Source organism: Podarcis vaucheri (genome assembly GCF_965113315.1).
Source record: "Podarcis vaucheri genome assembly, chromosome: 9".
Lineage (NCBI taxonomy): Eukaryota > Metazoa > Chordata > Lepidosauria > Squamata > Lacertidae > Podarcis > Podarcis vaucheri.
The window spans coordinates 77,445,003-77,688,795 of NC_138767.1; the positions used below are offsets into that span (position 1 = coordinate 77,445,003).

The 243,793-nt window shown below is 43.6% G+C and overlaps 6 protein-coding genes across 24 annotated transcripts in view; 3 read left to right on the forward strand and 3 right to left on the reverse strand.

The window, feature by feature from the left end:
• The window catches only part of JAKMIP1 (janus kinase and microtubule interacting protein 1), a 327,688-nt gene extending 253,590 nt beyond the window's left edge, over positions 1–74,098 (reverse strand). For 2 of the 7 annotated variants that reach the window (XR_014223631.1, XM_082238524.1), the window contains exons 1-19: positions 74,028–74,098; positions 58,807–59,073; positions 51,363–51,857; positions 50,380–50,589; positions 48,388–48,507; positions 45,288–45,434; positions 43,250–43,390; positions 42,253–42,312; positions 32,216–32,335; positions 30,067–30,195; positions 28,824–28,907; positions 24,727–24,789; positions 19,714–19,812; positions 14,711–14,812; positions 13,605–13,658; positions 10,808–10,873; positions 8,210–8,278; positions 5,940–6,017; positions 3,019–3,222 (exon numbers count right to left, since the gene is read on the reverse strand). Coding sequence is in view for 5 of the 7 variants with exons in the window: in XM_082238524.1 (XP_082094650.1) it covers positions 3,019–3,222; positions 5,940–6,017; positions 8,210–8,278; positions 10,808–10,873; positions 13,605–13,658; positions 14,711–14,812; positions 19,714–19,812; positions 24,727–24,789; positions 28,824–28,907; positions 30,067–30,195; positions 32,216–32,335; positions 42,253–42,312; positions 43,250–43,390; positions 45,288–45,434; positions 48,388–48,507; positions 50,380–50,589; positions 51,363–51,857; positions 58,807–58,935 (2,370 nt within the window). In the remaining 2 variants the exon portion in view is untranslated. Of the gene's footprint in view, positions 1–3,018; positions 3,223–3,892; positions 3,968–5,939; positions 6,018–8,209; positions 8,279–10,807; positions 10,874–13,604; positions 13,659–14,710; positions 14,813–19,713; positions 19,813–24,726; positions 24,790–28,823; positions 28,908–30,066; positions 30,196–32,215; positions 32,336–42,252; positions 42,313–43,249; positions 43,391–45,287; positions 45,435–48,387; positions 48,508–50,379; positions 50,590–51,362; positions 51,858–58,806; positions 59,074–60,978; positions 61,503–67,085; positions 67,291–74,027 lie in introns of those variants that run through there. The other 5 variants (XR_014223632.1, XM_082238523.1, XM_082238522.1 and 2 more) reach the window with 5 other exon arrangements.
• On the reverse strand, positions 32,216–38,349 carry LOC309541146 (uncharacterized protein). Its single transcript, XM_082238621.1, has 2 exons — positions 38,205–38,349; positions 32,216–32,335 (listed from the first exon to the last, which is right to left on the reverse strand). Exons 1-2 carry the CDS (start codon positions 38,308–38,310, stop codon positions 32,304–32,306), a joined length of 138 nt encoding a protein of 45 aa, XP_082094747.1. The 5' UTR covers positions 38,311–38,349; the 3' UTR covers positions 32,216–32,303.
• A 10,422-nt stretch (positions 74,099–84,520) lies between the features above and the next one.
• WFS1 (wolframin ER transmembrane glycoprotein) lies at positions 84,521–110,584 on the forward strand. 5 transcript variants are annotated; one of them, XM_082238518.1, is made up of 8 exons: positions 84,521–84,605; positions 87,075–87,170; positions 94,576–94,658; positions 96,494–96,638; positions 98,000–98,170; positions 105,276–105,359; positions 107,067–107,212; positions 108,212–110,584. In XM_082238518.1, the coding sequence occupies exons 2-8, from the start codon at positions 87,080–87,082 to the stop codon at positions 110,012–110,014; spliced, it is 2,523 nt and encodes an 840-aa protein (XP_082094644.1). In that variant the 5' UTR covers positions 84,521–84,605; positions 87,075–87,079; the 3' UTR covers positions 110,015–110,584. The 5 variants fall into 5 exon arrangements, with proteins under 5 accessions (XP_082094644.1, XP_082094643.1, XP_082094645.1 ...); XM_082238517.1 differs by having other exon boundaries at positions 84,526–84,641; XM_082238519.1 differs by having other exon boundaries at positions 84,526–84,641; positions 87,078–87,170.
• Positions 110,585–111,185: 601 nt separating this feature from the next.
• On the reverse strand, positions 111,186–161,396 carry PPP2R2C (protein phosphatase 2 regulatory subunit Bgamma). Of its 5 annotated transcripts, XM_082238569.1 has the most exons (12): positions 161,310–161,396; positions 157,669–157,853; positions 155,300–155,425; positions 153,947–154,106; positions 129,593–129,690; positions 128,138–128,303; positions 125,247–125,359; positions 122,020–122,197; positions 119,356–119,520; positions 116,966–117,135; positions 114,601–114,692; positions 111,186–113,752 (listed from the first exon to the last, which is right to left on the reverse strand). In XM_082238569.1, the coding sequence occupies exons 4-12, from the start codon at positions 154,014–154,016 to the stop codon at positions 113,461–113,463; spliced, it is 1,344 nt and encodes a 447-aa protein (XP_082094695.1). In that variant the 5' UTR covers positions 154,017–154,106; positions 155,300–155,425; positions 157,669–157,853; positions 161,310–161,396; the 3' UTR covers positions 111,186–113,460. The 5 variants fall into 5 exon arrangements, with proteins under 5 accessions (XP_082094695.1, XP_082094697.1, XP_082094693.1 ...); XM_082238571.1 differs by lacking the exons at positions 155,300–155,425; positions 157,669–157,853; positions 161,310–161,396 and adding an exon at positions 140,652–140,735 and having other exon boundaries at positions 153,947–155,020; XM_082238567.1 differs by lacking the exons at positions 155,300–155,425; positions 157,669–157,853; positions 161,310–161,396 and adding an exon at positions 140,640–140,746 and having other exon boundaries at positions 153,947–155,016.
• Positions 161,397–174,385: 12,989 nt separating this feature from the next.
• Positions 174,386–190,090, forward strand: SH3BP2 (SH3 domain binding protein 2; the record flags this gene model as incomplete). The annotated part of the gene is made up of 12 exons (XM_082238553.1): positions 174,386–174,521; positions 175,237–175,339; positions 176,191–176,308; positions 177,696–177,766; positions 178,397–178,485; positions 180,889–180,954; positions 182,721–183,306; positions 184,552–184,681; positions 187,265–187,320; positions 187,778–187,859; positions 187,971–188,030; positions 189,005–190,090. The coding sequence occupies 12 exons, from the start codon at positions 174,386–174,388 to the stop codon at positions 189,140–189,142; spliced, it is 1,635 nt and encodes a 544-aa protein (XP_082094679.1). The 3' UTR covers positions 189,143–190,090.
• Positions 190,091–193,494: 3,404 nt separating this feature from the next.
• ADD1 (adducin 1) lies at positions 193,495–240,989 on the forward strand. 5 transcript variants are annotated; one of them, XM_082238531.1, is made up of 17 exons: positions 193,495–193,649; positions 205,207–205,416; positions 206,836–206,998; positions 207,431–207,582; positions 211,316–211,396; positions 214,610–214,759; positions 216,298–216,441; positions 216,545–216,643; positions 217,026–217,202; positions 218,289–218,633; positions 221,662–221,763; positions 222,922–223,011; positions 223,761–223,853; positions 229,978–230,131; positions 233,305–233,400; positions 235,479–235,512; positions 238,773–238,912. In XM_082238531.1, coding segments are annotated over exons 2-17 (2,073 nt in total). In that variant the 5' UTR covers positions 193,495–193,649; positions 205,207–205,224; the 3' UTR covers positions 238,774–238,912. The 5 variants fall into 5 exon arrangements, with proteins under 5 accessions (XP_082094657.1, XP_082094653.1, XP_082094654.1 ...); XM_082238527.1 differs by lacking the exon at positions 235,479–235,512 and having other exon boundaries at positions 238,773–240,989; XM_082238528.1 differs by lacking the exon at positions 235,479–235,512 and having other exon boundaries at positions 218,289–218,540; positions 238,773–240,989.
• Positions 240,990–243,793: the final 2,804 nt, after the last annotated feature.

Genomic DNA, 243,793 nt, shown 5'->3' on the forward strand with positions numbered 1-243,793 from the left:
TTTATCCTATGTAAAACTGATCTGGCATGGACACCTGCTTTTAGCTCATTGGCACCATTAATTTATTTTGCTGAAGCACTTTCTGGATGTTGTCCGAACTACTATAATACAAAACTGGAGGTTTATCAAGCAGCTTAGTAGCTCTTGTGACTCATGTAATTCTTATTGGATTTACTTTCATTAACAAATCCATGAAAACAATGTGGTAATTTTAGCACAAGGCAGGTTCAAAAGGACTCCCTAAGCTGCTTATAAACTCAGCTTGAAAACCTTTGAAAGGTTCAGTATGATTTACAAGATATGCCTAAGGAAGAGCTCTTTCAAACAACATCATCCTGCAACTAAACACACGGTCTAGAATACGAAAAGTAAGAATCGCCAGAATGAGAAATATCTTGCAGCTCACAACGGTAAGGAATTCCGCTTTCAAAACAACTGAAGTGGTGCCACTGTTAATGAAAATGCTGAAAGGTGCATAGACAAAAAGGCACGTTTATTTGTTATATAAATGTTATATAATGAAACTGTGAATTAAGATTAAGGTTAGAAATCACTGCTAGGTTTTGCAAACTGGCTGTTCGTCACAGTTGAGAGTTGAAAGACTGGCTTCTTTCATACACAGCAAGCCTCTCTCTCTCTCTCTCTCTCTCTCTCTCTCTCTCTTTCAAGGTCACATTTAGCACAGCTATAGAAACTTTCCTAAGTTCTACCATGATGGAGGAAGTCGCAGATGTTATTTGCATGTCCATCCAAAGAGGGGTGTGTGTGTCTAATTTTTAAAACAAAAGGGATTTATGGATTAGGGAAACCGAACCCTTTCTCTTTCCTTCCATTACTACACTGTGCTCTATCTCTTGAAACACCTTTCTCCAGGCCCAACTCTGATACCAGAAGTGACTCAGGCTAAGCAGAAAGCTGCCTAAATGGAAACAATGGCCTGAGGGGACGCCAGGTGGGGGGGGGGGCTTTAGCTCCGCTCACCCTTTTGTGGTCACAATTATACTGTCTCTCCTTTGAGACATGAGTGGAGCAGATATGGGAACAAGAAATGTGTCCATTAGTAAGTTGCAGTAAAAACGTTCCAAGTTAGTTGTGCAATGTCTGTTGCTTATATTTAGAATGCTCTCTTACCTTGAAGCAAGCAGCCCTCAAGCTTCCTGTACTTCTTCCAGTTTTAGACACACCTCACAGAGGCTTTGGGATGCGGGTGGCGCTGTGGGTTAAACCACAGAGCCTAGGACTTGCCGATCAGAAGGTTGGCGGTTCGAATCCCCGCAACAGGGTGAGCTCCCGTTGCTCAGTCCCTGCTCCTGCCAACCTAGCAGTTCGAAAGCACGTCAAGTAGATAAATAGGTACAGCTCCGGCGGGAAGGTAAACGGCGTTTCCGTGCGCTGCTCTGGTTCGCCAGAAGCGGCTTAGTCATGCTGGCCACATGACCCGGAAGCTGTACACCGGCTCCCTCGACCAATAAAGCGAGATGAGCGCTGCAACGCCAGAGTCGGTCACAACTGGACCTAATGGTCAGGGGTCTCTTTACCTTTACCTTTACACAGAGAGTTGATTATGGAATATCATAGCCCTTTTGTATTCCAACTGCGTATAAGGGCAGGAAATAATTTGACCTTTGTAAGGATGCTGATATATGCAGAATTCATCATGCAAAAGGCTGGACTGGATGAATCCCAAGACGGAATTAAGATTGCCGGAAGAAATATCAACAACCTCAGATATGCAGATGACACAATTTTGATGGTAGAAAAAAACTAAGATCATAGCCACTGGTCCCATCACCTCCTGGCAAATAGAAGGGGAAGAAATGGAAGCAGTGAGAGATTTTACTTTCTTGGGCTCCATGATCACTGCAGATGGTGACAGCAGTCACGAAATTAAAAGATTCCTGCTTCTTGGGAGAAAAGCGATGACAAGCCTAGAGAGCATCTTAAAAAGCAGAGAAATCACCTTGCCGACAAAGGTCCGTATAGTTAAAGCTATGGTTTTCCCTGTAGTGATGTATGGAAGTGAGAGCTGGACCATAAAGAAGGCTGATCGCTGAAGAATTGATGCTTTTGAATTATAGTGCTGGAGGAGACTCTTGAGAGTCCCATGGACTGCAAGAAGATCAAACTTATCAATTCTGAAGGAAATCAGCCCTGAGTGGTCACTGGAAGGACAGATCCTGAAGCTGAGGCTCCAATACTTTGGCCACCTCATGACAAGAGAAGACTCCCTGGAAAAGACACTGATGTTGGGAAAGATGGAGGGCGTAAGGAGAAGGGGACGACAGAGGACGAGATGGTTGGACAGTGTTCTCGAAGCTACCAGCATGAGTTTGACCAAACTGTGGGAGGCAGTGGAAGACAGGAGTGCCTGGCGTGCTCTGGTCCATGGGGTCATGAAGAGTTGGACATGACTAAACGACTAAACAACAACAACAAGAATGCTGCCTGTGGCCCCATGAGATTTTCATTGCACTAACTTGCAGTCTCCTCCCTTCCTTTTCACCATGCACTACCTTCCATCCTCCAATCAATTGTACCTGGTGGAATTTTTGCCATTTATAGCTGTCAGATCACGTGGTAATCACAGACAGATCTTAGCCAATCTCTTCTGCTGGAGAATGGTTAGGTATGCCATTTCACTAATCGGACAGGTACTAATGTGCAGAGCTTTTTCAGACAGTTTTCAAACTATGAATTGGCTAAAAACACTGCAGAGCGAACACTTCTTGTGTCTTCTCCCTCTGGTTTATCAATACCGCACTACAGCCATTAACACACAGGACAGATTAGGACTTTGCAGGTTCCGAGAATGGAGCTTTTTGCTTGCACACGGAGCACGTTTTAAACTGGGACACGGGAACCACTTTTCCAGCAATACAGCATGCACAACTTAAAGATCCCCAACTGAAACTGGACGTTTGAAGGGAAATGTTAGAACGCGACAGGGTGAAATAAAAGTGGCAGCATAGTCCCAAAGTGGTGGTAGTCAAAGGAGGGACACGGAAAGTTTTAGGTTACCTGCTGTGCTTGCTGCAGCAACTCCATGCGCTCATGTAGAATCTGGCAGTCAAATTCACGGCTTTGCCTCAGTATCTGTCTCCGCACCTTTTCCACGGCAGCACACAAGTCCTCCCTCTGGGCCTCATTCAGGGATTCGCTCACTCTCTTCCCTGGCTCCTGCTGCAGAGCGTTGTAGAGGGTGGCTTCCAGCTCCTGGATTTTCTAATGCAATGCAAATGATATTCAAGAGAGACTCATGTTTGAACACAGGGGGCCACACAAGACGGTAACGACAGAAAGGCAAGAGAAGCAAAGCTTGCAAGGCATAAGGGCACAATTCAGCAGCAGAGAAGCAGCTCCCACATGAGGTAAACAAGCGGAGAGTGTCTTGTGTGAAGGGCTCACATCATAATGCTATTATTCAAATTTATGATGTGTCTGCACTTTGCATACTGTGTACAATTCTGGTTGCCTCACATCAAAAAGGAAATGGTAGAGCTTGAAAGGTTTAGAAAAAGGCAACCGAAATTATTAATGGGCTGAAAGAACTCTAACAGGAGGAAAGGTTACAACATTTGGTGCTTTTAGCTTAGAAAAAAGGCAAACAGAATGATGGCAGCATGATACAGGCATACAAAATTACAGTGTGTGGAGACACTGGATAGAGAAAAGTGTTTCTTCCTCTCTCATAGTAAGAGAATCCAAGGCTGAAAGTTGGATGGTTCAGAGTCGACAAACACAGTAGTTCTTCACATATACTTAGCTGAACTATGGCATTCCCTACCACCAGCTGCAGGAACGGCCACCAACCCAGGTAGCTTTAAAAAGGGGTGACACCGTTTTATGGAGGATGAGGCTATCAAGTCAGGGTGTCTGTGTAATACCTTCATACCTGGGAATCACAAGTGGTTGTGCTGCTGTGCTCAGGTCCTGCCTTGAGAGCCTCCTATGGGCATCTGGTTGGCTACTGTAAGAACAAGATGGTGGACTACATGGACCTTTGGTCAGAACCCACAGGGATTTTCTTGTATTCTTATCATCACATTCCTTCATAAATGATCACCAAGATCATGGACTAGAAGCCCAACTCATGTCCATGAGCAGTTGCGCCTTCCATACTGCATGCTGAACTCTAGAGAATTTGCTCTCATTAGATACAAGGTAGGTACCATCCCTTGCAAAGGGTCAGCCCCAAAGGCAAATGATTTTATTTCAGAAGACCTCTGCACCACAAATGCTCTTCTGATGTTTTATTCTTCACAGTTTTAATTTATATTTTAATTTTTGCACGTTTTTATTATCCAAGTCCCTTTGAGACCCAAGTGGGGTGAAAAGTAGAATATAATTTTAAATCAATCAACCAATCAATCTTTATTATGATGATCACAGATCAGCCACTAAATTACAATCAAACAAATGCAATTCTACAGTTTTTGGCCAGCAAAAGACTGTTAGGAACTAACAGCATGGCAAAGAGCTAGGATAAATCACCAGCCAAGCTTTGTAACCTTTCCTTATTGGTGGAATTGCTACACCCCCTTGATCATTTTGGTTGCCTTTTTAAACAGCAGGAGCAAATGCTTTGAAAGAAAAACAAAAGGCATACTCTGAGCCAGCAAGATAGCAAGCCAAATGCTACTGCACGTGCTTCTCTATTTCATCCTGACTCTGACCAGTAAGCTATAGTGTAAAACGGGACACTCACCACCTTTGTATTAATACTGGGCCATTTCTTTAACTGGCTTTACACCCATCCCATTACAGGAGGAAGGACAAATAGAAACTCTAACAAACTTTGAGTTGGGCGACCAATTTACGAGAAATTTGCAAGGTAGGGTTGGTTCACCCTGCTTTCCAAATACAGTGACCAAGGGTGGGTTTCTTACTCTTTTTTTAACCATTCCAAAGAAGCTTTGTCAGTTACCATTAGTGACACCTCATGCTGCCCACAGCTGCCCGAATTCCTTGAGCCTGCTTTCCCACTCCTGTGACAGACGGCCATGGAAACAATACTGCCCTCAAAACACTTCATCCACAAGGGAGGTAAGTCAACCCACATCTCTCTCTCTCTCTCTCTCTCTCTCTCTCTCTCACACACACACACACACACACTCCTATACATTTTTCACAGAAAAGAAAGGAGAATTCACTGTCCATTTTCACGGGGGAAGAATGGTCCTGAGAAAATAGAAACGCAGTTTTGCCCAGCGCTAGGGTCCACCAGCTGGTTCAAGTGAAATTCTTCCTGTTGCAATTCCCTACCATAGGCTAGCCTTTTTTGTGATATCGTAAACACATATTGGTCAACACTGTATACAGAGAGGATTCTCTGAAACCAGGGTTCTTGTTGCACTCAGGATCCGAATTGTATGAGTGGAACCTGCCACCAGGCCCAGGCAGAGCTTGTCTGAGGCCGGAGTGGCGTCTTATTAGAATAAAGTTAAAGCTCAAACAAAAAAGCAGCCTGGTGGCCCCCATTTTTAAGTGAAAACTGATCGGTCTCTGCCTCTTCTGTCTACCTGTTTGGCAGCTGAAACTGAGAGAGCAAAGTTGCCTGGCAGTTTGTAAGAATTTCTAGAAAAGCATTACCCTCATACTTGGAAAGCCTAGAAATAAACTTGATTTCTGTAGGACTAGAATCAATGTGACTAGCTTGAGCTGAACTCCAGCAATCATAGTTTTAAAGAATGGAGGTAACAACTCCCAGAACTGCCATTGCAAGAACAAGAGAACAAGAAATTTCAAACCTCTGCCACAAGCGGTGTAAGTATTGCAATCCGTTTAAACTTTGCATATGCTACTTAAAACACCTTAAAAAACAGTTCTGAGCCTTTTTATCTATCTCAACTAGGCAGTATCTAGGTCCTTCATTTAGCAGAACAGACAGCATACATGCACACATATGAATTTTACTTTCAGCAAACACACAGATTTCCTACCATATAAGCCTGGTCCAGAGCTTGTTTCCTGTAGTCAAGTTCTTCCTCTAAATAACCCTTCTGTTTACTGAACAGGTCCTGAGTAATAATAATAATAATAATAATAATCAGCTTGACTCAAAATGTCACAAGCCTTGGCAGATCAGGTACCCACAGCTAGCTGGTCCACAATAGCCAAAAAGAGAGCGAGATCACATGCGCCAAGGAGCAGTTAGACAACAGTGCTGGGTATAGAACTCTCAGCTCAGCACTAAGAAAAGACAAAGATTTTCCTATTTGTTTCTAAACTCGGTGTCTGCTGTGCAGACATTCACCCTGTGCAGGAAGAAGGGGCCACTTTACCATCTGCAGAGGCTACCCAACTCCGCAGGAAAATTGTGGAAGGGTTTCATACACCCCCCACATCCCCAAAACTGCCCCACCTAAGGGTGACACAGGTATGCTTTCTTAATGGTGGTCAGTTAGATCCTGGGTATGGGTGCGAGCTCTGAGTGAGCAAGTGAGCAGGCATTGGCCCTGCTTCATTCAGCTACAGCTTTCTTCTTCCAGGCCTTTTCCACGCTTACCTTTTGCTCTGTGCTTCAATGATCTGTGTCCAAGCACTTTTTTTTTGCCCTGCTGCTTTCCCCAGGAAAACTTGCTCTTTAATGCTGAAGTGGAACAAATGGCAATTCAGATTTTCTGTGGACTGCTGTTTGTTTTGATTCAGCAGTAAAGAGCGGGTTTTCACTCGTACCTTGTACCAAGGGGCCTGCAAGCAGAATAGAACAGAGGCCTTAGCTTATTTTCCATTCCATAGTGAAGCCGTTCCATGGCTCTAAAGGAGGTTTCCACAAAGGCACCTCAGAGAGCAAATGTGGGGCATTACTAAGGGTGGTCGTGTAGGAGCCTGCTCTGCTTTGGAATCTCAAGAGATATGATCAACTAATATCCATACTAAATTCAAGTGATTTGTACTTTGTAGACTACTCACAGGCAACTGTGCCAAGAGATCTCGGAAGGAGAGAAGGGAAATTCTGATCCTAACCTCCGGTGCCTTGTGGGACATCTTCGGGAGAAGAAAAGGTTAAGGAATAAACCCTAGACAAATCCGGAGTGGAATCTCTAAGGTGGTTAGATGGCACCTTGTATGCCTCTTTCCGGCAACTCCTGCAGCCAGGATGGTGCCAAACATATTGCTCTTGCTTTCCTTTGGACCACATCAGGGAGGCCAAGGTCTTGTCACCAGGGCATCCCAGAACCTCCATACACACTGTCCAGGCTTGCACCCCAGGGAGCTCACTTCAGTGCTGCTAACACAGCAGCTAGACTTCTCCCCCAGAGGCATCCTCCATCGTCTCTCAAGACAGACGGATGCCTACAACAATAAACACTGGAGGGCAGGGGAGAGGAACTCTGCTGTATAGCAAGCAATGACATGATAAGGAACTGCCCAACCTTGGAATCAGAAAGTAGAGAAAGCAATGAGAATGATCAGTACAGTGGTACCTCAGGTTACATATGCTTCAGGTTACAGACTCCGCTAACCCAGAAATAGTACCTTGGGTTAAGAACTTTGCTTCAGGATGAGAACAGAAATTGTGCTCCGGCAGCACGGCAGCAGCAGGAGGCCCCATTAGCTAAAGTGGTGCTTCAGGTTAAGAACAGTTTCAGGTTAAGAACGGACCTCCGAAACGAATTAAGTATGTAACCAGAGGCACCACTGTACTTCCAAAGCCACATGGGAGTGCTGAATTTAGGATATAGGGCCGGCTCCTGCACCTGTTAATAGCATTAATATTGTCAGCATTGAAATTGTCAGAATCAACTTGCTGAAAAACAGTAAGAGTTGGCACAATGCAGATCCAGTTCTTTGGTTTGGACCAAAAAAAGTTCAAGGAACCCAGGCGGGTGAGTGATGACCGGGGAGCGAAAGAACTGCAGCCGGGCCCAAACGCCCCTTAATATCCTCAGAAGTCAGTCTCTAAAAAACAAGCAAAACTTCCTTTCTTCACTTAGTTCTGAAACACAATGCAGAATGAAACAGAAGGTGTGTGCAGGTGCCTTTGTAGGGGAAAGACTTTATTCACTTGCAGAGCCATGCCTTTAGTTTCTGGGCCAATTTAATGCATTTGCCAACTACAAAGCCATGCTCAAGGGAAAATAATGTTCATGCACAGTGCCAGTCATGCAGTCATTTATATCAAGCGGGGGGAAACCCCAACGCAACATGCACCCGTGTTCCTGTTATTTGCCCAAGCTAAAAGGCTATGAAGTAATACTTCTCTTACTTTTTCATTTTCCAGGTCAATCATCTTTTGCGTGAGGGCAGCTTCGGTTTCCTCTATTTGCTTTAGCCACTATATAAAAATGACGGGGGCAAAATAAAACAGCAGTTTGAGACAGAGCTTATGCCAAACATTAGGTAAGTAAAGCACTTCACCTTAAATTCCATTATTTTCTCAATTTTGTACAGAACTATTGATTTGGACACCTGGAAACGGTGACTAATTATAATGAGGGAGCACTGGCTATATTCAAATATTGCTCATTCTTCCCAAATTGGGAAAAACGTATGTTTCCCAACAAAGCTACCAGTGCAATGAGTTTGGGGGACATAACATTGCATGTACTTCATATGTTCTAAAAATATAAAAGGTTACAAAGCCCTAGGATGAAATAGCAGCACAATGCCAACCCAGGAAAGACCCAGGAGAGGCCTAAGCCTTGGCAACAACCATCTGAAATCATGTTTTTGTAATAATATTTTCCCCAAACAGTTTTAGAAGGTGTCTCATGGGGGGAAAGGCAGTTTCCAAGAACACTTGAATTTTCATTTGCATTGTAACTGCGTTGGCCCTTATAGAGCTCTTTAGAGGCCTAATTGTGGTGTATGCAGTATCTGGACTAAATGGAAGTCAGAATGGCAAATTATGTATCTTTGTGTTCTGAGTTTTATGTAATGTACAATTGGCAGTATACATCTGCTTATTCTTCTCATGATTATTGAATATTCCATGCCTCCCCAGAGTGGAAACATTAGTCGTGCAGTCTACCCCAACAAAGTTACAATTTCCAGCACCCTTAACAAACTACAATTCCCAGGATTCCCGGGGGAAAGCCATGTGGTTTAAAAGTATGGTGGTGTTAGAGCTGAACAGTGCCTATAAGACATTCGCTGTTTTTGGAAACTCTTGCCCTATTTCAGTTAGCCATGGTGGTGGTGAAGGCAAAATCTTCTGCACATGGCCAGATGCCCTCACTCTTTTTTCTTTTTCTTTTTAAACTACATAACAGTTCCAGGGCTGAAGATGAAAAACAAGTTCTTTTGCTAATTTTTGGTGCCCTCTGGCTGTGATGAAACCTTGTAATATGCAAATCCTCTTTTATTTAGGAAAGCTTCCAGCTGGTGGATCAGAGAAAAAAGGTGCATATAGCAGGATTTCTCTGGACTGGGCTGTCCAGTTGCCCTCATGCTAGCAAATGCAATAGCAAAAAGTAAGGAACTGTTTCAGAAAGTACAATAGACCTACAATGCCTTGACCTGTGGCCAGTAAAAGGGAATTGGTTCAACGACAAATTTAAGAAGTGCCATGGGAACCATTTCCTTTCGCTGGCAGCAAATCTGTGCAGACTAGAGATTTTACACTTGTTGAATGTTACATGTGAAAACTGTGCAGGGGGTACAGCTCCGGACCCTCCAAGTACAGTGGTGCCCCACAAGACGAATGCCTTATAAGACGGAAAACTCGCTAGACAAAAGAGTTTTCCGTTTTGGAGGTGCTTCGCAAAACGAATCTCCTATGGGCTTGCTTCGCAAGACGAAAATGTCTTGCGAGTTCCTGCGGGGTTCCCCCCCTTTTTCTAAGCCACTAAGCCGCTTATCAGCTGATCCGATAAGCCGATAAGCCGCTAAAAGCTGCTAATAGCGCTAATCCGCTAATCCGTCAATGGGCTTGCTACGCAAGACGAAAAAACCGCTAGACGAAGAGAATCACAGAACGGATTCTTTTCGTCTTGCGAGGCACCACTGTAGCCCTATTTTCCAGGGAATGACAAAAGCCACCCCAGTGATGGGATGTGAGAGTGATAAACGTCCCTATTTTCACCTGAGGAATGTTGGACGGGATGCATTGCAACTGTTGTGTACCCAAGTACACAGACTGTACACTCATTAAGTGGCACACACCCCTACTGACAATCCTTAAAGTAGCTGTAAATTGGTTTTGTTCATCCCACTACTATTAACGTTAACCTTTCTTCTGAGGTACAGTCCTCACTAAAATAAAATACCCCACTAGTCACATACCAATTATTGGGTCAGATGCACACGCCACCCGTTGTGGTCACACGGACAACTCAGTCAGTGAGGACATATTGCTTGCTAAATACTATTAAGTTCCACTAGGAATTTAGCTTGCTGTTCTTATGCAGGAAGTGTTTTTTAAAAAAGGCTTGTACATTCAATACTTTTATGAGCAGAGCTACAGTGGTGCCTCGCAAGACGAAAAGAATCCGTTCTGTGATTCTCTTCGTCTAGCGGTTTTTTCGTCTTGCGAAGCAAGCCCATTGACGGATTAGCGCTATTAGCGGCTTATCGGATCAGCTGATAAGCGGCTTAGCGGCTTAGAAAAAGGGTGGGAAAGGGGAAAAAACCCGCAGGAATTCGCAAGACATTTTCGTCTTGCGAAGCAAGCCCATAGGAAATTCGTTTTGCGAAGCACCTCCAAAACGGAAAACTCTTTCGTCTAGCGAGTTTTCCGTCTTGCGAGGCATTCGTCTTGCGGGGCACCACTGTACAGATTTAAACAGAATTGTGCAGAGAGCACTGCTTTTGTGGGATGGATGAAATTCATGCCTAAGAGAAGCAATTCTTCACAGAACTCTACCTTTTCACAGAGAGAAAGTACAGTCCCAGCCTGAATTATCGCAACCTGTTCTTCATTCCTCAAATTCTAAAACACAAGAAGTTCAGTGTATTTTACATTGTAGCAGAATTCCATCAAATTAAAATAAGCAGAGCACATGCTGCAGCAAGCATTACTGAGCACACCAACTTCCCTTTCGTTTAAGTTTGGCAAAGGCAAATTGCCAGAAACTGCCAGGAATTGCAACAACCTTAGAAGTATACTGTAAAGTTGCAAGTCATTACTTTTCAGTAGGATCATGTAGGCTGCAATCCTATACGTGCTTACCTGGGAGTAAATCCCATTTAACCCAATAGGGCTTACTTCTGAGTAGATATGCATAGGATTGTGCTGCTTATGAGCAAAGTGAACTCAGGATTGGGTTGCTAGGCCCCTTGAGAGCTTTACTCTGAGAACTGGGCCTAAGGGAGATCAGTATCCTGCAGCTCAGAGTGGCAGATGTCAACAGAGGACAGCATCTACTTATGCCCTAAAGGTAAAAGTAAAGGACCCCTGACAGTGAAGTCCGGGCCATGTGGGCAGCATGACTAAGCCGCTTCCGGCGAAACCAGAGCAGGGCATGGAAATGCCATTTACCTTCCTGCCGGAGCAGTACCTATTTATCTACTTGCACTGGTGTGCTTTCGAACTGCTAGGTTGGCAGGAGCTGGGACTGAGTAACGGGAGCTAAACCTTTCGCGGGGATTCAAACTGCTGACCTTCCGATCAGCAAGCCCTAGGCTCAGTGGTTTACACCACAGAGCCACCCTACTTATGCCCTAATCCTCAATACTGAAGAGGTAACAAATGGCAAACTCGCTCAAGCCAAGCAGGACATCTGCTCCCTTGATTCTGGCCCCTCTCCCTGACAAAGAAAAAGAAGCTCCAAAATGGGTATATTTTTGCAAGCCTTAAAGAACACACAAAAGTCCCCCAGGTTTTGTGAGTACTCGAAGGGAATGCTCACAAACAATCAAACTGAAAAGCTGCTCCTGGAAAAACTGTTATTGGGTTATTTGGAGCAATGCCCACATCCTGATGAGGTATGAGGGGTCTCTGCAGTGGGCAGACTAGGGCTTCTGCCCTCCAGCAGCTGCTTTCTGAAGTTTTGCTTTTCAAATAATCCCTTAATTTTCCATCAAAATTGTGGCACAGGATGTCCCAGGGCTGTGGCATGGAAGCAGCATTGAGGCTGGCAGGCTGTTCAAGATACGCTGTGCCAAATTTTAATTCTGCTTGCATAGTTGAACACCCAAGCCAACTTTCAATTCTTGATCTACCCCTAGCAAAAATCCTGAAACTTTGTTTTCTGTCCTCAGTTTAATTAACATTCCAATCATTGTAAGGTTAGGCGTTACAGCACCCTCTCTAAGGTTAGTCTGTTGTATAACTTTAGGCTTCTGATGGTCATTAAAGTAATAATATTCTGATTTACGTTATCCACCCCCCAATCCTGCTCATTTACATGATAAAAGGTTACACTGCAGAAATCATGTTAACACTTCCATCTTCTCCAACTTTGGGGCCTCTTGTCTAAGCATGGTCTCCTGCACTACCTGAGCCAAGAGTGCCAACTTCAATAAAATATTAGGGGGAGCCCAGGTAAACCCTGCCCCACATAATTGATTACAAGATTTGGCACCCACCCACCATTCGAATGGCAATGCCCATCAACTGGGGGTGGTGGCCCCCTCAAATATTTTATTGGGTGGGCCGAAGTGACCTTGGCCCTTAGGAGTTGGCTCCTATGACCTGAGCTGTTATCTTGCAGGTATCTCACTCCTGCATTCTGGCAGATCCAGTGGCGTAGCGTGGGTTGTCAGCACCCGGGGCAAAGCAAGTAATTTGCGCCCCCTAACCCGTGGATTTTAGCAGGGGGCAGAGAGCTGCAAGTGCGAGCGCGCTCCCCCAGATGTTGCGCCCGGTGCGGCCGGCCCCCCCTGCACCTCCCACGCTACGCCACTGGGCAGATCAGCACAAGCCAGTGCCCTTCTGGTGATAGGAGCTGCACAATGATAAAGTAAACAGCCTTTCTTAATGGAAAGGGGGTGAACTGCTTCAAATACTGAGCTATATAAGAAAGAATTGACTAGAGGGCTGCCACTTAATTTGCACATATTAGATAAGACTTCCTCAACCTTGGCCCTCCAGATGTTTTGGGACTACAACTCCCATGATCCCTGGCTAGCAGGACCAGTGGTCAAGGATGATGGGAATTGTAGTCTCAAAACATCTGGAGGGCTGAGGTTGAGGAAGCCTGGGTTAGATGCATGCTATGGGTTCAATTTGCCCACGTTTTTCACGAACACAACGGAGCTCAGCCTACAGTTGGTGAGTCCTCTGCATCAATTCTACAGTACCCCTGTTCCAAAATTTTAGCTGTCTGACATTAAAACAACTTGAAGAAAATCCCAACAGATATACTTAAAACCAAAATAACTGAAGCAAAACAAGAACAAAGAATGGGTGGGGTGTTTTATATGTTTTCATGATCCCAATGGCTTAATATTAATAACTTCATTTTGATATAGTATTTCCAGTTATATATCTGGAATGTATTTGAAACATACTCAAGCACTTTAAATTCGCATTTTAAAATTCAAGCTGTCATGACAGGAGACCCAGTGAGTCAGGGTGGGGGAATGCATAAGACCACAGCGTAACACAGAGGCATGTGCTGCCCACCCTCCATCGTGGCATCCCTGGTGGCATGCTATTACAGATAGTGTCCCTTTCACAAATATGCAATTGGAACTACTTAAATAAATACATTAGCTACCCCATTATCACCAAGGATATCTAGCTTCTTCATAAGTTCAGAAATATTCACATCCTGGAAAAGAAATTTCAACATTTATCTTTTAATCAAGAATTAAATCATGTATTTGTGTTAGTTTTTAACTGTTACAAATTCTTTCACATTAACTAGGCTGGAGAAACAACACCCATGGAAGACATTCTGACTCCAGCAATTGCAAAACTGCCATCATCTTTAAAAACAAAAGGGAGAACCCGATTTCCTCTCAGTCACAGGAAATTTAGGTAAGAACAGTTATCAAAGTTAATAATGAAACAGTACAATGCCAGAAATACTACTGATTATATCATTTAGTCTGTTGCTATTTACTCATTTGATTAGACACTGAAAATAATATTGAACTGAAATAGGTCTTTTCACACCACATCATACCGCTACTAGTAACACTGAACAGCATTAAAGGTTTTTGCCTAAAAATATCAGGTTTAATGGACTAGGCAACATTACACCCATTTTCTATTCATAGTCAAAGAAAGAATGCTTCGTGTAAAACAAAATTAGTGGTAATAAGATGAGATGAGAATAATAAGGTTGGGAATTCATACGAAGTGTGCAGGAAGATGTGGAAACCATCTTGAGGTCTTAGGTGGAATTTCCACAGGGTCGTGGAGACTGATCTTTCCATATAATTACGCATAAGGGTAGGAACAAGGTAAAACTGGATGTCATGGTGGCAGCTATGTTTGTTTAAATGGTGTCCCCCCCCCACACACACACATAGAAAGCAGAGGGTATCCATCCGATTTTAATTTCAAAGGTGGAATGCAGATGAGGAAAGCTGAACCTGCTCCCCTGGGCCATCTTACCTCCTCCCTGGCCCATCACCAAAGCCACTTTCCCCTTAATACAGCTCTGATTCTAGAGGTAAGCAGAGCTCTGGCTGGACAAGATGTCCCTCCTCACATCTATGTATCCCCTTTGGTGTTTAGACCCCACTTTCTGCTTTGTGAAAACTAACAGGAAAGAGATTTGACCACACAAATGCCACTGCTGCCATCGCATCAAGTCTGGTGGCCCACAGACCCCCTTGAAAGATGCTGCACAAGAACCAACAAATTTCCATCTACCTTTATTCCCTCGTGATGACAAAACAGTTGAAGTGCACTTCCATTGTTTTCAGGGAATGCAGTAATATGGAGGTTAAAAGCTGGCGACCTTCGTTCTCTCTCCTAAGGGAAGATTTTGTTCAAAATAGAATAGGTGTTTATAAAAGATACCAAACTTCTATTCTACAAATCATTCAAGTCAAGTTAAATGAACAAATACTGGATTTTGCGTACGAAAAATATACCAAAATGCATCGCAAGGTCAGTCCTTCCCTGATATGCAATGTAAGATTCTTTACTGTTATAAGAACACAACCTCTTTCAATAAATAAAAAAATTGCCCAGTAGCACCTTAGAGACCAACTAAGTTTGTTCTGGGTATGAGCTTTCGTGCGCATGCACACTTCTTCAGATACACTGAAACAGAAGGTGACTTTCAAACTCCGCAAGGAAGGGTGTTTGAAAAAGGGGTGAGGGGCTGCCAGCTCTGCAGGCAAGGGGTGACCTAGCTGGGCTCCTGTGCCCCACAGGGGTGCCACAGAAAGAATGGAGTTGGTCAAGGGAGCCATGGACTCAAAAAGGTTGAAAACCTCTGTGTAGCGATCACACAGGGTCCCCGGGCGTTTCACTGTCTATTGATCCCTGTGCCACCACTTTATTTCTCGCTGCCACCACCCAGGCCCTACCTAGTACAATACTGAGTCCAGTGAGGGTTAAATTGGAACATAAGCTTCTGTTTATTTATTGCAGATTAACAAGTGTGTGGTTTCATAAACAGTATCGGTCAATTATAGTCATGGGGTGCCTATCCAGACCTATAACTTCTGCTACCTGCTCTCACTCACTAAACCACCTCTCAGATATTTACTTGTCTTCCTAGCTCCTAACTGTTCCTGACTCAGCTTATTTCGCTACACTAACTCAACCTACCCACAGACTCTATCCCAATTCACTCCCACTCCAACCAACCTCCCAACGAACTCTTCCCTTCGCCCCTCCCAGAGCTGGTTTTATAGTCCCTCTGACTCCACCCCCTGGGTTCTGATTGGGTAACATGTTTAACTATTTCACCTCCAGCACTCTCATATGTTAACGTCACACTCTGCTTTACACTTTCCTTTGCCTGCAACTTTTGTGATAAAGGAAATGCAAGTGTTGATTGAGGAGTGGGGGTGGGGGTGGAGGGGTAGAGGGTGAGACATGCAAACTTGGTTAACTGGTACTGCTCACAAAGCAGCCAACAAGGTTGTAGGGCTGTTTTGTTTTTTTTAACAGTCCAGCTTCTGAGTTGACACAGGACAGTAATGCTCAGATTGGATCCAATATCCACCCAGTTAAGAGAGACCGTGCATTTAACTGAAGCTCAGGCATTAGTTTCGGCTTGCAGTGAGTGATTCTTAGAGAAGCAGACTTGAGAGACCTACCCCCAATCTCCCCATGCAGAAATGCAACCAGAAAACAATGGCCCAAATAGATTTTCCATATTGCTTAGTATGCAGCAGAAACAGCTTGAGCGGTGAGACTTCAAATTACAGCAGGAGCACCCGTGCAAATTCACCACCATCCTTATCATCCCCATAGGAGTCCTGTTACATCTTCCTTATGTATATGTTTGCATGCAATTAAAAAGATAAAGCTGTCATTGCACTGTAGTGCTGCATCACAATCCCGAATTTGCATGGAGTTGGTGGGGTTGGGGGAAGCAGACTGCACCAGGGCCCTGATCACGGTATGGGAGCAAGAACATTGGAAAGAGGGGGGAAGTGGTGGTTTAAAGCAAGGTTTGAGCACAGCATGGATGTAGAAACCTGAGAGGGAAATGGCAATTTTAAACAACTGCAGAGGTTTGAATAACATACTATGGAATATTTGAGAGCTTTGTGCCCTTTCTCTCTCTCTCTCATGAGGCAGTTGAGGAATGGAAGAGGGAGCGAAGTGGCTGCTTTAAACAATAGCAAAAGTTTGACTAGAGTGGGGGTGGAGGAACGGAGAAAATAATAGCAGTTTTAAACAACAGCAGAGGTTTGGCTGGAGAAAAAATGAGAGAGAAAGCAGCAATTTTAAACAATGGCACAGTAGGGCGACGCCCAGATGCATTTGATGACACTTCAATTCATTCAAATATCCCAAAGCAGTGGGAATTTAGTTTTGCTTTAAAAATAAGAACTATCTTGTAGAGGCAAACACTGCTCATGTTGCAGCAAAGTATTAAGTTAACTTGTGGAGCTTTCCAACAATTAGAGCACAAACTATCTTTCATAACTTTTTTTTTAATCAAGATCCCCAGTCCAAGCACTTCTGTGTGACACTCTGAGCCAGACAATGACAGCACCAAAGTGTTGCGGAGGAATCGAGGGACCAGTATACATGGCTCTAGTAAATCACCTTTCAACTGACTGCATGGTAACAAAAAAGTACTCAAATGGCATTACATTGTGACTGCTTAACCACAGGGGCCAGTCTGAATGAGGTTCGTATGAATCGCTCTTGTTAAAATATAAGCATCAACTTTTGGGTTTTGATTTGGTTTTTCAAAAGCATCTAGGTCTCATAGATGAAAACAAATGGTGTAATTGCAACATATGCCCTAATTACACTGCAGCTTTGAAGGCTCCTCCAGACAACCTATTTACTGGACGTTCATCCTGATTTGCTTGCAGAAAACATGTGCTGGTTAGACTACGTCCGATTTTCATTCTGAATTGTTTGTACATCCACCCGGTGATTATTTGCTCACCCCACACGTTGCAATGCATATCTATCACTTTCTTAAAGTCTGCTTCTTTTCGAAGTGGATTTATGGCACTAGATGACAGAGCACTTTGAACAACTTCAGGTGCTCAAATGCATAATTTACATTATACATTTGAATCCCTCCCACAAATATATCCAGTGCTGTCCACAGATGGGAAGGCCCAGGCCGTGTAAGGCTACCTTTTAAGCTTTCAGGTGGTAGTTGCTGCTGCAAAGGAAGGTTCCTTATACATGGAAATAGATGGTGTTCTTAGGTGGTTTCGGGATTTTTTAATACTCTGCTTTTCAACCAAAATTATTAAATGGGTAACGGTTGGAAGAGATAAGAGAGCACAAGCAGTTATGAGGCGAGAGAGGAAGAAAGTGGCATGGATACCAGCAAACACAAAATGGTGAGGGGAAGAGAGTAAATGGCACCTGGATGTGTAACAAGAACAGACCCAGAAAGAAATAGGGGTTTCTTTAATGGCATTTCCAACTAATAGACTAATTTGACATCCCACACTGGATCTGCCAACCAAGTAGTGCAGAATATGAACTCTGGATAGCACCACTCCTTAGACTTATTCTCATTTACTCCATTTATATACCATCTTTTCCTGAGAGGGACTCAAGGCGGTGTCCTTGAGTCTCACCTCCCCATTTAATCTTCACAACAACCCTGTGAGGTGGGTGAGGCTGAGAGACTGTGACTGGCCCAAAATTGGCCAGGGATCTTCAAGGAAGGCTGAGTGGGGATTCAAACCTTGGTCTCCCAGCTCATCATCCAACAGTCTAACTATTAGATAGGGGAGCCCATAAAAAATGGCAAGGATCGGGACCCTGTGGTCCTGCATACTGACTGGAATTAAGAGTTCAGCATCTGGAAGGCCACAGGTTTCGCCACCCCTCCAGCACTGGGTGTGAGCAAAAGCAAAGAGGGAAGTAAAAAAATCATGTAAACATTGGTTTAATTTTCATGTCTATTCCATCCACAGCTGAATTGCCAAGATCTCAAGGAGGAGCTAATTTTCATAGCTTGCAAAATAATCCTGCGGTGCTGCTGTATCCTCCTGCCAGGCACACTGGCCCATCTATCCCAGAGCTGTTTATTTTGGCTGAAGGTACTCCGTAGCCCTGCTACCAAATATCCTTTTAACTGGATGATAGGCCCCTTATCCTGATGTCAAAAGCCCTCTGCAACACTAGAAGTGCTCAGTTCAGACCTCTGGCAAAAGCATATTATCCTTACTGCCAGTGGCTTGCCAGCTGAAGAGCAGAGGGCAAGAGAGATAGAAAGAGTTCTTCTACCCACTTTTGGCTCTTGTCCTTGAAGGAGCATGGCCCTCGACAGAAATGGAGGTTTGCCCACCCCCTTCTTTAACAGGTCAAACAAGATTGATATCTAAGCAATATGCAGAACAAAAGTGAGGCTGAGGTGGAATGAGGCGGAATGAAGATTGTGCATGCCAAGAGTTCTGAGATATTCAGTAGATGAAATTACAAATAGCCTAATGAACATGATTTTTGTTAATGATCTTTTAGTTAGGTTTATGTACTGCACATGGGTATGAAAATGCAATAGTCTTACCCCTCCCCTTACAACGGAGCATATTTTTAAAACATATCATCCACTCCTTTAACACAATGGAACCAGACTGAATGAATTAATGTGCTAAGAAAATGCAAATTCTTCAGGTAACCATATTTTTTTCTATTTAAGATTCTTTCATTTTAAACTGCATCGTTACTTCATTAACAGATTTATGTAAATAATTTTTTCCCATAAAATAAGAGAAGTTCTGTAGAAATTTCCCTTTTAAAACTGACAAAGTAAACTTAAGAAAAAAAATATTAAGATGAAGGATGTGTCACAGCCTAAGGTTTGATTTCATGCAGAATGCACAGAGGTGTGTTAATTAAAATAATGCCAGCTGGGAGTTGGTAGTATGTGTATCAGATAATGTCACATGCAAGAAAGAAGCAGTCATGGAAATGAAACAAACAAAAAGACAGAAACACAGAAAAAAATTTATTGGCCAGAACAAACTATATGTAATATACATATTGTCTATGTTACAGTTTGCAAAATTAGTGAGCATGCTCTCCAAAACTACATTAAGGCAGCGGCATTATATTCATTGCCCCAACATCACGGCAGATTTCAGAAAATCCAGTTAGTTTTCCCTTACACATGCAATGGATGCTAATGGATGTCATACGTATTTCAGCTTGGGTTCAATGACAAGTTCTGCTCCATTTGTGAGTTTACAACTCAGAGAATCTCTTACTTCCAGTTCAAGGATTCGGAACTCCAGCAGCTCATTCTGGTCTTTGGCATCCTGCATCTCATTCTTCAGCAGATCTTCTTCTTGTTCTATCTTGTAGATCTAAGAGAAAAGTATCATGCGGCTATGAGCCAAGGGAGAAGTAGAATACATTCTTGCAAACGTCTTTATAGCATGCAAAAGAAATGAAAGCCACTGGGGGGAAAGCCTCTTAATGAAATGCAAGAGTGAATTCTATCATAAAGGTAAAAGTAAAGGGACCCCTGACCACTAGGTCCGGTCGCGGACGACTCTGGGGTTGCGGCACTCATCTCGCTTTATTGGCTGAGGGAGCTGGCGTACAGCTTCCGGGTCATGTGGCCAACATGACTAAGCCGCTTCTGGCGAACCAGAGCAGCACACGGAAACACCATTTACCTTCCTGCTGGAGCGGTACCTATTTATCTACTTGCACTTTGACATGCTTTCGAACTGCTAGGCTGGCAGGAGCAAGGACCGAGCAACGGGAGCTCACCCCATCACAGGGATTCGAACCGCCGACCTTCTGATTGGGAAGCCCTAGGCTCTGTGGTTTAACCCACAGCGCCATCTGCGTCCCGAATTCTATCATACGCAGTTCTAAAAAGCCACTAGTGTGGGCTTGCAAATTTGGATCTTCCAGATGCCAGCCCCACTTAGGCTGAGCAAGACAATAGCTCTTTAGAGAAATGAACACCTTGTGACAGGAGGATTCCATGCCAGTTCAGAAGCACTTGGTAAATAGATTAACAGAACGGTACGAGTTCACCTAGTGCAACCTCATGCAATGTAGCAATCTCAACTAAAGCATCCCTGACAGTTGGCCATCCAACCTCTGATCAAAAACCTCCAAGGAAGGAGAGGCCACCACCTTGCGAGGGAGTCTGTTCCCCTGCCAAACAGCTCTTACCCCCAGAAAGTTCTTCCTGACGTTTAGTTGGAAAATATTGGGCATTGTGGTCATGGATCTTGCAGAGTCACTAAACAAGTTGAAATAAAAACTACTGGAGGTAAGGCTCTCCATAAAGGTCAAATTTGGTGCAAAACATGTGCTGATTCTTTTCACCACAGAATGATATGTACTGTACCAACAATTGTCATTAGGGGCTTGTTTCGTCTCTAGGCACATTTAAACACCCCCCCCATGTGCAGATGGAGGCAGCCGCCTCCCCCCCCAGCACAATTCCACAGGGAGGGGCTGCACAACAGCCACTTCCTGGAAGCCCCTTGAAAGGTACCGTATTTTTTGCACCATAACACTCACTTTTTTCCTCCTAAAAAGTAAGGGGAAATGTCTGTGTGTGTTATGGAGGGAATGCCTACGGGTGGCATGCCTACGGATTTTCCTCCTCTAAAAACTACGTGCGTGTTATGGTCGGGTGCGTGTTATAGAGCGAAAAATACGGTATTTGTTTACCTTGTTTAAAGCAGCTGAAAATGTTTAAAAATGCTAAAAGGAATAAAGAGGCAGTCTTAGGACAATCTTGTAAGGCTTTCTGTAAAATGTGTGCATTTTAAAGTTTTTTGCTCTTTAAAAAAATCAGCCCATGAGTACCCCTTGTAAGGAATGCAGGAAGATTTGTTTTAGAAAGGGAATGGGATCCAGGAAACTTCAGGATGGTTAGCGTCACATCAGTCCTGGGTAAATTGGTGGAAAGCATGCTTAAAAATAAAATTATAAAGACTATAGAAGAACAAGGCCAAAGTGGTATTTGCAAAGGTAAGTCCTGTCTCAGTAAAGTTTTAGAGTTCTTCAAGGGTGATCAAGTGGATATTCCATATTTGTACTTTCAAAAAGCTTTTGACAAAGTCCCTCACCAAAGATTTCCAAGTAAACTTAGCAGTTATGAGATAAGAGCAAAGGTCCTCTTGTGGATCAAGTATTGGGAAGCAGGTACTGGGACTAATTGGGCAGTTCTTATAACGTTCTTTCAATGATAGGATGCAGGAAGTGAAGTTCCTGAGGATCTGTATTGGGACGGATGCTATTAATTCACAAATAGTCTGCAGTTAGGAGTGAGCCATTAAAAAACAAGTAGTTGGAAGAGAGGAAACAAGTTAATGGTCAGGATGGGTATATGCAAACTCTATGGTGAGAAACAGTAAGCCACTGAATATGAGCTGCCAAGTGATCTACCAGAGAGGGTTATTCATATCTTGTTTGCCTACTTCTAACAAGAACTGAACCTGTTCAGGAGAGCTTTAAAACAAATCATGAGGGGGAAGGAGACAATACTACAGACAACAGGGGGACACTTGGTACTGGGGATAACTGCTTCACTGATGCACAGGAAACTTCAGACGGTACTCCAAAAACCTGCTAAAGGACTAGAAACTATAAGACGGAAGCATCTGTAGAGAATGACTCACGGTTTCACTTGTCTCTGTACTAATGGACAGAGTATGGGAAATGTGCAAGGCAAATTGAAATTCTTAATGCAGGATGGCAAAGATGACCTAATAGGCTTCACTGAAACCTGGTGGGATGAGGTTCATGACTAGAATGCAGAAATTGAGGAGTATAACCTATTCAAATGGAACAGACCAAACAGGAAGAGAGGAGTAACACCAGACCTCCAAGCCAGACTGAAGACTTGGGTGATGCCTTCCTGCAGCAGATTACCAAACATTCAAAAAGGAATAATAGAATCTTAAGAGTTGGAAGGGACTCAAGGGTCATCTAGTCCAACCCCCTACAATATAGGAATCTCAGCTAAAACATCCATGACAGATGGTCATCCAACCTCTGCTTAAAAACCTCAAGCAGGAGAGATCTAGCAGCCCAGGACCTCCATACATACTTCCCAGGCTTGCACCCCAAGGAAGCCAATTTGGTGCTGCTAACACTGCAAAAACAACACACGAGGCAGCTGTTACGAGTTACAGTGGTGCCCCGCAAGACGAATGCCTCGCAAGACGAAAAACCCGCTAGACGAAAGGGTTTTGTGGTTTTTTAGCTGCTTCGCAAGACGAATTTCCCTATGGGCTTGCTTCGCAAGACGAAAACGTCTTGTGTTTTTTGCAAGTTTGTTTCCTTTTTCTTAACACCGTTAATACAGTTGCGACTTGACTTTGAGGAGCAACTCATAGAACGCGGTGTGGTAGCCTTTTTTGTGGTTTTTGGTGATTTTTGAAGCTTTTCCAAAACTTTTCCGACACCGTGCTTCGCAAGACGAAAAATTCGCTAGACGAAAAAACTCGCGGAACGAATTAATTTCGTCTTGCGAGGCACCACTGTACCAGTCTCTGCAGCCACAGCAAGCAGTGTGATTCTCCAGCAGTTTGCCTTTACCCCCAGAGGCACACTCCATTGTCTCTTGGGACAGACAGATGCTGCCGCCAACAACAGTAATCATGGGAGACTTCAACTACCCCTATCTGTTGGAACTCACTCTGCCAAGAAAGTAGGTCCAACAAATTCCTCCATTGCTGACACTTTCTTTTCCCAGGAGGTGGAAGAAGATTATGGAACGGTCCTCACCAACAGGCAGGAACTGATTGACCAAGTGGAAGTATTGGGAATATTGGGAGGAAGTGATCATGTCATCTTGGGTTTCATGATATAGAGGGGCAAGGGAAACCTGAGTGTAGTCGGGCATGCATTTGGACTTTAAGAAGGTTCGTTTCAAAAAGCTTGAGGAACTACTGGGTGAGATTCCACAGTCAAAAATACTGAAAGAGAAGGGAGTCCAAAATGGATGGGAGTTTCTTAAAAATGAAATACTGAAGACACAAAGGCAGGCAATTCCAACAAGAAAGAAAAGTGGGAGGCATCTAAATAAACTGGTGTGGCTGCATAAGGAGCTTACAGATGAGATGAGATTTAAGAAGGGCATGTATAAGAAATGGAAGAAAGGGGAAATCACAAAGGAGGAGTACACAGGGAGAAGGTCAGGCGGGCCAAAGCTCAGAATGAACTCAGGATTGCAAGAGAGGTTAAAAATAATAAAAAAGGTTTCTTCAGTTATGTCTGAAGCAAGAGGAAGAACAAGAAAGTGGTAGGTCCTCTGCATGGAGAAGACAGAGAAATGCTATTGGGTGACAGAGAAGGCAGAACTATTCAACACCTACATTGCCTAAAAGGAAAGCAATGCCCAACCTGGTGATAACAGAATAAATGATGCGAGGAGGGAGATGCATCCCAATATAGGAAAAGAGGTGGTAAGGGAACACCCGGCTACTTTAAACGAATTCAAATCTCCAGGGCCTGGTGAGGTGCATCAAAGGGTACTAATGGAGCTTGCGAATTGTAATCTCAGAGCCTCTGTCTATAATCTTTAAGAATTCTTGGAGAATAGGTGAGGTCCCTGCAGACTGGAGGTGGGCAAATGTTGTCCCCATCTTCAAAAGGTGGGGCGGGGGGAGAAGACCCAGGTAACCACTGGCCCATGAACTTGACGTCAATACCTGGAAAGGTCCTAGAACAGATAATTCAAACAGTCAGTCTGTGAGTGCTAAGAAAAAAATGCTGTGATTACCAAAACCCAACATGGGTTTCTCAAAAATAAGTCATGCCAGATTAATCTCATTTCTTGTTTGATGGAGTTACAAGCTTGGTGGATTAGGGGAATGCCATGGTCATAGTGTATCTTGATTTCAGTAAGGCTTTGGACAAAGTCCCCTATGATATTCTTGCGAGGAAGCTGGTAAAATGTTAGCTGAACAAGGTAACTGTTAGGTGGATTTGCAGCTGGTTGACTGACTGAACCCAAAGAGTTTTATCATTAAAACAATCCAGTTATCCTCTCCCTTACTGCCTACTACATGCTATATATTTTTTTTCTCCTGAAGGCACTTAATAGTTTCATTTTGGCTAGTGAAACCCAGCTTCTTTGAGGAAAGGACAGGACATGAATTTAATAAACAAAAACAGTGTTTGTATTAATCACACACTTTTAGAAAACAAAATTATCAATGTAAAAACTTGAGTTACTCAGCACAAAGGATGTTATTGTAATCAGTTCTGGAAATATTGAGGCCACCATTTATTTCACCCACCTTTTCTAGCAGTTCTTGGTTTGTCCTGATAAGCCCCTGTTTTTCTTCTATCCATTTAGAGTCCTGCAAGGAATTTTTAGAATTATAATGTATTTTACTTATGCTTAAAAATCATATACACTGCAACTTGTCAATGACCAAGACATTTACAAAACAATAAAAAGCATGCAAAACAACAAACATATAAAAGTAGAATTCAAAATCAAGAGATTTGAATTTATCTGGGTGAATAGAAGTTATTGCACAGCATCAAAGCAGCAAAATTGGCTTCAAGTGTACCACTCTAGGGGAGCTTACCGCACTGCCTGGGTTGCCAGAAAAGCCCTGCCCTTCAGTTTGCCCACTGAAACAAACCTCGACCCTAATGGAGGTGGCGTTTGTAGAAAGGCTGTGGACAATGACATTATAGTCTGGGCAAGCAGGTATGGGAGGAGATGATCTTTTAAATCCTTGGGTCCCAAGCCAATCAGGTATTTAAAGTTAAGTAGCAGCTACCAGCTTTGAACTGGGCCTAGAAATGAATATGCAATCAGTGAAGAGATTTAATACACCCTGTGAGCAATGCCCATGAAAACTCTGACTGCTGCATTCTGCATTAACTGAAGCTTCTGAGCCTTTTTCAGAGAAAACCCTGTGTATAAACACATTGGAGTAACCCAGATAGGATGTTGCCAGAGCATGGATAATCATGGCCAGGCTATCTGCCTATGAAAGGTGGTCACTGACACTTCAGCCCAAACTGGCGAAAGGTACTACTGTGTGCTACAGAGGTCACCTGGGCTTAGATTGAGGGCCAAGGTGGGGATATCTTTCTTAAGTGATAGTGCAACTTCATCCAGAACTGACTATCATCTCCCTGAACTGGAGAACCATCTACTCACAGGACAGTTCACTGGCTCTCATCCAGGCCATTACTGACATCAAACACTAGTTCAGCTCTTCCAGTCTCATACGATACTGGCTTTAAATGACAGTCATAAGTAACACCTTCACACAGAGGTACAGATTCTCAGCTAAATTGCAGCTGCAGTCGTTCAGAGCGGGGCAAGCAGGAACATGCTCACATACTTAAGAGTGCTACCAAATACTTGATATATGAGTCAATCACCCATCTCCTACTACCCTTCTGGGGGAAAAACCCACCTCACCCCGCCCCGCCCCCCCCATATATAAGGGTCTGGTGACTTCTGTTTCAGTGTCTCTGAAGGAGTGTGCATGCACACAAAAGCTTATCCCCAGAACAAATTTAGTTGGTCTCTAAGGTGCTACTGGACAATTTTTTAATTTACAGTGCTACCTCGGGTTAAGTACTTAATTCGTTCTGGAGGTCCGTTCTTAACCTGAAACTGTTCTTAACCTGAAGCACCACTTTAGCTAATGGCGCCTCCTACTGCTGCCGCGCCACCGGAGCACAATTTCTGTTCTCATCCTGAAGCAAAGTTCTTAACCTGAGGTACTATTTCTGGGTTAGCGGAGCCTGTAACCTGAAGCATATGTAACCTGAGGTACCACTGTATTTCATATATGCTGTTAGACTACCTAGTCAATTCTGAGCTTATGCAAGCTGCCTAACAGTTTGTGTCGGCCATTGACGATATGAGGGTGACAAGACTGGTCTATCTTATTTTGTAAAGCTAACAAGGTACTTGTTATGCAAGTACTTAGGAAAAGCACTAAGTGATTTCATGATAGGGAGGAACATTCCTATTTTTAAAGAGATGGAGACAATCTGAAGTATTTTAAATCTCTTCGTGAATAAAGACAACTGCTTGCCAATTCAGGCGAAAAGCAGCCACTTCGTTGATGATAAAATAATACTACTAGCTCTGCTGCAAAACAACCATTTTACTAAACATAAATAAATTACATCATGCACGAGAAAACTTCATGATTTGCAAAACAAAATTTATTTTGAAGAACTGCTTATTAACAGTTTCACTTTAGTACTGAACTAAGTAGTAAACACACCATGCCCCAAGAAAGAAAAAGTGTTTTGTGTTTTCCTAGAACTTCAAGAGACATTCACAATTGTGGAACATTCTGTAGCTGAATACAGGAGTACATAAAGAAAAGGCTAGCAGTAAACTAGAGCTCAGAGTGTCCCCTAAGCCCCACAGTGAGAATGATTTGCTAGCAATGGAAATGTGTAGCAGCAAACTGAATGCTGGTGCAGTCACTTCTCCCCATGTTTCAGGAGAGACACTCCCTTTTTATTTTTAAAAGTGGAGCTTGTGTACATTTGGTTTTTTCCCCCTTCTCTGTTGACAAAATAAAATGATATTTTTTTTATTTTTTTTTAAAAAAGCTGTACTGTTCTGGGAATTGTGGAGAGGTGCTTCTCAGTGACATTAGAGATATCCACCGAGTTATACACAGCTGACCCCTGCCGTAAATTAGCAAAACTGGGTCCCACCCACCACCCAGTCCACAGCCCTGGAGAAATAAGGTACATTTGGACTGAATACCTTGAGGGTGTTTGCAAGGAAGCTTCTCCACTCAAAAATGTTAAACTGGCCCTCATGCAAAGGCAGCCATTTCCTATGTGTTAACAGTTTGATTTAAAAATATATATATATGGCATGTACCATTTGACCGCAAACATAGCATCCCTATGCTTATAAAGGTAAGAAGAGCAAGGAATCAGAACAAAAACCATCTTAGTTTCTGTTAGGAAATATGCAAGTTTGAGTCTTGCCTCCCCAAATGCAGCAGAGCTGAGCAGTGGCGTAGCGTGGGGGGTGCAGGGGGGGCCCCCGGCCGCACCGGGCGCAACATCTGGGGGTTAGGGTTAGGGGGCGCAAATCCACAGGTTAGGGGGCGCAAATTACTTGCCTTGCCCCGGGTGCTGACAACCCACGCTACGCCACTGGAGCTGAGCCAGGATCAGTAAGACTGCTTGGAGCCTGACATCGTCTCTTCTAACCCGTGTTCTACTGCTATAGCAGCAGGAGGACTTGTTCTGAATGTCAGCCGAAGAAGGTAAGCCACCAGAATGTGTGACAGGTGCACAGCAGTGGCCAAGGCCTCTCTAGGAACACTGCCCTTCCCCAAGAGTCAAGGCACTTGACCCCCACTTCTCAATTCTTTCCAGAGATAGAAGGCAGCGGAGAACTCCTAATCCAAGCCAGGAAAGATGCTGGACTAGAGAGGACCCAGGTGCTGCCATGGTTGCAGGCTATACTCTGGGTACTTCGGCATCAAAAATAATGACCCTTCCCATGACAGCAAACCAACCTGGAAGTGCTGTACATCTGCAGTAGTGCCTAATACCTCCTTAGGCTCCCTGGCCTTCTCAGCATAGGTCTGACCCACATGGCCCCCCTGTCTCTAGCAAAGGGTACAACATGAGGGGGGCATGGGAGGGGTGCTGAGCACTAGTAGGCCTTTGTGGGTCCACAAACTCCCAAATGGGGCTGAATAAAATGGACCCCACAAATCTAGTGTGCAGTCTTCGTAAAATTATGTATTTCCGCCATCACTAAATAAAAACTGTGCATGCTACATTTTGAGGTTCCTTATGCAAAATGAAGAGCTACAGTTTTTACTTGAGTTATAGAAAAACTAACTTCCTAAGGAATCTTCTATATCTGTGATCTGTTGTTACTAAGAAATTGTGAATTGTCTTAAGCTTGTATGTCATAACCTTTCTATATGATACAGAATCTTCCTGTGTTGTTTGATAAAGGAATACAGTATGCTGTTTGCAAACATGGGGTCATTTGCCTGCTTACAAAGACAACACAAAACAAACACAAATGTTTTGAGCAAGTGCCTAAACTACTACATCATGGAGATGGAAAATACATAGCTGACATCATCAGTCGAAGTTCTCTTCTGTAAGGGTCTTGGTGGGAATCTTCAAGATGCTATTGGACTGTATTGGGAAGGATATCAACCTTAATGTGTTTTTATTATTTCACTACTTTTAAGGCCTTCTCCCCAGTACATATAATTCCATTCAAGACAATTGTTTTCCCCCATTTCGTCTATTGTACATCAAACACAGCAATGTACCAGGAAGCAATGAAGATGATAAGAGCAGCGCTGCATGCAGAAGAGAGAATGAACTGACGGAAAGTATGAAGAGAGTCTTTTACCTGTCCTCTCTCAACCAGAGCTTTCTCCAAGTCTTCAATTTTTGCTTGGCACCTGAGAAGATCAGCTTGTAGTTGTTCCCGTGTCTGAAGAGAGAGTTTGAAGAATACTTAACTGATATCATGGTAACAACTGGGATATATTCTATATTCTGCCTTTGTGCACAATTAATCATTGCAAAACTCAGCATTTCCAGTAGGAATTATGTAACGAAATCAGTAACTGTTTTGAAAGCGGTAGTAGGGGCCAACTACGCTGACACTCCGTAAATACTATGTTGGGTTTGGCAGTAAACCCGAGTTAGTCAGGGTGTTTTAGATGAGATTCTTGCATTGCAGGGGGTTGGACTAGATGACCACTGGGGTCCCTTCCAACTCTACAATTCTATGATGGAAAAAGAATTATGGAGAATAAAATTTGTCCAGTTTGATTTAAAGGGAACGTCAATAAACTGCGTTATCAAGCTGATGGACACTCTGCCTTAAAACATGCTTCAAAGTAAAATGGGAAAGGGTTCAAATTACCAAGGAATAGTGTTGCTGCCCAAATCAGATTAACCTGATTTCTGGTGATGGGCTTTGTGTTCCACCTAGGAGGAATCCAGCATTTCAGCACCGGGGCTTACTGGAACATTTCTAAGCTCCATTAGGTCAAGAAGGGCATCACCTTAAAATATTGATTCTTCTTCTTATTAGATGATAGTATAAAGCAATTTTAGGGACATTTTGCCTTAAATTGAAAACAAACAATAAATTATTTATACCCCACCCATTTGGCTGGGTTATCCCTAGCCACTCTGAGCAGCTTCCATCAGAATATTAAAAATAGATTAAAACTTCAAACATTACAAACTTCCTGGATAAAAATATTACAAACATACATATCAAGTTGCTCAGTGACTTTTCAGATCCACTTCACAGCTTGAAATTGGCAATTCCAGAATGCAACAAATTTGAGATCCAGTCTGTAATTTTATTGGATCCGACTCTGAAGTCAGGATCCACACAAAAAAGGTGTTTCCAAAGCAAATCCAAATGCCCATACCAACTAACAGCGACTATATACCAAAGGTAAAGCTTTAAAAGAAAGTGAATAGTGCTTTTTAAAAAATCAGGCAGCATGCATTCAGACAGAGCAAAGGAGTTAAACAGGCAAAGCCCGGGCATTTCAAAACTGAACATATGTCAAATTAACTGAAAGAACCTGTATTTTATTTTTTGCAAAGCCACATTAAAAAAAAATTACCCTTGCTTCTCTTTCTGCATCCTGGGTTCCCCCGACCTGTTCCTGGAGCAATGCATATGCTCTTTGCAAAGCTTGATATTCTCTGGTTAGCTGACAGAACCGCAAGTCAGCTTCTTCTTTAGGGGTGCTCTTTAAAGAAATGTAAAAAAAAAAAAAAGATTACTGTCATCATTTTAAAAGAGAAAGAACTCTGTAAATAAACAAATTATAGCAGACATGCCATTCTGGCTAAGTCTTTTTACACTTTTTTGCCATGTCCTGAAATTGCAAACATCAAGATACTTTTGGTGATGACTGAAACACAAACTTAGCTATAGTTTCAGTATGATACGATAATCTTTATTGTCATTGTCCCATACAGAACAAAAAATTTGAAAAAATCTACATCAGACATTCAAAAACAAACAAGCCTGCTATCCCAGCTATCCCAACCTGGTTAGCCCCCTAACCAGTACATTAAATATTGTAAAAGTCCCAGCCTTTTTAGAAATCTGATTTATAAAAGGGTCAAGGCCTTGCTGTGAAGATGAAAATGTTGCTTCTGTGTTTGTTAGATTTATATCCCACTCTTGCTAAAACAATAGTGTCTCCGGCCCTCCCCTTTTCCTACAGGGTAGAATTGGCTGAAAAAGGGTGATGCCCAAAGTGAGTTTCATGGCTGGGTGGGGACTGGAACATGGTCTCCCCCATCCAACTTTGACACCAGCCATCACCACCACACCAGATCTCTCCCCTACACTTGTGCTTCCAATCTCTTTCATTATTACATTGGTAATAGCCATCTTTATTTCCTATAATAGGGACGCAGGAACAGTGGTGCTGTGGTCTAAACCACTGAGCCTCTTGGGCTTGCCGATTGAAAGGTTGCCGGTTCGAATCCCCACGACGGGGTGAGCTCCCATTACTCGGTCCCTGCTCCTGCCAGCCTAGCAGTTCAAAAGCACATCAAAGTGCAAGTAGATAAATAGGTACCGCTCCGGCAGGAAGGTAAATGGTGTTTCTGTGCGCTGCTCTGGTTCGCCAGAAGCAGCTTAGTCATGCTGGCTTCATGACCCAGAAGCTGTACGCCAGCTCCATCGGCCAGTAAAGCGAGATGAGCACCGAATACCATCTCTTAAAATTGGATCCTGAAATTGACTGGAAGAAGACGGCCCCCTAGTATGCACCAGCTAAAGTTTCCAGACCATTTTCAAAGGCAGCCCCACAAGCAACAGTAATCCAAATAAGAGTCTATCAGAGCAAAGCTATCCCAGTCCAGATAAGGCAACAGCTGGTATATCAGCCATAGAGGATACAAGTGCTCTGAGCCTCTGGCCTAGCGACAAGTGCTGGATCCAAGAGCATCCCTAAAACATGGGCACAACCCTTTAGGGAAGGTGGGGAATCACTGGCCCTCAGCACTTCTGGACACCCCCGAAGCATATTTGGAACTGGCCATGAGCCTCTCCTCCTCAGCCCTCTCGGCCTTACATCCCCCCATTCTGCCTGCAGAGAGAGGAGGAGGAGGGAGGACGAGAAGAGGGACTGATCGATCCCTGTGTTTCTTCTCCAGCAGCTTTCTGTACTGGTACTTCCAGTGAAGACTTTCCTGTGGACTCAGTTTATACGAAGTGTACTACCTTCAAGTACCATGGCAACACTGGGAACTGCCCTTGGGACCACATTCTTCCAATTGCTCTGAGTTTGGGAGAGACATAAGCATGTGACAGGAGTGAGCCAGCAGTTAACCCCACTGAGCAAGTTGGGAGTTAACTCTTTATTAGCAAAAACACAATCTGCACATGAGTGTCAGGCCTCATAAGCACAGCAGCTCGTCTCTGGCAGGACTTGCCCCCATGAGGCAGTTGCTGAGACTGAAGGTCCTCATCTCCCCACAGCTTCCTAAGTCCTCTCCTCTTCAGGATTTTCCCCAAGCAATCTTGAGATTGCACCTATGTGAAGCTAACTTTCAGCTTCTGCCTCTGATTTGGGACTTCTTCTCACAGACTCCCCCCACTCACCCAGCCCTGTTATCTCTGCAGCTTCCGACGCCTCTTCTCCCCCTTGTCCCACCAGGCTCTGAGCCTTCTCCGCAGCTGGTGCCTCCCACCATTCCTCTACGTCCAACCAGCCCATGACAGTATGCCATGTCAAAGTCACAGGCGCTTACATCTTCCAAGTCTTCTTCTGGTGTAGCTGGAGTCCTGTCCGTATTATAGGAAGTTACTGATGATGTTTCTGAATCCACGGATTCTTCGTCAAATCCAAAAAATGTCTCCACAACATGCCTCTGAAATAAGACCAATGCACTTTGTTATAGACAAGCAAACGATTCAAAGAGCTGTATCAAAGGGCCTTTATTTCTGTCTTTAAGGAAGGTGACAAGAATTGGAGGCCAAAGGAGTCCTACCTGGTCCTCAGCATAGCACCAAAATAACTATCCACAAACTATGCACCTCAGCCACAGTCTCTCAAGCAAAGGCATAGGGAAATATTTTCCATGTCCTCTTCCACAATGTGGTCAGCAACAATCCAAACCCAAGATCCACCAGGATGAGAGAGTTTGAATTTGAGACATATTGGGCTTTCCCTGCTGCTATGGGGTTCAACCAGGTCTAAGCTGGAGTAAAGGCCTCACCCCAGCTGAACATCCAGCAGTATCCGTCCCTCAGCCTGCAGAACTTGCGCCAGTGTAAGTCCCAATAACTTACACCTATTCCAAGCCCTGCCCTTGTGACCTAGGGCTCAAGCCTCAAAACTCCGTCCATGCCAGAGGCTCCTGGACAGAGTTTGGAATAGAGATAACTTGCACCAGCCTAAGTTAGGTTGGCTTCCTATAGTTTGGACTACCCACAAGGCAAGGGTGAACAACCTGGCACAACTTCCATGAACCCTAACCACTGGCCTTGCTGGCTGAGGCTACTGGGAGTTGCAGTCCAAGAATGTCTGACGGGCACCGTATTGGCTACCCCAAGATTAAGGAGTCAAAAACTCTAAAACTCTCGATAAATATTACACACACACACACACACACACACACACACACACACACACACTCTAAGATAAATAGCAACCAAATTAATTAATTAATTCTTTACCTATAAAACACTAAAAATAAAAATCAGTACAATCCAGCAATCAACAGTTGTGGAATGCCCACACACAAATATATGTTTTCAATAAGCACTTGAAATGCAATACATGGTCTCCTAGGCTGGATCTAGACACATCTAAAAAGAGTTTCAGTTAAAGTAAACTTCATAAAGGGAAATCATGTTGACAGGACTCCACAGCACCATCTGGTGTAAGTGTTATAACGCATATGAAATGGTTTTTCTTTACTAATGTAGCTGAGTCCTTAGAGTGCCGGGGGGGGGGGAATATTCCAGAGAACGGGAACCATTACAGAGAAGGTCCACTTCAAAACTGCCACTAGATTGTAGTTTGCAGGCTGCGACACGGCCAGCAGAGTCTCCTTTGATGTTCTCAGTGAACGCATGGAAATCTACTTGATAACTTGATCCAAAGTGGTGCAAGGCCTCATATGTTAACAAGATCTTGATAGCTAATAGGCAGCCAGTGCAGTTCTTTTAGCATTAGTGTAGTATGTGTGCAGTTTGATACCCCAGTGAAGACATTAACAGCCATATTCTGCACAAGTAGCAGCTTCTGAACCACAAAAAGTGCATTGCAATAACCCAACTGCAACGCTTCCAATACATGGACCACAGTGGCCAAGCTATCCTAGTCCAGGAAAAAAAAAACCAGAGTGCATGTCATGTACTAACCAAAGCTCTTCATTTATGCCGCACAGCTGCTAACTAATGTGCACTAAGTTAAAATAAAAATAAATTAGAGTGAGCAGTTAAGAGAAAACTGAAACATTCAGAGGAGAAGGGGTTAAATCAATGGGATACCATTTTCCCCAAGCTATGTCCACCTGCCACCACCTGATGCCACCTAGAGCAAAACAGCTGCAAAAGAACAGCAGGAAGCCCTAAGATGCACTCCTGTAGATGGAGTCATTGCTGCTAGTTGGCCAGTCTTTGTTATCAAGACATTTTATTTTTATTCAAATGTTTAGACACCACACTTCCATAGGAATACAGTGGTGCCTCGCAAGACAAAAAGAATCCGTTCTGTGATTCTCTTCATCTAGCGATTTTTTTGTCTTGCCCATTGACGGATTAGCGCTATTAGCGGCTTATCAGCTTATCGGATCAGCTGATAAGCGGCTTAGCGGCTTAGAAAAAGGGGGGAAGGGGGGAAAAACCCGCAGGAACTCGCAAGACATTTTCGTCTTGCGAAGCAAGCCCATAGGAGATTCGTTTTGCGAAGCACCTCCAAAACGGAAAACTCTCGTCTAGCGAGTTTTCCGTCTTGTGAGGCATTCGTCTTGCAGGGCACCACTGTAACCCTCTCCCCTCCGCCCTGGTTCCCCATCCAGGGAAGACCCACCCAGGAGGCAAGGTAAGGCAGTCACCTCAGGTGGCGGATCTGGCCTACAAGGAGCGCAGCAGTTGCTGCAGCCACCTCTTCTGCACCCACTGCAGGGGCAGCAAGTGGGGAGCTGTTTTGCCTGAAGCAGCAAAACACCCTGGGCCAGCCCTGCTCCCATGCTATGACAGCAGTTCTTACGTGTTAGAAAGGAAGCTTCATTCACGGCTTGCATCTGTTGTCAACAAAATCTGCCCTTTTCCCTTATGGGGTATATCCAAGAACCCATATAGAGTCCCTAGGTGGGTTCCCTAGCGGTAGCAGAAAATAACAGAGGCCAACCAGAGAATATTGAGAAACAAGGCAGCTAGTAAGTCTGATCTTTATTGAACTGTTGCAACAGGGTCCTCACTCACCACACGCAGGAGGAAGGAGCAACACAGAACAATGGTGCGCAAGGCGCTATATAGACTTTTTAAATAGCCACCTTGCAGCCCAAGACACTATACATACATCACAGAAGGGGCGTCTACAACAGAATCCTGTCTAGCAGGAAACCTGTTGATGGGTTTACCTGGCTGATAATGGGTTTACCTGGTGAGCCTGGCCGTCCTTTTGTGATGATACTTAATTCCTGAGTCCAGGTCACAGGCTCCCCTGTGCATATCTTAAATGTGCCCTTAAGGCAGGATTTGTGAGCAAAGAGACAATGGGGAGGCTTTTCCCCATTCCCTCCCTCCTTGCATTTGAGATCAATTTGGGAGAGACAAAGTGGTTGCAGGACTGTCTTCCTGTACTGTTTCAGACATGTGGTTTATATATTTATGTATGTATTTGCTTGGTACATTTATTTTATATCTTAGATCTTATAATTCTCATAACGCATCAATACATGTACAGACCACCAAAGCACACCTTCAGAGTTCAAGAACAGCATTTGGGGTCCATGACAAATGAAAGCTGAGAAGATGTCCCAACAAGCAGTCACGCCTCTCCCACCAGCTTTTAAAGGTGAGATGTGGCACGCTTCCTTGCAATACTTTGTCCCTACAAAAACTACCAAAGATGGAGGTGCACACTTCTCTGAGGGACGTAGGTCTGTTCCCAACAGCAGAGGCAGCCCTGAGTTCAAGCAGTGGGGTGGAGGTCAGCTGATCTGGCTTCTCCTTCTCTTCCAGCTGATCAGCCTCCCCTGAGGGCTGGTCAATGGCCTCCCCCACTGCTAGGCCATCACTCAGCTTCATGGAGGGGGCAGGACAGGAAATCATCAGGACTTCCTCCAAAGATAAATGGGGCATGGTGCCTGTCCTCCCTCCAATGCCTCTCCCTGCAATCTGCACCCCTCCTCGTCTTCCTCATCTGACAGCAATTGCCGCCCCAGCCCTGAGGCAGTCAGCATTATGGGGCTCATGACACCACTCTCCCACAATTCCAAGAAATGCAAAAATGAAGATTTCTTGCCCACAATTGCACATCAGCTTGAGCTAAGCCAGGGCCGTCTTAAGCATATCCGGTGCCATGATGCAAAGCTCCCTCCGGCGTGCCCCCCCATTTCCTAGAGTTTTTTTTAGGGAGGACAGCGCTGCCAGTGGGGCTGGAGGAGGCGGGAAGCGGCTGGAGGGTGGCTCCTCTGGTGAGGAAGAGGCAGAGGCTGGAGGCGCCGCCTCCTGGCTCAGCTAGCCACTTCATGCCATGGTGGCCATGGCAGACGGAGGCTCCGGGCGCGGCGCTGCTTCGGCGCAGCATGGCAAAGGCGGGTGAGGGTGGCGAGCTGATGCCGGGAGGCACCGCGTTCAGCCTCCGCCTCTTCCCTGGCGCCCTCTAGCACTTGGCGCCCTGCGCCACTAGCTGCTATAAAAGGTAAAGGTACCCCTGCCCGAACGGGCCAGTCTTGACAGACTCTGGGGTTTGTGCGCCCATCTCACATCTATTGGCCGGGGGCCAGCGCTGTCCGGGGACACTTCCGGGTCACGTGGCCAGCGTGACAACGCTGCTCTGGCGAGCCAGAGCCGCACACGGAACGCCGTTTACCTTCCCGCTGGTAAGCGGTACCTATTTATCTACTTGCCCCCGGGGGTGCTTTCGAACTGCTAGGTGGGCAGGCGCTGGGACCGAGCAGCGGGAGCGCACCCCGCCGCGGGGATACGAACCGCCGACCTTTCGATCGGCAAGCCCTAGGCGTTGAGGCTTTAGCCCACAGCGCCACTAGCTGCTATGGGTAAGGCTTAAGCAGAGTATGTGTTACGACCGAAAGAAAGAACAGAACTAGAGCTTCAAAATACTTCTAACAGCCTTGCTGTGTTTTGTTGCACATAACACCATATTTATAGCTCAGAATTAAAACTCTGCCTCCAACAAAGAGTTTTCACAATTGTGTCTTGTGGTTCTTTGGTTAAACAGCTCTTTAGTGTTGATAGCCCAACAAGAAACAGATAATTATAGGAATTCTTTTGTGGGGGGGGGATTAGCTCTTTAAATAGCACCATCTCCCATAGGCACCTAATCCCTAATCTAGACTGCTGTCTAGAAATGCCATGAAGTGCTGTTGTGCCTGGAGGACACTATCTGTATGTGTGAATGTGTAAGACCACTTCAAAAAGTGATTTGGAGGAAATCATGCACACAAGAATAGAAATTGCAAATGGGAGTGTGAAGACTAGGAATTAGAAATGTGTCAGAATGAAGAGGGTTTTTTATATTTACGTAATTTATATTTCACACCTTTAACATAACTGTATGGGCAGCTAACAAAGTAGTTATTATTTTTATTCGTGCGGAAGCAAAGACTTGGCAATGTAGAAAAGAATGGCAGCTGTGCAAAGAAGTGAAGAGGCAGAAGAAAGCACAAAAGGGCTCAAGACAAGAGGGGTAGGACCTCCAAGCCCCAAAACGCACACAATGGTCCTCCTCCCTACATTATTAATCAATGGCCCATAATGTTTGAGTGCCAATTAATATGCTTTACAGTATATGAAAAATTCTTGGAAAGCATCACACACAGACTATTTCCGTGTAAGAGAAATGTATTCATTAAAATGAAAATTAACACACCACCATTATTATGAGGTTAAATGCACCATGGGATTTATGCAACACCTGCAATGTAATTTACAACGCAACTGTTCCGTATTCATCAGATAAGCACTTAAACAGGTAGACCAGTAGTGGTAACATTTAACCAACTCTTCTCTTCTCTCAAAATTCATCCACTGTACCCTTTGTGTTTATATTTTCCCAAAACAAAGCAGCAACATACATTTTATAAGCATCACCCCAGAAGATCCGCAGTAAATTTTTGAGAGCCACCAAAAAGGTTTAGAATATGCTATCCATTTCACCACTGGGCGACACCACTTTGATTAAAGCGTAAGAGCTGTTTATGAGCAAATGATGTCTTATTTCTGAAGACAAAGGGCAAAATCCACTCAGATTTTATTGCACAATAACTGGTCTGAACCTCATTGAAAACTGAGTGATTAGCTGTTTATTTTGTGAACTGCCCTGAAATCTCATGAAGAGCAATATATAAATTAACTAAATAAATAAATAACAGGAGCTAAACTGTGTAAAAAACAAACAAATATCCTTTTCTCTTCTTTTAACTTCAGTAACTTCATATACTTCACTTTACATTTTTTACGTCATTAACGAAGTAACAGGGTAGAAACTCAAACTAAATTCAGCATCGCAAGAATATGAACAAATAGCTCAGAGTTTCTTACCGTCATGCTTGTAAGTCATTTCTTGGCAGCCCGAAAAATATAGGCATACCAGAGCACAGAGACAGAGGAAAAAAGAAAAATACAAGACGAGAAATATGTATTCCATCTTAATGATGCAGACACCGGGCACTTTGCTTATAAAAAGGAGAGCATCGTTTGCAGAGCAGCAAATAGTCCCACGAGCTGTCTAAATTCCGAACACTGTAGTTCCATTACTCCATCCTAAAGTCAGACATGTTGGACAGGTTTTCTACCCATTTCACTCACCTAAGTTCCTAAGATTTAAATATCCATGGCTACCCAGTAAACAAAGAGCTCCACCCTCAGTGCTACTCCTGGAGACCAAAGCTAGCTGCCAGCAGCCTGCTCCTTTCAAACCTCCCTTGGCAATTAAGAGAGTGCCCAGTGAAAGCAAGCATAGCAACTGTTACCTCTTACACGTAAGCAAGGGAATGATTAAAAGGAACACTTGGGGGAAGTCACTTTGTAATGCTGCAATTCATGATCTTAATGCAAACATGTTGCTTGGATTTCAGAAAAAAAGCTGATTTTAATAAACTCAGAGAAAGACTAGGTTCATTAATGAGGGAAGGAGGCCAAGATGAATGGGAGTTCTTGGAGAAAATGTTACTAAAGGCATAATCGGGGGACGGGGATGGGGACCAGTAAACAAAAAAAAACAAAAAAACAAAAAAAGGAAAAATATAAAAAAGGCCAATGTGGTTGCATAAAAAGTTTAGTGGGGAGATGAATAAAAAAAGCAAGGGAGCATGCCTAAGAGGTGAAAGTCACTAACGGTAAATACAGACCAGTAGCCCACACCTGTAGAGATGGTATCAGGTAAGCTAAAGATCAAAGCAAACTGAGGCTGGAGAGGGTGCTGGGGGGGGGGTTGTTCATGTATACTCAGAACAAGAGAAAGTGGAGGTGGTAGTATCATTGCTTCCTAAGGATTGTGGAATGTTAAGGGCCAACTATTAGATGCCGGAATTGCTCAACTCCGTTTTTTGCTTTTCTATTCTCCCAGAGGGGGAATTACATGCAATCTTGCATCGGCAGCATGAAAGTAGAAGCAGCCAGTGGGGTGGGGGTGGGCAGCCACAATGCTAGTTTCCCAGCTGGTGTGACACCTCCTCTTGCTTGGAGGGGGGGGGAGGAGAGTGTTAGCGGGAAGGTTAGTGCAGTTACTGCACTGGTGGAACCAATCTGATGCGCACAGAACCCCTCCAACCTTCCCAGTAAGCAGCCGTGACACACTTACTGGGAAGGTTGCTTTTCAGCTCTACCCACCTCTGTAGGATGTGTCAGTACCACAGTTCCAGATTTGACAAGGAGAAAGTACCTATTTACCTTAAACAAGTTCAAGTCCTCGGGGTCAGATCAATTTTAGGGTACTGAAGGGGCTTGTTCTCAGAATTGCTGTCTATTATCATGGAGAGTTACAGTGGTACCTTGGTTGCCAAACAGTCCCCCAAAATACTGCTTAATTAATAGGGGACAGCACCTTACCATCCATTATCTTGTTTCTCACTCTGGTAGCCCCAAACTCCCAAAATGAGCAATCTGTGTAAGCACTTGGCATGTCCATTTTGACTGCTGAAGTATATACAAAGGTAGAGCAAATACAAAATATTCTAAAGTTGGTGGAAAAGTGCTTTACTGAAGGTACTGTATTTTTTGTCCTATAGGGCGCACTGGCCCATAGGACGCACCTCGGGTTTTTTTTTTTTGGGGGGGGGGGAAATGAATTTAAAAAAATTATTCCCCCCCCCCAGCCGCGGCTGCCGCCCCAAGCCTCGCGCGCCCGGCGGGACCTCCCGCCGGGCGCACAAGCCTTGCAGACACCCGCCCGAAGCACAGGGAGCCCTGTTGCAACAGGGTGCTCCTCACCACACACAGGAGGGGGGGGTTGTTTCTACCTGTCTGCCAGGTTACCTGATTGGATAACCTGGGCAAACTGGCCACTCTTTTGTTATGATAACTACTCAATTCCTGAATCCAGGTCACAGGTTTACACCCTATTCATATTTTTAAAAAGGTAAAGGGACCCCTGACCATTAGGTCCAGTCGTGGCCAACTCTGGGGTTGCGGCGCTCATCTTGCTTTATTGGCCGAGGGAGCCGGCGTACAGCTTCCGGGTCATGTGGCCGGCATGACTAAGCCGCTTCTGGTGAACCAGAGCAGCACACGGAAACGCTGTTTACCTTCCCACCAGAGCGGTACCTATTTATCTACTTGCACTTCTGGCGTGCTTTCGAACTGCTAGGCTGGCAGGAGCAGGGACTGAGCAACGGGAGTTCACCCCGTAGTGGGGATTCAAACTGCCCTGGCTGTTTGGAGTGTGTCCCAGAACTCAGATAATGGCTTTTCCTTGCCTGGATAGAGATTAGAGAAGGGCTCCTGAGTGTACGTAGAAACTAGCTTATGGTATGAAGTTTACATCCACTGCTCAGTGGCCTTTTGCCCTCCCTACTACTGGCATGCAACCCCCAGGGTTTCCATACGTCCAGATTTCCCTGAAAATGCCTGGGATTCCAAAGGCAAAATCACCATCTGGGTGGATTTAAATTTTGAAAAATGTCCAGAGGTTTTTTGGGGCATGTGCTGAGGGAGTGGGTGAACAGTCTGGAGGGTGGGTGGCTGGCCAGCTGAGTGGACCCCGCTTTCTCCCCATGGTGAGTTAAGAGCCACGTCACGCCTCCCTCCTCCTCCCCTCAGCGGTCTCTGGGTCTAGGCCTGGCCGCAGCCCCCACAGCCCTGCCCCCGATACTGAGCCCCCCCCCCACAAATGTTAAAATGTGAGGACTCTTGCTTGCCATTTTGCTCCCTCGCCCAAAAATCAAACTAACTTCTCATTAATCCAAACATTTTTTTTCTCCAAATCGAACGTACTAAATATTCCAGCCAATGGAATAAAAAAAATGATGGTTTCACTTGAGCACAGAAGAACATATTTGCAACCATTGATTCAATCCTAAAAATGTGAAGCCATAACCTCTGCTCATGTGCAGAGTACATCACACACGTGATTAAACATAATTGGCCTCTTTTGCCTAAGATAGGAGGAGGATCCTCCAGGTCTGGGAAGGATAGTCAAATCCACGTGACATCCATACAGGCTTAGCTACAAAGCTTTCCATTTTAGAAATTCATTGAGAAACAAACTCACCCCCCCCCCCAAAAAAAAACACAGTTGCATTTTACAACATTCAGAGCTGGCTGGCCCATGAGGCAAGGCAAAGCAGTCAGATCCAGGCCTTAGGAGTGTGCCACTTGCCGCCGCCTCCTCCATGCCCTCCCCACCACCATGGTCCACCCCCCACTTTTTCCTCTCCAGCCTCCTTTTCTCTTTTTCCTGGGCCACCTCCAGATGGCAGTAGGGGGGTCTGGCAGGGAGGGGTAGAGAAATATCCTGGCCTGACGCTGCTCACATTCAGTGCTGTAGAATTATGTTTCCGTTTCAAACAATACCTTTTATAAGATTTTATGAAGACTTTTCATAATACATTACAATAAAAAACAAACTAATCTAAACAAAAAGAAAAAAGAAAGAATATACAACAGTGTATGTGCTGTCACCTGTTTCCTTTTTTACTATTTCATTATGTATTGATTGATTACAAGACTTTATAGAGTTTTATCTGTACTGTAACCTGCTTTAGGATTGTTTAATACTGAAAGCGGGTAATAAATTTTATAACTAAATTAAACTGTTTCAGAAGAAGCCCGGTTGAGTTATTTGGGACAGACTTACAGATAAGCGTGCACATGTTTGCAAACTTAGCTGTGCAAAACAGAACATTAAGAAAAAGTGCCACCACCAGGCCTTTAGCAGTACTTTCCAGGTTACACTGCAGTTAAATACTTGACATCTCCATATATTAAAGTAACAAGAAGCAGCTGTGAAAAAATCAGCATTTTGTAGTTTTTTTAATTAATTATTAATAATGATGGCAATTGTTGTTTTTCTTATTTTATTGCCATAATTTTAATATAGAAAAGTCTGGAAAAACCATTATCCCTTAGTCTCAATAAAAATGTCACTCACCTTTGTGGGTTTCAAATTCTGCGTCTTCTGTTTCCTGGAGCGTAACCATCGATCCCGCTCCTAGAGCAAGGAATGTCTTTTAAATAATTTATTTAGTATATATTCAAAATACGTAACAGATAATCATGGGTGTGGAATCTAAAACTCTAACATGATGCACAGCAAAGCTAAAGATCCCTTTCCATTTCTTCTTCTGAAATATACACTTTTAGAACTAGTTGCCACAGAGGAAAATCTGGAGGAAACACAGCGAATTGACAACGTACACAGCTGACAAGCCATGAGAAATGGAAAGAGATTTTGGATAATTTCACTTATCCGCTCCTTCTTTTATGAGATAGATTCATGAGTTATGAGAAACAGAAATGAAAACATGAAAAAGGAGATGGGCTTAAAACTGGACAAATTGATTATTTCCTTCTAATTCAGGAGTAGGGAACATTTTCTGGTCAGGTTCTTATTGCCCCACCCTTGGCAGGCCAATGTTAACAGCGAGGCAGGGCCACTCACCTGTTAATCAACTAACCTCACTGTGATGTCAGGTGATGCTTCCCTTTGCAGCCCTGATTGTTACGACTTCAAAGTGAAGCACAGAATTTTCAAACGGCCCTTTGTAAACATCCACATGCAGGAATATAAATTAATATTGGGGATACTACATGCCCACTTCATTTTTTGGCTTGTAAATACAACTTTTTCTATTATTTGTGATCTTAACCCCCAAACACATAGCCTTCTGTTATACTTTGCCAAGAATACAATGCTTTGAAAGCAGCAAACATGACTGTCTGTTGTCACAAGGCTGCTCCCCTCACTTTCCCCTGCTCCTCCTCCATGGCTGATGTGACAAGGAAGAACATGAATTTGGGTAGGGAGGCTGTTCCAAAATACAGTGCATGCTATATTTGGATCAAGTGACCATGTGCTCTTACAAATGTCTCTCCAAGGGAATAAGAAACGAATGCCAAAGCAGAGATTAATAGTAACTGCATATTACCATCGTCAGATCATCAATAAGATGCCGTTGTTCTATAATTTGCAATTTAAGAAATTCAACTTCTGGTTCTTCATGTGTGCTACTGAGGTCATTCAATGATGTGTGCCTCCTCATTGTTGGCTGAGCAGATAGCTTTTCTCTCTATAAAAAAATATAATTTCATTAACACAACCAAATCTTGCACTCTCAAACCCTCTTTGGTTCCAGCCAAAACAATACTAGTACAAAAAGGTGGTTGGTAAACATCCTTGCCCTTTTCCAATCATGAATTTAAACATTTTCGTTCAAAGAGAAAACAGTAAGACACATCTGTGAAAACCTCAACATTAGCAGTGAGACCAAATGACTTGTAATCCTAAACAAAGCAACTGCTAATAACCGGTGCTATTATCCCTTTCACACGACAGAAGTGTGAGTTTTGGGTGAAAGTGACCATATCAATTTGGGATTCAAGATACTGGGAAAAGATAAAGTTGAACGTGGTCAAATCTGATTTCAGCAATCTTAAGTAAATACTGGGTAGGTGATTTGTAATTTGGGGTAGGGGACCTAAGCATCACCAGTTTTCCTTTTGTGAAATTGGTATTTTGAAGTGCCCATTAAAGTTTCCTAGATTTCCAAATGTGCCTCTAGGCCCAAGAAGATTCTGGAGCCTGAATGCAGAGCCCCAAGAAGCCTCTCAGCACTGGGCCATGGGGTTCGCGGCTCAAACTCTAGAGATGCTGAGATCTTACCTGCAAGTCCTGTGGGGTCTGTTCCCGTCTTTGCTGGCCTATTTCCATCTGGGCTGAGAGAGGGGAGGCCAAGACCATTTCCAGCTACAAAAGCTGCTGCAGGAGGTACCAGAGACCATTCTGACCATGAGTCTACACAGGATGTTTAGGAACTACTGTGTGGCCCAGATTTAATTACTTTTGCTGTTTTTGTTATTACGTTTTCGTGTTTTGTCATTAGATCTTATCATGAATTATAACGGATTTTTCAATTTTATTGACTATTTCTTAATGAGATGCTTTCATTAACATATTATTTAGATTCTGCTGTATTTTGTAACTAGCCCCTCTATATCCCTGGTGTTGCGCTGATTTGCTTCCCCATCTGCGGAGCTGCCTCTCTCCCTGCTGGGCCCTTCTCCAGCATCATTTGAGAGCCTTCCCTCCGCCTCTAGCTCCGATGTCAGTTCCCTGACAGGTGAGGACAAGGGTGACGGCACCCTCAGTTGGGTAACATCCTGTGGGCTGGGATTGAGCTGATGCCTTTCCTCTTCAAGCCCACAGCATGGTAAGCAGCTGGACACAGCAGCTGACCACTTGACCAGTTAAAAATGATCAGTCCAGAATGTGTTACATTTTGACTCTGCAGGCCATATGTCAGGGGTCAGCAAACTTTTAAAGCAGGGGGCCAGGCCACTGTCCCTCAGACCTTGTGGGGAGCCAGACTATATTTTTTTGGGGGGAATGAACAAATTCCTATGCCCCACAAATAACCCAGAGATGCATTTTAAATAAAAGCACACATTCTACTCATGTAAAAACACACTGATTCCTGGACTGTCCGCGGGCTGGATTTAGAAGGCGACTGGGCTGGATCTGGCCCCTGGACCTTAGTTTGCCTGCCCATGCCATATGTTATATACATACAGTATTTGGCTACATATTAGGTAATGACTCATTTTGTTAATTATCCTTCTTGGATTTGAAGATGCTCCCAAAGAAAAAGAACAACTGTAATTTCTGTTTTTGAGCTACCCAACACTCTTAGAAAATACCTTAAAAATAGGAATTATGTCAATGTACCAATCAAGCAGATTGAGTCAAAATCTGCAGTAGGACTTTCCACCTGTAAAAATGTACTAGATAGAGTGAAAACCACTTTATGGAAAAGATTTCTGAGAAAATGGGATATAAAATTTATTAAATAAGTAAATAATATTACTGGCTATAAAAGCAAAAAGGGAGCAGAGCACTTTCTGGTCATCCTTCTCACAACTGGCAAACGAATCATCAGAATCTGTGACCTGAAGATGACGACTGCTTACCATTTCGACATTTTCCCTAGAAAGACGCTTAAGTTTTTCTTCCATTCTTTGTATACTCTGCAGTAAGCTCTCGTTCTTTTTGTTCAGCCTTCTGTTTTTTTCTACAAGCGGCTTCACCTGCACTTCCATCTCCCGAGACCGCTTCAGCTGCAAAAAAAGTTGTACTTTTTTGTTTCTGTTTTTAAAGCATATCTGTTCTGCACGGGGTTGCAAGTGGGTAGCTTGTCAACAGAGGCCCAGGTGTCCTCTGTGGCTAAGAAGGCCTTTTACCAGCCTCATCTGGTTTGACAGCTAGCGCCATTCCTGGATGAGGATAGCCTGGCCACTGTTGTCCATGCTTTGGCTGGACAGAAATGTGCTCTTCTGTGGGGCTGCCCTGAGGTCTGGTTTGGAAGTTCCAGCTGGTGTAGAGTGTGCTCACGTTAAGAGTTTAAAGCCCTAAACAACCCAGGTCCCAAATACCTCAAAGACTGCCTGCTTCCCTATGGATCCTCTCAGGTGCCAAGATCTGCAGAGGTGGCCCTCCTGGTAGTTCCTCCACCTTCGGACCCTCAGTGGGTGGCAGTCTGGGAGAGGACATTCAAAGCTCCCACCCCACAGAGGTGCTCTTGGCACCGTCATTATGCAGCTTCCGGCAAATGCCAAAGATGCAGTTTCTTTGCCCTGCCCTTTGACGCTTGATGTGCATATTTTTAGGACCCAACTTAATTTTGTAACTGTAAGTTGTTTTTAACACTGTGTTTTAATGTTGTAACCCAACCTGGGACCTTAACAACAACATCTCCCTCCCTTACTCTAAACAAAAAAAGTCCCAAATATAGCCTCTCTTCATAAGGGAGTTGCTCTGGCCCCTTAATCATTTTGGCTGCCTTTTTCTGAACCTTCTCAAGCTCTATAATGTCTTTCTTGAGTTGAGGCAACCAGAGCTGGACATTGTTTTCCAAGTGGGGTCTTGCCATATATAGTGGTACCTCTGGATACGAGCGGGATCCGTTCCGGAGCCCCATTCGCATTCTGAAGCAAACGCAACCCGCATCTGCGCGTGTGGGTCGCAATTTGCCGCTTCTGAGCATGCGTGTGACGTCATTTTGACCGTCTGCGCACGCGTGAGCGGCAAAACCAGGAAGTAATGTGTTCTGTTACTTCTGGGTTGCCGCAGAGCGCAACCCAAAAGCACTCAACCTGAAGTACCGTATTTTTTGCTCTATAAGACTCACTTTTCCCCTCCTAAAAAGTAAAGGGAAATGTGTGTGCGTCTTATGGAGCGAATGCAGGCTGCGCAGCTATCCCAGAAGCCAGAATAGCAAGAGTGATTTCTGCTTTCACTGCGCAGCGATCCCTCTTGCTGTTCTGGCTTCTGAGATTCAGAATATTTTTTTTCTTGTTTTCCTCCTCCAAAAACTAGGTGCGTCTTGTGGCGAGATATGACTGTAATGGCATTCTGACATTGGTAGTTCTCAGAGTTCTTCAAGAACTGGTTCCTGCACAGCAGGAGCTTGGATTAGATAACCCTCAGGGGTCCCTTCCAACACTACAATTCCAGGATTCTATGATTCTGAGGCGGATGCCATTTGGGCCTGGTGGTTTGCCCACTTTGTGTCTTGTCACCACTTTTACATCAGCTCCTCAGACTCCCTTTCTGAGACAGATAGCTCAGGCACAGGGATCTGCCGTCCATCTCCCGCTGTGAAGAAAAACGCACACACATTTGACTTCCTCGTCATCCAAAGGTCCACCCACTTCCCTAGCTGATCTCCTGCTTCTAACGTATTTAAATAAGTTTTGTTGTTCCTCTTTTTTTTGTAATACGCTCATCAAATTATCTCTCTCTTTCTTTCATCCCTTATCATCCGCTAGAATTTCTTGTACCAAAGTTTCTGTTCTTTTTGCTCTCCTCATTTGGACAAGACTTCCATTTTCTGAAAGAAGCCTCCGTGCCTCTCACAGCTTCCTTGCCTTGGCTCATTCCCCAGCTGGCCTTGGAAGTATCTTCCCTGTTCTGTGGTATGTTCTCTAGCTGAGCTTCCGATATTTTATAATCCCGAACAACTGCTAAACATTTTGGAGAGATGTGTCCCCTTTCTACTTGCTTTTTACCCATACCCTTATTTGGGGAACTTTTCTTTTTTGTTAAAGTCAAATGTGACCTTGGCAAATGTCCACTTACATTATTTTTATTTCATTTATTTACTGAATTTGTTAGTTGCTTGATCTTGCTCAGGGGAACCCAAAGCAACTTACAACCAACCGAACAGACAACAACAACACAACCCTCCCCACATAGATACATTAAAACCATCCTGCCCAGTTCTAAAAGATTGTTTAATCAGTCGAAGGCCTAGTTATAGAGAGACATTTTCACCTGGTGCCTAAAGATACATAATGAAGTTGTGGGAAACTGATATTTTAGTGCGGCAGCATCTACACTTTGGAATCCTCCGCCTATTGACAGGTAGGTACATTCATTGTACTGTACTCTTTTCTGCACCTGCTTAAAACATTTTTGTATAGACAAGCCTATCCAGACACACAGGTGTTGATGATGTACCGTATTTTTCGCTCTATAAGATGCACCAGACCACAAGACGCACCTAGTTTTTGGAGGAGGAAAACAAGAAGGAAAAAAAATCTGAATCTCAGAAGCCAGAACAGCAAGAGGGATTGCTGCGCAGTGAAAGCAACAATCCCTCTTGCTGTTCTGGCTTCTGGGATAGCTGTGCAGCCTGCATTCACTCCATAAGACGCACACACATTTCACCTTTCTTTTCAGGAGGGAAAAAGTGAGTCTTATAAAGCAAAAAATACGGTATTTTAATTTTAATATCTTTAAATGTTTTACCATATTTTTTCGTGTATAACACGCCCCTTATTTTTTGGGACTCAAAATTAAGAAAATGCACTATGCACTGTGTATAAGACGGCCCCTTATTTTAAATTTCAAAAATTTAGGGGAAAATATAGTCTTATACACGGGAAAATACAGTAAGTTGTTTTTAAATGTTTTATTGATAATTTTAATATTTCTTGTAAACCCCTTGGAGGTTTTACTACAACCAAGCCGCATATAAATTTTGTTAAATAAAACATCAAAATTACTTACTAGTTCGTTCCTTTCATCTGCTAAAAGTGTATTTCTATCTTCCAGCTTCCGAATCACAGCGCTGAGTTCTGCTATTTTTAGCTGAAATCTCCGCACATCTCGCTCATCCATATGTTGCTCCTTGAAAATAAAAGGCTACATTACAGCACAAAACTGGGCATAACTTCATTTTACAGAAAAGTAAAAAAGCACGTGGAATAGATGGAGGAGAGTGGGCAGAGACCACCAGCTGGCCTCAGCCTCCTTTGAGGCTGGCCTCAGGGGCACAGAACCCCACCCTCGCTCATTTCTGCCCCCCACCCCCCAGCCATGCTACTGCCTTTTGGCTGGACCTATGGCGACATAAGCAGCAAGTCATCAGGCCCTGAATAAAAGTGGCAAGAGGGGTTTGCGGGAAGAGACATGGCAGTGAAGGGACAAATTAGGGTATTTTTTTTTTAAAAAAAAGTACTGTAATTAATAGGGAACAAAAAGGAAGGGGAGAAGATAGGAAAGCTGCTGTAGGAAGAAGCAGTAAAATAACAGATATACCGTATTTTTCGCCCTATAGGATGCACTTTTTCCCCTCCAAAAATGAAGGGGAAATCTGGGTGTGTCCTATGGGGCGAATGCAGGCTTTCGCTGAAGCTTGGAGAGCAAGAGGGGTTGGTGCGCACCGACCCCTCTCGCTCTCCAGGCTTCAGGAACACATCCGCAGCCTAGGCAGCCCTACGGGAGGTCCTGCAGGGATGTCTAGGCTGCGGATAGCAGCCTGCCGCCCGGCGCGAGGGGCACCCTGCAGCAGAGCGCCCCTCGCGCCGGGCAGACATCCGCAGCGTGGGGAGCCCAGCAGGAGTTCCCCACAGGGCTCCCCACCCTGCGGATAGCAGCCTGCCGCCCGGTGCGAGAGGTGCCCTGAAGCAGAGCGCCCCTCGCGCCGGGCAGACATCGGCCAGCCCCACAAGCTCGGGGGACAGCAGGGAGGCGCAGCGCTGCCATCCCGCTGTTCCTCGACCAGGTTCGGTTTCCCCGACCTGGTTTTGGGGGGGAAATAAAGGAATTTTTTTCCCCTTTATTTCCCCCCCCAAAAAACTAGGAGCGTCCTATGGGACGAAAAATACGGTGATAAAACTGCAAGGCTGTGATCAGGCTGCAATTTGTGTGGCTGCCAGACAGAAGAGCACGTGGGCAGCTCAGGCAGGCAGGCAGGCGAGTAAGCAGTTCAGGAGAGCCATGGAGGAACAGCCAGAGGCAGCTTCCAAGCAGCCATCTTACTCCATTTTCCCTGTGCACCCGAGGCCACCATTTTGTCTGCATCCACATTGGCGGGTGAAGGGGAGGGAAGCAATAAAAGAGCAAGATGTTTGCTGGGGAAGTGACCGGGCCTGTTGTCCCTGGTCCTTTGTGGCTCGCCTGGGCCATGGTTTGACAGAGCTATACAGGGAAGGGGCAGGGTTGACTGAGCAGGCAGACGAGTGAGCAGACAAGACCAGTGAGGAGGCAAGAAGGAGAACAATAGGTCTGGTGCTGGTCTTTGTGTACTCTCTTCTGGGGCTATGACTATACAGACGCTGGGTTTGCTCTCTGTCCTGAAATCAAAGTTTTGGGAATCACAGCTTGTGTGTCTGAAGTGAGCTAAACCACAAGCCAGGGTTTGAACAGTACATTAAGCCACATCACAGCTTACCAAAAGCACAGCAGGATTACAACCAGAGGAGCAAAAAGGTAATCTCCTCTCTTAGAGCCCCCACATCTGCTTGTTTGCACTAAGACATGATTTGGCTTGGCGTTGCAAACAAGGGCACTGTCTCAGCTTAAGCCTGCAGTCCCCTCACCACCACCACCCGGGCAACACAGAGACAATAAAAATGGGCTATGCACAATGTAATTCTGAACTATTCTTTCTAGCGGTAAAGTTCTCTGAAGGATGGAAGCAAGCTTAATGTTCCATTTTCAAAGTATAATTTAATTTATTTGTATTTTGAAGGTGATAGCTCATCCCAGATTTCTTACCTGGTTTCCTACGAGTTCCATCATATCTCCCACAGAGGGAGGAAGTTCTTTCTTTGGGCTGGAATGGAACCGCTCTGCCTCTTTGACTTGAACAAGTTGTTCATCCAGGGCTTCTTTCTGAAGCAGCAACTTTTGTGTATGGCCTGCCTGGACACCAAGATCTTTCTCCAAAGCCAAAATCACTCTCTCTTTGCCTCGTATCTCATCCATCTTGAAGAGTTAGAAAGCAACACGATGTGAATTTCTCCAAATACTTCCCATTAAACCAAATGTTATTTTGCCTTACCAACACTTTATGTTAGCCAAATCATGCCAAAGGATAAGTAGTACAGTGGTACCTCGGGACGCGAAAGGGATCCATTCCGGAGTCCTGTTCGCATCCTGAAGCGAACGTAACAAGCGACGGCACGTATGCCCGTCTTGTTTTGCCGCTTCCGCGCATGCGTGTGACGTCATTTTGAGCGTTTGCGCAGGCGCGAGTGGCAAAACGCGGTAGTAACGCGCTCTGCGGTTGCCACAGAGCACAACTTGAATGCGCTCAACCCGAAGCACATTCAACCCGAGGTATGACTGTACTGGATTTACAGCCAGGGTTGCTTCTATGAAAGGAATAAACTTAAGTCCTGTTTTTTGTTTAATGTGTTCTTTTGACTTACTTAGTATTAGCCAGATATGAGAACAATTGACTTCCTTTCAAAAATATCATGAACGGCAACGTAAAGCAATTGTGAGCAGATAGCTGCTTTGATTGATGTAAAATCAGATCTGCTAAGTGTGCCACTCGTCAGAGGAAATAAAAAAGACTTGAATAAGAAATGCCCTCCTTTCCCTGAGTTACAATACAGGATTAACATCCATTTATTTACAAAATAAAGTAGGGGGAAAGCAAGTGACTGTGACATGACACACAATTATACTAGTGGCAATTAGAAATAGTGGAATATTCAACTAGACAGATGCACGGTAATATTGAGTGAACCTACCAGCCTACGGATGTCCCTTTCGCATTCACGCTTTATCCTATTAATTTCGTCTTGATGGGACTGGTAGGCTGTGCGCAGGTCAGCTGCCTTCATCTTATCTGCCTGCATGATGTTACTCAAGGCTTCTTCCACCTGTTTTTTCCCTGACTTCAGTTCTAGTATCTCCTGCTGCATCTTTATGCGCTCACCATCAAATGATTTCCGGGCTTCTTCCCTGGCCTCATTGAGCAAGGCAGTTTTCACTTTGTCAGCTGCCCCGTCCCGCAGGACATTCACCGTGGACTGCAATCGCTGGATCTCACTGTCTTTTATTTTCACCATACGAGCCACTTCTTGTTCATGTTGCCGAATGAGTACCTCTCGGAGAGCCTGGAGTTCCTTCATTTTCTCTTCATGGAGTTTAGCCTTGAGTTCAGATATGTAGGCTGTGTGTTTGTGCTGTTCCTGTTCTCGTTCTTGTTTTGCTTCCTGGAGCTTCTCTCTCAGTTTACTCACCTGAAACACCACCAAAAAACAAAAGCAGCACATTAGCATGACTGTGCAGAACTGGAGGAACGTTTGGGAAGCATATGAAACATGAGGTAGAGATCTAAAGTCTTTCTGAACGTAGTACTTCTAAACATGGGCTACGGACAAAGTGTTTAATACTGATTGGAGTCCATAGCAGGCCTTTGTGTGATCCCACGACAAAAACTCTGTATTTCAAAACTCAAAGTCTTGTCACACACACACACACTACAATATTTTTACACAAAACGTTTCAGTCAAAATGCCCTCAAAGCTGCATTCAGTAAGACATATAAAATACATTGATAATACTAACAGATCACCTTTCCATTGTTTAAGTTGGCAGGTTTTTTTTAATTAATTACATGAAGGCAGTGGCGTAGCGTGGGGGGTGCAGGGGGGGCCGGCCGCACCGGGCGCAACATCTGGGGGTTAGGGTTAGGGGGCGCAAATCCACGGGTTAGGGGGCACAAATTACTTGCCTTGCCCCGGGTGCTGACAACCCACGCTACGCCACTGCATGAAGGCCTAATTTCCACAGGTGGTACTCTTATATAGGAAGGCACTACCCAAGACTTCTGCCTGGCTTGATGGTCTGTAGCAAACTCCTACAATGGCACCACTATTTTCCTCTTCTTTTAATTTGACCTAGATGTTCAAATTCATGGATTTCTTTGCATGTGTATTCATCCTTTAACTCTCCACCCTTCCTGTTTAGTCTATTTCTGCTAAGTAAGCTCCATCCCTGTGATGTATGGAGGTGAGAGCTGGACCACAAAGAAAGCTGATCGCTGAAGAATTGATGCTTTTGAATTATGGGGCTGGAGGAGACTCCTGAGAGTCCCATGGACTGCAAGAAGAGCAAACCTCTCCATTCTGAAGGAAATCAGCCCTGAGTGCTCACTGGAAGGACAGATCCTGAAGCTGAGGCTCCAATACTTTGGCCACCTCATGAGAAGAGAAGACTCCCTGGAAAAGACCCTGGTGTTGGGAAAGATGGAGGGCACAAGGAGAAGGGGACGACAGAGGACAAGATGGCTGACAGTGTTCTCGAAGCTGCTAACATGAATTTGACCAAACTGCGGGAGCCAGTGGAAGACAGGAGTGCCTGGCATGCTCTGGTCCATGGGGTCACGAAGAGTCGGACATGACTAAACAACTAAACAACAAGAAGCTCCATCCCTGTCACTCCAGTAGTGGGCCTTATCCTTGCAGGCAATGTCTATTAGTTAATATTTGCCTTTCTGCATTAAGGTTTCAAGTTCATCCTAATTTTCTTTATTCCAATGTGGCACCAATGGATACACATACACCTGCAAAGGCGTTCTCTGGCTCCCACAGGGTCCCTGCCCCTCAATGAAATTAGGCTTGAAACACGCGTCTTAGTGTAGTCAATAGAAGAGCTTGTGCTCCATGACAGGTTGCAGTATAGGTGCAGTGCCCATGACGGTTTCTCCAGTTCACAAATGCGCCCACAGGACGGACAACGCTGGTGACCCTGGCTCTGGCACAGAGACACTTGAAAGCATTTAATGAGTTTTATATCCCAGGTACTCTCTTAGCGGATGAGGTGGTGCACTGAGATTAGGGGAAGCAGCAAAAGTAGGCTGTAGTGCAGTTCGGCTTTCCCTTTTCCCTCTCCTTAGCAGTGGAAACAGTAGTGCTTCTTCCTACAGCCCCTGTCTGGCAGTTGTACCCAGCAGCCCCCATGGAATAATGCTATGTCTTTATGCAGCATTGTCCTTGGGTGGTTTAGGACAAATGTGGCTACTACTGCTGCCGCTGCCGCCACCACTTTAAAAAAGGAAGCTGTCAATGAAGAAATGCAAAAGGACTTTTGAAACTGCTAGCAATTTTGGCCAAAGTAAGTTTTAGCATGAACTGAAGGTATATACGATAATATTAAGACACACAGCAGACACAGGCAAACTCGGGCCTCCAGATGTTTTGGGACTACAACTCCCATCATCCCTGACCACTGGTCCTGTTAGCTAGGGATGAGGGGATTTGTAGTCCCAAAACATCTGGAGGGCCGAGTTTGCCTATGCCTGACATACAGTATTCACGTACATGTAAGCAAAGCACAGTGCCGGAATTACTAACTCTTTTCCTATTATTAGCTGTTAATAATAGTTAAGGTGATGAGCGTGGAGGTTGCCTTAGCTCAGCAGATGTTGCAAAGAAGTTAGATAGTAGGATAGCTAATAGGAAGGCAGTTGAATGATAGCCAGGGCTGGAGGAAGGGTGGGGATTGCAGTTCAGAAAAGGAGATTATAGAATACAAGAAATACATTTAGGCATTTCGGAATCCGCTGGGTCATAAAATATACTCAAGTGAGATCCTAAAAACGATATAAAAATTCAGTCCTACTGCTCCACTACTTTCTTCATCATTATTAGCTCTTTAATAAATAGGAGGAGAATTTAAACACAAACATTCAAAGGCCTCCTGATTGAATAAGATTACTGATGGGCCCATAGTACCTTCAGCGAAGCAAGGCAATCTCATTACAGTCATCCTTGCATAAGCTTTTCACTTGTAAGCTCATTGCAAATACAAGAACTTATCCTCACCAGTTTAGTGCTACTGCAAAGGCTACTCCCTTCTGCAGAATGGAACAAGCACAGCAATTAAAAGCAAACCAATGAAATCCCAGCTGGAAGTGTTTTCTTTTTGTGAATACTCCTAAACATTCAGTCCCAAAAGGTGTACTGAAGGGGAAACAGTGATTCATTTCAATAACCTCGCTACTTCCAAACGTGGGTCAAACATGAATTTGCCTTTCAGTTACATCCCATCACTTTGCACCAGATCTTCTTCAGAATGACTGGACTGAGGACTCATTGAGGATTTAAGTGCGTTGCATGGACCAAGTAGGTATAGTCCTCAATTGTCAATTCATTTATTTACCAGAGTTTCCAGTGTACAAAGAGTCTGTTAACTAGCACATAGCAAGGGGTGAAGCTCTTCAGTCCAAGGGCCACAGTACCCCAGCAGAAAGCTGTCAGGGTTCCCATTCCAGTAGTGGACAGGGCCAGATTCATGCAGTTTCCCAGGGAAAGAGGTGCATTTTTCATTCTTATTTTCAGTTTTATGCATCTGCAAAGAGCCTGCTGGATGAAGACAAAGGCCCATCTTGTCTTGGTGTAGAGACATGCCAGGTTGAACAGACCCCGGCTGCTCCTTGAATACACGGTTCAATTCACAGTTTCACAGATCAAAAAGCCAATTCCATGTTGCTCTTTTAAGTCCTGATGCCACCTTGACTACAGAGGTTTTGCTTTGCTCTCCTGATTTTCCCAGGATTGGGGAAGTCTAAACTCACTCATCAAAAGAAGTAGAATGGGTTCTGGTTGAGTGTAGCTTCACGATGCTCAGAAATCTTGGACTCAATCAGCCTCAAACTCACCATAAGGCCCAGTTTGGACAAGCCCTATGTTTAGGGGAAGATACGAACAAAGCAGCACATTTTCAAATCTATTTGAAAGTCCCTAAAACTAAGGAAGTAGAACTATTTTAGAAAAATGTTGACCATATCTGTGATCTCTTGCTCACACACTGGTTTCATCTGGTTGGAATGATAAAAGCCCTTGTTTATCATTACAGGCACAGGTACAAACCTGAAGCTTGCTACAACATTCCGCTTCCCTTCTGGTAGGGATGGGAAGAAGGGTTTTGAATTTTCCACTTCTGTTTTAGACTAACTTGAGGTAAGACTCCAAACGGCAGTTAGCCTTGCCTTAGCTGAAACAAACTAAATATAATTACTGTATTTTTCGGTGTATAACCCCCCATGTATAAGATGGCCCTTATTTTTGGGGACTCCATATTAAGGAAGTGGGAGGAGATTGCCCAGAGTTGTTAAGCTTTTTTTTGGGGGGTGCGATTGCCCAGAGTTGTTGAGCTCACCCGCCCGACCACCACTGCCAGTCGCACGTCTCGCCAAAGCCACCAAAGCCATCTGTTGGCAACTGCCAATCGACCGCCCAATTACCGCTGTAGAGCCAATAGACAGCCGGCCGTGCCACAGCCACCAATCACCCGCACAATCGCCACTGACAATCTCCTGCTCGCGGCCGCCAACAATCACCCGTCCCCCCTTTGCACTATCCATGTGTAAGACAACCCCCAATTTTTAACATTTATTTATAATAAAATAACATCGTCTTATACACTGAAAAATACGGTATTCTCAACTGCAGTTTAAGGTTCCATTCAGACACAATGCTAAACTCTGGGTAACTAAGCCACAGCCCTCACGGCAAAGGCAGAGGGGCAGCCCATAACCCCAAGTCTTCTACATGCAACAATAAACCTTTGTTTATCATTACATCCCAAATGGGTTATTATGTTTGTCCGTAAGCGTGAACACCATGCAATATTTGCACGGACAAAAGATGTATTGTGTGAACCAGCCTCAAGAAGTTGGCAATTTCCCTGTCCAATTGAGTTAAGTTTCCCACAATTACTCATTATGCATACCAGAGAAACAGAGGGGAACAGCATAACTAAAGAATAGTAACTCTAATCACTTCCCAATTTTGCTGACTAACAAGCAACGCTGGAGAAATTTGGCAGCTGGTTACTTGCATAGCCATCTAGCAAGGACAAACAGCAAAATTCAAGGCAGCTCCAAAATATGACAGCAAGCAAAAGCTACTGGATTATTAGAAACAGACCATTTTCATGCCCAACATTACATTTTACTTCTGTAAACTGATATCCCTATGCTAATGAACAATCTAGAGACAAAGGTACTTAATATTGGTGGGAGAGCTTGGAAGCAAAGCCTAGCCTGGCGTCTGAAGTCAATGAACAGTGTAGTCCTTAAAAGCATTATTTGCTCATTCAATGATGATGCTTATGCAGGATGGCACCGCAGCAGAAAACTCCACCCCAACCTACTCACCCTCGTTAAAACACCTGTAGAGAGCACACACATTTACAGCTGAACGTATAGAGGGCTCTCTGTGCCATCAGAAATCTTGGCAGAGCCTCCTGCACACACTCAATGAACATGCAAAAAACATCTGTTAAGGGGAAACTAAACACTAAAATAGTTACAAAGCCATCACTTATATATAAAATTGGCTAAACACACATCATTAATAAATCTCAGCTTTCTGTATATGTACATACATGCCTTAACAGCACAGAAAGTTTACTGTATATTGCTTTTTAGCTTTATGCACCAACATTATCTTCTTTGACTTAAGTGTGAAGAAACATTAAGTGGCATACATGTGCAATAACAGCTCTTATTTTCTAAGCTTTGTTGACTAGGCAAATATGACAGCAATTCCAGTTCTACAGGGCCTGTGCAATAACAAACCATGGTTTGATGTGACATGAGTGAGTGCTCTCAACTCTCCTTGCACTCATAGATTCCCTTCCCAGCTTCCTAACTCTTGTCAAACTTTAGTTGGGTTGTATCTAGGTTAAACTGCTTAATAGGCATGTACAAGAGAGATCATTTACAAAACAAACCCACTCTTAAGAAAATCAAGCAAGCAAAACAATTACTGTTAAAAAGGAAACCATGCTGGGATAAACCAGCTATTTAAACAAACCCTTAGCTACCAACTTGCAAGACCCTGTCTAAAAGAGGGTGATAAAATTCTCTTAAGCGAGTTATCTTATTATTTTGTTATATGCAATACAAATGTGTATACTGCCTAATCAAAATACCTAAGCTGCGGACGCCTTAAGATTTCACAATACAGTGTACATGTTTTGAATTTATATTGGGATAATATACAACTAATATCTTATTGCATAACACTTCAGAGAATGCTTCTGCAAATAGCAATGTTTTAAGCAGTCATCTAAAACTCATCTTTGTGACAGCTGCAGCAAGTCTTATTTTTCTGCTGTAAAGGTGAAATACTTATTTCTCAAAAAGCAAGGAGGAACGGGCAGGATAATTCTAGCAAGGAGCTTTTTCTGAAAGTTTATTGCTAAATAATTAAAGCTGTCACCTTGAAAACAAGAGCTGCAACAAGAGACAAGGATGCCAGCAGCAGACCCCTAAATCTAGACATGTATAACTTAGTAGGTCATGTGTGCAAGCACTTGAAAAGGTTTTTGGTATTCTGAATATATATCCATTTCCTGCAAGACTCTCCAATTTAGCGAACCCGAGCTGAACAAAAAAATAAGACTCAGCATTTTACACAGATCTTCCTGAGTTTGAATAAAGCTGATATAACAGGGTCTTAAGAGTTTTTGAAGTGAATAATCCACAGCTTAAACACATAAGCCATTGAAGTGTATGAAGTTTTATGTGCATAAAGGTAAAGGTATCCCAACCGTTAGGTCCAGTCACGGACAACTCTGGGGTTGCACGCTCATCTCGCTCTACAGGCTGAGGGAGCCGACGTTTGTCCGCAGACCGCTTCCGGGTCATGTGGCCAGCATGACTAAGCTGCTTCTGGTGAACCAGAGCAGTGCACAGAAACGCTGTTTACCTTCCCACCGGAACGGTACCTATTTGTCTACTTGCACTTTGATGTGCTTTCGAACTGCTAGGTGGGCAGGAGCTGGGACCGAACAACGGGAGCTCACCCCATCACGGGGATTCAGTACACCAAATCTCTCACATAAAGTAACAAGGCAGAAAGAGCTGCATCCTGAGATCTTTAAAATTATCATTCAAAAATATTATCTATTTGGATAACACCAACAAGCAAAGTAGTTTCATCTGGCTGTTGGTGAAACAGTGACACCAACACCTCCGTTCCAGAAAAAATTATACACAGCTTTTTATTCTAAAGCACTGAAATCGAGGGAGCATCTTTCCAGAAAGGAGAAGCTATGAAAACACTGTATGCAAGTTTGATGAGTATTTCATTTCTTTAAATCCCTTAAGACCTGATGGTGTGAGAGCTGCTCATTGCTCAGCTGGACATACCTCCACATAGCATTAAGCTTACATACCTTGCCTTTTTCCTGCTGATATTCAATCTGAATGTTTGTCAATTTCATCCGCAATTCCTCATTCGCTGCTGCTTGGACAGCTTCAGTCTCCATGTCCTTTTCTGCCTTTGTGCGGCTTTTCTTCGACATGGCTTCAAATACGTATTCTTATATTGGCAATATATCAACTGCCAAGCAGCTCTGAACATTGAATGTTAAGACGTCAAGCAGCAGTCAGTGCCATCCCATGTAGAACCCACTGCTGTCATAGTCACTATCCTCAATATTCTAAAGCACAAAATAAAAAGGGAAATGAAAGTTAACTATTTGATCAAAGTAGAAATATATTAAAAAAAAAAAAATGTCCAGTAGCGCCTTAGAGACCAACTAAGTTTAGTCTTGGTATGAGCTTTTGTGTGCATGCACACTTCTTCAGATACATTTCAGATATATTTCTACTGCGTCAGACCAACACGGCTACCTACCTGAATCTATTTGATCAAAGAAAGCCTTAAACAAACATAATGCTGTCCACGATTATTGTGTGTCATTCCCATTTATTGCAGGAGAACATATACCATGAACATAACATCTCTGCAGGATCTGACTAAAGGCATTTTCAATTAAACTAATGAGATTTAAGAAGTTTAATGTGGCTAAATCATACCGCATGTATCAATATGCCAACATTTTTACGTCAACTGGGAAGTAACATGCACCCTGTTTGGTTACAGTAAAACCCTGCAATTTAAAAAAGGTTATTTGAATTAATTAAAATTAATTAGACCAAATCTACAGGAAAAATCTCAACAGTGTGTGAAAATTCTGCAAATCTGAGATGCTGCCCAGGGCCAAGCTAGCACTTACAGTAAATATGCTTATAGATTAGCAGTGGCAGGAGAGCAAAACATCTGATTTAGAGTCTTTCAGAGTACAGTACTACCTGACTTGTCAAATACTACCAGATAGCAATTTGAGGGCTATTTTGTCACCTAATGCTGTCTTCTACAATGTTGTCTTCTACAATGTTGATTACTACATCAAGCAGCATCATGGAAATACTCTTTGCAGATGGGTTTTTTATTGGTACAGTTAGAAATGCACCCTAGTGCAATGCAATAAAGGCAAAAGTTACAGAGAAGCTGATCAGTGCTATCCCATCATATTAAGCACCACATAATTGTCACCTTTTCCAAAGATTTTATGCAGGCCAATAAAGGCACGCAAACCCAAGAAGTTAAGGCAGCTGCAGTCACAAAGCACAGAGCACTTTTCACAGAGCCAAATTACAGTGGTACCTCGCAAGACGAATGCCTCGCAAGACGAAAAACTCGCAAGACGAAAGAGTTTTCTGTTTTTTGAGTCGTTCCTCAAGACAAATTTCCCTATGGGCTTGCTTCGCAAGACGAAACGTCTTGCGAGTTCTTGCGAGTTTGTTTCCTTTTTCTTAAAGCCGCTAAGCCGTTAATAGCCGTGCTTCGCAAGACGAAGAGACTCGCGGAACGGATTAATTTCGTCTTGCGAGGCACCACTGTACATGTTTCACTACAACCGCCTGGCTTAACCCTTGCCCTGCTGTCATGATCTTGGAAAGGGAAGCCATTCTTGAACCTTTTCATGGGGTTCTCGGGGGAGGCTCATAAATCATCTGTTTCAATTTATCATAATAAAAATCACTGTAGAAATAATAGTTTTTTTGCTTAACTGTTGACTCATGTTCAGCTTGTAGTCCACTAAGGCCCCCTAGATCCTTTTCACAAGCACTGCTGTCAAGCCAGGTTCCCCATCCTCTATTTGTGCATCTGAGGGAACTGACCTGTTCTGCATGACAGACAGCAGTTTTCAGAAGCACAGAGACCCTGTTGGGACAAGAACATGGTTTTGCTTTCATAGCTCGCTCCATCACTAATACTCTTTGGCTAAAGCTTTCACTCTACTACAGCTCTCATCTCTGTATGAAGTGTGATTAGGAAAAAGGGATGCCTTGATACACACCTCAGCTGCTTCCACTATGGAGGTTAAAACGAGAAAACTACACCCACCTGGATCAAGGTTGGCTCTATCATAAGGCAGAAACACAATCATGGTTTTTATTGTATTCATATAGATTTTGAACAGCTATTGTTTTGGCAAGGTGTTATATTTGATCTAGGGCAATTATAGTATTGTCCATGTGTGCAGAGGAAAACTTACTGAAATATAGGGCTCCTTTTCCTAGCAGAGAGCGCAACAGGCAGTCAAACACACCTGATTCTTCCTTCCTCAAGTTGTTAGGTGTGGATTGTTGGATGAGGGGTCTATCTCACAGTTCCCATTCATCAACTTTTGGGGTCACTAGCGTCGTGCCCTTATAGCACCTGAAAACTTTCTGAGTCCTGCCTCCCACAAAATATGGCAAAGGTGTGTAGCCAACATACACACCCACCCAAAAAAAGTACGTAGAGCTGAAAGAGTGATGCTCTCTGCAACTTCCTCTTTCACCTCTATGCATTTTTCAAAATTCAGATCGGCACCTTGGCAGCTGAAGAAAAGGTAGAATGGCTGAGAGACTAGGAGGGAAAGGGGAGCAATTTGAGAGGAGAGAGGAAAGCACAGTGTGGGAGGGGTGGGAGATACAGAAAAGAAAAGGTCCTGTTGAAATGGCATTGTTTTTCCCTAAAGGGCCTTCTCTCACTCCCCGCACCAACCATGAAATTACAGATCACATCTGTCTCCACTGACTGAACCATGGGTTCGCCATCACTGCCATGACACACACACACAAAAATGGATCTGAGGCACAGATCCAGACAGATCATTATAGTTTCTACAAGTAATCCAGAGAAAAACACCATCAATTTTGTGTCTATGAATGCGTTCTGTGATTTGTTGGTTTTCATATCATCCTAAGTAAAAATCATGATGGTAAATAGACTCATAGAACTGTAGAGCTGGAAGGGATCCTGGGAGTCATCTAGTCCAACCCCCGGCAATACAGGAATCTCAACACAGTCTCCCATCCAATTTTAAACCATACTGGACCCTGCTTAGCTTTGCAAATGTGCTAGCAGTTTTACAGGATCAATATTTTCTGCACTGTTGACAAGCACTAGACCTGTAGATCATTAACACAGATTTATGGAAGGCATGGATACTTGACATCATGTGCAAGGTACTCTGAAATCCTAAAGTTGGGGTTTAAAACAGCTTGCCAGGTGTTGCTAAAATAGGAACTCCTCCTCCCCAACTCTAAACTGCCCTGATGCTGCCCTGAGTACTCAACTCTGCTCACCCACCCAGGTCTGAGGGATACAGACCAGACTGGCCTCCTTGTCCACAATCAGATCATGGATGAGGGAGGACTTACTCCGAGCTGACCTGGCATTCAACAGCAGCCACAGACCTGAGGGCTGGGTGACAGGACAACCACAATTCCCCAGGTTGCAGGAGGGGCTGACATGCAACAGTCAACAACTGCCTGTGCTGTGTGCTCCTTACCTGGCCTGCCCCATCTCCCACACAATATCTAACCTCCCACACAATACCTAACCTTACCCCTATGCTCTTCCCAGCTCCTCTCCTTCTAGGCACATCTCCTCTCCCTCAATGAAAACAAACACCACCAAAAAAACCCCACATAAATTGAAAACAGTAAAAACAACTGTAGCAGCAAAGCTGCCAGATGAACCAGTACAACATGTGCAACTATCAGGTCAGGAAGCAGCTTTTTGGGACTTCCGGGAATGTCATGGCTGGTTAGATGCATCTGCCAAGACGCTGTCAACAGATATAATTAAGTGGTGATTAATGATAGTTCCTGTCGGTCATTTCATCTCTGCGGTACAGAGATAACAAAGGGATTAACTTCTGAATGCTCTGGAAGGATTACTCCCTCTGTGGGACTGATAAATCTTTGAGGAACTCAGACAGGTAAAAGACCAGGGGTGGAAGAACCATAACCTTGCCCTAGCACCACTTAAGAGCCACTAGAGGTTAATCCCTAGGGCAAAGACCAGCAAGACCTCTTTTCTGCAACTACTTTTGAAATTCCTATAGAGACTATATTTACGGAAGTTATCTGTCGGTTAAAATGTGCATGTAAAACACAACTCAAAGAATACATCTTTGAGGGGTTAAAAAAATAGTTTTCAGGACGCTTACCTTGATTTACATTCTAAAAAAGTTTATAACACCTGTTTCTAACAGCCAAGAGTTCTGAGAAGTTTTCATCTTGTTTAGTTCTACTTTTAATCCTCCGATTGAAGGGTGTTTATTGCAATGCAAAATTATATGGCTGCTGGCTGTACTTGCTGTGGGAGCATCGGAAGGCTAGAAATGTGTCTTATCTGAGCAAGGACTGTGTAAACTTATTTTAAAGCACCCAGGACTGAAAGAAAATGTCAAAAAAATAACCTACTGACTGTCGCAGTTGTACAACAACTTTTAAATGATCAATTAAAGGAATTAAGATGCAGAAACTGATACGGGGGAAAGTATTGGACAAAGCAGAGACAGGAGAAGATCTTGGGGGGAAATACCAGTGATGATGTGCAAGATCAGGAGGATGGTTCCATACAGATGGCTGAAGATTTATAGCTCTTGGAAAAAATATTGATGATGCTTGGCCAGTCCTAGAGGATGGTTCAATACTGATGCTTGAAGGAGTAGAACAAGGTAAAGCTGAAGCTATGATGTTGGAGAAGAAAGGACTCTGTGCGCAATTTGGAATGAACTCAGAGGCAAAAGCCACTAAGCCTCCTGCAACACTTCTGGAAAAAGAACGGAAAAGCAAGAAACTGAAACTTTTTAAAAAAAAGATAAGGATGTAACACATGGCCAACAGGAAAGGGAATTGGAAGATTTGTATATGAATTTGGGTGTGAATTAATGCCTATACAATTAGTAACCAATGATAGATTATTGTTTTATTATATAACCACAGCAAAGAAACTCTTGAGGAATAAAAAAATAAGGCCTGCTTTTTTTTAATATTGGAGATAAAGCTGGGATGTGAGTCGGGAGGAAGACTACTGCTGACCTTTACTTATAATAATCATTGGAGAGGCTCTTTTGGACTTCTTGGTTAGAAAGGAAAATTAATGAACTTAAGGTGCCCAGACGGAAGACTGGGAAAACTTCAGCTAGCAAAGGAATAGCTGGATATTACTCGGGATTGAACATTCAATTATTTTGAGGAACTCTTTTATATATAACTGACAGATGGATAGTTGGAAGTCACTTTTGCTTATTGCCTTTTTCTTTTTTATTAGCTATTTCTTTATCTTTTTATTCGGTTATTATTTCCTTTAATATTCTTTCTGTCTTATTTGTTTTGTTTCTGCCTCTGCTTCGTTCTGGTCTTTTATTGTATTTTGAAAAGTTTTAATAAAATATTTTTTTAAAAAAGGAACCAGCTTTTTCGCCCTCTGCTCGTCTTCACAGGGGGGCACTGGCGAAGGGAGAGGAGTGCGGGAGGAGCGCAAAGCCCCTGGCAGCGCGATCCCGGTGGGGTGCCATCGCGGCTGCCCCCGTCCACGTCCCCGCAGGCGGCGTGCCACGCCCCAGACGCACACCACGCCCCGGTGGGTGGCGTACCACACCCTCAGGACACGCGCCATGCTCTTGTGGGTGGTGCGCCACGCCCCTGGGACGCACGCCAGCTGCGCCCCCTCCTGCTCTCCACCTCCCGGTGCTGGAGCATGAAGCTTCGCCACTGCAGGGCGGTGGCAGGACTCAGACTCCCTCTCTCCTGTTTACCTCTCTGCTACAAACAGCAGTCTCTTGGTTCCTGGACCCACATAGCATCGGCCCCATCTTTGCTTTCTAGCTAGTGCTGCAGTCAGGAAATACAGACTGGCCAGTTTTTCATAGGCCATTTATGGTGTGTCTGTAGCCTTCCCAACACACTATCTTTCAGAGTGAGGGTCCCAGACTGTAAACACCTATTCCTGCTGGGAGATTTCAATGCCAGAGTTGGGAATGATCATCACACATGGGATAACTGCGTAGGCCACTTTGGAATTGGCAGCATGAGTGAGAATGGATAAAAGCTGCTTGAGCTGTGCTTGTATCACAGCCTCTGCATCAGGAACACATCCTTCTCTAACAAGGCAAAACATCGAGGATCCTGGAGACACCCAAGGTCAGGCCACTGGCACCAGATGGTCTTGATTGCCACCAGGAGATCTGGTGACTGAACTGTGTTCATGTTACACTGAGCTACCACCGTGCCAGCTGCGACACGGATCACAGATCACTCCCTAGTAGTGAGCAAGATCCATCTCCAGCCAATGACAGTTTATAGCACAAAGTATGGCCTGGAATCAACACTAACAGAACAGTCGTAGCTGAACTTTGTGAACGCTTCTCTGATACCGTTGAACAAGCTGTACTGAACTGCCCAAGAGACAGCACTGAAGCAAGGTGGAACTACATCAAAGAGGCAACCTAGAACACAGCTGTGCCCTCTTGGGGAAAATATAGCAGTAGATCCCCAACTGGTTTGAGGCTGGCATTGAGGACATGGAGCCTGTTATCAAACAAAGATGTGCTCTTCCAAGCCCACTTCCCAGCATGTTCACACTCCTGTCTTAGCAAAGTCTACGCTGGCTTGGTCATGTCCACAGAATGGAGGATGGAAGGATTCCCAAGGGCGTGCTCTACGGACAGCTGGCTTCAGGCACCAGGCCTGTTGGCAGAGTGCGTTACAAAGCTGTCTGCAAGCGTGACATGAAGGCTGGCAATATCTGCTGCTCTGGCAATGGTAAAGTTGGAGGCAGTGGATGATGAAATGGAAAAGACCTTTGCACAGGTCTCTAGAGCAGGGTTCCCCAAACTTGGGTCTCCAGCTGTTTTTGGACTACAATTCCCAAACATCCTTGACCTCTGGTCCTGCTAACTAGGGATGATGGGAGTTGTAGACTAAAAACAGCTGGAAACCCAAGTTTGGGAAACCCTGGTCTAGAGAAATAAAACATCCAAGCGGCTGAGTTGTGTTGGAGGAGGAGCGGAATGAAGCCGTGGATGGAGAAATTAAGAGGCATATTGAGATGGCAAAGATAGAGTTGAAAGAAAAAGGATTATGTGTATAATTTGTACATAAATCAAATATTGTACAAGTGTCATAAATCCAGTTAATGGCATCCCTGGAATTTCTCATTACCAGCCCTTACTGTGGGAAACCAGGATCCCCAACACATTTTATCCAAGGTGCAACAGAATAGAATAAAGCAAATGTCTAAAAATTGACCCCAAATCAATTTATACTTACAAAAAATGGAAATATCCTCACACTTGTTTCTGAATATTTGCTACCACTAGCCCTGGCAAGTTCCTCAAGAAAGGAATTCTGCTGCTATATTCAATTCAGGTACATTTGATTTACAACAGGTATTGAACACATATGTGTTCTAGAAAGCATACTGCAGTCCTAAAAAAATAATAGTTCAAAGTGGGGGAAACACCAAAGGTAATATACTAGAACTCAGGTTACAAAAGGTTGCAAGAGAGAAAAACTGTCCTTAAGTTACCAAGAAGCTTAACGTACGCTTAGCTAAAAATAGACAGGATACCTAAACCGCAAACAGAAAATGACAAATCCAATACCTATAGGGCAAATAATACTACTTTCTGTCCCAGCTGATCAACATCACTCCTGCTGCCTGTGTCTGAAGTCAGTGAGTTTCCTTGCTCTCAGGGCCACCGGCCAAAGATCTAGCAACAGATTGGCACCCATCGATGTGTAATGTGGGAAGAGATCCTCCGATGAAGGCATAGAGAGTTCAAGTGAAGGGGCATCCCATCCACGAGCTGAATTAGACAGACTGAAGAAGCGGCAGGCAATGAGTCCCCAACCACTGCTAAGTAAGCAAGTCTTCCGCCATTTTAAGAATGCCCCTCGTGCCTGAACTCACATATCCGTTTTCTCTCTGAAGGCAGACAAAGCTGAAAATTACATCTTTTATTTACTGACCACTCCTGAATTTTTAAATGAGCAGTTCACAGCATGAAATAAATGGTGACATCCAAGCCCAAATACCAAAGATACTTGGAGGACCTCTGACGGTAAGGAGCTACGTAGGCAAAGCAGAGGTGGTTGTATCTTGGGTCGCTTAGGGCCACGAGAAGGGCCTCCCTCCCGGGTCTCAAGGGCCAAGCTGGAGTCAGGGGGAGAAGCATGCTTGCAAGTATTTGGACCCCAATTCATCCATACCTTGCACTTGACTTGGGAGTGTGTAGGCAGCCAGCTATTTCCCCCCTCTATCCATTTTCTCTACACCTAGAAGACTTTATACATTTCTATCATGTTTCCTCTTACTCACCTTTTCTCGAAACTAAAAAGGCCCGAATGTTGTAACCTTTTCTTGTAGGGGTGTGGCTCCTTCCCCTTGATCATTTTGACTGCCCCCGTTCTGAAGCTTTTCCAGCTCTGCAGGATCCTTTTTCACGTGAGGTGGCCAGAGTAGTGGTCGCACCATAGATTTGTAACCGCAGCATTATTGGCAGTTTTGTTTTCAATTTCTTTCCTAAATACTGTTAAAGGTAAAGGTAAAGGGACCCCTGACCATTAGGTCCAGTCACGGACGACTCTGGGGTTGTGGCGCTCATCTCGCTTTACTGGCCGCAGGAGCCGGCGTACAGCTTCCAGGTCATGTGGCCAGAATGACTAAGCTGCTTCTGGCAAACCAGAGCAGCGCACGGAAACGCAGTTTACCTTACCGCCAGAGCGGTACCTATTTATCTACTTGCACTTTGACGTGCTTTCAAACAGCTAGGTTGGCAGGAGCAGGGACCAAGCAACGGGAGCTCACCCCATTGCGGGGATTTGAACCGCCGACCTTCTGATCAGCAAGTCCTAGGCTCTGTGGTTTAACCCACAGCACCACCTGCGCCCCTAAATACCGTTAGCATGTGTTAAATAAGTATTTGGAGGGGGGTCTCATTGCACATCACTTGCTTATACTGAATTGCATTTACCATTTCACCTAGTTGGGAGAGACCCTTTGATAGCTCCTATCAGAATCCCTTGTTTTAATCACCTTTAACAATGTGGTGTCAACAAAGATGGCCATCTCATTGCTAAGCCCTAACTACAGATCATTAAACTAGTAATATGCACAACTCCCAACCTAACCATTTTGGGGACTTCACTTTCTTGATCTGTTCACTGGCAGAACTACATATTTATTCTTGCTCTCAGCTTTTTTTTTTCTTTCTAACTCATGACCCTAAGAGGATCTGCCTTCTTATTTCATGACAGCTAAACTCACTCTGAAAACTTTGGTGAGGTACTCTGAAAGCTTTTTGAAACTACATAATACAAACCAGATCAGCTCTGTGAATATCTACCTGCTTGATGACACTCACAAACAACTATAAAAAGGTTCATGAGATGAAATCCTGGGCCCACAGAACATGAAAGTGGCAGAAGATGGGGGCACCAGCAAATTAGCATCCAGTACTTCGGCTGGCATGTGCATGCTTAGCCCTCGGGAGCCAACATGGTCACCACAGCATCCTTTCTTACCTTAAAAAAACTTTTATAGGTATAGGGCAGCTGTAAAACCATGTGACGGCTGCTCCGTAGCTGTAAAAAACAATAAGATGTTGATATTATTTTTACTTTAAAATTTATATTAGCCTATTCTAAAATAAAAGTGTATATTCCAAAGTAAATGTGCTAAGCATCATGGCAGCCAAACCAAGCTCCATTTTATTCTGGCAGTCTAACTGATCTTAAAATGCAAAACTGCACACTGGGTTGGCAAACTCCCCACCCCACAACATTTAAGGAATGTAGAAGTGGTTATAGAACACACTGTAAAGAGGCATTAATTATATGCTCCACAAGTGAAGTAATAGGCTTATAGGTCTCCTATCATCTAAAGTGGGACACTATACTATCATTAAGTTCAGGGTCTAAAGTTGCCTAGCTGCATCACTGGCTGCAAACAACAATTTTCAGTGAACTACTTAGAATCATAGAATTGTAGAGTTGGAAGGGACCCCCAGGGTCATCTAGTCTAACCCCCTGCAATGCCGGAGTCTCAACTTAAGCATCCATGACAGAGGACCATTCAACCTCTGCTTAAAAGACCACCAAGGAAGGAGAGTCCATAATTTCTCTTGAGTCTGTTCCACTGTGGGGCAGCTCTTACTGTCAGAAAGTTCTTCCTGATGTTTAGCTGCAATCGCCTTTCTTGTAGCCATTGGTTTGAGTCCTACCCTCCAGGACAGGAGAGAACAAGCTTGCTCCTCCTTCCATATTTGTATGCCTATGTGATGCTACAAGATTTCATATTGCATTTTGAATCTGCACACCTTTATTTGTTCATTGCATATAAAACTATTTTATATTTGTCATTTAGTTCAACTGGCACCTTACAAATCACTAGTACATTTCTGAGCACAATTCAAAGTGTTGGTGTTGACCTTTAAAGCCCCAAAGGACTTTGGTCCAGTATCCCTGAAGGAGTGTCTCCACCCCCATTGTTCTGCCCGGACACTGAGGTCCAGCTGCGAGGGCCTTCTGGCGGTTCCCTCACTGCAAGTAGCCAAGTTACAGGGAACCAGATAGAGGGCCTTCTCGGTAGTGGTGCCCGCCCTGTGGAACGCCCTCCCACCAGATGTCAAAGAGAACAACAACTACCAGACTTTCAGAATACATCTGAAGGGAAGCTTTTAATGTTTGATGCATTACTGTATTTTAATATTTTGTTGGAAGCCACCCAAAGTGGCTGGGGAAGCCCAGCCAGATGGGTGAGGTATAAATAAATTATTATTATTATTATTATTATTATTATTATTATTATTATTATTATTATTATTATTACAAGTTGCTTGATATAAAGAATATAAGTTTGTAAGTGATCAGTGTAAAAAATTCAAAACTGGGTAGATGTGAGGATGGATAGGTCACAAAAGGTTTGGGCACAATCACTGCATGTCTATGGCCAAATTTAATGCTTTAAACACAAAGTACACAAAAATGCTAAGGTAACTACTTTGCTCAAAGTAGCTTTCTCACAAGCATAGGGTGACCAGGACTCCTCTTCCTGAGCAAATTCTCCATGCACACAACTGTTAACGAATTACACTCACAAGACAAACCCTCATTGATGTGGCTTCACTCCTCCCTGTGTTTCAACTCCACTGAAGACACAGTCAGCCAAGAAGCGGGATGTCCACCCTCGCAGGGATCTCAGCCAAGCGGTAACAGGTCCCTCAGCTTACTGATTACAATGTGAATCTTCCTTGGCCCTTGCCATGGCACACCTAGCAGAGGTTTGCTTGCCTAATAAAAAACTGGGCAAGTGCTTCTGAGCAGATACGCTTGGTGCTGCCCCTGCTCTTGCATTCTCTACAGTTCAGGAAAATTTGAACGGGGGAGGAAGCTCACCAGCGGAGACAGGGGATCCTGTCATTGGCAACAAACTTCAAATTCTCACCTGTCAACTGACCTGCCACTCCTGCAGATGACATCAATCCTGCTCTGAAAAAGGTTCCCAAGCTGCCCTCAATTGCATCCCCCCTCTGCTTTACCACTGAAAAAACACCAACAACAAAATTGTTCACATTCAAAGCTGTCCCCATGACAAATCGTCCCTGTCCAAAACAGATTTTTCTAAGGCTGGACTACAAGGCACAAGCACAGGAACTGGGGACTCAAACAGCAGCAGCAGCAGCAGCGATCACTTCCTTTTCTTTTTTAGGGAGATAACTTTTTAAAATGACTTTTCAAAGGGACTTCTACAGGAGGAGGGTGCACTGCATAGCAAGTCACACCATTTAATTCAGCCTTGGATGTTCGAGAGGTTTTTTGTATGCTTGCAATTCCACACATGAGTTGGGTATGAGCAGTGCTGCTTCATCCACTGTTAAGCCTCAGCTCGGTCCTCAGCTTTCAGCATCCAAAAGGGTTAGGGTTAGGTCATGCAGGCAGGTTTAAGCCCCAAACTTCTCATTACACAAAAAGTAATGCATTGTACACAAAAACCAGACATTAACCACAAGTAGAGCTACATGACAGGTACTGATGGGGCCCAAATAAACTTGAGCAAAAAACAAGTTCTATGTTTAATATGAATGCTGCAAGTAGTAGAATATAGTACATATGTCACACAGCGTGTCTGTCAGTAAATCACACAGTTCATACTGTGACCCCAGCACATCCTTGGGTCCTTCACCCGTGGATGCTGCAAACTTACTCCCACTTTTGAATTAACTGTAAATATTTTCTAAGCCATGAGAGACCCCCCAAGCACACTATCTTTAGAAAACAATGGAAACAGGTGTTTTTTTAACCCCATGTCTACAAAATTTCCATGAATTTTACATCTGTATCCCAAAGAACAACAATATAAACGTAATGTTCCTATGTGCTCAGGATTCAGAAGTATAATTTCCAAGATAAATGGAATGGCTCCTAGACAGGCCATCTTTCTAAAAATTGAGCTTAGAATTAATGGCATAATGCAGACTGGAGCTCCCACACCTCTGCTGTAAATTCTGGGAGCAGGGTAGGACCACTGCCCTCATCCTTTTCTTGAGAGCTTTCCAGAGGAATCTGGCTGACCACTGCTGGACTAAATAGACATTCATCTCATTCAGCCTAACTTTGCTGTTGTTATTTATGCATGCGCCAAGTAAAAATACATTTACACATTGCAAAGTAAAATTCACTTTACAACAGAATTCAGCTACAGTCGTACCTTGGAAGTCGAACGGAATCCGTTCCGGAAGTCCGTTTGACTTCCAAAACATTCAGAAACCAAAGTGCGGCTTCTGATTGGCTGCAGGAAGCTCCCATCGAACATGCGGATTCCAAAGAATGTTCGCAAACTGGAACACTCACTTCTGGGTTTGTGGCGTTCAAGAGCCAAAACGTCTGAGTACCAAGGCGTTCGGGAACCAAGGTACTGTACAACTGTACTTCTTATTGTTCAAGTGGTTCCTAAGCGTTTCCCCCCCCCGCCCGCCACAATTTAGGTTGTCACAAAATTTTTGAGAAGCCAACACAAATAGTGTTTAATTTAGAACGAATAGAAGAACAACAATGGGGGAGCAGTGCCGTGCAATCAGTTTGGTCAAAAACATAAAAAATAATTAAGAACTGAAACCTGAATCAGGTAACATTCACCATGTGTATCAAGATGCACTTCATACCACAAGGATATTAAGTACGGTAACTCACAATTTCTTTCACTGGACTAGTTTGCAGTAAATGGATGTGTAAAGCACAAGGGAAATGAATGTAAAGTTAGTTGGTATCTTCCCATTCAAATATACATCTCACCCCTGATGTCATTTTAGACATTGGGTTCATTAAGTGCTATTTGAAAAGCAAGCAGCACTTAAAAGAAAAAAATGGCTGGCAATACAGCATCTCTAACTGGATAATAATAGACCTTAGAAGCCACTAATTTCAATTAAAGCAAGTATCCATGCCTTCCATAAATCTGGGTGGTCACAGAGGCCTAAAACCTGAAGACCGATTGCAGAACTCAGGATACAGACTCCACATTTGTGGACCATTAATATGTTAAAAGACAAAACAAAAAGCAAACTGTAAGGAAGTGCAAAAAGAAAATCAGTACCCTCAGCAAAGTCTGCAAAATTATTTTAAAACCGCTGTTTATTTAAAAAATCTGCATGACACTGTATTACATAAGAGTTGCCATCACACAACACAGTTCAGTGGGAGGGCCTCTTCTGAAGTTAATAGTACTAATTGAAATTCAAAACTTTGTCAGTTTGTATGGGAGGCGTTCCAATGACTGACGCTGCGATCCTAAAGCTACACTGAACTCAACACACACACACACTTCCTCATAAAAAGGTCTCTATATGCCAAAGTGTCTCCCAGACCTCACCGTAAGGCTTGCAGCATCAAACTGAACCCTTGGTGACAACTTACAGGGTTCATGAGATCCTTAACTCCTGGTGCTTTGATTTTTTACTTAAAAGCAGTCACTGGACCCTCATAGAATCATAGAGTTGGAAGAGACCACAAGGGCCATCGAGTCCAACCCCCTGCCAAGCAGGAAACACCATCAGAGCACTCCTGACATATGGTTGCCAAGCCTCTGCTTAAAGACCTCCAAAGCAGGAGACTCCACCACACTCCTTGGCAGCAAATTCCACTGTCAAACAGCTCTTACTGTCAGGAAGTTCTTCCTAATGTTTAGGTGGAATCTTGTAGTTTGTAGTTTCTTGTAGTTTGGATCCATTGGATCCATTCTTGTAGTTTGGATCCATTGCATCTTGTAGTTTGGATCCATCAAGTCTTTCCCTCTGCCCAGTCTAAACCCCGCTCCCACCAACCGCTATGTACCAATATTGTACATCTTCTCCAGAAAAACAAACCGCTTTTGGGGGGTTGGGGACAATTTGGATGAGGTGAAGTGTAGCCACTCCACTTTGAAGCACCACTTCTCATATCTTAGTCTGCGACCACTTCAGAGTGAAAATAAAATCTTCACACATATCCTTGGTCCCTCATGAATCATTCTGCAGATCAGAAACAATCCTGTTTTCTCAGAGCTTTTGAGGAAAAGTTTGGGATCCGAGCACCAGACCCCATCCGGCTCTGGCTCTCTCCAGAGAAGGCTCCGCTCCCACGCGGGACCAGCAGCGGATTCGGATCGGCGGCACCCGCGACCACCCGGCCCCAGGGCGCCCCTCCCCGAAGCAGCCAGGCCGGGCGCGGGGGGCTGCCTCCGAGGGGCGCTGCCGGGCCCCCTGCCCTTCCCTCGGGAGCAAGGCCCCTCCAGCCCCGAAGGTGCGAACCAGGTCGCGGAGGAGGCGAGGCAGCGCCGGGTGGGCCGCCAATGACCCGCGGATTAGCCGGGGGCTCGTTTCCAGGAGCAGCGCAGGCTGGCCAGGCCGCCGCAGCCCGGGAAGCGCAGCGGGTCCCCCTCGAAAAGAGGGGCGCAGAGAGGGGAGCCCTCCTTCCCTCCTCCCGTCTGGGGCGGGTGCGCCCTGCGCGAAGCAAGCGACGCCGGCATCCTCTGGCAGGAAGGATGCGGCAGGCGGCGGCAGCAGCAGCAGGGTGGCTCCCTGGCGAGGGGCGGGCGGGCGACGCCTTCCTGCCCGCCGGGCGAGGCGCACTTGCGCGCCCGGGGTCCGGGCCGAGCCCTTCCCCACTCGCGGGGCAGGTCGTCTCCGCCGCCCGCCGAGCCCCCAGCCCACGCGGCTACCCGCGGCTGCCGCTGCCCGCTCCTCCCGGGCGTCTCCTGCCGCTGCCCGGGGCCGCGTCCACTTGCCTTGGGGGAAGCCGAGGGTCCCGAGGCAGCCCGGCGCCGGCAGAGGGAAGCGGGGCGGGCGGCGGGCGGGCGCGTGCTGCGCTGGGCTCGGCTCCGCGCTCCTCCCCGCCGGGCTGCGGCGCAGCTCCGCCTCCCAGCGCCTTGAAGCGCGCCGCGCTGGTCGGGATTGGCGCCGGGCCCCGCCACTCCAGCGCGCCGCCGCCGCCGCCGCCCTGGCCTCTCCCCCGCCTGCGGCCGGGGCTCCGGAGGATGCTGAGGAAGAGGCGCTGCACCTTCGCGCGGACCCTGCGCGATTCAGAAGCGCGGCGGCGGCGGCGCCCAGGGAGTTCCGCGCTCCTCTGGGGCCTCCTGCGGGCGCCTGGCTAAGTGGACGCCGCCAGAGTAGGCTGCCGCGCGAGGTGGGCCTGGGACCGGATCCAGCCACGCTTTCCCTCTGCCCTCACGTACGCGCACGAAGGCTTCCGAATTGGCCCGTCCCTGGAGACGCGCTCGCCAACCCCCCCCCTGACGGCGCCCCCTTTCTACCTCCGCCCCCCATCATTCCTGTACCCGCAAGAGCTCCTGGCGCAATGAAAAGAGCGGGATGAATCCGTTTGAAAGAGCGCAGACGCCTCAGTAGCAACACCCTGAAGGTGGTCTTCTCACAGTGGTCCCTTCAAACTAGAATTTTTTTCCCGCGGAGCCCCACTTTTCGTAGAGATTTTAGCACTCGCCCTCAAGAAGTGCTTGATTGACGGGACCGCCACCCGGGGGGCAACTGCGTGTGACGCTGCCTCAGGGATAATCACACGTTTATCTGGTTTTTTAAAGTAAAAGTAACCTGTGCTTTATATCATTTCCAATTACAAGGACTCGCTTTAACTTTTTATGGCAGCACTCAAACTTTTGTAACCTGCATTTTTATATGCACTGCAAATAATAGTGGCATGCTTCATAGTGAATAATGGGCTGGTCCCGTTATTGGGCAAAATCAGGCCTCCAATCCTGCGCCCAGTAGTTGCTCCGCCATGCGCAGAAATGCTCTCCATATGCTGCAGAACCTGAGAGCCCATAAATCAGTGGCACAAGCATGGGCATAGCCAAGGGAGGGCGGGCAGCTTCCCTCATAAGTAAATCAATAAAAATACGTAACTAACTAAAATTGGCTTCCAGGTGGAAAAGTCAAAGTTGGAAACAGAATTGTTAGAACCCAAAACTAAGATTTTGTCTAAGATGTATAACTTGCTGTTGAAATGGAATACTCAGGATGAAACGGTTAAATCTGCAATGATTAAATGGGCACAAGATGTGGGTCATAATATTATGTTTGCTGACTGGGAACAGTTGTGGACCACCGGTATAAAATATACGGCATGTAATGCCTTAAGAGAGAACATTATGAAAATGATACAGGTGGTACACGACCCCAGTCAAGCTTGCAAAAATCTATCATTTGCCCGATAATAAATGTTGGAAATGTAAAGAGACTGAAGGCACATTCTTTCACCTTTGGTGGACGTGCCCAAAGATTAAGGCTTTCTAGGAAATGATATACTGTATAATGAACTGAAAAAGGTATTTAAATATACCTTCCTGAAGAAACCAGAGACCTTTCTCCTGGGCATTGTTGGCCAATTGGTGCTAAAGAAGGATAGAACATTTTTTATGTATGCCACAACAGCAGCAAGAATACTCATCGCAAAGTATTGGAAGACACAAGACTTACCCACTCTGGAAGAATGGCAGATGAAGGTGATTGACTATATGGAAATGGCTGAGATGACTGGCAGAATCTGGGACCAGGGAGAGGAGTTGGTGGAAGAAGATTGGAAAAAGTTTAAAGAATATCTACAGAAATACTGTAAAATTTATGAATGTTAAATGGACGTTGGATGGAAAATAAGCGGTATTGGTAAAAAGATTAATAAGAATATGTAAATATAGATTGATAATGAGGGAAAATGTATTTTTAATATAGGTTAAGATCTTGAGTAAAGTTAAGGATAGAGGGTAAGGATTTGCTGAACTAAATATCTGAACTGGAATACAAAAAGGGAGGTGTGAGGAGGTCAAGAAACTAGTGATGAAGTATAGGATATGAAAACTCTAATCTTTTTTCTGTTCTATTTGTTGGTGTTCTTTGTTCTTTTTCTTTTATTCGGTTAAATGTTTCTTTTTATTCTGTATTTTTATTAATTGTTCAATAAATATTACTTCAAAAAAAACACAAACGTAACTAACTGAGGTTCTGCCACCACCCCCCATAAATCCTGGCTGTGCCCATGGGCACAAGTAGGATGACAAGGATATTTGTGCCAGCCACAAGATGCAAGACCCCTCTCCAGGTATGGGACTCTGCCACTCACACACTGCATTTCAGACATGGTAAATCATTGTATTTAGCTGTTGATATGGTGCTGTGGTCTAAACCACAGAACCTAGGACTTGCTGATCAGAAGGTTGGCGGTTCGAATTCCTGCAACGGAGTGAGCTCCCGTTGCTCAGTCCCTGCTCCTGCCAACCTAGCAGTTCGAAAGGACGTCAAAGTGCAAGTAGATAAATAGGTACCGCTCTGGCGGGAACGTAAACAGCGTTTTCGTGCGCTGCTCTGGTTCACTAGAAGTGGCTTAGTCATGCTGGCCACATGACCCGGAAGCTGTACGCCGGCTCCCTTGGCCAATAAAGCAAGATGAGCTCCGCAACCCCAGAGTCGGCCACGACTGGACCTAATGGTCAGGGGTCCCTTTACCTTTACATCTTGATGTTAACAACCAAATATCACTCGGGCCTACTGGAAACCCATTGGATCTATCAACCTCTAAGGATAGGGAGGGTGCTAAACCAACAGAATCCCTAATCTGTCCCAATTGCCCAATGTCAGGAACACACACACTCTATACCCCCTCACATCTGGACAGAGCAGAGAGAGAGAATTTATATACAACACAGCATTTTGCCCTCCCTGACCCAAATCTGTCCTGATGCTGCAAGGAGTACCTAGGTGGGCACAGACGGGTGAGACCAACTCTGCCCTGCTCACCCACCCAGGTTTCAGTGATACAGACCAGATCAGCTTCCTTATCCATTATCAAATCATGGAAAGCTGGTTTCATCTGACCTGAGATAATTTATTGTGTAACCGTGCTGGTTGCTATTGCTATATTTTACTGTGGGCAAAATGAAGGCACAGCTGGATTGTTGTCAATACAGGGGTGATTTTAAGTTGTACTTTTTATGGGAAGAATGGTGATGAAACCACTTTATTTAGAATGTGAAAAGCTCAACAGAAAACTCTGTCTTGGCTGCTTCAGGGCCTAGAGCCCGTGAGCATTTTGTAAAACCTGGAATGGAACTGTTTAGATTCTGGTGACCTGGAACACGTAAAACACAGACTAAATTCAGCTGAGTTTTAAGAAAGGGCGTGTATAGGAAAGGGGAAATCACAAAGGAGTAGTAGTGTACACGAGCAGGGAGAAAGTCAGGCTGGCCAAAGCTCATAATGAATTGCAAGAGAGGTTTTAAAATAATAATAAAAAGGTTTATTCAGCTATGTTCAAAGCAAGAGGAAGAACCAGGAAGCCGTAGGCCCTCCATGTGGAGAAGATGGAAGAATGTAAGAATGTCATTGGGTGAAAGGGAGAACTGCTTAACACCTGCTTTGCCTCCTGTCTTCACCTGAAAGGAAAGCAGTGCCCAACCTGGAGATAACAGAATAAAGGATGGAGAGAGGGAGCTGCAGCCCAAGATAGGAAAAGAACACCTAGCTACTTGAAACATACTGTATTGGCCTGAATATAAGCCACACCTGAATATAAGTCACACCTTTAAAATTGGGGGGGGGGGAGAGACACAAATATAAGCTGCTCTATTCCTTGCTGCTTCTAGCTACATACTGGGGGGCGGAGGGAGCTGCACTGTGTTGCCTCCGGCATTTCCCCTTCTTTGCTCTCTCCCTCCCTGGCCTTGGAGAAGAGGACAGGGGACAGCATGTGGGGCGGGCACCGGGCACCGCTTCGCTGCTCTCCTGGATGCATACCGTAAGGTCGCGAATATAAGCCGCACTTTAACCTTTCACGGTCAGAATGGGGGTGTGTGGCTTACATTAAGGCCGATATGGTATTCAAATCTCCAAAAACAATCTGGATTTTTTAACTTGGTGGACAAATCTTACAATCATTTTTGGTCATTTCTTAAGGGTCTCTACTGAAATACATATGGGTAAAGTCTGAAACAGAAATACAGTGTTACCTCGGGTTACATATACTTCAGGTTACATACGCTTCATGTTACAGACTCTGCTAACCCTGAAATAGTACCTCAGGTTAAGAACTTTGCTTTAGGATGAGAACAGAAATCATGCTCCAGCGGGAGGCCCCATTAGCTAAAGTGGTGCTTCAGGTTAAGAACAGTTTGAGGTTAAGAACAGACCTCTGGAACGAATTAAGTACTTAACCCGAGGTACCACTGTAAAAACTTTGGCGCTACCATCATCTTGACTGATGCCACTCTACCCATCTGCCACAGACAGACAGATGGCCTTAGACCAGATGTTTAGATCTTTATATGTATATTTTTCACTAGTGACAAAAAATTAGCTCTATAAATACTTCTGTTTCCCTGGGGGCCTCTGACAAGAATGCCTGCGGGTTGGAGACCATCAGGGCAATATCATCAGCAAAGATATTTAGTGGAAAACTCTGCCAATTTCTCAAGATAACTTTTATTTTCTGGTTATTCTGGATGGTGTTAGCTAGGACTTTGTTTGACAAAGCAAGTAGCAAAGGGGACAAGGGACAACCTTGCTTGGTGCCCCTTTGTGTGTTCAGAATATCCAAATATTGTCCATTTACCCTTACAACTGCCTTGCTATTGCTATACAGTGGTACCTCGGGTTACATACGCTTCAGGTTACATACGCTTCAGGTTATATACGCTTCAGGTTACAGACTCCGCTAACCCAGAAATATTACCTCGGGTTAAAAACTATGCTTCAGGATGAGAACAGAAATTGTGCTCCGGCAGGAGGCCCCATTAGCTAAAGAGGTGCTTCAGGTTAAGTACAGTTTCAGGTTAAGTACGGACCTCCGGAACGAATTAAGTACTTAACCCGAGGTACCACTGTATAAATATTGTAAAATGAATATAAAATCATGTCCAAAGTTCATTTTAGAAAGTAATTGAAATAAATATTCCCTGCTTTCCTAGCAGAGTCTTAAGCTTATTGTTTTTCTTTGACTTGCTGTCCTGAGCACATCCAGAGGGCATATTGACTTTGGATCCACTGATAGATGAGAAAGATAAATTTTTAACATATGCTGTTTTGCAGGATAAATATCATCTATCAGATGTAAAGAATGCGGGTGTCGCTGTGGTCTAAACCACAGAGCCTAGGACTTGCCGATCAGAAGGTCGGCGGTTTGAATCCCCGGGACGGGGTGAGCTCCCGTTGCTCGGTCCCTGCTCCTGCCAACCTAGCAGTTCAAAAGCACGTCAAAGTGCAAGTAGATGAATAGGTACCACTCCGGTGGGAAAGTAAACAGCGTCTCCATGCGCTGCTCTGGTTCGCCAGAAGCAGCTTAGTCATGCTGGCCACATGACCCGGAAGCTGTACGCCGGCTCCCTTGGCCAATAAAGCGAGATGAGCGCTGCAACCCCAGAGTCGCCCACGACTGGACCTATCAGATGTAAACCGGCAGCTACTACACTTGTTAACAACCTTGTTTGCATCAGCAGCATTTACAGCTTCTGAGACACTGGTGATACTAGAACAATTGGTCAAATCCTTTGAAATGAAAAAAACCCGTGATTAGTTTTTTATAGATATTTGTTATAAATGAATCAATTTGATATGCAGATTTTAAGAAATGAGTGAATAAAGAATTGGAGGTTCCTATATTGCCTAGACAAAAGGAAAGTGTTTTAGCTCCTGTAGCAAATGTGTCAAGGGACCTTAAACTACGATTTGCATAACAAAAAGTAATGTTTAGAATTTACTGGACTCCACTATGCTAGTAACTGTATAGAAAAGGACTGTCTAGGTCAACATGTTGTTGTTGAAGTAGTAGTAAGGAGATTGTTTATTTAAAATACATGATTTTACAATGTTCTACGTTTATTAAGTTTCGGGAAAAATAGTGGATGATATGACTATAATTGTGTGGGTAATTTTTTTTCAGGGAATTTTTTTTTTTTTGAACTATGTACCTACTATATGGAATTTGACAACTGAACACATAAATAGATCCTTCGTGCCATTACTGTGACCAAGAGACTGATACAGTACTGATGCACTGGAAAGGTAAGTGTATGGCTGCATTTAATCAGCTGATTGAAGATATGACCACACTTGCAATTTATGAACGGATTGCTTATAGGTGTAGACTTTGCATGGACAAGTTAATGATATCTGTAACGCATTTCTACAAAATATAGTAGGCTAAATATATATACCTATATGTATTTGGATAATAATACTTATATTTAAGATAAGTATATATATGGAATGGTAATTGTTAAATTTTATAATGATACAATTCACATTTTCCTTCTTATTTTCTTTTTTATTTTATTCAATTAAACAATTATTTAAAATAGTATTTTTAAAAAAGGAATTATAAAGTATTAGGAATTTCTATGATAATGGCTAACCTAAAACAGAACGAGAGATCAATTTTATTTTTTAATAAACAAGAGCACTCTTGGTTTGAATTTAGGTGGGTTAGCTCCTCGATAGCAAAATAGAAACAACAAGTAAAAGAGAATTAACATAATTTGAACACTTGATTGGGGAACATCATTTAATGACAGATCACTCACATTTGTAGAATAGTAACCAAATTAGATAACAGGATTACAAAATGCTGAGGGAAGGATTTGGGTTACGACATTGGCGTAGCCAGAATTTTTGTTTGGGGGGAGCAGAACCTCAGTTAACTATGCATTTTTTTATTTAGGGGGGCAGCTGCCTTCCCTGTCCCGTCCCCCCCCCCACCATTGGGTACGCCCATGCATTACGATATTGAACCCACAGAATGGGAAAGAATATGGTACAAGATGCCTAGGAAATCAATCTCAGCAAAGTTTCAAGGCGCTACCCTTAATATAACCAGTAGGTGGCACTGTGCACCCATGAATTTACCACATATGAACCTCAATCTCCGCCCCAAATGCTGGCTCTGTGAAAAAAACATAACTAGGTATTTCATGTTACCCAGGGGCAGCTTTTTGGGAGATGGTGTTCTTATAAACGAGACAATAATTGACCCCAACCCCTTTCTTAGCTGAACTAGGGTTGTGGCATTGGCCAAACAAATATGATTTGGATAAATTATTGATTCTATATTTCTTGTTAGCTGCCAGGGTGGTTATGGCAAGAAAATTGAAATATTTAGAGGGATTTAGTAAGGATTTATGGTATAGTCAAATCTGGTCGATAGCTATTGCTGAAAAACTAACCCCAAAATTAAAGGTATACTAGCGGGCAAACAATCAACATTTAATTTTCTACTATGCGTTGGGGGAAATTATTATTATTTATTATTGATTACTACAATGCATCTAGAACATTCTGCTCTTGGGAATTCTTAGTAACTTTTCAGCTTTAAGTGAGAATATAAGATGACCTCACTGACAATATAATGATATTTATAAATAAAACAAATCATTTTTAAAAATCGCCACCCCACAACACCAATAATTATTTTGGTGACTTAAATTTGTATTTGGTGTATGTGTGTTTAATTCTAATTTGCATTCAGCTGAATTGTTCACACACACACACACACCCTTTATATCTTCATTGATATACTGTATGTTCTTGATTATATAAATAAAAAGGAATTGTTTTTTAAAAGAGTTGATGCCACATGGAAGAAACTCTGGGACATGGCACTGCTGCACTCTCATCTTATACCAAGTTAGAGGAGCAATGCTTAAAATAGTGGGATGGTGCTATATGCCAGGACAGCCCCGTTGCACGTCTGAAATGGGTTACTATGACTTGTAACTACAGGTTGCTGACTTGACTACAGTATTTGACTTTATAGGAACAAAACATTTTCTGGTGCTGAAGAGAAGCAACGAGAAACCATGCTGAGCTCGGCCCGTTAAGTGATTTACTGTATACGTTATGGTTACCAGATGTCCCCGGATTTCATTTAACGTCCCCGGATTTATATTTTAAGTGTTGTAGATTTGTAGTGAATGAATGTTGCGTGATTGGTTCAATGGCACAAGACACATCATATGGGGACTTCTGGTGAGGCAAAATGGTGGGCGCCACGGCAGTGAGCGGCTCCTGAAGCCAGCCAGAGCCAACTGCGCTACCAGGCTGGCTCTGGGCTGCTGAGACTGCCACTGCCGCCACCGCCAAGGGGGAGCTGGGGACGCCCAGCGTGTCAACTGGGGGAACCACTGACCACCCCCCCACAACCCAAATCCATCCGGGAGCAAGAGCACCCAGCCTTCAGGCCAACTGCCCACAGAAGATATTACTTCTATTTTTAAAAAGAAAAACCTTTTTTAAATAACATTTGTTTCACTTAAAAACAAAAAAAAAGTGTCCCTGGATTCTTTGAAAAAAATCTGGTAACCTTATTATATGTTTCAGAACTAACTTCTAACAAATTGCTTTATTTGTCCACTAGTAAGCTATAGTCCAAAATCAGAACAAGCAGATAGGATTGTGTTGGCTATGCTGACTGCAGCTGGGCCTGAGACTGAAAAGAACCCAAGGAATTTCTCAAGTACTGATGCATTCCTGTCATTTTCTTCCACAAATTTTACACCTAGAGATAGTTGTTGTATGCCAGAAATGAGTGCTGTGAAAACTGATAATCTCGTAAAAGCGTCAGCCTTCACAACATCTTCCCTCAAAATTTGGCCACACCATTTTATTAACTCATTCTGCATTCTTGTAGATGTGTATTTAGCGTTGCGCATTTAGCCCATTGGTGTAAACTATGAGTTACAGCTCATGGTTTGTTTCAAGTGAGGCAGGCTACAGGTCAGGGTTTTTGCAGGGTGCTGGGCCAAACCACAGGTTAGTGCTGCAGCAAGACTGGTGCTGTGGGTTAAACCACAGAACCTAGTGCTTGCCGATCAGAAGGTTGGCGGTTCGAATCCCCGCGACGGGGTGAGCTCCCATTGCTCGGTCCCTGCTCCTGCCAACCTAGCAGTTCGAAAGCACATCAAAGTGCAAGTAGATAAATAGGTACCACTCCGGCGGGAAGGTAAACGGCGTTTCCATGAGCTGCTCTGGTTCACCAGAAGCGGCTTTGTCATGCTGGCCACATGACCCGGAAGCTGTACGTCAGCTCCCTCGGCCAATAAAGCGAGATGAGCGCTGCAACCCCAGAGTCGGCCACGACTGGACCTAATGGTCAGGGGTCCCTTTACCTTTAAGACTGAGGAAGGAGTGGAGTGGAGTGGTGGTGGTTTTGGTTCTGTGCACCAACATGATTGCTTCTACTTGCCAAGTTAAGGTGTAGCTTAGCATTGCATGGAAACCTGGCTTCTCAGTGACAGTTCTGCAATTCAATTTTTTTCTCTTACCCACCATTTTGGAAATGATTCTTCTCAGTTTAAAGCGAGAGGCTGAATCATGAATGAATATAATAGCTGCTAATCTTTGAGTTAGAAAGTACTATTCTCATAGCAGATGTTAATGAAAGTTGCACACAGAAGGCAAAGCAATGACAGTTTTGCTTTTTTAAAAAAGCAGCATTAGCATTGGGTGCCTTCGTTTCCATTAGAAACAAGTTCAAATGCCCCGCAACAACACAAGATTTTGAGTGGTATTAATTAGCAACCCGGGTTTGAGGTATGACTGAAATGCGCATTTTGGGGGTGCTGCAAAACATGAGGGTTGGGCTCTGCAAAACTTTGGCCCGGTTTGGAGTACATGTGAGAATCCTGAATTCTACGTGGTGTTACTACGAACCCTGGTTGGACGCCGCAGTTACTCAGTTCGGGAGAGGCGGTGCTGCAGCAGAAAGCAAGGTTTGGGCTGGAAATGCTTGCAGAGCTATTGCGGGGGATCCCCGCTGTTGGGGTTCCAAGTTATTGCAGCAGGAAAACCTCCCCGGGGCAAGAGCCGGCCTCGCGCCTCCCGGCCTTCCCCGGGGTGCGCAGGCCGAGCGGCGGCCGGCGAGGGGCGGGCAGGAAGCAGCTGGGCAGCGGAGCTCCTCCCGGGCCGGACGGGGAGGGGCTGCGGGGACGCGCGGCCAGCTTCGCGGGGACTCGCCCCGGCGCCCCGTCCGCGCCTCCAGGTGAGGACTCGTCCCCGTCCCCGCTTGGCGCCCCTCGCGGACAGACTTCCTCGGGAGTAAGCCCCACCCGCCGCCGGCGTTGCTGCCGGGAGGAGGTGGCTTTCCCCTCGGCGGGGCGGGGCGCGCTTGGCGACGAGGAGGCGGCCCCCTCGCGCTCGGGACGCCGCCGCCGCTTGCTGCTGCTGGTTGGGCGCGCTGCTCTTCGCTCCGGGAGCTGCTGCTCGCCGACCGGAGGAGCGAGGGCGCGGCGGCGGCGGCGGCGGGCGAGGTTGCGCCGAGTGGAGGCCGGGCGACCCGGAGTTGCTCCGAAGAGGCGGCTCTGCCGGGCGAGGTAACTCGCGTCGAGGGAAAAGGCTCACCGCGTAATGTATGTCTCTTACTCAGCATATTTCGGAGCGGAGCCGGGCGCTTCTCAAGCCGCGCTGGCTGTATGTATGAGAAGCCACATGAAAATAGATCCCCAGCGCGTCTTTTCGGGCGCCCTCCGCTCTCCATGTTCACTCCCTCGCTGGATTCCCCTCTCCCAGCGCAGAACCAGAAAGTTGGCATTTCTTCCATCTCGCCCTCCTCGCCTTTTGTGGAAACCTCTCTTAGCGGGGTTGCTGTCTGAACAGACAGTTGTTCCGATTTCATTTTGAACAGTAACTTTAAAATGAATGTGCCTTTTCCAAAATCTTTGGCTCCGAGGCGGTTAGTTCATTTTGGCACGCAGAGCGAGCTGCTTATTTATTGGCGGCGGTGAGGGGGAGGATAAACGGGGAAACCTTCCTTTCCCTCCTTTCAGCTTTCCCCTTGTATTGAGAATTTGCCCTTGTTTTATAGTTCTGGAAACTCTTTGCAGTGGCTGCGCTTGGGCCACAAGCAGAAATGGAAGCCGCTGGCTGGAGCTCTGTCTCTGCGCCGCCTTTCTGCGCTTGGCTCCCGGGCGCAGTGAGCTGGCTCCGTGTCCTGCGAGAAATTCAAGAACCAAACCGGACAGCTGCAGAGGCGGCTTTTGTAGCTTCCGTATCAGCATGGAAAACTCTGAACAGTGTCCGCTGAACTGACCTTGTAAAAACAATTCTGCTTGTACCAACCTAATAATGTTCGATGGATATTCTGAAACTTTCATAGGCTTCATATTTTCAGATTTGTTATTTTATAGGATGTTAATACTTGTAGTCTGCTCTTTGCATTTGAGACTGCCTATCCTAGAGGAAAAACTGGCTGTCAGGCGAATAATTAGGCCCCTGGGATAACCCGACTCCAGTTTTTGCCCATAGTTCTCTCTATGGAATCTTGTAAACAAGACTCCTTCCCTCTAGTTGCCAACATGAGTAGCCAAGTGCTGGCAGGATCGGAGCCAGATCTGGGTGGCTGAGAAGCAAGAGGCAGGCTTGGGTGGATCCTGAGGTATGTGGAAGTATAAAACTTCTTTTTTTTAATCCCAAAGGGGCACCCCCACCCCAGAAAAATCCACTGACGACTGAGAATGCCTAGGGTCTTCGGGGGCAACAAAATGTGTCATTTCTGTTGGGCAGGGGGGCAGAGAAGGAAATTGCCCATTTTGAGCTCCTTATTGTGTCCTGGATAGTACTATTATTGTAGTCTAGCTGGAATCCTGAGCAAGAACTCTCCTGATAGGATACTGCATCATTTTTCTGTAGGTCCTTCTTGTGTTCCTTGGTCATCTTAACTGGCAGTAGAGGTTAGTCAAGTATTTTTTAAAGCATCAATCTAATCAATATATAATATTGATTATATAAGCCACTAGAAGCAATACAATCATCAGCAGGTTTGAGACTTGCAGTAAGCTAAATGCAACAAAATGATTCAGTTTGGAGTGCCTCTGTTTGGGGTTCTAGCTCTACACCTGGTGAACATGCTCAGTCCTATTGGCTGCTCTTGTTGCTGTTTTCTCTATGGCCAAGACACATTTATGCCTGGCTCAGTTTCCCCACTGATGTTTATGGACATTTATTTCTTCCTGGCATTATTTAAAAATAGCTTCTCATTGTGAACCAGGCAGCTCCCTCTCCAGACAATGAGGACCCCCCCCCCAAGGGATATCTAAATACTGAATGATATAGCTATGGTTCTCCATTCTCGCATTTCAACTGCTCCATTTCATTCCCCTCACCACCCAGTTTACAGGCTGCTGCTTCTTTGATTTCAACATTCCATGCCACTGATCCGTTATGGGGCTATTTGGGGGATTCCTCTGTTAGGTTCCCCTTCTTTTTTTATCCCCTGCACAAAATGGTCACTGCCCGTAGTGTATTTGGTCAAGCAGCTGACAGGCATGCAAAGCCTCATAAGGAGGAGAGGGTGACTGCTAATTTCCTTTTCTTGCATGCAGATCCTTGTAAACAGATATCGGGTGGGTCAAAATCTCTGTGTGTTAGAACTTATTACACATCCTGATATGCGCAGCAGTCAATGTTATGAGCTTCTTGCTGAGTAAAAACATGTACCTTGAATGAGAGCGAATGCTTAGAGATGATCTGGTGTAATATGACCCACATTTATTGAAGGAGGGGGGCCAGTTCAGGGCTCTTGTTTGAAGAAGAATTGAAGAAGTAGGGGGAAAACAATTTCCAGCATGATCCTATGCATGCTTCCTTGGTAAACTGGAATAGGATTGCCGCATTTCTCTATGAAATACATTTTGTAATTAGTTTGCTTTTCTCTCAAAAGATAAGCATTAGACCTTGATCATTTCCATATGCATTACTGTTTTATTATGTTCATGGTTAAAAAATTAAAAACAGCTCACAGTGTCTATAAACTTTCTCCAATCTCTGTTATTTCTAATCTGTAGCAGAAATGGATTCCAAACAAGATCCTGCTTCAGGCACCCATTACACTCAGCTTGGAAGATCCCAACTAAATGCAGCTGCTGGTGCTGAAGGCCAAGGTGAGGGAAATCAGAAACTTTTATCGTCTTCTGGGGATTTAGTTCTTGTCTACTTAGTTCCACCTCAATTTGCCAAACAGGCAGAAAGAGATTGTTGAGATGAACAGGACGCGTGAAGCGTGAAATGGATTGTACTTGCTGTGAAATAGGGTTTTGGCACTTTCTCAAGTTGTAGTAAGATCATCCTGGTACTCCCAAGACAGGGGGAAGCCTGGGAGGAGTGTGGCCACAGCATTGCTGAGGTGGTTGGAGTACCGTATTTTTCGCTCTAAAGGACGCACTGGACCATAGGAGGGGGAGAACAGGGGAAAAAAATTTCTCCCCCTCTCTACTCAGCGCCCCTTCAGCAAAGCGGCAGGAGAAACAGAGCCCCTTCCATGTCTCCTCCCGCTTCGCTGAAGGGGCGCTGTGCAGAGGGAAAACTGTGCAGCGCCTCTCCAGTGAAGCGAAGCCTGGAGAGCAAGAGGGATTGGTGTGCACCGACCCCTCCCGCGCTTCAGGCGGCTATCCGCAAGCCTTTGGAGCGCAACGCTGCGCTCTGAAGGCTTGCGGATAGCTGCCTGAAACCCCCGGAGCGCAGTGGCAGTTCGCGCTGCACTCCAGGGGCTTCAGGCTTCTTCTTTTTAGCCGCGTGGCTGGGGCAGGGGAAGCCCGAGCTTCCCCCAACCCCAGCCCCCAGAACAGGTCGGGGAGCGGCGGTCCCTTCTCTCTCCTGGGGAAAAGCCTGCAAGAGCCGTGTGAAGCTCTTGGGGGCTTTTCCTGCCTGTCTCCCCCCTGCATTCGCTCTATAGGATGCACGGACTTTCCCCCTTAGTTTTTAAGAGGGGAAAAAGTGTGTCCTATGGAGCGAAAAATACGGTATATTTGTAGCGCAGGGGCAACTTTCCTGCTTGGAAGGAGGAAAGGCTGGCAGGGGGCTTCCTTGCCCAGCCAAAACACCCGGAGTGCCTTGGCCAAGCAGGAGCCAGCTGGACAGACCCAGCACCTCTTTCCTGTGGCTGCCATGTGCACCTCAGCCTCATGGTGGCCAAAGCAGCCTGGGGAGGGACAGGTTGACACAGGTTTGGGGTGGGCTACAAAGGCCAGTCAAAAATCTTGGACCTCTTAATTATCCCCTCATAGTCTAATATCGAGGGTTTTTATCATGTTTCTTAGAATAGAAAAGTTGCCCTGAATTTGAGTGTCAAGAGAGGCAGTGGTCTACCCCCCCCCCCCGAAGTATTCATGCTCAGATTCCACTCCCCCAAATGTCTCTCCCTGCCCTCCAGAGCAGCCTGGGTGGCATGTGGCAAGACTACTGTGGTTTGCTGGTTCAAGTCCTGCCGAGGCAGACTGTACCCTTGGGGACCAGTATCTGGTCTGGTCGTCCTAATCCAATAGCTGTGGGAAAAGGTGGCAAGCGTAGACCTGATCATCACAGGAGTCTCATTAAGGCTACTCTATTCTGAGATTGCTAAACTAATAAAGTAATATTTAGCAAATGCCATTGTTTAGTAAATATTTAATTAGTCTGTTTTTTTCTGGATAGCAACTGTTGAAAGTGTGGATCTTGGTCTAATCTACTCTTCAATGTCCATCAATGCAGGCATTTGATGTGCTTATAAAGTCTTCAAATTGTTTGAAAGTTTGCTTACATTGGGTCTTGCTATACACTGGTACCTCTAGTTACGGACTTGATCCGTTCTGGGGCGCCGTTCATGCCCCGAAAAGTCAGTAACTAGAGCGCCGCTTCTGTGCACACGCGTGGCACAATAGAGCGCTTCTGCGCACGCGTGCGGGGTGAAACCCGGAAGTATATACTTCCAGGTTTGCCGCGTTCGCAAGCTGAAAAGACGCAAAATGAACCTAACGCAACACGAGGTATGACTGTATATTGATTAGGTGAATACATCGAAACAGGGCCCCGTCCTGGTTTCTGATCCATAATTGACTTCTGACTTCTGCTCAATGATTGAAACTAAGATTTTCACGTCAAATCTTACTATGGACTAACATGAATTTATCTCTACTCATAAACTCTTATCTTTAATACTGTAACGAATTATTGTGTTATACATATCTTTATGAGTTTGAGTTTGTAATCTCTGTTTGAGTTTGTAATCCTTGTCAGAATACATACTTTTGAACAGATTAGTTTTTGTTACAACTGACTATTGATTTGCGAGTAGGGACCACTCCCACTATTGAAACTTACATTGGCCAGAGTTCTTGGTGTGCTTTTTTCTTGGATATTGATTAGGGCTGAAGATCTCCTTTCATGCTTAAAAATACTCTGTGTGTTGGATCCAGAGTTTCCCATCTGTAAACAAAATGCCTTCAGTTCATGGAAGGCCCCCAGATCCAGTGGGATTCCCTGCAGGGGGAGTGAAGTGATTTTTGCCACATTTCCCCTTTCCTGCCTGCCATCTTGCAACCCTTTGGAGCAGATTTTCTTGGGGCTGCGGGGAGATGGATAAATTGCCTCCCCTCATCCTTCCTCCTCTGTGAGCGGAATTGTGATGATTCCAAATCTGGATCAAACTCTATGTAAATGACTTTCATTGTTCTCTGAATAATTGGTGCCAGATAAAAAAAAATCAAATTATCCTTTGTAACATGTCTTTTTTATTTCATTCTTGTGAAGTGTCAAGTGATTTGGCCCTTTTATTCCTCCACCTACAAATCTTAAATGTGCTTCTTATTACTGTCACTGTGGGTGTAGAAATGTCATCCCCTTGGCACTTAGTGTGCCTGATAGCTTTTAGTTGAGGTGTGACTAACTCTCCAGTGATCACAGATGCTTGCGTAGCAATATCTCAGAATTCTTTCAGTGACTCTTGCTTCCGTGTAACACATTTAGAATGGGATTTTAAGAATGCCAAAACACCTATGGATACTTTCCTCCTGACACAAACATAACAAAATCCCATTCTGTAGTGGGATGGCATGTTTGTCATTGCTGCTGAAAACTGAATATAAGATGTTATTAATACTGTGTGGATTTCTGTCTTCACTCTCAGTATTGCTGACCAGTAGATACATCTACTTTGCTTTTTGAATCTTTAGTTAAGTAGCTTTCTTTTTTCGCATTTTCATAGTTACAGAAAAATCAACTGCATTTCTTGTTTAGTCTAGTAAATAGCTAATCTCTTCATCATTTTTAGGGGGGAGAACACATTTATTGCATGTGCTGACTCCTACTTTGCAAAAGATTATTTATGTATTTGTTTATTTGAGGGCTGCTGAAGGACATTGCCAAAAGCAGGTGGGATATGGAACCTGGCTCCAGAGACAAGGACACTTTTGGGGCAGTTTGCTACTTCCTGATGAGAGAGAGACCTGAAGGAGCTGAGCAACAAAAAACACTTTTTTTACCTCATTGGGGATATAATAATAATAATAATAATAATAATAATAATAATAATAATAATAATAATAATTTATTTATACCCCGCCCATCTGGCTGGGTTTCCCCAGCCACTCTGGGCGGCTTCCAACAAAATATTAAAATACAGTGGTCTGTTAAACATTAAAAGCTTCCCTAAACAGGGCTGTCTTCAGAAGTCTTCTAAAAGTCTGGTAGTTGTTCTTCTCTTTGACGTCTGGTGGGAGGGTGTTCCACAGGGCGGGTGCCACTACCAAGAAGGCCTTCTATCTGGTTCCCTGTAACTTGGCAGTGAGGGAACTGCCAGAAGGCCCTCGCAGCTGGACCTCAGTGTTTAGGCAGAACGATGGGGGTGGTGGAGCAACAACTTGGGGTGGTTTTTTTTTTAGTTTGAGCAAGTGGCTACTCTCCTCCCTCTAAGGCAGGCATGGGCAAACTCGGCCCTGCAGATGTTTTGGGACTACAATTCCCATCATCCCTGACCACTGGTCCTGTTAGCTAGGGATCATGGGAGTTGTAGTCCCAAAACATCTGGAGGGCCGAGTTTGCCCATGCCTGCTCTAAGAGTATCTCTAACTGGAACAGTGCCCTGGATGGCCATGAAATTTTACAATGTCCCCTGAGATCTGTTTGCTGGTGGTAACGGAGCATGACTCTCCTTCCACAGAACTGGCAGGCCCAAAAAGAATTTGAGGTAGTGTTGTTTTGCTTAACTCTTGCAAATGGTATATCTTTCAAGGGTCTTTGGGAGGGGGGCCTGAAGGAAGTAGCAGTGGAACCTTGCACCCTCTTTATTCTGTGGTGGCCAGGCATCTGACCATGCAAGAAGTAAGCGAGTGCCCCAGCATCTCAGATCCGTGGTGTGTCTACTGTGGGCTTTAGCAGGTGCCCATCATACTAACCCTGGTGACATTCGTTTGGGTACAAGTTGCAGTGTAAGCACAGGTAGTTCTAATCCGGATTTATCAAAGCTGTTTGATCAGTGTAGTTTAAGAATGGAACAGGACTTGATACGTAGGATGTGGCCTGGTCCCTCCATGTGTAGCAGGATATTTATTCAGCCACAGAACTCGCTTTGAGGAGTATAAATAGACTCTAGAGAAGCTAAGAGCCTGTCCTTGTTAGATGAAATATCTACCAGTGATTCGAAAGCAGAAGTTTCTGTGTTAATTGCAAAGGGCTTGAGGGCCCGAATAGCCAGTGTGATGAAGGCATGTCTGCCACTAATAATGAAAGCTTTGCACCTACTTCCCTGCTGTAATGCCTGCTGGAACCCAGGGATTTCCCTCCACTTTGTTGGTTGCTGCTGTTGGAGGCTGAGGAAATGCCCTCTTTCCAGCTGTTTCACCCCCTTACTGTTTTTTCAAAAGCAGATTGATTTGCTTGGGAATTATAAACCACTGAGTCTTGGGCTTGCCGATCGGAAGGTCAGTGGTTCGAATCCCCGGGACAGGGTGAGCTCCCGTTGTTCAGTCCCAGCTCCTGCCAACCTAGCAGTATGAAAGCATGTCAAAGTGCAAGTAGATAAATAGGTGGGAAGGTAAACGGCTTTTCTGTGCGCTGCTCTGGTTTTGCCAGAAGTGGCTTAGTCCTGCTGGCCACATGACCCGGAAAAACTGTCTGCGGACAAACGCTGGCTCCCTCGGACAGTAAAGTGAGATGAGCGCCGCAACCCCAGAGTCGTTCACGACTGAACTTAACTGTCAGGGGTCCTTTGCCTTTTTAATTAGATAATCTGTTTGAAAATAACTTCTGCATAAAAATGTGATAGTACTGCTTAGTTTTCCTGAAATTGTCAGAGCTGCTGCTAATAAGGGGACTAGCCATAGAACCAAGGGAGAAAAAGATGAGGACATCTGATGGACTTGCTTCAGATCGAATGTGGAAGAAGAGTTTCTTCATTGTCCACTAAATTACAGGAAGGTGTATTGCTTTTAAAGAGTTAAGAAGAAATACTGCAGCCGGTTTCTTCCCTTCCAAGAATTAAGAAGGTGACCTTTGCAAAGTATGTGCTTGTTTTGAAGACTGGCCGTGCATTTGCATGAGTCAGAGCTTTTTGAAAGGCCCAGTTTCATGCTGAACATAAACTTATCATCCAAACAAAGATGAATTGCCTTCCAGAGGAGATGGAGGAAGAGAGAAAATGAAAATATACAAGCAGCTATGGTGGTCCTGAGACACAGTTTTTCAGCGTGTTGCACTGTTCTTACGAAAACAAACCATGGCGCTTTCTGGCCTAGAGAGGAAGTAGAAATGGTGACTCACTTGCTGCTGTTCCAGTGTAGCAGAGCTAGTACTGTGTCCACAGATCCACACAATCCCTTTAAAGCACTTAGTCCTAGACCACTTTAACAGTCATGGCTTCTCCCATAGGATCCTGGGGAGATTCTTAATGGTGCTGTCTGCACACAGCTAAAATTCCCAGCACCGTTGACAAACTACAGCTTCCAGGATTCTGCATAAATCTTAAAGTGGCACAAGAGTATTTTAAATATGTCGCAAGATATAGGACATAAATATACAATTTGAGGATTGGGAAAAGTTGTGGAATGTGGATTTGAAATTTACAGATAGTTCTCTCTTGAAAGAAAACTATATGAAAATGATCTATAGATGGTATATCACACCAGTATAAATGGAAAAAATGTACAAAACTGGGTCAAATACATGTTGGAAATGGAAAGAAAAAGAAGGTACTTTGTACCATATGTGTTGGGAATGTAGAGAAGTTAAAAAATTTTGGGAGATGATACATAACAAATTGAAAAAAAAATGTTTAAAATGACATTTGTAAAGAAACCAGAAGCGTTTTTGTTAGGGATTTTAAGACGAAACCTGCCAAGAAAAACAAATAATCTATTTATGTATGCAACAATAGCGGCAAGAGTCTTGTTAGCACAAGGTGGAAGAATGAGGAAACCGCAACGAAGAACAATGGCAAGAAAAACCGATGAGTTATGTGGAGTTGGCAAAGTTGACATATAAATTACATGAGAAGGACAATCGTGACTTCAAGGAAGAATGGGATCTTTTTACAAACTATCTAAAAAAACCCAAAATGATTTGGACTCCTTGACAGGTTTTGAATAAACATCCACAAATTTATTACTAGAATATATGACAGATAAGGCAAAGATATGTACAATTTTTAACATGCAGAGAATATGTTCAAACAAATCAGAGTGGGGAGCTGAGGGAAGTCTTTAGTGGATGGGAGAGGGAGGGGGGAATAAAAGGGGGGAGTACCCTTTTTTTTTTTTTTTTTTTGCTCTATAACTCACTTTTTCCCTCCTAAAAAGTAAGGGGAAATGTGTGTGCGTCTTATGGAGTGAATGCAGGCTGCGCAGCTATCCCAGAAGCCAGAACAGCAAGAGGGATTGCTGCTTTCACTGCGCAGCGATCCCTCTTGCTGTTCTGGCTTCTGAGATTCAGAATATTTTTTTTCTTGTTCTCCTCCTCCAAAACCTAGGTGCGTCTTGTGGTCTGGTGCGTTTTATAGAGCAAAAATACAGTAATTGGTTATTTTGACTGATAATTTGTTTTGTTAATAAAAATATATATTTTTTAAAAAGAGTATTTTAAATATGTGGTGTGCCTGCGACCAAGATCCGGCTTAGATAAGCGGCTTAGCGGCTTAGAAAAGGGGGGGGGAGGGAAAAAAACCCGCAGGAACTCGCAAGACATTGTCGTCTTGCGAAGCAAGCCCATAGGAGATTCGTTTTGCGAAGCACCTCCAAAACGGAAAACTCTTTCATCTAGCGAGTTTTCCGTCTTGCGAGGCATTCAACTTGCGGGGCACCACTGTATGTGGTGTGCCTGTGACCAAGATCCGGTTTGGGTTAACTAATTTATTAGCATCATTGTTTGTAAAGACTCGTTCTTGCAGCTGGAGATTTGACTTGCATTCCTGAAAAACTGAATTTCAAGCGTCAGTGAGTACATGATCTGCTCAAGCTGTGCAGGTGGCCCAGCGGTGGTAGAGGGGGCCAGTCTCAATGCTCCTTTAGTAAACGCAAGTCTTTTTTTGCCTGCCTTCTGTAGAGACTGTGATGGAGGAACCAGAGGAGCTCTTTGAAGAACTTCTGGAAAGAGCAAAAGCTGGGGAACCTAAAGCACAGACAGAGGTAATTTTTCATGGTTGTCACTTTCCTGTATTTTTGTTGTTGTTTAGTCGTTTAGTCGTGTCCGACTCTTCGTGACCCCATGGACCAGAGCACGCCAGGCACTCCTGTCTTCCACTGCCTCCCGCAGTTTGGTCCAACTCATGTTGGTAGCTTCGAGAACACTGTCCAACCATCTCATCCTCTGTCATCCCCTTCTCCTTGTGCCCTCCATCTTTCCCAACATCAGGGTCTTTTCCAGGGAGTCCTCTCTTCTCATGAGGCGGCCAAAGTATTGTATTGGAGCCTCAGCTTCAGGATCTGTCCTTCCAGTGAGCACTCAGGGTTGATTTCCTTAAGAATGGAGAGGTTTGATCTTCTTGCAGTCCATGGGACTCTCAAGAGTCTCCTCCAGCACCATAATTCAAAAGCATCAATTCTTCGGCAATCAGCCTTCTTTATGGTCCAGCTCTCACTTCCATACATGACTACAGGGAAAACCATAGCTTTTACTATATGGACCTTTGTTGGCAAGGTGATGTCTCTGTGTACTTTTTAAGATGCTGTCTAGGTTTGTCATTGCTTTTCTCCCAAGAAGCAGGAGTCTTTTAATTTTGTGACTGCTGTCACCATCTGCAGTGATCATGGAGCCCAAGAAAGTAAAATCTCTCACTGCCTCCATTTCTTCCCCTTCTATTTGCCAGGAGGTGATGGGACCAGTGGCCATGATCTTAGTTTTTTTGATGTTGAGCTTCAGACCATATTTTGCGCTCTTCTCTTTCACCCTCAATAAAAGGTTCTTTAATTCCTCCTCACTTTCTGCCATCAAGGTTGTGTCATTTGCATATCTGAGGTTGTTGATATTTCTTCCAGCAATCTTAATTCTGGCTTGGGATTCATCCAGTCCAGCCTTTCGCATGATGAATTCTGCATATAAGTTAAATAGGCAGGGAGACAATATACTGCCTTGTCGTACTCCTTTCCCAATTTTGAACCAGTCAGTTGTTCCATATCCAGTTCTAACTTTCCTGTATAGCTCTCTTTAAATAGTGCTGGATGCCCTTTTTCTAATTATAGTTTAAAGTCTTAGGCTGTAGTTGTAACTTCATAGGATTATAAATGGCATTGCGCTGAATTTTCAGAGATTCCATTTTTACTACAGAAGCTTGCAATTTGGAAAGATGTGAAACACAGGAGGAAAAGCATCTATTCCAGCTGTGGGGTAATACCAGTCTTTTCCCCCACTGCCCAGGTGAGGGCTGACCAGGACTTCATCCTGTCTTTGACTTAGAGCAGGGGTCTGCAACCCGCGGCTCCGGAGCCGCATGTGGCTCTTTTACACCTTTGCCGCGGCTCCGGGGCGGATACTAGCGAGGGGAGGAGGCGCATTGTGCGCCCCGACACTCCTCACTGTGGCGGGCGCTGTACTGGCTGTGACGTCGCATGGGGGCGGGGCGTGCATTAGTCACGCACCGTCCCAACGTCACCTTCCCGCCCGCTGTCAGATCGTGGCTCCGGAGATATATTTGTTTTAAATGTCGCAATGGTTTTGCGGCTCCCAGTTGTTGTTGTTTTTTCGGAAACGGGTCCAAGTGGCTCTTTTTGTCTTAAAGGTTGCAGACCCCTGACTTAGAGCAACATATTTGGTCACTCCTACCCAGCTGTGTTACATCAAACACAGGAATAGATGTCAGCCGGGTTCATTTTGAAAGGAATCCTTGGTTCGCTGGTACTTTTCTTTCAATATGAAGTATGCTATGGAGAACCCTGATTTGAATGCAGAAGAGAATTGTAGAGGTGGAAGAAACCCTATTTAAATTAAAACAAAAAATAATAATATTTTTTCTATGTTTGTATAGGTGGGGAAGCATTACCTGAAGCTTGCAGAAGACCAGGATGAGGAGCTGAACAGTTGCAGTGGGGTGGAGTGGTTGATCCTTGCTGCCAAGCAGGGACGAAGGGAAGCTGTTAAACTGCTGAGGAGATGTTTAGCGGAAAGAAGAGGTATGCATCCCTCCTGGTCCTTGACAATTAACATCTCCATTGTGAATTTCAAGAGACTTCTGTTGAGCTTCCTCAAGGATAAGCATGTTAGAAAAATCTCAAGATTTATTTTTATTCCATTTATTTTTATAATATTTATCCTGTCTGCTATGATCCTCCTTGCTAGGTGGAATCTACACACAGATTTTAAAAATGCTGTGAAAATGCTTTTTAAAAAAATGTTTTGTAAAATATATTGAATTTGCCATAGCTCACCATTGCCATCTAATGTCACATTTGTATATTGCACTTTACAACACACTTAAAACGTTTTATTTGCAGCTGTATAGCTGAGTCCCTAGTCCCTGTTTAGCGGTCTAGCAGCTTTGTTTTGAACTTGTTGGAGCATGTGGGTTTTCATCAAAGGCAAAACCCAGCAAGATTGCACTGCAGCCATCTGAGCCTGCAAATTACTAGACAGAGTTTGAGTAACTGAGGTTATGCAGTCTTTGTTCAGGAAAGCCCACAGTTATTATATTAGCCTTGGCTAACAAAGGGCAATCCATAACACTGAAGCCACTTGATCCTTTAGCAGCAGTTATAGATCCATGAGCTTTCCCAAGGTGCACACCCCGTGGTTATGGTGGGAGTGAAGCCATTTGCACAAGTCATTGAACAACATATTCCTGAATAGACGAACCACCCTCCATCAGCACCCTTTTGGCCTTCCTCTAGTCCAGGGGAAAATGTGTGTGGCTGGTGGTTTGCTTGGCTACATTTTTGTTCTTTGTGCGCAGCCACTAACAAGGGGAAGACGAGATTCTTCTATTCCAAGAATCTGCAGTTTTGTATACACTTTTAAAGGACAGATGAGCAGTATGCAGAGGAATACTTAGTATTTACCAACAGAAAGAAAATAATTAGTTTTTTTTTAATGGCATAAGGTTGGAGAAGGGTTTTTGGTCTTGGCTACAATGAGAACCAGAAAGTGCATGTGATTTTTGCAACTCCATTTGCCTCGCCCTCATGATCAGACTTGGCATCAGCCCCATGTCATGAAAAGGCAAAATTCACTTCTCTACTGATCAACAAAACTCTTTTGGGTATGTAATTCATTAAGAAGAGTCTTTGTTCCAAAGGGTATGTAGAGATGCCTTCTGTAAAATACAGTGTGAATTAAGGAAGTTGCCTACTTACTTTAGCTATGTAAGATGTGAATTTAGAGTCTATGCGAGTAACCTAACTCTGGTTTGAAATGTGAGTTAGTTTTTGCAAGCACTTTGATATCTTTTGAAGTGACAAATTATTCAAAGGTGTCAACTCTTCCCCCAGCCTAGAAGGTGGGATAATCGTACCCAATTCATTTTCTTTCTTTACTTGAGGCATCACTTCAGAGAATGAACAAGAAGTGAAGAAATTATCATCAGAGACTGATTTAGAAAGAGCCGTGAGAAAGGCTGCGTTAGTCATGTACTGGAAACTAAACCCAAAGAAGAAAAAGCAGTTGGCTGTTTCAGAACTATTAGAAAACGTTGGCCAAGTTGACAGTGAAGGTTTGTATCCAATATAGTATAAAAGATGTACTGAACATGAATAATTCTTCCAAAATTAGAATGGTGTGATTAAACCTTTGCTGTAGGGAAAATTGCTTAAGAGAAAAAAATGTTGCAGTAATAGTCATAGGTATTATTTCATTAAAACATGCAGGTGAAAGAGCACATGAACTCCACTGCGCTTTCTGAGAGTGTAAAGTGTCTGGAAACAATAGTACCTTATCTATTATGGCCATAAGAAACAGTCTTTAAACTGAGTAAGACCGTGATCCATCTAGCCTAGTATTTTCGCCCCTGTCTGGCGGATTCCTCCAGGTTCTCAAGAAGAGACAGGTCCTTCCCAGTCCTATTTCCCAAGAACTGGAGATGCCCAGGAATCATAAGAATTAGTTGATTGATCTGTTAGGTAAATTACATATTCTTTTTCATTAATTGGGATATTATTATTTTTTAAAACCCTATTATTTTTAACCCAAACCCTTATGAAACTGCAGGTAGCACACTTAGGCACAGTATTTTATTTCTGATGCGTTACTGTAATATAAAGTGGCCCTCAAAGTTTAAGTGACAGTCTTTAGTTTTTCACACTATCTTCGCTCTCTTTGATTTCTCAAAAATTGACTTCCGGAGGCGGCGCGAAGCAAGTAATGGCGGTCCTCTTTGCGCTGCGAAGAGGGGCTCCGCAGGAAAGGGTCGTTCGCTGCGGCAAAGCGACGACCCACTAAGAAAAACCACGAGCAGAGTGAGCTCGTGGCCGTGGGATCCGGCGGGCACCAAGAGCGACCCCCGAAACGAAGAAGGGACCCCGTAAGGGGTTCCGGAAGCGCGGAGGGGAAGCGGTGCTGTGGATTCATCGCTCTTTCTGCGGGAGTGAAGCCGCGCGGCTGTTACTGATGAGCGCCGACCTTTCTTCCTTCTACATTGGATTACAAATCAACTACTCGTGAGTAAGACTTACTCGAAATTGGATTACAAATTTATGAATTCGGCTGAAAGCGGGAGACGAGAAAAAGGAAGTCCGTCTCCCGACGATGCTTAGTGATCAAAGGCAAAGATCTGACAAGCTGGAAGCAGCACAGAGAGGTTTTAAAGTGAGAGACATCATACGTCCAGAGAAGTCGGAAATTGAAGGAGGCAAGTTACTCTTATTTTCTTGTTATTTTCTGTACCTTATTTGGGGACTTTCTCCTCTGCTAGACCTTTAAAAACTTTAAAGACTTTAAAACCCCCAGTCTCCGGACTTGCAGCGGGACAAAAGGCTACTTTGCGGATACATTTACAACCTGAAATGGATATTTAGAGGCATTACTGTTGGATACAATTAAACAACTGTACCTTGCACCTTTTAAGAAACTTGTGGCAACATTGTGAGAGCTCTGCCAGAGGGAAAAGGTCTTTTCCAAGGATTATTGTTAAATTTACTTAACTGAAGGAACTTTAATGGCGACTGAAACTTTGTTTCTTCTTCCCTGAACTGTAACATCACTCCCTCTAGTGGAGTTTGGGATTTACAACTTTCTGGGAACCAACTTTGCTTTGTCTCTCTGTGGTTTGGTTGTTTACTCCAAGGCCTGTCTTTCTCATGAAACTTTTGACAGTTTGACCTTGAATCCTAAGACAGGTGTGGAATGAGTGACAGAGTGAAAACAAGAGCTGCGTCGAAGGCAGGGAAAGGCAAACTGACACAAACAACCCTGTTTTCTCAGGGACGTAGATCTTCGGTCCCTGCTGTTTTACAGACTGCACCCTCGCCAACAACTCCAGTTGAAGAAGCTGAACAATTAACAGGCGAGGATATGGCATCTGGAGGATCTAACACTTTGCTAGAGGAAATGCTACAACAATTCGCAATTTTGAATAAAAAAGTGGATGATCAAACTGCAAAAATTGACTTAGCCACATCCTCAATTACCAAACTTTCAGAACAGGTGGCTAAACACTCACAAGATATTGGTAATCTAAATGACGTAACATCTGAAAATCGAAAATTGGCGGAGGCTGCGATTGGGAAAGCAGAGGCTGCAGCCAAAGGAGTGGAGGAACTGAAAGGAGAGGTAAGGCCGCTCCACAAACATATTACGGACCAGCAGGCCTACCTGTCTTTGGTGGAATTGCGAAATAGGGAAAATAATTTGAGATTACGCTCTATCCCAGAGATTGAGAAAGAGGATTTGACTGGTTTCTTAACGGCAGAATTTTCCAAATTCTGGGGTATAAATCAAGATACAGACTTCAAAATAACGACTGCATTTAGATTGGGAAGAGTTGCCGGGAAGGACAGGCCTAGAGACTGTTTGATTATTTTAAGGACTAAACAGGAGAGAGACAAGCTACTTGATTTACATTTCAACAAAGCACTTGTGATCCAGGACAGAAGAGCACAAATTTACAAGGATATTCCTAAACAATTACTGGATCTAAGAGCTAACTATACGGATCTAGCTGGACTTTTGAGAGGTAACGGAATACCTTACAGGTGGGAGTTTCCTCAAGGTCTTTCGTTTAAATACAAAGGAAAGAAGATAAAAATCAAAACGAAAGAGGATAGCCAGAAGTTTCTACACGATCACGGAGAAGACTTACAGAAAGGAGCGGCAGCTATTTGGCCACCACCAGAGTTAGGAAAAGAGTTACCACCCTCGGATTCGGACAAAAAAGAAGATACCCAACAAGAGTAACAACAGATTGACACAAGATGTCTCTGCAGCTGTATAGTTGGAACATTAATGGCGCGAATTCCCCTGAAAAACGCAAAAGGATCTTCCATATTTTAAAGAAAGAGAATTTGGATATAATTTGTTTGCAAGAAACACATGTGACCAGGCTACACAGGAAGGTGTTAACAAATAAAAGATTAGGCCAAGAATTTATCTCATCAGACAGAGTAAAGAAGAGAGGCGTGGTGATTTACGCCAAAGAGAATCTTTCACCAAAATTTTTGTTTAAAGATGAACAAGGAAGAATCCTGGCTATTGAAATTTCGACCCAAGGAGAAAAAGTTTTGATATTGGGAATTTATGCACCAAATGAGGGGAAATCAGAATTTTATAAGAAGCTGCATGAGACATTATTGGACTATCTGGACTATTCTAACATCATTATGATGGGAGATATGAATGGGGTTGTCTCTACTTTGATGGATAAGTCACAGAATCAGAACTTGACTAAAGATGGAAGACTACCAAAAACTTTCTTTGAACTAACTGACAATATGGATTTAATCGATCTATGGAGGACGAGAAACCCCCTAGGTAAAGAAGGAACTTTCTTCTCTGAAGCCCACCTGTCATGGACAAGAATCGACCAAATTTGGACAACTAGAGGGCTGGCACCTAAGACTACAAAAATAGAAATCTGCCCAAAGACTTGCTCCGACCATAACGCTTTGAAAATGGAAATGAGATTTACTACTGCCGATTCCTTCAGATGGAAAATGAATGACAACCTGCTAAGAGATCAAGAGATTGTAAAGAAGGCCCAAAAAGCTTTAAAGGACTATTTTGAAATCAACTTAAATACCTCGGTGGAAAAAAGAACAATCTGGGACGCGAGTAAAGCTGTTATGAGAGGGTTTCTGATACAACAGAATACGATTAAGAAAAAACTCTGGAATGGTAAAAAAGACAAGATATTGGAGAAGATAAGAGACGGTGAGAAAAAATTAAGATTGAATCCAAAATCAAAAGAGACTCTAAGAGAAATTAAATTCCACCAGTCACAATATGCGCAACTGATCAACCAAGAAGTGGAATGGAGAATTAAACAAATGAAACAAAGATCATTTGAGTCGGCAAATAAATGTGGGAAACTGCTAGCTTGGCAGTTGAAAAAGAGACAAAAATTAAATTATGTTACCAATCTAGAAGTTGAAGGAAAGAACATCCAGAAACCCGGAGAAATTAGAAAGTGCTTCCAGAAATATTTCAAAAAATTATACACACAAGGATCCGAGGATGTAGCCGAGATAGAACAATTTTTGAAAGAAAATGGCCTTCCAGAACTATCTCAAGAGAAGAGATCAATCTTGAATTGCAAAATAACACAACAGGAAATTGAGGATGCCATTCAGAATATGCAGTTGGGCAAATCTCCAGGACCGGATGGACTCACCTCCAAGTATTATAGGACGTTAAAAGACTATTTGATACAACCACTAGAGGAGGTTTGCAACCAGATTATGGGGGGAGGGAAGGCACCAGATACGTGGAAAGAAGCATTCATCACACTGATACCTAAAGTGGAAACTGAAAAGACTCAACTTAAGAACTACCGCCCCATCTCACTCCTAAACGTGGATTACAAAATATTTGCGGATGTTTTGGCTAACAGATTTAAAAAAGTATTAAATGAAGTAATCCATAAGGACCAAGCAGGCTTTCTCCCAGGTAGACATTTGTTTGACAACACCAGGAATATTATTGATATTCTGGAACTTTTACAAACAAATATTAACACCAAAGCAGTGTTAATTTTTATTGATGCGGAGAAGGCCTTTGACAATATTTCTTGGAAATTTATGAAGAAAAACTTGGAAGGGATGGGAGTGGGAAGGGGGTTTGAGAATGGAATAGAGGCAATCTATTCTGAACAAAAAGCTAAGTTGATAGTGAACAATGTGGTGACAGAAGAACTTCATATTGAAAAAGGAACACGCCAGGGGTGCCCCCTATCCCCTTTATTGTTTATTTCGGTCCTGGAGGTTTTGCTGAACATGATAAGGGAGGATCGGCAGGTACAAGGAATATGGGTCGGAGCGAAACAATATAAACTGAAAGCATTTGCAGATGATCTGGTTTTAACACTACAGGAGCCAGAACCCAGTACAAAAAGAGTTTTGGATCTGATCCAGAAATTTGGTCGGGTGGCGGGTTTTAAGCTGAACAAGCAAAAAACTAAGGTGTTAGGGAAAAATCTGACGGCTATGGAAACAGAAGGGTTTCAGAAAGAGACAGAACTAAACATTGTTAAAAAAGTGAAATACCTGGGGGTGAACTTGTCTTCTAAGAATTTGAATTTATTTAAAGACAATTATGAGAAATGTTGGCTAGAAGTTAAAAAAGATTTAGAAATTTGGTCAAGACTGAAATTATCCTTGTTAGGCCGAATTGCAGCTATAAAGATGAACGTTTTGCCAAAGATGTTGTTTTTGTTTCAGGCCCTGCAGATTGTGGACAGAGTGGAATGCTTTGGAAAGTGGCAGAAGGATATTTCTAGGTTTGTCTGGCAGGGCAAAAAGCCCCGAATAAAGTTCAAAATATTAACTGATGCAAAAGAGAGAGGGGGGTTTGCCCTGCCGGACTTAAGGTTATATTATGAAGCGGCGGCCTTCTGCTGGATGAAAGATTGGATTTTACTAGAAAACACTGATGTCCTAGATCTGGAAGGCTTTAACAATTCGTTAGGTTGGCATGCGTATTTGTGGTATGACAAGGGTAAATCATATGGAATGTTTAAAAACCATATTGTCAGAAAAGCAATATATATGGTCTGGAAAAAATATAAAGACTTATTGGAGAGTAAAACTCCGAGGTGGATTTCACCAATAGAGGCCAAAGCTCGGAAAACAACCAATATGGAGGCATACTGGCCGAAATATTGGGAAATAATAGAAAATATTGGAGGTAATTGGAGACTGCAGAGCTTTGAAAAACTAAAGGATAAGGTGCAAAATTGGCTGCATTATGCCCAAATTAATGAGGTTTTTAAGTTAGACAAAAAAACAGGTTTCCAGGTGGAAAAATCGAAACTTGAGACAGAATTGCTTGAACCAAAGACCAAGTTATTATCGAGAATGTATAACTTGCTGCTTAAATGGAACACTCAGGATGAGACAGTTAAATCAGCAATGATAAAATGGGCCCAGGACATTGGTTATAATATTATGTCTGAAGACTGGGAAAGGTTATGGACCACCGGTATGAAATTTACTGCATGTAATGCTTTGAAAGAAAACATTATGAAGATGGTATACAGGTGGTACATGACCCCGGTTAAGCTAGCTAAGATTTACCATTTGTCCGATAACAAATGTTGGAAATGCAAGGAAGCTGAGGGGACATTCTTTCACCTCTGGTGGACTTGCCCAAGACTGAAGGCCTTCTGGGAAATGATCTACAATGAGTTAAAAAAGGTGTTTAAGTACACCTTTCCCAAGAAACCAGAGGCCTTCCTTCTGGGCATTGTCGGCCAGAAGGTGTTTAAAAAGGATAGAACCTTTTTTATGTACGCTACAACAGCAGCAAGAATTCTTATCGCCAAGCATTGGAAGACCCAAGATTTGCCCACACTGGAGGACTGGCACTCGCAATTGATGAACTACATGGAACTAGCCGAGATGACTGCAAGGATCCGGGACTTGGGAGAAGAAGCAATGGAGGAGGACTGGAAAAAATTTAAAGACTATTTGCAAAAGTATTATAAGTTATATGAAACATAAGATGTCGTATGATTGGGAACTTAGCTCCAGTAATGAAACTTGAATATTTAAGAAATTTGATAAGATTTATGAAAGAACCAAGATTTAAATGGGTAAAAACGATATTATGGTATATTTTTAGAGTATATGGTGACCAAGAGATTTAAATCTAAATTGCAATTGAAAATATAAAGAAATACACGAAATAAGGGTATAATTTGCTGATAAATTTATTATTAAGAATGCATTGTGCGGGGGACGGGGGAAGTCTAATGGAAATTTGAAATAAGTCATTGAAGTGGTCGTGTTTCTTTTCTTTTTTATTTCCTTTCTTCTTGTCTTTTCTTTTTATTCTTTGATTGTTCTGTTATTTCTGTAAAAAATGTAATAAAAATTATTATAAAAAAAAAAAAAGATTTCTCAAAAATTGCTCCTTCCTGTGGCAAAAAGGTTTCCATTTAAACAAGAGGCATTTTGGATAATTAATCAACTTTACATTCTAATCCTTTGAAAGCTGTTTATTGAATCAGCCTTTACATTGCTTTTTTAAAACATGGGTGCCACAGCTATTTTGAAAGAGCAGATTCCTATGCTACACAATTGACTGGTGCAGTATGTATATCATTTGGGTGAGTTTCTCTTTCTTTGAATTTTCCCACTGATGCTGTGTGAAATACCTTGAACAAACAGGTGGTGAGGAACAGACTGGCGGCCCAGTTCCAAAAGCCGTACAGAAGCAAAGAAGGATGCTGGAACGTCTGGTGAGCAGCGAATGTAAGGAAGCATTTCTTCCGTTAAAATTGGATCTTATACACGGTTCGGGCTAATTCTTTTATCAGTTACCTTGTGAGAAAGATGTTGGAGATCATGTCCTCAGAATGTTTTCAGTTGGGCTCAGGATGCGGTTTTCTAACGGTTTCCCTCCAGTACCCTGCTGCGCTGCTCCAAATTGTTGTCCTTCACGTTTGAGTCTTTTCCAAAGTTGGGGAAGCAAAAACTTCCCATAAAGAGCCAGCAGTGTTCAGCGGGTGTGTGTGGGGGACTTTGTTGGGGGAATTGGTGCACGGTTGCTGAGTGACCTTTGACCATTCACACTCTCATCATCATCATCATTATAAACTTTATTGCACTGGCATGGCAGCATTCACAAAGGGAAGAAAAAGAAAAGCAACAATAACCATAAAAACACCAGGCACTGCAAATACAATAAACCATGAGCACGTCTCCTAGAAGTTATTTGTTGCATACGATAGAATAGCATCATAACCTTACCTCTCAGGGTTCTTATGGGGGAAACCTCAGATACTTTGCTTCTTGAAGGAAGGGCAGAAGGCAGAGAGGTCTTGTGCCCATGCATTGTGGCAGAGGATGGGCAAATAGCTTCTTTTGTGTATCTGAATTGACCTGCCACTTACCCCCTCAGGGGGTTGTGTGCTGCTAAAGCAGGGAATGTCATGCTCATTGAGCAGTGCAAGTTGCCCTTTTCCAGCCATTTAAGGGTTAGGATAATCATCGGGGCCCACCAATAGGATCCTTAAGCCTCTGGGAAAGGGCCACCTCCCCCCCCTCCACCTTAAAGGGGGAGATGAACCTTTTCTCTTAGCCTTCTTTATTCCAATTGTCAAGACAGCTGTTGCTCAATATTTTCCACCATAACTGTTAAGTTTGAAGTTGCAATTCTTTTTCTTTTTTCATAAAGTCATTAGTCCTAAACTTAGTTTTATACATTCTCCCAATTTGCCTGACAAGAAAGGCATAATTACTAGTCGAGAAACTTCCTTGGATTATCACTTGGATCCTAAATGTAAACAACAACAAAAAAAGCAGACAAGAACTAAAAAGACTAAGATCCTGTTTATTTCTCAGGATGTTTAAAGGGCTAGTTCATTTAGAGTTCCTGAAATCCACTTTTTAAAAATAAAGGCATAGCAGTATTTTAATTATCTGTTTGGAACTTGGGAGTCACGGGCTCATCTTCATTTAGTTTAGTCATTGGCCATGATGACTGGGACTGATGGAAGCTGGAGTCCAAGATCAGGAGGACCACAACTTCCCCATCTTTGGTTGATGAGATCAGCAGTTCAGGCCCATAGTTCAGGATTTGCATTTACTGGTGTATGTGACTGGCTGCCTTTGCAAAGTTTCATTTTGCTCTTCTTCCTTCGATCGCCATGATAATTCTGAATATTTTCTAGAATTTTATTTCCTCCACAGGCCCCTGCGGCAGTCATACAGTTGAATAGGCTTAAAGTTGCATAGTTAAGGGCATTATAATCTTGAACTCATGACTTCAATGGGAGAGTCAAAAGGAAGAGAGTTTTGCCACGTTTAAAATGTTGATATCGGAACCAACTTTAAATCTAGTCTTGTTGGTTTATATGTGTTGTCACTGGTTAATAATCCACCGTTAACCATTTTCTCTCAAGAAAAATCCCCCACAAAAAATGTTTTACTAATGCGTTTTGTGTTTACAACTTTCAGCTAAGAATTATATTGCCTTGGATGACTTTGTTGAAATTACCAAAAAGTATGCAAAAGGCATCATCCCAACCAACCTTCTGGTGCAGGATGACGATGACGATGAACTGGCAGGAAAGAGTCCAGAAGACCTTCCTCTTCGACTCAAGGTGAAATTTTGTTTAAGAATAAGTGAGGAGGGGCAAGGTTCTAAAGTGCGAAAATTGAATGTAGCCTCATTTTTTCCTTTCCTTTCAATTGCTCTGTGTGTGTGTGTGTGTGTGTGTGTGTGTGCGCACATCCTTCCCCAATCACAACTCTCATTGCAGGATACTTGTTGTAAAAAGCTTTAGCAGGTCCATTTCTACACTTTTCATTCTCCTTTTGAAGAGGTCGCTTTTCTACTGGCAGCCAAAATTCTGTGTCTCATCTGTTTCCCACTACTGTATAGACTTACAGTGGTACCTTGGGTTAAGTACTTAATTTGTTCCGGAGGTCCGTACTTAACCTGAAACTGTTCTTAACCTGAAGCACCACTTTAGCTAATGGGGCCTGCTGCTGCTGCTGCGCCGCTGGAGCATGATTTCTGTTCTCATCCTGAAGCAAAGTTCTTAACCTGAAGCAATATTTCTGGATTAGCGGAGTCTGTAACCTAAAGCGTATGTAACCCGAGGTACCACAGTAATTGATAAACTCATATAATTTGCCTCTGGTTTCTTTACACTCTCTTTCTTTTTCTCTATATAGACTCTCTACCACCTGGTCCTTGTCAGGCATTTGGGGGTTGGGTTTTTAAAAATTCCTTTAATTTGCAAACATCTGCATATGTGGGGAGCCCCCCCTTCCCCAGTGTGTAGAACACAGGTTGTCTCTGCAAAAATATATATTTTTAAAAGGACTCATTTCACTTCCATCTCGTATGTACTTGGATCACCTGAGTTCACCATTTCAATGGGATGAAATGGTGACAGGTTTTGCAATGTCTGTGGGCACTAGTTGAGAGCCCAACACAATGGCTATCACAATCAGCTTGTTTGTTAAAAAGAAGAAGAAACTTCTGAAACAGCTGATCAGGTTTGGCTTGATTGTCCATTCTGTCCAGGGGACGTGGGGTGATACGTGATGCTACTAAAGAGTTGTTGCGTGAACTGCATTTTCTTTCTTTCCAGGTGATAAAGTTTCCACTTCATGCCATTATGGAAATCAAAGAGCACCTTATAGATCTTGCATCTAAAGCAGGAATGCATTGGCTGTCCACTATTATCCCAACACACCACTTCAATGCTCTCATATTCTTCTTCATCATCAGTAACCTGACCATTGACTTCTTTGCATTTTTTATCCCACTAGTTATCTTCTATCTGTCCTTCATTTCCATGGTGATTTGCACCCTGAAAGTCTTCCAAGATAGCAAAGCCTGGGAAAACTTCCGCACCCTCACTGACTTGCTCCTTCGCTTTGAACCCAACCTAGATGTCGAGGAAGCGGAAGTGAATTTTGGCTGGAACCACTTAGAACCCTACCTGTACTTCCTCCTCTCGGTGTTCTTTGTCATTTTCTCCTTCCCTGTAGCTAGTAAGGACTGGATACCCTGCTCAGAGTTGGCCACTATCTCTGTTTTCTTCATGGTGACAAGTTACATGAGTTTGGGCGCAAGTGCCGAGCCCTACACACGAAGAGCGTTACTCACAGAAGTGGCGGCAGGTTCCCTCTCCTTATTGCCGGTTATACCTGTTCATTTGGGCCATTTGAAGCTACTGGGGAAAACCTTTTACAGCATTCCTGTTGGCCACTTCTTTGTCCTGAACGTGAGCGTTCCCTGCCTTTTGTTTTTGTATTTGTTTTATCTCTTCTTCAGAATGGCACAGATGAGGAATTTCAAAGGCACCTATTGCTACCTGGTTCCTTATTTAGTGTGCTTCATGTGGTGTGAACTGTCAGTGGTGATTTTGAAAGAATCCTCTGGCATTGGGCTAATTCGTGCCTCCGTTGGCTACTTCCTTTTCCTCTTTGCTCTTCCTGTTCTCATGGTAGGCATTGCACTGATGTGCCTCGTCCACTTCATAAAATGGTTCATAACATTAGAGCTCATGAAAATTGTGGTAACTCTTCTGTTATGTGCTGTTCCGTTGCTTTTCCGATGGTGGACAAAGGCCAGCGTCTCTGTGGTTGAAATTGTGAAATCCCTAACAAAGAGTTCTATAGTTAAGCTTATTTTGGTGTGGATTACTGCCATAGTGTTGTTCTGTTGGTTTTATGTGTACCGCTCAGAGGGGATGAAGGTGTATAACTCTACCTTGACATGGAATCAGTATGGGTTCTTGTGTGGTCCCCGGGCTTGGAAGGAAACTAACATGGCGCGCACCCAAATCTTATGTAGTCATCTGGAGGGCCATAGAGTGACTTGGATGGGAAGGTTCAAATACGTGAGAGTTACTGACATCGACAATAGTGCAGAATCAGCAGTAAATATGCTTCCTTTTTTTATTGGTGACTGGTTGAGGTGCTTGTACGGTGAAACATATCCAGCATGTGATCCCCAAAATGTAACCCTGGAAGAGGAGGAACTCTGTCGTCTAAAGTATCTGACGAAACACGACTGCCACATGAAAAGGTTTGACCGCTATAAATTTGAAATAACGGTAGGCATGCCTTTCAATGGAAGCAAGGTTATGGAAGAGGACGATGTAACCAAAGATATTGTGCTGAAGGCAAGCAACGAGTTTAAGAAAGTGTTATTGAACTTGAGGCAAGGAAGTGTCATTGAGTTCAGTACCATCCTGGAAGGCCGTCTTGGCAGCAAATGGCCTGTATTTGAGCTGAAAGCCATTTCTTGCTTGAATTGCATGTCTAAACTTTCTCCTGCAGGAAGGCATGTGAAACTAGAGCATGACTGGCGAAGCACCGTCCAGAAAGCGCTCAGATTTGCCTTTGATTTTTTCTTCTCCCCATTTTTGTCAGTTGCATGCTGAATTTTAATCATATCTGCACAACCAAAGATTTGGCTTAATAACAAGTTATAAAAATGTTTCAAAGGAATGAAATTAGTTTTGAGTACAATGCACAATGCCATCTTAGTAATTTCTGTGCTGGACATGTCTATATGTGAAAAACATTATTTGCCTATTAAAAGCATGAAAAAGTTTCTACAAGAGCTGATTTTTAACATCAGTCAGAGATATTAAAAGCACTTTATTTAGATAATTCACTCTTCCACTCTTCTGTACTTAAAGATGACTTCATGGGTGACAACTGTCTAGTGCCAGTTATGTAGTGATTCATACAAAAATATTAACTGTGCTATGAGATAGAAATCGTGTATTCGGTGTTGGAGAATGACAGACTTTTAAATCCGTCATCAGTTTTGCTGAAAGTATTCTTGAACAGGAAAGAAAAGTACTTTGTGTGATCATGGTGGAAAGTCTGAATGGCGCTAATGTGTCGGAATCTGCACTGAAGGTGGAAATGGACATCTGGCTAATGGTCTGTATATATGAATACAAACACAAAATTAAACAAGGATTCAAAATCAACATTATAAAGATTTGTAGTCTTATTTGAATGAACTTTTGTCTCACACAACTACCGTTCTAGATTTTACACCACTGTTTGCTTAATAAGCGCAGTATACCAGACTATGTTCAATAATGGACTACTATAAAGGCCTGCACCTCTCCCCCCTTATTGCCTTCAAGTATGAACTAACAGGTACTTCTCTCCTGCTCTGTGCGATCTTCTTGAATATGCCAAAAGGAAATCCACAATTAGAGGGCAACTCCACAGATTTGGATAGCAGTGTGGCCACGCCCAGCATTTTAGATTGTGCTTCAAGAAATATGGCACCTGTCCTTTACTCAAAACCATTTCTGCTGCCACTTTCCAAGTAAAGGATTGGGTGGGGTGTTCTTTCAGCCGGTGGAGACAGATGAGAGGAAGCTGGTGGAGAGCATAATTATTAAATTTGGAAGTGTTCTCTTGTGTGTGAGTGCAACTTCTTTGCTCCTCACATACTTCTGAATAGAATAGGATTGATCTTGTTGTTAAATGTACATTTCAAGTGCTTTGAGAGCAATAATTGAATCAAAGGTGCAATTATTTGATTTAAAGGAGCAACTCCTGGAGTAGAATTAAGCACAGCTCAGCTTTTTAAAGAAAGTGTTTATTGAAAAAGCCAGTATCAACATATTTATATATATGTTCCAACAACAGTCAGCTAATTTGTGCAACACAAGAATACAGCCATGAAGCTTTCCAACTAACTGGATTTACCAACTGTATCATTATTTACCTTCTTAAGTTCAAAACCAAAGCAAAAATATGTTCTTCATGGATTTGGAATGAGTGACATTCATTTCTTACATTCACAAAATTAGATTATAATGGTGATATCGGGGACCCAGATAGATCATTACTGTCTTGAGTTTAGTTCCTCCTTTTTAACGGAAAACTTTGTATTAATGTGGCCTGAAAACCCATTTTATGTAGTTAGAAAGATATTATATAATCCCTGCATAAACCAGTTCGGTAGTTGATGAATAAGATAATAGAATTGAAACTGGGGGAAAGTGTGAGAAGAACAATTGCATCATTGGTTACTGCCAGACAGTGCCCCCGCCACCTCCCCAAAATACAATTTTTAGACATAAAATTCCAGTGTGCAGTTATCGTTTTTTAAATTACTCTGATTAATGAATAAAGCCAAAAGGTTTTTTTTTGTTAAAAAAAGAAAAATGGTTATTTGGCTTTAACAAGAATTCTATACAGTATTCATATTCCTAAAAGTTTTTACAAGAAGACTGGATTGTTCAAATTTCAATTAGAATACAGTGTACGTAAATACTGCCAGTGTCTCGTAAAGTATGCAGTAGCTTTATAATCAAACATTCATTCCCAGGTAAAATTACTGTATACATTTCATACTGTATGTGGATTGTTGGAATTGATGCTTCTGTACACAATGTCCAGCATCAAGAAAATGGCAGGTGTCCTTCATTTCATGTAGTGTTAACAAAGCTTCTGATTAAAATCATGGTGTCACAGAATCCGTTTGGATTCGCTTTCTCCCCTTCTCTTTCCCCGCCCCCCTCCAAATCAAAGTGCAAAGGCATGCAAGTTTCTTTATGACGCCCTCCTCTCATTTATCGAAAGGTCTATGCAGAATAGTGCAAAATTAATTAACAGCAGAGGGATCTTGAGAAAGGCAGCCTGGCCAGTTAGGTGATTGTGCTTTCTTCCATTTCAGTCAGGCCAAGAAATAACTTGGAGATGGTTGACATGAGACAACTCACTCTTGCAGGTTTCATTGAGCATGCTGCAGGTTTTTAAATCTCCACATTTGGTGTCCAAGGGGCTAGCATTGCCGACTCAGTGAGTTCTGGCAGGAAGAGCCGAGTTCTGACGGAAGAGTGATTTAAATGGCTGCGTTGTGACATTAATTGGGATAGTCATTTATTTGTTTTGTGTATCCTAGGTGAGCTCGTGCCTGTCGTCCTGGCCCTTTTACTTTCTGAACTTTCAGAGTGAAACTTTCAGATGTAACAATGGCAGATATTTTGAAAAGTCATTAGATAGCTGTTATCATCATATTCTACCCACCTTACTCAAATTGAGCGGAAAATAGATCTCCTTAAAGAATAATTGCCAGTCCCTCCATCAACCTACTCTGGTATTGCATAGTGGGGGAGAGCTGCGGATTGAAAGAGTCTTGCAGCAGTTTTGCTTGACAGGCTGCAGGTGGTCCTTTGCTTTGTGTGTGTCCCACCCCCTTAGCTGATACCTTATGATAGGGCCAACCATGCGGTCCTTAGTCTAAAAGCCGCCTTATCTACCTTTGATCTCCACCACATCTCTTTCTGCTTGCATGTGTGCTGTTAGCTGCCCTGGCCCAAGCAATGGCTTCTTGCAAGGTTTCCTTATGCCCCAGATTCTGGCTTAAGGCATCTTTGGGACCATTTCTGTGCTTCAGTAACCCCTTGCTCTTGGAACTGCAACTGTGTTAGTGGGCTAACGCAAAAAATATAAAAACTGGGATTAAACCCCTCCCCCACAAGGGGGATATCCTTTAAAAAAATCACGGAGGACCCTGGAACTACGTAGGCGTCTGATTCTTGTGGGCAGTCTTTTAGAAACAATATAAAATAATTAGTGATGAGTGGGACACAGGGCCCTTCTTAACAGAATTTATTTTGAAACATATCTGCAGCAATTGCAATAAATTAAAACATTTGAGTGGTTGTCTCAAGGGGTGGTAGGGGTAGTTAAAAGGGCAAATCCATCTCCATCACACCTGCAGACACTTAATGGGGCGTAAGACCCATTGAATTCAGTGATGTTTGCTTCCAAGTAAAAGGGTTAGCATCACATCTCAAACAGCGACCACACCTGTCACCTCTTGGACGGCTGTTTACAAAGAGGAATCCTAGTGCATTTCAGAGTTCATTTTGTCCTGAAATATGTACAGATTGTTTGTAGCCGCGATAGCAATGATGTTCTCTGTTGGGTGCCATGCCGTGTGCAGGATCTTCTTGGTAAAGTCCAAGCTGTCAACGCTGATGTCGTCTTTCCTCCTCTTGCCTCCGACACACACCCGCCGAGGTTTGAGAATTGCTCGGGGTTTGCTACTCTCTCGGGAGGCCTCCAAGGTAACATCGCGCTTAGTGTTCCGGTCAAACATTCGGAAGAAATTGTTATATGCTCCTGTCATAATGACACTGCAGAGGAAGGAAAACAGGGGAAACGTTACGAAGGGCAGAACCCAGTAGGGAAAGCCTCTGCGCAGGAACCACTGAAATCAGTGTTGGAATTATTTTTAAGATCATTCGAAGATGGCTTTCATTATTTTATCCATGTTTGTTGCCCTAAGCTCCTTTGAGAGGCAGGGTGGGGGATATAAAATAAATAACTATATGAATAGATAATATGTGGAGGTTTTTTTTTTTGCTTTGCAGCACCACTCTTCTTGCCCCCACCCTCCACTGAAGGGAGCAGCAATATATTTCGGACTTTCCAAACATCTCTTAGAGCATGAAATGTTCCTCTTCATATTCTAGCACATCAGAGAAGCCTTTCCTCTATAATGGTGTTCTTGACTGGCTCATCTTATCAAAGTAGTATTGTATGGTAAACAAGACGGGTGGTGTCAGGGAACTGCCATCGGAGGGACAGGTGGTGGAGGGGCTCACGGAGGCTGGGAGAGACCCAGCAGCTGAAGCAGGAACCAGCAGGGGGAGAGGTGGGTCTCTGAGGGAAAGCGAGCAAGAGGGAGGGCTCAGGGACACGTCCAGTGAGAACAGTGGGGAGGTTTCGGAACCTCCCATAGGGAGACCCACTCCTCGCTGGAAACTGTCACGCCGCGAGTCCAGAAGACGTGTTTCCGTTAAGGAGCTTTTATGCTGGAAGCGATTCCGAAAGCAACCACTGTCGGAATCTGCAAGTGACTAGAGCAGACATGTCTGAGGGGCTCCGTCACAGACAGAGGTTTGTGGACTTGAACAAACTCTGAGGGACTACGATTTTACGCACAAGCAGCTCATCATCCCTTCACAGGTGGCTATATTACCTGTCAGATCCATTCCACGCACATTCAAACTTGTCAAAGATGCAATCGTTTTCATAAAGGGAACACAGCTTGCTTCTAAGGTAGTCATGGACCTGTTTTGTGAGCAAAAAGCAGCTTTGTTATTTCAAGGTTAGACCTTCTATTTTTCCATTTGCCCTCAAAGAACACCACTGCCAACAGCTTTTTAAATGTTGCCTGTACACAAGCATTGATAATAAAATTAAGAGAACAGAACATCTTTCTTGAAGTAACTTTACTGATGGATCATGGTAAGAGATCCAGACATATCTCTCAACCTGCTTTGGCCCCGCTATTAGGACTTACATATGCTTTCATCATTCAGCTTTGGTCTTCCAGGCTGGCTGCAGCTCTGAACTGGAGCATTATTCTTAGGGCCTGGGGACTAACTGCCTAAGAACGTTTGTTGCAAGTCCCATTTGTAAATACCATATTTTTCGCTCTATAAGACGCACCAGACCACAAGACGCACCTAGTTTTTGGAGGAGGAAAATAAGAAAAAAAATATTCTGAATCTCAGAAGCCACAACAGCAAAGGGATCAGTGCACAGTGAAAGCAGCAATCCCCCTTGCTGTTCTGGCTTCTGGGATAGCTGTGCAGCCTGCATTCGCTCCATAAGACGCACACACATTTCCCCTTACTTTTTAGGAGGGAAAAAGTGAGTCTTATACAGCAAAAAATACGGTAAATAGTGAACATGAAGAAGACTCTCCCTTACCTACAGTGATCCTCTGACACTTAAAAAAATATCACAACTGAGCCAAAGTCAATCCCACTGAGTTAGATGGGACAAAATTATATGTGTGATTAAGCACTTGGGGGCCTGATCCTATTCTTGCCTGCTCAGAAGAAGGGCCCATTGAGTTCAATGGGGCCTGCTCCCAGGCAATCTTAGTTTTAGAGACTGTGAGCTTATTTCTGTTTTGAAGCAATGGCCCTAGCAGCAAACCTGACATTGCTGATTAATTTATTTTGTTTAAGTTCCTAGCTGTGCTATTGCTAATTCCAAACGAGCTTTTCTCTTCAACATTTAAAATGAATTTCTTTTAAAAACAAGGAGGGCACATTTTGGATAATTTTTAAAGACTCTTCATAGATTTACAGACCTAAATTAATATTTTAATCTTTGAACCAACTTTTCATTATTTGTGGAAAAATTGCACATAACTTAAACCAGTACTACATAAAAGAAGCCAGATCCCATATCCTTTCTGAACTATATTTAATTTATTTGGGATATGGCACTAGTTTCCCTGAAAGAGACTTCTGTAATAAGCTGAATTACACAGCTCAATGTCCTCGCCATCCCTGCTTCAGAGGTGAAATTAGAAGAGGCCTGAGCTCAGTTTCAATGTAATGGCACAACCCTATACTCCTGTTAGGTGGGGTTTACACCTAGGAAAGTGGCTACAGGATTTCAGCCCAAATTCCTAGGGAAAGGGGCAATGTGAAGTGCAGTTTCCACTGCAGTTTGCTGGTGCTTATCTCAATAGCCATGTTCTCCCACACAAAACACTCGCAATAGCAGCTCTCTCGGCTTGTCTGCACTTCCACTTGTTGCATGCCTAGAAAGCAGTTTTCCATTTGCCCTGCTGCTTTCCCTGGGAAAACCTGCTCTTTACTGCTGCATCAGAACAAACATTAATCTGCAGGAAACCCAATGGACGTTTGCTCCACTTCAGTAGTAAAGAGCAGGTTTTCTCCAAGGGGAAGTGGTAGGACAAGCAAAAGTGTGGATGAGCCCAAAGCCCCTATTGCTTGCATGGTTCTCAAAGCGTTTCTATATATTTCAAGCCCTACTGGCATGTTCCCAGGCTTGGCTTAACAGATGAGAGGAGACTGAAGTAAGTTAGCATCCCTGCGAGCTGAAGGACATCACAGGTGCAGTTTAAACAACAACAGCAACAAAGAGGCATTAGGTTTAGGATTAAAAAGATAGTATTGGATATATGTTGGAGTTTAATGACAGGCACATTCACAACTCCTACCCATGTTCCAGAGGATTCACTTGCCTCTTGCATGGGAGTGATGGGAAAATTGCAAAATCTGTCAGTTAGCTTTCCTTCTCAGTGGCTCTGAATCATTATAAATTCTTTATGTAACCCCCTTCTGTTTATTTAACGGTTTATATAGCAGTTGTAGCTACTTACTTTTAAGTAATGTCAGAAGAAGCGCTGACTTTTGGCCCTGGAAGAGTTTACTGCTACCACATCCCTTCCTTTAAAAACATTCTCGTACATGTCAAAGGTAATCCAGTCTCCTCTGTATCACAGAGTTTGAGAAGATTTTATCCTAGACTGCCATTTATTAGACCATCATGGTCTAATAGAAACAACAAACACTTACCTGGTATATCTCTACTGGCACTGTTTCCATGTTCAGATCCCAAACCTTGACAGTGAGGTAATCTCTTGCTAGCATATATCGCCCACTGTGGCTAAATTTGACATCAGACACAGAAGAAATAATTTCGGAGAAAAACGAGCGGCTACTGGGGTCTTCAGGCTCTTCAAAAACTGATGAGGTGAAACAAAGAGAAAAATATGCCTATTAAGAAGTACACGTCACTTATTTTGCCATGGCATTTTCAAATTGATCAGAATATTACGTTGTAATTTCTTATCTGATTTTTAAAATTTGTTATCCATCTTGAACTTCTCAAAAGAAAAGGCAAAATAAAGGTCTTTTGAAAATGTATTTTTAATAGCTGGCTCAAATAACAAATACAGCTCTGCTAACTCAAAACAAGACATATATCCATAGGACTGTCCTGTTAATGTAAAACTGACTTAATGTTTAAAACGCTAACATTTCACACAGTGAAAGGTGCCTAATCACTGCCTAGGTTCTGTTTTTTTATTAATTATTTGTTTCATTGTAAAGCAACTCAGACCAGTTTACAAAATGATAAATCATTAAAATCTGGTGGGGGAGAACCCTACTTTAAAACATACAAAAGTTAAAATATCAAAATAGACTAAAATTACCCCAACTTTCTAAGCACCTGCTTAGGCTTGTCTAGACAAGAATGTTTTTAGCAGGCGCTGAAAAAGAGTTCAGTGAAGGCGCCTGCTTGGTATCAATAGGCAGGGAGTTCCGCAGTGTAGGTGCTGCCATTAAACAAGTACTTACAAAGGCAGAAAGTGTATTAGGAGGCACCTGTAGAAGTGCCATTTTCACCAGTCAAATTAGTCAAGTGGGTACATGTGAGGGAAAGCAATCTTTTAGGTAAACTGACCCAAGTTGTTAAGGGCTTTATGTACTAATAGTAAAACCTTGAACTTGGCCCAGTAGCAAATGGACAGATCTCTGAGCATGGATGTTATATGCTGGAGAGGCCTCACTCCTGTCAGCAATCGTGCTGCAGCATTCTGCACTCGCTGCAGCCTCCAGGGAAGCCCCACGTAGAACGCATTGCAGGAATCCCAGTGCTGAAGTAACCAGCGCATGGACTACTGTGGCAAGGCTTTCCTGGTCCAGGAATGGCCGTAGCTGTCAAACCAGCTGCTGCTGGTCCAAGGCACTTCCAGCCACTGAGGCTCCCTGAGCCTCCAAGGGTGGAGCTGGACTGTCAGGAGTGTGTGCAGGAGCCAGGCCCTGTGATTGGTAGGGCTTTGCAGGACTGGGGCTTTCCTAAGTTTGTTCTCAAGAGGCAAGGCGCGGCCGCACAGGTGAGGCTGATTGGTAACTCACAGCACCTGGTGGCAAAAGCTGGAAAGGGATATAAGGTCAGCATTTCCCTTTGGCTCTTTGCCACAGTAACATGCTTCCTGCCTTGCCACATTTGGCTTCTTGACTCCTTGCTTCCTGATCCTCGGACCCTTGGCTTCTGGACTCCCGGCTCTCTGACCCTTGGCTTCCTGACTCCTGGCTTCCAGACTCTTGTTTCTGCTCCCACCCAGTCTTGCCCCGGTTCCGACGTCCTCCGCCAGGACTTCGACTGCCCGTAAACCGGACCATGACATGGGCCCAGAAGCACTCCCAACTGCAAAGCTGCTCCTTCAGTGGGAGTGCAATTCCATCCAGGGTAGGGAATGGGCCAGTTTCTCGGAGATGGGAGCTACTCGCCCACCGTGCCTCCATCATGCCAGGATTCAAGCTCAGCTTGTGTTCCTCGTCCATTTCACCCCTGTGCCCATCGGGGGGAGGGGGGGTCAGATCTGACATGACACAAGGGCTTTCAGGCAGCCCACACTCTCCAAGGCGAGACTCTAGTTTCCTGGGTTGCTTGAACTAAGCGTGATTCAACTCCCACTCATCATGCTGAGAAAAGTCTCACCTATAGCCAATGCAGGATTTACCGTATTTTTTGCTCTATAAGACACACTTTTTCCCTCCTAAAAAGAAAGGGGAAATGTGTGTGTGTCTTATAGAGCGAATGCAGGCTGTGCAGCTATCTCAGAAGCCAGAACAGCAAGAGGGATCACTGCGCAGCGATCCCTCTTGCTGTTCTGGCTTCTGGGATTCAGAATATTTTTATTGTTTTCTTCCTCCAAAAACTAGGTGCGTCTTATGGTCTTATAGGGTGAAAAATACGGTAAACCTGTCCTCTTGCCCCAGTGTTGTTGGCTGTTGGGCAGGTGGCTGTGGCGAGGGGGGGGGGTCCGGAATGGTCATGGCGCTTATTAGTGAGCCATCTCTACTTCTACTGAGCGCATAAGCAATAACCTCCACATTCAAGTCTGCCATATGCAGACGTCAACTTTTTTAAATGAAAATCTCACTCGGTAACTTACGTTTAAAATGCTTGTCACAGAGCGCTGATGCCCTCATGTCACAAAGTCTCAAAGACCCTTTGCTACTGCTGTAAACAAAGAGATTGCAGTGGTGAGGATGGAATTCAGATGCCGTAATAACTTCTGTCAAATCCTCCATGTTGGCTGGCTTTATATCTACAATGTCTGAGTGGAAATATTTAGTAAGGAACATGTTCAGAGACAAACCCCACCATTTCTCATTGAAAACGCTACTGAATTACAGCTAGGAAGCTAAAAATACCTTTTATTAGCTAATCATATCGGCTATGTACATTTTATTAGTCAAAACCGCTTGTTCTGCTAAGCTGTTGAGGATGCAATTGATACAGTTATGGGACTGACAGTGAAATCTGAGAGTTTGAAAAAAATCTCCATTAAAACCCGTTAAAAAGAGGAGGAAAAACTGGGCCTTTTATGCATTGCCTTGGCAAGCAGGGTGAAATGCACCCCTCCAATGTTCAGATAAATATGATTTTGTCTGTGAAGTAGTGATCCAAGTTCTGTTTGGGGATTTTGAAGTCCACAATCAGCCTCTTTGAAAGAACTCCTAGGCTGATTCAGACTCGGCTCACAATCAGCAGGAACCTCCTACCACTGCCGTAGGCGCCAGCACTCATCCCATTATTTGCTAATATATATCTGCCATTATCTGTGTGTGACAATGAGAAGAACTATCATTGCACTTTGTCATAACCTTTTGCTACTGCTTTGAGCTTCAACATCCTTGAGAAATGTAGTTTTTCAAACATTATGGGTCCTTAATAAGGCCACATCAGCAACCTATTTTGTATTTTTGTAGGGATTTAATTCATTGACCAATTTAGTTATATCTTTCTAACCTTAATCCAGTTTATAGCACCTGCCAGGAGAAAGCTACATTAACTCTTCTGCTGGCCTAGACTTCTAGAGAGAATTGCTGATTTGTCACTTTGGCCATAACCATCAGACACTATCTACTAGATATTTTAGAAAATAGTTTGTCTGCTTGGTTGTATTCTCTGCCTTTGGATGCCTCTTGAGATATTGCCACCAAATTTGTCTCGGGGGTTCCCAGAGTGGAGGCAATGATCTTTGCTGATGCTTGGACACCAGGCACCATTTTGAATCAAGATGGCAGACCAAAATGTGAGTTTGGTGGGACTTTACCTGTTTTCTACCACAGCATAGGTTTGGCCTTCTCTCTATATCATCATCAAACTTGGAACAAGGGTTCCCAAGGTAACGTGGCAGACTTTGTCACCATTTGGACACTGGATGTCATTTTTAATCAAGATGGTGGACCTAAACGTCATTTTGGCATGACTGCCCATTTTTTTATACAGGGTCAGCTGCCTCTTGAGATATTATCCACTGCTAGCTAAATTCTGGGGGAAATGGAATGGGGTTGTGTGAGATGGGGGGAGGGTGTCACCATAAGCAGTGCCATGAGGTGTACTGAGACTGTGGCAGTGGCGTAGCGTGGGTTGTCAGCACCCGGGGCAAGGCAAGTAATTTGCGCCCCCTAACCCCTAACCTGCCGCCGCTGCCAGCTTCTTCTTGCTGCTGCCTGGTCTGGTCTGGTGTGGTTCTCTCCCGCGCTCAGCGCTGCGCTGGGCGGCCGCTGCACTGTCCCTCCCCCAGATAGTCCCTCGCTCTCTCTCCGCACCGCACGCCTTGCACCCACCCCCTCCACAGTGGGCGGCGACCCAGCGGCTCGGATCGGATTCGCACAGCCAGCACTGCAGTGAGAGAGAGTGAGTGAGCCAGGTAGGGGCAGAGAGCTGCGAGTGCAAGCGCGCCCCCCCCAGATGTTGCGCCCGGTGCGGCCGGCCCCCCTGCACCCCCCACGCTACGCCACTGGACTGTGGTCTTGGTGGCAGGCTCCTAGGGTAGCATTGCCACTGTCTCATGACTTTGGGCACCTGCCACTTACCATGGCAGAGCCTTTACCCCCTCCTGCTCCTCCATTGTGGTGGCTGCGCTCTGCCACAATGGCCAAGTCCTCCTGTGCTGTCCTGGAGGAGACCAGGGGAAGCCCTGGTGTGCTGGAAGCAGCCGGGGGTGATGGCCTTGGTTGGGCAGCAGAGGAGGCAGCAGGCACCCATTTGTGGCAAGCAGCGGGTGCCTGGTGGTGGCAGGGGACAAAAATCAAGAGGGGGGACAGGGGGAAGCACTGGTGATTTTGCCTCAAGTGTCAAAATATCTTGAGCTGGCCCTGACAAGAGGGTTAGTAGTGAAAAAGACTTGATATCTCATTGTACTTTCCAGCAGAGAGTGGATATTCAGGTGGGGTCAGGGGTGCCAACTGGGGGTGGGGAGCTAAGGGCCCCCCAAATTTTCAAGGATGGGGGCCGGGGCCCCTCAAAATTTCACGGTGGCTGTGCGCACACACCGTGTGATGCTCTCGTGTGTGAGTGGCGTCAGCATGCCCTGCAGCATGTGCGCACAGTGTATGCACATAGCAGGGCCCTGCCCCCTTCAGTCACGGGGGCGAGGGGGTGTGCTTGAGTGGGCTGGTAATGCAGAAGTCTCCAGGCGTCGTCGTTATTGGTTTGTTTGCTTAGTACGTTAGTTACAAACCAGCCAGAGACTGAGATGTCTGAAATGCATTGAAACAAAAAACTGTAGTAGCTGGCTAGTGCGCGTAACCATGAGAAAGGATACTGAAGCTTCGATCTGTAATTCCTAAATGCCAGAGATTAATCCGAAGATCATCTGCTGACATGTATGTCTCACAGTCACTGTTGACAGAAATTGAATTGACATGATAGGTGTGGCCGTTAGCAAAAATTCTTCTGGGGCTGACTTCTACCATCAAGTCCGTGGGTTTCAGTACAGGCACCTACATAAAAAGTAATGAATAAATGTGTTTTAAACAACATTCCAGACTTCATAGATTTGTGAACTGTGAGTTGAACTTGGTATATTTTAAAACATTTGTCACTATTTGAGAACTTCTCAAAACATACATACAACATACAAGACAATATTACACAATACATAAAGCTTAAAAAAAAATCCAAGTATGAACACACATTTGAATCATAAAGCCAATTGTATTTAGCTTGCTCAAATGAACAAGTCACCTCGACAAATTCAAGGATTCTCACTTGGATTTTTTTTCACTGCAGTTGTAAACAACTTGACGGGATATAAAGGTAAAAATAAAGGGACCCCTGACCATTAGGTCCAGTCGTGACCGACTCTTGGGTTGTGGCGCTCATCTCGCTTTACTGGCCGAGGGAGCCGGCGTACAGCTTCCGGGTCATGTGGCCAGGATGACTAAGCCGCTTCTGGCGAACCAGAGCAGCACACGGAAACACCGTTTACCTTCCTGCCGGAGCGGTACCTATTTATCTATTTGCACTCTGACGTGCTTTCAAACTGCTAGGTGGGCAGGAGCAGGGACCGAGCAATGGGAGCTCACTCCGTTGCGGGGATTCAAACTGCTGACCTTCTGATCGGCAAGTCCTAGGCTCTGTGGTTTAACCCACAGCGCCACCCGCATATAGATAATCACATATTCCTCAGATAATGAGTAAATTACTACGTTGTATATTGGCTACCCACTACATTGCAACACAAGACAACAATTTCTTCAGTAATGCAATAAATACTGTACTATGTCTGTTTCTTACAAGAATATGATGACACCTGCTAGTCAAATCTGTGGAAAGCATCTGTTGAAAATCTTAATTCTATAAAAACATTTTCTCAGTTGTTGGTAGGTAATGTTAGAGAAATATCTCTGAATTTGATGGCCCTTTTTAAATGGCTTTTATTAAGGTCATTAATCACTTCCTTATCCCGGGATAAACTGAATTTTCTAATTCTCTGAATACATGTTCATTTTGCCCTGGCAGATCTTCGCCTATCCCCCCCCCCCCACAATCTCACTTGTTCATCCCAACTCTCCTTTGGGGGGTCTTGAGTTGCCCATTTCATTCAGTCTGCACCAATACTGGATCAACCTGCTATAACTCCTGATTCAGTAGAGGACACAGCGGTCTCTGCTCCCAAAGCTGCTGGTGTATTCAGGATTAAAGGAAGTAGTTTTCTCAAGAACCCATTCTGAAGTATTTCAAGTGAAGTGACACTGCCTTCACTCCAGATCTTGGACCAAAACACCTTTGAGCAACTGCTTTTCCTACAAATATGTTTTAGAACAGACTCCACCAATCGGCCGCCTTTAGAAATAAAAGCTGTTAACATCCATTGTCTAGTTCTGCATACTGTCATTTTGACTGCTTATATAAAAGAGCTACACTGCTCAACAGCAGAGACATCCACGGTGCACTTATGCTTTCTGTGTCCTTTCCCAAAAACAACTATATTAGTTTTCCGGTAATCAATGCTAAGATGTCCTTTATTGCAAAAGAGCTTAGTTAGCATGCGTCACAATCCTATCTAACTGACCGACAGCAGAACTACATACCGTATTTTTCTGTGTATTAGATGAGGTTTTAAGACTCAAACACCGTGTAAAAAAAGGGGGTCGTCCAATACACGGATAGTGGCATGGGGGGGGGGGGAGAAGCTGTGCGCACGCCAGCCAGCCAGTTGGCAGGAACGCAACTTCCCCCAAGGCCACTAGGTGCGGGAAACGATCTAGGGAGTGTTTTCTGCCCACAGCTGCATGGGGGGAGAAGCTCAACAACTTTGGGCCATCTCCCCTCTATTTCTTAAAATTGAGTCCCCCAAAATAGACGAAACAGAGATTATAGACGAAAAAGTATAGTAACTCATGTACATAAAGTTTGGAACCGTGCTTGTTTTAAGGGAGGGGTAATTAATCAGAAATGCATCCTTCCTAGACTCCCTGACAAATATTTTTATCTTCTATAAGATGCCCATTTAAACCCACTAATATATGGGTAACATTATTCTGATGGAGTTTTTGAATTCACCAAAGCTATTTTCCGTCAAAATTGGTAATAACAAGCTTCTCCCAAAGGCTCCTGTTTTCTGAGTTGAAAGCTGTGGTCAGGTCTATAAAGGCCAGAAATAATTTTTAATATTATTGGCTTGCTCAGAAGGTATCTGGAGAACGTTTAGAAGGTACATCCAGCAGGTTATTGGTCTGTTGTTACCTTTTTTAAAAGACTGGAACAACACCATTAGATGACTAGCCTGGAATTAAGATGCCTGTTGAGTTAATGTGACCTTGTTCCATAGGAAGCTCAAGAGTAGGGGAATAGACATTTGAGGGTTCTCCAAAACCCTTACTACAATGCAGAAACCATTCATGTGGGGAAATCGAGGCCTCCTTTATGGTGCTCCCTTCAGCCTCTCCTACAGCAGTAAGTCTCCAAAAATTGGCTTCATTACTTAGGGTCTGCCACAAACCTTTCCACTCTTTCATGTAAAATGCCAGCTTCCTTTGAATGTTCCAATCTTGCTTCCCTAATCTGTCTGGATTTTATCTTTCCCCCTATTCCTGTGCTTCTTATCATAGCATATGGCTGATGGGTAAGTGTCTTTATTTACTCTCCAAACACTGGTTATGTGTGGCCTTAAAATAGACTATCTCCTGTTGATTTTTTTATAACCCTTCATCTTCCAGGCATTGGAGCCTAAGATGGCGTCTAAGATGTAAGTTTTACTAATAGAACAGACCAAATTGCCTGGTTCATCTCTGTGTCTGCACAGGTACCTCAGGTAGGCTTTAGACACAGGAAATGGTAACATCCAGGGGCTACTGGGAACCATGAGAAATTTGACACCCTTAGCCCCCAGCTTCCCTGGCTGCTGTTGTGCATTCGCATGCCTATTCACATGTTGCTGTGTTGCATTTCAAGTGGTTTCCATTGTTTGAAGCTACGCAGCACATAAAATCTTAGAACATCACGAGTTGTTCTTTCAGTGAAGAAAACAGCTCTCCATCTACCCACCTGAAGTGATGTCACCGTGGAAAGATCTTTAAGCTTCCCCTCTTCATCCTTTAAATTGTACCCCTCAGGTTTCTTATCTCGTTCAGTGATCTTCCACAGTTTAATAGTTTTATCTTTTAAAAAAAGACATCAGCACTGTTATGAAAAGTAACTGTCACATTTTCCCTCATTTTAAAATAATAATAATAATAATAATAATAATAATAATAATAAATTTATACTCCGCCCATCTGGCTGGGTTTCCCCAGCCACTCTGGGCGGCTTCCAACAAAATATTAAAATACAGCAGTTTGATAAACATTAAAAGCTTCCCTAAACCACTGTAAAAGAAGTATTTGTTCTACAAAAGGAACAACATGCATATTGTATGTATTAGTTTAGACACATGGACTGCTGCTCCCCATACAGCAGAAGGCACCTCTCAATGGAATTGGGGAGGGGGTATGATTCATTCTTCCCCTATGCTTTCCCCAGATCTGCACCAGATGGTTCCCCATGTCTTCCATCTTTTAATATTACACACACTGTTAATGTAGTCAATTGTGCTGTTTGCCAAACTTTTTATTTATTCATTCTTTTTTAAATTTTTTTTATCACTTCCCAAATTGTTTGGTATAACCAATGTAGCCACTATTAGGAAACAGGAAGAGATTATACAATTTATTTCTGCACAATCATTTTGTGACTGGCTCCACTGCCATATTATGACTGGTTCTGCCCATGTGCCACTGTTTTAATAGTGGGCCTCAGTAATTTTCAATGAGCCCCAGGGTTCTAAATTTTGAAAATCATGAGCTAGGGCAGGGGTTAGCAAACTTTTTCAGCAGGGGGCCGGTCCACTGTCCCCAAGATCTTGGGGGGGGGGGGAGCGGACTATATTTTTTTGGGGGGGGGAATGAATTCCTATGCCCCACAAATAACCCAGAGATGCATTTTAAATAAAAACACACATTCTGCTCATGTAAAAACACCACGCAGGTCCCACAAGTAAGCCAGAGATGCATTTTAAATAAAAGGACACATTCTACACATGTAAAAACACGCTGATTCCCGGACCGTCCGTAGGCTGGATTGAGAAGGCGATTGGGCCGCATCCAGCCCCTGAGCCTTAGTTTGCCTACCCATGAGATAGGGCAACTGTTCCTGCACCTCTTATCAGCAGCAAACATTTCTGAGCACTTCTTCCTGTCCTAAGATTCTCACTTTATATAAAACATATCCCAAGTTAATCTACACACTTTTGATCCATTTCCTTGCCTCACCCTTAGCCTGACTCCTCTTTAGACCTTGTTGCTATACAGTGGAACCTTGGTTTTCAAATGTAATCCATTCCGGAAGTCCAAACATTTGAAAACCAAGGATCAAAGGGCTGTCAGCAAGTTTAATGGGGAAAATTGAGAAACACACCTTGGAAGCTATTCAATTCTAAGGCGCATTTGAAAATGGAAGTATTCACTTCCAGGTTTTTGGCGTTCAGCTGCCGAGACATTTGAAAACCAAGGTTTGACTGTATGTGCAAAGGTCTAACTGATGACATCTGTTATTGTGGCAAGCGGCTTCCATGTTCCCGGCTCAAACTCACATGTGTTTCAGTGAGTGCTTGAATGAGCTCTTCTTTAATTTGGGGAGGGACGCTGCCTGCTGAGTCCATGAAAAGAGGGGAGGTAACTCTCCACCATCCCTAGCCATTCACCATACTGGCTGGAGGTGATGGGACCTGGAGTCCAAGAGCAGCTGGAGGGCCATAGGTTCCTCATCCTGGGCTTAAATAACCCATGATTTTTATGTTATGTTATGTAGGTAAATGTGCATCAAAATGGAACATTATAGGGGGCCTAACAGTATGGGGAAAAGATGTATTTACAGGTGCATGAGGGCTGCCCACCCAGTGGCGGAGGAACCCTCTCCGGCACCTGGGGCGGGGTGAACCGCCTGGTGACGCATGCATGACGTCTGTACGGGCTGCGCATGTGCAGCGACCGTACGGGCTGCCACGCGTGCGCACTCCTGCCATACGGGCTGCTGCTTGCACGGCAACCATATGGGCTGCCCATGTACGGACGCCGTGCCAGCGGCAGCCCATACTGATGACGCGCGAGAGCGGCAGCCCATGTGGACACCGTGCAAGCGGCGCTGAAATATACTCAGAGTCGCAAAGTGATTTCATGCTCTTTATTCAGCTCATAGTGGTGAGGAGGAATGAATGAATGTCCCCTCAAAGTATCTGCTTTATATACATTATTTACACAATGGGCTGCACATGATTGGTTAATTCTGGAATTCTACTGTAAGCCAATCAGGTTGTGGATTCACTTATATCTGGAGCATGATTGGGTGGTTCCTGCCAACCAATCATACTGCTGCATTGTTCTTGGACCTATCAGACTGCTGCAATTTGGATCCTATTGTTCTAGGACCTATCAGACTGCTGCAATTTGGATCCTATTGTTCTAGGACCAATCAGACTGCTGCAATTTGGATCCTATTGTTCTAGGACCAATCAGACTGCTGCAATTTGGATCCTATTGTTCTAGGACCAATCAGACTGCTGCAGTTTGGATCCTATTCAACTCAGTACATAACAGGCGCCCATACTGACTGCTCATCCTCAGCCGCTCTACAGCTGGGGGGGATGCAGGGGCCATCTTGTCAACCCCCCCCCCCAGAGTAGCACCCGGGGTGACACGCCCCCCCCCACTTCGTACGCCCCTGTGCCCATCTTTACTCCCATAAAGTGAAGATATATCATAACCTGCTACCACTTCCAAGGTTCTTTTTTACACTAAAAATGTATATTTAAAATTAGATGTAATTCATCAAATTTTCAGCTGAAGCCCATCTGCCAGAGACAAGGAAAAACTGTCAATCCTGTATTGTTCCTGCTGTCTTACCATTTGTGGACAGAAGAGAGTGGGCTGCATTCTGTTGCGGCAACCACTTTATCTTGTTTATTTTTTCCTCTATTTCCAAACTCTTCAGATAGTCAAACTCTGGTTCATGACTCTGGAAGGTGCTGTAAACATTGTATTCACCTTGGCTATAAGGCTCATTTTTACTCTGTGAAGAACATAGGACAAACAAAAAATGAACTGTTGACCTCAGAGCTTATCTGATCTTTCAAGTTGACTTGATTCAAATAAACCATATGTCCAATGGCAACCAAGAAGGAAGGGAGCCAATATACTTACCATTACAGCAACAGGTCGGGCCATGGCTTTTGCTGGGCATCTGCTTTCAGAACGCAGGATTTCATTTAGTTCTGATAGCTGATAGCCACTGCTAGATCTGCCCTCCATGATGTTATCTAATAATTTCTTTTTAATCTAAACTAGTGACCACCTGCCCTTGTGGTGGTGCATTCTGCAAGGTAATTTGTTATGTGGAAAAGTACAGGTTGGCATTCAGCTATGCTGTACTCAAAGCAAACCCACTGAAATCAATGAGCATGACTAAGTTATGTGTATTCTGAGTAAAACTTAGTTGAATAGCACCCACTCTCTTGACTGTTCTCAACCTATTGCAAATCAATTTATTTGCACAAAGCTTCTACAAGAGAAGGAGAAAATTCCTCTTTCCACCATTCTGAATGTTGCCTTGCAGCATCACCTAGCTGCACCAGGGAGAATTACTGCTACTGGAAAAGCCAATATTATCTCACTTTGAGAGGACAAACCAAATTTTAAAAATACAAGGCACCAATCCCTTCCAAGCCTTAGCTTCACTGTTTCTAAACCTAGGGCTTAACTTAGTTTTTCTTTCCAACAATCACAAACAATCTTTTCGGAAAGTTTCGATTTGAACCACAAATAAGAACGTTTACATGTAACCATTACATTATCAAGCATGCATTCAAACACGACAAAAATAGCCAGTGTGCAATTAAAATAAGCCCAGAACAGTCACATCTATTGTCCTGCAAACAACAGGGGAATAGCAGCTTGTGCATCATGATGTTTTTAAAAAATATTCACAGGGTGCTTGCAGTCAGCAGCTTAATTTGCAAACAGGTGCTTGGCAAAGAGGGTTTTTGTAGATATCAGATTTTCGTAGACGTGTGTGCGTGCGCGCACACAGATGAGCTGGCATTTTGCTGCCAGTGACATCATGAAGATGCTGCAAAAAAAGAACTTGCAAAAGCAAGGAGACCCATGCCACAATAAACACTTATGGGCAGCTAGAGTAGCTTTGGAGAATACTGTATCAGCATTTTGTGTGTGCACAGGGCTTGTGGTTCAGGACATGGAAGCTAACAGTATGGTCAAACAGAGGGTGGGGTTATTTGCTGTTGAATACTGTAGTAAGAGACATTCCTTCAACAATCAGAACACCTTTTTAAAAATTCATACCTCTGGCTCCCTTTGGAATATAACAACTCGACCTCCTTTATCCCCTGTTGCCAGCAACTCTCCTGTGTGGTTGAACTCAACAGTTGAAATAATGTCAGCTGTGAAAGAAAAAGTAGAAAAATCAAATTACAGAAAAAAACGCCCATCCAAAATACCAATTATTTCACAATGAGTTACTTGGGGTTTTTCCTTTCTTTTCCTGAGCCCCACCTTCATTCCGCCACAAGAGAACTTTAGCATTTTAAGTCACAGAATTACAGACCTGGTGGGTACCTCAAATGCCATCTAGTCCAACCCCCTGCCAATGCAGAAAATCCCCAACAGCACGCCTGACTGATGGCTAGTTGACCTTTATGTAAAAACCTCTTGTGAAGAAAAGCCCAGCACCTTTCAATCATCTGTTCCATTTTGAACAGCTCACACTGTCATGCAGCTCTTCATGGAGTTCTGTCAGGAAGTAATGCTTTTTATCATTTAATCCATTGGTTCAAGTGATATCCTCTGGAGCAACAGATAACATATTTGCTTCACCCTCTATGTATCTGTAGTATGTCAAGTATTTGAGATGGCTATCCTATTAGGGATAGGATGGCACTGTGGCTTAAACCACACGGGTGGCGCTGTGGGTTAAACCACAGAGCCTAGGACTTGCTGATCAGAAGGTCGGTGGTTCGAATCCCCGCAACGGGGTGAGCTCCCGTTGCTCAGTCCCTGCTCCTGCCAACCTAGCAGTTCGAAAGCACGTCAAAGTGCAAGTAGATAAATAGGTACCGCTCCGGCGAAAAGGTAAACGTTTCCGTGCGCTGCTCTGGTTCGCCGGAAGTGGTTTAGTCATGCTGGCCACATGACCCGGAAGCTGTACACCGGCTCCCTTGGCCAATAAAGCGAGATGAGAGCCGCAACCCCAGAGTCAGTCACGACTGGACCTAATGATCAGGGGTCCCTTTACCTTTACCTATCCTATTACCTCTTAATTGTTGGCATCTATCTTGCGAGACAATGGAGTACGCCTCTGGGGGTCAAACCTCTGCATTAGCAGGCACCAAAGAGACCTCCTTCATTCTAAATACAGTATATTCAGTTCTTTCAGCCTCTCTTTATAGGACCTTGCCATATTTGGACACATTCCAGTTTGCATCATATCCTTCTTAAACTACGGTGCCCAGAAGGAGGCACAATATTCTAGGTGAGGTCTGACCAAAGCAGAATAGAGTGGTACTTACTATGATCTCTAATTCTGTTAATGGAGCCTAGAATTGCTTGAACCTTTTAAGCCACCAGATCACACAGCTGATTCATGTTTAGCTTGTTGTTTTCTAAAACACTGACATCCTTTTGACTTGCGCTGCTGAGAAGCCAGATGTCACCCATCTAGAAACCAGTTCATTAAATACAGGCCACTAAACGGTAACAGGAACTAAACCACCAAAATACTCCTCCATATCAAGATCCCTGACTAATTCAGAGCACTAAAAAGGTCAAATATTTTCACTCACTTGCTATGAATACTCTAGCTATAGGGGAATAATTTTTAATCTATTTGTAACTGATGGAGAATACTTTATATGCTATACAACACAAGAACAGTGCAAATTATTCTGAATTTAATTATCTGAATAGTATTCCACATTCACTTAATTGCACAGCCACTTTCATTATTCTTTATCGCTTCTGACACCCATTGGCGCAACCCCCAATGATCCTTGAGAGTAATTGGATCAAGAGGAGGTGAACGTCTGATGAAGCGCATTAAGAGACGATGGTTATAAAACACAACATCACCGAAAGCTAATTAGCACATCTAAATTCATACGATCATGATTTCAATATTAAAGAAATATGTACACATAAAATGAGCAGCAGTGGAATTATGGCAAAAACATCAAACACAGCTACTTTGCATTTATTAAAATACTTTTTATTAATTTTTCCAACTCTGAACAACAAAACTTCAAACTACATGTGTCCTGCACAAAGAAATAAACATAATCATTCTCAAGCACAGCAAAATATTTACACTGTAAACCGTTAAAGAGATCATTGAAGAAGGGTATCTTCTTCAAAGAGGACACTGAGAGCAAAGACAATGGATCAAATGATCACTAAAGTTGACATAACTAATAAACTGAAACCAAGTGTCCTGAAACCTACATCTTTGGATTTCACTCCATGCCTTCCTACATTGCTTAGTCAGTTTTTCATCAAATGCTAGTGGCCATATTCAGGCGCAACACCTGTTGGGTAGAAAGATTGCGCACATCCTTCCAGTTGAGCACTATTTCCATGAGCACCACTACCATGAATTTGAATAGATGATCCTTGTATGTCAGCATAGTATGAGTTCCAGCTTGGAAAGAAGTGTTAAGGCAAGATCTTTCTCTGCTTGTATAGCAATAGCATAAATGTCATTGTAGGCTATTTTTTTTCTGGATTACTGGACAATAAAGGGGCTGCTTTTATGGATTAGTGAAGTATTTTATTACTATTGTTCAACACTTTACAGGCCAATGGTATCAGTAAAATAAAGAATAAACATTCTCAAAATATATGTTCCCGATGCTACAGTCACTTTTGCTAATCTGGACTGTGCTAGACCTGCCAAACTACCAGCTACAACAGACTTCAGGAAGCAGGAGAGCAGCCATGATCATGGACGTCCATGGATGACAGGTCCAGTGCTCAACCACCCTTGTGTGGACCTGTGGAAACGACTGTTGACTCTCAGTAACAGTCACATGAGACCCTGGCAACTTGGATGGCAATAAGATTAATGACAACATCATACCATCACTGTAACCTTTTGAAAAGATGCTAAAGAACAGGAAGAGAAGAACGATAGTGTCACGCTGGATATGAAATTATAAAGACTGTTAAAGTTTCAAATGAATGCACCAGAATGTATCCCAGTTACACTGATGGTAGTCATCCACAGTCTACTTCTTAAATAGACTAGCCTATATAAGTAATGAAACTTATGTGAAATATAGGAGAATTCACCCTCCTGGTCCGGGTTCTGATCAATATAAAAGGTGTTTAAGTCATAATTTTCTCCATCTCTCCAGCTCTGCTTCAAATGCTTTCAGCCACCTGATGGCCACAGGACCCTGGCTCACAGTACTTCGAGTGGTAACTACTGGGGCTGAATTTATGACAGTGCTATTGCAGCAATTCTTTCCAGGCCTATGCCAGCAGGTGCCCCAGATTCTGAGCTTTTCTCTTTTTAAAAAACATATCTCGAGCCCTTCTAGAAAGAAAGTTCTGAAGCATAATGCACAGGCCAGCTTCTAAGCAATTTCTGGGAGATACCTTAGACTGAGGGACAAGGGTGGCGCTGTGGGTTAAACCACAGAGCCTAGGACCTGCCGATCAGAAGGGTGGCAGTTCGAATCCCCACAACGGGGTGAGCTCCTGTTGCTCGGTCCCTGTTCCTGCCAACCTAGCAGTTCGAAAGCATGTCAAAGTGCAAGTAGATAAATAGGTACCACTCCGGCGGGAAGGTAAACGGCATTTCCATGCACTGCTCTGATTCGCCAGAAGCGGCTTAGTCATGCTGGCCACATGACCCAGAAGCTGGACGCAGGCTCCCTCGGCTAATAAAGCGAGATGAGCGCCGCAACCCCAGAGTCGGTCACGACTGGACCTAATGGCCAGGGGTCCCTTTACCTTTACCTTTTTACCTCAGACTGATGACTCCTGCCTTTCAGTATTTTTAGCCATTATGTGAAGTTAGAGCTGTGATTTGTTTGTTTCATAAAATTTATACATCGCTTGCTTGTTAAAAAACCACAAAGTATTCTTGTACTTTATTTTGAAAAATAAACTACTACATTCTGCAAGACAGGTGTCCCGTTTTACTTGCACTATAGCCACATGGATTCTCTTTCAGTTAACATCATTCTGATTCCCAAAGTAATGGGCTGATGTTTTTATTGCAGTAACAAAAAGTGATATGCCGCACACAAGTATTTTGTGTTTCTCAAGTGAAAATGAATCAGGAGGCTGGTTGGTCTGAACAGGCGCACTGCCATAGCAACCAAGCAGTGGCCCAGCTACCACATGCCTGAATCACAGCTTTATTGCACCAAAGCCATCACAGTGACGGATGCCAATGAGATTGTACAAAAAAGTCAGTATTAGAATTGAAGGATAATGGCTTAGCTATTGGTTTTGTGTCCTGTGGTTTTTCTTTATGGCCTGAAAAGTATGCCAGGTAAACCTGTGGTTATGTCCTTGGATTCCACAGAAGCATGTATGTAATTTCCTCCTTAATTTCTGCTAATTTAAATGTATCCCTGATGTGGTTCAGGACTCCCCTGATTTTGTATGTGAGCTGGAACTGGTCTGTGACCGAAATAATAAATCCATTCATTCAATTTCTTCTTTAATATCTAGCTTGAAAATCATAGAACCAGGGTCCGCAACGCAGCACCTAGATGCCCCAGGACCCGCTGTTCCCTCAGTGAGGTGGCCAAGCTTGCAAATTATTGGAATTTGGTTAGTTAAGGTGAAAATAGGTCTAAAAGTAGAGAATCCTTAGATGCCAAAATCCAGGTTTGGGGCTTTTGCTTTGTTGAAATCTATCTCTTCACTGAAATAATACATCTTCCTTCTCTTGATAGAAAAATTGGGAATTCTGACTTCTGTATGGTTGGACTGCAGCTTAAGAACATGATAAGATCCTGCTGGATCAGGCCAGTGACCCATCTAGTCCAACACCTTCTTCTCACAGCGGCCAGGCAGGTGCCTATGAGAAGCCCATGAACAGGACCTCAGCACACACTCTCCTGTTTCCAGCAGCTGGTATTCAGAAGCACTGCTGCCGCCAACACAGCCCTTGTGGCTAACAGCCCTTGATAGTCTTGTCTTCCATTAATTTGTTGCTTTTAAAGCCATCTAAGTTGGTGGCCTTCACTGCCTCTTGTGGGAGCAAATTCTATAATTTAACTATGTGCTGTGTTAAAAGGTACAGTGGTGCCCCGCAAGACGAATGCCTCGCAAGACGGAAAACTCGCTAGACGAAAGAGTTTTCCGTTTTGGAGGTGCTTCGCAAAACGAATCTAATATGGGCTTGCTTCGCAAGACGAAAATGTCTTGCGAGTTCCTGCGGGGGTTTTTTCCCTCCCCCCCCGCCTTTTTCTAAGCCGCTAAGCCGCTTATCAGCTGATCCGATAAGCTGATAAGCTGCTAAAAGCCGCTAATAGCACTAATCCGCTAATCTGTCAATGGGCTTGCTTCGCAAGACAAAAAAAACGCTAGACGAAGAGAATCACAGAACGGATTCTTTTCATCTTGCGAGGCACCACTGTACTTTCTTTTTTCTGTCTTGAATCTTCCAACATTCAGTTTCACTGGATGTCTCTCCGCTTCCTCCCCACCATGCATGATTTTATACACTTCTATCATTTTGTCTCTTACTCTTTTGTCTAAACTAAAAAGCCCAAAATGTTGTAACCATCCCTCATAAGGAAGCTGCTCCATCCCTTTGATCAATTGGGTTGCTCTGTTTTGAAACTTGTCCAGCTCTGCAACACCCTTTTTGAGACAAGTCACTAGAACTGAACAAGACTTTAATTTGTCCAAAGGAAGAGAACAAAAAGGAACTGAGCTAACTACCCACCATGTCTCACTGAGGATCACAAGTCTCCAAGACAAAATCCAACCTATGTATGTCTGCCCAATCATAACTTTTCAGGTTTTATAGCCTGACAAGACATTATAGCATCACTTCAATTAGCTCGGGGTTATTATTTCTCTCAGAGCAGCTGAAACAAAGTGCACCCAACAAGTCACCTCTCTTTCACGCTTACAAAAGCACACTTGCCTTTTGAAAACTAGTGTGCAAATCATGAGATGAGAACACAGATTTATCAGAGCTATTCAACCACCCAAATAAACTCATAATACCCATACTTCCTGCATTACAGATGTTCATCACTACAGAATCTATGTCAACAGTGTGATGGCTTCTTTACACAACATGATTAATTTCCAAGACTCCTGGGTAGATCTCTAATGCAAGAGATATCAAAGCAGCAAATGCTAAATGCTGGTATTAGCCGAACTCTTTTTTGTGTGCTTTGTTTTTGCATCAGTCGTCTCTGCTAAGATTTATTGAGCCCTTACGGAAGTATACAGGATCTGCAAGCGATCATTATGCACTTGGTATATTGCCACTTTGCAACCACTATCATTGCTCGGTATAATAGATTACATTAATGCTGAGTTACTTGCCCTAATCTGAAGACTGCACACACACAATAAGGAAGGGAAACATGGTGCATAACACAATACATGAAAGCAGCCAAAACCTAGAAGAAGACTTTCAGTCTGTGCAAAACTCAGTGGACACAGGGAGCCTAACGGAAACGTCAAAGGAACTTACTACAGGCTGTACCATCAGAATTCAGGCTGGGTATCTTCCTTGCCTACGAAAACAAGGGATTCCAAGCTGCTTAAGCCACATCTCCTTGTTGGACTGCCTTAGCTCCCTCACAGGCCAGCCGTGGAATGGTGACCTCCACCCACGAAAGACAGCACACCTACGGCTATCTTTTATGAAAGGGGCAGGTGATGTAGTGCCGTTGTGGACTAAAACTCTCATCAGTCCTGACTATTGGCTAGCTAGGGTGGATGGGAGCTGCAGTCCCAAACACCCTGGTAGGCACCATGTATGCTGCCCATGCTTAAGTAACAAAAACCTACCCTGGACAAAGTGATTTGTGTAAAGCAAAAGGAGTTTCCAAGATGCCCCCCCAGATATTTGGACTACAGCTCCCATCCGCAGAAGACTGTCACCTCATAATACCAAAGACCTTGAACACCAATGTGCTCAAGGAAAGATTAACATGATTAAACATAATTGTGTACAGTGCACATAGACAACTTATAAAATGTTAATTAATCACCTTCCACATATATGTCTCAAGGTGACATATGCAATATGATAAAATCAGTTAAAAACCAGCACAGAAAATAACAGCAAATGAATTTAAAAAAGATTAAAATGAGACACTCATGCCAGAGACCTATTCATCCAGTTGGGAAAGCTCGTTGGGAACAAAAATGAATTCAGATGTTTTCCAAAAATGCAGAGAGTGGGCCCCTGTTGTATCTCGGCAGGGATGCTGTTTCACAGAATGGGCAGCCACATCAAAAGCCCTGCTCCGAGTTACTGTGGAGGATTCTGATCTCTTTGGAACTATTAGGAGAAAAATCTCCCAGGGGCTGCTGTGATCTGCTGGGTATATAATAGGTAAGGCAGTCCCTCATGTAACCTGGTCCTGAGCTGAATGGGACTTTATGGGATAGTAAGGTAAAGGTAAAGGGACCCCTGACCATTAGGTCCAGTCGTGGCTGACTCTGGGGTTGCGGCGCTCATCTCGCTTTATTGGCCGAGGGAGCCGGTGTACAGCTTCCGGGTCATGTGGCCAGCATGACTAAGCCGCTTCTGGCGAACCAGAGCAGCGCACGGAAACGCCGTTTACCTTCCCGCCAGAGCGGTACCTATTTATCTACATGCACTGTGATGTGCTTTCGAACTGCTAGGTTGGCAGGAGCAGGGACTGAGCAACGGGAGCTCACCCCGTCGCAGGGATTCAAACCACTGACCTTCTGATCGGCAAGCCCTAGGCTCTGTGGTTTAACCGACAGCGCCACCTGCGTATGGGATAGTACCAAAAGCTTAAACCTGACCTGACCCAGTAGCATATTGGTAGTCAGTGTAAGTCCCCAGGTAAGACGCTATATGCTGGGAGTAGTTTCAGCAGCGTAGCTAGCTGCGCGGGTGCCTGGGGCGGAGTGCCCACCCTGCAGCCGGGGGCGGAGCGAGCCACCCATGGGGCGGGGCAAGCCAAGGCAGGGCTGCGTGGAGCCTCTCCACAACCTCCCCCTCAACTGTAGGGTGGCTGAGGCGGTGGACAGATGCAAGCCCCGTGCTGCTCAAAAAAGCGGTGTGGAGCTTGCAGGCAGTCCACCCACCACCTCCCCCTCAGGAGAGACGCGTGGCTCAGGCACGCTGCAGGCCCCACGGTGTGGCACCCAGTGCCCCCCCGCCTCACCTAGCTATGCCTCTGGATTAGGCAGATTCATGGGGGAGAGGGCTGTCGAAGGCTACTAGCCATAAAGGCTGTGCTCTGCCTGCAAAGTTGGAGGAAGCAACACTTCTGGAAATTACTTGAGGGGAGAGGGCTCCTGCAGTGGTGTAGGTGGGGGTGGGAGTTATTTTTTTTCAAAAACACGTATTTTTGCCATTTTGTCACCCCCTCAGTGATGACACCAGGGGCAGCCTGCACCCACCGCACCTCCCTTCCTATGCCACTGAGTAGTTTGTGTGGGATGTAAACACAGGAGCAGTCAATGACAACATTCCTAGAGTGTACATGTTACAACATGGGGAGGGATGTCTGTCCAGCAAGCAGGTAAACTTCCTGGGGACGGACTTCCTCCGCATTTGACCAGAGGTGGGTGTGGCCTCACCTGTGCAGGTAATGATAAAAGCACAGGGCAGGCAGCCATCTCTCTCTCTCTGCCATTTTCCTTCAATGAGGAAGCATCTAAAAATGCTCTCTTGGCTCTCAGCCAAGAGAGGAGATAAGGTCTATCTTGCAACAAGATAGATTCTAAATATGTGTAACCTTTTTAAGCCTGTCTGCCTTCTGGGATCATGTTGTGAACAGAACGTGAGTAAACTCTTTTATACTTTTATAAAGACTGTGTTGTGTCTTGTATTTTAAGAGGGAACAAAGGGGAAATTACCAGAGTAATTATTATAGAGGTTCTAGCGAACTTGTGCACACGTTACCGTTGCAAACTTAAAGGGGAATGTCTATAAACTCTGCTGATATTTTGGGAACTTGTTAGCACAAGTTGGATAAGGATATAATTAGTCAATATATCCTCTCCTGCACTCCAGAACATTCCCACAGTTTGTTCCCCCTTCCAGGTAACCTAGGCACCATGTTCTGCACTCGCTACACCCGCTAGAAGAACCTCCAGGGTAGCTCCACATAGAGCACATTGCAGTGATCCTGCCTTGAGGATTTATGCAAACCCGCAGGTTCTTCCTCAGAAGAGATGCTTGGTTAGCACTATTGAGCATATATGCACAATAATGGAATTTGGAATTTGCCCAACATCACTTACTGGCAGCTATAATGCAAGATAGTGAGGAGACAAAAGCCCAGGCTAGCTGCAAGCAAGCTGCACTCAGAGAGTGAGTGCAACTCTTGTGCAGCCCATACAATAAGTGTCAATTAATATTGTTCTTCCCCCACGATTTGTAGCCCAGCAGCAAAAGGCTTTGACTATACCAGGGGTCTGCAACCTTTAAGACAAAAAGAGCCACTTGGACCCGTTTCCGAAGAAAAAACAACAACTGGGAGCCGCAAAACCATTGCGACATTTAAAACAAATATAACACTGTGAACGGCTTACTGTGCTTGACTATTTCCTGAGCGGCTACAAAACTAGCATATGTTGTGGAATTTGCAGACTTCACCCAATTCTTGAAATTATTTTTGCTCCTATCAACCTTCCTCATAAGTTCTGCAATGGCTTTTCGTCTCTCATCTCCATCTGGATATTTTTCAGCAAAGGCTGTGTGTTTATTGTGGAAATGTCTTGCAATATTTGACTTTTTGTTGTTTGCAAATTTCTCACCATATATTAAGCATACTGGTAAACCAGTCTTGTCAGTAGAGAAGGCAAATGATTCTGTCCATGTATCATTAAACATTCTGTTTTCTTCAGAAATTTTTCTTTTCTTGCCTTTATCCATGGCTGGCCTATCGGGGGTCCAAAAGAGGGACGTAACTAGAAATCAGAGGGCCCCATAGCAAAATTTGCTATGTCCAATAATCAATGCCCCAAAATGCCATAGAAAATTAATCAGGGCCCCAGTGTACCATAAATCATAATCAGTGCCTGATGTAAATAATAATTAATAATGAGGGCCCAATGTCATCCTCGTCATTTTAAAATAACTTTTTTTGACACTTTATTATTATTTTTTTGTTTGACCCCTCAGAATTACTCCTCCTCATAGAAATAAACGTTAAATTAACAAGTTACCTTTTTTTGAGTGTGTGTTCTTCACTCCCCTTCAAAACAGTGACCAGCTTACATGCCCCCTTTCAATGCAGCCTGCTTACAGCCCTCAACTAAAATGGCCGCTCCCGCGACTCCCACGTGCGCCCACAAAGATGGCGCCGACGATTTTCCCTTATCGGTGCCCTTTAAAGAAATGGCCGCCGCAGCTTCAACCCACGCCTAGAGGAGGCTAGAGAGGGAGAAAAGCGGGGGGGAGGAAAGCAGCGAGGACGGCAGAGAAGGACTGCCGGGAGTGGAATCCCACACACCGCGAGGGGAAGGAAGGGAGAGGGTGCGAGCTGGAACGGGGCAAAGAGGGCGGTCCCCGGTCGTGCCTGGCCTTAAATGGGCTAGGCCACGCCTCCCCGGCCCCGCCGATTGGCGGGCAGGGTTGCAGGGACGCCCGGGGATTCCCCTGTTCTCGCGGGGGCAAAAGGCCAGCCCCCGCGAGTGGAGTGTGGGAGGGGTTAGCTCGCAACCCCGTCTCCTCTCTAGCTCGGAAATGGCTTTGCGGAAAATGCGCCTCCTCCCCTCGCCTCCGCCCCGGAGCCGCGGCAAAGGCGTTAAAGAGCCGCATGCGGCTCCGGAGCCGCAGGTTGCCGACCCCTGGACTATACTGTCACCATAAGCCAAGCCCATTACGTCGCTCACAAGACATTTTGGCATCTGAGGCGAATCACAAAATGGCGCTCTCCCCCTGCCAGGGAAGAAGGGAGGAGCGAAGCTCTACATTGGGAGCAAGCAGGGAATAATGATCTTCCACGTGTGATGCATTCCTCGGAGGCCGTATCTGCTGCCTCTGTGGATCCTGCCGCCCGAGGTGGTCACCTCACCTTGCCTCAAGGGAGGGCCAGCCCTCCTCTCATCCAAGTGGATGAGTGTCCACGGAATACTAACACATTGGGCAGCTTCACGAGTCACTGGCATGCAGGCCACTGACTGGACAGACATAGAGACTGACCTTCCCACTCACCTCCAGAGGTGCTCTCGTCAGAAGAGGGTTCAGACACATTGGCATGGCAGTGTGGGGAAGGTTGCATGGCTGCCGCCGCCCATGCTATGCCAGTCCTGTGGAGAAATAGAGGACTTCAATTTCCAGTGCTGCCAGTTCAGCACCTGTCAGGTTACATGTGCAGAAAAAGAAAACAAACAAAATTCTCTAGCCCCAGCTTCATTAGAAACAACGATGAAGAGCCCTTAACTTCATATGCACTGCTCTTTTTTTGAACAATATTTAGGCAAAATATTTGCAAACACCATTATTTTAATGAATTGAGTTTGTAACATGTGTCTGCAAAGGATGTGTTGGGGAAAACTGTTTGCAATAAGGAAAATGGCATTTTGTGCCTTTCCCCTTCCCTAAAATATTTCTTATGGGATGAACTCTTTCAGTAAAATCTTTTGATGAGGATATGTATATCCTCATATATATGGTTTTCTAAGAACAAAGAACAAATATGACCAGCTTAATCCTCACATTTCTACATGAACCTCAGCTGTGACTTGCCTTTTCAGAAAGCAGATTTGACCCATTAATGTGCCATGTTTGCTAGCGTGACTTACTTGTTTTTGATACTGACTCTCCTGTAATGAGGAGATGCAGGGCATACTCTAAGGCAGGCATGGCCAAACCTGGCCCTCCAGATGTTTTGGGACTACAACTCCCATCATCCCTAGCTAACAGGACCAGTGGTCAGGGATGATGGGAGTTGTAGTCCCAAAACATCTGGAGGGCCAGATTTGGCCATGCTTGCTCTAAGGAGATAAAACCCAAGTTTTCTGGTCCCGGGTTCTACTCGAGGCCTTTAAATGCGTGGTGGTTACATCAAAAGAGTTCTGGTGGATCAGACAGGGGCACCACCTTGTCTGGCCTCCTTTTTCCAAGAGAGCTGCCTACACAAAAGAGCTGGGAAACAAATGCCCTGCCCTGTTCTCTGTTTCTAGCATGTGCTGTTCAGCCTTTTAACACCACGGCAAATGACACGCCTCTTTAATAATCTCCCTTTCAAGTCTTCTAACTTAGAGGCTATCAGCACATCCTGTGGCTGTGGCAGTGGATCTTGTAAGTCAAGTATACATTACATAAAATTCACCGCCACAGGATGTGGTGGCCCCTGGCTTTAAAAGAGGATGAGACAACTCATGAGCTTGCCTTGATTATTTAATATTTTATAGACCGCATTCCTATGGTCCCTGGAAGAGTGTCCCAGGGGTCATTGAATGCTCAAGACCTGCCTCTCTGAGAGGGTGATCTGACTGTGTAGGGTCTCTCCCCACTGCCTCAGAAACCTCAGTGGCCCTTGCCTCACTAACACCAGAGCTCTGACATCAATAGAAACAAAAGCTGAGCGTCTCAGGAAGCGTATTAGGGGGAAGGTTTGAATCTGAAGGATCCAAAACCTCCCCACTCAACCCAGCACACTCTCAAAACCGGGGCAAATATATACAAGCCCAGGATATGGCATATATATTTTGGAAACCATGGGAGAGAGAGATTCCTAAAGAAAACAACAACAGGGCAGCTCCACACTAAACATTTAAAGCACATGTAATACACATTGATAGTACATGACTCCCCCCCCCCCAATATAATCCTGGGGACTGTAGTTTGTTAAGGATACTGAATTGTAGCTCTGTGGAGGAGAACTACAATTCCCAGGATTCTTTGGCAGACGTTGTGTGCTTTAAGTGTGTGGCATGATCTGCCCCCAGAAAGAAATAAAATAAGGGGAAATGCCATTCCTCCTTTCCTTCCACCTTGCACCTGGCAAGGGTTTGTATCGTCTGATGCTGGGGCTCTCACAACCCCCTGGTAGGATTGCTCTGCCAACTAATTGATGTATTACAAGCCCTCTCCCACAATTTTGTCAGTTCCGACCTCAACAAAATAAATGGTTGAAGTGTTGCTTCTGAAAGTCTTCAAAGATCATGCAAAAGTGCACTTAGGTCTATGGGAAATCTTCCAATTATAATTTCCCAGTAACAGTCTAAGTACAAATTAATCTAAAATGCCTTGTGTATTGCACTAGAAATTATTCCATCAGAAGTCCAAAGTGGTTTTCTCCATGATCCCAATGAGAATGTTCAGCTCTTGTAATCAACATCCTCTGTTTTATTTCAACATTTAATTCGTATGCTATGTTTAAGCCTGCAAATCAGGGGTGGGGACCCTTAGTCAGGGGGCTGAATTCAACCCTCCAGGCCTTTCTAGGCCACAACCCCCCTGCCCAAGCCACACCCTTCGCCAGTCCTGCTCCACACCCTCCTTAGATCCCCCCCCATTTGGACTGTGTCTTTGAATGCCTCTTCCTCGCCTGCAAAAAAGATGGGGAAAGGTGGGTAGGTGTGCGCCTCTGACTTTTGCATGGGTGAAATGTTGCCTGCTGTACATCCATTGATTCCCTGGCTTTTGCCCCTGCCTACCTCTTACCGCCCCCACCCCCTGAGCATGCAGGGCTCTCAGACTGAAAAATGTTTCCCACCCGTGCTGTAAAAAAAAAAGATACAAGACAGCTAGAAGCTGTGGTCAAGCAACAAAGTCTGATAATTCCTATTGTTACACACATTTTTGCTTATCTCTTGCATGTTTGCATGTATCTCTCAAGGATTTCTAGAAATCATACAGTACTGATAGTTTCTGGCAATATGCTGGCAACTGAATCACAAGGTGTGATGCTATGTCATTTAGAAGCTCAAATAACAGAGGCAATTTCAAATCACCTCAAACATTAATATTCTTCAGTGAGGGCAGTTTGCATACTGAGGTGCGAACCAGTTACGGTGGCATAGACACATGGGTGTATTGAGCCTTAGGTATCAATATTGCACTCGGTTGTCTTACACAGAGTTTTTACTAATCCTGTGCAGATGACTACAGTGTGGCTGTTATGTACTGAAGTTCTCACCCTGGGCCAGCAGGGGGATACTGTAGATAGTTATGCAAATGAAGGATTGAAAGTGACGTTCAGTGATTGGATAGTTTTAGAATGTTGCTACAGTAGTGTTGTACTGGAGCTCTATATAAGCAGGCTGACTGAGGAGCCCTTCAGCTCAGTTCTGTTCTGGTCTCTGAATAAACAAGAGCTGTTTGAAGAATCGCTGTGTCGTCTGATATGTTCACCCACAACTTAACAGTGGCAATCTTCAATATGTGGAAGATGAAGCATGATTATTCACCACCCATTGTTCAGAGCTCCTTCACGGTGCCTGTGCACACTTCTACTCAGATTACACAGACACAGCCTACAGTTTGTGTGCATGAAGGCTGTCTGCAGAAGACCTGGACAATGTATGAAGTTTGGGAGTAGGTCCAGGAGTTGCAACCGTGTAGTAGAAAAACAAAATATATGTTTTCAGATTATTTGCAACAAGTGGTAATGCCACCCGGAGTGCCTATTTCCATCTCTGGTTGGTTTGCTGCCTGCATTGCCCCTTAGACGATTACCTTGGTCAATGTGCTCCATACTCTGGTGACATCCAGATTGGAGTACAGTGGTGCCTCGCAAGACGAAAAGAATCCGTTCTGTGATTCTCTTCGTCTAGCGGTTTTTTCGTCTTGCGAAGCAAGCCCATTGACGGATTAGCGGATTAGCGCTATTAGCGGCTTTTAGCGGCTTATCTGCTGATCGGATCAGCTGATAAGCGGCTTAGCGGCTTAGAGAAAGGGGGGAAAGGAAAAAAAAACCCGCAGGAACTTGCAAGACATTGTCGTCTTGTGAAGCAAGCCCATAGGAAATTCGTTTTGCGAAGCACCTCCAAAACGGAAAACTCTTTCGTCTAGTGAGTTTTCCGTCTTGCGAGGCATTCGTCTTGCGGGGCACCACTGTATTGTAATGCATTGCCCTTGAACACAATTCAGAAACTTCCTGTGGTGAAAAATGTAGCAGGCAGGCTGAAGGGGGAGATGACTTCAACCAGTCACTTTTGCTTCAGACAAGAATGGAATCTGAAAGTAGCGTTTAGGGACTTTTACCATCTTGTAACCAAGCTACATTTTACAGCCTGCAGAACTTTGCTTACTGCTGTATGGAAAAGTACGTGAATATGAACTTTGGGGAGTTTGTAAGTAAACTATTTTATAACTTACCAAATGTGTGGTCTTCTTCTATGCTAGGAGAAGAAGTAAATTTGGAAGGAGATTTTAATGTGGAATACTTTGGAATTACCGTAACTGAAAGGGGCACCTTTTAAGGATTTAAAGCCTGTATTTCCACACTTCTATTTACCGGTACTGCATGTTTTGCCAAAGAGCACAGGAGCTGACTAATGAGTTCTTTGTCATGTGACTGTGTGTTTTTGTATTGGGAGATATTTAGTAGGGCCTGTTCTGGAGTTGCTTCTATTACCTGTTTTGTTATTTTGCAGATCTATTGTAAAACTGATATCCTGAAGGATTGAATTTTGGAGCATTCCCACCATATGTGGAGTTATGTGCCCTTGGCGGTGCAGCCTCCCCAGCACCTAGGTGAAGTTCCTGGATGTATCATCGCTAGCTTACATGGTGTTAGGTATCACCTGTAGATGTCTTTATATTGTTAACCATGCCATGTTCTTCAGATGAAGGGCAGTATAGAAATTTAATTAATTAATTGCACCTTCATCCAGTATTTTCTGTTTCACTGCAACTGGTATATTTTGTACAAGTCTTTTTTTCAGTTCGTTGCTGATGAGGAAATAAACATATTTTTAACATATATTGTACAATACACATATATCCCTCAGCTATTTATTTACAAATTAGTTGCCTTCCTTTCAAAGTTAATGACGTTCCAGATGGATAGCTCTGTTAGTCTTTCGCAGCAAAAGATCTTATGGAATTTTAAACACAAATGAAATGCAGTGGCTAATGGCCTTTCAAAAACACAGGGACGCAGGTGGCGCTGTGGGTAAAAGCCTCAGCGCCTAGGGCTTGCCGATCGAAAGGTCGGCGGTTCGAATCCCTGCGGCGGGGTGCGCTCCTGTCGTTCGGTCCCAGCGCCTGCCAACCTAGCAGTTCGAAAGCACCCCCGGGTGCAAGTAGATAAATAGGGACCGCTTACAAGCGGGAAGGTAAACGGCGTTTCCGTGTGCGGCTCTGGTTCGCCAGAGCAGCGATGTCACGCTGGCCACGTGACCTGGAAGTGTCTTCGGACAGCGCTGGCCCCCGGCCTCTTGAGTGAGATGGGCGCACAACCCTAGAGTCTGGCAAGACTGGCCCGTACGGGCAGGGGTACCTTTAATGGCCTTTCAAAAACCATCTACAGTTGCATGTCTACTCAGAAGTAAGCCCCAATGAATTAAGTTGGGTTTACTACCAGACAGGGATAGAAGGATCTGTCAATTTCTGTTCTCAATTTCTGTTGCCCATTTTTCAAATCTTAAATTCAGTTTTCCTTATTTCTGCAGCCATTTATTCATTTTTTTAAATCCTAATGCAATGCCTTCAGCATTTTAGAGTGAATTTCTCCTAAGAACACATTTTTGTAATGCAGTTTTGACTAATGTACACATTTTTGCAAGTGTTTTCTACCTTTATAATGCATTTTGTACCTTGTTTACACTAATATATTCAAGTTTATGTACACGTTTACCTAATTTGTGATTTTTTGTAAATACTGGTTGGTTGGAAAACTGCACTGCAAAATTCAGGTACTGTAAGTGCAAAAACGGCTATGTTTCACTTCTCATGTTGTTTTGGAAACTGCAAATTTGACAAATTCAGCTTAATTTAACTCTCAACTGAATCAAATTTCTTCCCCAGCCTCACCAGCTTGATTTTCCACACAGACCCATCTTATTTCCCTCACTCAGGCATTAAGGAAGGATGTTTCCTTGCCATAGCTGTCAACTTTTCCCTTTTCTTGTGAGGAATCCTATTCGGAATAAGGGAATTTCCCTTAAAAAGGGGGGAAACATTGGCAGCTATGTCCCTTGTACGTTGATAACTTATAGTATGTGAATTGCCTTTTTCATTTTCATTTTTTTGAAAGATGAGACGTGGAATAAGTTATGTGATACACCCAGTAGTGATGGATTTTCTTTTTATGAGTTTAATAAAATACAGTCATTTCTAATTTTTCTACCATAAAATATTCAGTATTATTCAACCATATTTCACAGTCACAGACTGAATTGACAACTTGTCTGTCTTCCTTTAATTTCTTTATCCATTCTGAAGGAGACCCGGTTATCAAAGAAAAATATTCTAGATGACTATGATACAAAACGTAAGTGTTCCCTTTCAGAATGATGTGATGATAAAAATCCCCTGCAGTGGAGCAACAGGAAGTGTTCTGCGTGAACTGTGTGTTCTTTCGTTTTGCATTATTCAATGCTTTTGATCTGCCAGTTTCAATTACAAAGAGATTAGCATTTTAGACAAGATAATGACCTCACCCTTCAGATGTAGCAACTGGTGTGATTTCAACAATATAGTTCAATGCTTCACAATTTCTTGAACCACCACCTGTCTAGGTTGATGCTATAAGGTCTCATTTGATAGTGAGAGATTTGGAGATTGTTCTGCTTACAGATACAGGAACAGAGCCGGGGCTGAGCCAAGACATTTTGCTGCCTAAAACAAAGGACAAGATGGCACACCTCCCAGATTTAAATACAAATGCAGATCAATCTGACAGTTGAATATAATTTCGATTTCACCACACTTGAGATCACCAATTACAGATAGGTAGCCGTGTTGGTCTGCCATAGTCAAAATAAAAAAATTCCTTCCAGTAGCACCTTAAAGACCAACTAAGTTAGTTCTTGGTATGAGCTTTCGTGTGCATGCACACGAAAATATCTGAAGAAGTGTATCTGAAGAAGTGTGCATGCACACGAAAGCTCATACCAAGAACTAACTTAGTTGGTCTTTAAGGTGCTACTGGAAGGATTTTTTTTATTTTGAGATCACCAAGCTAACTTAGGGACACAGGGCAGGTTGTGTGGCAAACCCATGACTGTCTTCCAACAGAGGGAAATGGCCAGGGGGCCCAGGAGGAATGGACCCCCAGCATCCATCACAAGATCCGCCCTCCCCAGCATTCAGCACTCGAAGAGGCTGCCTCAGTCCTCGTAACTGTAGGGCCATAGCTGAGCACACCAGAGTGGAAGCAAATGCATTCTAAAAGCAGATGCAAAATTGCATCAGATTCCCCAACTGTGCGTGGGATCCTTAGCCAAACCCCGACTGCTTCCAGTCCAGATAAAACCAAGCTCTAAAATGCCCCACTCTCTGTCTTTTAATTCACACTGCAAACCCTTCCACTAGTTGAAAGGTGGCATTTTCTAAAGGGATTTTCAGTCATTCAGGAAACAACAACGGATAATCCCTATTAGCAAGAAATGAAAGATAGCAGCCAGAAATCTTAAGGGCTTTTTTTTCCTGGCGGTGCTCAATGGTACACTGTACTGGCACCTCCTCCCGCCCCTGCTAAATCTTGTGCTGCTAGTGCCACCACCTTCCATTCTTTGGCTGGGGCAAACCATAGAGGTGAGCATGGGCAGTGTGGCTGGAAGAAGGGGAAGGGAGAAGGAAAAAGGCAGAATGCTGAGTGGGTGTGAACAGCAGATGGAGCAAGATGGGGGGAAGGCTAAGGAAGGGGGAGGGGCATGCAAAGTGGGAGGGGTGGGGGAGAGAGAGAGAGAGAGAGAGAGAGAGAGAGAGAGAGAGAGAGAGAAGGGGTGGTGGATAGGATCATGGCAAATACTGGCACCTTTTTTCCTAGAAAAAAGCAGTGCTTAACATCATGTACTCAACACAGTATGTACCGTATATACTCGAGTATAAGCCGACCTTTTTCAGCACATTTTGTATGCTGAAAAAGCCCCCCTCGGCTTATACTTGAGTGAGGTGGGCGGTGGCGGTGGTGGAGGGACGAGTGCCTTTGCCGCTGTCGGCGGCGGAGGAATGAGCAGCCCAAAAGCAGCCCTTTCGGGTTGCTTGTTCTTCCTCCACTGCTGCCACCACCACCAGGTTTGTGGTGTGGTGAACCAGCTTATACTCAAGTCAATAAGTTTTCCTGGTTTTTTGTGCTAAAATTAGGTGCCTCGGCTTATATTCGCGTCGGCTTATACTTGGGTATATACGGTACTTGTTATCTGAACCTTGGAAACTCCAGTAATATGGTAGGCCTGCATAAGGACACTACTCTGCCCCAACACTAGGAATTATCCCAATATTGTATCTGGTTTGAGTGGCTCACACGCGCCACCTTGCCCCCGCGATTGAGCATGCTGCACAATGTCAGCACGCCCTGGGCCGGGCTCTCATGACATCAGCACCCCCGTGTCCAATCCTCGTTCAAAGCCAACAAACTTTTCTCTATCCACTTCCTCTATGCCACGCATAATTCGATAAACTTCTATCATGTCATCTCTTACTTGCCTATTCTCCAAACTAAAACATCCTGAATGCTGCAACTTTTCCTCACAGGAGTCCTTCCATTCCCTTGATCATCTGGGTTGCCATTTTCTGAACCTTTTTCAACTCCGCCTGAAATATACTCAGAGTCGAGTGTGGATTTCATGCTCTTTATTCAGCTCATAGTAGTGAGGAGGAATCCTTTTTGATGTGAGGTGATGTGAACCATACATATTACATGAAGGTCCAGCTATGCAAACACTTGTTATATGAACTTTCCGTTATCTGCACGTGAAGGATCTTTACTCTAAGGTCACTAAATGAATGTCTGGTTCAAATATCCAAACAGCAGGACCTGCCTGTATACAGATCAGCAAGAAGTTGTACAGCGCCCTGACTGAGTGCAATCTATGGAACTGTGGTCGGTGAAAATAAAATGAAAAGAAAATGAAATGAAAGGATAGGAGAATCTTTTTTTAATCATTTGGGGGTTAACCATTCTGGGTTTGGGAATTCACTGGGATTTTCCCAATTAAGAATGGAAATTGTCAGCTCACTATGCAAACACTCACCTTATGAACTGTTTCTCATGAACAGATTAGGTTCACCTAGCGGGACCTGCATGTATTCCAAATGCAGTCACACCATAGATTTGTATAATGCCATGGTATTGACAGACATATTTTCCATTCCTTTCCTAATGATCCCTAGCATAGAATCTGTCCTTATCACAGCTGCTGCACATGGGGTCTACATCTTCATCAAGCTATGACCCAAAGGTCTCGTACCTGATCTGGCCTGGCCTTTAGCATGTATGTGAAATTAAGATTTTTTTGTGTGCCAGCATGCATCACTTTACACCTGTTTACACTGAGCTGCATTTGCCATTTTTATCACCCATTCATTCAGTTTGGGAGAGGTTCTTTGGGAGGACTTCACAGACTCTTTTTTATTTGTCATGGGCCCTGATGAGATGCCAATGTGGGGAGCTGGCTTGACCAGGACAAGAGGAGTGGGACCTGACATCTGAAGCGGGAACCTGAGAGACAGCATTCATAGTGGCTACTCCCCGGCTCTTGAACTACATGCCAAGGGAAGGGAAATATTTTTTCATCCAAACAGGCTCTTTTGTCTCATAAGGCTTGTTGGAATCATGCTGCCATTGGTTTGGCTGCTGTCTGTACCGGTTTGACTGATTTTATTGATGTGATTAACCTGCCTTGTTTTCATGATTTGATTCATTTTATTTTGTATTTTTCTTTGCATTACTGCTGCTAGCCACCCGGAACACCACTTGGTAGCAACAAAACAAAGTAGTGCCTTTCCTCAAGTCCCATCCTAGCCAGAAGCATATTATGTTGTGATACTGAATTCGGTTGATACTACAGATACTCAACAGGGCTTCAATCTCCTTTGCTTATTGCCTGGTCAGGTGATCTACTAGGGTAACGATGGTCCACTGGGGTAACAAAAATCAGAGTAAAAGCCAGATTGGAATGGATCTAAATTAGGGCTGCCATAAATCTGGGAATCGGGCTGCGAAATGGCATTCGGGCAGATTTTTGCTGAATCTGCAAAATGTCCAGGAAAACCCAGACGTATGGCAAGTGAATGATTTTAGAATGTTGTTTATGTTGTACCTTTGTACTGTTTTATTGTTGTTAGCCGCCCTGAGCCCGGCTTCGGCTGGGGAGGGCGGGATATAAATAAAATTTATTATTATTATTATTATTAAGTAGGGCGATTTTTGTTTATTTATTTTTTTAATGTGGCAACCCTATCTAAATAACCAGTTTCACCAAACTATTGCTGAAGTTGTGACTCATCCGCAAATGACAATCAAATCCTAGATGGCAGATATTTTTTCATTGCTCAACCTAGCACTAATATGCAGCACCCCACCTTTTGTTAATCCATTGTAGTCTGAGGCCTGCTGAGGAAATTTCCAATGCAGTCCAGTTCTTTCAGTAGACCCTTGTGAAGAAAACCAGGGTCATCTTGTTTGAAAAAGTTGAGGAACACTGCTTTGGTACTGGCACTGTAGCTAGAGTGAAGTTGACATTTATCACTCAGCAGTTTTAAAAATTCCCACGTTTGGCTTCAGTGGATACGTTAGGTACATAATTACAGGGAAATAAATTTCCATAAATATCGTCAATCATTATCTGTAATTATCCCCTTTCCCTGTGCTTTGGCTGTACATGGCACCATATCTGGTATTATTTTGGCACTAGGTGCATAACTTCTTAATTGCCCAGACTTTAGAGCCATTACATGTTATTTTTCAATCTGCATTGCTATTTACTGAATTATAATGTTTTATTTTATCATAATTATTTTTCTTTGATAGTGCTTCAAACTTCTTTGCCAGACCTCTCAGAGTATTATTTCTGAACAAAGAGCAGTACATCAAATAAATAAAATAATCCCTAGTAAGTTTGGGCATAGCATTAATTCCTAAAATTTGAGAAATATTCTATTAAGAAAAGTCTGCAGGAATCTATGTTTTTTTCCCCAGGAAAGCCCCCCCCCCCGACCCCAATGCTTTAGTTTCTGATGCAACATTTTCCATGTTTTGTCTCAACAGGAATAATTCCCAAAGCACTCCTGTGGCAAGACTGGCCCTAAGAGTCCAATTATGTCAGCTGATCTGTATTCATAACCTAGGTACACTTTTCATCTACAGCTCCAGATAGAACTAAGAGGTAAAAGAGATGCCAAACACTGATGTTTGATGGTGGATGCCCGCCATTATTTTTTCTCCTTTCCATACAGAATACTTATGTGCACCACAATTTATTTACCGTATTTTTCGCTCTATAACACGCACCCGACCATAACACGCACGTAGTTTTTAGAGGAGGAAAATCCGTAGGCATGCCACCCATAGGCATTCCCTCCATAACATGCACAGACATTTCCCCTTACTTTCTAGGAGGAAAAAAGTGAGTGTTATGGTGCAAAAAATACGGTATTTCAGGAAGATTTAAGGTTCTCTTTAAGGGGCAAACAAGCCAAACAGTAGGTGGAGGTCACAAAAGAAAAGGAAGAAAACTTGAGACATGTAAATTATTCCCAAATTAACTTCTGTTTCAGCCATCAATTTAAAGGTGCTCAGATCCCCCACCCAAACACACAATTGTGGCATGTGTGTGAAGAGATTCTACATATATATATACTAAGATTTTGCATATGATGTAAGCCACCCAGAGTGGCTGGGGAAACCCAGCCAGATGGGCGAGGTAATAATAATAATATTATTAATAATAATAATAATAATTGCTTGGGCCAGGATCACCTCCACATGGAAGATTTCTACATGTGCATGTTGTAAAGCCACCTGACACATGGTCATACGGTGTGCGAGTGCATCAGAAGTGGGGGGGATGCGGCCGCTGGGTACCATACCCATTCCCTCTTTTATCACATGAAGGGTATTTTGCATGGGTGTCCCTCGTGTTAAAATAAAATAGGAAGTAATGAAGAATATGACACTTCGAACCTGTTTTGCCATGAGAAAACAACAGTTAATTTGTAGTAATATTTCTATGAACAGTATGGTGGGGAAAGGCAGCTCTACATTCTCCTTCAAGGCTACTCTAGCAGGAAAGTGACTAAACTTTAAAAATAAATGCAACTCAAGTATTAGCCACCATGAATCAGCAGTATGCTCAGCAAAATGAAAAAGAGCTATAACAATAGCCATTTTCTGGGCATGAGATATTTTTAATATATAAAGATATAACTGAGCAAATTATTTTCTGCAGTGGTAATTACTGAGGACACCAAATACTGCTCTGGATCCTTGAAGAATTCAGTTTCTATTTAACCTGCAGCTGTCCACATGTACAAGCCTACATGGCTAAAGTGAGCACACCACAGTTGTCACATTGCACATTTTTTGCCATCCTTCATCCTCAATAAAAACGACCTTACCACCTGATTGCAAAATATGTGTAAATAATATTTAATATAAAACAAAAATTGACATGCATAGGACAAAAAGCACACAGATGCAAGACTTCAAACAACAATTCAGAACATAAAAGCAGAAGGCCTTGGAGTCAATGCTGTAGAAATTGCTGTTTTGACTTCATTTTTATATTGCTCCTTAAGTGCAGGCAAGTGATGGGGGTTTCTCCCAAAATTATCTTTGTAGTTCCAGTAATAAAACTGCTTTATACTTCTAGAAAAATGCAGATCATCAATAATCGAGCATGGCCCAGTTGATTAAATTTATGTAAGCTGCCATCCTAGCTGAGAAAATACCACACGGAAGATGCTAAAGAAACAGGCTGCATGCAACACACAACGACAACGACATGCTTGGGAAGTTCACAACCTGATCACACAGTGACTGATAGGCATGTTGCTCAGTCGTGACCGACGTTTTTAAAACCATATTTCCAGCATTATGCTATGCAGCTATACACTGTTATGGATATAAGCCCTGCTTGCCTGTAAAATATATTTGTTCACTATAAATATTTTAGCATCCATGACATTTACAGGAACAAGCTTTTTACATAACATTCCAGACAGAAAGTCAGAAGAGACTCAAAAGGAAGGGCTCACTTAAAAGAGATCTGGTGCAAGGTAAAGAATACATATTTCCAAAGATGTATGGAAGCTCAGCCTATCATATTAATTGATCTCTCAAGTTATCTCCTAGGCATGCCGTTCCAGCTGCTCACATTCCTCTCAACAAGCTAATCCAAGTGCTCCGTTTACTTCAGAATTTTTACAGGAACCTGGCAAATTTCCTTGCATTTTAGCAAGACCAGAGAGATTTGGCTTCTTCATCTGCTAAACATAAAAATTTTGCTTTTCATTATATATAACTTACCCAAACAAGTGAATACAGGTTTTGATTATAATGCACTAGCGTTCAAAAACAAAAAGATAAATTATGTCAGCATCTGCATTACCTTCAGTCACATAGTTGTGGTCTCGAAGAAAGCCATGGTTAATTTTCCGTGTGTCTGTGTCCTCGCCCATTTACAGCAGTATTACTCAGCATGCCTGTCCGCAGTGGACTGATAGAATCAGCAGAGGTCGTCACAAGAACACCATCCATGCTGCCACTGCCTAGCAGAGGCAAGAAACAGACTGTGGTATGATGTACAGCATAATGAGAGCTTGCGATGCAGCAAAGATTTGAAGGTGAATGAAAGAAAAAACAAGCACAAGATCGGCTCCAAAAATCAACAATGCAGAATTCAAAATGCCAGAAGGGGTCCAGGTGCAAAGGAAAGAGGCCCTGCCGACATAGCTAAATTCTCTAGCCAGCTGCTCCTTAAATGAGCTCCTGTGCAGAGGCAGCTCCCAAAGCTTGCCGCTGAGAAATCTTGCAGAATGTGAAGAAAGTGGCAGGCAGCTGACTGCAGCAAACGCTGCCTGGTACTAGCTCAGTGATTGTTGCTGCAGCTACTGCTGTCATCTGCCTATGCTGCATCCGAGCAAGCCCCTCCCAGCCAGCCTCTCACTATCCAACCAGGAAAGATTTGCATGGAAGTAAAACTGAAAAATGAGAATGCAGGCGAGGATTTCAGCTTGTGTGCCTGGAAACCAGGCCTCGGAATTTAAGGGAAAAAATAAAACAAAAATACTAAAATCAACCTGCTCTACATTATCCCATTCTAGGATACGATTAATTTGATCTTATCCATTATTTGTTATAGCTGTAGCAATTGCGCTCTCCTGTGCTCACTTCTTTCCTTCTGCATTGTTGCAGTCTTGGATTTCTAAGGTAGGAGGCCCTCCCTACTCGCTTTGCCATGCTTCTTGGGAGAGAACCCTGACACTCTAGACGTTGTCGACTCCAGCTCCCATCAGCCCCGGGCAGCATAGCCAATGGTCAGGGATGGTGCAAGTCCATAGGTCCCTAGTTCATAGCATTTTCAACATCTCCAACACAGCAATGAAGATGAGCCTCCAATGGAACCCAAGACAGAAAAGTTCAAATAAACAACTTCTGTATGGCCCAAGTCAGCAAAAATGGGTGGTTTTAGCAAAGGGTTGTTGGTTATAATACTCATTGTATATAGATGCATTCCACATTTTTGAAATTTAGTGTGTTTCATACAATCACACAACTCAAATATCCTGAATCAGCCATATTACAAACTGAGCAGGATTGTAGTTGCTGTGCATCCTGCCCCATTTATCCACCAGTTCTGTCTCGCACATCTTGCTCACCTGTAATGGGGCAAAATTAATCATTCTTTTCAACACACAAGCAACGGAGGAAGTAGGTTGTCAGTTATCAATTCAAAGCATACCTGGAGTCCTTTCTGCAAGTGGAACAGCAAACAAAAGGACCAGCAGAGGTAAGTATTCACAAATTCTTGCTTCTTCCCAGTTCAGTGGCAGCTTTAACATAGCTGGAGAAGTCATCAGGCTGGAGCCTGAATGAGAAATACAGAGCAAAAGATGCAGTGGATGAAGCTTTTGAAATATCACCCTTTGAAACATCGCCTTTTGAAATATCACCGTAACTTCCAAGTGAAAATCTGAATTTGAATTACACAAACACTGTCAACTTTATATGGGCAAGGAAGAGAGGTTTAACAGGTTTTAGTACTATGTGGTCTCAACTATGCTACCATCTATAAAATCAAGATGATTTGTCCAACCATTTAAAATTTGGACTGGATTGGATGGCAAGTGCTAGAAGCTGCCTGTTAAAAAACAGTCACCTATACTTTATCCTTAAAATGCGCATTCAGTTGATCACAGCAGGATTTGATGGCTGCGGTGGTCCTTCCCGCTTAGCAGTAGCCTCAGAACCACCCAAAAGAGCCCTGCTGGTCAGCTACTTGAGGCTGCAATGCAAGCTGTGAAGCATGCCTTCTGAGCAGCCCACACTGCTGCACGGTAGGCATGACTATGCACACTAACCAGAGCTTGGTCAACTTCAAAGCAAGGCTTCTGCCAGCAAGGGAATCCCAATACATTTTTGCGCTCAAAGCAAAACGTCCTGCTGCCACCTTCATGATAGGAATGGGTGAGGCTCTGCAAAGGCTTCCCCTCAAGGAACAGACCTTAGAAAGCCTCGCTGGAAGATTGGGGTGTGTGTGGCAAAATCCACAAGGGTGTCCAGAACCGCCCCTCTGGCCAATACTCAGTGAGAGGGGGGCATTCCAGAGAGCTTTGGCACTGACCTCCCTCCACCTCTAGGGGCACAGGGACATCAGTGCCAAAACAGAGCTTCTTCCACAGCGGCAGAAGTGGTGGGGTGGGGTGGATGCTGCCCCTTGCGTTTCCGCTGCCTGATGCGGCTGCTGCATCCCACCTCAGCTGTGGGCCAGCTCTGTGTGCTGCCATGTGTCTTCATAGGCCACAGCTCCTCAGAATACCAGGGAATCAAATGTGCTCCACAACGCCAGAGCAGATACTCAGGGGTGATTATGCCAATCAGCCATCTCAACTAGGGCTGGCCCAATATTTTTGGCACCTGAGGCGAGCCACAAAATGGAACCGCACCACCAGGGAAGAAGGGAGGAGTGAAGATCTACTTCAGGAAGAAGGGGTGGGGAGTGAAGATCTAATCAACCGTACCCAACAGTGGGAATCAAAGGCCATCATGGGCAAGGGTTCTTCTGTGAATCACACTGGGCATGTGCAGAGCCCAGGAGATCCCAATATTTCCTCCCTAGGGGTGCAAGGAGACCATCAATGCCATTAGTGCCTCCTATTCACTGAGAGGCCACTGTGGAGGCGGCAAGCAGGGGGCTGCCAAGGAAGCAGAATGTCTGGCTTCCTGGCAGCGTGTCGCAGTTGTTGCTGCCACCACAGCAACAGAAGAAGGCGATGCATTCCTTGGAGGCTGGATCTGCTTCTCTTGCGGCTCTTGCTGCCTGAGGCAATTGCCTCACCTTGTCTCATGGGTGAGCGGCTTGGCCCTGATTTCAACTCACGATTCCACAGTGAGATCAGGGCTTTGACAGGATGTTCAAGCTTTCTCAGCTGTAAAATCCCCCGGAGCATCCGGGAATTGATCAGGCTCCAGGGGCAGACCATTCAAACCGGTACACCACCCTTCTAATGTGAATTACCTCCACCAACCCAAACTTCACCAGATATTGGTCAGACTACAACCACCAGGCACAGTACTGTCGGACCACAACTTGCATCACTCAGGGGAGAGATTACTTTGAAGGTATGATCTGCTTGGTGTGTCAGACCGATGAGCATTTGAGACAGCCACATGGTTGTCATGGAAACCACAAAGTCCCAAGCTGGCCCAACAGCAGCCTCTATATGGATGTTAGACTCATTATGAACTATTGCCCTGAGGTCCGCCAGCATAATGCTAGACATTTTATAGCGAAGGAAATGGGACTCCTATTGGTGATGCTCCTGCCCTGGCTCTCCAGTATGGCCTGGTGCTGCACCAAGTAGGTCAGAGCCACCCAGCTGACCCACTCAGGCCTCAGTAATGGCAAGTTGGCGCCTTCATCCATGATCAAAGAATGGCTGAGCACGGCCTTATTTTGTACTGACCTGGCATTACATAGTCCCACTGCCAGACCAGAGGACTTGGTGGATAAGTGCCCACTTGAGTTCTTATGAGGGAAAATAGTTTTCCTCTATCCGCTTTCTCAATGCCATGCATACTTTTATAGTGTACTATCAAGTCAGTTCTTACCTTTTCTTTAAGCCAACCCTCAGCCCCCAATGTTGCAACTGCTCGTTTCTGGAGAGTTGCTCTAGCCATTGATCATTTTGCTTGGCCTTTTCTGAAGCTTTTCTAACTCTGCAATATCCTTTTTGATGTGATCAGAACCTCACTACTTTCTTTCATCTGTCCTGAAAATGCTGTGTGTGACAGCCCTGAAAAAAGGTGAATTCCATGTTAGGGAACTTTCGGAAAGGAACTGAAAAAAAAAGTACAAATATCATAATTCCGTTATACAAAACAGCGGTATGACTACATTTTTAAATAATCTGTAAACTTCTGGTAACTAAACCTATATAAAAATATTATTGAGTTGAAAATGTGCAGGGAAGAGGAACCTCTCCTTATGAGGAAAGGTGAAAATGGGATTTTTTTAGTTTAGAAAAAAGTAAGTAAAGGAGGAGGACATGATAGAGGTGTATAAGATTATGCATGATTTAAAAAAAGTTTAAAGAGAAAAGGATTTCTCCCTCTCTCATGGCACTAGACCTCATGGACATTCAGTGAAGCTGAATGCTGGAAGATAAAAGAAAATACTGTATTTTTTGCACCATAACACTCACTTTTTTCATCCTAGAAAGTAAGGGGAAATGTCTGTGCGTGTTATGGAGCGAATGCCTATGGGTGGCGGGGGGGGGGATCTCCTGCAGTCGTGAGCAGAGGATCCATGGTTCCCCTTCCTTCCCTCCTCCGTGGCTCGCTTTGAAACAGCAAAGCGGGAGAACAGCTGCTGAGTGGGGAAGAGAGAGGGACAGAGAGCCTGCTTGCTTTAAAGGAGCAAAGTGGGAGAGGAGAGGAGCCTTCTCCCCTTATACCCCTCTTCTTCATTATTAGCAGCATCCTTCTCCACCCACCTCACGCGTGTTCCTTGTCCCTTGAGTGCTTTTCCTTCCCTCCCCACTTAAAACATGGTTACAAAGCACGGATCCACATGGATCCTCAGGAGTTTTGCACTGGGTCACCCCAGATTCACCATCAGATCACATAGCATGTCCATGGCTACAGCTTGCACCAAAAAAATCATGCACCCACTATTGCCTGGGGCCGCAGTGGTGCAAAAACGTGGTTACAAAACATGGATCCACATGGATCCTCAGGATTTTTGCATTGAGCTACCCCAAACTCACTGTCAGATCACATGTCTGTGGCCACAGCATGAACCACAAAAATCATACATCCGCTGTTTCGTTTAGAATATTCTTTTTCTTGTTTTCCTCCTCTAAAAACTATGTGTGTGTTATGGTCGGGTGTGTGTTATAGAGCGAAAAATACGGTACTTATTCACAGTGCTATTTTTCTAGGGAACAAGGTGCTCGAATTCACCATAAATGCCTCCCTTGTTCTCTTAAAACCCATCTGAGAGGTGCCGGGACTGAGTTCCTGTGAGTTCCCCTGGAATAAAAGCCCTGCTTCTTCACATAGCACGTAGTTATGGTAAACTATGGAACTTGCTTCGACAGAAGGCAGTGATGGATGGCTTGTAAAAGAGGATTGGACAAATTCATGGAGGAGGAGAGGGCTATTAATGACTATTAACTATGTTGGCTATGCTCTGCCCTCCCTCCACAACTGCAGGCAGCAATGCTTCTGCATACAAGCTGCTGGAAACCACAGGAGGGGAAAGCACTATTTGTGCTCAGGTCCTGTTTCCCACTGGGGGGTCTGGCTGGCCCCTGTGAGAACAGGATGCTGGACTAAATGGGCCCCTGGCCTGTTCCAGAAGGCTCTTCTCATGTTCTTAAGGCAAACCATGAATTCCTTTTGCCATGTTTCCATCAAAGAGAATGTTCAGAACAATAAAGATCCATAAAAGTGTTTAAAGTCAAGATGAATAAAAATAAAAAAAAATTCCTTCCAGTAGCACCTTAAAGACCAACTAAGTTAGTTCTTGGTATGAGCTTTCGTGTGCATGCACACTTCTTCAGATACACTGAAACAGAAGTTGCCAGATCCTTCTATATAGTGAGAAGGTGGGGAGGGGTATTACTCAGAAGGGTGGTGGGAATGGGAGATTGGCAGATAGCTGAGATGAGCCTGTTGACGACTCTTAACGACTGCAATAGGTCTTACAGGAAAAGGGAAGGGGTGAGAAGGTGAGAAATGGCTTAGTCATGTATAATGAGATAAGAATCCAATGTCTTTGTTCAGACCAGGTCTCTCCATGGTTTTAAGTTTGGTAATGAGTTGCAATTCAGCAGCTTCTCTTTCCAGTCTATTTCTGAAATTCCTTTGTAGTAAAACAGCTACTTTGAGATCTTGTATAGAATGTCCTGGGAGATTGAAGTGTTCTCCTACTGGTTTCTCTGTTTTGTGATTCCTGATGTCAGATTTATGTCCGTTTATTCTTTGGCGTAAGGTTTGGCCTGTTTGTCCAATATAGAGAGCTGAAGGACACTGTTGGCATTTGATGGCATACACAATGTTAGACGATGAGCAATTATATAGTCCCGAGATGGTATGTAAGGAAAAAAAAAATTATTTTGACTATGGCAGACCAACACCGCTACCTATCTGTAATTAATAAAAATGTATGAGATTATTTTTAAGGGGGGGGGAAATCATATTTAACATAGCTCTTCGAAGGTGTTTCTACAGGTGGTAGATGACTGAAGCTGCTGCCGGTTTCCTATTAATTCAGTGCTGGTAAGCAGTTTTCCATTCCGCGTCTCCAGAATTTTCAGGGTCACTGCAAATGAGGCAGCGCTGAGGGACCCATTTACATTTCGCCCCAGGGTAGCTTTCGCCATGTAGCAAAGCAAATGTGCGAGTTCTTTCTTCAGAGTCACCAAGACTGCGCTCTTTCAACCTCCCAGACTTGGACCCTCTTGAAAGTTTACGAATCAGGGGTTTCCGCATATGAACCTCCATCTATTTATGTCACTGGTAGCGCAAAAGAAAAAAAAAAGGGGGGGGGACAATGCGGAGGAGGGAGCTGGATTTACGACGTGAACGTGCAATTCAGCAAAGAAAGAAGAAGAAGAAGGTTTCACAGTTGCGTTTCCAATTCGGGCTGAGGCAAGAGGCGCTTCGGGGAGCCTGACTCCCAGCCCGGTATCGGGCGCTGGGCCGGCAGCCGCGGGGCGCCATTGCGACGGGCGCCCGGAGCACCTCGAGGCTTCTTCTTTCTGGCGAAGGTGTCCCGCGCCGCCTCCGCCTTCCCTCAGCCGCGCAGAGGAGGAGCCGGGCCCGCCGGGCGCTGCGAGGGAGGCGCAAGTCCGCGCGCGAGGAGGAGCCGGGCGGGAAGGCGGAGGCGGAGGCGAGGATGGCGGCCCCGGGGGGCTCCCGGCGCCGCGGCGGGAAGAAGCGCCCCTGACGGGACTCGCGCTATGCGCGCAGGTGAGGAAGGCGGGAGAGCAGCGGAGGCGCCCCCGGAGGCTGGGGACCGGCGGCAAGCGCAGCCCGCCTGCTGCTGCGCCCGCAGCAGGTGCTCAGGCCGCCTCTCCCTCGGCGGCGTTTCCCAGGTGCGAGCCCGGAAAGCGGCAGGCCGCGTGGGGAAGCGAGCGCGGGACGGGCGCCGGGCTCCGCTTCCCTCCGGGCGGGCGGGCGGGCCTGGTGGAGGCGGCGCCCGCCCTTGAGCTGCGCGCCATGGCCGCTTGAAGGCGTCTCCTCACACTTGGGAAACGGCTCCTCCTCGGTCTCTCTCGGCTCGGGGAAGTTTCTTCCGCTTGTGCGAGCTGATAAGGAAGGAAGAACTGATAAGGAAGGCCAGAAGGAAGGCCGAGGGACCGGCTGCAGCGGGGGGATCTCCCGAGGCTAGGGCGGGTGTCCGCCGCGCACACACCTAACAGCAGGAGATAGAAAATCAAGACGAAAATCAAACGCCCTGCAACTGCGGTAGATAAATTTCATGAAATAAATAAAAATAAATTATATTGATAGCTCAACTTTTGTGACTTTTAAATATATATATATATATTCCAGAAGAAGCATTCATCATCTGCAGTTTGGAGAAATGTGGTTTGATCCAATTAGGCATCTGTGCATATGCTTGACATTTGAGCGACTGCTGTGTTCTTGACATGGGGCAGTATTTGAAGGCTGTCTCTGGTACAAAAGAAAATGGGTCCCCAGTAGGGAGTACCTTAACATCTGGACTGGATTCCTGACAACTTCAGCATCCTCCTCATGACTAGAAACCTGCTTAGAGAACTGTCCTCTTGCTTATGACTTTGCTGTAGAGCATTGGGTTCTTCCTTTCCTGAGACTTCGGGTGATAGCAAGGAAAAGCCTCCTCTTGCTTGGGCTTACAAATCAAGGAAATATTTCCATTAGTAAGTAGCCTTGCTTTGAAAGCTGAGAATTAGCGATCTTGTCACCAGTAACCTGAAAACCAAGCAAAGTCTGCATTGGTTGTCCCCATGGCTTCTAATAGTTGTGGTTGCTTCTCTTGGTTTTGCCTGGAGAGGCAGGCAAGGTCTTGGAGACATCTGAGGTATGGCCCTTGTCGGCTGGTGGCACCTGGAAAGCCGGCCCAGCCTGGTCAATAGGATAGCAATGCTGCTTTTTAGCGTTGGATATGTGGCTGCTGTTTTGTTGTTCAGTCTCTTCTTGGTGAAGAAGAGCATTCAACCAAGATGACTTGAGCAAATATTGGTTAGTCTAAAATTTGCCATTTGGGCATAAGGTGCTTGTGAGGGTAGTTGGTAGGCAATTTAGAGTATAGTTTTGAAGAAAGCTGCCTTTCTCAAACATGGATTTGTCAAGTCATTGCAATCTGACTATTGCAACCTATATAGCCTAAAATATGAAAAAGAATTTGTAATTTACAGCTCTCAAATTCTGTACATAGAATAGCATATCTGAGGAATGTCTATGAAGTCCCTGCCAGAATCATATCCCTAGATACCTTTTTAAAAGCAGGAATGAGGTCTCCCAGCTTGTCTGCAGGCCATACCCCATTCTGGCTCTCTGACTTGCCACTGGCCTCTGTTCCATCCCCTCCATTGACGGTCTTGACTGGTGAGCTTTTGGCAGCTGAGAAGCAGGGCCATTGGAGCTGTGTAGTGCCGAGAGCTTGGTTGGAAACGGGGAGTAAATGCAATGTGATAGTGCTCTCCTCTTCCTGCATCTCCAGTTTGCTGCATTTCCTTTGGTTGTGCTGAGAAAGGGGCTTTTCCTCAAGCACACAGTGAAGAAGCAAAGAAAGGAAGTCCCTTTTGTAGTGGGAAGTCTGTATGTTTTGGCTCTGACATTGCTGGTATGCAACCCCTCATCCAGTACATCCAGTATTCCAGCAAAATATAAAAAATAAAATAAAATTTCAAACATTAAAAACTTCCTGTGACTGCATTACTTGATAAAAGATGACTTGAGTAGCCTGGGGTCCTAAGCAGTTGTGCCCTTTGTCATCCCTGCTTCCTGATATATTTATAGAGCCACCCAGCCAGTGTGGTGTAGTGGTTAAGAGCGGTAGTCTTGTAATCTAGTGAACCGGGTTCTCAGCTCCTCCACATGCAGCTACTGGGTGACTTTGGGCCAGTCACACTTCTCTGAAGTCTCTCAGCCCCACTCACCTCACAGAGTGTTTGTTGTGGGGGAGGAAGGGAAAGGAGAATGTTAGCCGCTTTGAGACTCCTTAAAGGGAGTGAAAGGCGGGGTATCAAATCCAAACTCCTCCTCCTCCTCCTCCTCCTCCTCCTCCTCTTCTTCTTCTATTAGATTATGCTACATCTAAATAGTGAGAGATGCATAATGAACTTACTTATGACAGTCTCTTCCACCAACAGATCAGTGTGTGGCAATCCTGAACAAGATATACTTGCTGAGTGAATGTGTTTGCACTGCTTTTCCAACAGTAGCAAATGAATAAATAAATGCAGAGGAGCTTTAAGACTCCAACCCATCACGCAAAAGGTTTTGCTTCCGACGTGTCTTTGTGGTTGAAAGCAGAATGACATATTAGTACTTGCACAGTCTATAAACATGGATGCAGGATAGTGTGAAAGGGGAATAAGCTAGCATATTCTGATGGAAAGCTGCTGTTTGGATAACTGTTGCCTGTTGCCATATCTGTTTTGAAAAAATGAGGTGTGTATGACTACAGGCATAACAGGATTGTGCTTCATTGAAGTGGGAACTGGCATGAGCGAGGTGAGGGGAGAAACCAGTATTTTCCTAGAGGTGAAGAAAAATGTAATTTGGGCAGAAATAGTTTGGAGGTAAGAGTTTAGAAGAAGGAATCTGGTGAGAACTGAATTCTGCCAGAAAATTAATTTTCAAGGAATCTGGGGAAGGTGAATATGTAAAAAGAAAATATTTTTATTACAGGAAATTGTAATTGGGCTTTTATGTATAAGATCTTTGCTGAATCAGTTCAAAATTCATTTGAGTCATCAATACAGATGCTGGAGAATTCCGCTCTAAGTAGAGGCAGATACAGAAATTCCCTGTTTGCATGTTTGATCAATGCTCAGGAATGTACTTCCTTGAAGTGAATGGAATCCACATTCATTCATCCACACTGTTTTAAGTGAAGATTTTATGTAATTAATATGGTAATTTTGGCTTGTTGCTTTACTTGATGTTTCCTAACACTATTACTGTATCATGAAGCACAACAGAGGTTTAGAAGAATGAGGGGATATGGCTGGACGTTAGCTGCTTCATTTACTTTAAAACAGAATGCACATGGAGGTAAATAACACAAGGTATTGGTTTTTGGCTGACAGAAGGGTTTCTAAAATGTAGGAAAGTCAATGCTGTATACAGGTGCCTCTTTGCTTTTCTTATTACATGGAGAAGAATAATCTCTCAATATCTGTGGATTTTATTTGTGATCCTCCATTAAAGTTCTAGCCTCTTTGTCGGCGTGGGAAGAACCATCCTGTTTTGACTACCCATATTTGACCACTGTATACTTTTTTAAAAAGTATAATTAAATCTAAAATTTCCTCCCCCTTCCTTGCAGTTTTCTTGACATAACTAAACTTGACCAACCCTGATGCCCAAGTGAGGGAAGTGAGCTAGGATGACAAATTTATAGTGAGCTGTGAAATCAAGATATCCCCACTTACCTGGGAGTAGATTAGCTTTACAGTCATAAATGGCTTTGTGGTGAGCAATTAACCACTTCATTAACTGTGTCTTTAAGGTGTCAGAAGGCTCTTTGCTGTTTTTCCTCAAAAAGAGTAACAGGGCTACTTTCTGAAAATTCATTAACTTTGAAGGGAGTATGCAGGGAAATAAATTCATTTGTAAATATTGAATTAATATGAGATATGCATGTCTATTGTGTGCTATGTAAAAAAAATCATATGTGTAAAATATAACACATATACTGCAATTCAAACTGCATATACTTTCACACACAACAGAACACAGACTTGCACGAAATAAAGCAATTGCAGTGAAATTCAAAGACCACATGAAAGTGTAAATTATAATCAGAAGGGTTGAGGCATGTTCATACATTGCTTTCATCAAGCAGCCTTTTCCAGCTGTAGCTTGCCCGGTGTTTCTACAAGCTCACAAGGAGGATGTGAAGCTAATTTCCCTTTTTGTCCTTAGTTTCTGGTATTCAGAGGTATTATGCCTCTGAAAGCAGTAGATTCATTTAGTGTACATGGGTAATAGCTGTTCATTGATACTCTATGAATTTGTCTGATCCTCTTTAAAGCCATTAATATAGTGGTCATATTAATATAGTGAAGAGAAATAACATGTGCAGTGTTTTACAAAGTTACGGTACATTCATTCCCCTTCCTCTTGCTTCCAGAACCATGGAAAGCCGGGTTGGGGGTGCTGAAGGAAAGAGAAGAAATTCAGAGCACAGCATTCTGTGGTGGTGTAGCAAATAAAAGGTATAGGCATTTGGTGCCCAGGCCTTCGCTCTGCTTTATACTAACTTAGACAAGTTGTCTGTCTCCATCTTAGTCCAGAATTTTAGCAGCAGTCAGTTAAATGTCTCTAGGAAGCTTACAAGCAGAGCATGAGAGCAACTGCAGTCTCCTGGCTCCTAAGAGGAACTTTGTGTGGGTGAGACTGAGGGGTTGAATAGCTTGGCAGGCTAAGTGTAACTTGGACAAGCCCCACATTTTGGAAGCGCCATCTGCCGCTGCATTAAGCGCTGTAGATTGGAATCAGTGTTCTTGCTTTTACAAAATACAGCCCCAGATTATAGATGGATAGGTGATATCCATAAAGTTGGGCAAAGGGTGGGGTGGCATGAAAAGAACACTCTATTTCTCTGTTTTGGTGTCTGTTGTTAAGCCACCATTTTGGTCATAAACTGGAGTGCCATAGCGTTATCATTGTATAAACTTTCCATGTGGATGTGGAGAAAGAGGTTGTTGTGCCCACAAGTCGGTTAAACTAGTGAATCTTTATATGGTACGGATCCTTGAGACTATAATAAATAATACATGAGACACTACATATGAATTGATTTTTTAAATAGTTTTTTAATTTCAAATACTGAGCGACAGTGGGCCAACTTTTGGGCAGAAATGTTTCTGGAGATAATACAGCCTTTTGATAAGGGTTTCTGCTCTATTCATGGAGGTTTTACTTGAGGGCTGTAATTGCTAGTTGTTGGGCGAATAGTCCCTTTGTTAGATCATTACGAGAAAGCTAGAGCTTGCAGATTAAATTGTGGATGTATTCTGACTGTGGCAGATGTTGAAAGAGCAAGAAGAACTGGGTGGGGAGGGGCTGGCTCATGTAGAACAGCACCAAGAAATTATTATATACTTTCACTGAGTAGTAGACATCAATGAAAAACATCTTTTTCATAGGACACCATGTTAAATATAATATACAGACAAAGAAACAAGTGAGCAAAGCTTGTAGATAAAGTGTCAGGAGGGCTAAAGCATAGAATGAGGCTTGGTGTGTGAGAGATGCTCATAAGAAGACTGATTTTTTTTACTGTGCTCAATGCAAGAGAAAGAACAAGGAAATAGTAGCTTTGCTGGAGAAATGTGATACAAGGTGCGTTTTCCGCCCTGGGCTCTTTTGGGAGGAAGGGCGGGGTAGAAATGTAATGAATAAACTAACGAATAATAACTTCTACTTTGCCTCAGTTTTCTCCCACCAGGTTAACCTGGCAAAAATATAGCAAATTGACAAGGAGAGTGCTGCAGTCCAAGTTGGGTAAAGCAGTATGGGAGCAGCTATCAGCCTCTCTAAATGAATCCAGGACTTGACAATTACTCAAGGAACTAAAGCTGTAATCTCAAAAGCCTCTGTCCATTCAAGTTTTCGGAATTGTTAGAGAACAAGAGAAGTAGAGGCAAGCAAATCCCTCCCTCTACAAAAAGAGGGAAAGAGGACCCAGGCTACTGCTGTGTCAATAGCATTATGTCAATAATGTCAATAGTTGGAAATGTTCTTGCTAATCTGATAACCCTGGTAGTCTTTACTTGGACTTTGTCATTTTAAGGCATTGTGCAACTGTACTCATTATATTGCCTATTTTATGATTTTGTTTTTCACCTTCAAATTTTAATCTGCTGTTATAATTCTTCTCTCTGTTTTATGCACATCATAAAATGAAGTTTTAAAAACTTTGAAAAAAGAAAGAAAGCTGGACTCAGAAAAGTACATGCATTACAAAGAGCTGGCTTGGGTTTCTCAACAATAATTTATGCCTGAGTAACTGTATCTTCTTTTTAAATATAATTACTACCCCAGGTAGCTAAGGAGAATGCTGTAGATATGGTATACCTTGTGAAAAGTCTTCTTCCCCACCCATGCTATTCTTTATGAGCTGGAAAAATGTGGGCAAGATTGTGCTATTGTTAAGTAAATTTGCAGCTGTTTGGTAAGCTATGGTAAACTGTTTGGTAAGAGTGCCCATCTGTGGTGAGAATTGACAAGTTGGGTCTTGGGCTCAGTGGCTTTCAACATAGTTAATAAATGACATGGATGAAGGAGTAGAGGGGATCCTTATCAAATCTGCAAGTGACATCAAACTGGTAGAGCTACCTAACAACCTTGAAGACAGAAACAAAATTTCAGAATTATCATGATGGGATGGAGAACTGTGCCAAAAGTAAATATTGGTCTAACAGATTATATAAAGTTCTGCATTTGATTAGGCAGAATCAGGTGGATAAATGTTGAATGGAATATACTGAGCTTTATTTACAACAGTGCATGTGGGAAGAGGTTTTAGTACACCACAAGTTAAAGGTGAGTCACCAGGGCAATATGATAGCTAAGAAAGTTAATGTAACTCTGTGCTTCATCAACAGAATTATAGCTACCAGATCTTTAGAGGTAATGGCACCCTTTTATTCTGCTTTGGTCAGATCTCACCTAGAATTCTGTGCCCAAACTCGATACCATAGTTTAAGACGGATACCAGTGCGGGGGCACTGGAAAGTGTCTGGAGGAGTGTGACAAGGTTGCTGAAGGCCCTGGAAAGATTAAAGGAGTTGTATACATTTGGCCTAAAAAAGAAATGAAGAGGCAATTTGATAGCTATCTTTCAAAATTTGAAGGTGTTATGAGTTTAGATGTGTATGTGTCATTGTGTTAAACTGGATGCCAGCCCCCTCTAATCTCTGGATCCAGAAACGTTAAAACCTATTCAAGCCAAGCTTGCTTCCTGGCGAATGATCGCCTGGCCCTTAAGGGAGCAAACGATTACGGGGCTCTGTGTGAGACAGCAAATAGGTGGGGGGGGCCCTCCCACAACAGACAAAGCTGAATTTGACATGGAGTTTTTGGGGCTGTGATGTGAACTTAGAAATAAAGCAGCAAGCAGAAGAGAGTCAGAGAGCAGTGTTTGATGTCTGTTTGAATCCAAGGCTGTGGCGACAGGAGTTAATGCTGCGAGCCCCTTCACTGTAGGCTCAGGTTATATATGTGTAAATAAACCATATATCATAAAGGCACCACAGTCTCCGCTGTGCCTCATTTCAAAGGAACTGGTTCAAATGTCAGGAGAACAAATTTTGACTAAATATTAGAAAAATCTTCATGTGTGTATGAGCAGTTTGACAGTGAGACAGAGTGCCCTGGAAAGTTGTGAACTTTTTGTTTGTCAGGTGGTCATGCAGCCTGTAGTTTAAAACCTTTGAGGTGGATGCAGTACCAGAAAATTACTTGCACTGACTAGATTGGCCTTGAAGCCCCTTCCAACCTTGTGATTCTATAGCCTAGGATAGCTTCCCTCAACCTGGTGCCCAGCAGAGATGTTTTGAATATCAGCTCTCTTTACCCCCCTGTCAGGGAACTGACATCGGAGCCAGAGGCGGAGGGAAGGCTCTCAAGTGATGCTGGAGAGGGACCCAGCAGGGAGAGAGGTAGCTCGGGGGGGGGGGGGAAGGAATCAGCGCAACACCAGGGATAAAGGGGGGCAGATGGGGGAATCGGTGAGAGGGCTCCAGGACTCTTCGCTGGACACCAGCGGGGAGAGTACGGGTCCTCCGCTACCCACACCCTCCCTGCGCAGAAGACTTCCGCGCAGGGAGAGTAGGAGGAGACTTGGCGTCAAACAGCTTTTATGCTGGAAAAGGTTTAAGAAATGCCCACTGACGGATTCTGCTAGCGACTGAGGCAGCCACGAAGTGAAGGGCTGCCCAGACTGAAAGGTTTAGCAAGGCAACAAAGCCTGGAGAGGCAGCAACTTACGCACGAGCAACCCCTATATTCATTACACCCCCCAATTGGCCAGGTATGGTGAGAGTTGTTTAGGCTTATCTTCAGCTAGGGGATGAGGGATATTTTTTTTATAATAACCTGCACTGATTTTCTGCAAATCAAGTCTCTTTGCTCTTTCTTGTAGAGAAAATGTTTTGTCCACATAAAGGATTTAAGATCCAGTTTTAGCACTTCTCAGTATTTTCAGAGTCAGTAACAATCAAGTGCTTCATAGAGATCATTAAGTTCTTGATGGCAGTGAGTATGGAAATTGTGCATCGTAGGAAATGCTAGTGATTAATAGGTATATAAATGCCTTAAATAAATAATTGAAAAGAGTAGTGTACAGTATTAGAGAAAATCTTGATTGAGCGTTCATATTGTAGAGTGGCTGTTAGCTCTAGAAGAGAAATTAACTCTCAGTGTAGATTAGCTGGTGGGGGATACAATTTTATGGATGTGTGGTTCCCTTTTCTTACTTACTTTAACTCATAGGGAGGGGCTTTTCAACTACTAGTTCTGCAGTTATAGGTGGGTAGCCGTATTGGTCTGCCGTAGTCGAAACAAAATAAAAAAAATCCTTCCAGTAGCACCTTAGAGACCAACTAAGTTAGTTATTGGTATGAACTTTTGTGTGCATGCAAGGTATCTGAAGAAGTGTGCATGCACACGAAAGCTCATACCAATAACAAACTTAGTTGGTCTCTAAGGTGCTACTGGAAGGATTTTTTTTATTTAGTTCTTCAGTGATTATTTTGGAGGGATTCTGTTGTATATCGGTACTTTTGCTGTCACTATACTTGAAAATCTGTTTTGATGTGATTTGACCTTAGACCTTATCTATGTATCTAATCTTCAAATCCCGCACCAGTGCTGGTTGTTTTTTATGCTGTGAAACTTGTTAATAACAGTACAGTGGTACCTCAGGTTACATACGCTTCAGGTTACAGACTCCGCTAACCCAGAAATACTGGTAGTATCTCGGGTTAAGAACTTTGCTTCAGGATGAGAACAGAAATTGTGTTCCGGCGGCGCGGCAGCAGTGGGAGGCCCCATTAGCTAAAGTGTTGCTTCAGGTTAAGAACAGTTTCAGGTTAAGAACAGACCTCCAGAACGAATTAAGTTCTTAACCCGAGGTACCACTGTAGAATTTATGAAGAGTTGCTGTTTGGGCATATTGAAGTAAACTGCTCTTTTGGTAGATTAATTACTGTATATTTTGCTATGTTATTATTTGCATGTAAATTGTTATTTCTTTTCTGCACTGATATGTTGAGGACAGTTGTGTGACACTTAGAATCATAGAATTGTAGAGTTGGAACCCAAGGGTCTGTTGGTGAGAGAGGGGGAATTTAGTTTTAATTAAGTTACTTTATTTTTTACAGTGGTTCCATGCACAGTAAGTCCACAACTTAAACACAATTTACTTGTGTGCATTCAGCTTTACATGCTTGGGGAAATTAAGAAATAAAAAGGGGGTGGGCACCCAGGAAAAATGACTTTGGCAATCCCACCCGCCAATAAACCCAATGTGTTTTTACTGTACACGATTTTGGCTTTAGGCATGATCCCCAGAACATAAACCCTGGGAAAGTTGCAGGCATGCTTTGTTTGTTTATTCAGTGGGGGAAGTATAACAGTGTAATGAAATTGCATATATATATGATGCTGAAGAGCAATCAGTGTTCATAATACTGAGCTTCTGAGTTGCAGGGTTTTTTTTCTCAAGCAGGATGATAAAAGAAATAGGGGAAAGAATATTTCTAACAGGGTATAGCATTAAATCATGGGCATCACCAGGATTTTTGTTGGGGGAGGGCAGGACTTTTGTTAGAGCGGACAGAACTGATGTGATTGGTCAGTTGGTTAAGTATTTCTATTCTTTTACTTGATCTGGGCTACACCCAGCCTTGGCTACACCCATGCATTAAACCAGGGGTCAGCAACCTTTTTGAGCTGTGGGCTAGTCCCTCATCCCTCATACCATGTGGTGGGGCGGACTATATTTTGAATGAAAAGAAATGAACGAATTCCTGTGCCCCACAAATAACCCAGAGATGCATTTTAAATAAAAGCACACATTCTGGTCATATAAAACACGCTGATTCCCGGACCGTCCGCGGGCCGGATTTAGAAGGCGATTGGGCCGGATCTGGCCCCCGGGCCTTAGGTTGCCTACCCCTGCATTAAACCCTTGTATGCAGCTAGCTTTCAGTCTTAAGATGGCAATAGATGGAACTGTTGCAGAGAAGATTGATTAGATCATAATTGTGTCTTGTTAAAAGAGATCATACCGAGTCACGCAAGGGCAGAGAAGCAATGAAGACTGCATTTGGAAATACTGTGTGCATTTCAAGTTCCTTTTTTCAGCTTTGGTTAGTTGTCTGTTTTCCGAAGTACATAAATAAACTGGGACTTTCTGCTTTGTCGTTTTTTTTAAATAGACTGCAAACTTCCTGGAATTTCTGACTCGTTTTGACACCAAGCATGTTCTCTGCTACCAGCAGAAGAATTTGTATGCCACTCAGCAGCTGAAAGCACACATCTGCAACTGGAACAATAAACCCACTGAAAGCAAAAATAAAAATAAAAATTTCAAGATGAGTGCCATGTTGTCATGGTTTTCAATATGTGGCACACACTTAAACATTGTCTACCGAGAGGAAACTCTTACTGAATTAAGTGGGGCTTACTTGGGTGGCGTTGTGGGTTTAACCATAGAGCTTAAGGCTTGCGGATCGGAAGGTCAGCGGTTCGAATCCCTGTTACGGGGTGAGCTCCTGTTGTTCGGTCCCAGCTCCTGCCAACCTGGCAGTTCAAAAGCATGCCAGTGCAAGTAGATGAATAGGTAGCACTCGGGCGGGAAGGTAAACGGCATTTCCGTGCACTGCTCTGGTTCGCCAGAAGCGGCTTAGTCATGCTGGCCACATGACCCGGAAGCTGTGCGCCGGCTCCCTCGGCCAATAAAGCGAGATGAGCGCCGCAACCCCAGAGTCAGTCACGACTGGACCTAATGGTCAGGGGTCCCTTTACCTTTACCTTACTCCCAGGTAGCTGGTCCTGATGGAGTTCATAGGAGTGTGGTGAAGTCATTTTGGTTTTCTCCCCCCTCTCCTCTCTTGCAAACATATTGTGGAACGTTCAGCATTGCAGTTTTACACCTAAGTTAACTGAAAGGTGTCCTGCTTTGGTTCAGAAGAGGCATGGATTGAATGCCTCTATTTTCACTGAAAGGCTGGAGGGTGTGAGATTCTACAGTGGTGCCTCGCAAGACGAAATTAATTCGTTCTGCAAGTTTTTTCTTCTTGCGAGTTTTTCGTCTTGCGAAGCACGGTTTCCCATAGGAATGCATTGAAAATCAATTAATGCGTTCCTATGGAAACCGCTTGCCAGGCTGGCAGTGCGGAGAAGGGCTTTTCTCCCCACCGCAAGCCTTCAGGACAGGTACGGGAACAGAGGGGAAGGGGCGCAGCGCTTCTCCTCTGTTCCCGGGGCTTGCGGTGGGAGGAGGGTTTTTCCTCCCCACCGCCAACATTCAGAACAGCATTCTGAATGTTGGCGGTGGGAAGGAAAACCCTCCTCCCACCGCAAGTCTTCAGGACAGCCATCCGAAGGCTGGCGCGGGGAGAAGGGCTTTCCGCCCCACCGCCAGCCTTCGGAGGAGGTCCGAGGACAGTGGGGAAGACGCGCTGCGCTCCCCCGCTGTCCCGGAGGTTTCCCTATGGGCTTTCGTCTTGCGAAGCAAGCCCATAGGGAAATTCGTTTTGCGAAGCGCCTCCAAAACGGAAAACCCTTTCGTCTAGCGGGTTTTCCGTCTTGCGGGGCGTTCGTCTTGCGGGGTACCACTGTACTGTACAGTAACTGTACATTACTCAGAAGCAGACCACACTGAATTCCATGGGAATTGCTCCATGATAACTATGCACAGCCTCGTAGCCTGAATTGGTTAGCCTTAAAGGTGCCACTCAGGACTTGTTTACAGGGCCTCCTCATGAACTTCCACTTATGGGAAACAGATTTATTATGGCTAAGGTACCTTCGGTTAGAGTCAGATGCACCATTCTTGGTAATCCATAAACGCTTATGCAGTAATACATTTTCTAGCCTTTAAAGTGCTACTGGACTCTTGTTTGTTTCTGCTGCAAACTAGCACTAGTGGGCTACCCCTTTGATTGAAAGTGTACCAGAAACCGAAACAAAATGGAGCAGGGTGTGTACTGACTGTGCAGTATGAGGAGGGTGAGTGAAGGAGATTATGGTTTGTTTTAGGCAATCCCTGCCCCCACTGTTTGGTGAGAATGAATGCTGGCTTTTGGTTCCGGGTCCGCAGGAAAGACTTCCCTCCCTTGCTTTTTGTTTGCCATCTTTGCTTCCCCCCTCCACCCCATCACTGTTCTTGAAACTTTCCTTTTGCTGCTGAATCCTATGCTTGTTTACTCAGAAGTAAGCACTTCATTCAAGGAGGCTTGTTCTTTGGTAATGTCTACAGTTGCAGTCTCTATATTGGGATGGGGCAGGGTGTACTTTATCACTAGGGTGGGAAGTTTATTAGGCCCTTTGTTAACAGTATTCTGTAGCATCTTGTAAGCGCCAGCACTCTGAACTATTCTTGGAAAGAAACCAGAATTCAGTGGAGCTTTTAAGTACAGTGGTACATCGGGTTACAGACGCTTTAGGTTACACACTCCGCTAACCCAAAAATAGTACCTCGGGTTAAGGACTTTGCTTCAGGATGAGAACAGAAATCGCGTGGCGGCAGTGGGAGGCCCCATTAGCTAAAGTGGTGCTTCAGGTTAAGAACAGTTTCAGGTTAAGAACGGACCTCCGGAACTAATTAAGTTCTTAACCTGAGGTACCACTCTACTGGCAAAATGGTTCTCAGTACTCAATTCCAGTTACTAGTGTGCTGTCTTTGTATGGAGCTAACACAGTTTTACAACACACTGCAGCAGTCTAAGCTAGACTAGTTTCTCTGTTTCCAGAAAATAGATCAGTGTTTGTAGGCTGTATCAAATTAGATAATGCATTACATGTAAATTGGTGTTGGTGTATGTTAATGAAATGATATCTCTAATGTGCTCATTTTGTAAATTTCAGAACAATGACTTCAGAAGAGACATTGTGGCCTGCCCCAATGAAAGCTATTGGAGCACAGAACCTACTGACAATGCCTGGAGGTGTTACCAAGTCAGGATACCTGCACAAAAAAGGAGGAACTCAGTTCCAGCTCTTAAAATGTAAGTTGGAAAACAAGGATGTGCCAACCTCAAATGCTTTCATTCCAAACTGTGATAAAGTATGTGCTTATATTTGTACGGAGGCTATATCTGCACTAGGTCAAAGTGGACTAGACTTAATTTTACTGGCATGCCTTATTTCACTATCTGTTTTTAGTGCAGTAAATGTACACTCATCCCCACATCCTATTGCTGAGCTTTTGTTGCAGCTGTGTAGAATGTGGTTGAGTGGTCAGCCAATGAAGTCTGGTGCAGATGTAACACTAGCTCCCTGCAAAATAGGGTTTGCAAACCAGGTACATGTGTTAGTAGCATGTCCCTTTTCTGGCACAAATGTCCCCTTCCTTTCCCTAGTTGGCCTTATGGCTACTTCTGATACTTAACCAGATTCCTGTTTAAGCAGTTTCCAGGGTGGAAAGGAGGGAGGGAGCAGTGTTCCAGAGGCAAGTATCTGACTTGCAAAACCATTCACAAGGAGCCAGAATTGTGTTTTCACTGACTTTTTAAAAATACTACTTTGCCCCACATAGGGAGTATTTGGGATGGGAAGGGGGAAGACCGCTGGCATCCCCTAGCATTGTGATAGGCATCTGGAAATGCTATAGGCCCGAAGTCCATCAGTGTTGATGTAAGCAAGTACATTTTTTTTGTAATCTAATAATACATGAAGTCCCTTTCCCCCCGTCTTCTTTCCATGTCCTTGATACTGGTCCAGGGCCACTGAGGTTTGTGATTATCCATAAGGGATGTATTTACTACTTTAAGAGTAGCACTTCGGCAGCTCCTCAGGGTGCCTTCTCACTGAAGGGCTATAATAGGTAAGTGGAAATATAGTTTATCCTATTGCAGTATTTCATCATGATAGAAATGAAGTTTTTCTCCCTACCTTATGATACTAGAACTCTTGGGGCCATCCAGTGAACGTTGGAAGATTCAGGAGAGTCAAACTACTTTTTCACGTAGCCCATAGCTAAATTATGGAATTTGTTCCCATAAGATGCAGTGATGGCCATCAGCATGGATGACTTTAAAAGAGCATTAGGCATATTCATGGAGCATCTGTCTATCAATGCATTTTAATTGTTGAATTTGCTTTGGGAGCTGCCTAGAGAGCTTATGGTATGGAGTAGCTATATAATAAATTCAATTAATAATGCATGAATTAGCTTAGCAATACAAGGTTATTTGTGTTCTCACCAGCATGGTTTTATGAATTGTTGTTGTAATTATTTACATATATTTAAGCCTGAATATAGTTCCCACAGTGTGGCTTGTTTTGCATTTGCATTTTGTTTTACGCTTGTATAGTACTTGCCTATTTCGGAGAATGCTTCATGCTGCTGATGAAGTCGGCTGTAGTCCACAAAGAAGCATGCCATAATAAATGTATTTTAAGGGGGTTGCAAGACTCTTAGCTGCAACAATTAACATGGCTACCCCTTTGGAAACTATTTCGTGTGGTCCTCCTAATTTGTGGAGGTTGTTTCCACCTGTAGTTTAGCAGGGTTACATTTTTATAGCTCTTTTAGACAAAGCAGTACAGATGTTGTGTTGTGCATTGATTTGGTTGGTCTTTGGGACAGAAAAGTCTATATGCAATTGTTGTATGTCAATTTTGCTATCTTTATAAACATGATTTTAGGTTAAATATAATTTCATTGTTACACAGGGTTATGCGGGCAGCAGAAGAAACAACATCAAACAATGTATTTCCTTTCAAGTTGGTTCACATTAGCAAAAAGCATAGGACCTGGTTTTTTTCTGCCGCCTCTGAAGATGAAAGAAAGGTAAAATAAAATTTATTATTGAAATAAAATATTTGAAAGGCAATCAATGCTACATTCCTAGCCATGTCTACCAGTACTGTAGTGGCAAATTCAGAGGTTTAGGGTCCCTCCATGATAATCACAGTTATGCCCCCTCACAGCCATAATTATATACTAATAATTGTGAAAAGCAGAGTGATATACTTTTAATTTTATTTTTCATTTTTACTATTTTAATTCTTTACAGGTGAGATAGCAAGGATAGTATGTTTCCTAATGGCCCAGTAAAAAAACAAAAAGCCCTACATTTCAATATTCTACTCCAACAGCAGACCCACTGGGATAAATAACATGATTTTTAAATGTATAGAATAATTGTTTTTTATTCTTAATAATTTAATTGTGCTAAAATTATTGTTAATTTTATACTCCTCTTTCATAATTTTTAAATAAATGCCTTTATGCAAGATCTGTTTGTTTTGTATTGATACTGACCCCCCCTCACCCTATGCTCCTTCCCCACAAGCAAGCAAAGGCCTGCAATCCTATTCCCACTTAAAGGTAAAGGTAAAGGGACTCCTGACCATTAGGTCCAGTCGTGACTGACTCTGGGGTTGCGGTGCTCATCTCGCTTTATTGGCCGAGGGAGCCTGCATACAGCTTCCGGGTCATGTGGCCAGCAGTAAATACAAAGAGACTTAATTCTGAGAAGTCATGTAGACCACTGTATTGTATGTTAACCATATGGTGAACTTTTAGGGGCTGCCTGGACTTCAGCTACCTATTACGTAGCAGCATTTGCAAAAAATACTTTTAGAGACTACCTTACCTCAAACAAAACCACCTGAGGTGATTGAGGGAAGGGCAAAAGTTGGTCTTTAGAACTACTGAGACTAGAAAATGAAAAGTGCACTAGGAGGAAAAGTGCACTAGAGCGGAGGGGAAAGCAGTAGCTCTTTAGGATCCCAGTAGGGTGTCCAAATGACTCACTTATCATTCCCAGTTCTAACTTCACTCATTGGCTAAAAACACTGAAAGATGGGAGCAGCCAGGCTGGCATATGCCACAGAAATTGCTTAGAAGGGTGCCTGCATATTTTTCTTCATCACTTTCCTTCTAGTAGGGTGAGAGGTTTACTACTTCCTTAAAAAAAAATGAAAGCTGGCATGCGCCATAGTGCAGTTGTATCATTCGTACTATGAAAAATCTGGCCATGGGGTGAGCTTGGCCCATGTGAGATTACTCCCCTGTATAAATCTTGTATAATAGTTCCTTTGAAAATACAAATTAGTTAATAGAATGTTACATGCTTCATAGCTGTTTGTGCAGTTATATCTTGGAAACATACCTGTTTCAGAATGCTTGTTGCTTACAAATCCCACCAAATAATGCATCATTTGTCTTTCAGGACTGGATGGCCTCACTTAGAAGAGAAATAGATCACTACCATGAGAAGAAGGAAACTGTTACTGACTTAAGGTCAGCACATGCTGGTACAGGCATCATGGCAGAAGAATGACAAGGAACTTGCCTTAAGCTGCCTTCCTCAATCTGGTGCTTTCAGAAGCTTTGGGCCAACTCCTTTTTTCTCAGACCATTGGCCATGCTAGCTGGGGCTGATCTGAGTTGTATTCCAAAACATCTGGAGGGTGCCACACGGGCTATCCCTAAAGTAGGGAGAATAATACATACATACATACATACATACATACATACATACATACCTTTTTATTATTGGTACCTTGCCCATCTGACTGGGTTGCCCCAGCCACACTGGGCGGCTTCCAACATATATAAAAACATAATAAAACAGTACACATTAAAAAGCTTCCCTATACAGGGCTGCCTTCAGCTGTCTTCTAAAGGTTATATAATTACTCATCTCCTTGACATCTGGTGGGAGGGCGTTCCACAGGGTTGGAGAAGGCTGCTATAAAGTCTAAAATAAGAATGTTGCCTGTTAATACAATATCATTTTGTCAGTAACATACGATATAAATAGTTTCCCAGTTACTTTGTATTTCCAGAATCAATGTGCTCTAGTTTTGCTCTTCCCATAAGTCCAATGTACAAGTGTCATCTCTAAAACTTCTCTCTTGCTCTCTCTAGTGATTCTGGTTCAGATGTTGACAGTTTCTATGGCTCAGTAGAACGACCCGTTAATATACACTACTCTCAACATTCAGTGGAAAATTCAGGTAAGAATTTAGAAGTTCCCTTTTCATAAAGGTGATGCAGCTGGTAGACATTTTTCCTGTGGAGTGAGGCAGAGGGAATAACCTTTCCGGTGGCTGGGCCAGATCCTAGGTTCCCCAACAGGGCTACTTTGACAGGTGGGTTGCCCTGCCCACCATCAATCACCTGACTTCACCTTGGATCTTCCTCTGCAGCACAGCTAGGACTCAAATGCTGCTTTTGCAGTCACTGCTGGTCAGTTGACAGGTGATGACTTCAAGCTCCGCATTATGGAGTTCCCAACATGGAACTCTCTAACACAGCCAATCCCCGCAGGCTTCTTTCACTGGCGATCAGCTGATTGACTGTGGCAGCAAGCCTCTCCTGCCAAGGAACAAACAGGAGCACACGTTAAGTCTCCTGATCATTTGTTGGCAGCCACACTCCTTAGGCACAGCTGCCACCTGTACAGTGGTGCCCCACAAGACGAATGCCTCGCAAGACAGAAAACTCGCTAGACGAAAGAGTTTTCCGTTTTGGAGGTGCTTCGCAAAACGAATCTCCTATGGGCTTGCTTCGCAAGACGAAAATGTCTTTCGAGTTCCTGTGGGGTTTTTCCCCTCCCCCCCTTTTCTAAGCCGCTAAGCCACTTATCAGCTGATCCGATAAGCCGCTAAAAGCCGCTAATAGCGCTAATCCGCTAATCCGTCAATGGGCTTGCTTCGCAAGATGAAAAAACCGCTAGACAAAGAGAATCACAGAACGGATTCTTTTCGTCTTGTGAGGCACCACTGTACTTCCACAGACAGCAATGAGTGCAGGAAAACCTCCGAAGTGAATGATGCCCTTTGTGGAAAGGCAACCCTATCCAAATCAGGTTTGACTTAACAGTTGCATCCCACTTTTCCAACAACAATGTTGAGCTCAAAGCTGCTCATAGTAATAGCAATAATGTTTTAAATTAGCAACTGTTACAATCACTATAACCATATCGAAAACATGATAGTGTATAAATAAGGCAGAAAAGAAACCATAAAAACAAACTGTTAATGCACATTAATATGAACTCGTAGTGATTCAAAAAAATATCAGAATGGCACCAGCTCTGGGGCAGTTGATATATTCTCTCTGGGAAGGGAGAATTCACTTTCCCAGGCAGCTAGTTTTTCTTAGGTTTTAGTCTCCACTTCTGTTTCACCCTCAAATAAAGAAACTGATCAAATAAAGAAATGATGTTGTTTTTGGAAGGGTGGGGCAACAGGTTCCAAAGAAGATCCAGATTGTCTATATCTTTTCTCCATGTGAGAAGCTTAGGAGCATCCTTTCCACAGTCCCTTTGGACTGGCTTCCTTCTCTCCTCCCAGGTGCACAAACCCCAGGCAAAGAGCCCTAGAGCTCTTGCCCTTTGGCTCACCCCAGAGAACTTGTACGACTGCCAAGGCATGAACTCTTAAAGGTACATGGAGGGAAAGAGAACAGACAGAGTCCCTAATTAGTAGCAAAGCTCAACATGAATGTATCATGGCTGTCCCTAACATGGTGAACTTCATGTTATGGATCATTAAGAAACAAGTTGAAAATGAAAAATCATAGCATTGTTATACTATAGTGAGACCACACTTGGAATACTGTGCCAGCTCACCTGGAAAACAGGTACTATAGAGCTGGAAAAGGTTTAGGAAATGACAGCCAAAACGATCAAGTAACTAGAGCTCCTATGAGGAAAGGTTGCAAAATCTGGGGCTTTTTAGTTTAGAAAAAGGCAATGGTACATGAGAGAGGCGTTCATGAGAGTACATGAGAGAGGCGTTCAAGATTATGACTGTTGTGGAGAAAGTGGGGAGAGAGAAGCTTTTCTCCATCTCTCATAACACTCTCATAACCTGGGGTCATCCAATGTTGGAAGATTCAGGACAGGCACAAGAAAAGCCATCAAATGGCACATAGTTTAAACTGTGGAATTCTACAAGAAGCGGTGATGATGGTCACCAATGTGGATGGCTTCAAAAGACGGCTAGGCAAATTCCTGAGGGATAAGGCTATGCTGCACTTCCACTGGCGGAGGGTGCATGTTGCTGGCCACCACAAGTCAGGAGAGCACTGTTGTAATTGGCCCCTTGTGGAATTCCAGTTGCCCACTGTGAGAATAAGAATCTGGACTAGATGGGCCTTTGTCTTGATCCAGCAGGGCTTCTCTTCTGTCTTTATGTTGGTTGCTTGCCTTTTAAAGGGGCGCTGCAGTTTTTACCATCCCCAAAGCAAGTTTTGAGAGGCCATGTATAAGGATGTGAGCAGAATGCTACAGGCTTTGTGTCATTTCCAGCCCAATCATGTTTTCCTCTGGCTGGGCAAGCTGCTGCAGAGCCCCTGACATGTACTGTCAAGTAACTTTGCTGTGCTATTTAATGCATTACCTTGATTTTCAGATTATGACCAGGATGAAGATGATGAATATTTACAGCCAGACAACTCGGATGGTATAAAGTGTGAAGGTATGTGGAACTAGGAAGTTACATCTCCACAGAAACCAGATTGATGATTTTCAGAAATCTGACCAGCCTATAACTAATTAGTGCAATTTGTTGGTGCAAAGCTTGAAATAAATGAAGAGATTTATTGGTACTTGGTAAGAGGAGAAAAACCTTGAGGGTTTAATGAAAATAATATCTATAGCAAGAATGGCTAAAGTTACATTCACTATTGGTAAACCGTTTGGCACCCACAGCCCAGCAATGTGTGTGTGTGGAAAGTGGGTGTGAGTACCCTAGACTTTAACATGTGCACACTTGCATGAACACATAGCTCCTCATTCTCAGTGTATCACCGCCTCCCTGCCTATCAAATGGGCCAATTTCCATACCTATCAGGACACTGGGTTGGGTAGACAGATTTCAAACTCTCTACCTATCCTAGCATTGTCTACTCTAAACTTTTGCTTTTTGCTGCCACTGGTAAAAATCAGGTTAGCATGCCAGAGAAATGATGATTCCAGTGGGGAGGAAGGCACACAGGAAGAGTCACCTCATGCACCTTCCTCTTTGTGTAAATAATGCTGCACTCGGCCTGCCAAACTGAGGTGAGCGATGTCTCCCTTCTGGTGGGGAGAGGAGTCTACTCTTCTCCATTCCAGCAATGCTATACTTTAAAGGGCGATCTCAAAGGATGAGTGTGTGCATGCAGTTTGTAAGTGATCACCGCTGCAGGTGGCCCTCAGGGTCAAAAAGGGTGCTCACCTCTGTGCTGAAGAAATACATTACTTAAAAAATAATAATAATCCAAATATAAACAAGGAAAAGAAATGATTAACAACACGAACAATGCAGCTGCAACTTACATTAAGCATATAATGTATACTTACACAGTGGTACCTTGGTTTTCGAACATAATCTGTTCCAGAAGACTAAGTTCTGAAACTTTTGAAAACTGAAAACTCAGTAGTCGACAGCTAGGCCTCAGGATCTTGCACTCAGCAGAAGCCGTGTGGCATGTTCGACTTCCGAGGCACGTTCGAAAGCCGAAGCATTTACTTCTGGGTTTATGGCATTCAAAAACTGAAATGTTCGTCAACAGAGACATTCAAAAATCGATGTACCACTGTATAAGCAATCTCAGTTCCCAGCTACACCTGCCACTTTCTAGGCATGCTGCCTTCTATTGTAAGTAATATATTGAGATAAGCTAGATCCTGCTTCTGAATTAAACTAGGTTTCCCAATTAGTCAATCTCACAACCCTTTTAAAAGAACAAATAACTTTCCAAGTCTCCTCAAATGTGACTTGCAACATCTGTGTTGAAGTCTTGATCACTAAAATCCCAAATTGTACCTCTGTCACTCATTCTTCCCACAAAATATAACTTTGGGATCCATCCTGAAGTGTCTTCCCTTGCATACCAGATAATGGTTTGGTAACTGATGAGACTCAAAATGAGCACTTGGACTAGAGGTGTGGCCTGCTGAGTGATGGCCAGATCTGGACCATGCCCCTTCCTTCTCTGTCCCTCCCAGGGTCTGTGACTTACTCTAAATTGCATACTAAATGGACTGTAATGCCACTAACGTCTTGAATACAGTTTTTAAAGTGGTTGTTGTCACTTGTTCCAATTTCTGCATCTCTGTCCTCTATTTGTGCCTCGTGGCATTTCCCCCTCTCTCCCATCTACAATTTAAATGACCTTTAAATAAATTTGTCAGATTCTCCTCTGAGTAGAAGACACTTCCATTTAAATGACGGGCTTGTTCTGCTTCTTTTTTACACAGATCATGTGGTATCTCCACCAGTGTACCCGCCTCCTCCAGTTCCATCGCCAGGAAAATCTTTCTTTCCAGAGACAAAAGCACACTCGTTCTCTGGCAGGTGTGGTGTGCCGGTGCTTCCAGCGCCCTCCCTGAAGAAAAGCTTAACGGATGTGAGGCCTGAAGTCCTCTTAAGCAGGAGAGGAGAATTCCCTTTTCAGTGCCAAGCAGAGCATGATGTGAGACCCCACCCAGCACGCCATCAAATCACTAACCAGGGTCCACCAGTGCCTCCTCTTCCTCTGGCCAAAAAGCCCACCTACCTCACAGAGAGTTGCTCTTCCTCAGGTATACGTCTGCCACTGACCTGCACTTTACGTACTGCTGAAGAGAGTCAGAGGTTTAAAGAGAAAAAACTTCCTGCGCAAGTGCCTCCTTCATTGCCAAGCACCAAGCCCAAATTACCACAGTATCTTGTGACTCCACTGGTAAATACCCAAGCACCAAGGAAACCTGGACTTTTGACACCAAAAGTACCAGCTAAGCCTCAAGTGCCTTGTGAGAAACCACGTGTGCCTGTTTCTAAACCAGAGAATCCTTTGCCTCCACAGTAAGTTGGAAAACAAATGTGTATTGATCATGTTGGAGATTCTGATGTTAATTCACTTATGTGGTAGTAATTCATTTGCCATTCCCCCAAATCCTTGCCTTGGAATGGAAAGCTGCCAGAGCAGTCTTGCAAACAATTTGCTGAGTTACCAGCCTACAAATAATACTCACAGTCTGCTTATAGATAAACTAGTGAATAAAAAAAAAAAAAACTTTTAAAAGCCCATTAAAACTTCAGATTTTAGTGGGGGGGGGGGAATGGATTAAAAAACTAAGTTGTCCCAGGAATGCAAAATTTAAAAACACAACACAAAGGGAAAACATTCGTGAAAATTTTTTCTTACTATTTTTTCTGTTGATGTAACATCAGAGGTGGCAGAAGAACATAATTTTTTTAAAACCCTGCTTGCTGCTGCTGCTGCTTCACAGATTCTAACAAATGGCAAAATACTGTAGTTTTTCCAGGCTTCTGACTAAACCCCTGTCTTGGTTGCCTGAATTCGATTCCTGATTGATTGGTGACTGCATTTGTGGTCCCCTAATCCTAATTAATGGGATACGGGTGGCGCTGTGGTCTAAACCACTGAGCCTAGGGCTTGCCGATCGGAAGGTCGGCGGTTTGAATCCCCACGACGGGGTGAGCTCCTGTTGCTTGGTCCCAGCTCCTGCCAACCTAGCAGTTCAAAAGCACACCAAAAAGTGCAAGTAGATAAACAGGTACCACTCTGGCGGGAAGGTAAATGGTGTTTCCGTGCACTGCTCTGGTTTCGCCAGAAGCAGCTTAGTCATGCTGGCCACATGACCCAGAAAAACTGTCTGCGGCTCCCTCGGCCAATAAAGCGAGATGAGCACCGTAACCCCAGAGTCGTTCGTAACTGGACTTAACTGTCAGGGGTCCTTTACCTTTAATGCTAATTAAACATCTGGAATGGCTTTAGATAATTAGCTTTCAGACATTGTTCCCAGGCATTCTAGGGTCCCTTGGAAGTTTTACTGGGAGTTTCTCAATGGAAGATCAACAATGGTGAGCAAAGCGACTTGTCTGCCTTTGCCAATTTTTGCCTGCTGTGTGCAGCCACAAGTGTTACATGTGTATTTATTGGTTGCATTGCGTTATTCAATTCATATGCTTCAGTTATGAAGACTCAGTAGATCTATCCCAGACTCAGTTCATATGAAGCACTGGGCATATGTGAATCTCCTTACGTAATCTGTTAACGATGTAATATTTCCTTTCTAATTTCAGTTTAGACTCTGCTTCTCCTAGAAGATCTTCTCCAGATGGACAAAGTTTCCGAGTTGCCTCATTTGAGAATCCACTATTGCCTTCAAAATCAGACTTATCTGGAGAAGATTCCGATGGTGACTATGAAAAGGTAATGCAGCTCATTCCGTAAGATTGCTCTGCTTTATACAGTCCTATCCTGTTGGCTAGTACCAGAACCCTGATATACATTGATTTGGAATTGATGGGCAAATCATCTAATGATCTTTAAACAAGCAGAACGGCTTCATATGTTACTGAGTGGCTACAGCAAAAGCACTTGTAAAGTAGGAGTATACACTAAATTCACATGCAGCTCAACAAGACATTGCCTTTGCATCAAAAAAATGCAGTGGTATTACAGTGGTGCCCCGCAAGACGAACTACTCGCAAGACGGAAAACCCGCTAGACGAAAGGGTTTTCCGTTTTGGAGGCGCTTCGCAAAACGAATTTCCCTATGGGCTTCCTTTGCAAGACGAAAGCCCATAGGGAAATCTCCGGGACAGTGGGGAAGCGCAGCGCGTCTTCCCCACTGTCCTCGGACCTCCTCCGAAGGCTGGCGGTGGGGCGGAAAGCCCTTCTCCCCGCGCCAGCCTTTGGAAGGCTCCTCCGAAGGCTGGCGGTGGGGAGAAAAGCCCTTCTCCCCGAGCCAGCCTTTGGAAGGCTCCTCCGAAGGCTGGCGGTGGGGAGAAAAGCCCTTCTCCCCGAGCCAGCCTTCGGAAGGCTCCTCCGAAGGCTGGCGGTGGGGCGGAAAGCCCTTCTCCCCGAGCCAGCCTTCGGAAGGCTCCTCCGAAGGCTGGCGGTGGGGAGAAAAGCCCTTCTCCCCGAGCCAGCCTTTGGAAGGCTCCTCCGAAGGCTAGCGGTGGGGAGAAAAGCCCTTCTCCCCGCGCCAGCCTTCGGAAGGCTGCTCCGAAGGCTGGCGGTGGGGCGGAAAGCCCTTCTCCCCGCGCCAGCCTTCGGAAGGCTCCTCCGAAGGCTGGCGGTGGGGCGGAAAGCCCTTCTCCCCGCGCCAGCCTTTGGATGGCTGTCCTGAAGACTTGCGGTGGGAGGAGGGTTTTCCTTCCCACCGCCAACATTCAGAATGCTGTTCTGAATGTTGGTGGTGGGGAGGAAAAACCCTCCTCCCACCGCAAGCCCCGGGAACAGACGAGAAGCGCTGCGCCCCTTCCCCTCTGTTCCCGTACCTGTCCTGAAGGCTTGCGGTGGGGAGAAAAGCCCTTCTCCGCACCGCCAGCCTGGCAAGCGGTTTCCCTAGGAACGCATTAATTGATTTTCAATGCATTCCTATGGGAAACCGTGCTTCGCAAGACGAAAAACTCGCAAGAAGAAAAAACTTGCGGAACAAATTAATTACGTCTTGCGAGGCACCACTGTATTTATTATTATTTATTAAATTCATATGCCACCCTTCATCTGAAGATCACTGGGCAGTTTACAGTCTAAAGTTGTTGGACACCCGACTCCCACCAGCCCCAGCCAGGATAGCCAGTGGTCAAGGATGATGGGAGGTGTAATCCAGAAACATCTGGAAAATCGATGCGGTAGGAATGTTGTAATGTGTGTCACAGTATTCAAGTATGCAGTCCATAGTGTTTGAAAATGTGGGCTTGTACTTGCAGCAAGTAGCAGATTAGGGCAAGAAAGTAATCACAAGTGTAAGTACAGTGGTGCCCCGCAAGACGAATGCCTCGCAAGACGAAAAACTCGCCAGACGAAAGAGTTTTCCGTTTTTTGAGTCGTTCCGCAAGACAAATTTCCTTATGGGCTTGCTTCGCAAGACAAAACGTCTTGCGAGTTCTTGCGAGTTTGTTTCCTTTTTCTTAAAGCCGCTAAGCCGTTAATAGCCGCTAAGCCGCTAATAGCCGCTAAGCTGCTAATAGCCGTGCTTCGCAAGACGAAAAAACTGCAAGACGAAGAGACTCACGGAACGGATTAATTTCGTCTTGTGAGGCACCATGTAGTAGCAAATGGCTTATGACCACCACTGTTGACCTGAAGGGTATGGCTGGCTAGCCATCTCTCAGGCTTTGAGTCCACAGCCTCAAGCCCCTTAAAGATCTAGCTCCAGAAGGTAAGCAGGGAGCCCACCCTTACGCACCCTGGACAATAGATCCTACCAATGCCAAGCAAGTCCGGTTGTGAACCGTTGCCACATGATAAGCTCCACTCAAGTGGGGTGGGGGAAGGCCAAGCATTTGGTAGATGTGTGCAGGATGTTGATTCCGTAAGTGGCTGCAGACAGAGTCTTGTGGTGATTACAGTCCTAAGAGACACGGAGGAGGGACAGAGTTTGGCAGCATCAGCCCCAAGCCCATGCTTGGTGGCACCTCACCCTCCCGTAAGCCTGGCACAAAGAGGGCACTCTGCCAGGCTTTTGTTGAGTGCCAAGTCAAGTTACAGAATTGTTGGTATTGCGGCATCTGCCTTTTATTATCTTAGGGGCAGTATTCTGCATTTCCTGTAATTTGTCATTGAAGGCATCTAGCAATAAAAACTTGCATTGATGAAGTGCCAGCTCAGAATTCAACTCTCTTAATGTTGCCCTGATGTCACATATGCTTCCCTATGTGTGTGATTTGGGCTTGATCCACAGATGGGTGTGGTCACGTGTGATCATAAAGTTGCTTTTGATAGGCATTTACCTATTGTACTCTTTTTATTCTTTTGGCTTGACAACCCTTTTTTTTCACACAGGTTGAGCTGCCTAATTCAGTATTTGTGAACACCTCTGAATCCCTTGAAGTTGAAAGGTAAAATACATTTATTGCAAGCCGTTGTGGTATGTCGATATTTCCTAGTGCTTGCTGCAAAAATCAGTCAGTAAAAGGGATGGAAAACTGAGGGGAAATAGCTGCTGGCAAAGGGCTGAAAACCAGAATCCTGGGCACTTGATACGTACTGATATGTACTATTGTAGCATTGATTATTGGGTGCCGAGAGCTTTGAAGATGGGATCCTGTGGCAACTTATGCCTAGGTTAGGTTGCTCTCATTGATGTGCAGTATGTATCTGTTTCCCATAATGGGTATGTTGTGGTTTCCTCAAATATCCATGTTCTGAGTGGCTATGCAAATCTTTAACCTGTTCTGAAAATGCATGCTGTTGGCAGAAAATGCATGCTGTGGCAGATTTGTTGTGATTGCCATATTGAAGCTTGTGTTTGTTGTTTCAAAAAAGTAACAATTCAGTATTTTCCTACAATTTTAGGATGTTCAGATTAGAAAACCCCACAGGACACCCGAAAAGTGGATTATTCTGTATTAGGAATTCATCCACAAATCCTGGCAAGGTAATAAACCAAATTGTAATAATTTTGTTCAAAATATATCAACTGGGAAGATGTTTGGGACATGGTTGTTGTTGTAAGGTGTTTATCTTGATTTTTTCCTCCTCCTTTAAGGTATTGGTTGTATGGGATGAATCTATTGGGAAAGTGAGAAACTACAGAATCTTTCAACAGGTGGGTAAAAGCATGGTTTGCAACTATTCCCTTCTGTTTTATGTGATTGAATAAAATAATATTCGCTGTGCTTCTAAACTAATCTTCCTCCACAGAGTTTGGATTACAGTGGTACCTTGGTTTTCAAACGTAATCCATTCTGGAAGACCGTTGGACTTCTGAAACGTTTGAAAACTGAAGCATGCATTTCTAGAAGCATTTACATGCAAAAAACTCAATATGGAAGCCATGTGGCACGTTTGGCTTCCAAAAAGTGTTTGAAAACGAAGCAGTTACTTCCGGGTTTTCGGTGTTCGAAAACCAAAACGTTTGACTTCCAAGGCGCTCATCTGATTTTTCAGATTTAGGTCTTCGTATGTTTGAAGGGAAAGGGACGTGGGTGGCGCTGTGGTCTAAACCACTGAGCCTCTTGGGCTTGCTGATCAGAAGGTTGGCAGTTCGAATCTTGGGCTTGTCGATCAGAAGGTCGGTGGTTCGAATCCCCGCGTCCTCTTGCTTGGTCCCAGCTCCTGCCAACCTAGCAGTTCAAAAGCATGCCAAAAAGTGCAAGTAGACAAACAGGTACTGCTCCGGTGAGAAGGTAAACGGCGTTTCCGTGCACTGCTTTGGTTTCTGTGTTCCGTTGCACCAGAAGCAGCTTAGTCATGCTGGCCACATGACCTGGAAAAACTGTCTGCGGACAAACGCCGGCTTCCTTGGCCTGTAAAGCAAGATGAGCGCTGCAACCCCAGAGTTGTCTGCGACTGGACTTAACTTTAAGGGGCCCTTTACCTTTTTTATGTTTAAAGGGAGGAAATACAGTATTCTGATCTGAACATTAACCAGAATTAGGCTTGCAAACATTATGGAGTTTAGCCAATTAGTTATGTTTTGCAGTATGTCAAAGTTGCTCTGAGTTGTATGTCTGTTGTATTGTCATAGAATGTTCCTGCGGTGGTCAGTGACTTCAGATGTCCATTTTACTTCCGCAACAGGACTCAAAGTTTTACCTGGAGGCAGATGTTGTGTTTCTAAGCCTTGGAAGTCTGGTTGAGCACTACGGCAGCCATGTCTTGCCCAGCCACCGTAATCTGGTCCTCAAATTTCCTTACGGCTATTCTGGACCCAGGTGACAGACCTACCTAATCCACTCTCGCTCTAACACCAAGCACAGTTATGGAATCCTAGGACACAACTGTTGACCTTCCTCATTAATGAATGGTTATAGACTGATATCCCTTCCCCCCTCCCCCTGTGCTTTTCATAAAGAGTCTGGACCAATTTCAGAAGAGGGCTGAAGACACCTCCTAACTTGAATGGGTCATATGGACAACTAACAGAGCTACTAAGAGACATGTCTAGAAGCAAAGTACTAATGGCTTCTTGCTATGTGTTTTCCTGGCTGGTTTTTGACTCATCACTGGTGCTTGACAAAGTTTTTAAACAGTTTATAATTTAGCTATAAATAACACAAAACTCCACCATAATACAAACCATGCATGAATGTGCTTTGTCACTTTTGCTTTGTCACAATTGTGATATTTTAAGGGCATTTGGACCCCCTAGGCCTCTAGACCCTCACTATAATTGTCAAAGTAAGCACCAGTCTCTCTCACTCTTACACGCATCACACAATATTGTTGTATTTTGCTCTGCTTAATGAGTTACAAAGCACCTCTGTGCAAGGGTAACTGTGTGAAAATTCAGCTGACGCCAAATTGTAATTTTGGAAAAATCTACCAGGAATATTGACGTATATGCACTTTTTGATATTATACCAAATAGTTAAGTTAAAGAAATGTGTTGACCATATGATTAACCATAAGTATTAACCCAATGAATAAATAGAATGGCAACTTGTTTTTAACATGCAAATTAATGTGAAAAATAAGGGTTTTTAATGTCCTATATTTCATTATTTTTATATTGTAAGAACTATAGCAACAACTATGACTCTTATGAAAGAAGAACTCTACTGAACAGGGTTTATATAAAGATTTCTCAATCTGTGATTTGTATTGATACATTTGTGATGGTTCCTGTATAATTATTTGGTTCAATATTAAGTCAACAGTGCCATACTACATCTTTCACAATGTATTCATTAGAAATTTGCTGTGCAAGAGACATGTGTGCCATGTATGTCTTGAAGGCAAGGCATTTCTGTGGAAGTTGTGTCGTATCAAGGTAAGGGAGACTTTCTGCACCAAGTGCTGAATGCAGATGCTTCAAAGATGCTTATAACCAAATCGGTGCATCAGACTGAATAAATGGTTCAAGTCATGGTCATATATAACAAGCATGAGTTACTTAACATAGATAGTAGTTATGTGTACACAAACCACATATGCACCAAACTTTAATTTAATCCTGTTCAGGTATAAAGAAAATACTGTTGTATGCTATTCCTATATAAAATATTCAGGAAACACATTTTTTTCCTTTTTGAAGAAGGTCTTTGGAAATCTTCAACCCAAGGGAGCACAGCTACCTAAGCACTGGGTATAGAACCTTGTGGCATCTTTAAAGACCAGCATATTAATTGTAGCACCAGTGGCTGCTGTTCCCACTCACTTTGCTCACAAACTGCCTATGTCCCAGAAAAGCCACCCACTCCTAGCTTATTCCTTGCCATCCCCACCCCTTACAGCTTGGCAACTCCCCTATCCCCTTAGATCCCCTATCCCCTTAGATCTCACCAAGCCTCCCACCCACCCCACAATAGGCAAAGGATGAAGGACCTTTGGCAGGACAAATAGGACAGGTGGGTGGAAGAAGCCACCTGTCAAACATATGACATCATGATTAGGAGAGCTTTAAACTGAATCCTCAGGATGAGGGAGACAATATTTCAGAGGATGGGGACACCAAGTACTGGGAATAATAACATCATTGATGGACAGGAAACTGGGGTGGTGCTACAGGAACCTGCTAATATACAAGAAAAAACCAGTAATGAAGCAGCTGGAGGGAATGGCTTATGGTTACAGTTGCCTCTATATTAGTGCACAGAGCATAGGAAATAAACAAGATGAACTTGAGCTCTTAATACAGGGTGTCAAACATGATATAATAGGCATTATGGAAACCTGGTGGCATGAAACTCATGACTGGAATGTGGTAACAGACATATAACCTATTCAAAAGGAATAGACCAAACAGGAAAGGAGAAGTATTAGCATTAGTTTACAATGAAAAGGAAGTGTTGGCTTGATGTTTGAAGCCATGTGGAAATAGTTGAGACACATTCTAGAGAACCAATATCCAAGACAAATGGATTACGTATAGGTATTTTACAGTCTTAAATATTAGTTGCCCTGTTCAAAAACTGCATGTCAGGTGCTTTTAAAACAAAACCAGCAACCTCCTCCTCATGTGTGGTGTCTTTGCCACCCACTGCCACAACGGCAGCCACCCCAGTCCATCAGTCCACCAACAGTCCATGGTTATTGAGATACTGTGGACAGTTGTGGATTCCACTGCAGATGTCATGACTTCCATTCTCAGTCCAGGATGCCAGACAGATGCTGTGAAAAATTTGTCGGAAGCCACTGGTACCTTATATCCTTTAAGACCCTGTCCATTTCCATTGGGTAATAATCAAGACAATGTATACTCACCATCCACTGAAATTTTGAATTGGCAAGAAAGCACTTTAAACACTTTAAAAAACACTAAAACAATGACTAATGTGTTGTGAGTGAGCTAATGAATTGCAATTCTGGTTAGATTTGGTAATTCCTACTACTCAGTGGGACGCGGGTGGCGCTGTGGGTAAAACCTCAGCGCCTAGGACTTGCCGATCGCATGGTCGGCGGTTCGAATCCCCGCGGCGGAGTGCGCTCCCGTTGTTCGGTCCCAGCGCCTGCCAACCTAGCAGTTTGAAAGCACTCCCGGGTGCAAGTAGATAAATAGGGACTGCTTACTAGCGGGAACGCCAGATGCAGATGCAGCTTGTCACGCTGGCCACGTGACCTGGAAGTGTCTGCGGACAGCGCTGGCTCCCGGCCTATAGAGTGAGATGAGCGCATAACTCTAGAGTCTGGCAAGACTGGCCCATATGGGCAGGGGTACCTTTACCTTTACTTTACCTTTACTACTCAGCCAGCATAGCATCCTTTGTTCTGCCTAAAATGTTCTGCTCATTATGACAATTGCTACTTTTTCTTTGGTTCTTTGTTGTACTACCCACATCTTGGGGCTGCCCTTGAAGACAACTCGGGAACTTCAATTGTTCCAAAATGCACCGGCCAGATTAGTGGCTGGGCCTTCATATAAAGGTAAAGGGACCCCTGACTGTTAGGTCCAGTCACAGACGAATCTGGGATTGCGGCGCTCATCTCGCTTTATTGGCCGAGGGAGCTGGCGTACAGCTTCCGGGTCATGTGGCCAGCATGACTAAGCCGCTTCTGGTGAAGCAGAGCAGTGCACGGAAACGCCGTTTACCTTCCTGCCAGAGCAGTACCTATTTATCTACTTGCACTTTGACGTGCTTTTAAACTGCTAGGTGGGCAGGAGCAGGGATAGAGCAACAGGAGCTCACCCCGTTGTGGGGATTCGAACTGCCGACTTTCTGATCGGCAAGCTCTTGGCTCTGTGTTTTAGGCCACAGTGCCACCCATGTCCCGTGGGGCTTCATACAGATATAACTCCTGTTTTAAACAGCTGCACTGGTTGCCAGTTTGTTTCTAGGCCCAATTCAAGGTGCTTATGTTGGTGTTTAAAGCCCTGAATGACTCAAGCCCCACATACCTGAAAGTCCACCGCCTCCCTTACAGACCCTCTTGGGTGTTAAGATCAATAGCCAGGGACCTCCTGGTAGTTCCTCTGCACTCATAAATCCAATGGGGTAGCGGCGGCTTGGGTTTGGGCCTTCTCTGCAGCGGCCCCTAAATTATGGAACTCACTCCCCATAGGTGTCATCTGACACCTTCATTACGCAGCTTTTGGCAAATGCCAAAGACCCGCCTCTTTGCCCTGGCTTTTGATTCTTAGGGTGTATATTTTGTAAGACTCACACCTTATTCTGTGATCGTAAATTGTTTTAAAGTTGTTTCTAATAATAACAGCTTCCACGGCACTGCATTAGGCTCCAGAGTGTTACCCACCCACCGCCTGTGCTTGTACTTTAATTGCTGGGTATTACTTTGAAAAAACAACGTTTAAGGAGGTAGTTCGTTTCTTAAAAAAAAAAAAAAAATTTCGCCTTCACGTCAACATTCCGTCTGAATGCGTGGGCGAGAAGCTGCTGCGCCGGATTAAAAATCCCGGGTTCTTCCTTTTGTCGCCTCCTGCTCTGGGAAATGGCCCCCGAAAGGACCCGGGGCATCTCGGCAGCAGAGCGCGGACTCCCTAGTCTGCCTTTCTAAGTCTACGATCCCAGAAGGCGGGTGGGCGGGCCTTTTCCCCGCAGGAGCGGCCAATGAGCAGGCGGCTTGCTCGGGACGCGGGCGCGCTCCAATGATTGCGGCGCTTATTGGCCTGCGGACCCTTCAAAGCCGCACCCTGGCGCGGCGGAGAGAGGGCGGGCAGGGGAGGCGTCGGCGGCGTCGGCGTCTGGGGTCGGCTCGGCTGCGAAAGGCGCGTCTGTGGCGGATCCGTCCGGGGCTGCGGCCGCTTCCTCGTCTTCAGGGGAGGGAGGTAAAGAAGAGCCCGCCGGCCTCGCCGCGTCCTCGCCTCCCCTGGGGCTCGGGAGGGGGCGGCCCCTCAGGGAGGGAGGGAGGGAGGAGCTGCCGCCCCCCCCCGGCCGAGGGGGGGCGCCCCTCCCCTTGCCCCGTGCCGACCCTTCTTCGGCGTCGGCTCGTGCGGGGCTCGGGGTGCGGGTGGTGAGGGGGGGCGCCCCGCTCCGCTGCCCGACAGGTGACTCCTCCCTCCCTCCCTCCCTCCCCACCAAGAAATGCTCGTTGTCTGTGCGGGATCTCAGCCCCCCGGCGCGCCGAGGGAGCTCCTCAGGCTCGGGTCGCGTCCAATGCAGGGGGTGGAGCGGCCTCTCTTCTGCAGCGACCCCCCCCCCACGAGACGGGGCCGTCGACGAGCGAAGCCCTTCTGGCGGCGGCAGATGCTCTAGAGTCAGGGCGCCGTTATTGCCGTGATGTTTGTAGCCCGCCTTTTCCGTCGCGCGGCCCCCCTGCCCAACCCCCTCTTTTGTCCGTCCCCCCCCCCCAAGCAGCAGATTGAATACTCTGCCGTGGGGGTGGGGATTTCTTCCAGCTGGCGTGTTTTCAGGCGAGAGGGGGGAAGCCTCCCCGCAGGAAGAGGAGGAGGAGGAGGGGGGTTGTGTCCCGCGTCCGTTTCCCCAGAGCTTGGGGCCCCCCCACTGGGCCTGCTGGTTGGGAAGCTGCTTAAGTGCCTGCAGAGCAGGCCCTGCACTCCTGGATCAAGCGGCGGCGGCAGCAGCTTCAGCCCTCTCCCCCCCCCCCTTTGATTGTTGTTAGCCGCCCTGAGCCCAGCTTCGGCTGGGGAGGGCGGGATATAAATAAAATTTATTATTATTATTATTATTATTATTATTATTATTATTTGCTAAAAGAATTTGTGTGCTTCTGCAGATCTCGGGGGTCTCCAAGTCAGCGTGGCAACACTGCATGGGTGGGCCTGTATTGTAGCATGCTATGTTAGAAACGGTGGTGGACACCCCCCCCCCAACCTTGGAATTAGGGATCGGGCCCTTCAGCTGTTTCATCCCCCCCCCGTTTCCCGCCTCCCACAGTTGCTCAGCATCCAGTGCTCACTGAGGCATGCTTCGTTTCCGATGCTTCTCTCCAGGTGCATCTCTTACCTCTCCTTTTATTTAGTGGGGGAGTGGGTGACTGCGCTTGTCCCCAAGCCCAGAACATTAACTGCTTTATTTGTCCACTGATGACTGCTTGCAATGCATCTATGCCCGAGGACATTTTAAAAATAATGGAAGTGTTCCATCTAGAGAATGGGATGCTTGTCTGTACTGTGTGCTCACATACCTCTGCACGTACAGAACTCGTCTTCTTGTTCCATGTACTGTACTAGTTTATATTTTTATCTTCTCCCTTTCCCACTTTTAAGGATTCCTTCACTTCTCAGACTCTGAACATTTTTGGTCTTTGAATTACTTTGGGGCTGTTTCTTTCCACCACCACCCAGTCGAATACTTCGTTCTTTGACTCTGAGGCTTCAGGTTCCTTCTGGTTGCTTATAAGCGGTGGTGTTTAGCTGCATAAACATATACACTTTAAAGACTTGAATTGGTTTTTCTGCCTGTTGTATCAGTTGTAATGTGCTGTTCTATATGTGGTGAGGTTTTTAATTGTCTTTTTGTTGCTTCTTTATTGCGTTGCAATTTGAATTCCATATAATTCAATTGGTAAGTTTTCTGCACAGACACATACCTCCCAAATGAAACTTGTGGACCTGAAGGCAGGGACCCTGCAGTTGTGAAGCTGGAAAATGGCTTATTGGGTTTATTTCCAGGGAGAGGAACAGGAGCTCCTTTAGGTGTTGGGCAGTTGATGTTGCACTGCCAGAAGCTAAACGAATCCTAGGGCTGCAGTTATTTCTATGTGGAGATAGCCAAATAATATTAATAGCCAACTGTCATATCTCTAAAATGGGGGACATTTAGAAAAGGGCCCCTGAATAACATAACTACTCTATTTTTCAAATATTTCATGCATAATACTGCATTCTACCTTACAGAAGGTAAGAGTGTGCACCTGACCATAGGTGGCTGACATGCAGAAACTGAGTGGAGGGACTGCTCAGCATACAAAGAAGCTATTAGCCGGTAACACCAGCATAGATCAACTCTGCTATCCCCTGGATTAGTGGAGGAAATCTCTTGGTTCCTAATTGAACTGGGTTAGTTTGTGGTTTATACCCAACCTGTATTAGCATTCTTAAGTGTTTTCTTTTTAATGTGTAGTCTGCTTTTTAACTATAGTAATCTTTAAAACATCTTTGATTAGAATAATTAACTAAAATAACTTACTGCAATTATTCTTTCCTATATGTAGTAGACTGGCACCATTATTAGCTTTTGGGCACCAGGCTTTTGGTAGTTAGCATTTACAGTGGGGGAATGAAATCTTCATCTGTGTCCAAAAGAAGGCAGTAGATGAGCTTTTCTGGGGAGGGTTTTTATGTGTGTGGGTTGTTTTTTTGGGTTTGTTTTTTTTTTACCAGAATGTCAGCACCAAGGAGGCCCTCTTCCTAGTAGCCACCTGTTTCAGTTCACTTTGCAGGAGCACCCACAGCAGAGGCATTCTAGGTGGCGGTCAGCTTGAGATTAGGCACTTCACTTCATTGTACACGCAGATGTTCCATTAAAAAAAAGAATTAAAATCTTTAGGCAGGGCCCTGGGTGTGGTGTCCTTAGAAAGAAGCCTTGTTTTTAAGCTTTGGATGCTTGCTTGCTTCAATTAATAGCTAAGAGAACTGAGCGAGCGTTATCCTACAGTAAGGGTTGCCAGTGTGTTTCCTCCGTTGGACTGCAACTCCCATCCACCCCAGCAGAGGCCAGTAATTATTATTTATTTATTGTACCCCACCCATCTGACTGGATTGGCCCATCCGCTCTGTGGCCAGGTGTGATAGGTGTAGTCCAGCAACATCTGAAGGGCAGCATGTTGGGTATTCCTGTTCAACAGAGTGAAAGGCTCTGTTTCTCCTATGTCTACAGCTTTTTAAAAATTTGAACTATCAATAGCAAAACTTAAAAACCTCCTTTCACCTCATTCCCCTGCCAGAGCATGCAGGGCCTGACACCACATTGACATGTGATTTTGCAAAACCTGAACAGTAACAGATTAATTTGAAACTAGCTAATGATGATTTCTAAAGCTGGCTTGTATAATAATAATAATAATAATTTATTATTTATACCCCGCCCGTCTGGCTGGGTTTCCCCAGCCACTCTGGGCGGCTTCCAAAAGAATATTAAAATACTGTGATACATCAAACATTAAAAGCTTCCCTAAACAGGGCTGCCTTCAGATGTCTTCTAAAAGTCTGGTAGTTGTTGTTCTCTTTGACATCTGGTGGGAGGGCGTTCCACAGGGAGGGCGCCACTACCGAGAAGGCCCTCTGCCTGGTTCCCTGTAACTTGGCTTCTCGCAGTGAGGGAACCGCCAGAAGGCCCTCCGTGCTGGACCTCAGTGTCCGGGTAGAACTGTTTAAACTGAGTTTGTTGCTAGTTGCAGGTGTGGATGGCATGGCAAGCTGTAGTTAACAAAGCATGAAAGCATTTTGGGTTGTCGTATTTTGAAGAGCAAAACAAAGGATACATTTGCCGGCTTATACTTTTAACTATGAATTGCTATGACTACTCTCATTTTAAATGCCCCTACTATACGTAGGCTATAGAAGCTGTGGTATATTGCTAATAGCAATGTTCTTAACTTTCAACAATAAAATACAAACAATTGGTACCCTATATGAAACTCCTATATTGGTACAAATATTAGCAAATACCTCATGGTGTGTCACTTTCAGATGCACTTTGTAGATAAGATCTTGTTGAACAACTGCTTATTGCTTAAGAGGCCACAACTATTTGTTTTCACCGCACCCCGGGCTAAAAAACAGCAGAGCTTATTCAAAAAGGCTGCAAGTCATCTGATACATTTGACAGCCACTTCTACACTGCCACTTTAGTGCACTATTATAGCGCCCAGACAATAGACAATGGAGCAGTTACTTTTGCACCATGTAGCCCCCTCTGCATAAGATTGCATGCGTTCTTGCAGCAGGCAGCTGCTCCTCCTCTGTTGCCTGAGGCTCAGGGGCGCTGTTCGCTCCTCGTTTTAACTTGAATGCCATCAGATAGAGCAGTGGATGGTATCATAGAATCATAGAGTTGGAAGAGACCACAAGGGCCATCGAGTCCAACCCCCTGCCAAGCAGGAAACACCATCAGAGCACTCCTGACATATGGTTGTCAAGCCTCTGCTTAAAGACCTCCAAAGTAGGAGACTCCACCACACTCCTTGGCAGCAAATTCCACTGTCAAACAGCTCTTACTGTCAGGAAGTTCTTCCTAAGGTTTAGGTGGAATCTTCTTTCTTGTAGTTTGGATCCATTGCTCCGTGTCCATGGCCCCCCTTTCCTTCCTACCCAACTGCCTTGCACACCTCCATCCTAACAGTAGCTGGGGGGGGGGGGAGAGAAAGAGATGGCAGGAAGAGAGGGTAAATTGAGGTGTGAGGCACAACTGGCAGAGCAGCAGAACCAATTATGGGAAGGGAAGGAACTGGTTGAGTCAACGTGAGGTGGGATGAGGCCCACCAGCTTCATTGTTCTCCACCTACCCTCCGCCCACCTTTCTTGCTCGTGTGTGAGACTGGGAGGGGACTTAGTGGGGGCTGTGCTGCCCACCCACAACAGCAAGGTGCTGGTGCGGATTCCTGGTGTTTCCCTCCTTTCTCACACTTCAACAACAGCAGCAACAAAAATTCTGAACATTTTGCCAAATTCTAAAAATCTACCCAGACAGAAAATTTACCCCTGAAAAAGAGGAAGTGTCCAGGAAAAACTGGACATATGGCAGTCCTAATTCAGACTCCTCTTCCTTACTGCACAGGAGGAGGGGTTGGGAGAACTTGAGAACCTGTGCTTTGTGTGCTATCCAAACATGGCCTGTGTCTTCCATTACTATCTCCTTTAACAGGTTTAAACTATTATTGCATAAGTTACAGGTAGGTAGCCGTGTTGGTCTGCCATAGTCGAAACAAAATAAAAAAAATACTTCCAGTAGCACCTTAGAGAGTACCTTCTTATTGGTATGAGCTTGTGCATGCACACAAAAGCTCATACCAGTAACAAACGTAGTTGGTCTCTAAGGTGCTACTGGAAGGAATTTTATTATTTTATTATTGTATAAGTTAGACTGGTTGTTTAAAAGCCTTCTCCCTCCCCAAATACACTTATCGACTCTGATCTTTTTAACACAGCTCTTCATACTCATCACAGTACGATTTGAAAATTGCAGTGGCTACTTTCTTGAAACTTTTCCATGTTCTTTTCAAATTGAAACTTTTATAATTGTCCTTAACTTCGGCTACATGTTACTGCACACACTTAATGCTTTGACACATCTGTATTGTGTTAAAATGCATGTTCCATGTCTGGAAAGAACATAAGCCTTGTAACTTAATCTTTTCTCTTTCTTTGTCAGTTTTTAAATATATCATTTTCTTGGCCTCCATTCAGGGTGGAGCTTTTGGCTTGAAGGCGCAGGGAGGCTGCATTTCAAACAGTCTCTTGTTGAAAGTAAAACGCCTAAGTAGAATGCTACAGAAATTGAAGATCTTTCCCCTTAAGGCATAAATTTTATCTACGCTGTTGGTTTAGAAGGGCAAATGCTCTTTAATTCAGAGACTTTCTTAAAAGAGGTTTTTCTTATTTTATTGCAAATCATACATGTGCACGCATGTAAACATGTGGAGATCTCTGGATGCCAGATTGTCGACTGACATCTCCATCTGGCTGGCCCCTCCAGTTTTCTTAAGCAGGTGAGCCGAAGAGCTTAGATCCATTTCTATAAGAGTTTATATGCATCTATATCCCACCTTTTTCTCCAAGGAGTACATGGTTCATTCCCCTCCTCAGTGAATCCCTACGATGACCCTGTGAGATAGGTTATGAGGCTGTGACTGGCCCATGGCCACTCAGTGAGCTTCATGACTTAGTGGGGTTTTGGATCCTGATCTCCCAGGTCCTATTCCGACACTTTAACCACTTCACCACACTGGCTACCTAGAATAGTTCTTCTGTGGGGCAGCTCTATAAATTAAGTAGGTAAGGAAATAACGGGGAAGGCAAAATGTCACTAAGAGAAGGATCTGACATATTTTCCTTGAAGCTCGAATTTATTTTATTCTGGATTGTTTCATTTGATGTTTTAATGTGTTGTAAATGGCTTTGAGATTTTTCGTTAAAATATAAAGTGGTATAGAAATGAACAACAAAAATAATGTTACTGCACAAAAAAGTGCATAGACATTCCGTTGTGGAGACCGCAACCACTCTGCACTCACACTCCTCCTTCCCCCTTTTATTAACTCTGCCTTGCTCACAGGTTGCCTTCATTTCTATGCCACTGCCTCTTTTCTATTCTGTAGCTTTCTTTCTGCACCCCCTCATTCTCATATACTGAACTTTATTGCATCTTTCAGGTGAATCTTAATAGCAGGCCTGTCGGCTACCATGTTCAGTTAGTTGCTGGGTGTTGTGTTTGTATGGACGTTTGCTTGTTAATAAAATAATTTCTAAATTCATTGAATCTGGAATTTCATGTTGAAGACAACATACTGTACTAAGAGTGATATACATGATTGTGGGAAGGCACAATCCCACTTTCACGCTCAGTGTCACCCCCGGCTCACTCTAGTCACATTTCCGCCATTGTTTAAAATCACTACATTTTCTCCATTATTCATGCCTCTGCTGTTGTTTAGAACCACCATTTTCAAACTTGCCTTCTATTTTGCTTCTTTCCCCACCATGACATGATGCAAATCTAGGATTGTAATGAGGCACCTGGCCGTGATGGCAGAAACACTTCATTAGAAAAACAAATTGTATTGGTAGAAGTACTAATCAATGTTCTAATTAGACATCTGAATCCATCAAATAACCAATTAATACAATAGCAGGGATTCATAAAAAATGTGTCCATAATTTGGCTAATGAAGCCCAAAGTTATTTGCCAGAAAACTATGTTAGGACACATCTACCAGCTGAGGAAGGGACGCAGGTGGTGTTGTGGTCTAACAGCCTCCTGGGCTTGCCGATCAGAAGGTCGGCGGTTCAAATCCCTGCAACGGGGTGAGCTTCCGTTGCTCAGTCCCAGCTCCTGCCAACCTAGCAGTTCGAAAGCACGCCAGAAGTGCAAGCAGATAAATAGGTGCCGCTCCGGCAGGGAGGTAAACGGTGTTTCCGTGCGCTGCTCTGGTTTCACCAGAAGTGGCTTAGTCATGCTGGCCACATGACCCGGAAAAACTCTACGGACAAACGCCGGCTCCCTCGGCCTGTAAAGCAAGATGAGCACCACAACCCCAGAGTCCTTTGTGACTGGACTTAACTGTCAGGGGTCCTTTACCTTCTTTTTTTTACCAGCTGAGGAAATACTCAGTGGGTAACAACCTCCAGCATTATACTATAAATTTCTAGTATATACTGGTATTGTGTTGTCCTCCAATGAATTTTATAGATATACATTAATTTGATTTAATGAAGTTATGCATTCAGATATTTCTAGTTTAAGGAATATGTGAACATATTTTAAAACAAAATTAGTTGTGATTCAGTGGGGTTTTTTTCTTTCACGTTTTTTAGGGATGGTGGTAGAGTTTTATTAAAACTCCAGTTTTTTAATGCATGGATTTTGTCCAGTAACATATCTATTTTAATTTGCTGTCAATCATTGCAAATGTGAAAGAAGAGTTGCAAGTTTTTTTAAGAAGCAGGAATTATCTGTCACATTTAAAAATTAACAGTCCTTTTGTTGTGTATTTTCATAAGCTTTGGAGTCCGCTGTAGCTGCAGTATTATATCTACTTACCTGGGAGTAAGTCAAGTAGTTTTTCAGCCTAAAGCACTGTAGTGCTCTCCCAATAGGTCTTGGAAAAACTGTTTTTTTTTAATAATCAGGGTTTGATATTCAGTCATGTAGCCAGATTTTCTTCACTTGAGACTCTCAGTCCTAAAATGTTCTTTCAGCCGTTTCTGGCTACAAGTGTTGACTCCTCACCACATTCCTTTTAGCACTGCAGCCCTTTGCACACTAATGTGGGAGTAAACTCCATTGATAGCAGTCCACAACAGCCCTTGCCAAGGTCACTATGGTTACGGCCCCTCTCTGTTCTGGAAAGTGTTACTTCCTTCATTTCTGGCAAACACAAATGAGGCAATAATATGAGGATCAATAAGGCTTTAAAATTGGTTGTGCTAATTACCTTACATTCCAAAGGTTTGGAAATACAGGAAGCTAGGGAGTTTCTCTGAAAGACCGTGGGGTGGGGTGGGCAGATAGTAGAGACCAATTACAGTGGTGACTCGCAAGACGAAATTAATCCGTTCCACGAGTCTCTTCGTCTTGTGGTTTTTTTGTCTTGCGAAGCATGGCTATTAGCGGCTATTAACGGCTTAGCGGCTTAGTGGCTATTAGCGGCTTTAAGAAAAAGGAAACAAACTCGCAATAAGTTTCGTCTTGCGAAGCAAGCCCATAGGGAAATTTGTCTTGCGGAACGACTCAAAAAACGGAAAACTCTTTGGTCTAGCGAGTTTTTCGTCTTGCGAGGCATTCGTCTTGCGGGGCACCACTGTACATTTTCTAATCAGAACTATTGACCACCGTATCCTTCCGGATCGTCTCAGAAGGTTGGGAGCCCCTGTTAAACAGTGGTTCTGCTCCTTCCTCCTGGGCCGTGTCCAGAAATTGGTGGGGTGAGATGAGTGTTCAAACCCCTGGGTGCTCACTTGTGGGGTACCTCAGGGCTCCATTGTCTCCCCCTTGCTTTTTAATATCGATATGAAACCACTGGGAGAGATCATTGGGGTTTGGGCTGGGTGTTCATCAGTATGTGGACGATACCATCTACAACTAATCCAAAATGAGGCTGCTAGACTGGTGACTGGGAGCAGCCGCTGGGACACCGGTCCTAAAAGATCTACATTGGCTCCCAGTACGCTTCCGAGTGTTGGTGTTGACCTTCAAAACCCTAAAGGGCCTCAGCCATGTATACCTGAAGGAGTGTCTCCGCCCCCATCATTTAGACACTGAGGTCAAGCTCCCAGGGCCTTCTGGAGGTTACTCCACTGCAAAAAGTGTAGTTACAGGGGAACCAGGGAGAGAGCCTTTTCAGTTGTGGTGCCCACTCTGTGGAACACCCTCTCATCAGATATCAAAGACATTAAAAACTACCTGACTTTTAGAAAACATCGGAAGGCAGCCCGAGTGGCCGGGGCAATCCAGTCAGATGGACAGGATGCAAATAATAAAAATATTGCTATTACTGAAGTTTTCATAATTCCTCATTTCTCACACCCTCCTATGTTAATTTTCCTATGGCTTTTCTGCCAAGAAAGCAAGGATTGCCATCTTTATTTTAATATGGTGGCTTCCTCATCTACAAGGACCCTCTTAAATAGGATTGGTAATTAACTGAGTCCCAGATTTAAAACAGAGATGTCATCTTTTAAACAACTGCACTGCATATTTCTTTGATGGTTTGTTTCTTGCAGTTCCTGCCAGTATAAGAGCTTTGAGAACTGGGTTGTCTGCATTAATCCTCGCAAAGCACTCCAGTGGTGCCAACCCCATTCATTAAATTGGAGCGTGTTCTGATCTTTGAACAGTCTGCTAACAAACTGATTTCTTTTATTGACTGCTGGCTTCCTGTTATGGTGCCAGCTTCCCCTTCAATTTAGCTGCAAATGTCCAAAATGGAAAGAACACAGTGAAATGAAAGCATGATAAGGATAGACAATAAAGAAATTGTTCAACCCCTCGCCCCCAGCAATATATATACAACAACCCAAAAAAACCCATTTGAAATGTAACAGCAACATAGTTTTACATAACACTGATCACTGTGAACTTCTCTAATATTGAAGTAGAAGCCATATTCTAAGCCCTGTTCAGACACTGGTGCACTCTGATGATAGTGTGTAATGTGTTGTGGCTATGTTCTAAGGACACAGTCCTCAAACCTCCAAAGTTGATGGGGAGGGGTGGTAGAAGAACTGCTGGTGGGAGGTATGTAGCCCTGCTGTGCCCTAGCAGGTTGGAAGCTACCACCTGAAGTAAGCCACAATGTTTTATGGTGTTGTGTAGGCTTTGAATCCATGGCATCTTAAAGCCCCATCTTTGGTCCTGCTGGCTTCTGCCAGGCAGAAGGTTGAAAGGAAAACACTTTCAACCTTCTGCCTGGCAGAAGCCAGCAGGATCTCTGATGCTCTGGAGCAGGGTTTCCCAACTTGGGTCTCTAGCTGTTTTTGGACTACAACTCCCATCATCCCAAGCTAGCAGGAGGACCAGTGGTCAGGGATGATGGGTGCTGTAGTCCAAAAACAGCTGGAGACCCAAGTTTGGGAAACCCTGCTCTGGAGGATCAGCTGTTCTGTGCCTCTTAGACATCTAAGACTAGAACCTTGTAAGACCCATAAAAGTTAATTGCCTAATTTGAACAATTCCATTGGCTTAATAAGCAGTTATGAAAAGAATTGCCCAGGAAATCTTGGAGCAACGTAGTATCCTAAATCCCTGTTTGAATTGGCTTTGAATCCTAACTTGTTCAAAGGCTGGCAACCATTACAGGGCGGGTTGCAACATAAAAAATATGAAACACAAAACCTATAGGTCTAATGAAGTTAATAAAGAGATTCAGCTGTGTCCTCTGTGACTTGATAGTTAAGAATGAGGGAAACGAGAGAAGCCCTGCTGAATTCAAGAGCAGGAGCTGGGCTCTGAACTGTTGAAACAATTTAACAGCAGTATTGTTGTTGTTGTTTAGTTGTGTCCAACTCTTTGTGACCCCATGGACCAGAGCACGCCGGGCACTCCTGCCTTCCACTGCCTCCCACAGTTTGGTCAAACTCATGCTGGTAGCTTCGAGAAGACTGTCCAACCATCTCGTCCTCTGTCGTCCCCTTCTCCTTGTGCCCTCCATCTTTCCCAACATCACAGTCGTTTCCAGGGAGTCTTCTCATGAGGTGGCCAAAGTCTTGGAGCCTCAGCTTCAGGTTCTGTCCTTCCAGTGAGCACTCAGGGCTGATTTCCTTCAGAATGGATAGGGTTGAACTTCTTGCAGTCCACGGGACTCTCGAGAGTCTCCTCCAGCACCAGAATTCAAAAGCATCAATTCTTCGGCAATCAGCCTTCTTTATGGTCCAGCTCTCATTTCCATACATCACTACTAGGAAAACCATAGCTTTAGCTATACGGACCTTTGTTGGCAAGGTGTTGTCTCTGCTTTTTAAGATGCTGTTTAGGTTTGTCATTGCTTTTCTCCCAAGAAGCAGGCGTCTTTTAATTTTGTGACTGCTGTCATCATCTGCAGTGATCATGCTTATGTTCTGATTTTGCTTCCTTATTCAACAACTTTTATTTCTCTCCATGTCCACTGAAGGATAAAGTGGAGAAAAGGGGTAGGGGCCAGTGTAATCATTTAATCATTAGCAGATGAATTAATTGGAATACTTTTGATTTATTTTTATTCCATAGAACCACTAAAAAGGTGCTATGAATGGTGAATCTAGAGCAGAGGTGGTAACCTCACCACCTCCAGCAGCCCCTCATAAAGAGAGGTATTTTGATAGAGTGGATGAAAATAACCCAGAGTACTTGCGAGAGAGGAACATGGCTCCTGACCTTCGCCAGGATTTCAATATGATGGAACAGAAGAAGAGAGTCTCCATGATCCTTCAAAGCCCAGTAAGGATAAATACTTAGGCATGACTTTAGAAGAGAGCTAACAAAAAAATCAGTTTTTTAAACAATTCCTCAAAAAGGCAGCATTAAGTTGTGTGGTAGAATTCAAAGTGTCTTAAGGTACATTATGTATGTTTGTGGCACACAGGAGCTCCTCATTTGTTTTTTGCAGTGGCAGGTACTTTTGTTGCCCTGGAGTCCTCCAAATCCCAAGTTTCAATCAAGTTCAGGCTGATTTATTACAGTTGATGATTAAATATTCTTGGGAAAGGCTTCCTGTTGGTGAAAGCATCATAACAGCCTTTTGCATTTTACAGTTCTATTGTATTTTTTAATTATGCTGTGTATTGCCCAGGCAGCTAAGAAATCTAGTGAATGACATAAATAAATCCCAGCTATGGTCTCATTCCAGCAAGCATCCATGTTTTCTGAGTATATTGCCGCTGAAACTGGGGGGGGGGGGAGTGAAACCATTTAGCTCTGGTGTCATTAAGGTATCAGGAATTTCAGCAATTCTAGGCTGCTTTATAAAAAATTATTTTCTTGTACAATATAATTTCCATGTAGAAAATGACAGGTTACATAGTTACCTGTGACAAAAGCATCTGGTAATACAGAAAGAAAGCCCCAAGTTCTTGTAGCACAAAGATATAGCCAAATCGAAATGTAAACTTTACTTCTTAATGCTGTATCTGTGCTGTTTGTTGCACACAAGTTTGGTCTCTGTAGTAAAATTGCTCTGTGTGAAGCAGTTCTCAGTTGTGTTGAGCTGCCAACTTTGCAGTAAGAGTAATCCTCAGTTGAATAAGTTGGTTAAAGCTTCTCGATGAAATGTATTATTTATTTTTGAAATATTTCTGCCATCCTTCAATATAAATATTCTCAGGGCTGCTTAAGCAATAGTAATAAAATAGAACAAGAAACTAACAAAATTTCAAAATTTGGATAAAACTGGCAACAATAATAAAAAGAATCATAGTTAACTGTTGAAAAACTTCAGAGAATAAAAAGTCTTTGCTTAGCACTTTAAAATACAGTGAAATAAACACAAGGTGAGCCTCTCTGGAGGAACAATTCCCTAAACAAAGGGAGAGTCCTCTTCCAGACACCTCCCTTCTCACCATGAGAGCACCCGATCCCAGGATGCAGTCAAGCTGCTATGAAGCTACTGGGTTTAAATAACAGTAAGTATATGGGGCACAATGTTGATAAGAACTTGTGTGTCTGTCTCGTCTGCCTCAAGTCCCTTATTCAGACAGTGCACCAAAAAAGCGGGAGCAGGCTCAATAATTATTCCTAGAGAGATGCTTCTGTCTGTGAGAAGCATTAATGACAAGAGATGTGGAAGGGAGGAATTAAGAGAATCCAATTTGCTTGAGGCTCTCCAGTATTTCGGTGTCTAACATGGTATTCTGTTGTTAGGCATTTTGTGAAGAATTGGAATCGATGATCCAGGAACAATTTAAGAAAGGAAAGAACCCAACAGGTCTACTGGCTTTACAGCAGATTGCAGATTTCATGACGACAAACGTTCCAAATGTCTACCCAGCAGCACCTCACGGTGGAATGGCTGCCCTCAACATGAGTGAGTTCCAGCAGATATTTTGGGAGTGGATAGGGATTGCAGCTGGTGAATTCACAGCTAAGTGTGGACTAATCCAAAATTGAATGTAAACAGTGCAGTTTTGAAAGAACTCTTTTAGTGAGAACTGGCTCTAATTTTGTTTCAAGAATTTATTGTATTAAGATTTGGAAATTAGGAGATGTTGTAATAAGTGCTGGAATGGTTTTGTTATGCTTCAGTGAAAGAGAATAGATGTAGATTTCAGTTTTAAAAGAGAAGTTCCTCATTAAACGGGTGTGGTGCCTTGCATCAGCTGAAAGGATTCAGATTTCATATTGTGAATTGACTTGATATGGTGTTAGCCTCCTGTTGGAAGGAGAGTATGGCCACACCATTTAGACATTGTTATTAAGAGATGTAAACCATATTGGGCATGTCTTTCCTTTCCCCCAGGTCTTGGCATGGTGACCCCTGTGAATGATCTCAGGGGTTCAGATTCAATTGCTTACGACAAGGGCGAGAAACTGTTGAGATGCAAGTTGGCAGCCTTCTACAGACTAGCTGACCTCTTTGGGTGGTCACAGCTTATTTACAATCACATAACAGTGAGTATTAAATCATCTATATCTATAGTTCTCCTTTTTATTTGTTGTTTAGGGTAGAATAGGAATAACCAACTTTGGAGGAGTCCAGTCGTTTGAAACAACTTAATTTATTTCATACAACACTTGATTTTAAAATACCTCATAGCAGTTTACAAAACTTTTATCTGGCCCCTAGTGGCCCTTATCAATTTTGGGTCTGGGTGTAATAGAAAATTGTCTTCATTTCATTTGCGGGAGATAGGGAAATGGGTTTCTGCATGCAGTTCATATAACTTCGTGTGTTGCTGTATATTTATGTTCTGGAAGGCAAAAGATCATTGTTTCTTGAGGGGAGGGGATCTTTCAGAGACCTTTTTTGCAGTTTAAAAAACTTGTTTTAATTTTGACCTTTATTAACTGTTTTATTGTATGTTGTATATTTTTGTAATCTGTTTAGAAGTTTTATTTACAGTTAAGGGATATACAAATTATGTTAAAGAAAATTACTTAGTTGGTGAATGTTCTAGCTCCTGGTTATAAATACTAAGTACTGTACTAGCGATGATTTTACTGCTAGTTTTTATTAAAAACCATGGGTGACCGTGAAGGGATTGAATTGCTTTAGGTCCTGGAGTTGTGCCCATAGAATAACCCTAACACCACTTCCCAAAATTAAGACGTTGTCTGTTCATGGTTAAGAGAACAGATGAAATGGTAAAGATGCTAATACTGAAATTCACACCGCAGTTTGGAAATATTGGTTGCCTGCTGATATGTCCCAACTAATTCAATAAAATGGAGATTTGAAAAGTCTTCATACTAAAATAAGATTTTGGAAAAGTTTACCCTTGTTTCCTTAGATAGAAATGAAATTTAATAAACAGTAACAGTATTTATCTTACTATAAGCAATTTTTTATGCTCCATTGACAAAGTAGTGGGACATCTACTGTATCTCTTTAAAAATCTAGTATAACTGTTGGAACTTCACTTCTTAAGTGAAACCATTTGGCCTGTGTGCTCCAGATGTCTATACTGTGAGTAATTTATTGGCACCCATGTCATTAATGCTTGAGAAGAATGAATAGCATCACAATGAGCTTACTCATGTGCCAAATAAGCATTAAGCTACAGCTGTAGTAAGAATTGAAGTCACTCTTGTATTTTATTATAAAGCTTAATTGTGAAGAGGTTTCCAGACTTCTGATTTTCTCTCGTGGTTTTTCTTAACAGTTGAAGCCCTCCGAACAGTGATGGAGGAGGTGAAAATTGGTGAAAATAGCTTATTCTCCCTGTTCTGTGAGAAGCAAATTTTGCTAGGTTGCCAGCCCTTCCACAAATAGCAGTCCCTACACCAAGACTGCTCTTGATCAAACCATTGTTTTCTCAAATCTGCTGTCTGAATACCAAACATATTAGGATGTGCACGTTTTCAAAAACAGATTTGTCTTACTCACACTTTACATTTTTGTCAGCATACCTTAGATGTGATTTGTGAAGCAATTCATGGGGAAAGTGTTTGGCACTTTTCCCTTCTTGGGCCTGTCTGCTGGAGCCAGCAATAGAGAGAGATGGAGAGAGGCAGTGTCCCAGCTAGAAAGAAACAAGGCTTTGAGAGGGGGCTGCAGTTCAGTTTTGTCTTTCCCACCGTTGACTTCTCCTGGTTGGCCAGACAGAGCATAAGCCTGCAGTCCTTTACCATATGCTTGATGCTGTTTGTTGTTGGCTCATCCTCTGGGCCAAGTGAGTGACAGACCCACACCCTGCCCTGATCTCAACTAAGTGTAAAATGTAAGAGAGGGGTGTAACACTTCAAAGGTGAAGGCCTCAAGGGTTACCTCACAGGAGATAACTTTAGTGTCTTTCCTCCCAGGCTATTTCATACTTATATGAAATCACTCCTGTCCATTGCCTGGAGGTGAAAGTCTCCCACCCTGAACACCTTAGATTCCAGGGAATAGATGTTTTTTCAGGGGTATTGCAGGGGGTAGATGTGTATGTTAGAAATGTTCATTTAGTTAGAAGTACTCTTCCTCTTCATTTAAGGCTGGCTAAAAGCCATCTCCTTTGATGGGGGAAGAATGAGCTGGTCCTCGAATTCCAGTTCACAGCCATATTCACCCCCACGTGTTCATTAAGTCTATTGCTGCAGGTGAAGGAAGGGAGCCGGGTTGGGCATGTTTTTCGAAACTTGGCCATTACCCCAATTCCTACAAACTGGAATTGGTCTGCTGAAAAGGCTGTGTGAAGTCTCTTAACTAGCCACTTGGCATTGAGGTAGAGAAGAAGATGGAAACTGGGTCAGCAGTTAGAGTTCTCTTGTGTTCAGAGGGTTTTTTCTTCCTGTTCACACCAGTTTTGCTGATTAGATTTGAGACTGCAGGATAAACGTAAATAGTGGCTGCTTTGGGAATGTTCATAGGTTCAAAATTAAGTGACATGTCTATTCTGGACCCTTCTGTAGTCCCTTCACTTCTCATTAGAACTTCATGGGAATTATGAATTGAGTTAAGAGCAGTTCTTGTGGATCTCACTGTCCTTCATTCTCAGAGCTGGTAATTGTCATCGTGCTATAGGCATTGTGGCCCAGAGATGACAACTTCTATTAGCCAGACCAGTGTGACCAATGGTTAGAGATGGTGGGAACTGTAATCTAACATCTGGAGGGCACCAGGAAAGTCTGGTCTAAACTCTCACTAATGTTGGTAGTCTGAGTGTGGAAGCATTGATGTTCCAACATGTATCGTGAAAACAAAGTATCTGTATCCTTACATGTACTTATGTTCCAAGTTCTCAAGTCCAGGAGGTAGGAAGATAGTCTATTCTTCCCCTGGAAGAAGCAGGTTTGTTGCTTGGGGATACTCCTGGATCCAGCGTGGTCACTTGAGGCCCTGGTGGCCTCAGTGGCTAGGAGTGGCTATTTCCAGGTACAGCTGGTTCACCAGCTACTGCCCTTTTTGGACAGAGGTGTCTTGGTCATAGTACTCCGTGCTACATCCAGATTGGATTATTGCAATGCACTCTACATAGGGCAGCCCTTGAACGCTATTCTGAAACCTCAACTGGTCCAAAATGCAGCAACCAGATTACTGGCCGAAGTCACTTGTAGAACTCTTACAACTCCTGTTCTAAAACAGTTGCATTCTGTGCTAGTTCTTTTCTGGGCCTAATTTCAGGCGCTCCCACTCGTTTTTAAAATCTTGAATGACTAAGGCTCCATATATCTGGAAGACAGCCTCCTTCCTTACAGACACTCCCAGGTGTTAAGATCAGCAACGGGGGCCCTCTTGCGGTTCTGCCTTTCTCAGAAGTTCACTTGAGGGAGGGGGCCCAGGAGAGATCATTCTCTGTGGCAGACCCTAAGTTATGGAAGGCCCTCTGCACAGTGGTGCATCTGGCTTCTTTATATGGTTTTTATTCTCTATAATACTGTATAAATGCTGAAGACACATCTCTTTACCCTAGCTCTTTCACATCTAAGATATGTGTTGTCAGGGCCCAAACTATTCCCCCAACTGTAATCTGTTTTAACTGTTCTAATTGTAACAAGCCCCGAGAGCTGTTGGTGAAGGGCAGGTATTACACTTTTACATACTACTACTACTATGTGTAATAATGACTTTTTCCAGTGCATCTGAATTATATGCATTTTGCAATTTCTAGATTTTGACTTTTTTGTAAATCAGTTATTTAAAGTGATGTTTTTTTGTTTCTACATACTCAGTTTTCATTCTTTTTCTTTGTCTTTTTTGTAGGTCAGAGTAAATTCAGAGCAGGAACACTTTCTCATTGTGCCTTTTGGGCTTCTCTATAGTGAAGTTACTGCATCCAGTCTGGTAAGTGAAAGACTCTTTTGTTCAAACAAATCAGAATCCTGAACATCGGATCACAGTACAGCTCCATTTAGATGTGACCGAGCACTATTAAAGGCAATGGAACAAGTTAGTCATTAGTAACTTAAGGCCAGTTGCTATCAATATAATTTGGTCACAACTGACCTTGGATTGGGACTGTAGTATTTAATCACTCCATCTCTTATGTGCAAGGGTATTCTGCCCTTTCCACTTTTAAACTTTTAATCTTATAATCATCCATCTTGTTTGAGCATCCATTTGGACAAATGGACTGCTTATATTAATATATATGTTTAAATCAAGATTGATGGGATAATTTTTATTATTAAGATGAGCTGACTTGACAATGTTTCCTTTTTTCCTGTATCTGCATAATAATAATAATAATAATAATAATAATAATAATAATGAAGTTGAATTTGTAACAAGTTCTTCCCTATAGTCAGTTTGTAAGCTATTTCTTTGTAGTATTTATGTAGTCATATCAGTGAGTTGTGCGCCTGTGCAAAGAAGCATCTAAAACTTCTAGTACTTTAGGAAATAGCACTTGTCCCTTCCTTTGAGTGGGCAGACCCCATGTGGTAAGAGCAAGTAAGCACTTGACTACCCCGTAGTCTTCCTTTGCCCACTGCCTGAACAGCATCTTACCACCTGTGTTTTTGGGAGCTAAAATTAGTTAAGTAGAGAGTTAGGATCACCTCCTTGTAAAGTATACTCATTCCTTTTTCTTGTTTGCTGAACACTTGAGATCTAGATGCTGCATCCTTTCCTACGTAGCTCAGGGTCCGTCCCCACCCCCATCACAGGAATGGGGAAGTGTGAGAACCTGGATTCTAAAGTTCTGGAAGTTTTCAAGATGTTAGTTTGCACAGACCAGAACCTATATATTAGATAGCAAATAAGATCACGCAAAGAGTGCTGGTTTTACTGGTAAATTATTTGTTCTGCATTCACACAGCAGTTCATTACTGGCATTTCTCTAAATGTTAATATACACATTATATTCAGGCTTTCACATTACATAAAAGCCACTTTTAGAAATCTAGTGGAATACAGCACAGGTTCAGCATTCATTTCGGTGTTTCTTGCTTCCAGAACACAATCAGCTTGCAAGCGTGGAATTTCTGCACTGACTGAGGCCCTGCAGGATGCTCTGCAAGGGGCTTTCATTTAGGAAAGGGTTGCAAAGCCTTGTGCCCCCCCGTTGCCCCTCCCCTCAACAGGAGAGGCTCTGAAACTGGTTTTCCCTTAAAGTAGGCCAGTTGTGGAGCCTCATTCCCCCCCCCCCACCAAGGATTGCCTGCTCCCCATAACAGCTGTGATCCTGCAAGATATAGGGGTGAGGTTCCACTAGTGGCTTTCCTCAGCTACCCATCCCAGGGATCAACTGCAATCCTGCAGGTTTTGGGTGATGCACCAGAAGCTGTTTCCTTAAAAGGTAGCTGTTTGTGGGGCATCAACACACACAACTGCTCAACAGTTGGGTTGAATTGGGGTGTGTGGGTGTGATACTGAGCAAAGAGCTTTCCCTTTTGATCACGCATAGCCCAGCATTGATACCTCTGCTCATCGTCTGTTGAGCAGAGGTGGAATCCTGATTATTTTTACCTACCTTTCACACTGCATTACCTACTGACTTGGATGAATTTTAGTGCAACGTGGTGGTATGCGGGGTGTATTTATCTTCCTCCTATAGATCTTGTTCTGTGTATGTGCGCCGTAGAAGCTTCAGCAAAGCAGTTAAGCTCTTCAACACAAAACAGCTGTTCTTAGCAGAGTTGTTTTACTTGGCACACACATTCTATATACAGGTTACACAAAGGCGTTTCTCTCTCTGGTCCCAGAGAGGGTTCTGTACTTCAAAGTCCTTTTGAACCAAAGTCCGCTAGCAAGTTCTAAGTTCAGTTGTTCGGAGACCTGAACAACTTGACTGAATTCTCTGAGTTCTGAAGTCTGGCAGTTCTCCAACTTCTTCTCAGATGATCTCTTCAAAAAGTCTTCACACAAAAACACAGTTCCAGCAGATAGCCTTCAAGTCCTGCAATCTCTTACCACGACTCTCACTGTGTGCAGTAACCTGAGCCTTTTCATACACGAACTTACTTGCCAAATCTGTCCAGTAACATGCATGAGAGAGGAACCAGATTCATCCAGGTGCATTGTGGGCCATGAGCCAGCATCACCAACTCATGTGAATTTAACTCAATAAACACTTTCCTTAACATACAGGTACTGCAGTGCGAGAAGAACATTAGGTCAGGACAGAAGCACTAATGCAATACACACCCCATGCGTGAATGCAGCCTAAGACATGTTTTTTTAAACATTTCTTTAAAAAAAAAAAAAACTTTCCAATAGTGTTAATATGAAAATGGTAAGAACTCCTAAAAAGTTGCAAAATCCTTCTAACGTTGAATTGCACAAATGTTTGAGGTGTTATGAATGACATTTTAATCCTGCTTTCAACATGATTACTGTTCTTTTCATCATCAAATAAAAGAATATGTGAAAACCTATAAAGATGCAAATAATTCTGAAAAGCATATTATTTGTCTGTAAAGTCTCCAGTTGGCTGTAGTCATTCCATGGATCTTGAGCCTCTTAAAAAACCTCTCTAATCTTAACAAACCTTTCTATAAGCTCAGCACAGCCACTCAGATATATTGGGAGAAGGTGGTGATTTTTCATTATCTGTCCCCAAATATTTTGATGATTAAAATTAGGTATTCGTTTCCCTCCCCCACTATTCCACCATAATAAAGAACAATGCTTGCAGTGCAAACTATTTCTAATGTATTTGTGTAAACACCTTAGAAGAGTAGCATAAAATAAACCCCTGTAAAAGCCTTTTCAGTGGGAGTGAGGGGCACTCTCCCCCCTGCCGTTTTCCCCATAAGAAGAGAAACTGTCAGCAGCATCTCCCTGCTGCTTTCACCCCTTGGGAAAGCCCAATGCAAAGGGAAAGAAGCCCCTTGCCCCCCCCCCCTCCTGGGGGTACTTGCCAGAGTGGGTAGGGTGCTCTGGCGAGCGACTGGTCAACTGGTTTGTTCCTCTCCTTATTTGATGTGACTGCTGCTTTTGTATCCATCTTATATTTGTTTTCATTGAGGGAGATTTGAAAATACTGAGCCTGTTTCTCTCCTGCTATAGGACGGTAGGCTCATTTCTAGAATTAATGCTATTTTATGTTACCAGGTTAAAATAAATATTCAAGGTGATGTTGTTGATCGTGGAAGCACTAATTTGGGAGTTAATCAGGCTGGCTTCACATTGCACTCGGCTATTTATGCAGCTCGACCTGACATTAAGTGCATCGTTCATATTCACACACCGGCAGGAGCAGCGGTAAGAAGTTCCTTCTTCCTCTAGCTGTGTAGTGGTGGGGAAATTTCATGTAAAGTACTGCACTGCATCAGTCCAGGAGGAGAAAGAACATGTGTGGTACTTATTTCACAATCCAGAAAAGTAGGGGCATTGAGGGGTAGAAATTACAAAGCTTTTTAAAATAGAGAAAAGAAACCTTAAATGTATCTCAGAGAAATAAATTTTCATATTTAAAATTCTTTGCATTTACTCTGGAGATAAACTTGAAAGCACTGTGTAGGAAGGTCAAGATGGCATCACCCAGCATAGGACACTGTGTCTTCTTGGTCAGTCCTGGGTGGGAAGAACAGATTACCCTAATCTTCAACACAACAGCCTTCTAGGAAAAATTGACACATTTGCTTCATCCGGTGGGGCCTTTGGAAGTTGTGTTCTGCAGAGGACAATGCACCTCAAAAGAATCTGTCTTAGATTAGGGTTTACATCCTGGGATGCATTTGTTTTTTACATTCCTATGCTAGCTGTCCCATTCTATTTGAGGAGAGAAATGGGAAATCTATACCGGAGTGGCCAACTGCCAAGAGACTGCGATCTACTCACAGAGTTAAAAACTGGCAGTGAACTACCCCCTTTTTGAGGGTTCAGGTCAAAGCTGTTGTGGGGGGTTTGGGGGATCTACCAGTGATCTACCACAGACATCCAGTGATCTACCTGTTGGACATGCCTGATCTATACTAACTGCTTAATTTCTGTTATTCAGGAGGGCAGGTATGCTGCCCTGTATCTTACCAACTTTCTGTAGGTCGGTAAATGGAGTTGTCTGCTTACATAATTAAGTGGAACAGAGTCTCTCTGTGTGTTCTGTCTACCACAGATATGTTTTATTCCATTAGGACAAGGGTGAAGAACCACTTTGGGGCAGAGGGCCAGATCCAGAAGTGGCCAGCCCTTTGCAGGTCTCATTGGCAGGTGTATGTAGCTGCACAGCTAACATAGCAGGTGCACATGTACGGTGTGGAACCTGATCCCTATCCAAATCAGCATGGCTTGAAATTGGTGCCCCTTTCTTGTAATAGACAAAGTTTTGATCTTATTTTATCTGAGGAACTAGCTCCTGTCTATTTCCTACTTCCTCTCTCTGCTTCATTGTGCGTGGGCCTGCAAAGTTTGCGGTATTTCTATTTCATCCCACTGGAGGTTCTTCAGTTTCATATTTTGCCTCCTTAGGTCAGGTTTTGTTCATTTTTAGAGTTTGTCTAAGGTAGGCATGGGGAACCTTGACCCTCCAGATTTTGTTAACTATAACTCCCATCAACCCTAGTAAGTATGGCCAATAGCAAGGGGTGATTGGAGTTGTAGTTCTTCAACATCTGGAGGGCCAAAGATTCCCCAAACCTGGTTTAGGGGTTGATGAGAGGAGTGCCTCTTCTGGCAGTGAAATTTGGAGACTGCCTTCCTAGCCATGAAGGAGGGGCCTTTCTCCATACTGCCATCCTTCTGCCAAGAATTTCTTTTTCTTCGTAAATGTCTATTTATGAAACCTGTTGTCGTCTTCTTAGGTGTCAGCAATGAAAAGTGGTCTCTTGCCAATCTCTCCAGAGGCACTGTCCCTTGGGGAAGTAACCTATCATGATTACCATGGGATTCTTGTAGATGAGGAGGAGAAAGTGTTGATTCAGAAGAATCTGGGCCCCAAAAGCAAGGTCAGTCTCCAAACATCATCTAAGGCGCAAAAGGCAAGCAGAAAGTCTGTTTTGTTTTTCTTCTTACTTGTGCATCACTTTCTTTCTTTATCTCTTCTCCAAGGTTCTCATACTCAGAAATCATGGTTTGGTATCAGCTGGAGAAAGCGTGGAAGAGGCTTTCTACTATATTCATAATTTGGTTGTTGCTTGTGAGATCCAAGTAAGCATTCTAAATTGTTTTTTATTTTTTAATCTCATTTTTTATTTATTTATCTTCATCAGTTTAAAAAAAACTCAGGCTGGTAATGCATATAGCAGACAGTGTAATGACAAGATTTATTTGCTGAAACTATATGGCAGGTTTTTATTTTAGCACTGTAAGTGAATGGTAATGTTGAATTAAATTTATTGGATTAGTAGTTTTATCTTTAAAACCCGGCCAGATGTGGCATATAAAAAAATAAATATTATTGCTATTATTAAATGGCACTTTGATTAGAGACATTGTAATGAAACATTTAGCATAATTATTGATTAGACATTGAAATATGTTTGATTTATTCAATATCACAGAAACTTTTATCTGTTTTGATTACTTTAAGGTACGTACTCTGGCCAGTGCAGGGGGGGCAGACAACTTAGTGCTCTTGGACCCTGGAAAATACAAGGCTAAGTCTCGTGGTCATGAGCCTCTAGCAGGGGAGGGGACAGCGTCTTACCCCAAATGGCAGACTGGAGAGCAGGAATTTGAAGCTCTTATGCGAATGCTTGATAATTTGGTAAGAGAAAATCTACTATTCAACTGATTTTTAGCATCAGAAAGATCTTGTAACATATGCTAATGGTCTCAAGGGTTTCATTTCTGTTTAGACAATGTACATAATTAAAGGACAAATAAGTCTAGGAAGAAAAGCACTTTCTGAGAATGCCAGGAGTAGGTTGTGGAGCTCCATTTCCAATGGCAGCTGCCAAGAGGCTCGTCCTTAACTGTACTGTACCCTGATCTCCTTTATAGCAAGAACAAAACAAAATTGCTGTAGACTTGCAGTAATTCAGCATTATTATTATTTATGGGTTTTTAAAATGTCTAACACACCCTTCAAACAATATTCCAGGGTGATTATTTAAAAACAGAACAGAAACAAAGCAATATAATTCTAAAAGAGAAAAAAACAACCAGATTAAATTTAAACAACTAAAAAGCTTTGACAAATAAGGTTTTCACCTGTTTCTGAAATGGCATTAGCATACACACCAGGTGAACTTCCCTAGTGGAAGGATTCAGTAATGCACACTGGTGATGGTATACAAGTAGATAATAATTAGAGGGTCACCACCAAAGAGGCCCTTTTCCGTGGTAGCCACCTATTGCACCTCAGGTGACAGGGGCATCTGGAGAAGAGTTTCTACTGAAGGTGGGCAGGCACAAGTGTTCTTTAACGGAGTCTGATAGTCCCAGCCCTCCTCCTGATCTGTTTTTTTCAATTGGCATCGCCCAGTTTACAAGTGGTCACTTGGATGCCTTGTGTTTTTACATCATAGAAGAGAAGAACTGAGACTTGGACATATGTTCTAGTTCATATTTATTACTCTTAAATGCAAACTGTACTTGTTTCGTTGAAAGGAGCTTTAGACTGACATAATACTGATTCACTCATGGGCATGCCAATATAATTAAAGTGCTTCAAAGCATGTTTCGTAATTTGATGTATTTGTGTGAACTCAGATCACCAAAATGGCAAATATACTCAAGGGCAGAACTTGGCATGCATGTATAAATGTTTCCATAATGGCTGTCAGTAAATTTGTTTAACGGGTAGGTTTTGAGGCCATGTTGACAGTGTTCTGCTATGGTGTTTCCTCAGGGTTACAGAACTGGCTACCCCTATCGATGCCCTGCTTTGAGAGAGAAATCTAAAAAATACAGTGACGTGGAAATCCCTGCTAGTGTCACGGGGTATTCTTTTGCTAGCGATGGGGACTCGGGCACTTGTTCTCCTCTGCGGCATAGTTTTCAGAAACAGCAGCGAGAGAAGACAAGGTGGCTGAATTCTGGCCGAGGAGATGATGCTTCTGAAGAAGGGCAGAATGGCGGCAGCCCCAAGTCGAAGACTAAGGTGTGGACGAACATTACACACGATCACGTGAAACCCTTGCTGCAGTCTCTCTCGTCCGGTGTCTGCGTGCCAAGCTGTATTACCAACTGCTTGGTCTGTGCCTACCTTACTGTTCATAGTTAGATGATGTAGAGCAACTTTGGGTGGCAGGCACTGTGAGGCTTTGGGAATAAAATACAACATTAACTCCTCCCTCTTTCCTGACTGTCTAATCTGGCTTCACTTGAAACATTCCTTTCTAATATGCTCTAGTAATGAAATTTAAACCTGCGTTCTCATTGCAATTTGAATGGAAGGGTGCAGAGAGCAGTTAAGACTGCTAAGCCAGCAATAAATGAACAAGCCAATGTCTCATTGGTTCTGTTTTATATATTCGAGTTTCTTAAATGGTTTTTTATCAGAGAAGTTTTGGTTGCACTTTCTGGGAAATATCCTAGTTAAAACTTAAAGTAAATTAGTTTTTAAAATTTTTGTCTAAATTATGTACACTTCTCAGCACAGAAATTAGCTGGTCTACAAATCTGTATCCAGGCTGCCTTCTCAAAGTTTGTGGTATTTGTTTTAAGTACTTGGCCAATTACCACATTTTAGTTAAATCCGTGGGCCTGATTAGGATCGTATTGAAGTGCCTTTTATCTGATCTGTGGATTACCAAAAAATGACGAGAGTTTCAACCCCACAGACTTTATTTCCTCTTAAGCCCTCTTGCTTCCTAATAAATTGACCTCTTTTGCTGCTCTACCCCTTATGCTTCTGTCTGTCCTAAAGCCTCCCAGTGTTCACAGCCTTCTGCATGAATTGTTGCATGTAAGTAGATGGCCATAATTTGAAAATCTTTCCTCTAGTACCAGCTGGGTGTGGCATGACTAAAGTGCAGCTCGGGCAACCACCAGGCACTGTTCGGGGAAACTTCGTTTAACATTGCTGTTTACAAAGTTAAAATATGCACTTCAGTCTTGACTAAAGGTTTTCAAATGCTATCGTACGGATAGCTGTTTGGAAATGCTTATTGTGATATTGTATACTATTCTATTCTCAAATCCAGATTTGTGCATGATGCCGGCTTTAAAGTGGCTGATTGATACATTAGCTGACAATGTAGGAACTTGAGACAAGAACATTGAGACAAGAGTCCTTCATAGCCATTCTAGTGATAGTACAGATCAGTGTTGAGCATGAAAAATCATATTGTTCAAAAGTTGTTAACTTTCTCCTGTTCTCCTTTGAATACTTTCATTTGCTGTCAGTGGAAACCCCCCTAAATCTTGGTTGCTTTTTTCTCCCTTTCAGAATGATTAATGGGGAATGTAGTTGCTCTTAGTCAAGGTAGTGCCATCTAAAAATCCACGGAGAAAATGGAATCCAAAGGAGAGATTCTTTGTGTGGTGACTCCCTCCCCTTTTGCTATACTATATCTAGTACTGTCAAACCCTTCTTTTATTCTAGAAAGAGTTAGTGCCCTATGTTGTAAAAATATTGATGAGAGTTTGTGTGTTCTGAACACATGTAATGAAGTGAATATCTGAAATAAGTATAAAATGAAAGAATCACTTGAAACCATAAACTTGTTTTAATATTTTGCTAGAACAATGTAATCTTACTCGGTTTGTGTATTTGATTTTTAATGCTCTTAAATATTTTTAAAGTACCAGTTATACTAAGGTTCTTAATACTGTTGTTAAATATCTTTAATAAAAACCTGGAGTTATTTTTATGTGAAAAGATAAGAATCAGTGAGTATCCATAGCTCCATGTTCATTCCATTTTTTTACTTCATACTTGCAAAACATTTTTTTAAATTCTGTTGCTTTTTTTAACAGTTCTATTTCTGGCTATCTTTTGTCTTAAAATTATTTGGGGGGAATAGCATCTTTAAACGGGTTTGTTTCAGTGTTCAGTACATTTTCTGTGCAATAATGGGTATATAATTTATGAGACTGAGCGCTTAAGAGATCGTTGTGGCACAAAGTCGCCTTCCAACATACTAAATGTACTGGCCATATGAAACAACCTTCTGTAAAGAAATCATGGAAGTGCTTTGTGTATGGGTTTTTATTTTTTGTAATCTTTGAATCTGTAAGCTTTATACAAAATATTTTGACATCACCAAACTCCTTCCTTAGGCTGATCCATCTATTTGCCTGTGCAAAAACAATTCTGAAAACTACATTGAGTTTTGTTTTGAATCCAAACTTTGGTGATGCCCACTCTTTCCTCATAGTAGAGAATCGTTCACTCAACCTGGTTATTGACATCACACTGCTTTTCATATTCCTGTCATCTTGTGCTTTCTGTTGGCTTTGATGTGTCTAAATATCAGGGAAGTGAATCAATGATGTGGAAATTAAAAGACAGTCGAGGAAGTTTGGCATTGTTGATAGATTTATATTTTAATGGCTCAGTCCTGTACTGAGCCACCATCTGCACTATACATTTAAAGCAGTATCATGCCACTTTAAACAGCTATGGTTTCTCCCAAAGAATCCTGGGAACTAGAGTTTGTTACAATTTCCAGAGTGCTTTAACAGTCAATCACTTTCCCCAGGGAACTCTGTAAACTGCAGCTCTGGAAGGGGGAATAGGTGGCCTCTTAGCACCCTTAACTCTTAGCACCATAGCAAACTACATTTCCCATGATTGTTTGGAGGAAGCTAAAACTGTTGAAAGTAGTATGACACAGCTTTAAATGTGTAGTGCAGCTGGGGCCTGAGTATGGTTAGACTTACTTCCAGGAAAGTGCAAAGAGTTGCAGCCTTCTGTGGTTAATACAAATAGCAAAGTAACATTTTTAGCTAGTTCACATTTCTTGAAGTATTGTTAATATAGACAATCAGAAAAATCAACAAGATCTTTTGACGCATTTTTCAGGACCTTGTGATATACTTCACTCCTTTTCATATTTAGTTTTTTGAAATATTTGCTCTGAATTACAAAAAAAAATTAGCTCAACAGCTGTTTCAAAGCTGAGAGATGGTTATGTCTTTACAAATACTGGAATGCAGTCATTGATTCATTTCTCAGTTCTGTACATGCATGATTTACTGTGCTGTAAACTTGCTGCTATGAATGTTCTAGCCATTACAGCAATTTTGATTTTATGTAATTGTTCTTGATATTACAGTGGACTAAAGAGGATGGACATAGAACTGCCACCTCTGCTGTCCAAAATCTATTTGTTCCATTGAACACTAACCCAAAGGAAGTCCAAGAAATGAGGAACAAGGTTTGTACTGGCAATCTATCTGTAATCTCTGAATGTTTTTTATAGTCCACATTGAAAGTACGCCTATATCATAGCTGAAATCTCAAGAGAATCAAAAATAAAGACAAAATGCCTTAAAAATATGAGTGCTAATTAGACGAAACATTTCTCCTATGTGGGATTTGACTTTTCAGTTTGTAATAAGTAACTTACAGGCCATATTTGCTAAACAGTCTCCTATCCCTCTCCTCAAGTTGGCAAGAAATAGCACAGCGGCTGTTGGTGTAAGCCAGCCTTTCTGGTCCCCTACTGGTAGTTTGGATTGTTGACCATTAGCTAGGGCTGATATTGGAGCCCAAAACCTTTGGAGGGCTCCAGGTTGGGAAGGGTGGCATATATTAAGTGTGCCAAATATATTGATTAGATAGTGATTGGTTTTTCAAACAACCCCCTCCCTCCCACGCCCTAATCATGTCTTCATACTTCCCTTGGCTTTCCAAGTCAACACTGATTACTTTTGAATGCATATTTAAGAATCTAACCATGTTGCCGTTCACACTGTCCCTAAAGTCATAATTTTGCATTTTAGAAAGGTAGGTAGATATTATGTGTGTGCACTATTTCTAAGAATTGAGCTTTGGAATTTTTGATGCAATTTGCTTATTGTTGTGGGTGTAGCAAAGAACATACTCCATTGCATTGCTCGTAAGATTTCCTTTTGCAAAACAAGAACAATGTATTCAAACTAAGCCTATGGAAAGAAAGAAATATGCCAATTTGCAGTCACAAAATTTGGGGTTTAGTGCAGGATCCTAGAGGCTGTTTAGTCATTCTGGCCACATGACCCAGAAAACTGTTTGCAGCAAATGCCATCTCCCTCGGCCTGAAGCGAGATGAGTGCCACACTCTATAGTCAAGTTTGACTGGACTTAACTGTCCAGGGGTCCTCTTTACCTTTTACCCCTGGAAGCTTCTGAGAGACTGATGCTTGTGGTCCCAAACGTGTGATAAAATATAAAAATGGTATCCTGCAGTGGTAATTGATGGAACTGATACCGTATATATCTAAACCAACTTGACCGAGGTTCATATGCAGGAGCTCATATTGTGGTGCACACAGGCAGGTGAGTTACGTTCTCTCTGTTATTCATATGCAATTAATGTATTTATCGTTTACAGATCCGAGAGCAAAACCTGCAAGACATTAAAACTGCTGGTCCACAGTCACAGGTTCTTTCTGGGGTTGTTGTGGACAGGAGCCTCGTTCAGGTGAGCACATAGCCTGCTTAAAATACAAACTTAGAGTTGCTTTATGGTACATTCCTGCTGTCACCTAATGTATCACTATGAAATTATTCTTTAATCGGCAGAAGTTAACTGTTTATAAGGTAAGTTTTAGAGGTAACATTTTGCTGTCTTTGCAACCATGTTTAGGGTCAGAAACTCAGTGGGAAGCATGTTATTAGCAAGTATATTGCCTTTGGTGCTGGTTGCAGTGCATGAGAGACACCAAGGCTGCTTCTCTGTGGGCTAAAAACCCACTCTTGACTAGTCAGACTTTGTGTCGCAGCTGTATTGAAAAAGCTGCTGAGTCCAAAGCCATTATTGCTATAGTACATTTAATCAGCAATGAACTCTTTATTGCAAACTTTCTTTTTAGGACATATTCATTTGAAGATACTGTCTTACCTTTATAGTTTTTAAATAGGTTTAATGTATGCTTTTTCAGAGAAAGTATAGAACCAAATGACTTCATTCAGTAGATTTTAGAGATGCAAAAGGTAGCCCAATTATTTTTTTTTATTGTACTTTTATGCAGTTTGACTAGTCATCATCATGGCCAGGGAATTTTTCAAGTTTGGGTTAGTGTATACTGGTGCATGTTGCTTCATTGCCATTGCTTCTGTATCACAATTTACTGTTTTTCTGCATGATATTTATCCCATGCCATAATGCTTTACGCTGATGATCTAAAGCCCGAGCTTGGTTTGCTCTGTTCACTCAATTTACTGTTGCAGGATGCTCCCCTCTCAGACTGTACGGAAACAATTGAAGGGCTCGATCCCACAGAGCAGGCCTTTAATCCCGCTAAATCTGTCTCTGTTAGAAAGGTACTTACTGCCATGTCATAACTGCTCTAAGTTCTGTTGTTTACCTTTCACTTTTACCTCTTTCTTGCCCTGGGTTGTAGCTTATATTTCTTTGTAAATGTTAAGAAGGTTATACAAATTAGTTCTACAAATTATGCATGTGTTTATGTTTGATACATTAATTTTTTTTAAGAAATAAAGTCAGTCTTATTCCTTTTATGATCATGGATAGCATATGGAAAATTGTACGGTTCTCAGTGTAGTTTTCTTTATGCATGGTCTTTGTTAAGTAACCTGGTTACATCAGTGTAATACCCAAAATATCCACAGGCTTAGCCAAAAATTAAAGCAGCACAAATACGTAAAGCACGATTGTAGCTGTTTTCATGTCATGGGTGTTGTATCTCAAATCTCAAATGGTACTGCCTCTGAAGATTGAGCCAATTGTTGGCTACCTAAAGTCATTTTTCAGATTGCACTGGCCAAATTTCACATGAGAACCCATGTATCTGAAATTGTGAAAAATCATAAAATGTAACATGGCAGTAAGCTTTAAAGTAGTCTCGTTTCTGTCATGTAACCATATGGGACAATCTTCTACAAACACACCCCTATATTAGGTAGCCCAGGACTACATCACATCAGACATTTACACATATATGAATCAGCCCTAAGTTACTCTTCTCAAACTAATAGCATCACTTTGGTCATCTCTGACGTGGCCCTGTTGTGCTCTTCTCCTCTGCTACATGAATGTGGAGAAAGGGAAATATTAGGCCTTACTGCTTAAATTTCTCTCCACAGAGTTTACACTCATGTGCATGCCCTGCCAATCTGGGATAACAGTTGTTGTATCATAAAGTAGACTGTATTGCATGAAGACTTATAATTTGTTTGTCTTTAAGGTGTCTGGTGCCACAAGAGTAGATCATACTAGAAATTGAAAAATAAAAGCAGTCAGTTCCATGCATTTGTTGTGCCTTATTTGTCAGCTTTTCCGATATCTTCATGATTCTATTAGTTTGTATTTGTATAGAATATTATGAAGGACAGTTGAGTTGTAAAGTATTAGTTAGCCTTGTTCTTCCTCTTGCAGTGGAGTCAAGGGCTGCTTGCTTTGGGATAGCTTTGTGCTACAGCTTGATAGCAGTCTGCTAATTTAAGAAGTAGGCATAATTTTTGAGGACATCTTTAGCCATACACTAATTTCACAGAATTTCTAGAGGCCTTCCACATGCTAGGAGAGTGTCAATTAGAGCATTCAGCAAAGTGAAGTGGACCTCTGTGTTAGCCACCAGCTACAAGATGGGTTGTTTCTTCTGCAGACACAGAAATGCCCTCGACAGCCTTCTCTGTGTGCTTTTCAAACTCTGCTCCTGTTCTGCATGCTAAAAACAGGCACGCAAATAAGGTCCCTGGTGGCCCTCAACTAGTCTTGGCAACTCTAAACGCCCAAAATTCTGTACCACACACAGAATGGAATCTTTTTCACAGAGCAGATCTGCTGTCCTAAGGCTCTCTGTAGCAACCCAGTCCTCAGTGGTTTCAACTGACAGCCTGGAGATTGAGAAGTTCCTCAGGTTTCAGCTGCCAGAGGAAGTCCCATGCACCATTTGGGTGGCTGAATATCCCTAGAATTTGCCAGTCCACCTGGGTGGCATTCCTGAGATAGTGTGAGAAGAATCAGCAACTGAACACCACAGGAATTACACAGCTTCTCTCATCCCTACAAGATGGACTCTGCATAGATCTTCAGCCTAATAGCCTGCAGAATCCTCAGGGCTTTCTAAATGTTCCATCAAACCTATCAGCTCTAGTATCCTCTATTTTTATAGGGAGCAACTCTCCTTAGTCCACCTGTCCAGCAAAGATCTGGGATCTCAACAAAGTGCTTCTAGCACTCCAGAAACCACAGTTGAATCACTGAAGCGTTCCATATTGTGTCTCTGAAAGTGATATTTTGGCTCTGATTGTTATGACACAGGGTACTGAGCTCTGACATACTTCAGCTGGCTAAACATCTCCACGTTTCACAAAGAAAAGTGTGGTGGGCTCCTGTCAGAGAGATGATGTTTGCAGATGACTCAGTCTTGACAGTGCACTCTGAGGAAACGCTACTCGTCAACCATTTTGTCCGTTTGGTCTTGTCATCAGCCTGACAAAGACCAACATTTTTGCTCAGGAGGCAACAAGCACTCCACATGTCAGCATTGGTAACCAAACGCCTAAGGCGGTAGACAATTTTGTCTACCTAGGCTCCACCATAACCAGTAACCTTTCCATCAACACTGAGCTGGACAAACGTATTGGTAAGGCAACTATGACAATGGCTTGCCTCTCCAAAAGGGTATGGAGAATGTGATGCTAGTGGCCAATACCAAGATGAAGGTCTGCCAGGCTTGTGAGTTGAGCTTTATGGACAACATGCAGTGGGTCAGGAAGAGTTGGACATCACATGGCAGGACAGAGTCTCAAACAAAGATGTGCTCCCCTAAGACCACATTCACAACCTGTTTGCACTTCTGTCTCAGTGACGTCTGGACTGACTTGGTCATATCCACAGAATGGAAGATGGCAGGAATCCATAAGAACGTGTTCTATTGGAATCTGACTTCGGGCACTAGACCTGTTACAAAGTTGTCCGCAAATGTGACATGAAGGCTGGGAACCTTAACCCCGCTGTGTGGGAATCCCTTGCAGGCAACGCTATTGCCCAGTGGCAGCCAGGTAGTATATCCACAGCAGCGACTGCTGGGAGGAGAGCAGAGAGAAGAAACATCATGGTGCACCTATAGCAGCGAAGAGACATGACTTTTCTGTATCAGTCTCTGATACAGCCACAGCAGGCACTGTAACTCTCCAGTGGTTTACCCCCGTAGGTTGATTCTTCCATTGCCTCCCAAGAAAAATGGATGCCAGCAATTATAAAAACTTAATTTTATTTATGCCTTGATAATTTTATTAAGTTTACAGTTTTAAAAAGTTGTTTGTATTACAACTTTTTTGTTCTTTTATGTAAAATGCTTATAGTTGGGTTAAAAACAGCAACCAAGTCTTGCTAAATATGCACCAGCATCCTGTTCTCACAGTGGCTGGCCAGATGCCTATGGGAAGTTGGCATGTAGGACCCAAGTGCAAAGCATTTTCCCCTGCGAAGCTTTCCAGCAACTTATATTCAGAATCATACAGCCTCTAACCATGGAGGCAGAGTGTAACTAACCATCATGTCTCGTGGCCATTAATAAAAGCCATCCAAGTTGCTGGCCATCACTACCTCCTGCTGGGGCATGTTCCATAGTTTCAGCTATGCGCTGCGTGAAGAAGTACTCTTGTTTCTGGGTCCCAAATCCTCCAACATTGTTTCATTGGATGTTCTTGAGTTCTAGTGTTATGAGAGAGGGAGAAAAACTTCTCTAGCCACTTGCTCCATGCCACATGTAATTTCATACCCTACTATCATGTCACCTCTTGCTTGTTTTCTCTCTAAGCTGACCACACTCCCTGCCTTTCTTCATATGCAATTTGCTTCATCCTCTTGATCATTTTGGCTGCCCTTTTCTGAACCCTTTCCACCTCTTCAATATCCCTTTTGAGGTGACCAGAACTATACACAGTATTCCAAATTCTGTCACGCCATAGATTTATATAGCTGCTTTATAATATTGATGGATTTGTTTTTAGTTCCTTTTCTAATGATCCGTAGCATGGAATTCTCCTTTTTCACAGCTGCTTCACACTGGGTCAACGTCTTCCTCAAGCTCTCCCCTACAACCCCAGGGTCTCGTTCCTGGTCAGTCACTGCCAGTTCAGTCCCCATGAGGATATATGTGGAATTTTCTGGCATTACTTTGCATCTTTTTACATTGAATTACATTGCCCTGGCTCTTCTCCTCAGACTTGGCCATTGACTTTTTAGAGTTTTTAAAGGTTCATTGATGAAGTCAGTGCACTGTCCCAACATTGGTCTACAGGTTACAAGTACTTCAATATATGACCGGGCTGAGCTAAGACATTGGAATTGGTCTTATCCCAAGATGAACTGGCCAGTTTCCAGTGCTTCAGTGATAGTAGTATTGGTCAATATAGTTGACTGCCTTTTCTAGCCTACCTTTCCCCCCCCAGTTGATATTTTTATTAAAGTTTTCTTGGTTTACAAAGGTATGTGCAATGTCTCTTTTCTAGCCTACTTAAAAAGTAACTTTTCATATGTGAAGTCCACAGAAAAAGAATAGCAGAACATAGTAAGAAATTTGTTTAAAAGGATGAAACTGAATATGAATTTCCGAGCACAATTCAAAGTGTTGGTGCTGACCTTTAAAGCCCTGAACGGCCTTGGTCCTGTATACCTGAAGGAGTGTCTCCACGCCCATCGTTCAGCCCAGACACTGAGGTCCAGCACTGAGGGCCTTCTGGCGGTTCCCTCATTGCGAGAAGTGAGATTACAGGGAACCAGACAGAGGGCCTTCTTGGTAGTGGCACCCGCCCTGTGGAACACCCTCCCTTCAGATGTGAAGGAAATAAGCAGCTATCCTATCTTTAAAAGACATCTGAAGGCAGCCCTGTTTAGAGAAGTTTTTAATATTTAATGTTGTATTGTTTTTAACACTCTATTGGGAGCTGCTCAGAGTGGCTGGGGAAACTCAGCCAGATGGGTGGGGTAGAAATTATTATTATTATTATGAATTTTTAAAACACAATTGTATGTAATCATAATTTATAAAAATCAAGGTTGGGTTAGTTATTAGTATTGTAGAATAGGGTTACATCTGTTGAGTGGCAAAGTGTAACTTCAAATATTGAAATAAAATAAAATATTAAAAGTGACAAAAATATAGTTGGCTGCCATAGGAAGTGTCTCAGAATTAGAGCATCCTCTGATATCTGACTCCTTTCACAGTTTATTTATTTTCCCTCTCCTGCTCATCCACCTTTTTTACTGCTGGAATCTAAGCTCAGGGAACAGACATCGGAGTTCTCTACCGGTCAACAAGAGCATCCTCTAGTATCTTCCAACAAGGTTTGGGCACTCAGGGATATGGGCCAGAAATGAGCCTTTGAAATCTCATCAGAAGAGTCTGAAATTCTCTAACTCATCTGATATATGCCCTTCATGGAGTATTAGGTGCTGACAAGATGTATCTGCCATCTTTCCTGGGGGAACTGAGTATCTTGTTTCTTCCTGGGAATGATTTCCTTCTGTGTGGGGTGTTAATATGTTGTCCTTCAATGGCTGAGACTGACATATTTTCCCACATGATTTGGTGAGCTCCACACTCCTGCCTTGCTCTTTCTGTGAGTTTAAAAGTACCTGAAAGAGTGAAAGAACAATATAGCCCGGCTTTTGTGTTATTTGAGTCCACGTCCTGGAAGAAGTGCCCTCCTTTGCAGGACTATAGGTTCTGTTCCCCACAGGGTAAGAATAAAGAAGAATGAGGGAGTGCTCTTCCAAATAAAGATACCTGTGGTCACTGACGTTAAATGTTTTTGTGCCTCCAGTGCAAATTATGACAAAGATGTCATTCTATAGCACACATTTAAAACGTGGCTGTGGACCTTGTCAAGATTTTTCACCCAGTGGAAGTGTAAAAGGGAATTCTGGTCAGTATTGCACAAGAGGAAAGCCTTAACTGAAGGCCTGTCCCCACTTTTGAATGTTCTGGAGAAGGTTAATTTGGACTTGTAGTAGCTGAACCTTTTAACAGTTTGGTTCCCACTGCTTCCCAAGGGGTGTAGTGATGCTATATTTTGTTATATATTTTGTTGTGCTGCTTAAGAGTGGATATAGTGTGGCAGAAACACTGATGTTTGTGTGATGCTATCCCTGAAATGCCTGTTCTCATGTAGTGGGTTAAATGAGTATTATTATTATTGTTACCATTAGTAATTTGTTATGTGTGTAGGCAGTCTTTCACCTGAAAACTCTTCACAAGTTTGGAACTCATTAGTCTCGCTCTATTGCGGAATGTAGTCATGATGCAATAACCATGTGATAAAATGGATATTCTTACTTTCTCTAAATGAAAATCTTTTCAGTCTTGTTTTTTTTAATCAGATTTTGAATAATTTCTTCCATTGTTTTAGCCCTCAGGCATTGTTAGTGCACTGTATATTATTTCATAAGAAACATTTATTTTCTTCTAACTAGGGAGAATTGGTGACAGCATCAAAGGCAATAATTGAGAAGGAGTACCAACCACGAGTAATCGTAAGCACAACAGGACCAAACCCCTTCAACAAGTTCACAGACCAAGAACTAGAAGAGTATCGCAGAGAAGTAGAAAGGAAACAGAGGCAGTCAGGTTTGTGTCTACCTAACTCTTAACTTGCCTTACCATGGTGTCAATAGACTTTGGATATGTAGTTTAATGTGCCAGGCTTCCCTTATAAGTTTCCTTTGTGTTGATTCTCATCATACCTCGGTGGTTGTATTGTGACATTTGCCCAACCTGCACAATGTACCAAGCAGTTACATTCTGTATTGCTGCTGTGCTCCTTGCTTGAGACAAAGGAGGAGTGTTGACGGTAGGCTTCTTGTTGGCTAGGGCAAGCAACACATGATCTTGCAGACAACTTCAGTGATGAGAAACAAGCAATGTTAAACTACACACTCATTTATTGCTGCTACTGTAGTTCATTTTTTCTGCTGGAAGCCCAGAGTTTGGAGACTTGGTTGCTCTTTCATGTTGAAGTTGAAATGGTTTTTGTATGGATTTCCTTTACTTGATGATATTGCTGAGCTCGAAAAGCAAAAAATAATAGAACTGTGATCTTAAAACTTTCATAATCAAATTCCATTGCAATTCTGTTATTTCATTTATGAATTGCTTCTTACAAAGGAGGGGTTCGTTACCTCCAGCCCATCTGGGCCATTCCAGTTTGACTCATCCCAAATCACACCCACCTGTCAATCAATGAAGTCACTTAGTGATGTTACTGGGAGCAGAGTTCAGTCCTGCTGGGTATTGCTTCACCAGCACATCAGCAGGTTCCCTGCAGGGACTGGGCTGGCAGAGGAGACTCCTACAGAGAACAGGATTGAACTCTACGCTCATCAGCTGGTGAGTGGAGGCTTCAATCTTGCCATGTGGAATCTGTGGGGAATGCACTGGTGAAGCAGACCCCTGCAGAGGGCAGAATTGAATTCTCCATGAAACCGATGAATGGAGTTGGGGAAGCAGGCTTCCTCACCCCACCATGTGGGTTAATTCTGACAGCTGAATGGCCTAGACCAGCTGTCAAAACTGACCCATGGGTTGGAGGTTAGAAAGAAATCTGGCATTCAGAGCCAAAAATTCCCCACCCCTGCTATAAAGCATCTCAAAGCTATTTCCCAATACAATAAAACATACAGAAAAGCTATTTGAACCCACAAAGCAGCAACAAGGGCGGGGGGGGGAGAGAATATCCTGCTGAGCCTAGTACTGCCCATTGTTCTATGTTTTCAGTAACTCTAGACGTACTCACACATTGCACTGAATACAGATACAAGCAATCTCAGTGCATGTACAGATGTTTGTGTAAGAGTGTACATTTGTTGATTTGTGAAGCTCAGCTATTGTGTACACAGGTATAAAATAGTACACTTACTGGATATAACATTCTGGCATCCCTTGTGAAAAATGTTTTTCAGACAAAATGGATGGAGTTTAGAAACTTCAAGTAGTAAAGCATAATAATTTGGTATATGTTAAAAATCATACGACTTAACATTATTGGGACATCCAGAAATTTTGAACAAGTTGACCCAGCAATTGAAGACTCTGTTATTCTTGTGTGTTTAATGCATGAGATACTTCAGCTTACACTGATTGTCTTTATAATGGTTACTGATTACATTTTTATCCAGGCCTTCTTGGAGCCCAGGGTGGGATATATGTTCTCTCTTTGCCTACTTTATTTTCAGTGCAACTTTGTGAAGTAGATTAGGCTGAGAAAGAGACTGAGCCCAAGGCCAGTCAGTCATTTTCGCGGCTGCGTAGGGATCTGTCTCCCAAGCATGAAATGCTTGCCACTACACAACAGTCGTTCCCTTCCTTGCATTTGAGCTTTGAACAAAAATTGCTTCTCCTTTAGGATGATTTTTTTCTTTTGCATTACTATAAGGGACGCAGGTGGTGCTGTGGTCTAAAGCACAGAGCCTAGGGCTTGCCAATCAGAAGGTCGGCGGTTCAAATCCCCGCAATGGGGTGAGCTCCCGTTGTTGGGTCCCAGCTCCTGTCAACCTAGCAGTTTGAAAACACATCAGAGGGCAAGTAGATAAATAGGTACCGCTCTGGCGGAAAGGTAAACAGCGTTTCCATGTGCTGCTCTGGTTCGCCAAAAGCGGCTTAGTCATGCTGGCGACATGACCTGGAAAAACTGTCTACGCACAAACGTTGGCTCCCTCGGCCAGTAAAGTGAGATGAGTGCCGCAACTCCAGAGTCGTCTGCGACTGGACCTAACGGTCGGGGGTACCTTTATCTTTAAGAAACAATGGGATTCAGTTTGCAGGGTGGTTGAGGATGAGAAAATGAACATATTTGCATTGCCAAGGCAACTGTAACCCCAGGCTGATTGTTCTTAGTTGACTAGTTGGGTAGAAAGAGGATGGAGAATTGCACGTCATTACATAGCTTTTCAGCAGCAGCTACACACAGTTGAGCTAACGTTGACAAAAATCTTACTGCTCAATGTGGCAGGCAATGAAGCTGCCAACTGGGCAAGACCAGTCCAGTTTGTGAATATCTTCGCTTTAGTTTATGGTTGGCCATGTTCCTTAATTGCTTCCTGCTAGAGAGGCTTCCGCTGAACAAAGTTCCTTGCAATGGTCATTTATGGTTTTTTTCTGTGATCTGTAGTAGCTGGACTAATCTGGAATCCTTAACAGTTTGTGTTTATAATTTGTATAATGTTCCATTCATTGCCTCCTGTGAATTTCAGATGTCATCAGCCACAGTAATTTCTAAAATGAAACCTCAAACTTCCCTATCTATTTTAACATAGGGCACAATTAGTAGCACATTTTTGATCAATTGCACTTGTGTTTTCATTTACAGTGGTGCCCCGCAAGACGAATGCCTCGCAAGACGGAAAACTCGCTAGACGAAAGAGTTTTCCATTTTGGAGGTGCTTTGCAAAACGAATCTCCTATGGGCTTGCTTCGCAAGACGAAAATGTCTTGCGAGTTCCTGCAGGTTTTTTTCCTTCCCCCCCCTTTTTCTAAGCCGCTAAGCCGCTTATCAGCTGATCCGATAAGCTGATAAGCCGCTAATAGCGCTAATCCTCTAATCTGTCAGTGGGCTTGCTTCGCAAGACAAAAAAAACCGCTAGACGAAGAGAATCACAGAACGGATTCTTTTCGTCTTGCGAGACACCACTGTACATTTGAAACAGCTTCTGAACAGAGTTCTTCATTAAAAGATCCTTTATGCACAGTTATGTGAATTGTGAGAGTGATCTGTTTAACCTGGTCTGTCCTCTTACATTTTGTAGAAGATTCAGACGATGCCAGACAGCAGAGGGAGAGGAGCTCTTTGGAGCACCCCGCTGCTTGCACTCCACCCAGCACTCCAGTGAAACTGGAAGAAGGTATGTCCCCTGGAGCTAAGAGTTTGTTTAGCTGCACCTCTGTGTTCATGTTTCAGTTGATATCAGATAAAAATGTGTTCATCTATTTTATTCTGTAGAGCAACATATAGCTAAATGTGCTAGTGGTTGTGTTCGCAATAATAAAGAAATGTGCACTTGAGAACACAAGGACTGCCTGATTGGGCAAGACCACGCTCTGTCTCGTGTGACATGGAAAGTGATGGCCATCTCCTTTTGTTAGCTCCTGATTAAGTGGCATACCGTCCAATAGAGTTATCAGTAGTTTTCTTTCATGAATTGCTTTATTCTTTTAAAAAGCCATCTTAGCTAGCTAGCAATATCAACTTTTAATTTGTGGATTATTTACACATTTTGTCCTTTATCTGCTGCCAGTAGTGTCATCGAGTGATCCTGAGTTCTTGTGTTGTGAAGGAAGGAGGTTTTTATTTATATCTGCACTGTACACAACTTTGTAAACCTCTGTCCTGTTTCTGTTAAGTTTTTTTCAACGGAAAAGCCACTAGTGCTTTAAGCTTTCTTCATAGGGAAGATGTTCCAGCACTGGATCTCTTTGGTTGCACTCTTATGCAACTTTCTCACCTCTTTGGCACTCTCTTCAAGCGGTGGTCTCCCAAAACTGTACACAGTATTTCCAAATTCTCTATTCCATAATGGCAATAGAAACTTCCTTTGGATCATTTCCAGCTCCGAGTGTAACTTTTTCATTGCTTGTGGGATCAGGAAGAGTCAACTTCAGAGCCCCTTTTAATATCCTGTTCCCAGTTAACTTGGGAGTAACTGCTGTTTGTGAGATTTACTTCCAAGTAAATTGGCACAGGATCATGCTGTTAAAAAACTTAACATAGCTAAATAGGAACATAGCTAAATAGAAAAGGGAGACTGAATGGGAAATCACATAATAGCTTTTTGGATGGTCAAATTAACAAAGTCACAAGAATAGAATTTACAAATTTGCTGAAATTAAAATGATGCTAGAGAATTTTGAAATTATTTCTTTGCAGTGAGGGTTCCCAGAGCAGTACTGAAAGATTCTTGATCATTAATAGCCAGCCACTCTGCCATTATCTCTCCCCTCTCCAGTTCTCCTCTTCATTGAAATGTTCATTGGCAGAAATGCTCGTCAGCAGTTGATCTTGAACCTTTTGTTTTAGGATTTGATCTCACAGCTGGCTACTAGGAAATATCTGTGCTACCAAATAGTAGCTGCCTACCAAACCAGGCACAAGTTGTAGAATGCCATCCATCAGGATATTAGTGAAGCTAATGTCCCAATGTGCGCCAGTGAGCAGGATCACTGTGCTCAGCAACTCTTAAGTACCCCTGAGAAGTAGTGGGCACCACTGCTTTGCTGATCTGGCTTCCCAACACTGCCCATCACTGCCAGTTATCAAGTGGGGGAGGGGCAAGTGGCAGGAAGCACAGTGCAAGTGCAGTGGCAGAACCACTCAAAAACTGCTGCACCAAGCTCCCCACAGCTGTCTCCCTTTCTCTTGGTAACTGGCAATGCCACACCAACCACTGCTGCACTTGAGACCCACCTACCAACAAAAGGAGATTTCACTTCCAGAGGGACGCAGGTCTTGGATATATGGACTCCTGTCTAGAGCTGTTTCCATTCTTGAAATGCAAGGGGAAATCTTCCTGCCCAAATGGGTTTTTGGATCATGCAAATTTTTTTAGCAAATTCTGCTTGGTGGTTGCACATTTCTTAAGCATTATTGTAATTGGATTACACCTCTACTCATAGGTTTCAAAGTTAAAAGATTTGATTTCTTTGAGGTCTCTGCTTAATGAGAGCAAGACCAGACCTATTGTTGCAGTGAATTGGTAAAAATAAGTTGAGTACTCAAACCAGGTGTAATCTAAGATGTGTTCAGTGTTTCCCTTTTACCCTGGATTTTATCACTTGTCTGTTACAAAGTTGTCTCTTCACACCACCTCATTCTGTATTTTATAAGAATGGTAATGACCATTCTTTTAATATAACACAATGGCTGTGATGGATGTATAGATTCTCTACTTGTGCTTTTTTCTTCTTGTGGCTGCGTTACAAACAGGAGGTGGATATGCTAAAGAGTACCTGTTGCCATAGTAAGTATCATCCCATCCCTGTTCCTGCTGCTTTATCCTGACTTCTCTGTGCTGTGCTTCATTCTCTTGCATATTTTGTGGTGTTTCCTCCCTATGTTGGTTTGGTCAGCCTTTACATAGTTTGAAGTCTGCTTAACTATTTCAGTTGCTTTACCAGAACAAAGAGATCAGAGGTACATTAAGAAAAATACAGTCTGTATTAGACTTGAGTGTGACTTGGTAGCCATATGTATAAAACACTCCAGGTGTTCACATACTGATTTTGACCCCAAACCATTGATTTATCCTGTAAAGCAGAGAATAAGGTAGCGTGGCATTGCTCCTTATATCAATGACAACAAACTAAAATCACCTTAAGAGATAAAAGGATGTTTCAGAGAGGCTTATCTCTTCATGATTGTGTCTGTTTTCCTAAGTGTTCTTAGTGGCGCGTTGCCTGTTGTGAGAAGGGAGCCTGAGCCCCTCTCTTCAAGAAGAGAAGGCTGTAGACAGTGCAAATCTGGTAGCCTGTATTTCTCTTAAGATGCCTCCATAACAGCACTCCACATACATTTCTGTGGGACGGGAAAGTCCCCTCTCCTCCTCATGTCAAACCAGACTATAATCATATGTTAGAGAGTGGCTTTATAGTGCCATTTTCAGCACATGGTTGTACCAGTTGCATTGTTTTATATAGCATTTACTGTGCTTCTTCATGGGCATCCACTAAGCTTTACATTTTCAATTTGTTTTTGACCCTGAAATTCTTTCAAGTAAAATCTAACTGTAAGTCCCATTGGAAAGGTGCATTTAATTTGCTGAGCTGAACAAATGTTTAAAGTTTTTGTTGTTGTTTCTTAAAGCCATACCCATACATTTCTTTGCCATGTTTGCACGTAACAAAAGGCCAGACTTACCAATTTAGCATGAATGGGCAGTGTGCTGGCACATGCTGCCTGATTGCTCCCACTTCACTCCTCTCCTGGCGTATGAGGGGTTAAACTGGGAAGACCTACTTTTCTGTTGCATCTGAACCAGAGATTGGGATTGGGATTCCCTAACAAGCCATAATCAGCAAGCCAGCCACAAATCATGGCTTAATGTAGACTAGAGATTGTGGTTTGTTACAGAAAAACAAACCATGTTCTCTGGTTACAATGGAAAGGGAAGCCAAGAAAGTTTGCTGAAGAGCCATAGCTCTAATATGGCATCTGTCTTGCATGGAGCCTTCTCCCAGCTTCAGTTCCCAGCATCTCTATGTAGGGCTGGGAATATGCTGTCTGAAACTCTTGAGAGCCACTGCCACTCACCAACCTTTGCTAGTCTGGTTCCCTCCAGATGTTTTTGGACTACAGTTTGGATTACAACCCCCACCAGCACAGCTGTATATTGCCAGGGCTGATGGGAGCATGACCATACTGGCTGGGGCTGATGGGAATTGTAGTCCAAAACTTCTGGAGGGTGCCCACGTGGTGAAGTCAGGTGTAAACATTGCTGAGCTAGTGGGACTGTTGGTCTGACTCCATTTTCATCTGACTTCCTTCCATGTGAAGGCAGCAATTAATTGCTGTAACAGCAGCAATGAAAACAGAAGGATAGTTGAACAACATTTAAAGAGCTATGTTTAAATAAAAGAAATTAATTGCAGCTTTTAACTTTCCAAATAGCTTTTTCATTTCACCCTGCTTTTAAATTATCCTAACCCATTTTAAAACTTCTAATGTTTTGGTTTGCTGAGTTTGAAATGGTTATCATCACTAAGCTAACAAATCCCAGGTTTTTCCTGTTCCAAGCTTCAAATAAAGATGAAACAGAGAATTGTTAAATACAAATACAAAGAAGGTGAATGCAGTATTAAATTAACCTTAAAAGAATACAAACCACAGCATGGTATTTTCAGTGCAGTACTGAAATGAACCAGGTACCTAAAGTCACTGCAATTCAAATTGGGCCAAGAACCATGGCCATAAACCTCCAGTGCCTCAGAAATAAAGTGACATGTTTGCTGTTGCAACTTTGCTGTGGTTTGCGCTTCCCTGTGTTTATGTGACGAGAGCATGTGCAGTGGATCCTAACATCCTTAGTAATTCAAGGAGCTAGCTAAGATTTGATCTACATAAGATCATGCTCTTCACAATAGTGTTTTCTCACTTTCTGTAAGGCCAGAGATAGAGGCACCTTCTTAATGATGATTAAATTTTTGGACTGTGTCTAAAAAACAGATAAGAGATGGCAAAGTACAACATGCTTTCCCATCCTGAAAGCCAATTCATGCATTATGCAAAAGTGAGGGGAACAGAAGGCGAATCACCCATATACGTCCGTGTTTCCTTTCTTCTCTTGCATTGCAGTGCGAGAGGGGAAACAGAAGCGGGGCTGGTTCATGCCTCTGCTTTCCCTGTGTCTCTGTAATATTTGAACAAATGGAGAATCAGGTTGCAAAGAATGCAGAATTTAAGATTCCAAGTCACACAGAACTCTGGCCCACTTGAAGATACAGGTGAGATGTCTTTGAGGATAAGGGAGCAGTAGTTAGCATTGCTGAGCTTTGTATAAAAGCTCCTTCATCTGCAGAGAGTGTGGCTTCATTTTTCATACTGAATGCCTTCGTGTAAGCCAGTCTTTTGGGCCACTGCGAGAGGCTAACATAAAACCTCATTAAGTCATCAGTGCTACTCCGTCTGAATACTGAGTCCAAAATTGCAAAATAAGGAGAAACAAGCATATGCATCTTCCATTTATGCTCGGTCCCTGCTCCTGCCAACCTAGCAGTTCAAAAGCACGTCAAAGTGGAAGTAGATAAATAGGTACCACTCCAGTGGGAAGGTAAACGGCGTTTCCGTGCGCTGCTCTGGTTCGCCAGAAGTGGCTTAGTCATGCTGGCCACATGACCCGGAAGCTGTATGCCGGCTCCCTCGGCCAATAAAGCAAGATGAGCACCGCAACCCCAGAGTCGTCCATGACTGGACCTAATGGTCAGGGGTCCCTTTACCCTGTGTGCTTATAGAGAAGAGTGAACAATATTTCATAAATAAATGTAAGAAGTCAGCAGAATTTTTAGTGTGTAAACTTCTGACACTTTGGTTTTTGACTCTAAAGCATTGTGGAGAAGACAGAATTCAAATAAATATTTCAGTTGCATCTCTCTGCCCAAAGGCCATTTACAAAGAGACTCAAAACTTCTGGCTCTGCGTGTAGGTTTTCCATAGTTAATTTCTGTTAGCCCTCATTTCAGCAACAGGCACACATTAACAGATGTTTCCTGTTTCTTGCTCCACTAGAGAGGCAGCCTAACCAGACTTGCAACGATGACAGTGATGCTGCAACTTTCAAGCAAAGCCTCCCAGATCTCACCCCTGATGAGCCTTCAGAGCATCTCAGCTTCCCAACCTTTGGAAAAGAGGATGATAAAAGTGACAAAGATCTCGCCCAAAGCCAGACTGAGTTACCTCCTGAAAATCCAGAACCCCAATCTCAGCCGGGTGAAGAGGCAGTGACCCCACTGGCTGAGGAGGGGGCAGCAGCCGAAGCCGGCGGTGATGAGTCTCCTGGGAAGTCTCCGTCCAAGAAGAAGAAGAAGTTCCGTACACCTTCCTTCCTGAAGAAAAACAAAAAGAAGACTGACTCCTAAATACCTTCAAATATACTGTCATGGTTTAGAGTCTAAGTTTATTAACCACTAGAATGTATCAGTTCTTACTGAGTGTTTTCTTTTGTCTTTAGTAACAAGCAGAACAAGCAACACCCTCAAGCTATAGCTTGATTGCTTAAGATTATAATGGAAAATTAATGAGCAGAAGGTGCTAATCCTGCATATTCAACAGCAGCTAACCAGGGTTTATCCCTAGTACGCAAACAAAGCTAAATGACTTCCATGGAACCCCATGTGTCACGTTGAGAGCCCATGCTGATTTATATATGCAGTCAATGGATTTTTGCAAGGTCTTGCTCCACGGGGTGTTGCTGTCTGCTCACTCTAACATTTGTTCTTGTCCCAGAGCCTACTGTTGTTACCAAGTGGCTTCTTAAATACTGACAACTTGGATATGATTGCAGTTATATTTTGAGAGGTTGTATTATGGAACCGAGCACCTGCTTTCGCACTGTGTAATTAGAAATAACGTTACACTGAGGCTTTGAAGAAAGCTGTCTTCTCCCTTCCCTTATTCTGTATTGTAGCATAGCTGAAATTTAAATCTATTTGTTATGTGTAAGAAGAATGAAGTGATTTGTGGTGTTTCCTGCTGATCCCTCTGCCTGCGTTCTAATAAACTGACAGAACAACCAGTTATTTTACTAATTTCTTTTCTACAAAAAGTTTATATCCAACCTCACCTCATAATTCGGAAGTTAATTTCAAGCCTTTGAAAATAAAATTTCCTAGTAGCAGGCACATACCTACTGCCTTTATTAAGTCAGATCATGACCTCATTCAATTGCTCCAGTACCTTGCGCCACTTGTGGATCCAACAGGAGCTGTACTACAGTGTGAGCTGCCCCAGTCATTTCCAAGGCCATATGGCTCATTTCCGAGAACCCTTGGAAGGTTTGTCATATTCTGGCACTGACTTGGCACAGCTTGCTAATCTCTTCTGCTGCTCTGGATTCACTGATTTAAGCTACAGTGCAGAGACTAAACTTTTGAGTTGTGCAAGGCAATGTTTCAGAAACAATTGGTATTTCTTCTAAACCCGTAAAGTTGACTGAGTTCTGGTTATAACAAAAGAAAAGACTCCCTCTTTAAGGTCAGTTGGAACGAAGATGCTGATTTTTATTGATTAACTTCGGTAATGAATAATACACCACTGCAGGGGGGGGGCAGATTGTGTAGGTTTTTAATTGAAGTTTGGTGAAATAGCTAGTATTGAATGCCTTACAATTCGTGCTTTAAAAAAGCACAGAAGATTAGAAAGGATTCAGTGACTGGTGCAGCTTTATTCTAAACATTATGCCTATGTTAGGTTCCAAATAGATACCTTGGAAACCAGTTTGAAACAAATCACTTTAAAATGGTAAAATAAATAAAGAACACCCGTGCAGAAGGGTTACAGGGAGATTGGGGGAGGGTTGGTGGTACTAAAACCATCACTAATGGAAAAGCAGAAGTGCTGATGACAGAGAGAGAGAGAGAGAGAAAGGAATTTTTCATATGGACTGCATGGCACTAATGGCTTTGAGCTTGTTTCCTAACTGTGTGTCCTGTGAACACTAAAAGCTTAACCGTGTCTCATTGCCAGGATTGAAATTGCATTACAAAAGCCATTGCTTTAGTGTTTCTGTTATAAAACGTAGGGACTCTAATCTTTGACCACATATGCAATGATTTTTAAGTTCCAGTTTTGTAGTTCTCAATTCTTTCTATTACATAATGAAATCTAGTTGTGTATTGTATGAGAACACACTTCAGTGGGACAGGGAGGGAAAGGGAAGAGTTCTGTATTTTTTCTTCTTCTTTTGTTGTTTAATTCAATTCTACACAAATAAAATTCTTTAAAGGAGTTGTGTGTCCTTGTGCCTTGTTTCTGAGATCCAGGTATTCTTGAGCTCATGTTGTTGCAAGACTCATAGCACATTCATGGGGAAGCTAGAATATGCTGGGGCTACAGCACTGCTGTGTCTGCTATACTTTCCAAACCCAGAAGAGGAGGGGCGCACACACCACTTTCAGAAACAATAGAGTAAAAATTGCAGCCAGGCCTTCAGTGGCTGGTGGCTGCCTGGAGTAGAGACAACACCCCAAATCTGCTGGACTATACAGCCAATCTGTGCAGTGGTGTATCCACTATTATTTAATGTCCATGATAACTATCACTATCACTTCCTCACTAACACAGATGAGACATGGCAGATGATGCAGGCCTGCGGCGCATTCTCAACACAAGTGAGAAACATGTTCCTATGCTGATTCAGATCTTCAGATGAATCCGTGTTTCCCCCCATGGGCAGTGGGACAAAAATCACTAATTATAGCATATGGCTACAGGAATCCAGCAAGCCAATATATTGACCCCTGACAAAAAGAGGCCAAATAATATCACACATCACCAGTGAAACCTGTGATGAGCCCAATAACTGCTCCCTAACCCACAGATAGGCTTTCAACAGTGTAAATTTGCAACTTTAAAAAAACGCTCATACAGCCTTCATCAATATTTATCTGTGGTTCTAGATTCAGGTAGGTAGCAGTGTTGGTCTGACGCAGTCAAAATATATATACCGTATTTTTTGCCCTATGGGACGCACCGGCCCATAGGACGCACCTAGATTTTTTTTGGGAGGGGGAATAAAGGGGGGGAAATTATTTCCCCCTCCCCCAGGCGCGGGCCTCCAGAACAGGACCCAGAGCGATGCCAAAGCTGCGTGCAGCTTTGGCATGGCTCTGGGAGCTTGCGGGGCTGGAGGAGGGGGAAGCCCTCCGCCAGCCTTCTAACCAAGTCAGGGGACAGCGGGAAAGGCGCGCTGCTCCTCTCGCTGTCCCCCAGTTTGCGGGGCTGGCGACGGGGAGGAGCAGGCTTCTCCCCCCCGCAAGTCTTCTAACCAAGTCGGGGGACAGTGGGAAAGGCGCGCTGCGCCTCCCCGCTGTCCCCCAAGCTTGTGGGTCTGGCGGTGGGGCTCTCCTGAAGCCTGGAGAGCGAGAGGGGTTGGTGCGCACCGACCCCCCTCGCTCTCCAGGCTTCAGCGAAAGCCTGCATTCGCCCCATAGGACGCACACACATTTCCCCTTCATTTTTGGAGGGGGAAAAGTGCATCCTATAGGGCGAAAAATACGGTATATAATTGTCCAGTAGAAACTTGGAGACCGACTAAATTTGTTCTTGGTATAAGCTTTTGTGTACATGTATCTGAAGAAGTGTGCATGCACACGAAAGCTTATACCAAGAACTTAGTTGGTCTCTAAGGTGCTACTGGACAATTTTTTCACATATTTCATTTATCTGTGGATTAGTTCTAGCTGTCAGGTGCTTATCTTCCACTATTCATCTGCAAATAGTCTTTGTTTTCTCTAGATCCTGAGCACAAGCTTACCTTGGCCAAGGCTAATCTCATTGACCCAACTCGCTTACAATTTATTCTCGACGTGAATGATTTATACAAAACCAGGTACGCAGCCTGCAGCCAAACTGAAGGACTATGATGTATGTTGATATTAAAGTTTGTGCCCTGAATCTTACATATAATATAAATACTATCTGGAAGGAAGGAATTTTTATTATGTTTTTTAAGCTCAATTCATAAATCACTCTCAGAAAAATAGCAAAGTGATATAACCATAAAAACATAGATAAAACCATTTCATATATACAAACAAAATCCAATACAGATACAGACTGGAATAAAAAATTCCATTTTAAAATGTTTATTGAAAAAGTAACATCTTCAAAACGCAATATAGATATCTGCTATGCCCAGGTCTTAATTAGGTGACCTTTGTTACACGAGACTCCAATTAAGAGGCTGCAGTGACAATTAACCCCTCATACACCAGAGCAGTAAATACAAAAACAGACCCTTTAGCCTATTTTACAGAGACAAATAACCATTTTGTCACAGAGCGAAAATAGAGTTCCAATTTAAAGAGGGGCCAGCTCCTCTTATGCTTTTGGCAGAGGTCATAGTAGCCAACTATAGATGAAGGAAGGGAGATAAATTGGGGGAGGAGAAGGCATCCTTTCCTGCTTTCCAAAGAATCTCTTGTTTTTCTTGCTGCCTCTCATTTCCCCAACTTTCCTATCTCTTCTTTTCCTCTCTGCTTTTTTCTCTTCCTGCATTCCTGGCTTTATTAATTTTCCTGTTGCTCTCTTTTTCAATTACATTCAGAGGCAGCTGGTATGCTGGCTGCTTGTGTAGCGGAAGAAAAAGAGAGGAAAAAAACAACAGAATAAAATTTGCCTCCTCTAACAGATACAACCCTGGGATGCTATACAGAATTCAGGAGAATAAACCAGCTGGGATCCAACTCTCTGGATAAGGCACAAAGACAGGCGGGCTTTTAATAACTCAATGAAAAATTGGTCTCTCAAAAGTTTTATACAGGGAAAACAAAATCTGCACAACACAAAAAACAGTATGCTTAATGTTTTAGACTGCTATAGAGAAAAGGTTATTCAGAGCCAAGATTCAGTATTACAGCAGCTGCAAGGAGTTGCCAAGGAAAAGTGGAATTACATTAAGTGGGAATGGGATTTCAGTTCAAGGGTAAGCCTCACTCAACTAAATGGGACTTCAAAAAGTAGCTAGCAACAACAGCCTAGGGCAGGCATAGGCAAACTCCGGCCCTCCAGATATTTGGGACTACAATTCC

Bases quoted from the DNA above. Each gene is read 5' to 3' on its own strand.
- ADD1 (XM_082238527.1), top strand. From the start codon at position 205,225: ATGAATGGTGAATCTAGAGCAGAGGTGGTAACCTCACCACCTCCAGCA. The intron at 207,583-211,315 runs GTGAGTATTAAA...TCTTTTTTGTAG, and splicing joins TTATTTACAATCACATAACA to GTCAGAGTAAATTCAGAGCA. The intron at 218,634-221,661 runs GTCTGTGCCTAC...TTGATATTACAG, and splicing joins GCTGTATTACCAACTGCTTG to TGGACTAAAGAGGATGGACA.
- WFS1 (XM_082238518.1), top strand. From the start codon at position 87,080: ATGGATTCCAAACAAGATCCTGCTTCAGGCACCCATTACACTCAGCTT. The intron at 105,360-107,066 runs GTAAGGAAGCAT...TACAACTTTCAG, and splicing joins ACGTCTGGTGAGCAGCGAAT to CTAAGAATTATATTGCCTTG. The intron at 107,213-108,211 runs GTGAAATTTTGT...CTTTCTTTCCAG, and splicing joins ACCTTCCTCTTCGACTCAAG to GTGATAAAGTTTCCACTTCA.
- PPP2R2C (XM_082238571.1), bottom strand. From the start codon at position 154,016: ATGGGCGAGGACACAGACACACGGAAAATTAACCATGGCTTTCTTCGA. The intron at 129,691-140,651 runs GTGAGTGGGAAG...TTTCTTTCACAG, and splicing joins TGACGAGAGCACCTCTGGAG to CTGACATTATTTCAACTGTT. The intron at 117,136-119,355 runs GTAAGTTACCGA...TCACCTCATCAG, and splicing joins CTGTGACAAGCATTTTAAAC to TTTTTGAAGAGCCTGAAGAC.
- LOC309541146 (XM_082238621.1), bottom strand. From the start codon at position 38,310: ATGGAATACATATTTCTCGTCTTGTATTTTTCTTTTTTCCTCTGTCTC. The intron at 32,336-38,204 runs GTAAGAAACTCT...GTCTTATTTCAG, and splicing joins AATGACTTACAAGCATGACG to AGGCATGTTGTGGAGACATT.